The following is a 288,358-nucleotide window of genomic DNA, read 5'->3' as shown; positions in this document are numbered from 1 at the left end:
CGGAATGAGCGCGACGACGTCGTGTACTTACTAGGATGCGTTTTACCGACGCACGTAAGATTTGCAACAAGTGGAACGACGCAATTCTCGTGGAATCATTCGGGTGTACCTTGGATTATCGACGACGAAACTTCCTTTCCTTCCGGCTACTTGACTTTACAGGATAAACATAACCCGCGCAGTCTTTCCTCGGCTCCGACTCTTGATATATATACAGCCTCGCGTAGGAGATGGATGCCTCGCCGATAACTTGGGCAAATGTATCATCGTACACGCCCACCACGATGACCGTTGCTGCTGCTGCTGCTGCTGCTGCTGCTGCTGCTGCTGTTGCTGACCGGCCGTAAATCTTCGCCGCCGAAAACCATCCTTTCGGCTCGGCCTTTTCCGCCTTCCGTGAAATTTACCTGGCGTAGGGCGAAGCTCTTGCGAAAAAATCGCGCGCGAGGGAAATCAGGCGGAAGAGGCGCGCCGTTCAAGATTCAAAGGAACTGGAAAAATTATCGCACCGCTTCAACTTAATTTTGGTACATACGTACACTTAAAAGAAAAAATGTATGTGTATACCAATTTTGATATTGTGACTCTGATGGTGGTTCGGCGTCCACCTTGAGCTATAGGTCCCGTAATTATAGGGGTGAGTGGCATCTCCTCGGGCTATCCGTAGGGGGATTTACATCCGGGTTTTCGTTTTTACTTCGCGTAGAACCGAATAAATGCGGGAGTTGACGGATAGGATATATACAGTGCAAAAAGAGGAAATACGAGTATCAAAATTAGGGGAGATGCCTCCCACGCAACAACGGGGTGCGCGTTACCCTGAAAACCTAACAAATATGTAGGGAGAACGGAAAACAACTATTCGATTATGGCGCTATTGAAGCTAGCCGAAAGAGTTTGAGTTATGGTCTTGAAAAAATTTTGGTTATAAATTAAAATATTTCAATTGTTTTGTGCATGTCAAAAATGAAATTTTTGTACAACTCTTATACACAATCTTCGTAAATTTACCGACACGTTCAACGACAGTTTATTGGTTCGCTAACCTAATGTTGATTTTCATTTAATCAATCATCAGCATTTACCGTTGGGCCAAAACAAAGCAAAAATTATTCCGATCATGCGAGGTAACACCAAAATCTTTCAATGCAATTAAAATTGACTTTCACTGTCACTCATACCTTACTCGCTTGGTTTGCTAGATTTCGAATTGTATATTAGACGTTTGAAGCCAACACGACGATCGCAATTTTCACTTGCAAGCCATTGTGAATAGCAACGCGCTCAGGCAAATCCAAAGGAGCGAACCAGCTGGTTTGCTCTCCGCGGTGAGGAAAAGCGGATCGGGACGAAATGAAAAGCTCGCGAATCTCTCGAGGCCGTGGGACGACGAAACATTGTCAAAAACGGAAACCCTTGGTCGCGCGAGCGAAGGACGAATGATCGAGATGCTATCTCGTAGCAGGATTTTTGTTATTCGGCTATCGCGGCCCCTAAAACCGCGCCCGATTGATTCTCTCGCTCGAAGCGGATTTCTCTTTCTGGACACGAGAGGATTCCGTGAGAGAAAGGCATTATATATACAACAATTTGACCCAAAGCCGCAGCCGGCGACCGAGTGGGGGATACTTTTTCTCTTTTATACGCTTCCTGCGGGTCAGGGATGCGCCACGAGTTTTCTGGGATAAGGATCGTGTGTCGAGCTCTGATACTCGTGTTTTTATGCTTACTGGAAAGAAACCTTTGTCAGCGTTTTTTTATTTCGGTGAATTGATTGCCGAAGAGATTAGCAATTGCATTGTTTTCAAAAATCTGGTGAAATGCAGTGTTTTAATTGACATTGTTCTCGCACTTCTCCTCGCGTTCCAAATGTATATTTGGACTGGAATATTATTCAGCAATCCTGTTGACAACCATCAGCTAAATTCGTGTTTCCCTCTAATTCTGGTAATTAGAAGAATGCCAGACACGATTCACACTTGCATCGCAATGAAATCTCCTTTTCCTTCATTTCAGTGGACTTGAATACTTCGTGCGACTATATTTATAAAATCAATTCTTAACTAAATAAGAAAATAAACGTATATAATGAAAAAAATAATTACTTCCTCGTCCTTAAGTATTTTCAGGATATAGAGTAAAATTCTGGTGGCCTGCGCGCACATTCCGGCAGTAAACTTCTACATTCGATTTACCTTCTCCATCTTACGTTAATGTATCGCAGATAACTTGATTATCGTCGGATCCTGGAGGGGGGAAACCTTAAATGAATCCCCAATAAAATTACGGTACACGCCATACGCTGAAAAGCAGAGACGGAAGACGGCTAGGCGAACCATCCGCGAATAGCCGGCGCGCGCGGCGATGATCCAGACCACGCGTCCACGTCTCGAGCCGAACGGCGGCGACGGGGTAGGGCAATAATCAAGCCGACAGTCCACTGCAAATAGACACGGAGAATATAGACATTCGATCAATCCGCAGACGGCGACCGTTATAACCGAGCGACTACCACGTCGGCGAGCTAATGCCTCCGCTTCGTAACGGCCGCTGTGTCGGCGGAGGGGGTGGCTCTTGTCGCGCGCGCAGGCCCGTTGGATTTTGCCCGAGCCAACGGAGAGGCGATTTTCAAAGGCGACGGTTTTGCGCGCCGCGTGCCCAACGGCGGCGACCGATTCCCGTTAGCGCTCTTTCGGGCGAGGTGGGCTTCCCTCGCTAATTGACCGACGTGATTACTTGCGGCGCGACGAAGCCGAAGCGCGCGTCGCTCGCGAAACTTTTCGTTCGCCATCCGTGACTGTCCGTTCAATTAAAGTCGAATCTCACCCTGCTCGTCGCCAAAGTAAGAGAGGAGAAGAAAGAGTAACGCGCGATTTTCCAAAACCTCACGCTCCAAGTTTACCGTTCGCTCACCGCTACCCCCACCTAAACATCCGCCAATCGACAGACAGCTCTCGCTTTGAGCAACTACGTCACGCTGGCAAAGAAAAATAAATTGCTTTTTCCACGGGCGCCACATTACGGTGTGTCTTCGAAAAACGCTCCGATAAAAATGGAGCAGTCGGCCCGAAAATAGCCTGTCGACGTCGAAAAATAGCGCGCTCGCGGCTCTAAAAATAGAGATGGAAAGTAAACAACAACAGCAACAAAAAGAAAGAGAGATATCGCTCGGGAGCACACGGGAAAAATAAAGGAAAAACGGGAGCGTACAACGAGGGTGGAAAAGTAGAGAGCGAGAGAGAGAGGAGGGGGTCGAGTATTGATTGCGCTAGTATAGCGGCAGTCGAAGCGCGCGGGGTGAAACTGGGTCGAAGCCACGCGCGAAGGGAGGGGAAAAGGAGGCCGCCGCCGAGAGTTCGCACACTCGCGCGAGTGCGCGCGTACGTGTTCGTTCCCCTCGCTCTCGCGTTGTCGATCCTTTCGACGCACGCCAATTTCGCACAGCCGAAGCTCGGCCGTGAGCGCCGGTCCGCGGGAGAGCGGGTGCAGCGCGCGAAGGGCGAGAGAACGAGCGCGCGGCGACCCGGCGAAGACGACGGAGATGCGGGCGCGGAAGCCTCGCCCCTCGAGAGCCCTCGCCGTCGGCGGCGACGCCGCGCGGATGGATCCTTGACATAAATAATCAGCAGCGGAGCGAGCGAGCGAGCACAAGCCCTCGTCGCCATGGAGACGCGCATCGATCGCTTTCCGCGCGGCGTAGCGCTGCCTCCGACTCGGGCGCGCGCGATCGCGCACACGGCGCGTGTAAAACTTCCCCTGGCTGTTTTTCCTGCGCGCGTTCGAAAATTGACGGCTCGTCGGAGGCTCGCTCGCGCGCGCGAATACTGTCGAATTGTCGCGCGGGGATTGTTTGTAGATTTTAATGAAGGACAGGACCGAAGAGCGACCGGCCGCTTGTGTAAACGACAATCGGGTTTTCCGCAAGCGCTCCTGTAAATTTCCAAAGCCAAATCCGATCCGCGAGCCGCGTATTCGTTCATTAGCAGCTCGAAAGAGAAGACCCGCGTCGCGGAAGGTCGCGTGGTCGCAAGCGTGAAAAACATTTGCTGCCGCACTTCACCTGGATTCGCGCGCGGAAGCGTCTTGGGCGAAATTTCCAGGCATCGGCAACAAGGTCGCATGTGTGTCGCGGCCCTTTCCTCGAGAGCTTTTCTTTCGCCTCGGCCTCCCTCTCTCTCTTTCTCTCTCAGCTCCCCTCTCCCCCGAACGACCCGGCCTCGCCCTAGTTCTCGCGCTCGCGCCACCATCCCTCGCTCGACCTCGATGTTCCTTACGTGTGTGCGCTGTATGCCCTCGCGTAACCGTGTGCGCGTTGTGTGTGGATAAAGGCGTGTAGACACGCGGTGCGAGTTTTTTCCCGGCTCTTTTGGAGCTCGAATGTTTTCCTTGGGTTTTCGATTTCCAAATGGATTTGACGAGAGCGAGAGAATGAGCAGCGCGAATCGACAGTACAAGCGAGGGTCGTTGGATCCGCGTGTTGGGAAAATGGCTTTTCCACCGTCCAAGTTTGTCGGGGATTTGGTGTTGTGCGGGTAGAGTATTGTTTTTCCCTGGCAGCTTTATTGTGCTTTTTTCAAGTGCGCCGGCTTTCGTCAAATTATATTTTCTCAGTATTTCTTAGCAAAATATGGATATTCTGGAATTACCTTGCAGCTTTAGATTTTCTTTAGAAATTAACCAACTGACTACAACCGTCTGCCATATTCAAGGACGAACAATTTACTTGGACTAGTAAGATTTCTTAGCGGCTACATATGAGTCGTAAACCATATAATAACTATGTTCAGATTCGTACATCATGCTCTTTGTGATGGTGACGCGAGTCAGAACGAGCGTTCGTATCAAGTGTTTTTTTCGAGGCAATTTCGTAATAGGAATAAAATTATAAAGACAAACAATGTATTTTCTTGAAAGGCTACTTTACTCGTACCTGGAAACTATTCTCCATCGCTGTTTTACTTTTAAAAAAGTCATTTATCTATCATCCTCCAACGAAACAATATGACAAAAGGCAGCTCGTTGAAAGAGTCGAAATAAAAAATTTATTGAAATTGTAAGGCACGAATTGCAAAGATAATGTCTAATTGAAGCGACTAAAACAATGAAACATCAAAAGCAGATGTTGAAATATAATTAGCGTGGTAGAACCCGCGGAAACGAAAGCGTAACGAGAAGAGAGAGAGAGAGAGCGAGCAGCACCGCTTTATCACAAGTGTCTAATTATACCCAGGCGCGGCCTGTCGATAGCGTATTAATAGACCCCGCGCGAATTCGAATGGTTCGCCCAGCGCTCGCGAAACTCCGCGCGCCAGCAGCAGCCTGCGTTGCGCAATCGCGCGCGAGCTGGACGCCGAAGCGACGCGCGGCTCTCTCGCCCTCGGCTGGCGAGCCGATCGTCGCGCGGGGGACGACCGACCGAACCGCGCGCGGCCCTCGGGATCGCGACGAGGGAAGGACGGCGTCTCCGACAATGGGATGCGCGAGCCCATTGTGCCTCTCTCTCTCTCTTTGCGTAACCCGCCTTCGCCTCGCGCGCGAAGGACAAAATGGAAACGCCAATGTGCGCGGCTCTCGCGCGCCGATGGAGAAAGGAAGAAGCGCGCGGCACGCCGTAGACGAGGCGAGTGCGCGCGCGCGCATAGCGGCAACTCCTCGCTCGTCTACTGGCGGAATTTCTTTTCTGTTGCCCGCTGCCGAGCGGAGCTTTTGTGCGAGTCTCGAGCGAAACGTTCGGCTTTCCTTCGATATTAAAGTAATTCAAGATGATTAATTAACTATTGGGCGTTTTTTTTTTCCTAACGACCATTCGAACGAACATTTTCGACTGGTAAATCGACGGAAGAGAAAAAAAAAAGAAAAAAGCAATTTTAACGTCGACTGCACGCGCGCGTTGAATAACTTCTGAACACCCAGTATGGAAGCGCGACACATGATAGTAATTATCGTTTCTTTTCTGAATGAGTTGACCTTATCTCTCTTGCACTCTTCGCGTTCTTACAATTCTCTATTGTATAACTCTTTTCATACGCAGAATGGTTCTCGGCCGCCTATTTCAATGCATTCAGGGTTTTTTTCAGCAAACAAAAAAAAATAAAAGAAAAAAGAACGTTCTTCGCTGGCAATTATCGCACGATTATCTTGTTTCACGTGGTCATTAGTATCACTTTACACGTACGTATAACGAGCCGAGATGAAAAAGGCTAAGAGAGAAATTAGGCCAGTGTCGTTTCATAAAAATCATTTACTAATTACACTTGAGGTACTGGGAAGGTATCTCTTGAGGGCCACCGTATATTCTCGGGAAATATTAGGATGGCAATTCCAACGTAAATTTGAGCGGCAAATGCAGATCGTTTCTGATTTTCTTCAATTTTCCTCTGGCAAGCCCACGTTACCGAGAGTGCTTTGGCTCTTAATTAAGGAATCACTCGTCGAGCAGTGGAGCTGTCTTCGAGATACCGTCGCGCAAGCTCATCCGTTATTCCCACGCCTCCCGATCGCCAAGTGCCCTCGTTATAACGAAGGCGAGATCTCCCAACTCATCGCCGCCGCGGAGATGGCCCGGACCCTTTTTGCCCTGCAGTGGTCGCATCCACGCGGCAAACGCGGCGCGCGCCTCGAGCAAAGTGCTTCGCCGACAATTATAACAGCGAGCGCTTATCGGGAGAAACGAAGCCAGCCTCTCTCGCGATTGCAAGGCCAGTGCAATATCGGCGTCCGTCACACGGAGGACTTTATCGCTTTATCTCGCGGTCGAGATCTGCGTATATCATCGTGCGCGCGAGGACGCCGATCTAGGGAAACCTTGGGCGGCTCACCCACGCGTCGCTTTATCGCCGCCGCGCGTCCGCTCGCTCGCGCGCTCCGAGCTCAATTCACTCGGCGCACTCGCGCCTCCGTGCCCGCGCGATCGTCGCCGTGCCCTCGATTCCTCGCAATATCGCCGGGATGTCATTGGCGCCTGCCGCTTCATTGTTCTACATTGGCCCTCCGCTCGGTCTGTTCGCGCGGGCCTCGCGGGCCTCTCGGGCCTCGGGCCAGCTGACGCGGCAGTCCCCAGCGCTCGAATTCGACGACCGAGCCACGCGGACGCGTCGGATTATACATTCGGAAGTGGTCATTTTCGGGCGGAGGGAGATAATCAATAGGCTCGCTCGTCTCGTCCAGCGCTCCGATTCAACGGCCTGTTTCATAAGCCGGGCCATTTCTGTGTCAGCGGCCAATTCGGGCCATGCCAGCCAGCCGGCAGCAGCGCCGAGTTACGTGCCCCGCTGCAGGCTTATGATTTTGACCCACATCGCCGATGCTCGTCTACGCCCGCGACCGAACGAGAAAGAATTTTCACCTGACACCGATCGATAAAGCGAGAGAGAGAGAGAGAGAGCGAGCGAGGGGGGCAGTCTGACGAAACAAATGCACATGACAGTGCATATCGTACGCGTATTGCGTAACCGTCTCACGACGACGATGCACGCGCGCGGCGTTACGTAAGAGTCGCGCCAAATTTATCTGCTCTTTGGATTTTTGCGCTCCGCTTAAAGCTGCAGGTTCGCTGCTGAAGCGGACTCCTTTTTTTTTTTTTTTTTTTCTTTCGAAAGACACGACGTTGCGCGCGGTTGTAGCTCGAACCGGTTTTCAAATCATACATGGCGCGCTGTTACCTTGCAGATTGTTGTTCGTGCGACACTTACCGACGGCAACGGAAAAATTTACCACGGTGAGCTGTCTCTCGCTTGCTTTTACGAGGAAAGCTGGGCGCTTGGAACAATGTCTAGTTCAATTTCAACAATGGGGACTGCGTTTTCAAAGTAGCGGTGCCCGTCTCCGCTTCTTGGTACATCATGGCTATAGAAGAATGCACGCCTTCGAAATCGTAGAATGGCAACAAATAATTAAACGCCATAGGTCTAGTTTCGTTTCGAAGATGTTCAGAACTGCGTTCACTCTGTAATCGGATAAACGAACAAAACCTCAAGAGAGTGTTCGATGATATTATGTAAAAGCCGATTATAAAAAAAACATCAAGGAAAAGAAAAAAAATACAGCATAACCAGCTGAAAAAGCAACGAGAAGGAGACGCATATCGGTAGCGTGACGCGAACATCTCGTGCCCCGCCTTATTAGCTCTCTCTCTCTCTCTTTGTGTGCGCGCTAGGCTAGCGAACGTTCTGCCGAGCCGTACACTTGCTATTTCTGCGCTTACGCAAACGTAAACGCGACCTTCGACTCTCTTGCCGCGCGCTGCGCTCGGCGCCGCTGCAAACGAGCCGCGCCGAACTCTCGCTGCCTTGCACGTTTTCGTCGGCCGAATCTGCTTCTCAATCTCAAAGTTCGGGGATATCCGCGCCCGGATGAGAGGCTCGCTTTCGCGCAGTCGGCTTCGCCGGCTAGTTATGTGCATTTCGACTAGTCGGAAGGCGTTTTTTTTCTTTTTTACTTTCGCTTTGCCTTTCGGCATTTTTCTCTTCCTTCCTTCGATCGATTGTTAACGACTCCGCCCATTCAGCATTCGCGAAGCTTGCTCGTAGTCGTTTCATTAAGAGGACTCTTCCGAAAAGGACCGAATTCATTACATTCCACGCGCAAAGGCTGCTTTTTCGCTAATTATAAGTTGCAACGGGAGCTGGTATTTATAACTCGGCTATGTAACGAAACAAGCGAATCCGCAGGGAGGTCGCGCGTCTCGAGGCTGAAAATTACGGCTCGACCGAAGAGGAAAACAACGCGAGCGCGGAACCGGCGAAGAGGAGAAGCGAAACGAATCGAGGCCGTCGTGTCCGCGCAGTCCGCGGAGCGGCATCGAAAAGCGACGGCGCCTGTCTCGCCCATCGGAAAGCGCCGAAAAACTGGCTCGCTCTTCACGCGCGTTCGTCAAAGATCTTGTTTATCGATGTCGCTGCCATCGCTGACAACGAAAAATCGCCGTTACGCCGCGGTCACAGGCGTGGCTCTGCTCCTCGTCGCTCCTCCGCGAATAGCGTCGAATTCGCTTCGATGATGACTTTCGCGTGGAAAAATAGCTGGCGTTTGGCATTGACATTCCCCTGAAATGGGGATCCGCTCCAAAAAGCGTCGCCGAGTGCAGTCGAAGAAAGAGAGAGAGAGAGAGGAGCTGCACGCGCAAGCCAGAAATACCCTGGTAGTGCTCGCGTAGGTGTCCGAGCGCGCGTCGCAACGCGGATGATTAATGGGGACAATGGGACGAGCTCCTTCTTTTTGTCCCTTACACAGTCCGCGTTCGCTGCGGCAGCCGGCGGTTATCTCGCGAACGCCAGAGACGGCGCGGGGGCGACGCAGCTCTTTCTTTCGTTGCTTTTTCTCTCCCGCAGGAAGGCGGCGAGCGAATGGTTTGCTCGAGATCTTCACCTCGCGAGAGCGCGACTCTCCCCGTTTCCGTCGCCGTCGAAGCCTCGCTAAATTACTTCGAGTTGGGCTTACTACCGATTTCCCGGGCTAATCTTCGTTCCTCCAGCGAACAGCCATGCCGATATTTCACGCGATCGGCTGACGTCGAGCAAATTCATCGAACGCCGTACGAACGAGCGCGTCGTGCAAAAAATGACGAGAAATCCATTAACATTCAAACTCGGAAGATTATTCATCAACCTAATGAATTATACAATAAATTGTAAATTTTAACTAAGTCATCCTAAATTTTTCAACGCCCTCGCTCTCTCTAAAGAACCCCGTCAGCGAGACCTTTGCATTGGTCCGAGACGGAAAAAAAAGTCGAAGAGCAGTCTAGCATCAGAAATACCATAACAATGGCGTCGTCGTTGCGGGTACGTAGCATCTAGTACACGAGGAAAACCAGCCGGATGATTAATGTTTGCCTCGTGCCATGGAGCGCGTTTGCCATCGCGCGCACGCAAGCGATGGCGTCTTTTTTTTTTTCTCTCTCTTTCGTCTTCTTCTCCTTGGCGCCGCGGCCCCGCGCCAAATTGGATAATAATCCTTTAAAATGCCGTTCGCTCGGCGAATCTCCTCTTGTTTGCTCTTCTTTTGCGCGTAGGCTCCATTCGTCTTCGTACTTCGAGGAAAACGCCACTTGTTTATCTTTCGGCGGCGAGATTCGAGGCGCTAATCAATGCCAACCTCCGGACCGCTCGCGCAGTTTCGCGAATAATATCAATTAACCATGTCGAGTATTCTGGAATTGCAGATCGCTCGGCGTCAAAGTATCCCCGCTGCCCTGTGGATCGCATCGTTTGCGAAACCGAATATTTACACCACATTTACAAATAAAATCAGCTTTATTCCGAGAGAACCCTGAAGTCTTGGCTTTCTGCACAATGGGAAAAGCATATTTTTCCTGTCGACAAACCAACAAACTAGGATATTTCGAAAGCATTCCGAGCGCGAGGAAAACATTTTCCCGGAGAAACGTGATAACAGCGCTGCGCGAAAAATTCCGAGGCGGTACGGCTAGAACACGTACACGTCAATTGCTCCGGTATATACCGATGAAAAATACAGCAACAGAGAGAACTGCATAGCGCATTGCATTAGCAAATTGGCGCGCGAAAACGGAAAGTTTTTTCAGCCCTTTTTCCGATCTTTCCATTCGCGCGAGGAAAAGCTTCGGACCGATTCATCGGTGCCGGAGGGGGGCAGCTTGCTCCTTTCCATTTTTTCTTTGTCTTTTTTTTTTATTTCTGGCAAGCATGGTTCGAGAGAAAAACTTTTAAATGGATATCTTATCGAAGCTTTCTTTGCCGCTTCTAATTCGGAAGAATATTCCTCTCGAGCAGCTTGGCGATTGAATTTCTCGTCGAGACAAAGGAAATCAAAGTTTGTGAATAAAAAGCCGAAATGCTTCACCGACATTTACTCGCGAGATGGCAATACACGATCGGTCAAGGTGGAAAAAACTAATTTGCGATCTCTGCGTTTCGTTCGTATAAGCTCGCTTCCTCGACGCGTTCTGCCACGGCCCGCAGCAAACACGCGCGCGCGTGGCCGTCGCTTCATTACACCAGGACATTTCTTATCTACTCGTTTTCTCTCTCTCTCTCTCTCTCTCTCTCTCTCTCTCTCTCTCTCTCTCTCTCTCTTGTTCCCGTGTCCGCCGAGCTCGATTAATCCACGTCAAGATGGCCTTTTTACCCATTCAACTTCGGTGAGGGGTGTGTATGCGCTTTCAGTTGGCCTTGTCGCTGTCGTCGCATACAAGCCATGTTTTTTTTTCTTTTTTTTTCGCGAGCTGTCCGAAGTGAATTTGTACATTTGCCAGCATTTTTTGCTCTCCTTCCTTTTCATTCGAAATTTAAATGGCTTTTCTCTCGGTGCGACGTTTGCTAGACATACGAGAGTGAAATATGCGAGTTTCGAGTTTGATGTGCGCGCGAGATGACATGAAATCGCGCGTGAAGTTGGCAGAGAACGGAGACGTCGACTAGAATCAACTTGGACCTTGAAGTCTACATTGAAGTTATGCCTTAGTTGCGTGGGATCGGCTAGAACGCACTGCGCTCAATGGGTGGCTTGGCAAGTCGTCTGAATAGATCCAACAATGGATTATCTACTTTCATAGCTCAACAAACTTTTCGCTTCTCTTATCTTCAATGCTGCATGACAGTAAGCTACTTACATATTCGGAATGATTATTTTCGTTTTGCATAGGATTTAATAAGAATAGATTTTCATTTCCATAAATGTCAATACCCGAGTGCGTAATCTAATTTCACATTCCAAGTTTGTCGTATGTGGGCATTCGCAACGTTAATACACAGGGATAGCAATATTTAACTCTTCTTCGGATTACATACTTTCGATTGCTTTTTTAATTAAGCTTTATTCAAATCAATATAGACGTTCGATTCACTGTGTGACGCATAAAAGGCCAGCTGACGATACAATTCTCAACTTTAGCCATGTAAATAAAAATTACATCGCAGCATTGTCGACCATCGTCTGGGCTTAAAAACATAATCATCGCGCAATCGCACATTAAAATTCACGTACATACGAGTGAATCGGCCAAGAGTTATAAAGGTTTGTCAAGCCATGCAAGTCGGCAGTCTCATTCAAAAAGCACAAACTGCCCGTGCACGCCTCTGGCTAAAATTGACACTAGCAGCGCTCGATTTTTTTTTTCTCCGTCGAATCACAAATGGGGAAACCGGTCACATTGTTGTGCACGCGAATTCAAACTGGTTTCCCTTCTCAGGAACAAGAAAATAAAAAGATGACGATGGGACGCCCGAATCGAAGCAATTAGAATACGTGAATTTTTGTTTCTTTTTTTTCTTTTTTTTTTTGGCGCGTACGATTGAATTTACGTGTTTCCGTTCACGAATTCAGTTTTCCCATGAAATTAAATACGTTGACCTAGTTGAGTTTTTCAGGCGCGAGGGATGGATGTTTATGTTGGAGTTTGGTTTCTCGATCGAACTATATTATTGAAAACTGCGGGGAACAGCGTTGTGTATTTTGTTTTTTTTCACGAGTGAAAATAGTTGACTCCCCGTTTTGCTGATGCACAGGGCTTGTTTTATTCTGTCTATGTATGGACAACTCATCAAAATGTCAAAATTGGCGTCATCGGAATATGTTTTTCCGTCAGGAAAAAATTAATGATACCGTCGATCTTTCAAAGTATATAAATTATTTTTATATTATGTTTATATTATGTTATATTATAGACAAAACGAAATCGAGTAAGATAATCGTAGATACAGCGATATGTAGAAGTGTTATACATTTGAGTTATTGAAATCAACAGATTTGCTTGTCGATGGGCGAAAATATCGACCGACTATACTTGACAATCCGCAATTCCAAGCCAATTGACGGGGATATGCAAAAGCCGTCAAACAGTCAACTCTCTGAATATCCAAGCGAGTCTCGCTCTGCCGCGCCGATAAATAAAATCCAAAGCGATCGAGTCGGGGGAGAGAGTGAAAAATAAAATATGAAAGCATCGGCTGAACGGCGATCCGAGCAATATAAATGCACGTTTGTCCTCTCCCAACACAAGAATTAACATTAAAAGGAGAATTTATCCGGTCGCAGGCGGCGCGATAGCATGAATTCCTAATCGATCGCGTCCATCCACCCGCCCGTAAAAATTCGGGCATGTCTCGGGAGGAAGCGAGAGAGAGAGAATGACGGGGGGGGGGGGGGTGGCAGCGGAGAGAACGGTACGCCTTGGCGCGGCGAAAAAAGAACTCGATAAAGCTGCAAGCTAGTTTGCCTAGACCTGTCTTCGAGCTGGCTCTCGGTCTTCTTTTTGGCTTTGCCTCGGTTCGCTCTTGCCCGAGCGCGTCTTCGTCGTCCTTTCCACGGGACGCGACCTGATTTTCGCATCGCTCCGGGCGCCCTTGCGCCGCGGGTCGGCGTTTCGACGAGTCGCCGGTTCGCAGCCTCCCGCGCTAGTCGGCACAGCGAGCTTCTTTTCTAACTCTCTCGGCATCGATCCGTCAAGGCTGCGAAACTACTCGTGTGCGTGCGTTACGCAACGCGATAGAGAGAGAGAGAGAGACAGACAGACAGACCGCGTCGGTGTATTTGCCAGCTGCCTGCAAGGCTTGGAACCTCTAACGACTTGGCATGCCGAGCGCACGCGTGGCGAGGTCGCTGCCGCTACCGCTGCTCCTTCCACTCGCCGAGGCATCTAATCGTTCGATTGAAAAACGCTGATACGAGTATTTTAATAGCAATTGTCTCTCTTTTTTTCCTCCTCGCGGATTGATAAAGCGCAACTACAGGAAGTGGGTCCGTCCATTCCTATTATTTCTTGCCTAGAAATACAGAGAATGTTAATTTTCGTCAGCCAATTAGACGATTTTCTTTAAATGTTCACATTTAATGTTAGAAATGGATATCAAAATTCAGCTATTTCTTGCTAAAGCATACGTGAGCAATTCGATTACTCTAAATGTTACTACTTTGCGCTTACGTGAGTACCTCTGAAAAATATTCTACAGCGCCGTGATCAATTCCGCAGCACTACACTTTTAATAACCATTTTCAATATATAATTCCACGTGAAAGTCACTTGAGTTATATTCAACTGATCATCAAGTTCTGTATAAAAACTGAAGTTCAAGCTATAATGTGATAATTAATGAAGAAGATATCAAAATCCTTACAAAAAATGAGATATTATACAGTAACTTTGCACAAGAAACTGCAGTTTACAACGTACTTTGGTCGAGAATTAAATAAATAACCTGTGATTTTGACACGCGCTGCCCAATCACGTTGAGTGAGAAGGGTAATCGACGATATTTTCGAATTAAAACGTAGCGCGAATTACGGTCATCATATTTATTAATTTCGACTTAAGCATTTTTGAAACATACGCACCACCTCGTACGTAAACTGTCTAATTTATTTTATGGACAACAATCATATACCTGTATGTTCGACCAACTTGTTAAATCGCGATTTTATTATGTTTTCTGTCGGGTATAACTTACCGCGCGAGAATTTTTATTGTGCACATCGTAATCTAGAATGAACAATTCATTATGATATCTGCACTTGCACTATAATATAGTATACGTGTGTGTAAGTTAATCACTTGTGGTATCGCGATATGTACTATTAAAGAAAATGTTATTTTAGAAAATTTGTCTTGGGTATATAATTCTAAGAAAAATGCACTTGAATTTATAGTATACCTACGAAAAACAGAAAAAACGTTAGCCCTGTTTTACAAGACTCCTTCGGTAGCAATGGATGTTTATCTCTTCGGCATACATTGCAAACTTTGAAATTTCTGAATGAATACTATTCCTACAGCAATAAACACAAAAGACTAAAAAAAGATTTCGACGTCGATCCTAACTGATTGATTTCACTCGTACTATACATCGATATATCTCTGATTTTAAATATAAAAGCCCGCTGAAACGTGATTTCGATGAATCTTAATGTCATTGAAAAGCTACATTAAAAAATCCACCTGTCGTCAATTAATTGATAAACACGCGCGCACTCCCTTGAATATAAAACACAAAATGTACATTTCCAACAGAAAGCAATGAAAAGTAACGAGCGAGCGCCGTGAGTACATATAAATATTCATATGTAAACGAGGCGCACCTGTCAATAATCACGTACCAACTTTTTTTTTCCCCAACATCGGCGACACGCGGGATAAAGCGAAAGCTCCGCCGCGCAACGCATTCTATTATATGCTCGTCGAGCTCGACTTTCAGCGCGCGCGTAAAAATAAAATAAACGACGCTCGCAGGCGGGAACGGAAAAATGGAATTTTATTAATACAACAAATCGGCATTGTAGCAATCGAGCGCGACCGACTTTCGTTTCGCGCGCGTAGATGAAAATATGCCCCCCCGCCCCTCTCTCGTTCTCTGGTCAAGGTGTGTAATTTTTCCTGGCACACTATCCGCGCGCGAGTGAAAGCACACTGGACTTCGGGCCCCGTTTTCCCCGATCGACCGCGCGCATCGTCGTTTGCGTATCGCGTGTCGCGGTATACACGCGGCGCGTGTATCTCCGCGCCAGAGATCGATGCCGAAGGTAATTCCGACGCTGATTTCTATTTGCAAGTGACTCGGCTGTCCGGAGGAAATAGTAGCTCGAAAGTTGCGCCGATAAATTTGACTTGCTTAGGTTTCACGGGTTAATTCCAAAACGGAGTGGGGTTCATACGGTAATTGATAGTTATAAATATCAGGTTGTATTGCACAAATTCATAAAAAAGAAACTGGTTTGAGCTGCCCATAAAACATAATAAGAAATGTCGCTAATTATCGCTCGATGTTTACAGCATATCCTGTGACGTAAAAAGCGCAAAAAGATATGGACTTCCAGGTCGAATGTAGTTTCCGTTGGAAGCCATTTTCAAAGGAAGCCGCCTACTTCGGGCCGATTTTCCCAGCGGCAATTTTTCACGCCGGCAGCCGCACGACGCAGTAAACTGCCAAACATCGAGCTGTTCGGAAATACCCATGCCGCTCGCGATAACTCGCCTCGAGCCTCGTTACGACGACGGCCGTTTATCCGTTTGGCGCGCGCGCGCGTATCGGGCGAGCCCTCTGCGTTGTATCAATTCGGTCGACGACAAAGGCGGCGCCGCCCCGCCTCTGCCCGCTGGGAATTTCTACGCTGGAGCGCCAGAGCGAAAAGAAAGAAAAAAAAAAACAAGAGAAATAAACGACAGCGGGGACAATAAGTGGTCGACGCGCGCGAGGCGTAGGAATGCGCGAGGTTGCATCACGCCTTATCGACGGCTGGCGTCTTTGCAATCCAGTTATAGGAGGCCTATATAAATATTTGTTCGCCCGACGCGGCCGCTAATCTGCTGCAGCAGGGATTGCCTTTAAAGCGCTTATCAAGTTCCACATCTGCGAGTTTCGCATCGACGTCGATCGCGCTTTTTGCGCGTGCTCTCGCGTCTCATTAATAGCGGCTTATTAATGCGCCGACCGCACGCGCGTCGGCTTTAGACTTGCCGATTAATTTATCCCTGATTCGGATCTCCAAGTGGTTATTTATGCCCCGCGCGAGAAAGAACGATAATTCGCAATTTGTTAATTAACTCATTGGCGTGTCGCTTCGATTTGAAATCGGAAGCCGCGGCGGCTGGGATAAAGCCGGCATTATAATTGCGAGTTTGAAATTCGCGTCGTACGCGATCGGACGAGAAAAGCGCGCGAGCCGTCCGTTACCACGTGGCTATCAGCGACCGACTCGAAAGGAAGCAGTGCAGCGGTCGACCGGCAGGCGATTATTTAGCATGAGTTAGACTCATTAGGGGCGCTGCTTAGAGCAGTCCGAGGCGGCGCGAGATGATTAGCCGGGTAATTGCATCTGGCAATATTCGCTCGCGATGGAGAGACGCGTCGAACCGAGAGCGCGACTCTCCCGTTATTCGCTGGCAGCGGCAAGATGGAAAGCCGTCACTGGCAACAAAGGCACACACGGCAATTACGACCGCGCCAAAAATACACGGCGCGCCGCTATATCGCGCGAGCATTACGAGCTTGGCGTACCGGCGCGAACGCGCGCCTATCTGCAGTAGCCTCCTCGGTTTGGCCTACATTCCAGCAAAGACACGCCGGCTGGAAGTGGGTCAGGCCGCTCGCTCGCCAGATAGATAGAGAGAGAGAGAGAGAGGCATTCGATAAATCGCGATCAATAAGACGCCCCATTGTTCTCGCCAGCATTGTTACGCGCGCAGATTTCGGCGTGCGAGAGAGAGAGAGAGAGAGAGAGAGAGGATCGACTCTCGCGCGCGCTACGTGGCCATGAATAATTCCCGCGGGTTCGCAACACGGATTTATTATGCGACACCAGCTGATGCTACTCCTGCCGTTGGCTGCAATTTCCAGAATGGATATATGTGCGTTTGTTCGCAGAATGAGATATTCGCCTATTCCGGATGAAGAGGTTGGACGCGGCGTTGTGTTCGAGACATTGCGCTAAATTCATGTTCTGCGGCTTCTGTTATATGCCACAAGTATTTTCATTTTATCATTGATGGTTCACTGCGAACAATTATTTTGTTGCTTGACGTTCAATTGTCAATTTCTTGCAATGTAACAAGCGAACAACTTGAAAGCCAAAATATCACTTGAAATGAGGAAACCTTCGTACATATTTCGCATGTATTCGAATACTAATTATTTAAAATAACATTAATAATGAAAATGCGATAATATATTTCTTTAAGAATATGTACAAGTAGGATACTCTTGCGCTTCTCATTTACGGTAATAAATAGTGCTGAATCTCATAGTTGAATTTACTTCTAAAACATCGCGTAAAAAATAACTTTTCGTCGATTTTTCAGTTTGCTAGCAATTGTAGCGTTTGCTAACAATTGCAGTGATGTATGTTTAAAGAGCGAGAAAGAGATAGAGAAAGATTATAATTGCGTCAGTCAAATGTACAACGATTGATTGACATATCGACGTCGATGGTGATTAGTATTTATTCCCTGAAAAGGAAAAGCCAGAAATGACGGCACGTCGTCTTGCGTGCGTGAACATATCATTAAAGTAATTGTTTTTTGTAAAAACTAAAATTGAAAGTAATTGACATCGACGCTCTCGAAACTACGCTACAAATTGGCACTTTGCACCAAATGAAAATACCCGGCGCACAAAGTATAACGACCAACTTTGCTCGTAATTATTTAATCATCCAATATTTCCAGTTCTCTCGCGAGTCCAATAGAGAGAAAAGAAACGCTTGAAATTTTCACCAGCGAACTTTGCCTTATAACTTTCGCGCGCGCAAGTAATAGGCGTTCGATTAACTTTACTGCAGCAGTATTACTTTTTCCCGTGCAAACTTCCGTGCTGCGCGAGCGTAATTATGAATTCCTCGAGAGAGAGGATGATGCTTTTGCGAAGGAGCGCGTTTTTCAGAACGTCTATTGGATAACGCCTATGGTGATGGATATTGTCCACTTGGTCGTTACGGAGATATTCTTCCTTCTCTACTATGGCTGTAATGTTTAATAAGGCGACAGTTTTGTGAACTTGATAAAGTTTTTTTACTTTAATTACAATTCTGATATTATTTCCTAATTACACTTAGAAACGATCACAAACTTTATCAGTCGACTGAGATAAACAAATCGATTGTGATGTAAAAATAAATTTGTAGAAAAAAATCAAACTGTTGAAAGTTACATTCGTGAAATATCAATCAGCTTTCAATCATATTGTCCGCCTGGTCGATCGCTTGTTCGACTCTCGTCAATGAGGCAGTGCACTGGTCTTTCAATTGCGCAAAGTAATCGCGTTCCGGATGAAACGCGTGTCTCTCCAAAATCTTATTCAAAGACTCGATAACCATGCCCAGAGTCGTGGCGTAGGCTTTCAATTGAAATCGAAAATCCTTCTCCAGCGGCTTGTTGAAGAACACCTCAACTTTCTTTATAAAAATCGTCGCCATGGATATCACGTGCACGTAATTGTCTTTGATAGAAACACTTTGCATTTTTCTGTAACAAAATTACGGCTAAATACATCTCTCGAGTCTTTGTTTACATGGGCAAACTAACCTTAAAATGACGAAACACGCAACTTTTGCGATTCATGAATAACGCAGTGTCTTTGATTTCACGTTAATTTAGATACTCTGCGATATAACATTTGAGCCGGTAGACAGTATGCGAATACTGCTGGCAGTCTGCGGTAAGGAACACAGTTAGAAACACACGAAACACACATACGAGCGAAAACAGGATAAAGGAACCTGCGCGACACCACAGCTGACTCAGGGAAGACTAAAAGGCATTGAACTACAGTTTGTACAGCGCTGCTACAGTTTCTGCATACAGCACAAGAAAACGATACGCGGTCACTTTTAGATGTAACTCACCCTCGCGTCTTTATTTTCTATAAACATTTCAATTTAGCAATACTGTTTCTCGGCTATTTTGCACTTTTTACACTCAAACAACAAGGTTTCAATAATGTCATATAATACTGTGGACATGAATTTTACGATCCCCGCGTCAATAAAAATAAGCATAAAGCCATCATTCATTGTTGGTAAAAGCCAACCCTCAAGATCGATTCAATTACGCGTTGAGCGTACCTCGGAAAGGAGCAGCAGTCCGAGGCAGACAACCAATCGGGGGATGATTTCTGGAAATGTAATTGCCTTAATAGGGGTGTATGTATTTCACACGGCCGCGGACATCGTCGGAAAATTGGCCCTCCGGGGTGCGACAACAACAACAACAACAACAACTCCTCGAATCCGAATGAAAGGGCGCCTGCCTTTCCACGCAGCTGTCGCGCGGGCAAAGTGCACGAGTGAAAGGCGCGATTCGGCCGCGCGCCGGACGACCACGCTCGCCGGCAAAAGTTTACGCGCCGGTCGATTACGGACGTATGAGGAAATAGAATTGAGACGTTGCGCGAGGCTCTTGTTCGGGCTGAACGACTTGTCGCGGCGCTGTGTTGCAAGTGCAATCGTTCAGCGAAGAAAAACGTCGAAAGGAAAACAAGCGCGGAGGAGAGCGCCCATCTCGTCACTCGCGCATTTCATTACTCGCGAATCGACTTGACGCAACGACGCCGCACTTCTCGCGCCGAGACCTCTCTGGTGCATTAATTGGAATGTGCATACACGTGTGCGTTGCACTCTCGTAATTAACGCCTAATGCGCAAAGAAGGCGGGAAGAAAAGAAAAGACAAAAACGCTTACTCGGACGCGTTGGGCAAGCGGGTGTCGTTCGTCATCGAAAATTAATCGCGCGATCGATGGCAACGCGAAATTTTCTGCTCCGAGAGAAAATTTACTTTCGTTTGCGCGTTCGGAGTGAAAACGCAAATTGCACGCGTGCGCATTCTAAGTGAAGTTTATGCTTCTGTAATTACACGTATGAATGGCCGTACACTTAGCGCTTTTGAAAAAAAAAAAGCTACTTAGTAGCTCTCTTACGATACCACAATTAAACCCGGAGAAAGCTGCGCCCGTTCTACGGCGTCGTGTATGTTATACCGCGAGCGAGATCTCTGCGTATTACGCCAAATCTGTATGCATTGAATAAGTTGCGGTCGAAAAGCATCCTCGCTCCCAAACCCGACGCGTGTTATTTCAATATCGTGCTTTTAGCATGCAAATGACAATGATTTGCATTCTGAGCATTTTTCGCGGTTCGTGTTATTCGAATTGCTTGTAAAAGTCGCTCGTTTGTACACTTCACCGACGGTGGCTGGTGAAATTATTGTAGCTGGCACGCCGATGAAACTCGCGAGATGCCGCTCCTGCACGAGAATTCGTGCCCCGTAAACGCGATGAAAAAGCGCTTGGTCGATCGGCTATGTACGTTTTGCGAATCCAACTGGCCCAGCTCGAAAGCCAAAACTTCAAGTTGTATCCCAGAAGACACAGGCATCGTGACTAACAGTCGTTCCTCGTCGATACGATCCATCGTGGCGATCATGTCTGTCCCTGGAATCGTGGCTGTATTAGGGAGCGCCGGGCGCCCACGAGCAGGCGAGAGATGGACGAGCACAACTCTAACTGGGCCACCGGCTTTGCATTGCCATCGGAACTCCAACGCGCTGTTGTACGTAATGTTAACGTAACAGCCGGGGCTCGCCCCCCCCCCCCCCCCGAGCTACGCGAGTTTTTCCCGCGATGCTTGTCTCAGGCTCGCAACTGCGTTGTGCGAACGGGGAGCTTCGGCTTGTTGAATGTTCGAACGGCCACGTACGCCTTATGAAATATTCGCGCAACCCGCGCTCGAATTGGGGGACGGCGATCGTCAATTTTCTATGGTTAGCGGTTCGTTCGATTCCGCGTTACGAGCTTATCGACCTCGCGATATCAATGTTAAATTCAGCCGGATTCAAGCGCGATTGTAACAGGATCGTTCGCACGGAAGTGGCCTGCGCAGGTAATTGGCCGACCGTCGCATCAATCTATGATCCGCGAAAAGAACGCGTTAGATGCGCTCGCGGCGTGACGAATCGGGGGACTCGGCTCCAAGAGAGGCGAAAAGAAAGCGCAGCCCTCCTCGCCGCCGCGGCGCGAGCTGAAATAGAAAAGAGAGCGGAGCCAGTCGACCGGATGCGCGCGGAAAAGCGCGTCCGGGCGCGAGGCTTGCGACGCGCGAGAGAAAGCTTTTTCCTCGGGGCCAATTTGGAAGCCTTGCGAAAGCGGAGCGCGGCGCGATGGTTATTTCAACGGGGCGCGCTTATTCTTGGCCTCGGCCCGCGCGTCGCCGATTCGATAAGCGCAACACCGACGAAGGCTTATCTTTTGCACCGGGATAACCGACCTCTTCTACGGTTGTTTTTCCAGTTATACAAAGCCCGGATCCTCAGGGGAAGTGGAATGCGTTATCGAGAGCGCTCAATAGGATTTGGGGAAGGCATTTCGGGATTTACGAATGAGGTTGCAGGGTCGATTATTGATTTGTAATGGACGTATTAATGGACTAGCCCACGCTTGTTAGGTTCATTATGAGAATTTTCGGCGCGGCTTTCAATGGTATTCGATGAAATTTTGAGGGATTACAGCTGCGGTTTCGGAACGGTTATCCACTTTGCTTTTTAAGAGAGACGCTGAGGTACGCCGCAGGCTATTTCATTTTTCTCTTCTTTTTTTCAAATACGAGGTTATTCGCTCCTGCACTAACGCTAACGATCATCATCGTTGCACTTGGAATAGAGAAAAAGAGATTGCCAACTAAAAAATCGCGTATTCGCCAGACCCTATGCCATCCGTCGTTCGCATTGAATTTTCCGTTTCGTTTCCAATGCTTGTTCCATCGTTCAACGTCCGCCCACAAATGCACACGGGCGCGCGCGTAACTGTTCAACAGCGATGCAAAAAGACTTTCCAATAAGCCATTGCCGCGCTCATTTGGGCGCAAGCATAAGCACCTGCAAAAACTATCATGAAGCAATTGAAAAAGAGCAGGAAACACCGCACGTGGCTTGGAAAAAATAGGAACGCTCGCGAGTTATATACCGTTGCAGCAGCCCTCTCTCTCTCTCTCTCTCTCTCTCTCTCACTCTGTTGCCATGGCGACCGCGCTGCGAGCCCGAAATCTTTTTCTGAGTCATCGTTCGGCCTGACGACTGCTACGTGGCTCCTCTCGGCGCGCGCGCGCGGTTTTCGGCCGTTCCTCACGTATGCACGGCCGAGCTTGCGACTTTCCTTTCTTCGAAATAGTCTTTTCGCCCGAGAAGTGTACGACGCACCTTCGCGCGTTCGCTGGCAATTGAATGTCACTGTTGGCGCGTAATCGAGGCCTCGCAATTGCGCGAGTCGCGGCGCGGAGAGCGGAAAATCGCTCGTCGAGCGCGCGGAAACCGAATCCCACTTGCCGCTTGGCCAATCTGCAGAAACGATTTTGGGCTCGAGCGCCGAAGAAACATCTGGCGAACCAGGCTGCGAGTGCCTCACGCGCTCATCTCGGCAGTCCCGGCTCCTCGAGTCCCGATCCTCACGAGAAGGCGGGCCGAATTAAACTCGTATATTTGCTCGCTTCCATCGGCAACCGAATTCTCAATTTCCAGCGTGCAAAATTTCAACGTTCAAGTGTCACGTGAGATTTAGTTCCGAAATCTTGTTGCCGAGTCGCATTCTCCTTTCTTACCTGTGCGTACATAAAGCCGCGATGACGTCACAAACCCGTCGCGTCGAGAGAGCGAGAGAGAGAGAGAGAGAGAGAGAGAAAGAAAGAAGATTCGGAGGGAATAATAGCAAAGGTTCGAAGAAGAGGATTTGGCGGTACGTGCTTGGTCGAAAGCTATACATATATGCTGCTTCGTCTTGGCGGATATAATATTACTTCAACATACTGCTAAAAGGCTATTAATTGAGTACATATTGATTTTATAAGATGCGCTTGTAGAAATCGTAACTAGGTTGATATAAATATCTCTCATCCAATATTGAATTCGCTGAGCGATGTAGTTAGGTACTTTATTGATCTGCCTTTGTGATATGCCTACCTAGATATAGAGATTATATATGTGTGTGCGTATATCGATGCGACTGTAGAGTTGGTTGAAAGTTAATTGGAATCGGCGGTAGGAGTATCAATATAAATGTATATTGGCGCGTTTGGTACAAAAGTTATGGAAATGAGAGAAAAAGAAATATTCTCATTTCGTTTCAGTTGGTAATAATTGTTGAAAAATATTAATTCGATGTTACCTTTCAAATTATAAATTCCTTCAGTCATAAATATGACATGTACACTAATCTATTAATCAACCAACCATTATTTTCGTACAATCTGGAAGTAAAAAAGAGTCATGTGGCCCAGTTTCGCGTATACTGCGAAAATCCACATCTGCACAGAAAGTGACAAGACGCATTTAAGCCTCCTACAAAACAGCGTGGTGTTTCTAAGCTGGGGCTTATGTAACGATCATATCTCTCTCTTACTACTTTATCTACGAGAAAGAGAGAGGGAGAGAGAGAGATCCATGCGGGGGATCAAGGTGAACCGGTACGTTGCTGTATTCACTGGCAGTGGCAATCTTTATGGGAATGAGAAACCCACACGCAGACAATCCCTCGTGCGTATATACATGCTTTCTGGCGGAAACGACGCGAGTGTTAGAGATATGTTTCGGCGAACTATGTATCTCGCGTTTGGTTGTGTGCTGATGTTTTTTTTTTTTATAACTTATACTAGGTAGAAATTATTCAATAATATTTTAGAACCAATATTTTATAATAAATCTTTAATTTGTTGTAACTGATCGATAACTCATCATTGCGAGTCGCTTATATTTTAAATATTCAGCACCTTCGTTTGAAATAATTTGATTGTCAAATAATTTAGATCTTCTGAAAAACAATTTGCTTTGTTCTCGCTCAATTATGACTACACGTTTCAAGAATTAATATTTATATATAGAAATATAAAATTTAACATATTCGCTCTATAAATTTTCGACTAAAAGAGCGCGTGCGTTGGCGTTCATTAATCTACATCGATTCGTAGAAAACCGTTATACTCGATCAATTTGTTAAAGCTCCTATGGGATGTTATAATTTTCCATTATTATTTAGATTATTTGTGAAAGCAGACAACTTCGATAATTAATCGATAATGATCATTGTACGAGTATTAATGATTACAAAATTATACGACGTAGAGACGTGAATGTACAGTCGTAAACTGATTTGTTCTCGTTCGACGTGACAGTATGTACGTCTATCATATTTAGTTATAACATTTTTTCATGGTCGCTTATGGAATCGTGCTTTCTGTGCCGTGGCCAAGATGCAAGTTTTTATGTACTAGTGATTTCATGTTAGATAAATTATTGAAATTTTAGAATTAGTAGATATATTATGTGAATTAAGACATTTCTTTAGTTTATCGGCGAATCTACCGGACCGTTTCTTTAAAGATACGCTTCACAATAGAGATAAAATATTATAAAACACCGGTTATTAAGAATACATCGTTAATTTTAGACATACTATGAAGAGGTGCATTGTATGAATATACGTATATACATACGCAGGAATATCGGCAAATTTTTCATGTAATCATTAATTGCAAAATATCTGACTAATTTTTGGTGTTAAATTGCGTCATCAAGTTTTACAATAAATGACACATAAATCATAATGATTCACTTACGATTTTCTACGAAATAAAGCTATAAATTTATTCGCGTCAGTTCGAATGAATTCTAAAACGCAACCGCAGAATGCAACGAGGTAGAGAAATAGTTCATCATACTGAGAATCTGCCGATTGCCATTTCTAGTCTCCTTTTTTAATGACAACTCGCCTCTTCGGCCGAGTTGCCAAAAAAAAAGAAAGGGAGGGATGCGCCCCATCCTTACACGCAGCGTAGTCTCCGGACATGCCATATGCGAGAGATAGAGAGAGAGAGAGAATTTTTCTCATCCCACTTCCAAAGGATGGGCTTGTTGCTTCTGTTGCAGCTACAGTCGAGGCCTATCATATTATTATTCTGACGTCCTCTTATAGCCTATTGTCTATTTTGTTGACGGTTATTGTTGCAGTTTTCATTTCTAGTTCTTACATTTTTAGCAACCTTTTACTTCGTGTAGACGAGATGAAAAGGCGCAACTATAAAAACTACTTATTTTTCTAAAGTTGAATAGTATTTTTAGCTAACATTTCGCTATAAAGTTTTGAATATCTGTGAAGGCGCATACGGAAGATGCATTTCACGATCAAGCCTTTCAACGGATGCGCATGACGTGTAATTTTTGACTATATACACCAACTGCAATTCTATTTTAAAACTCGAAAGATCGCGCGACTCCGACCGAGAAATCCATAGTTGATGCGTCGTTGTTAGAACACACGGTACGAGGCGCACAGACGCAGTTGTAAATATAAAAAAAGCCAACGCGTTTCTCGCAAATCGAGAAAAAGGAATAAATCGTAGAGCAGCCCGCAAATTACTCGCAATGGTCGGCGCAAAAGCATACTCCCGGGCGTTTAATTATCCGTATAGCCAAAAGCGAGAAACAACTGCATAGGGAAGTTTAAGCACTCGCACGCGAAAGAATGCAAAACGCGGCGAAGGATGGGAAAATTACCGGCTGCGCCTCTCTCCCTGTCAGGAGAGAGAGAGAGAGAGAGAGAGAGAGAGAGAGAAAACGGAAATTGATCGGTCCTCAGAAAAGCCAACGTGCTGAGAAAGAGAGCTAAGAGTAGTAGTTTAAGCGAGTGGATCCTATTTCCGGGAAGAGTAGGTTATAGTATCCTACCAAAAAGGGACAAGAAAGACGCGACTTGAAACGCATGAAATATACGGCACCGGTCGCTTTTCATACGCAACTCCATATGAGACAGCTTCCAGTGATGCTGTTTTATTAGCTTTTTCAAGATGGCAGAAAAATATTGCTGCGAAATTGCACAATTGCAGTAGACTGATATGTCACGTGAGATATAGTACATTTGTAAAGAGAAGCCGAGTTCGTGTCACTAACGGCAACGGAATCTTTGCCGGTGCGACTTCAATATTAGAATGCGGAAAAACATTACATCAAGACGAGCAGACTGAGAGTAGGTGGCTCCATAATTAATTTCAAGTGACTCGTCGTGTCGAGCTGTAAATGATTAGCTAGGTTAGGAACGTGCATTGACTCCTGGAGAAAAGGCAATTGCAGGTGCTCTATCCGCGCGTCGCTTCGATTTCGTCGTGCAAGTCATCGTTTTCATGCAAGAAGTGCTCTCTCTGTTTCGCCAAATAAAAGCACTAAATCTTTCCGAGGAAATGTATATACACCCGTATCGATGATTAAATGCACCGTCGCAATAGGATATTTTCGATGCGGGAGAAACAACAATAAAACGAAAATAGAGCTGGAGGTGAATAATTAACGCAAGTAATCTCGCGGATGGATTCGCAGCCATTTTTGGCGTTGCGCGCCGGGGGCAAATAAAGACGAGTTAAAATTGAGCCTCGCCAAAATCGCGCGCGGCCAAAAAGCTTTGCCGAGAATTGCGAAAACTTCCCGCGGGGGCACGACGACGACGACGACATATATGTTCTCGTCGGCGAGAATCGCGCGCTCGGTCCGCGGCTTCGAATTAGATTCGGGCCGATTCGAGAATCGCACGCGGTATCGCGGAGCTCGCTCGGCATCGACGCGACGATCTCGGCCGTGGCCGCGCCGCGGCGAAAATACATCCGAACGGCCGACCGCCGCGCCTATAAATAAAATCGACGACGAGGGCCGAGTACGCGCGCTGGCGGCTCGCTATGAATGAAGCGCGGCTCCGTTACATTTTTCGGCTATCGCGAGAGGGGGGGGGGGGTGGGGGGTCCTCCCGCGACGCGACGAAAGTGCGAAGAGGAGGGCTCGCCGGGGCGTCGTTTGCCAAATCGTTCGGCGTCACCTCCGAACCCGTTATCCCGTCGAGATATCTAGCGTCGAGCTATTTATAATTCGAGGGAAGGAAACTGAAAACGCGCGCGAGCGATGCCGCGACGCTTCCCTGAGCGAACATGCCCGTTCGCGAGCTATACTCGGAAGCCACGAGATAGCGCCAGGGTGCGCGGTTCGCTCGTTACATCAATCACTCGCGTTTAAGCGCGTCAAGTGCATCGAACGGAAGACACTTTTCCCAAACCATTTTTCCCAAAGCCTTTTTTTCCCGGAAGTTATTTTCCCCAAAACCGTTTTTCCAATAGTACTTTTTTTTCCAAAATTTTAGTATTTCCCAAAATAATGTGTACAGTTAAGAACAAGAATACTTTTAAATTTACGTTTGGTTTATGTTTCTGCATGTTTTGTATTTGTTTAACTGCTACCTTCACGTTCATTACAGTCTTTGAATCGTAATGTAGGTTACATCGTCGAAATTATAAAGTTGTACGTTTTAAAATTGGCAGTAAATAAATTTTGTAATTTGTAAATTGGAAGTAACTTAATAATGGCTGAACTAATACGTGCGAGGAAATCGGTTTTTTTACATATTGACGGTTTTTTATACTACAAACATTCTGGCGATTTTCGGAGATATTGGAACTGTAGAAATAAAGGCGAGTGCAATGCGCGTGCTGTAACAACTGGAGACGGAAACAGCTTAATTGTTCATCGAGGACCGGATGAATCTGAACATACTCATGCGCCGAACAGCGAAGAAGTGAAAGCGCTGAAAATTTTGAATTCAGCTAAAAGAACTGCTGAGGAGCATCCAGAAATGCCTCCAGCTCAGATAATGCGTAAACATTTGCGTCAAGTTCCATCAGGTAGAAAAATTGATTGAAACTATTGACAAGCTCAAATATTTTTTATGAATGAATACATATACTTTGTAGAAGTCTTAGACGAACTTCCAGACCGTTTGAATATGCGAAAACAAATTTCACGCGCTCGTCTTACTGAAACGCCTTCCAACCCTATCCGAATGTCCGATTTTGAAGAGATTGCCGAACAATATACGGAAACACTAAGCGGGCATCCTTTTCTCCTGTACGATTCTTATCGTGATGACGAGCACGATGAAAGCCTCGGTAGAATTATTATTTTTGCCTCGCCCGACAATTTGAAACGGCTATTCCGATGTCATACGTGGTTTGCTGACGGCACATTTAAAATGGCACCGTCCATGTTTTATCAAATTTTTTCTATTCTTGGAGCTGTAACTCAAGTTGGCATCAATAATAAAGCACAGGAGATTGGCTTACCATTCGTACATGCACTTGTGGAGAATAAGCAAGAACGAACTTACATCAAAATCTTCGAAATTATTGCAGAAGAGGGACGCAATCTTGGTCTTGAAAACTTACCTACTAAATTAATGACTGATTTCGAAGTAGCGATTGTGAATGCCGCGGAAAAAACGTTTGGTAAAATAGTCTCATGCTGCTTTTTTCATTTACGCCAAAGTGTGTATCGTCGCGTTCAGCAAGAAGGACTTCAAAACGAGTATGTTACTGATCCACGAATAAAAAAAGGTATTCAAGTGCTCTGTGCTTTGGCTTTCGTCCCAGTAGATGAAGTACAATCTCATTTTGCACGCATACGCGACGACTTACCTGTTGAAATTGAGCCTATCGTGGCCTATTTCGAGAGTACATATATACGTCGCGCTGGTGCAAGAAGGCGGAGCAGCCACGGAGTACGATTAAGGATTCAATATCGCCTTCCACGGTATCCGCCTAATTTGTGGAATCAATATAACTCCGTGTTAGAGGGCAAAGCTCGCACGAATAACTTATCGGAAAGTTGGCATAACGCATTTCAAGTGGTCGTCGGTAAAGCACACCCCAGCTTATACGTGTTCTTTGACGTATTGAAAAAAGAACAGGCAGACGTGGAGATTATGCTACTTCAGTTACAGCTGGGGAAGCGCGTAAAGAAATGTACCGACAAAAAAAGACGGGAAATTGAAGAAAAAATTTTTGGGATCGTCACTAAGTATCATGAATATGTATGCAATGACGATATATATGCGTACTTACAAGCTGTTGGTTATAATATTAAATTCTAGAAAGTTAATAAATTGGTTTTACTGAATGTATTGTTGATTATATTATTTTTGGGAAATATCAGCATATTGGGAAAAATGGCACTTTTTGGAAAAAACGGTTTTGGGAAAAAGGGGCATTGGGAAAACAGTCCTTGGGAAATATGATTTGGGAAAAGTGTCCACCGCCGAGTGCATCATTACGCGCGCCGGGCAAAAAGTGGACGCCCTTCGAGAGCCGTGCAACAGCGCAGAGACGGCAGCAGCCGTATCACAGCTAAAAAGAAACGGATGAAAACAAACGGAGCGAAAAGAGCGAGAGAGAGAGAGAGAGAGAGAGAGAGAGATGGACTTAGTTGTGTCCTTGATGCGCCCTTGGCTTCAGCCAGCCGTTGCAGCATCTAACATTAGCGCGCGTGTGCAGCATCAGCCTCCTCTGTTCCTTGTGCTTCGAGTCTTCAAATTCACTTCAATAAAGTAGCTCTCCCCTAGCTTGACTTTATGACTCAAGGGGGCTGCTTTCCTTGCAGGATCCGAGGGTGAAATTCAACTAAACTTCACTCTCTACGTCAATTTTTACGCTTTCTCTACGACACTTCTTTGGTTCTCAATTTGATCAAGCAATTATAGATGTCAGTAGGGACGCATTGGATTTTTCATTTTGACGCTATGGAACAATTCTTTTAATGGAAGATCCATTAAAATTTTTTTTTTAATTCTACATTCAAAGCTTACAAATCGAAAATTGCGTGTGATCCAACGTATCCATTTGCACCAACAGAGGAACTTTGAAAATCTTAAATAAACTTCTTTGGGTATTCCAAATATATCCAAAATAAAATAATCCTCCTCCAAAATCTTTGTACTAATCCTGTCGCTGAAATATAAATATATAAAAAGTACGATAATTGCTCGGCAAGCAATCAAAGGCTACCCGAGTGATAAGAACTTGTTCTCCCCTTTCTCTCATCGTATTCCCTTATCTGCGTGAGGTCGAGCTCGGCGAACAATGGGTCACAAATTCGCCAGGGCATTTTTCCGTCTGGAAGTTGAAAAAGGCGAGCCGCGCGCGCGCCAGGCCCGGAGATGAGATTGTAGTGTGTCAGGGCGTGGTTTGCCTGCACCCCCGCAGCTTTCGGCGATCTCTCTCTCTCTCTCTCTCTTTCGCGGCGACGCCATCTTGAATATCTGGGCCGAACGAGGGTGAAAGTTTTCGCAGGCTCTCTTCTGCCCTACCTTCTCCCCTAAATTCGCTTACGCCTCGCTATCTTGGGTTTTATCATCTACGCTTTCCCTCTCCTGCCGAATTCCGCAGCGATCGCCCAGCTCTGCCACTTGGAATTTTTATCTGCAAAATCTTTGACTTTTGCCGTACGTTCGGACTCTGAGAAGTGGAAAAGTTCGGGTCACGATGGACGCGAGGTGAAATTGACGTTTCAACGTTGATCCTTTCGTTTATAAAATTGCCAACTGTCCGCGGCGTCCGAGACGAAACGACTCGCGAGCCTCGAAAATGTGAAGACAATCGTTCGCGAAGAACGCAAATCAATATCGTGCATCGTTAATCACTCGCAACAACGACGAAAAATCGAAGCAACTCTCAATGATTCTTACTATTTGTCAATCGCAACGACGAATGTCCACCGTCCACGTTAATAAGTTGTACCTCGCGCGCTCGTACAATTCTTTTTCTCTTTCTTGCGACGATCGCTCGGCGGAGTCGAGTGCACGCGCGAAAGACGAGCCGACGGAGGCATAGAATTTAGTTGGTTCGCTCTCGCAAACGCAATCGAAATTTTATTTCTCGCGGATGATGCAGAATTCGAGACTACCTGTTTCCTGCATTCCTCCGTCCTTCCTTCTACTTTGTCCTCCGAGTGCGCTCGAGAGAGCTGAATCAGCGTCCGTTCGAGAGGGGGGAGGGGCCGCGCGCGCGCGCTCGTGCAAAATTATACTTTGAAATCGAGCGTAATTAAAGAGCGAGCTCGCGCTGCGCATTCCGCGGCGGAGCCGCTCGGAGATGAATTGCTGCGCGCGCGCCGATCGCTCGATTGTTTATTTGCTCGCCCATTACCGTGCATGGCCAAGGGAATGGTACTTGGAAAATCTATTGCGCGCGTCAACGATATTGTTCTGCCTGCTCTCTCTCGACTGCTGAGTTGCGCGGCTGATCCGATTACACTTGCAGATTTCTAATGAAGAGTGAGATGTCTAGGCCGCGGCCTGTCACACGAGAGAGAGAGAGAGAGAGAGAGAGAGAGGGAGGATGTTTTATTCAACGAGGTTGCGAGCGCGCATTTTCGGACGACTTTGTCTCGCGACGATATCTGCCGATCTCATTGTCTTCTCTGGCGGCTCGTTGTCGTACGCGTACGGGCACGCGGCTAGGCCGCCGATGCGAATCGAGACGTATCGAGCCACTTCCATAATCGACCGACGAGATATGCAAGGCTCTCGCGGACGGCGCGGAGCAGTTGCTGAAAATCGAGCCGCGGCTCGCGACCAAGCGACGAACGGACGCGCTCGCGCTCCTCGTTATCGCGTCGCGTCGCGCGTCTCGAATATGAAAAGGAGCCATTGAATTATTTGTCCCTCGTCTCGCGCTCGCGCGTGCCACGGCTATTTATCACACAAAGACGACGCCGAGGAGGAGCTCTCGGCGCGGTAATCATTGCCACCGGTGCAGCGCCGCCGGCGTGCCGCGAATTCATTGCGCGCGACCGGCACACTTTCGCGCGACGCGGCCGTATCTTGTCGTTGCGCAAGCACTTGCGCGAGCCTATTCGCTTGGTCCGCCCGTTCGGGCGGAAAGACGCCCGCGATTCGGGGATTGATTGGCAAGAAACGAGGAGCTTTGCAGGAAAGTCAGTTTATTCAAGGGATAAAATTCTTACGGGGTTACAGCGCGTTTCGGTGGAAACGCCGAGTTTCGAAAGTTTTCAGTTACAAAAGTATAAAAAATTGAAGGCACATTAGTTGAACGCTTACGAGGTAGTGTTAATGCTGAACGGTGCTTGGATCGATTAATAAAATAGAGACGTTATCGAAACAATAGTGCGTCTAGCATACTATCGTTTCTTTTCACCGGGAGCTTATACATGAGGTTTCAATAGACAACAGCAAAACGAATATATACTTTCGGTCGTCCGAGAAGGATAAGAAGAAATCCGTAATTGGCAATGTCAGACTGTTGTACTTTTACCCAATTAGCAATATCTAATCAAGGATGTCTCTTTTTCACTTGATCTTTTCTTTGATTTTGTCGATTGTGGTCATCGATACGGAAACCGATTCTTTCTCTTTGCCCTTTTGCTGGCTCGCCTGTCTTTCCATCTTCTTCTCCGCCTCTTTCTTCTGCTTCTCAGCTTCCTTCTTCTCTTTTACCTTCTGCTTTTCCAATTTCATCTTCTCGCTCTCCTTTCTCTCGAGCTCCTTTCTGCTCTCCGATTCTTTCTGCTTCTGCAATTTTTTTCGCTTCTCCAGTTCCTTCAGCTTCTCCTTCTCCTCTTTCTTACGCCTCTCCATCTCCCTGTGCTTCTCTCTTTCCCTTTCCCTCTCCTCTTCCAGCTGCTTTTCCTTCAATTTCTTCTGCTCGATTCCCTTCTTCTTTTCCTCCTCTATCTGGCATTCCTTCTTCCGCAATCTCTCCACCTCTTTCTCCAGCTCTTTCTCCCTTTTCACCTGCTTTGCTTTCAGCCTCTGCAGCTCTTTTTCCAGCTCCTTCTCGCGCTCTCTCTCCTTTTTCTTCAGCATCTCCAACTCCCGCTGCATTTCTTTTTCCTTCTCCGACATTTTTCTCTCGCGTATTTTATTTGCTCTTTTGTTTTCGCGATTTACTTGTTCGCTCTTTTGCCCTCGGTTTGTCTTCTTCACCGTCACTCTTTCGTCGCTATTTTCTTCTTTACTCTCTGAAAAAGACACAAGGGAATTTCATTTCGGACACGTCAAAATTACAAATGACTCCCGGACGATTAATTTCCGCGACGCGCACGGGAATCGTGCGGCTTTACTGGGTCTTAAAAAAAACAAAGGAAAAAAAAGAAGCGTTTTCAAACGAAACTAAAATGGAACGCGGAAAATCAAAGCATATCAAAGCGAAGGAAGAAGAGAACGCTGGGCTGACCCGTGTAAAAAAAGAAGTCTGGCCAAAGTCTGGCGAAAGTCTGGCTTTGGCCGCTATGCCAGACTTTCTTTAACCCTCGAGAAAAGTCTGAGAGCAGCAACTCAGACGTTCGATTTTATTAATCTTCAATTAAATTTAGTCAGATTTATATTTAATAAGAATAATTTAAGAAAATTAACGTAAGTAGTTTTACTGAGTAATTACATAGATTATTTTGAAAAAATTATTAAAATATTTATTGGTAAAGGCTGTTAAAGTTTTACACGAAAGATTGAAGATACTTAGAATGGCAATAGTTTTGATAGCAAATAATATGGTAAAAAGTCTGAGTTGCAGTTCCCAAACTTTTTCTGGGGGTCAAAAAAAAGTCTGGCATAGTGGCCAAAGTCAGACTTCCGCCAGACTTGTCCAAGCCAGTCTATGGCCAGACTTTCTTTTTACACGGGGAGGCCAGCAGCAGCAAATTTACTTTCCACGCAACGCGAAATCGAGGAATGCACACGTATATGACGGTCGAGACGACCATGTCGCAAGGTCGCGCACGCATCGTTGCAAGATTACGCGGTTCGATTCGAATATATGACTTGACGCGCGTGAGTCACTCGCAGGCATTTGAGCGTGTTTTTTTTTTTTTTCTTCGCGCGCGATAGTTTATTTCTAGGCTTGCCCCTCGTGAACTACGTCGAATGGGCGAGCGCTCAGGAAATTCCGTAGGATTCTCGAATGACGTACCGGAGCCAGTTCCGGATGAGCTTACGAGGTGAAAAGGTGCAGAGCGAAACTTACGGGGTCAGCCTCGCATCCTCCCGATCGTCGGGTCCTTCGAATCGGACGCTCTCGCGCAGACTCGTGGCGTGCGCGAGGTGTGCCAGCTGCGAAAGGGCTTCCCTCGTGGCCTCGATGCGCCGTCCTCTCTCAAAGGGTTTCCGTGTGCGCGCGAGAGGAATTACACGCGTCAGCACTTGGCTGATATGCGCGGCTAATTGACCGCTGGCCGCCGTGGCTTCGAGCTACTGCCGCTCCAGCGCAAAAAACTCGCGCATAAGAGAGCTCCAACGCACTCGCTCGCCATGTACGTGCGCGGTAGTGCGCGCCAGCAGCACAGATTCTGCACGCGTCATTGCCTTTCGATGATCGACTGCCTCGTCGACGAAAACTCGGAGGCTGCGTTGTACCGTTATTCCTTTTTTTTCCCCTTTCCTTTTGACGTCGACGGGCGCTTTTTAAGGGTCGAACGGCCGATAAGAAGAAGTGGTTTTGCCGCGGATATTCAGGGAAGGGGAATTGGTTTTGCATACGAGCGAAGAAGACAAAGAAGAGAATGCTAATGAGGATTGCAACGTTGAAATTATTATTGAGTGCTTGAGTGGTTGCGTTTCGCAATCAATTGTCGGTGTGCTTATTATAATAGGCGACCAATTGACGATTGCTTAGTTTGTTTTTTTTTTTTTTTTTTTTTTTTCATTCATTGTGCGGCGCAGATTTATTTCGGAAATTAATTTGTATATAATTGAGCGAAATAATAAGCGAGCGAGCTCCCAATTAAAAATGATTGTCGTGCTTCTGAAGCGCGTCTTATCAACTCTCCAACGAAGCTCATTTTATCAGCGGAGAACTGATAAAATGTAATCCATAGAATTTTAATGTCTCGCGCGTCATCGATTCTCCTCTGTGATTCAGCAAAACTCAAACGACACAATCAGTTACTAATAGGCGCGACTCTTAGCCTCTCCAATGACAGATAAATAGTGTTTCCGCAGCGATCAGTCGGCGTGAGCAAATACTCGAGCGTTGTATTCTTTCGAATTCATTACGAAACAACGAGCGATAAAATTAAACGATAAAAAAAGATCGTAGAACCGCAAAAATAACTCTAACGATAAAGGCGGCTCCGGGCAATTTCACACTCAACTAAATCCGAAGAGCAAGAAGAGAATTGTTAGCTGCGCTGCAGAAGGAAAAAAAAGGGAATCGTCATTGCTGCTCCGATTTCGTTGATACCTGCAGAAAGCTATCTTATCGCAGCTGCGCTGCCCCAGCGAGCCAGCGAGCGAGCAATTTATTCGCCGACCGGAAGTCTCTTTGACTTCAAGCCTTATTTTTTTTTTCCTTCGCCTCCCCCGCTGCTACTTGCTCTCGGTGAGATTAGATCGACAGGGAGAGAGAGAGAGAGTCACGTTGTTATCGAGCAGAATGAGGAAATTCCTCGTTACTGCACGTATAATATTGCGCGTTGTGGTGCTCTTTTTGTGGGTGGTTATTTCGCGGAAATCATGTCGTTTCGTCGGATGTTTGATCAGAGAGATGTGCGATTGCCAAGTTTTTGGCTTAAAAATTGGAAAAGTATAACTGCGGTAGAAGACTGTTTTTGAGGCAATTCACATTGCGATCTGTTTGGAAAATGCTCCACGCGGAATATCAGATGACTCCAATTGGCGTCCCGAAAATTTTGCCCGAAACATTTCAAATTTGATGTTACCTGCTGGCATTAATTAATTTCACGTCTTTGCATTGGAAGCGAAATTTCAGTCAACAATAAACAGTTGCTACGACAAATGGAACATTCGGCATTCCACGTCTTCCGAGACTAATCAGTAGTCGCCTTTTCCAGCATTCAACCCGGAAAACATTTTCCAAGATGAAAAAAAAAAAAATAAAAACGAAAACAGAAACAGCTCTTTTTTGTTTCGTCGACGTACGTATTATCAGTCGAAGAAGTACGCGTGCGCCTGTTATAACGTCTATCGCGAATTTTCGATTTACACTGCGATTAGACACTATTTTTTGTTCTTTCATGTGCGCACGAGCCGAGTCAATTATCGTCGAGCCCGAAGAGACTCGACTCGCTTCGTTGTGCAACGAGCGTCTCTGTCGTTAAAACGGACTGAAAAACAACATTCCTGTACGGCAATATTGTTGCGAGATCGCGCCGAGAGATTTATTTCGTCGGAAAATATCCATCGCGTCGAGATTAATTGTAGTTGTGATTGTGGATTAATTCTTTTGTGTCGAGCTGTGTAGCAGGAGATCGATTAGTGATAAGGAATACTATATAGAATATTCAAGAATTTCGTTTCTCTCCTCTATCTTATCTAGCAGTCGACTGCGAGATAACGTTCGAACTATTTTACCGTTATACGCATTTTTGTCAAAGTTTTCGTCGCGACGGATGGAAATCTGCGTGCGTGCGGAACGAATTTTTCAGTACGGTCTTAACGCACGTTTTGCTGAAACAAGTTGTGTCGTGCCGTCCGCCGCGGCAGCTGGGAACACGTGCGTACGAAGAGGAGCGTCCATCGTTCGGAATGAAAGAGGAGCGCGTGTCGCACTTCGGACGGAATTCGCACGAATCTCTCGCGCGTATAAAGAGGCGTGAGAAAAATATATCTCAGCAATTCGTATTCCAACAGAACGATTTGAAGTTAGAGCTTCGTATCAAGGTAGAGACGATTACTCACCGTGAAATTCGCGAAAGCGCTCGCTTTCGGTCGATCTTATTGGCCGACCAAAGGGTGCGCGATCTGGTTTTTCTTTTCCTTTACAGTGGATTCTACTTCGTGATCCGTCGACGAGTACACATGGCTTTGACACGTCTTTAAATTGTATTGGAGACGCTGAGCGAATAGATTTTGTACGTGCACTGGCCTTTTCACAATTGGCAAAACAGGCATGGCAAATTACAGGTTAACGCGATGATTCTAGCGCACGATACCGGGAAAGGAATCGGTAAGCTTCGTGAAATGCTCAATTGGCAAGAAAACTGCTGGTCTGTGTTCCCCTTGTTCCGACTCATTCTACAGCACCTGCCGTTGGAATCAGAAAGTATTCCACGAATAAATCCCGCTGATGTTCGTTCCTCGATTATTGCACAGAGGAAAAGTAAGAAACGAACTACGCAGGTAGTTCAGCCATTCGCAACGCAAAAACCGTCACGAACAGCGAGGTTCGAAAATCCCAAAAATCCCTGAACCCGCTTGCACGCGTGCACCGCGGGAACTTACCCGCAAAGAATACGTATGTATATACGTGCGAGGCGTGCAGGCAAGTTTTTTCGACGTACACGGGCAAGAGAGTTTTTAAATTCTTGTCGCAAGGCCTGCGGGAGAGGATTATGCCGGTAATATTCGGTCGCGTTACGTGACCGAGATGCAAAGAGAGATGGCTGCGCGCGACTCACTCGCGAGTTTCTATGTCGCGCGTGAGAGAAAATGGCGCTAGCGTTTTTTCCTCCTTGCTGTATGTATATTCACAAGACTACAGCCACGTGCAACTCTTTTTCGTTGTCCTCTCGCTAAAATTGCATTTATAGATTGCACCTGGCGTGTCTTTTTTTTATTTCTTCAGTTGATGACTGAGATGAGCTTCTCGACTCTTGGCGATATATTGCTTTGGACCGTTAATTATAAACCGAATCGAGCATTTATGACTGTGCAAAAAACATGAATGATCTGAAAAAAGAATAGTGACATACATTGGACATATACATCAGCAAATAATTTGTACAAAAAGAAACATTTTTTTCTTTTATCTGTGAGCGCGATAGACATAAGATAGCTCTCTTACAGACAATGGAAACATCGAAGGAAAGAGATGCTTGTGTAAGCGCGAGCGCGCGTCTCCTTTAACATAAATTAACATCGCGCACAATGACTCCTTATACATCGTGATGTTCTTTTACATCTTTCTCTCTTAAGTAAATGCTCTTTCGTACGTGTTGATCGTTGACTTTTGTTCTTAACGAGATACAAGAGAGAGAATGTGGAATGTTGCATTTATATTTATATAGTTTCGTTGACGACATGCCGTACACACAGATATGCACGACATTCGTTGTTTCCAAGAACACGCGCGTGTGTTTACTTGACTTTCATACGAAGTGATACTGAGAATTTGGACTCGTTGGCTTTTGACTTTGTCTGAACTTATATATACCAGCAAGTCAAAGCCACAATTGGGCGCTAGAAGCATAAATCTACAAAAGTGGCAGCAGCTGACAAAGCTCTATTCTCGCGAAAGACGCAGGTGTACAAGCGGAAAGTAAGCGGGTTTAGAAAGTGCAAGCGGTGAACGGGTCTGTCTCTCTCCCTTCGATGGGCTTTCCTTTGCGCGCGAGCCGCGACAATGAGGCACATAGAGCTGATGCCTGTAAAAGCGAGGCCGAATGAAAGGCAACCAAAGCAGCAATGTGTAGAGACTCGACTCTAGAATTAACCTACATTTTTTGCCGCTATCGTGCGTGCTCTCGCGATACCAACCGCGCGTTCGAACGATTTTGTTTGTACGCCTTTTTTTCTTTCGCTCTCTCGCGTTCTACAATGATATGAGAGTATGAAACTATCATAAATACACAGAAATAACATAAAAAAATTATGGGAAATCGTGCAATGAAAGACAATGACAGAATCGATGAATATAAGAGTGAAAAATAGAGGGAGAAAAAGTCGGTAAAAAGTAGACTAGCCAGATAACTCGCCGCAGTGTCTGCCGTGAACCCAAAGCCAGAGTAATAATCCGCGCTAAGAGTGGCGTTTTACGGTCTAAGGGAACACGATTTTCACTGCTGAGCCTGTGCTTTTTTTATTACACGACTTTTCCCTAAAACGTCGACAGTACGTTGAATCTTGTATCTTCATTGCTACTTCTTGCTTGATGATGGAGAAAACGATGAAAGTCTCGCCGAGCCAATAGGAGAGAGAAAAAGACTGACTGCCCCGCTTTGACGCAGGTTAAATCACCCAGCCAAGCCAGTTTCTCACCCCCACTGACTCGACGAAGAATATATCAAGAATAAAAAAAGAACGGAACGTGTGTGTCTGTGTGTGTGCGCGCGCTTGTGTGTAAAGGAACGTTGTCTCTCCTGCCCCTTTCGCTGGAAACGTGATCACACGCTGAGTTGCGATCCACTGCTGCTACTGCTGCCGCCTTGCCTCGTAGCAGCGAGCTGGCACGATCAGGTCACGTGACCGTTGCGTCACACTTCTGTGCGCGCTGACTGCCCCACACTGAGTGTGAGCGCGCGCTCTCGTGAAGCCATCTTGGAAACCCAGAGCCCGCGAGAGACACTTCCGCTGATGCTTGCCATTCCTGGTTTTAATTCTTCTCTTTGTTCTATCTTCGTGGACGACACTTGTATATTAGAAAAGCACACGTGTCTCACGCCTTTTGAATGTAGAGCACAAAGAAGGTAAACTCGCTGGAAACCTAGTTGTACAAATGAATGATCGCGGATATACAAGTAGTAGTCTTCTTCCACACACGACAAAATTTGTTCAAAGTTCGAAAAACCAACGCGCGAGTAGCTTTTCTTCGAATTATGTGACAAAAAGATAGAGAAGGTACGACCAACTCGGACGACGGTCCGCGGGAAACGAGGATGCTCGTCGCTCAGGCCACCGAGCACTCGACTCCCCTTTCCCCCACCACCGACAATTCCCCGTTGGCGACTGTGCTAGCACCGCCCATTCGCGCACGCGCCTCACGACAGTAGGTTACCATGAGCTTTTGCTTCAATATTATATATCCGACCGACGACGACGAAGTGATCTCACCAAGCGACACGCAACGACTGGCTGTGCCATGCGCGTCGACGCGCTACTTATTCCCCGCGCACGGCCTGCTGACCGACTACCACCACGCGTCGCTTTTCCAAATTTTCCTTGGACGGAAAAGGGCCGCCTCTTTCGTGTATCAATCCCCCTCCTAGTTTTCGTTTGTAAAGAAGAGAGAACGGGGCAACCTTTGACCCATTTTTCTATCGATCGTCCGAGCGAGCAACTGGGACACGAGGACAAAGGCGCCGATTTCCGGACAAAGAACAAAGCCCTACACACGCGCGATTAGGATAATTCTTCTCGTTCTTTTTTCAACTTTACGTGTATGCATGGGAAATTATACTGCTGCTGCTCGTGAACTTTCATACTTTCGGTTCGGAAGAGATGCGAAGAGAAAGAGCACGTGCTCTACATCTGCTGCTTGTAAACTCACTTTGAAAAAAGCTAGAAAAATGTTAATCGACAATGCGTGATGAGTTTATGAAATTTTACTTCAGCGCTACGATAAAACTTCGGTTTTACAAGAGGACACTAGACGTTTCACGGAAATTTTCGTAAAAATAAATAAATAATACTGTTTGACATTCCCGCCGAGGAATTCACTCTTCCAACAATGTCACACTCACATTAAAAAAGATTTCATGCGACTGTATAGTAGCACAAACGATCGGAAGAAACTAATCTAACCACGTTTCTTTTTAATTCTTTCCTTTCAACCAGTATTTTTCCGTTACGTTAGAGAAGGGAACTACTATGCTGCCGCTTGCGCGCAACTGTAAGTGTGTGTATGCGTGTGTATTTTTGAATCACGTGGCAACAGTGTACACTTTCAAACGAACAAAGTTTTTCGGAATTACAATGGGAATGCGTGTATTTCCGAATCACAAAGAAACGTGAAAATTAGTAGAAATAAGAAAAAAATGACCAACGAACCTAAATCTCTTTCATTCGGCAACGAAGGCAAGTCGCACAGCAACAGCAGCAGCTCGTCACACGCCGGCAGAGTGTCGCGCTCTGCTGCTGCTGCGGCGGCGGCGATGCGGTGGTGGTGGTGTGGCGGCGGTGGCGTCGTCGTCGTCCCATTTCTGGCGGCGCGCATTCGTTCGGGAAAGTTCGGCTCTCTGCGCGCGCGCAGGAAGTAAGTAGGTCGCTTCGAGCCGCACGTGTCGTCCTTGACTCACATAGCCCGAACGTAGAGCGCCTGCGCAGCCGCATTGCCGCTCTTTTTCTCTCTCGTCGAGCGCTTCTTCCATCCTCCCATGTGTACGTGTATGTGCGCCTTTGTCCATATACACATGTGTGAACTAAACTGAAGGGAAGGGTTTGAGCTATGGGTAGGTTTCACGGGCGGAGAACTGATGGGAATTTCATGTGGTGAATAGCTTAAATGAATGGTCGTTTTTTTTTTCTTTCTTTCCTTCTCGCGACATGGATTTTGTGAAATCATTTGAGAGGAAATCGAATCAGCGTAGTTATTTTTCGTGATGATACGTTCGAAACAAAGAAAATATTTTCGCTGATTAAACTTTAAAGTTTGATGAATAAACCATAGTTTTTGGTTTTTAAATCTTTAGTTCCAAAACAAATTATTAACTCCTAAACCTTTTTATTGAGTTTTCTTGGTTATATTTTCACTATGTGATTTTTCAATGAAATATAACCGATGATTTTCCGAGCAACAAACTAAATTTCGAAAGATGCCTATGGATACCATAGACTCAAAACGAAAAGTACATTTCGAAACGAAAGGTTGTCGTCACATCGCACCTGTTACCAAATCATCAAAACTTCACACATGCGCGCCAATGATAGTACAAAATAAAAATATTCAAACAATCAATTCGTCCTCCAGACACACGTGTAAAGAAAAGTCTAAACAGGATCGTTGAGGTCGCTCGCGATCTGTTTTTTTCACAAGCGATATGGGCTTTGTGTCGGTCGACGGGAAAAATAAAAAAATTACGTAAATACTCTGGCTGCTGCCTAAGCATAGCATTCGATTCGTGCTCCCCAAGGCCCCTTCAGATTATTACGTACATATATATCTATATATGCCTCGCGCTCGAGAGAGAAGGTCTTGATGCTAATGAAGGGTCTCTTTCGTTCGTCGCTATATTCTTCCAAGCGTCGTCGTCGTCATCGTCGTCGTTTATGACTTTGGACGTGCAACGCTTTTCACTATTTTACGTGCCACGTGAAGTACGATTGACGAGCCGTTGAATAATTCATAAACGTTCGATATGTCATATTCATTGGTCGCGGAAAAACTCGTAAAATTAACCAGACAGCGAGAGAATAAGCGGCCAAGCTGCATTTGCCAGTCTAAAAAAAAAGTAGAGAGGGGAATTTAGCAAGGCAAGACGCGTCCTCGCAGCTTCCCTTTCCTGTTCTCCCCGCGTCGGCTATCCCAAGGCTACTACTGCTACTACTACTTGTCTCTGTGCTGACGTAACCGCCGTGTATAATATTGCGCCGGAAGTGGAATTATTGCGGGAACTATTCCTTGCGCGCGGCACGTGAGAGCACGTGCGTTGAAAAAGAAACGCTACTCATAATGACTAGACTACGTGTGCTACTTTCGCGCTCTTTTTCCAGCTTAATATCGTGGAAATTGTTATGTGGGAGTGAGAGAGAGAGAGAGAGAGAAAGAGAAACATGCGTGGTCACGACGAAATTCACTTTTTAATTGCGTTACTCTCGCGCGCGCTCGAAGGTTTTCCATCTCGATCGTTTGAAATTGCGAGTATACAGCGCGAGAACACGGTCGAGTTTGCAGCCGACCGACTCGATCACTTTTCTCGTGTCAGAGAGCAATTGGCACTATGCTCCCCTTGCGAGGCTACTGTCGACGAAATATGCATTTCATCCGTGACACGCGCGCGCACGAAACTTCCTACAGTCGGTCGCGAACGAGAAAGGAAGCTTGCGCAAGGTGCAACAAACAATCCCATTTCCAAAACACATCACGAAAACTTTCAACACGGCCGCGCAATCGACGAACTTTTCTCCTCTTGGGCAACGACGCGCCGAGCTTGGAAAATTAATTTCCGGCGCTGCCAAGCCTACATGCTTCTCATAGTCGTCGTCGTCGTCGTCGTCGTCGTCGTCGCCGCGGAAATGAGATTGCGATTAACGCTCGGCATCTGCGTTCGCCGCCGAGTGAATTTTCGCGTAGACAGGTGAGCGCCTTGACCGTAATAACGGTTCGATGTCGCTGTTGCTGCCGCGCCGCGCAGCCAATGATAAAAGGCATTATGCACTTTACGCGCGACTTGTCATGACGGACGCTTCGTTTCGTTTTTATCTTCGATCGGTCGTCGTAAAAATTCGCGCGGCGGATTATATTCTCTGCACGTAAATAAAGCGCAGCATAGGCGAGCGATTAATCGATTTGTTGCGACATCGGCGACGAGAAGAAAAAAAAAATATACACTCGTTTGCCTCCCGTTTAAAAACGCAGACCGAGCTCTTATCTACCACGGCAGTATGTTCATCTTATCGCTCTCACGAGCGAGCGAACAAAAGCTGATTATAGACCGCCGCTGCCGCGTAAGTACTTATTTTTTATTTGTCGAAAGCGCGCGCGTGCGGAAAGTAGGCTTTCTTTTCTAAAAACGTTCCTTGGTTAATAGCTCGATAATGAATGATTAATCGTAATAAATGCATCGTGATCTTGATTTTTAGTTCGCAACGTACTCTCATTGTCAGCGTCCTCGTAAGATCGACGGAAAACTCGTCGGTGCTGATTTTGTTCCCCGTCGTTATTTAAAAACGTTTCAAGTAATCAGCGAAAAAGAGAGAGAAAGAGAGAGAGAGAAAGAAGGCGTGAAAAGTTGACGGGAATTCGACGACGATAAAACGCACAGCCGCGTGATTGTTCCAGCAAGCCGCTTACCGCGATAGATAAGCTCGTTATCGTAGTGTGTACTTGCAAGTGGCTTACGTAACTTTTTAACGCTCACTGAAAATTTTCGATTTTTACTCTCGGCTTTCCCGGCCTACTTATAAGAGTAATTTTTCCATGACGAAATAGGTACGCGCGCGGCTGGCAGCACACGCGCGAGCAGACACGACAACTTTGTTGCGGCTTTGTAAAAAAAAAACAAAAAAACACGACGCGCTCTAGCTACGGTTTATGTAACGCGCGAGTGTGCTTTGCGGAGCTGACTATAGTTTGAAAATTAGCGCTTACCTCGTATACGACGAGTCTGTGTGAGTGTGTGCAAGTGATATAGGTCGACTCCACTCTCGGATATGTCAGAGCTTTGAAAGAGGATGGCTTTTTTTGTCTCTCTCTCTCTCTCTCTCTCGTTGTTTCTTTGTGGCAATGATCGTATTTGCAAGAATTGATGATGAGTAGGTTGTTTCTTTCGTACAAATTTTTCATGAACATCAACGACATAATCGGTCATCATCGATACCAGAGCAACGGACGAAATCCGACAGAGTGCTCAGAGAAAGAAAAAGAAGAAGAAAGGAGTCTTCCGCGTAGGAGGTCCGCAGAGCAGACGACGAGGTTGGCAGCGGCGACGGAGCGCACGTTAGTATCGAAGGCTGAGCAAGAAATAAGAGTGAGCAACCGTTCGACAAAGTAACCGACTCATAACTGCGGCTCCGCGAAGGGGGCTGGCGCACACGCGCGAGGGCAACCAGCAATATTCGCGCAACGGTTCTGCGCAATCGCCAAGTGCGCGACGCGCGTGTGCGCGCGCGTACATGTACGCAAATACGTGCGCGCGCGCGTGAGTACGCGAGAGTCGAAACGTCTCGTTAGAAAAGTTCATTTTACTTGTCATTATTATTTTTATTTTTTCGTTCTTTCGGACGGGTGCAGCGCGACGTCGTCGCGATCTGTGCACTCGCATGCGTGTGCCGAGGCATCCGAGGCCTCTACTCCGCGAGGCTCCCGATTATACGTTGGGTAGGAACGAAGAATTTCTATTTTTGCTCTTGTTTCCTTTTTCGGGGGATCGGGCAAGGGCTTGAGTATGGATTTGGGCGTTTTGGAAAATGGACTTGAGCGTTGAGGGAATCGTCTTATTTCGAACAACAATATTTTCAATCGAACTGCTTTTGGACAGCTAATGATGATAATGAATTGATAATAAATTGAACGTTGCGCATTAAAACTGCCACGAAAATCGAGAAATGAATCGAGATGTTCAAAGTATAGCCAACGATTCAAATTGTTGTTGCGCTTGCATTATTCCATATTTTACGCTCGAAGCAACAACTTTTCGCGCAACACTTTTTCCAGGGGAAAATAATGCTCAGGTGCAAATCTCATCTAGTCTACATAACAATCGAAAAAGTATGGTTTCAACAAAAAAAAATTCTTTTTTTCGAGTCCCAAGAGGGATTTGTGTTCCGCATCGCGTATATCGGATTGTGCGAATAAAGCCTGCGACCTGCGCCTTCCTTTGTTATTCTCCGAAGAATTCAACGTTGCTCGCATTGAATTTATCATTGGCTAGCTCTTCGACCTGAGAGATAGCCCAATAAAAGCATGTTTTATCGTCGAAGACACAGCTGCGCTCCTTTGCTACAGCAAATCGTCAAGTTTCCATCTTCTTTGGTCTGTCCTTGACAGTAAAAAATTCGTAAAGTGTATTAAGAACAAAGTAGCAATCCCGAGGTGAACGTGCAAGATCCCAAACGGTTTCTACACACGTAGGAGAGGAGGCAGAACCGCAAAAGCTTCTCTTGCCGTAAAGTCCGCTTCGTACGTGTACAGTTGCGGTTTGAAGTCGTATATACGTGAGCGCGCCGCAACGGCGAGAACGTTGCGCTGAGCGCCGACTCGGATTGCAAGCTCGTCAATATCAGCTCGTATTGTTGCCTGCTCGATTGTGAGTTTGCTTCCGAGCGGCGACCACGACGTCCACTGCGGGGAGTCTCTCATTTTGCTAAACTCGCGCACTCAAGGATAGGCGCTCGTGTGCGTGGCGCGACTTTCGGCGATTTTTTTTTATCGCGAGACTCGCATTATCGTCGAACGGGGAGGGGGCGGGGGTGCCCTTTTGCCTCACTATTATTGCCCTGGCAGTTGCGTGTTGAACAAAGAAAGGCTTGTGCATCGCGTGACGTATCACTTTTTTTCGCTCCTTCCTTTTTCTTCTCGAGATTTATTTGACTAGACAGTCAAATATTTGCCGACATGTAAACGTGAGTTTCTGCGAGCGATGGGGGAGAGAAATGGAGATTAGTTCGTATACACGTGAAGGCGTCAAGCATTGCTTTACCTCACGTACTTTCCAATAGCTGTAGCGTTCGGTATTTTTAAAGTTGAATGAATTATAAACTAAAAAACAGATTTGTTCGGTTGAAAAATTATATCATTATGCTTGCATCTTTTCAATTTTATGCATATTTTGGGAAGATTCATTTGTGGATCATGACTTTATTTCTTAAAAATGCTGGAACGTCTCAGCGGTACATCAGAAATGAATTGATATTTCGTCGGATTAATTTGTAATTTGCAGTGCAGAAATTTATTCGAAGGAAAGTACAAAAGAAAAAAACGTGTTCATGATTAATATTCATTCCCGCGAAGTTGACCAGACGCGTAATAAATTTTCAACGACAAATGAAGTTGAAATCGAAGTTGCAACGCATTAAATTTTCAAAATGAAACAACAATGAGGTAGCACTATCGAGCGTTCAAAGAAAATAAATAATTATTAATGATATGTTCGTGTTTATACCGGGCTCCGGTCTTCAACAGTCACGCGAAAGCTGTGATAATGAAATGATTGATCGCGCGCGAAATAATAATCGGACAAAAGTCGACGCGTCGTATATCTTGCCAATCAAAGCCGCTCCGCGCGGCGGAAAAGCCCGCGAACAATGTGGGCGACTCCGCCCGAAGTCCAGAATCGTTTTCCAATCGGCCAGCGGATAGTCCGAGGCGAGCCTCGCAGCGCAGTCGCACGTGCTCGAGGAGCGAGAGAAACTTTCACGTGACCTGTCGTTCATTATGCACAAGGACGAAATGAATTTGCAAATCGTATTGTGCCAAGTTCACGGCCATCTCGACAACCAGTTGGACAAGACCACTTTTTTTTTTTTCTTAACCTCCCCTTACGGTTATAGAGGTAGCTAGAATTGGAAATCTTTTTGGGCGGCGGCGGCGGCTCTCGACTCACTTGGGAATCCCGATGAGAAAGTTCCTGATGAATTTCGACGCCTGGATTTTCGAGAGAAAGTGCGAGATTGCTGTCTTCAGTTTTTCAGGGCGCGATAAAAATGTAAGATTTAATGTGCATTTTGGGATTTCTAGAAAGAGAGAGAGAGAGAGAGAGAGAGAGAGAGAGAGAGAGAGAGAAAGCACCAGCTGGTACGCGCCCAATACCGAGATATTTGAATGTTTGAAATTCCTTTTACCTTCGATGACACGGTTGAGAACTGCGCGTCTGATGTTGTCGGTGCAATTGTTGCATGATCGCGTAACAGTCGGAATCTCCGCAAAGGCACATGACGCTTTTATTGAAGCTCATTGCTGAAAAATTCGCAGTTCGTTCGTGCAACAACGCGCAATCACGAATCGGACACTAAAAAGAGAAAACGCTTCGTTTGCTAACAAGTTTATTAGTCGTACCTCCAAAGTGCAGTAAATTATTTTATTCGAAAATCTACGCGAAATCCGTTTAACTCAGCGTCGCAGTAAGAATGTTCGCGCAAAGAAAAAAAAAAACCTCGACGTCACTATCTGACGAATCCTCTCTTCTTAACATGCCAAATTTCCAGAGCTTTTCCGTAGCTCAATTTATCTCCGATCCTTTCGGACACGCGATCCCTGGTAATGTGCACGAGTGAGGCAAGGACGCGTCAATCGGTAGCGTGCTTCGTCTCTCTCTCTCTCTCTCTCTCTCTCTCTCTCTCTCTCTCACCCCTCGCTCAAATATAAGACGTATACTTTGTTTCCTTTGTCGAGGGCCAATGTAGTATGTTGTAGTTATCGACCCACGGCAGAGAAACAGGGAAAAGAAGGACGAATAGTGGGGGGCCACGTGCTGCTTCACTGCTGCGCTATCCCCGAAAAAAATTTTTTTTTCGGGGCTGCCTCGACCTCGGGAACGATCCCTTATGTTGCAACCGCGCGTGCATATAAGGGGTGTTCCTTTTTCTTTTTCCCGAGGGGATGTGCCTGCGTGTGTTACTTTTTTGGAGCTCGGCTCGAATATTATTTTAGGTTTACGATGAGTTCTTCTATAGTTAAAACTCGAGAGTACTTTTGACAAACGATAATTTATTGTACTGTTTATAAAAAAGATTTGAATATTGATTCAGTAATTTTTTGTACTGTTTACGAATGACGGCGCTGTATTGTAGTTATCGATGAATGGTGCTTAATGATAACGAGCGCAATTTGAAATTGGAACTGTAGTGCCAGTGACTTGCACAATGTAAATAGTTCAAATCGATGGACGTTCTTTATACGTTATCTTTATACAACTGCGATTTTCACATTAATTTTCTCAACAATTAAGACAAGGCACCAATGCATAAACGAACTTATTGCATATTTATGAAGAAGAGACGACGGGAGGGAATGAAAAAATAATTGAAAACGGAACTTGTCATTTTGCTTGATATACCGAGATCGACTATTTACTTTTGAGCCACCCGATAGAGCGCAACGATAAATGAGAGCTGCTTTGAAATGCACATTATATTTAGATTATGCATGCCGATAGAAGTGAACATGCGCGCATAAACGAGAGAAACAGATCTTTTCTGCCGCTAACGACTCGATAATTCTCACGAGCGACCAATGAATGCAGGAAAATCAGGTACAATGTTTCGCGATCGATGGGAGACATCGTGAATACAGACGCATCGTCTCGGGAGCTTTCTACTGACGTAACGATCGGCTGTATTCTTTTTCACGTTCGAGGAGAGCAAGTCTACGCACTTGCGAGCGAATGATTATTGAATAAGACAAGATACGAGAGATCTCGTCTTTGCTTCATTGTCTTTCGCGCTCGATGCGGCGCGCATCCATTGTGTTCGAGAAAGACAAGTATGCGCATTTTTACTTTCGTACAGGGAGGGAATCTTTTGTTTGTAAACACTCGACCGAGTAACACAGTTTTTAATGAGATTCGATTTCAATCGTGCATTTTCTACATTCTTTCGCCTGTGCCCATTCCGTTAAAAATGCGACGGATAATAAAATACCAAGCTATTTTCAAAACTCTAACTTTCACGTGTATTTTTATCCAATGCTTTATGATGGTGTCAACATACCTACATCGAGGTCAGTTCAAATCAAATGCACTCGAGGACTATCAGCTATTTACGTATAAACAGATATTTTGTCGTCCAAGCGAAGTCCGCCCAATTCGAGCGGCCCGGCTGCTTTACGACGGTCTCGACTTCCAACCTAGAGTGCGTGTTCATCGGGGTCGCGGAAAACGGTTTCAAATTTCGTCCAACTCGACTCGGATCTAATGTTGACATACCGGTCACGCACTTCAGAAAAAAAAAAAAAACAAGAAACTTCCGCAGTTATACTCGTCGCGGACCCGAACGTCTTGCGGATCGGGCATGAAAATTGACGCGTATCGAATGATTTTGGAAACAAAAATGTTATTCGTAACGAAGAGACACGGAAGCGCGCGGAATGCGGAAAAAAAAAAGCTGGAAAACGCACACAGCTGCGGCAATTTTTGCGCAAGAAATAACAGCATTAATAAGCACGATGGCAGATAAGAGGGGAAAAAAAAATACTTTTTTTTCTCCTTTCGTCTTGCAATCGCGATCGAGAAAGAAGAAGAAAAAAAGGCAAAGGAAGGTGTCCCCACTCGGCTAGAGAGCGCTAATAAGCTGTTTTCTCGTTTCTCAATTACCTGTGCCGCAGCCTTTTTTTTTCTCTCTCGAAGGACAGCACACGCTCGCGGGACGATTGCACACCCAAGGCATAGAAACGCGCGCCGCCGAGAGACTCTCGTCGTCGATGTTTCCCAACGAGGCTTGTATAGTACAACTACCTATACGTATTTGCTGCAATGCCGTGCTTACGTACGCCTACTTTTTTAACCTTTGTTCGTTGTTGCTTTGCACTTTGCGTACCAACTTTTATTTATTATTCTTCATTTTACGATTCATTGCTATTTTGAATAATTTATGAATTTTATACAGTGCGTCTCAATATCTACTCAACTGTACGTACATGGAGCGTTTACAGTTGAGAAATGAAGACTGGGAAACTTTCAGTTTTTTTTTCGTCGTTGCGTTCGTTTAATACTTGTAATAATCATTATGGTTATTTTTTTGTGAATCAATTATGACTAAATATCCGGTTTATTCTCAATAATAATAAATTTACTTGTAAGTAGTTTAAAGTTAATGAAATGATTGCGTTTACAATGATTTTCGTGTTTTCCGTGATTTTATTAGATGATCGATTAATCTACAATAATTTTACCATGAAAAGCATTTGTTTTATCGAATGATCTCACTGAAATATGTCAACAGATTATAGCTTTTCAATGATATTATATTATTTACATGCGCCATTCCATTGATGTCATTTAATGTTTTCGAAAATAAAAATGTCAACTAGGAATATCAATGGGTTACATACTTGAAATGTCGTGAAAAATTTTTTTTAGTATCTTTTAGAATGTTATAATATTACAAGCATCACTCCACAATTTTTTATTGATTTAGGAGTGTTTTTAAAGGTTTATAAAAGACTTTGAGAAATTTTTCAGACTCTCGCTCACGGTGATTACATAAGAAATTTAAAATTGAATAATTTGTAGAGATTATTCGTTTTTTTTTAAATTGAAATTCAGTTACCCTTCAAAATTTCTACCTATCGTCTACAAGCCATTTTGAGTACGATGACATAATTTTTACTAGAAAAAAAACATGCAAATTAATGACATTACGATATTAGCAACTGTATAAAAGTTTTAGTTCTTGGAAGTTAAACGTCAATTACTTGTAATTTCTCAGTAAATTCGCCGACTACATTAGCTTTAAATATTATTGTAGGGCGTAAGGAAAGAGCGTAGAAAGTATTGGACAAGATGATTTAGAGAAGCTCGAGTGAACGTTGAAGATCGGGTAGTAAAGTGTCGAAGGTTTACGAGCTCGGATACTCATTTAGTTAGAGAAAGACAATAGGACAAGGTCGCTTGCTGCCAGCATTTGGTTCGCACGTGCCCGGTTAGAGAGAACATCGGCGTTTAGGAAAAGGTGATAAAACATAGAGAAAGCACGAGAGCAAAAAATCGAATTGAGAGTCAGGCCCTCTGCGAAAGGGCACAGACGCACGCACACGTGCAGAACGAAAAAGAAGAAATGAACTTTATGGTGACTCTGAATAATTATTTATGTTTGTGAACGCCTCCACTGAAATATTAATAATTTTGAAAATGGAGCTTAGGATGTATCTGATTTTTTATAAAAGGCACGTGTGTAGGAAGGGGTTTGGCTAAAGCATGCAATCGGTTGTCGGTATGACGGTGTGGAATCAGAGTGTAGCGCCTGTTTGGCCCTTGGGGGGGCAGTCTTAAGAAAACGAACGAACCCAGCTATGAATTTGCGCTTATCCCAATCATGCAGGATATTGTACTCGTGCTCAACAGAATACGGCTTTCGACATTCACAGCATTAGGTGGAAAATCCAACCCGACGAGTTTGCTTCGGGCCTGAGGTGCTACAGGACGTGGAATATTATACCCTGAAGAGATATCAGTCGCAATAAGCCCGCCTGGAGTTTCCGTTGCTTGGCCGATATACTCAGCAATCGGTCCAGGCAGTACGATGTCGTCTAAATAAGTACATACGTACGTCGCCTTCGGCAAGTGGAACACCAGTTTTATTAGCCTGTCTAAATATGGATACGGCGCGATCCTCATGCACAAGTTGGAAACTCATGGCAAAATGCATACCGGGCATTACGCGAGTCGCAAAACAATGCAAGCGGAGAGTAACTACCACAGCTTTGAGCTCGAAGCTTTTGTGGTAGGAAGAGCTTGCGAGAAGTTTCACATATATTTGGAGGGCATTTTCACAATTTACATGGACTGCAAAGCTTTCACGTTGGCTTCGGCTAACCAACAACTCAAATCACTTCTTGGATAGATTCGAGCACGCGACAGAGTACCGCAAGGGCGGACAGGTGTAGCACGGCGATGCGCTGAGCCGCAGCTTCGGTGTATTGCACGTGGTCCAGGACCCCACTGCGTACCATGGAATACGCTTGTTATGGTCGACGCATTTGACAAGTATGCGTGGTTGTTTCAGACCAAAACAATAGGGGCTGCGGAAACGTTGAAGAAATTGTCGGTTTTCAAGCAACAGCGCGGTGCGAACTTACGGATGCCTCAGCTTTTGAGGCCTCAGCGTTTCGCGAGTGTTGCCAACAGCAGAGAATAGATCGTTCCCGTACCACCACCGGTCTGCTAAGGGCTAACTATCAGATCGAGAGGGTGAACGCGATAGTGGAAGCGATTTTCGCCAAGCTAGCGGTTGAGGAGCCGACCAAGTGGTGCAAGCATGTCAGTCGCGCGCAGCGCGCTATAAACAGTACCCACGAGACGTCAATCAACGCGATACCGTATAAGTTGCTCTTCGGCATAAAGATGAACATGCCCGAGGATGTGCAACTGGTAGCTATGATCAATGAGGCTATTCAAGAGGAGTTTAACCAGAAACGGGACGAGTTGAGGGAGTCTGCTCTTGCGAAGATTAAGAAGGTACAGCGCAAGAGTCAGCGCACGTATAACCGGAACCGCAAACCGGCGACGAGTTACAAGAAGGATGACATTGTCGCGATCGCGCGAACCCAACAAGCACCGACTCAAGCTGAAGATTAAGTTTTTGGGCTCGTACAGGAATACAAAGGTTGAGCCTAACGACTGCTACGTCGTAGAGAAGGTCGCTGATGTCGAAGCGCCGCAGCAAATAACAACTTGCGCCGAGTATTTGAAACCGTCGAGGGGTTTTTACGAAGACCTACGTGGCAAGGAAGACGAAAATGACGACACCAGCTGTAAAGATTATGACGACGAACTCATCAACGAAGTTACACCGGCCAGTCTCACTTAAGGTCAGGTGTGATGGTTAGGAAGGGCCGAGTATAGCGTGCAGTTGGTTGTCGGCATGACGGTTAGAGAAAGAGCGTGGTGCGGAAAACTATAGCATCCGAGTCGAAATAGTGTAAGTGGAAAAGCGGGGCTGTTTAGCCCTTAGGGAGTAGTTTTGACAGAGATCCAGCTATGTAAGGACCTTCGATTGTAACCGCGATTAGTTCATTAAGATTTTAGTCTGAAATCTTACGTTGTCAGAGAATAGTAATTTGCTGTGTTTATAATTGATTGAGATAGAGTACGCATTAATTTCCGTTCCCAATTACCCTCGTGAACAATATTCCAGGCATGATAAAATATTCGGAAAGGCAGCGAATAGCGTCAAGTTATTGAAAATTTAATAGTCCACGATATTCATTTCATGACGAACGATTGCCCAATGAGCATTCGAAAAATCCCGAAGTGACACGAAGACCACAGAAAAGACGCACCGCTCGTCGACGCAACCTTCAAAAAAATAGGGGAATAACGGCCAGGCGAGCGTTTCGTAAAGGCGGCTTTTCCGAGAGAGTCTCTCTCTCTCTCACGTTCACTGCCAACTTGGCTCACGAAATTTTTGGAAAACGTCCCGCTCGTCGACCTCGATCGCGCTCGTGCACACATTTTCAGAGGTCTCTTTCGATATGAGATCTCTTTCCCATTGGGCAAGCTCAACCTCGTTCCACGAGCTTCTCTATTAATACGATACGCGCATACTTGACTTCGATTATTGCTCCTATCGCGTAATTGCGAGGGATATCGGTCTCAATTTATTCGTCAAGCGAGACGACGCGACGGGACTGATTTGAATGCGCTCTCGTCTGGCTCGTCTTAGCTTGACTTCGAGTTCTGTTTACGTTCGATCGCGTGTGTAACTTACGTCGCGCGAAGACGAGGCCGAGCTCAAGTTTAATGGAAGCCCATCAATTAAAGCAACAGCGCGTCAACGTGATTGCGCCTTCAAACTCAATTACCATGCCCGTCGGCGATCTTCTTTTCTTGTTTGTTTTCTTCTTATTTTTCCGCGATATTTTATTTTCTCGCGCCGGGCATTCTTATCTTCGCCCTCGGAACGACGACGATGCAAACACGTGGCCACAATAACTCCTCGCTCGCCGCGCTGACAAAGTTGAGTGCATTTAACGGCCAGTAAAGCTCGCGCGCGGTGACGCTTTTACGGCTTCTCGGGAACGCAATTTTTTCTTCTTTTCTTTTTTTCGAATCGAGGTCGCCGCTCTTCTCGATCCATCCGAGAGGAATTAGCGAGCACGCTCGTTCGCCGAGAGATCAAACAGCGCGGCGCACGGGAAATCGGAGAGCCGCGCGGAAGTTTTCGGCGGGGCGCCGTTTCCTCTCTCGGATCGCCGTCGCGGAAGCGTCTCGATCGCACGCGAGTGCGCGCGCCGGGCTTTTATCGACGGGTTTCGAGAATCCCCCATTGTCTTGCCCTCGCTGCTGAGGTTCAAACCACTCCACTCCGGCCGACCGCTCTGAGCTACAGCGCGTTTTGCAAGACGCCAAGTTACGTGAAACTTTCATCGACTGTCTTGTTTTTGCGGTGCAGCGGCGCTGGACGTGTCTCTCGGTTGCCTCACCTCCGTACTCGTCGCAATGGCGACGCCAAAAAGTCTTCTTTGCGCGCGCCCACGCAAATCAGGAGGGTGTCCGCCGAACGACTACGCTCCATTAGGATTTTCGAACGGAATTCCCCAAGCGGTTCGACGGCTGTTTTCGCTGCGGTCACTCGGCGCGCGAAGCAGGTAGACAGGGAGGAGCCCCGCGGCTCTCGCCATCTCGCAGAGGGTAAGATACAGGCGGAGATGTTTCTGGAGCGTCGGTTGCATTAGCGGACTATACCGTTGGTATACAGTCGAGGCGAGCGTTGCGGGGCAGAAGCGCGGAAATTCCGTTTCCCGTTTCCGAGCGCCGAGACGAAGGACGCGCTAGTCAATGTAGTCTGTGGTGCGACGCGACTTGACGGACGAGGCTCCGCGCGGCGAAGCAAGCGATGCAGCTCGAGGTGCGAGGCGCCGCTTCGGTCGTCGTGGCTGCCGGTGCCCTGTTGCTAGCGAATCCGCAGCGACCAGACTGACGAGCCGGAATCTTTTGTCCGAACGACGCGGCTAATTGCAGCCAGAGCCCGAGGACAGCAACAGCGGCAGGACGAATGTGCGGGGCTCCGCTACGCGCCTACCTGCTCCAACGACGCTGGCGGGGAGAGCCAAAGCGGCTCAGGCTCGCTACGATTTCTCCCGAAAATTTTACTAGCGTATTATTCAGAAGTGCCGCACTTTCGATTTGTGCAATGAAAAGGAATTCCTTGCTCTTTATTTTTCAAGCGCATACTTCTGTCGAGGCGTACTCCGTTAAATGCCGAATTCGTCCGAGCGCCGCCTTTCCATTTGAAGAATCAGCCGCACGACAGCGCTTGTGAAAAGTGTGACCGGGTCATCGAACTGGAGCTGCTCGTCGTTAAAAGTATTACCGCTGGATCTTAACGGTGCCGAAGGTTGCGCCATCGCATCGCGTCGGGAAGGAACCGGTTGTGTTTGCCTCTTTCTCTCTCTCTCTCTCGCGCGCGCGCGCGCGCAGAGAGCCGCTACAAATAAGGAACATCGTAAAGTGAAATTATCTTGGCAAGCAGCGTGCGCGTGTAATAATAAAAAGGGCATACGCGCGATGATTGTATCTGCAGCGCGCTCTGGCCATTCATGTGTTTTATCGGGAGTGTATCTGCGTCAGTCGAGGAGAGTTCGTTTTCCCATCTCGGATCTTTATTATTTTTATTGGCGACCGTAGAATCCTCGTGATATCGTTGTGGTGCGTTTTGATCGGCCGGAAACGCGGTCATCGCGATTAGCGTCTCGGTGCTTTTCCCACCCAAAATCAGTCAGAGAAGAAACGTATGAACACACATGCCGACAAAAAAAAAACAAAAGAAAAATTCGGCCGTTATCCGTACAATCCCTCGACAAAGCCGCACGCACAACACTCGCTGGGCTGGCGACGTCAAGTGTATATAGTGTGAGTTATACAGAAGTGCGCAGGTGTATAAATCCTGAAAAACAAAGAAAGAAAAGCATACGCTCGCGCGTGTGTGTACCGTAAGCTGCGCGCTGCAGAGGAAAATTAAACATCGGGCGTACAGCGGGGCAACCATACAACTATACAGCTTGACGTATATAGCGGACTTTCTCCTCTCTCTCACTGAATGTGTGTACGTAGGCAGGTTTGTTTTAAAAGCTCTCCCGCTCTCTCTCTCTCTCTCTCTCTCTCTCTCTCTCTCTCTCTCTCTCTCTCTCTCTCTCTCTCGCACGGCGCACGCACACGTGCAGTCAATGAACCTTACGTGAGAGAGAGGATGTACTTTGGGGTTACATACGAGTCGACGAACTCTCGGTCGTGCTGGGTAATACGTAATGACTCCTATTTTCTTTTCTTTTCTCTCGCTTGGGTTATTGCCAAAGAGTTGGCGGATTGTAAGACTTACTGCAGCATTTGTCAATGGGTGGAGCTTTTGATGCGATCGAATTTTGATATTGAGACACTGCGAAAGCTGACTAGAAAGCATAGATCGACGACACTTGCAAATGCGATAACTGCTGAGTGTCATGAGAGAATGTAGGTGGCTTTGCGTGGATTTTCACAATCGAACATCGAAGTCGTTTGCTCATCGAGAATTCAAATTTCTAGGATACAGAAAATAACTCATTCCGATAACCTGAGAAAAATTTTTACAAGTAATTGTTCTATTAATGATGCAAATAGTGTCCAGAACTTGTACATATGTAGAGTACTCTAATGAAAATAAAATTGGACTACATAAGTATCTATTTGATGCTACAGTATCTTCAGAATAATGTCAATGAATTTATTTCATTTTTTCTTCGAGTAAATCTCCTGTCTCGAACCGATTTTCGAATACAATAATTTACATTATTATAGAAATGAGGAACTGAGCTATTTCCTAATGTATATAAGTATCGCAAAAGTATGTTTTAAGCTACGAATGTATTTACCGGAATTATAATACATTGATAAACTGATATGAAAAAAATAGAGTGCGTCATTTTTATTCAGTGAATTATTCGAAAATTAGTATTTTTTCGAAATAGTCAGTTACTCGAAAAAGTGATATTATATTATACAGTGATTGATCTTGAAAGTTACCAATGCAAACATTTGAATAGTAAGTCGTATATTTGGAAATCCGAAATAGCGGGTGATGACGACTTTCTTATTTATATACTGATAATCATATGACATCTGTATTATAAGAAAAGTTAAAAATAAATTAACGTGGAATTATTTTAAGTACTTTTTTTATAATTTTTTCTCACATCAAAAAAGAAAAAAAATTAGTTTATAGAAAAAAAATATTTTCAGCGAGCTGGATAACAAAATAGAATATCTCATGTAACTATACAGAAAAATCCAACTAACAAAATACAGTTGGTATAGTGTTATATACTAATCATAAAAATAATTAACAGCAATCAATCCATGTATCATACCCTACGTCTGTTCACCCCTTACAACACAATTTACCTCGTGTAAATCCAAGCAGCTAATTTTCAGGAAATCACATAATTGAACTAATGCTTAGCTCTTTCTTTCTCTCAGAAGGTGACGCATATAATTCATTGGATCAATAAGTTACCCTCGGTGAAATTTGAGATATTGAAAAGTACGTAGCGATCGATAAACGACAACTTGATCCCGAAACACTAATCTCTGTCTATTATACATGTACACGTTCCTAGTGGGAACAACCCTTACGACAATAACGTAGTAATTTTTACTTTCGAGCAGATGAATATCGTTGTCTTTCGAAAGTGGCTGGCCTACTTAACAAGAATTAATGCGGAAAAATGTTGGCAACAAAGTTGCGGCGGAGAAAAATGTTGTCATCTAAGAATAGAGCCTGGTAAGTTGAAAAGTCGATAGAAAACTTTCTCAAAGCTGTGTGTGACAAAAAGAAAAGAGAAAGAACCCCTGAGAAAATTTTTAATCTCGTATAAAAAGTTTGCTAACTGCGACAAAGCATTTCATCCGCGAGTCTGCGAGTTTATGCTTTCGAAGGGTGTGGAATATTGCAAAAAGTTATATGTGTTACATTGTGGAATGATAATTATCACTCAAGTTTTATTTGCGCAGTAGAAAATATTAATGCTATATTCAACATCAACAAATTATGCAATTTATTTTTGATTAAGCTATTTCATAGTCAACATTTTCTCTGTAATACCCACTTATGAATATCTAACTTTACGATTGCAATATTCGCCATTGAAATAAGCGGAAAAGAGTGGATACATATGTACGCATCGCTAGGTTTATCGAATACTAATTTTCACAGACGTCATCGTTCGAACGAACAGCTTGTAGGCGTGAAACTGCGCGAGCGTGAATTAAAACCAAATTCTTCGTTCAGAGCGTTGACTTTACGCAAGACAACCGAGTGGGTGCAGTTAAATAATATCGTGCGAATTGCGCGCGAATCAGTAACTGAGGGATTGTCGTAAACGTGCACATTGTAAAACAAAAAATTAAATTGAAGCATGTCAATCGATCGATCAATTCGACCGAACGTTTTAAAGTCAAGTCCACTCGAAATCTTTTAGTAAAATATAAACATATCACCACCACCAATGCAGAATAACGTTATTATATGTTCGAATGTTCAGGATTTCGTAAAAGTAAACATCCTAATGCGACGTTAATTACAGTGAATATACGTTATAGTGGGGTGGTTCTTACGTATCGTGTGATTTGAATAAGTTATAAATCCATCGTCGGGAAAGAGGACGGAAGGACAAAGATGCTTTCTGCCGCACTCGTGTAAACCATTAACACAGTGCACTCTTCGTCGTTTGATGAGAGATCATCGACCCCGTGCACACGCGAGTGCTGCAGGGTTCTCTTACGTTCTCCCCGCGCGCGCGCTTTTCTTCTTTGTCGACGTCGCGCGCCGCACACACACGCACTTTCCTATGCTCAAGAGAAGTATTAGGGGAGCGCCTTCAAGAAAAAGGATGTCGCGTGCGTGCAGTCCGTTCTTGTTGAATAGCGCGCACCCCGAGAAATGATGAGGGAAGGCGACCCACCTTTACTCTCCCTCGAGATATACAAGGGGCGCGACTGTGCGCATGCACGTGTACGCGCGAGTAAGACAAGAAATGTAATTTTTCTTTGGGAAAGCGCATTCTTTTTATGTAGGCACGTTGTACGTATATTTTTATGTTTAATCTCATGTGAATGAACGTTTTGCCTTCAGAGGATTGTCACGGATATATCTCGAAAAACGGATATTTTACTTGGATCGTAGAATGGGATGATACTAACGATGTGCTTTTAATGGGCTTATAATAACGTTGTCTTTCTAATTTTTACTGGTTTTACAGCTTTGTTTTAACGAAAATACATCAATGAATTTCATGATCTTTCGATAACACTATAATTAATCTTATCGAAAACACATGAAAGCCTTTTCTAAAATGAAATTGGAATTGATGCCTTTTCAATGTGGTTCATCATTTTCATAATAATAGCATATCGAAACTCGTCAGAATATGTAATTAACGACATTTTTTGATTTTTATGAATAGGTCAGATCAACTGAGAATCATAAACCGATGCCAAAAAGGAATGATTAAGATAATTTGTATAAAATTTACAAATGCAAGTGGTACATGATCATGTTATTTAAGAATACAAGAATAACTATTGAGAAGCAATGAACATTTCATTATAATTTTCATTATAATGAATCTGATTAAGACAAATATAATGAAATACACATTTTTTATATCAAATCCTTTCCTTTCATCGAATCACTCAAATATTTCTACAATTTATAATGATTATTAAAAGTTATATTTTTAAATTAAATGAAAATTATATCTCAAGTAATTGTTGTAACTTCTGTATTTCTTGTGTTAATTTTGTATTTGCTTCTCCTAATTCAATTTCAGGACGTTTCATGGATATCTCAAGACTTTAATAGGAAAAACAATTTGTATAAGTACATAAAAATATGTATCTGATGGTGAAACATATATCAATTTATAAATAAACTCACTTACAGTGTATCCACAGAATTTTTCATATTTGAAAGTTGAGCGGATCTATTTTTTATAATACAATCATTTAATTCTACTCTTTGTTGAAAAGTAGATAGGTATTCTAAAGCTGCCAAATAATTTTCTTCTTCTTTGTTAAGTCCATTCGTTAAATACTCATATGTATCTTTGCAAATATCAAAGCTCTGTAATATATATATTTATTATACTTTTTATTTAAGTTATGTTTGGTTAAAATAATTATCAAAATATTATGGATAATTCACATAAATATCAAAACCTTCATGAAAAGAATTATTGATGTCTACTAATTCTTGAAGGATAGATGATCTGCAATAATTGTACAAACAAATGTGTGACTATTGTTACATTATTTTTGTTGTAAAAATCAAAGAAAATATGTACAATTCTTTATCAAGCTGAGCTTTTTTCTCTTTTTGTTCATCAGTTAATTTGTCATACAACTCATCCAACTGTTCACTTTTTTTCTTTGTTTGATTGTCAAGGCGTTGACATGTATGATACAAATTTTCCAAATCTACCTTAAGTAAATTATCTTTAAAGTATATATCACGGTATACTCCAGAATGTTTTAGCTCCATACTAACCAAGCCATCTAATTTTTCCTTTTATTAGATTTGCAAAAATAAGAAATAAATAAATAAATATCATTCATACTTAACGTCTGAAACTAAAATGAATCAAATGTATCAATTATAAAAAATGTACCTTTTGTGCTGAAACACTGATAACAGATTCATCGCTGTGAACCGAATCATTGTCTTCGTTTGGCGAGCATTGCATTTTTCTATTTTATTTTGTTAATGAATTTGGAGTGATAACAAAATTACACAATCGTTTTGTCTCCAATTACAATCGAATTATAGTAAGAGGAAATAATGACACAAAGAAGTAAAGATTAAACGGTTCTAGATCTAGATAGATCTGGACGTGTTTAAAAATTACTGTTCTCAGCATATCCAACAAGTCGCTACGCTCATGCAAACAGCTAAAGGAATTTAGAAGGAAGTTAACGAAAATCGGCCGAAAAAAATTATAAAAAAACTGCGCGTGGTTAACAAAGTTAGCAAAAGTTATTTATAACTCCGCGCAATTTCATTTTCATTGATAAAAAAATTATCAAATTTAATCACTCACAGATCATCGAATACTGTATCTGCGTGAAGTTTTAATAACATTTTTAGAGAAATAAACCCGTTCAATCGTTAGCAAAAATCTCGCGCAGTTTTTCTATCCAATCAAAATATTATTATAATCATCTGTTAAAGAATAAATATTATTTCTCAGTACAGTCATATACATATGCACATAACAGATCAGTCGGTAACATAGATCTGTACACTTTTATTACTGTAAGGCACACTTTTAAATTATAAAAGCTATATTAATAGGAATGGGTTACTTTCTGAAATAACCTTCGATGTCAACTATTAATTACATAATAATAGTAATAACAGATCAGTCGGTAACATAGATCTGTACACTTTTATTACTGTAAGGCACACTTTCAAATTATAAAAGCTGTATTAATAGGAATGGGTTACTTTCTGAAATAACCGTCGATGTCAACTATTAATTACACAATAATAGTAATAACAGATCAGTCGGTAACATAGATCTGGACATTTTTATTACTGTAAGGCACACTTTCAAATTATAAAAGCTGTATTAATAGGAATGGGTTACTTTCTGAAATAACCGTCGATGTCAACTATTATTAATTAATTAATAATAATTAATTAATTAATAGTGAGAAATAATATTTATTCTTTAACGGATGATTATAATAATATTTTGATTGGATAGAAAAACTGCGCGAGATGTTTGCTAACGATTGAACGGGTTTATATTTCTAAAAATTTTATTAAAACTTTACGCAGATACAGCATTTGATGATCAGTAAGTGATCAAATTTGATAATTTTTTTATCAATGAAAATGAAATTGCGCGGAGTTATAAATAACTTTTGCTATCTTTGTTAACTTTCTTATTGATTTCTTATTAATTGGAAGCTTTCTAATTTTTTTAAAGGCTTTGAAATTCGTAATTCTACCATTAGGACAGTAAAGTAACATTATATAAGATTGATTTTTTGTCTAAATTTTTTTATTTTTACAGTTTATTACATATAATTCTATACGATCCTTATATATTAGAATGTCAATCCCGTGGTATTAACAATCCAATCGTAATACTTATGAACTCTAGTATAAACACCTGGAGTACTGTGGGAACACGAGTCACTAGAAGAAATGATTCCATACAACTTGTCGACACTGATAGCTGGACCTCCGGAATAGCCCGTACAAGCATCGATATGACCTTTAGTAGCGCAAAATACGTTGTCTGATACCAGAGTTCTTTTGAAAGCTTTTCTGCAGTTTGCCCGATTCATTACTGATACGAAAGAGTATTTCAATGGGCTCGATGGATCCGAATCATCCTGTAAATAAAAAAGTTTAAGTGTTCGTTTTAAAAACAGTTTTGATAAATATAAAATTATAGATTGAGGCTAACATCTCTAAAGCCAGTTATTATCAATATTTGTCCTTTTTTCGTAATGTCAGACGGGTTTGCGATTGATATTGGCTTCTGTATCTTTTTGATTTTCATAGGCTTTTTCAGCTGAAAAATATTGTTAGATTGTTAATTCCTTGTTTATTTAATCTTTGAACACTTATCTTGCTCAAAATACCTTGATTAGAGCGATATCATTGTCGTTGGTTATGTTGTTATAATTAGGATGTCTAATCGCTTTTTCTACTTTGTGTCTTGTTCCATCAATAGATTTGTATTTGCTACCTGTTCGTACCACGATTTTTTTTTCATTTCTGTTGTACAAATATAATGGAATATAAATAGAAATTAGTTATAGCATGGTGAGTTTCAAGGGTAAGTTTAGCTTACTTGATGCAACGAGCTCTAGTCAATACCCACGATTGGTCGATGATAGTTGCACCACACTTATTTACCCCATTAAACCAGATATCAGCCTGAAATTGCAAACCACATTACATTATTTAATTATAAGTATATTAAAAAATAAACGTTGTTAGTTCATGTAGAATCTTTCTTAAATAGACACGAACGTGGAATGGCATATTTTCTAGTTTCGCTAAAGCACCTTTGGGATACTTCTCTTTCTTACTTGCACCTATGTACAAAATTTTGAAATGTAAAAATACTATAAAATTCGTTTAATTCAATCAAACTTACCAACATTGCAATAATTCGTGCCAACGGCGATGCACAGTACAATATACGCTGCCTTCATTTTTGTGTGGTTGTGATGCACGTCACTAACTCAATTTTAATGGACTCATTCTTTAGCTTATATAGTTCGTCTTTTATCTTCCACATAATTAATAACGGGCTCATGAGGTTACTTTGTGACATTCGAATAAGATAAGTACAAATGTGTTTAATTTTCTTAGAAGTGTCGTTACATTATCATATACACTGTTTTTGATGAAATTACGAAATATGGAACAACTATTGACATTTACAGAGACAGAGAGGGAGACGGAGAGAGAGAGTGAGAGATTGATTGATTGACTTTTATTAACTTAGGTAAAATTAGCCACCAATTAATGCATACATGCATGTGCAACAAATTCACAATAACAAATAAACTAACGTAAGTATAAATAAGCCGTTATTTGCACATTGTCAAGTAACAAAAGTGAACTATAAAGATCTATCACAGTTAGTTGAGAGAGAGAGAGAGAGAGAGAGAGAGAATGGAGTTAGCCTGATTAGTTGAGTTGAGTTAGTCTTTTTTTACCATGGATAATATAGTAATCATAAATTCCTTAGATACGCATATAAGCTGCATAATTAAAAAATAAAATAGAGCAAAACTTTATAGCATCAGATGTACATTAGAAAGTGGAATTCCAAGGTATAAAAAGAAACGCAAGCATTCTGTCGCTCAGAAATTAGATTTTACAAAAGTACATGTTTAAAAATTAATGAACAATAAATTAACAACAATCGCAATTGAAGTAAGTAACAGCTACAAACGTATACTTCACTTCAATAAAATAATGTAAAACGCAGTCATAGGAGAAGTCATTAAAGGCAGGTAGTAATAATTAGAGTGAAAACTCTAGTTGTTTCCCGAAGACCGTCTCATCACCATACGCGAGGTATTACCTTTGTTTTCTTGAGGTTGAGATCAAGTCCATTTTACTTCGCCTAATCCATAACAGCCTGTGTACTTCACTGGATTTTCGTAATATCAAGCTCAATGTCGGAAGGCTTACAATGTAGGTAGATCTGGATATCATCAGCGGTGATCATGTGCATAGCAAACAACAAAACCCTAGGTCAGTTATTAATCAAGAGATCGGGAGAGAGAGAGGGGGAGGGGAAGAGGGTGTGAACTTTATAAGGCATGTTACAAGTAGCAAAATAAAATGTACGCATCGTAATTGCTCCAATAAAAAACTTTATTTGAAAACAGTTGTAGGTCTAGTTATCTGCAGCCTACTAGCATGTGTTTTACTGAAAAGTGTACGTGCTTAAATGCACGCTTAAAATGAAATTTTCTTGCTCAGCGGTTGCCAAGGAGGGCTCCGCCCAACCGAAAAACCATTTCATTAGTTCAATTCGCTCGCATTTTCACAGTTACAGACGAATTAAATTGAAGAAAATTTGAAAATACTCTTGTTAGCGTAAACTTTCTATTAGCCTTTTCCAAAAATCGATGAGTACTTTTTTTTGATAGTAAAAAATAATGTCGGAAGTTATAAAATGAGTAATTTGAATCATCGAAAGTCTGTTACAAATTTTCGAGAATTGAACTTTTTCCAATATTACGTTATTTGTCAACGTCTCAAAAATGCGTGTATACAATTTTAAGCCTTAATATTGATTAGAAGTAATAATAGAAGTAATTTAGTGGAACAGCTTCACGCCGAGGCATCGATATTTCAGCACATTTTTGATGAAAATGAAATTGCGCGGAGTTATAAATAACTTTTGTTATAGTTGTTAACCACGCGTAGTTTTTCTATAATTTTTTTTCGGTCGATTTTCGTTAACATCCTGCTGAGTTCCTTTAGCCCATGCAAACATATTCTTGAACAAAATAAAGTTGGTGGGGAGGATTTCAGAGAAATCGGCGAACAGACAGGTACGAGTACTGTTTCTTCAGTTCTGTACAGTTTTTACTATATTTGTCACTTATTCAATCAATTTGTATTTCATACATGGCATTTATCAACAATCGTTATTTAGAAAAATCGACAAACGATTTCTGTGCACTTTAGATCACGAGGAACGAAATCTGATGAGAACTGCAAGTGTTACAAACGAATCGTACCGGAGATAAACAACGCTCATATGTATGAGTATAATTATTTGTGATTCGAGTGAAATGCGTTTATTATTAATACAAACATAATACATAAAAATTTCCCATAGCCGCTTACGAATTTAAGGAATTTTGTGTGTTACTTCAAATTTATTACAAAAAAGAGGCTATATTTATTCATCTTTGTGCACTATACACAAACATTAGATGTTTTTTTACAATTTTCTTTACCTTATTCTAATGAAATAAAACGAGTAGGTTAATCATAATTAAGGTCACCATAAATAACTAGTAATTTTACTCTGTTAATGAAATGAATCACCTAAAAGTTTGACATTAAATATTTAAATTTAATTTTTGTACTGTAGTTATTGAAAATGTAGTGTATTCCAGACAATTAAGTCTTCCAGCTTTTTTAAAAGTATTTTAATTTTATTATTCGTTTCAAAATGGTAAATTGTTAGCTTGTATTAAAACAGTTACATTGTAACATAATATTTGTTTAAATAGAATATTTAGCCTATGATTAAAAATAAGTAACAGCATTATTATTTACAAAAATAGAAAATGCAAATTAAAATATTTTTAATTTAAAAATTATCCCTACAAGTTTATGTGCGTAATTTTAAGAAGATTTTGAAAATGATCACATCAAATTTTCAGTAATATATAGATGAAATTTTGTATAGAAAATGAATTAATATATAGAAAAATTAGAGAGTGGAATAGAAGGAACTTATAATAAAGAAACAGAATTTATAGATTCTGACAATATATAAATCAGTAATAATTATGTCAACAACGGAGTACTACTGGAAGAAAAAAATCAATTACTGAAATAATCTTTAATTAATTAAAATTTATTCGGAAATTACTAAAAATATGCATTGCTAGATATTCTTTTGAATATTTAGAGAATAGGAGATGTGAACTATCATTTCATTTGATAATACATAAAGATTATAGAAATGAAATCTTGATTTATATTCATTAAATTTATCCCCAATTTCTAATGAACATTTTAGATGGTAGAGATAATTGTTAAGCAGTTTTTAGGTATTGTACAATTTTTTTTGAATCTAGGAAAAAAACCATATGCCTCCATATTGATACACTATTATGAGAAGAAGAGATATTGAATTTGTCTACTGATCACGGTAAATTTTATTCTTCAGTACTTTGTATCTTTATAATCTGATGCATTATTATGATTGTAAAATGTTCTAGGTCATCATCAAAATTAGTTATATCTTCATATATTTCAAAGCCTTTTTGCATATCGTACAATATAGTCCTTAGTCAAGCTAATGAAGCAATTGAAAGTATTACTGATTCAAATAAAAAGTCTCATTGAAAAAGTGGCTTTGAATGTAATTTAATCACGATTCTTTTTTAAGTAAACTATCCTTTTTAAACATATCAATAATGTCAATGCAAAATCACGTTATTTTATGTTTGTATGTTTATAGTTTCATATAAGTACTGATATAGTACATTTAAATATTGATACAATTTATTGCAGTCATTAAAATACTACTTGGTATTCTACGTAATTGTGTGATTTCTGTCATAAAACTTTGAATATTGTAAAAGTACCAGCAGTTGATGCTCCAGTAAAACCAATTTATTAATCAAAATAAGTAATTTCACTTAAGTTTTCTGAAGTATTGTAATAAAACTATTTGTTGAAGTCAAATATTCAAAAAGTATGTTGTATTATTATTATTATTATTATTATTATTATTATTATTATTATTATTATTGAATTTAAATGATTCTTAATAATATAAATAATATATAAAGATGTATAAGCTTCTTTTACAGATTCTATGCAATGGTTCATACTCAATCATAGTGCTAATAGTTAATTCTTTACTAAGGATTTAGTACTAGATGCCTTGGAAGCAGCATTACCATTACAACCATCAACAAAAGGAATAATATCGTCTCAAGTGTATACGGGACAACCCTTTCTCTCACTCACTCACACACTCTTTCATTCTCTCTCTCTCTCTCTCTCTCCCTCTCTCTCTCTTACTCTTTCTCTCCCTCTCTCTTTCCCTTTCTCTTTCTTTTTCTCTCAAGTAAGAAACTACGTTTGCATCCCTTGTTAACTGGGGAAGTACAGAGCACATGTTTTTGAGTTATTCCTTCGGTTTTAATGCGACTCGTCGACGACGACGGCAACGACGACGGCGACGTAGCTGGTTTTTTCTTTTGTAGTTTCCGCGCCGTTGTTAGAAAAACAAAGAGATACAAGACAGTGCATATATATTTAAGTATATACTCTCGCAGAAAGTGCGAAGAAATGTCTCAAGGCGTACCGGGTACTATCGTTACCTATATTACTTATTTTTCAATTGATCACTTTGTGGTACAGTCGTAAAGAAAATTTTCCCTCATTGAAAAACAAAACAAATTTTGCATTTTTCTGCTGGAAATTAAATGAATGTTGAAATTCCGGATAAATGTGCAAAGCAAATTATAATAAAAAAAAACGCTTACAAAAATGTATAACCTACTTCTCGTAATTATGCTAGTTGGGTTTTTTTCATTGTTGCGCGCGTCTTGAAACGTAATAATTTTCCATACCACGCGCACATGTATGTACGCCCTTTTTTCTTTCTTTGGTCATGCATTATTCATCGTTGAGCACGCGCGCGCTTCATTCGATATAATTGATGACATGCATGGGAAATCGATCATTAATATATCTATCTACTCAAAGTATATGACACTGTTGTATCGGATGTCATTTCTAAATAATGCTCGTGTAACGGATCAAGCAGTGTATAATTATATCGAACGATATTGTGAGTAAAAGAAATAAAATAAAGACACCCTGAACTTGTTCATTTCTTTGTCTGTACGAGAAAAGAAATCGTGTCTGGAATCGATAGTTCATCTATAAATGATATCTTCAATGTTCTTCAGTAGTGTAACGACGAACGAGTGTGCTATACGAGTACATAGGACATTGCTTGCAATTCACTATCAATATCAGAATGTACAGACGCTGTCATTATAAACCAAACAGGAAAAAAAGATAGAACCTTCATTTTACTTTCTTCTGTCAATTGCACAATAACGGCATGTTGTTTCCGCGTTTCCTGTTCACGTTATAAGATTCTAAAATTGCTTGTATGTATTAAAGTAATCAGAGATTTATTACTCGCAATTATCTATTCGCTTCGTTGAGATTTCAAAGTGTGTGCGTTGTTGTGCAAGTTAAAAATAAATGAAATGTATCTCGCGGCTGATTTATCGCTTTCGTAAACCAAAATGTTCTTATCTATCAACTTTAGGTCAAATATACCTCTAACATTTTGTCTTTTTGGGAAGTTACTTAATTCATGGGACTTTCATAAGTACACCTTCTGCTATTGGTTGATGAAATGTGATCCACTTTCTAGAGGGAGAAAAGAAACTTTTCCATTTTCACATGCACACGCGATTTACGACTTTTTTTTATGTTTCTTCGCGTGAAGAATATATTACAGTAATATTTCATTTTAATATTTCTCAAAAATCTAATTTTCTTTTCCAACTGATAAATCAATTATTTTTATTTTTATTTGACAACTTCTTCTTTCTTCGATGTTACATTTATTCGTTGGTTCGTATTGACAAGGGGCTGCTACTGTGGTCTATAAGTCCATTTGTATATTCGATAACCGAAGAACGAAAGGTTTTCCTCTATGAATGAATATTTTTTGTACATACAGAGTCATGCGGGAAATCCGAAGTGGCGCAATGTCTGGTATTCCAAACATGAACGTATTTCGGTTGTATGTGGAATAGAATATAGGTATTTGTCAATTACTTTTCTTTTGTCCTGCAAGTGAGTCCGTGAATCCAGTAATGTTGATAATACAACCGTAATACCTATAAATCCGTGTACTCCTCCCCCTACACTCAAAATACGATATCGAATATGATATATATTTAATAACTTAACTAATATAGACACAATTCACGCAACGCCGCTTCACATTTTAAGCAAATGCATAATTTACATTTTATCACAAACAATGCTCAAATCTACGACGTTTGTATGAGATAAAAATAAGTTTTGTTTGCAAATTGATTATGTAATTTCTTACATTTCAACCAGTGTGATGTGGGACATAGGTATAGACCTATAGTACCTAGTGTTTATGAGTAATCTCGTAGTTAGGCTAGTTTTCAATTTAAAGGATGAACAGAGCTCACGTACTTTTTGCCAACGTATATTTAGCAGGTTTGGCTCTGGACTTCGAGAAAAGTCATAAAAAAGGAAAAAGTGTCGGAGTGAGAGTTGAACTGAGAGCAAGACCGTTAGCGACAAGGGCAATTAGCGACAGTTTTCTGGTAGTCTGCATATGCGTGCAGAAACTGCACGTGCATGCTTACCTGCTTCCTATCTAGCTTTATGATTTCAATATATTGAATTTCAAAACGCTTCCTTAATTATTCCTTCATCAAAGACACGCCAATATGTCACCGATTCGAGACTGATGTCAATGCAAAAGTAACGAGATTGTGGTTATGTAAATATTTTACAATCTATAGAAGTCTATCGATAAGTTGTAAAAAAATTAAATTTCTAGTATATATTCATTATATCTTTTTGTTGATAAATTTCTTATTAACTGGCAGATTTCTAATTTTTTTTTGGAAAAGGCTTTGAAATTCCTTATTCTACCATTAGGACAGTAAAGTAACATTCTATAAGATTGATTTTTTGTCTACATTTTCTATTTTACAGTTTATTACATATAATTCTATACAATCCTTATATATTAGAATGTCAATCCCGTGGTATTAACAATCCAATTGTAATACTTATGAACTCTAGTATAAACACCTGGAGTACCGTGGGAACCACACGAGTCACTAGAAGAGATGATTCCGTACAACTTGCCGTTAATGATAGCTGGACCTCCGGAATCGCCTTTACAAGCATTGATATGACCATTAGTAGCGCAAAATACGTTGTCTGGTACCGGAGTTCTTTGGTAAGCTTTTGTGCAGTTTTCCTGATGCATTACTGATACGTAAGCGAATTTCAACGGGCTCGGTGGACACCAATTATGCTGTAAATAAAAAAATTTAAGTGTTCGTTTTAAAAACAGTTTTGATAAATATAAAATTATAGATTGAGGCTAACATCTCTAAAGCCAGTTATTAACATTCTTTGGCCTTCTTTCGGAATGTCAGACGGTTTTGCGATTGGTATTGGCTTCTGATGATGATTGATTTCAATAGGCTTTTTCAACTGAAAATATTTTTAGATTGTTAATTCCTTGTTTATCTAATCTTTGAACATTTATCTTGCTCAAAATACCTTGATTAGAGCGATATCATTGTCGTTGGTTATGTTGTTATAATTAGGATGTATAATCACTTTTTCTACTTTGCGTTTTGTTCCATCAATAGTTTTGTATTTGCTACCTGTTCGTACCACGATTTTTTTTTCATTTCTGTTGTACAAATATAATGGAATATAAATAAAAATTAGTTATAGCAGGGTGAGTTTCAAGGGTAAGTTTAGCTTACTTGATGCAACGAGCTCTAGTCAATACCCACGATTGGTCGATGATAGTTGCACCACACTTATTTACCGAATTGTACCAGATGTTAGCCTGAAATTGCAAATCACATTACATTATTTAATTATAAGTATATTAAAAAATAAATGTTGTTAGTTCATGTAGAATTTTTCTTAAATAGACACGAACCTGATATGGCACATCTTTTAGATCCGCTAAACCACCTTCGACAGTCTTCACTTTCTTACTTGCATCTATGTATAAAATTTTGAATTGTAAAAATACTATAACATTCGTTTAATTCAATCAAACTTACCAACATTGCAATAATTCGTGCCAACGGCGATGCCCAGTACAATATACGCTGCCTTCATTTTTGTGTGGTTGTGATGCACGTCACTAACTCAATTTTAATGGACTCATCCTCTGGCTTATATAGTTCGGCTTTTATCTTCCACATAATCAATAACGTGCTCATGAGGTTACTTTGTGACATTTGAATAAGATAAGTACAAATGTGTTTGATTTTCTTAGAAGTGTCGTTACATTATCATATACACTGTTTTTGATGAAATTACGAAATATGGAACAACTATTGACATTTGCAGAGACAGAGAGGGAGACGGAGTGGGAGAGTGAGAGATTGATTGATTGACTTTTATTAACTTAGGTAAAATTCGCCACCAATTAATGCATACATGCATGTGCATCAAATTCACAATAACAAATAAACTAACGTAAGTATAAATAAGCTGTTATTTGCACATTATCAAGTAAGAAAAGTGAACTATAAAGATCTATCACAGTTAGTTGAGAGAGAGAGAGAGAGAATTGAATTAGCTTGATTAGTAGAGTTGAGTTAGTCTTTTTTTACTATGGATAATATAGTAATCATAAATTCCTTAGATACGCATATGAGCTGCATAATTAAAAAATAAAATAGAGCAAAACTTTATAGCATCAGATGCACATTAGAAAGAGGAATTCGAAGGTATAAAAAGAAACGCAAGCATTCTGTCGCTCAGAAATTAGATTTTACAAAAGTACATGTTTAAAAATTAATGAACAATAAATTAACAACAATCGCAATTGAAGTAAGTAACAGCTACAAACGTATACTTCACTTCAATAAAATAATGTAAAACGCAGTCATAGGAGAAGAAGTCATTATAGGCAGGTAGTAATAATTAGAGTGAAAACTCTAGTTGTTTCCCGAAGACCGTCTCATCACCATACGCGAGGTATTACCTTTGTTTTCTTGAGGTTGAGATCAAGTCCATTTTACTTCGCCTAATCCATAACAGCCTGTGTACTTCACTGGATTTTCGTAATATCAAGCTCAATGTCGGAAGGCTTACAATGCAGGTAGATCTGGATATCATCAGCGGTGATCATGTGCATAGCAAACTACAAAACCCTAGGTAAGTTATTAATCAAGAGACCGGGAGAGAGAGGGGGAGGGGAAGAGAGTGTGAACTTTATAAGACATGTTACAAGTAGCAAAATAAAATGTACGCATCGTAATTGCTCCAATAAAAAACTTTATTTGAAAACAGTTGTAGGTCTAGTTATCTGCAGCCTACTAGCATGTGTGTTTTACCGAAAAGTGTACGTGCTTAAATGCACGCTTAAAATGAAATTCTCTTGCTCAGCGGTTGTCAAGGAGGGCTCCGCCCAACCGAAAAACCATTTTATTTGTTCAATTCGCTCGTATTTTCACAGTTATAGATGAATTAAAGTGAAGAAAATTTGAAAATACTCTTGTTAGCGTAAACTTTCTATTAGCCTTTTCCAAAAATCGATGAGTACTTTTTTTTGATAGTAAAAAATAATGTCGAAAGTTATAAAATGAGTAATTTGAATCATCGAAAGTCTGTTACAAATTTTCGAGAATTGAACTTTTTCCAATATTACGTTATTTGTCAACGTCTCAAAAATGCGTGTATACAATTTTAAGCCTTAATATTGATTAGAAGTAATAATAGAAGTAATTTAGTGGAACAGCTTCACGCCGAGGCATCGATATTTCAGCACATTTTTGTTCATAGCATTCGTGAAAGCACCGTTACATATATTTTTAAATACATTCTTCGCTTCAGAACTAAACAAACTTTATTTTGTCAAAGTTTGACGATTTTCTAAAGAAGCGTTCCATATTTTTTTTCTAAAACACAATCGAAAAATTGGCTTGTTATGGAAAAGTGCATAGGGAACGAAGTTTTATAATCTTCTAACTCAAATAAACATAGAAGTGAGAGAGGGAGAGAGAGAGAGAGAGAGAGAGAGAACATTTAGAGCAAGAGAACGTCTTTAATTGATACCGTATATAAAGTAATATCCTTCATCCTCTTGAACGTATTATGTCGTTGATTTATTTAATTTTGCCTTTCTGTGTAGTAAACAGTAAATGCAGATTCTACTTATGTGCCCAGTGACGTCGTATTCGGAAGATTTGAGTTCAGGTTTGTCAATGATACGATCTTTTCCAGCACGGAGTTAAATAGTTGAATAAAGTTTAGTAACGGAATCTAAATTTTTTGATACAATATACTATATTATAATTCAATATAGTAGAGGTATTGTCAAACCAACTATTTTACATAGTTAACGAAATACAGTAAACTATGTTACATGTACTATATGTTATTCACAATAATATTGTACTTAGTAACCGAAAATATCTTACTTACAGTTTACCGAATATTACAATTTACCAATATAAAAATAAGATTCATAATATTCATCTATTATGTTTAACTTTATTATATTTTTTTAATTTTTAAAGCGAGTTTTCAATTTTGAAAATCTTTACATATGTCCGAGACAAACTGTCTAAAAGTGGTAAAATAGTGGTAAAATGAAAAAAACTTTTTCGATTATCCAATCTCATACAAAATATTAAGAAGGTTAATGAGTTGATAATATTTTTACAGATAACGCAGGCGAATATAAAAGTTTGAAATATGTACAGATAAATCACGGAAACTACGAAAAAAATATTGTGTTAATATTGAATAATTCAGAAATACTTACATTCAGAGAAAACTATTGAAAAAAAATTTTAAGCGAAATCAAAACGAATTCATTTTCATTTGTCAGGTCTACGATATTATTTGTTTTCTGAACGATTTCAATTGAATGAAGGAAACGAAAATTTCTAAAGCATGGCTTGTTAATGAATTCATTCATTTAGAACCATATTATATATGTAAAATTCATAAATGAAAAAGTTACATTATTTTATGTTTAAATGTATAATGATTTAAAACTACATACTATTTAAAATGAAAAGATTTATGACTGAATAATAAATATTGTAACATTATTTACCATAACGTCATCAAATACATATATTCACTGTATTTTACATTTTACATTTTATTGTATGGCAATATTGCGTCATGTGGGAAAATTAGTAATCAAACGAACTTATCTGTATATGAAATTCGATGGTAATTATGTCAGTTATCTCGTCCGAAGATATTAAATTGTAGTTGTTTAGAGAATACAAAGATTACAATATGCGATTTGTTTTTTTTTTTATTCAACTGTATTGAAAACAATTCTTGATGCAAAAGTAGCATTTACAATAGGCCGGTTATATTGTTTCGTAAATTCATTGGAATTTTGAATCCAAGCTGCTATTCAGCGAATAATTTCAATGTTTAATCCTTTATAACAAGTGATAGAAGTCGTCGCATGGTGAGTGCAATATGTCCAGTAAAATATGAATTGTCAATTTTGCTTTTACGTAATACATCTTTTATCCAATGACTAATAGTTTCTAGTCCATCAGAATATCTAGCTTTTTAAATGAGATAAAGAGGAAATACTTGCTATTTCGTAGAATTTCTATTATATTTAAACAATGTTCCAAAATCGTTAATGCGTAGTCTTGCTATCTCATGAAATCGAAGTGTTTTTAAAGCGAGTTAATGTATTGGATTTTTCCTCGATGTTTTTAATTCGATCCCTGATAAAAATTAATGCTAAATCCCGACTTGAAAATTTAATATTATTTAATCTGATTTTGGATAGGGTTTGTACCCGTTGAACAGTAATTAGTGCGAAAGTAGAGACTAACTTTTTCGTTAGATTTTCCAAATCGAATTTCTCAAGAGGGTGTAGAATTTCTAAGTGAGATAAAACCGGGTCAGTATACCATATAAACTCGTATTATGATATGAGTGAAAACACTGATCGATACGAGTTCAGTGTACTATATGATTTGGTTATTCTTAAGTATAAAAATTCTAAGATATCAGTTTTTCGTTACGTTTAATAAATCTATCGATTTCTCGTCACAGTAATTCCATCATAATTTTAAAGGTTTAATGCTCTGTAATAGTGTTGCCGGTGCCGCTAATGAAAGTATGACGTTTATTAGAACTTTGGAGTATATTTTTACTTCGTATGCAGTCCTGATAAGGTTCCGACAACCAGGGGAAGATTTTCCCATAGCGGGTGATAGTCCTTCGAAGGTGAACTTAGTAAGTCAGTCTATGGCTTCAAAATAATCGGTTCCGATATTAGTCATTCTTGAAACAGTAGAAACCATTCTAATCAAGAACTACTATAATTCCTTCAGCTTTATCAGGCATAGTTTGCATAATAGAATAAGTGCAAACGGTGGAAAAATATAGATGACCGAGTTCGTCCAGCACATAGTAAGTGGATTCACTGCTTATGCTTTGGGGTTGGGATATCAAGAGGTTTGACAAAACATTATATTCCGTAATAGCTAGCTTACAATTCAATTGATATATTTATTTTTATCATTGTTATGCCACCATTCATACGTACTAGAAGATGAATAACATGTTCCTTAACTTATCAACGAGGCATGGGTAAATATTTGAAGTGTATAATTTGGTTCCGAATCCTACATTCCTATATAAAAAAGGAGATGGACTGGAAGGTGTCGCGTTTTATACGTGATGTGATTATTAGCTCAGAAATGGTCACATGGTGTGACGTATCATGTCCTTGCATATGACTATTAATGTCGCTGATTTGATTAGGCGCGCGAAATAAGTCCTTTTGAAAAAATAAGATGTTACGTTTCAAGATCATGCTAATTATTCATTATTACTAACCAATAATTTGATTTTATCGTCTGTAAAAATGTCAAAATTATTTTCGATATAATAATATTAATAAACAATAATATAGAATAATCATCCTGGATAATTGTAGTTAAAAAGATCGTTGAAGTTTTCAATGTGATAAATTGTGAAATTCAAATATATAAATTATAATAAATGTTTTTTAAATAAACTAACTTTTCGATTGCAAACTGTAACTGACTAGTGACGTAAATATATGTATTAACATTAAGCAAAATATCAAGTAATTGGTCAAATAATTATTTTGTACGATAATGATAAATTTATTTGAATTTTCAACTTTAAAATCTTAGCAAACAATCAATTTTAAGTAGGTTTATTCATTGTTTCTTAAACATAACAGGTCATTTAAAGTTCGCTGTTTATAATATTAAGTTATGAATAAAATTACGCATTAATAAATATCTTAGGAAGTAATATTATTTGACAATTTTTTTTATATTTATATATTTATATATTAGAAAACATGAAATAATTTTCTTACTTTTAAGTTCACAGTTGTAAAATTTTTAAATTATATAATCATATATGTATTTCATCGTGTATAGGAGTATTTAAGTTCGTTTGCAAAACTGATGGTTTATGAGCAGCCTGTAAGTAGACATAAAAAAATGGTGGCATGAGTGCTCGAAGGGCGCTAGATGTGTCTAGTAGCAATTTCACGTAGCAGTTTTCTTTTCCATCAAATAAAATCTTCAAAAACGTTGTTTGATAAAGGGAGTTTGTCTTTATAATTATCACCATTTTTGCAAAGCTAGAAATTTGCATCTTTCAAAATATTTTGTATATAATGAAGCGTACTTAATGACTGGACAAGCTGTTTCTAATATTCCGACAAATTTACGCAATTCAAGAATTTTAATAGTTTATTTATTTTTATAATATTTGATGAGTTTTAAGATCTTACATTTTTCTTCGTTTGTTAATTGGATATTGGATTGTATTCAAAACCTAGGTATTTGCAAATACGCGTAGACTTCAATCAAAATTTTATCGTTAACAATAAAGTTCAAATTTTCAAGTATATATTTGACTAATTCAATTTGTTCAGTGTATTGTAACATTTACTAAATGCTAACTTATAGTAAAAGAAATGGACATGTTAAATGTTAGGAAAGTACAGCTCACGAGATCGTTTATTTACAAATTTACAATAAAATCAAAATTAAAATACGAACGCATATATACCCTCGCGATAATGAGACAACGTATTACCTAACATAATAACCTTCTTAATCATAACGGGATAATAAAGGGGCAATCAAAGATCTCACGCGTGCGCTCAGATGATCAACTTGCAGAGGATCGCTCGCAACCGTCTCGTTGCTCCGGGATTCGCCATACTCCGTCTCCCCTTAGAGTGCTACTCCGATGCTCAATCCACTGTCGTACGGTACAGTCCGAGATCCGACAACGACGTGGGTAGCGAGCTGTCGCGATGACCGGCGACAGCGGCGGGAATCCAAGAGAAATCCGTATTTTCAGTTATCCTTTGGTCAACGGTCGCCAGACGAGTGCCTCAGCATTCGATAGTCAAAAGTATCGATAGTGGGGACGCAAACGGTTCAATTCATATTTGACCGTTACAATCTCTCCTTCTTGCATGAGGAAGAACGAAACACTCCGAGAGCAAGCCCGAGCGCAAGCACGTAGCATCCGACTATATTCTCAAAAAATAACCGCCGCCCACCAAACGCGAGATCACACAGCCATCGTAAGCACAATCAGCTTTATTCGTTTAACGCACATAGGATTTCATTTCATCCATATCGCATTTTTGTGTCACAATCAAGCCGCTCCCTACGCACAATACAAAAGCCATCATCAAACAAAACACCGCAAAAACCCTGACCATTTCTTGTGTCGGTTAACATTGCGTGTAATTTAATTAACTAAGTTCTTGATTCCTTTCTCTACTCTTGATCAATATCAAACGTACTTAAACTTAAACGCATTAAGGGCCCTAAACTAAACGCAAATATATACAGGACGGTCGACTACATACACTCTCACTCATTACATACTTTTGCCTTATTTATTTATACACTGTCTTATTTATACATCTATACATTTTTACAAGCCGCTGAGCATCGGAATTGTCAAGATAAGGTGATCCCTTTGGAACGTATCCAGGAGCCACCTATCATACTAATAATTACAATCATATTTGATTGAGTCAAAACGTGTCGGATATTCAAGGTTCAGGCTCAAGATATTTACGGAGGTTCAGATGATTATACGTCCCAATGTGTCTATCGGTATCATTTAGACTGCTAAGCCTGAATGCATTCTGACCAATTCTCTCGGTAATAATGTACGGACCATCGTACAAATCAAAAAACTTTTGTGTCACTCTATCGAGAGCATTCGATAAATGTCTAACTCGCAATAAAACCTTATCGCCCAGGTCGAGCACCACTGTGGATGGTTTTTTGCCCTTTTTCCTTCTCTCAAAACTACTCCTCAAATTCTCGCGTGCTATTCGCAGCATAACGGGACGATCAATTAATACTCTATCAGGAAACAAAACCAGCCTTTCGATCTCATCCCTTACAGGAACTGCGGAATGCAACTCTTGGGGGGTAAACTTCGTACTGAAATGCGTTGTGATGTTAAGGAGAGTTTGAATTCGTTTCGCGTGGTTAGCCTATCCGGTATGTCTCGCGCGACAATAAGTTCGGAACAACCGATCGATCTCACGCATCGCTCTTTCCGTGGGATTGCTTTGGGGGTGCCTTACAGAACTATATAAGACTTAGTTGTCCTCCGGTCAACGGTCGCCAGACGAGTGCCTCAGCAGCGAGCCGTCTCCATCATCAAAAGTCTCGAGTCAAAAGTATCGATAGTGAGGACGCAAACGATTCAATTAATATTTGACCGTTACAGTATGCTGCTTTTGACTTGTCTGAAAGTAAAATATCATCGAGATAAAAAAAATTACTAAATCCACTTGATAATAACTATTCTGTAATGGGTTTTAGTAATTTTATGAAAACATAAGGCGCTGAATACAACTCAAAGGGCAAGTAAAGAAACTCATGTAGTTTTCCTAGGAACGAAAATATATATGTTTTCTATATTTTGTGTGAATGGGTATGAGAAAAAAGACATTTTGGGAATCTACTGTTGCTAAATAATCTTTCTCAGTTAATCTTTTTTAGAGTTGTTCTATCTTCCAATTTGAAGTATTCATCGATTACATAATCGCTTAATTTTTTAAGGTTAAATATAAATGTTTAGTCACCATTTGATTTTTCTTTTAAAAAGTACGATGAAATAAATTGGTCTTTGCAAGCAAGACATTCAGTTACGGTTTTTTATCGATTAACTCAGCAATAGCTTTTTCGTAAAATGAATTTTCTTTCATGGAAAATGTTGGTTCACGAGGGAAGTATTTTTGACTGATTTTACGTTTAAATGGAATTTTATATCCTTTAATGTAATTGAGAATGAATTCATCTAAAGAAAATTTTTCGGATTATGAAGGAATACTTTTAATTGATCTGCAGGTTTACTCACATTTATCCGTATCGGAAACGTTACTAGATCCTAAAAGAACGTTTCTTCGTTACCTTCACCCGAGGCACCGATTTCGAATTTTTCTCAAGACGGTTTTCGAGTTCAAATTGCTCGTATCTTGATTTGAGTCTTTGTCATCATGTGCACCCTTTTGCCTTTTTTTGCAATTTCTTTTCTTTTCTTTTCCATTGAAGCAGCGTTCCTATAATCGTCTATAACATTTTCTCAAAAAGCATGTAATCAATTTTACTATCAGTAGTGACTACTTCAGCTGCAAAATTAAGGCTGGATAAAATGAATGAACGCCTTGTAATCTATATGTAATACTGACAGTCAGTAAATATACGTTCAGCATTATTTAAACATATAATGACTTCCTGTATTTGAACGTCGTCACTGTTTTTATTGAGAAGAGTAGTTAATACTGAGCCAACGGCACATGTGTATGCAATCTTTCTTGACTGAATATTTAGATATAATTGGTTTGGCCTCTGGGTTGGGTTGACTGAAGAAATTTTCAACGCGCTACAGTTAGCTGGAGTAGGATTCTTATTGAGCATCTCAAACCCCAGTTTTGAGCTTAGCCTGGGGAAATTTCGGTTATGATGTGACGTACCTCGCTGGGCACACTCGCCATAATCGTTTTGTGTATTATTAGGTGAAGCATCAATTGAGTTTTAAGCTTTATGTGGTTGGTGTTTCATGCGACTGAGTATGATACTGACCATCATCACCGTTGAACCGCGATGTCTGTGTGCACGATCGTAGTTGTGTGGTCGTGATTTTGTGAATCTACATCGTGATTGTGGCTCCGGCGGTAAGATGTTGATCGTGAACGACATTAACGTGAAGAACGGGAGTGAGATCATGAAAGACGGCCGTGTTATCGTCTGAGTAGTTTTTGTACCAAATTTTCGAGTCTCCGCTCCAGGTAGCGGCCGCGATGATGATGTGTTTGCGATCGAGATCACGATCTATTTGACATTGCGAATGATAGATCGTCAAATTTGTTGTAACCAAATATTAACATGTGACTCTGATCACATCAAAAAACGTAATAAAGATTATAGGTTAACAAATGAGTAAACGTTACGTTGGCGTAACTACTATTTGTCTCAAGGGCGAGGTAACGTAACATAATTAAAATGGTGTAACGTTTGTCGTATTCTAGATAATAACGTATGTTGTAATAAAAACTTTTAATAACAATTAAATGAAATACTTTGCGTGTACCTTTTGACTAAATATTTCAACTCTTTATTAATAACTTTGTTTATCTTTATGTCCGCGCTGGACTAAGTCTCGTTAATCTCTGTGCAGCTTATTTGTTTTATCGAAAATAGCTAAAGCGGCGGATGTTATTAGCAACGCGACAAATGCAAACGTAGCATAAGATAAATGATAAATCGAATATAGCGAATAAGTTAATAAAGTAAAGATATTATAACACGAATTTCAGTTGTATATGGAATAGATTTCCGGTATTGATCAGTATTTTTTTTTGTTTTGTGAGTCCAGTAATATTGACAATCCAACCATATAGTACTGACGATACTACTAATAATCCTTGGATAAATATATCGAAAATTCGCACATTACATAGTAACTGAATTGCCTTGAACAACGTTTGAACATCCCTTAAACTCTTTTTCGAGCTGAACATCATTTTCTAACAACTGCCATTATAAATACAATATAAAATGTTATATACTTAATATCTTACCATAATCGGCACAACTCGCACAACATTGCTTCGTTAGTTTCTAAAATAAAAGTAAGTTTTGTTTGCAAATTGACTACGTAGTTTCTTACATTTCAACCAATATGTGGTGGGAAATACATAGGGCCATAGTATCAAGTGTTTACGAGTTTTCGCGTAGTCAGAATAGTTCTTCGTTTAAAGAATGAACATAGCGAATCTACTTTTTTTCAACATATATTTAGCAGGTTTGGGCCTGAACTTCGAGAAAAACTAAAAAAGGAAAAAGTGTCGGCGTGAGAGTTGAACCGAGACCGAGACCGTTAGAGACAAGGGCAATTAGCGACAGTTTTTTAGTAGCTTCTGCATAGAGCACAAACTGCACATGCATGCTTTCCTGTTTTGTATCTAGCTTTATAATTTCATTATATCGAATTTCAAAATAATTTCTTAATTATTTCATCGTAAAACACACACCAATATGTCACCGATAATGTCAGAAGTAATGAAATGTGGTTGTGTAAATATTTTACAATCTATAGAAGTCCATTGACAAGTAAAGAAAATTAAATTAGTAGTATTCAAACAAATACATTATATTTTCTCGTGGATAAATTTTTTGTGAATAAGCAATTCTCTAATTTTGTTAAAGGAGTTTCTGAAATGCGTTATTCTACCAATATAATACTAAAGTAACATTTTATAAAGTTGATGATTCTTTCGTGCCTACGTCTTTTTTTATTTTTACAGTGCATTATATATAATTAGATACAAACGTTATCTACTAGAATATTAATCCCGTAGTATTAATAATCCAATCATGATACCTATGAATTCTAGTATAAACACCTATATTATTGCTGGAGTTACATGTAGCACCAGAAGAGATGATTCCATACAACTTATTATTAATGATAGCTGGGCCTTCGAAATCGGCTTGACAAGCATTGATATCATCGCTACTAGCGCAAAATAGGTTGTCAGATATCGGATTGTTATTGTTAGCGTTTTTGCAGTTTTCCTGATTCATGACTAATACAATTGCGAATTTCAACCAATATGGTAGACTCGAAATATCCTGTGAATAAAAAAAGTTTGGGTATTCGTTTTAAATACAGTGATGATAAACAAACAATTATAGATTGATGCCAACATCTCTAAAACCAGATATAAACATTTGTTGGCCTTCTGTCGGAAGGTCAGACGAGTTTGCGATTGGTATTGGCTTCTGCTTATTATTGATTTTAATAGGCTCTTGCAGCTGAAAAATATTGTTACTTTGTTAGTTCAGTTTTTGTCTCATCTTTGAACGGTAAGCTTTTTAGTTGCCCAAATTACCTTCATTAGAGCAATATCATTGTCGTAGGTGTCGGTGTTGTAATGAGGATGTATAATCACTTTTTCTATTTTGCGCGTTGTTCCCATAATGGCTTTGTATGTACCACTTGTTCGTATCAGGATGTTTGTTTTGTTTCTGTTGTATAAATATGATCGAATATGAATATAAATTAATTGTAGCACGGTAAGTTTTGATTGTTAGATGAGCTTACTTGAGGCAATGAACTGTAGTCAAAACCCACCATTTATCGATAACAGTTGCACCACACTTATTTACCGAAGTGTACCAGGTGTCAGTCTGGAAACATGTCGTATTTCATTTTCTAATTGTAAATAATTGAAAAAGAAATGCTGTTTGTTCATTCAGAATTCTGCTCAAATAGACACTAACCTTATACGACTCTTCTTCTATATTCACAAAACCACCTTTCACCGTCCTCACATTCTTACGATACCCATTTTTATCTATGTACCAAGTCTTGAATTGTAAAAATATTATTACATTTTTTAAATTCCATTAACCTTACCAAGATTATAGCATTGCGCACCAATGATAATACACAGTAAAATATACACGGCCTTCATATTTACGCGATTGTGATTATGGCAAAAACTCAATCTCATTCGACTCATCCTCTAGCTTATATAATCGATTTTTATCTCATATATAGTCAATGACATGCTCATGAGATTACTCTGTGACATTTGAATAAGATAAGTAAAAGTGTGTTTGATTTTCTTAGGAGTGTTGTTGCATTATCGCACATGTTCTCTCTGAACGAATTGCGTATTATTGGACCACTATTGACACGGGCAGAGAGAGATTGATTGATTTAGAGCGAGAGAGAGGGAACATTAAACAGTAAGCGATTTTAAGATTTTTTTACGAGTGGTCGTTGCGCGTAAATAGCTCGAGGGACAACTTCTAGTCAATCGGTAGATTCATATTCCTAGCTGATTTGCTCAAGCGGTGAATTTTTCGAAGCAATTAAAAAAGTTGTTGACGACGTTGAAAAGTTGTTCGTTAGAATGTCAACAGGGACACAGTACTTGCCAAGATCTTTTATGAGACGGAATTTATATTGGGGCAAGAGCATACTTTCCGATAAAGATTAAGGAAATGGCATTATACGAGACAAAGTTAGAAAGCCAATTAAAAGTGCCATTAAGAACTTTGTCGATAAAAGCTTACACGAACCAGTTGCATGTGAAAATTTGATCACACTACGGGAAGATTCATCCAATTGTAATGACTTGGACTGTCGCAAACAATGCTCACATAGGCCCATAAACATCTCTCCAGTGCTAACCCGGTCAAAGTGAGCTGCTGTTACTGCTCTGCAAGTGGAATCCGGCAGTGAAATTATCGCTTGCAGTGGCAGGGTGACGCCATCACAACGATAAATTTCGTTTACGTTCGGAGGCTTCTCTCTCGCGGTAAGTTGATTTACATTGGGAATCGCTCTTGGGTCTGTGCGTCGTTTGGGCAATGATATCTCTACTATCTGGTGGTAAATCAGAATTCTCCGATGAGCATTTGCCAGGGGAAAGAAAAGCTCGCAAGTTTATCGGATTTTCTGTGCGCGCATGTGGAACAGTTAAGGCTTTTTCGATCCAGCGATGTTGATTTGGCAACATTTTTTCACAAATTTACTGATTCGTCAAATGAAGTATTAAGTACTGTAGTGTAAAGCTAGTACCAACTGATCTGAAAAGTAGTAATGAAAAAATATTGGTGGAAAGGATTAAGAGTTGTAATTATGATGGAAAAATAAGGTCGCAGTAGAAAAGTATTCGATATGGTTAGTCGGGAAAAGAATTTCGCAGGTCGCAAGCTTTGTAAAAATAAAAATAGAATTTCAAAGTAACAAATTATTTCTACACCGCGTCCTCGTATCTAGAGTTAGAAAAATTAACGGTTCGCTAGATTCTTGCGCAACGATTCTCGTCGCGAGTGAGCGAAGTGTCATGAGCCACTAGTTAAGCTCTTAAATTGATAGAACACGATAAATCTTTTTAAATATTCTTGGCAGCGTTTCGACATTTTAGGAAGAGAAAAGAACTGAAATGTCAAGCGCTGTTAGCCAAGTCCTACATAGACAACACCGCAGTCAGCTATTTTCGCATTTTATACTTTGTAATTAGCTCAACGTCCCGTAAAAATTTTGCACGCACACACACTGGCTTGGCGTTGGTCATTAGGGCTAGAGTTGTAAACTGCTGCTGCGGACTAGTTTTACTAAACTGCTTTTCGCGGCAATGTTTTTGGCAGCAACGCAAACAGCTCTTTTTCGACCGTTTGCGCGAATTTTTCGCTTGACGTTTGACTGATCGTTGCACGCGGCGGCGGCAGCAGCAGCAGCACATTTTTGCGATCGAGATCGCGTCAAGCTTGTGATGTGGGGTGGACGAGTGAAAAATTGCCGGACGAGGTAATGGGGTTTGTGTGTGTGTGTATGTGTGTGCCGTTGAAAACTGGCAGAATTGGGCCGTTTATTCTCGATGGGAGGTCGCGATGCGCTGGTTTCACGACTACTCTGACGGCGACGTGGAAAAATTACCGATTGACGGAGTTCTGCCGCGCTTTCCTGATATATTTTCATTGAAAAATTTTTTTTTTTCATCACAAAGTTCCATTATAAATTGCTCTTCAATTACTTGAATTCCCAAAAATTAAGATAGCCACTTCTTTCCTATGAAACAATCGCAGACAGGCAAAATATCAGCACTTGCATTATTCATGTTACATGAACCTCGTTCTAATATGAAGTATAAATTGAAGAATTTTATATCCTCTGAAATAAAGAGTTCTTCGATGTTTTTCGTATGACGAGATATATTCTACTCTTGCAAATTTTCTCTTTCGAGTTTACATACTCGACCGAAGATTTACGGTTGTCGAATATTTAATACGCACGCGTCGCACATAACATATATAAGTATGCAAATGAAGGCGAAAAATAAACGCCGCGATAAGAAAAACAGCATTTTCAGTTCTGCAAACTTTGCCATTTTACGATAGTCCACTAAGTTATTAGTTTGAAGTGGCAGCGATCGAAAATTGGATTTCGGGCAAAGCGACTTGGGCGAAGTAATAAAAAGTCCACTTCTGATCAGCTGGAAATCGAGTATCGACGCTCGAAAGAAAGGAGAGGGGGGTCAGAGAGTCGGCCTAGAAAGCATCGGGATTCTCAAGGCGTGACATTCCTCGCAAGCTCGGAGAAGCAGCTCTTTTTCCTCGCGCCTTTCGTTTTCAAAGCGATCCGGCGCTGCTCACTCGGAATAATCCTCTCAAACGCTTGCCTCGCACACTCGGTGCTTCGTTTACCGTGTTTCTGTCGGATATGTATGCTCTCTGTTACCATGCGGCTTAGGGGCGGCGGCGCGTCGGTGGTGACAGAGTATTGATCAAACGGAGAGAGAGAGAGAGAGAGAGAGAGAGTGAAGGGGGAGGGGGCGCGTGTGCGCCGCTCTACTCCGCCTTTGCACGCGAGACAAAGAAGAGCTCGGCAACTACTACGAGTACTAGCGCTCGCCCTAGTAGGGAGAAGGGAGAGTTTGGAATTCCGCTGACCCATTTGGCAGACTTCCCGAAAACGATAATCATCGCTAGCCCGGCGCTCTGCTGGCCTGGTCACTCGTGCCCAAGCACAAAGAGACCCGTTAATTTTATGGCTTTGTTTTGTCCGCAACAGAGAGCTTTCAATGGATTTATGGGTTCGAGCTTGTGAGGGATTCGGGTCAAGTTCTGAATTTGAATGCCCCGTGCGCACACCGACTTGCGCTTTTGCCTAGCGAGCACTTTGTCTCCATTCTGTATAATGAACATTTTACTCCTAACGTGCTCGACCCGAGAATCGTCGGCTTGGGTATAGTTGTTTCATTAAAGTAAACTGTTTGTCAGCGACATTGAGGAAACACGCGAACCCGTGAACCTGAGAATAAAATTATATACATATATATATCATTAATCATAATAGAAAGTGGAGAACGGAGGAGAGATTTACCAAAGTATACGCGCGCAAGAAGAGCTATCGTGGCGAAGCTTACCAAGTACAGTCATTAACTTTCATCGCGATGCCACTCACTTAATCGTCATTATACCAAGTACCTCGACGCGAACGCTAATGTCATGCATAAAACTACATTTAACGGCTTGACGTTCGAGTATAAGGCCTCTTTAATTAAATGCCTGTCGAGGCGGTATGCCTATCCATAAAACGCCGAGTATGTAAGCTTCTTACGCGTGTGACCGACCGACGTATTTTTTTCTTTGTTTTTTCGTTATTGTTAGCGTCTCGTTTCAATGTACGCTCCAAAGTAAAGTCGAGAGGCGGACGCAAGCAAACACAGCACATCCCGAATACTGGAGCGCGTCGAGCGAACTTTATCAATCAATAACGTTAGAGAGCGGTGCGCTTTTGCTGCAGACCGAGCGAGCCTATACACACGTGCATTTTACGCGCGTGCTCCATATATTCCAACGCGCGCCTGAGTTTATTTATAGATTGCTAATGTACCAGCAAGCCGCGGCAGGGCTTTTCGCGCCGTTGAACCAGTTCCCGTTCGTCTGTAATTTTGGGCTCTCTCTCTCTCTCTCTCTCTTTCTCTCATTCTCTCTCTCTCTCTAAATTCGCCGATCGATGCAGCACTGTGCCTTCAATTTCTGCATTGTGGCTGATTTCTACCTTTGATCCAGAGGACCAAGAGAGGACTTGCAATTAGGAGGTGAAGATTGAAAAATTGAACGATTTGTCGGATTCCAATTCGAAGATAACGAGTTATATCACTTTCGGAGAGAATTTCTCGTACCAACTAATGTAACCTTAATAATCCAATTATAACTGGCTTCGATTGAATTTCTTACTTTCCGCATTTATTAAAAATATCACCGGCCTTTTCTTCGGTTTCCACTCGAATCTCTCTCTCTCTCTCTCTCTCTCTCTTGTTACAAATTCCGAATATTCTACTTAATACTTCCAGCGCAGCTCTCTGGTTTGTTTGCGAACATTAGCCCGAGGGTAAAAAGATTCAAATGCTATAATCGCATTGTACTGCCGAAGAATGTGATTTTTTCAGGAGAGCACATTTTTTTCCCTACAGACTCGACTGCTCGAGGAATCTTTTAATAAGGAACCGTTGCCGTGCCATTGCTTCTTAAGGGATTGCCATTTGTATTTATCGTGGGATAGAGATGGCGAGAGATGCAAAGCCAGATGTGTTTTAATGAAACTACTTCTCTTCCCTCCGCGCGCCTTCGAAAGAAGCTCTGCGATTCTGGGATCAAGCGCAGTCGGAAATTATTGTTGTTAAGAATCCCGCTTAACTAATTTCAGACTCGCCACTCGCGAGAAGCCATTCCCCAAAACGCTAATGATTCAAATCCGCGCGCGTTTCCTTTGAATTCCAACGAGCGCGGAAAATTATCAATCAGCCTTGCACACAAAAGAATGAAAACAAACGTTTTGCTTTCCATTTTTTTGCCGGCTAAACTGACAAAGCACATTTTCATTTGTGTGGAGAGAGAAGAGAAAGTGGAGCAGAGCATAGCTTGGAAGCAAATGTGTCACAGAAAGAGAGAGAGAGAGAGAGCGCCAACTGCTGCCACCGCCCGTCGTCGTCGTCGTCGGGATCAATACTCGCGGCCCCGTTACGGCTCTCCCCCTCTTCCGAGCTTTTTTAGCGAGGCGGCAGCGGTGTCAACTCCTTGGGAGCTTTGAGGATTGCGGACGAATATACGCGGTTTATCCTCGCTCGCGCGGAGACGAGCTTTAATTTCATGAGTGCTTTTTCGAACGTTGCACGCTTTTCCTTTTTGTTTGTTTCCAGGTGTATCCGCGCGAGTGCTTTCATTATTCATCGAGTGTTCGACGGCTGGAGGGCTTTCTCTCGCGATCTGCCTAAACAGGAGAATCGAGAGCCGTCTCTGCGATCTGGATTTCCGTATGATAATTTATTTCATTGTGTTCACCTTCGGCGCGGCCGATGGATTGTCGAGTGCCTAACTAGCGCGAATTATGGCTTGATTGCAGCTCATTCAATCGAACGACCGATCGATCAAGCATGTACACTATGCACAAGCCGCTCTAAGCTTTCAACTGACGTTACTAATTGACTTTGGAACAATCGCCGTAAGTTGTTTTGTCAAGCGGGAAAGTCTCTCGGGCGGGCTATAACTATGGTAAATTAGCTATGACCCGAAATCTCGCGCGCGCACTAGCAGTCGCATCAGATTATCCCGGCTAGTTCGTGCGCGCTTGGCAGTAGTGGCCGGTGCGCAGGCGCGTTACTCCAGTTTCCCGCCCCTCCGTTACGCGAGTGGCCGCGTAACGAGGGGCAGCAAAGAGAAGGAAGGAGGGAGGTCGCGCGGCAACGCGCAGCAACGCGCCGCGCCGATTGAAATCTACGGAGCGCCGCAGTGCAAACGAAAAAATAGCGTCGAGAATGTAGAGCCTTCGCGCAGCTCCGCCAATTGGCATTGATATATTTCATGGCCTATCGTGTTTGTTCTCCGCGACCTCCCCGTTTTCCCTGATAAGTCTTTCAGTTTTATTTTACGTTTTCCTGTGGATAAACATTGCCGCGTTATTTATTGCGAAAAGTTTCGTTGTAAAAGCATTTGGTTGCCCGCTAGTCAGTCAAACGGTCGACGCATCGACGATAATAGTTATTTTATCCGGCAACCGCCGTGCAAATGATACTTGAACGCGAACATCACTGTAACTCAAAAGATCTGTTAAATTGAACCGGACAATCGCCACCGATAAAGCGAAAGGGAAACATCATTAAAGCGGGCTGTAAGAAAGACGTTATCTCGTTTCAGAGGGGTAAAAATGTCAATCCAATCCAATCAGCTTATATCTCCACATCCATCAAACGGAAAAAAACTTTGCTCTTCTCTCCGCAAAGCAGGAAGGCGGGCGGGGGGGGGGTGACGTAGGGTCTGAATCTAATGAAAAAGCTCGTGAGGGAAAGGAAAGCTTCTAATTAGAGCGAGAAAAAAAGCTCCGTGCGCGCGCATAAAACCAGGTTACGCTGCTGCCACTGCAGCCCCGCAGCCTCTTATCTATTAGCGAGGTCGCGCTTGATTGACAGTCCGCGGAGCTGCTGCATTACGCCGCCATTGTCTGCAGTGCGGCCGAGCGAAAGCTCTTTTTTTTTCCTTCCTTGCGGACGTATGGCTGTTGTACTACCGTAATAGTGATTACACGAGTGGTTATTGTTAGGGTGAAATGCCCTCAATGATTTTCAGAGAATGAAAGTGTTCATGGGCTGTAATGTCGGTTAGTTAAATTAAAGTATGCACTGAAAAGTTAAGCGAGTTCCTAATTAAATTAAGATCACGAATGTTCGTTGTCTTTTTATTGTTCTTTTAGAACTAAAGTTTCGAATAAAATATTTTACATACAGTGGCTGACGCTGTTGAAAGACTGTCTGTTTTCAGTTATACTCGTACATAGCAAGTAGTCAGTCATAGAAAAAGAATAATGGCTTACTTGTCCGTAGAGTATACCCGAGCAATTTCCCTATTTTTCAATTGAATACTCCAAACAGCCTTCCGTGAAGAAAGTAAATCATCGGTCACTTTATCACGCGTTGGGTGCTCTTCAACGGGCAATTGGTACGAGCGTCATCGAGCGATTCACGCGCTTTTTGGCTTTTTGGCGTGGGCGACAAACTCGCGGTAATTACATGTTTTTAATTAGGCAGGCCTTCCCTTTTCGTGGCCCCAATTTTAACGAACGAGACTGGGCCAGCTGCAACGAGGTCGCGCGTGTATATACGAATTCCCTAAGTTTAAATTGAGATTCGCCGGCCCTATATATAAAAGTAGTTTGAATTTGCTTTCAAGGAGAGAGAAAGAGAGAGAGAGAGAGAGAGAGAGAGAGAGCGGCATCTACTAACGATCTCGTTACGTAAGCCGCGGGAAACTATTTTTAAAGCAAATACAGGCAACAGATTTGAATTTTATTTTCGCGCGCCCCGCGCATTGCATATTCATAATCGCACCCGCGTAAACTATTAATAGCGCGGCTCGGCCCGTTGCAAATAAATAATGGAGCCGGTTGACGGGTTGGCATAGAAAGAGTGAGAGAGAAAGCCAATCGCGTGATTTATAAAAAAGAAGTTCCGCTTGAGTTTCGCGGACGAGCGGACGGCAACTAACGGACGTTCAATAATGCAGCGCGGGGAGAAAATTCAATCGGGAGTGGAGGCGTCCGTGACGACGACTACGACGACGTCGGATTAATTCCCGAGCGCGATGCCCATTATTGTCGCGAGCGGCTGCGAGAGAGATAACGCTCTGTGACGAACGCGCGGGCGCCGCTCGATTGTGCGCCAGAGCCTCTCGGTCTCTCTGTATATAACCTACCGCGGCCGGCTATTTCCCATCCCTCGATTTTGGGTCAGCGCGCACAACTGACGCAATTGGGGCGTACGCCGAGCTTGCGTTTTCTCGTAATTCGACGGCAATTCTACGCGATTCGTTGCGTGAATTTTTCATTCGCTGATATGAGCGATTGCCGCGTGCTCTTGTTTTTCTCCGCTCAGGCAGGATCTGCGAGTGTATAAGCTGGAAAACGCAGCGGTTCATTTGCCGAAGCACCAGCTGCAAAGTATAAATACACAATTGATGCAGTCTAATATTTATTTCATCGAATGCTACTCATATTTGATTGTTACTCGCTATTCAGTCATGACTAAATAAAACCTAGTTGTTGGAATAGAATGGGAACAAATGAATATATAACAACAAATTACGTTACTTTATAAAACGCCGAGCTGCATTTTCCTGATAAAACAATACTACGCTGACTAATCGAAAAATACTAGAGATTTTTAATGCAATCGTACCGCAGTATTGGAATTTAGTCGGCGCGATGCGATACTGAACTATCTCGCCCGAGAATTAGCTGGACTTTACTGGATTTCGCTCAACTGGCAGACAAAGCACACTCTGATTGATATAATTAGCATGAATATTCAGCAGCGTGCACTTTTGTAATGTTCCCCATCCATTCGTATAATACACGTCGTACATGAATTTGATTTAGCTCTAAGTTAATACACTATTCAACGAAAACCAAATTACACTATTCGCACACGGAGAGTAATTTCAACAAAAGTCACAGTTGGTAACAAGAGGCAGTAGAATCAGCGTGGTACAACACACAAATAAAATGCAGGCAAACAGTCAGGTCGAGCCAAATAAAGTCGGCAACGGCAACGCGAAAAGAAAAAAATAGAAAAAAAAATAAAATAAAATAACAGCCAATACCAGGTCACCGGAAAATAAGTTCAGTCGTCGAAGTCTTCCGCGATGAGAGGAGGGGCACGAGGGTGAGGTCAAGAGGGAGGGAGAGAGAGTATTTTTCAACGCTCACTTTGGGGGAGGGAGTTTGGTCGATGGAACGAGCTCTCTGACCCACTGGCCTACATTTTGTACTTTGGGGTGGCGGCAGCCACTAAATTTTCCAGATAAGGCGCCGCCTTCGCGTGCGTTGGGATTATTAAATTAGGTCATCTTTTTCTCTCGTTCTAATGTGCGTGCGTGCACGTGTTTGCCTTCCAGAGATTACCAATCGAATTGTCAGGCTAAATTCAATTCGAACTTGCGGCGAGGGCGTGGAGAATACTTTTAAGTTTTGCTGTCAGTTCGGTCTTTTCGCGGAATTCGTCATTGAAACGAAGTTTTAAATTAAGTTTCACGTTCTACTTCATTTTCAGCGAGTATTCGAAAGTTTGGACTGCTATTTTGCGTAACGCTCTCTGTATTCGCACCCTGTAAGATAAAAAGGAAGAGTTACTTAGCGATTGTCATCCGCAAGAGTATTGTTCGGCATCGGTCGCAAACTTGAACCTGTCTTAGATGAGGTGTCAAGAGGAAGACGGGTAAATTTTTAGCGAAATAATAAGCTGCAATGCTTCGTTACGCCGAAGAAGGCCATCGTTTGCCGCCTATGCCTTCGCCTCCAGGAATATTCTATTCCTTTTGAAAGCACTTCGATAAACAACGGGGCTTGATAACGAACTCGCAGACGAGTCCACTTTGCCACGCCCAAAGTCTAAAATCAGCCCCGAAAACCGAAAACCAGAACTGCTAAAAATAAAAGAGGAGCTCCTGGAGCGAGCGGGACAAGGCGGCGATAATTAACGATCGACGTCGATCCGCGCGCGAAACTCAGCGCGGTCTTTAGGGCACGTTCGCATAATAATTCAGAGCTTCCAACGAAACGAGGTCATCGCTGCAGTGCTGGGGGCTGGGCGATGAATTTTCGGGGCGCGCTCTACGGATCGATGTGCTTCTCTCTCTCTCTCTCTCTCCTTCTAGGGTTGACCCAGTGACCCGTCGCGCGCGCGCGTGTGTGTGCGCGAGCGCGAGTAGTTTGTTTGCGTGCCCTCCATTTCGTTCGTCGCGTAATGCTGGAAGAAAAAAATTCGCGGGTTCGCGATTTATTACGCTACGAAGAGTAATATTATTGCTTAGTTTCGGTTGCTCTACTTCTATCTTCTTTTGTTTTTCCACTGTGGATTTACGACTTTCTTCCTTCTTTTGTCGATGTGCTTTAAGATCTCTAGCGGTAATGAATGCGATTGCAATTACTAAGGGAGGAAAGGAATTCGTTTTATTTTTTAGGGAGGATTTAATGTTAGAAAAAAATTATGAAGTTTAATGACGGTGGACTGGGTTATTAGGATGTAATAATTGTTTCCAAGAGGATTTTTTCCAGCGTGTTGCTCATAACACAAGTTGGCTTGATTGCCACTGCTAACGATCGTTAGAATCCTTATAACGCTCAGTTGAATCCGAGCTTTCCTATGATTCGTTCTTATCAATGCTTTAATCTTGTAATCATGAAGAATTAAAAAATATATTTTTTATTTTAACGCGTGCAAGTTAGTAAAAATGTTTGAAATTCATGTCTTCATTCCGAACTGAAAAATCCAACTTTCCGAGACGAAGTACTTGAATGCGCAAGCTTAGCAAACCGCAGCCTAATCCAACAAAGTTTGATAGAACGGAGGAGGCTAAGTTGCTGCCGCAAAATTGCCTCAAGTTTCTCGCCACTTGATCCTCGAGAAGTCGACTCATTTAGTCCTTATCCTCCTTCAATTATATTCGAACATCGAACGAGTTAACTTGTGACCCGCGAGATAGAAAATCAATTTGTTCGCGATCGGACGTCCTGTTTACGAAGAAAGAATTCTCGGAAGTCGATACCGAGAACGAGCGAGTCGGCGCCAGGTGTTTGCCATTCGAATCTCATCCATTTTCCCTCGGCGGCAGCCAGCTCTTTCCCAAAGTTCCACCTAGGTCGCGAGAATTAGAGCAAAAATATTATAACGCGCGAGTCGCGCGACGCGAGCTTAGCTGCTGTTGCAGCCACATGGCGCAAGAACGTAAGCAGCCCGCTGTGAATTTAATTTTGATTTACGCTGCTACCTATCACGAGTCCAGAAGCTACATAATGGATATTAGTTTCATTGAGAATTTTGCCCGTGGCTAAATTCTGATGGAAAATTGTCACGAAATCGGTGAAACTCTTCGTTCTTGTCAATCATTTCAGCTTGAAAATATCACGTAGCAGCTAACGAGCCCACAATCGATCAATCAGGAGCTCGCAGTCCGTCGCCTCGAGACCAAGTCTGCAGACACGAAAAGGCAGCGAGCGACAGCGAGACTTTCTACATACGAGCTACGTGCAGCTACGGCGTTCCAGCGGTTTTCCCGGACGACGAAATCGCCCTTGAGGCTGCTGCTCGCGCACGAACGTACGCGCGAGCGCACACCTGTATAATTATAATAAAATCCGTTTGGGTCATTAAGGCGTGCACCGCCGACGTTATCGTGAGTAATGGGACGCGTGACTCGGCCGAGCGCGACACGACAATTTCCCATTTGCTCATGCACAGTCGGGAATTGGAAGGAAGAAACGACGAGGAAAAGCCGGTCTTATATTTCGATAAGGGCCGGCGGCGTACACGTCCACTGCTTCATTTCCCTTTTATCCAGCTAAGCGTATTACTCGATAAGGTTTTGGTTGTTTTTAATTCAATTTAGAAAACGCTCTTAAGCTTTTGTAGGACTTCGCACTTACGTACATCGCGTGCAACTGGGACGGTACGGGCGAGAGCGGGAGAGAAGCAGCTTACGCGCGCGAGAAAGACGAAGAAAAACAGCAGCGAATAAAGAAGCGGATCGGCGCTTTGCCGAGACTTCTCTCGCGTAGATCGCAGAGCCGTGCGATTCGGGGGGGGGGGGGGGGGGGGGGGAAGTCGAACGGAGAGCGATCGTCCGCGCGGGCAGGGCTTGCGGCCACGGGAGCGGACGCGAAGCTGCATTCCGTTCGAGGAGGCGCGAAGACGCCGGCAAATCCAACGATCACGCGGACGGGGCATCGATGGACTCTATAAGCATCTCCGACAGACGTGGCTTTCGCGCGCGAACGATCGTCGCTAATTGGAGGAGACGAGCGAGCACGTTGTTGGCCTCGGGAGACTCGCCGTGCAAGGGCGTTTTCCTCTATTGTCGACAAGCGCTCGCCTACTCACCCCTTTGTTGCGGCTTGCGAGTTATGGATATTATGCGCTGGATGGCTATTGAAATGTCAGCTATTATTAAATACTAATGCTTAGGAAGGTTTTCACGGGATAAATTTAGGTACTATTTTTGCAGACGAGCTACGTGCAATTGCGTTATCCACGGCTTCGATTCCAATCCAGATCAGTTGATAATGGATTCCCGTGACGGTTGGTCGTTAACGCGAGAATGAGAAACGCGCGGCCTCTCGTGCGACGCGCCGGCGATGAGATTCCTCGCTGGAGATCCGCAAAGTTGCGAGTGCTCCGCGTACGAAAGCTCGGCGCGCCGACTGTTTTTCTCGCGCACGCGCGCGACGAGCGACGAGGGATGAGATTCGGGCGGATTCGACTCGCGAAACTCGGCAATAATAATAAGGCTCTCTATCAATAGAAGCTCGGCGCCCGAGCGTACTAGCAAAAACTTTGGCGATCGCCCGCGCGGCGCCGGCTAAAAATAATGCCGAGCGCAGCGGCTCGGGGCCGGCGAAGCGCGCGAACAGGAGGACACCACTTCCAGCGCGCACCGCGGACGGAGCCGCGCGCCCTTGTCGCCGGGCCGCGCGATCCTCGTTTTTCGACTGTCGGCCGGACGATCGAAACCGCTCGGAAACATCGCGGAGAACGTCGGCGGACGAAGTTCCGGAATCCGCGGTGGCTCGCGGCGTAGGAGCACGCGATATTTTCCTTGAATTTGCGGGAAAGGAACGTAGCCGGCTGGAGTGGCGGAACGCGCGTTCGAAATCTCCTGCAGCTTCTTCTCTCTCTGGACTCGCCCTCCCTCCTATGAATCGCGCGCCCCGGCCGTCGGGGCTCGGCGGGCTGCGTGCGTGCAAAAGTTGGCGGGACGGCGCGTGGAAAGTCGGCGGCGACGAGGAGGAGGAGGAGGAGGAGGAGGAGGAGGAGGATGAGGAAAAAAAACCGGGGCGGAGGGGGACTCGCGGCGGCGAGAGCGGGGGTCATCGACCCGTGCACGTGGAGCGCGCCGAGAGGCTAAGTAGGCCAGCAACTCGTGACATCACGCCGAATCAAAATGGCCGCAGCCTGCCGAGCGTCGACGGCGAGCTAATGCTCCGCGCGCGTTCCCACACTGCGCCTCTTGGCTTCCGTCGCTCCTCTCGCGGCGGAGCGCGACTGCCCCGGCCCGTGGTATCCCGATCGCGCGCCTTCGATCTGTCCGTCGTCGGCTTAATTCGGCTGCGAGGGCGTTATCGCCGGCAGCGCGGCTCCTCGTCGTTCTCAGCTCCGAGAGTGTCTATTTTTTCACGTTCGTCCGTATCGAACGAAGGTCGCTCGCTTCACCGTCCGTTCGAGAATATCCCGAAGCTCGGACTTGGATACGAGCGGTTGGCTCGCGACTGCGTTCTTTAGGTGAGAAACGACGAATGCACGTCGATGAATAAAGCTTCTCTCGGACTCGAGCTCGCCGGCGAGCGAGCGGCAGTTGCGCGTTATCAAGCCCTTCGTTCGATCGATCGCGGCTAATTGAGCGGAGCCTCGAGAACAAAATCAGAAGAAAAAAAAATGACGCTTAGAGCGAGTCAGCGGCAGCATACTTTCAATTTTCAGAGTCGCGGCTGATTCTATCACTCTTACTCTCTCGCGGTCTCCGAAGAAGGACGCTGCTCTCGGCGTATGCGCAAGCCCCCGCGAGCGCGCGTCGCTCGAGTGGAAAATTTCGCGATAAGAAAAAAAACCTCGCGATCCCCGCGATACGAGAGGCTTGAAAGCTCTCGCGTACGCCGCGAGTTTCGAGATGCGACGCCGATTACAGACGCGACGATTTATCAATGCTGGCTTTCTTCCTCGTTTACGTTGGATCGAACTCGTGCGTTTCGTCGTGTTGCTCTTTGCTTGAATGGAGCCTCTTCCATTGTACCGATTAAGACTAACGATGTTTTTGCGCTTTATCGAAGTAACGTCAATATTTCCTCAGGGTTCATTAATAACCACGGCGCACTGCCGCGATTGTTACTTGATAATTACACACCGAAACGTTTAAACAGCATGGGAACGCCGTCCGCTCCGATTAGTCTTGGAGCGAGCGCGGGAAAACGTAGTGCCTATCTAATATCGAAATTTAAATGGATGTCGTAATCTTTCTGTCTTAACACCTGCGCGCGCGTCTTTTTTCCCCGTCGAGCTTTTACATTTAATTCGGTCGTCTCGTTTCGAACGATAAAATTGCAGCAGATTGCTCGTACGCTCCGCTCCCGGCTCTTAATTAGCTGAACTATCTTCGCGAGAAATCCTTGAACAAAATACATCTTCGGAATCGCTCTCTCGTACAATGAGAAGGAAAAAAAAAGAAAGAAAGATAAAACCAAATCGGTACGCGACGGAGAAAGGAGAAACAAGAAGACGGTCGATCGTTCAAACTCGCGCGCATACGTAGACGTAGCCAAGGAGCCCAGTGGTAACTTGAGAGAGAGAGAGGAGATAGTAAACGAGAAAAAGCAACACTTAGCCTTGGCGTCGCACGGCGCCAATGCGACGACAAATGGCGCAAGTAGCAGCCGCAGGAGCCGAGCGAAATTCCAATGTGTGCGCGCGCGGCGTGCTCCGGAAAGCTCTTCTGCCCTCGTTCTCCGCATAATGCTATGATTCATTCCGAGCTCCGCGCGTGGAAAGCGACTTCTGGACGATTTTTTTTTTTTTTTTTTTTTTTTCGAAACGTTTAATCAGGGTTTTTTCAATGACGTGGCTTTACCGATGACAAAAGACTACTTGTGTCGGAAATTAGTCCTAATGATTGACGAAAGTCGCCTTTGCCGAGTTTCGAACACCTTTTTGAGACGACTCTGAAGCTTTCTACTCTGTGACTACGGTAAATCGAGGCTGCAGATAACTTTTCTATATGTCAACTCATTGCATTTATCGTGACAATGAAAAAGGATGCGGGAGCTGGAATGATAGTAACAGAACACTTTCAAGGATTTTGATCGATGTTTGTTATTTGTAGGCTGCATTCTATTCTATCACAAGCTAATATCAGTTCTGAGCTTCTAAAAATTTTGGAATCGCACGCGATTAAAGGCTAGTCATTTAATGTAAAGTGTTTTGCATTAAATATTCCTTTACCGAAAACAATAACTATTTTTCTAATTTAAAATTTTATTCGAATGAACAATGTGATTTATTCGATAAAGAACACTTATTAAGATGTAAGTGCCATCTGTCGAAAGTTTGTGAAGTCGCGATACGAAGTTCCTGGGGTTATCTTCGGAGAAAACGACTTTCTACTTTATCGACTTTTTTTAATTGTGATATTTATGAATACGAATTAAACCATGTTTTAAATAGTATCGAACGAAATCTCAATTGAAGCATTTAATAGACAAATAAAATGATTTTATTATTGAAATAATTTATATTTGGAAAACTTCCGATTCCTATACAATTTACGCAAACTATTAAACAAAATATTTGAATGATTTTTAATGCACTCAAACCAAATTAAAAAAAAAGATCACATGTGAAAAATTACTTTTGTACGTAAAAGAAAGTGCAAATATTCAATTCAAAATATTCCAATCCCTAAGAAATTATAATTAGAAATTGTTAATGACAAACATTGTAATTTCGTGTATTGACAAGAACAATTTCCATTTTTTTTATGAAGGTAAAGATGTGAAATAATAAGATAAATTTAAATTGGCTTAATTTATTCGGTCACGCAATTTTTTGACTTACATTAATCATACTTACATAAATATCGAGATGTTACTTAAAATGAGAGTACGACGGAATGATAAAAAATATCAAATGAAAGTTTGATCTGTTAAATGAAAAATTCGAGTAAAAAATGTAAGAAAAAAAAATTTCGTTTTTTAAGTAGTTAGAATAAAGAAGAAATGATGTCGATTTTATAAAATATAAGAGTATGATGGACACAATTGAATGATGAAATTTGCGAAACCTTCATACAAACACACAGTATTTATTTAAAATAAATAACAAGTTTCGTAAAATTCGCACACAATCATCTTTCCACGATTAGCATTCAACATCCAATTGCGTCTTGTTAAGATTTAATACTCTGGTAAATTTATTAACAGTCTTTCTCTATATCTAGTGTAAAAGTCTTTGGACCTTGATCGTCATCACAAAGTCGTTGATATTTAGTCAACTTCCTCCATCCTTGATGCTTCTTCTGCATCACCATCGATTAGAGGGACTTCATTTTCGGTTTTTTCTTCTTCAACAGTCATCTCCTCGTCGTCGAGCCCAAGACCCAGTTTGATCATCCTGTGGATTCTGGATGCATGTACACCTGGATCTTCCAAAGAGAATCCAGATGAGAGCAAAGCAGTCTCGAACAGAAGCATGACCAAGTCCTTGACAGATTTGTCATGCTTGTCAGCTTCAGCCTTTACTCGAAGATTTTCCATAATGGAATGATCTGGGTTGATTTCCAGATGTTTCTTTGCTGCCATGTAGCCCATGGTGGAAGTGTCCCGAAGAGCTTGAGCTTTCATGATCCTTTCCATGTTGGCAGTCCAGCCATATTGCGAGGTAACGATGCAGCATGGAGAATCAACCAACCTATTGGATACAACTACCTTCTCTACCCTCTTGTCAAGGATATCCTTCATGACTTTGCAGAGGTTCTCGAATTTAGCCTTGTCCTCCTCCATCTTTTTCTTCTCATCTTCATCTACTGGTAACTCAAGACCCTCCTTTGTGACAGAGACTAGCTGTTTTCCATCAAACTCCTTGAGTTGTTGAACTACGTACTCATCGATAGGCTCTGTCATGTAGACAACCTCGAAGCCACGCTTCCTCACCCTCTCCACAAAGGCGCTGTTAGCTACTTGCTCTTTGCTCTCACCAGTGATGTAGTAAATATGCTTCTGGTTCTCCTTCATACGTCCAACATAATCCTTCAGAGAGCACTGCTCATCACCAGATGCAGACGTGTGGTAGCGTAAGAGTTCAGAGAGCTTCTTCCTGTTGGTGCTATCCTCGTGGATACCCAGCTTGAGGTTCTTACTGAACTGTTCGTAACACTTCTTATAGTTCTCCTTGTCTTCTGCAAGCTCTTCGAAGAGTTCCAAGCATTTCTTGACAAGATTCTTCCTAATGACTTTGAGAATCTTGTTTTGTTGGAGCATCTCACGAGAGATGTTAAGTGGAAGATCTTCACTGTCTACTACACCTCGGATGAAATTCAAGTATTCGGGGATAAGATCTTCACAGTTGTCCATAATGAAGACTCTCCGTACATAGAGCTTGATGTTGTTCTTTCGCTTCTTGCTTTCAAAGAGATCAAAAGGTGCACGGCGAGGGACAAAAAGAAGAGCACGAAACTCAAGTTGACCTTCAACTGAGAAGTGTTTGACAGCAAGGTGATCTTCCCAGTCATTTGTCAAACTCTTGTAGAATTCACCATACTCTTCCTGTGTGATATCATCAGGATTTCTGGTCCAGATAGGCTTAGTCTTGTTGAGCTCTTCCTCATCTGTGTACTTTTCTTTAACAGTCTTCTTCTTCTTTTTTTCTTCTTTAGGCTTCTCCTCATCTTCATCCTCGCCAACATCTTCAATTTTCGGCTTCTCCTTGTCCTCTTCCTTGTCTTCATCCTTTTTCTCATCTTCATCTTCATCTTCGCTGAGTTCCTTATCCCTTTCCTTTTCAAGGAGCAGTTTAATGGGATAGCCAATGAACTGGGAATGTTTCTTTACAATCTCCTTGATCTTTGATTCCTCCATATATTCAGCCTGATCTTCCTTGATATGCAGGATAATCTTTGTACCACGGCCCAAGGGTTCACCCTTGTCTGGACGAATTGTGAAAGATCCTCCAGCCGATGACTCCCAGATGTATTGTTCATCATCATTATGTTTTGAGATGACAGTGACTTTATCAGCAACAAGATAAGCTGAATAGAAACCAACTCCAAATTGCCCAATCATCGAAATATCAGCTCCAGCTTGTAGAGCTTCCATAAAAGCCTTGGTACCAGATTTAGCAATGGTACCCAAGTTGTTGACTAGATCAGCTTTTGTCATACCAATACCGCTGAAAAAGGAAATTTATTTTAACATCTTATTTTTACAAATATCTTTTATATATAATTAAAATATATAAATGAGACCAATATTTTATCCAATAATAATCAATAAAATCTATCAAAAATTATATTTACTTTTGAAAATTAAAGAGTAAATTAAACTGAATCTTAAACAATTGATTAAAAAAAGGTTATAACTATGATTTTGTATATTTATTTAAAATCAAAAAGATACATACGAGTCAATAAAGGTGAGAGTACGATCATTTTTATTAGGAATGATCTTGATGGACAGATCCTTGCAAGAGTCGAGTTTGGATGGATCAGTGAGAGATTCATAGCGGATTTTGTCCAAGGCCTGGAAAAATTTAATAATTAAGTAATCGATTTGTTAAAATAATTTTAAATTAATTAAAAAAAAAAAAAAAGCTTTAGAATCAATCAGTTGAAGATAACGAACAAAATTAACTTTTAATACTTAAATTATGAAATTGTGTTGAATGGTTACATATCGCTATCATTTAATCTAATTTTTATAGATACCAATTCGGAACATTAACATTATAAATTTCATGCAATATAAATAACAATAGTTTAAAAAATAAGGAATAAGAAAAGAAATTCTAAGCGATCATTTTTAGTCGTACCAAAAGTAGGCATGAAATATGAGAAATACTTACATCAGATGAGTTGGAGATGAGTTCTCGAATGAAGATTTCTTTGTTGGAATAGAAGGTGTTTATAATAAGGCTCATAAGCTGAGCAATCTCAGCCTGGAAGGCAAAGGTCTCCACGCCGCTTTCTTGTGTGTCCATTACAACGTCTTCCGGCATCTTGATTTTTTCCTTCAGAATTCTTTTCACAAATTAAGAACTCAAAAAGAAACTATTCACTCAATGATCGCTAACACTTATTTGCGTATGCAAGAGTCTTAGTTCAAAAGTAAAATGCTCAAAGTAATCCACAGAGTGGAGTAAAAGATCGCTAGTTGAAGTAATCGCTTGATGCGTATCGCTCAACGTCTATTTTCAGAATATTGAATCCACGCGCGCTCGCGGCGCTTTTATCGACTTGACCAAGTTTCTCGAATGTTCTGCCGGATACTCACAGTCTGTTCTCGAACCTTCTCTCAACCGAGCATCTTTTCACCACGTCGATTCAGAATTAACAATTAATTTTACAATTTCGACTCCATGGAAATTAATTTCGTAATTTTTTGAGATGCTGTGTGTCGAAGAAATCAGCAAATAAGTTGAATAATAGTAGATACTGTTTTTAGAGGTTGACAATACAGATGGTGACTTGACTAGTTTAGTGCTGAGCGGAAGTGTCGTAGCGTAAACATCTAGAAACGTCTCGATCTATTCGACAGAAAAGCGGGGAGATGCACGCCAACAGCCGATTATGTGCTGCTTCGCGAAGTTTCGGGACTGCTTTTGTTTGATCGAAATACATGTTTTTCATAATGGCTTTGATCCTTATGTAAATAGAAATTTTCAATATGTTTTATTATTAACGTATTTTGTGCACAATTTTGTTTTTTAACTTTTTTCAACTAAAAATAATTGATTTAGTAAGAAAACACGTGTTTTTACTGCTGGAAAAAAATCAACTTATGATTACTTAATCTTGAAATATTAAATTTAATTAATTAAAAATATATCAATCTAATATAAGGTAAAATTACAGTCCTTCAAATTATTCAACTAACAATATAAAAAAATGTATTATGCTGTAATTTTCTAGAAATTATTAGAATTGTTTTAAAATAATTGTTTCGGTGTTAACCGTATCAATGAAATAATCAATGGAAAACAAATTTTACCATAATTTCTTGTAAAGAATACACTTATTATTGAGATTTGAATGAGTTGTATTTAGATTTTTCATGCATTCAATAATAATAAATATTGACACGTGGTTTTTAGTTCGAAAACATTAATAATTTTTTTTAAATTTAATTCCTAATAATTATTAAAATAAAATACGTTTAATTGATGGTGCGACGTTTTTAGAATATTATCAATTTAGTAGAATTTGAAAAAGACTACTCGATTATGATAGAATGAGCTTTTCTGTCGCCAATATTCTCGTAACTTCTGTAGCTCGCGTGGCTGTTGTATTGATTTTTTTCCAAGCTAGAGAATATGAGTGTTGAATATACAATTGGCAAACATAAATATGAAAATGTTGTTGCGCTATTTTATTCAGCGAAGTAATTATTTCATCAATCATTTGATAAAATGCGGTCTAAACGAATATTCTTTATCATACCATCGTGAGAGAACATTCGAGCGCTCAACCTTTTTCGAGAACGCAGCGCAAGTCACCTGCTGAGTAGCTCTCCCAACGAAAACGGAACGTATATCCATGCTTGCGCTTTTCAGTGACATTTATAGACAAACTAATGAAGTTCAACTTATTCCAGTTGCGCTAAACTTTGAAAATAAGCTTCTATCAATTCATTTCCATTAAATATTGCCGAGCATCTTCGAAATTTTTACATATGCATAGATGTATTTTTATACGCGAATGTTAAGCCGCTGCATAAGTATCCAAAATAGAAGCAAAATAGCGCGCGATAATTACAGCGCGGACAAAATATTTCGATATTGTTTGTTTAGGAGTTATCTTATTTGTGCTTTACTCTATTAAGTTTGAAAGCTAATTTTGAATATTCGAAAAAATTTAGTGGGGATAATCCGTTCTGCATTATCGACTGCGAGTGCACTTCCTTATTTTTGGCAGATGCGGCGAATGCGATAGTACAATCTTAGAATTTTCCACAAATAGTTTATAGTATAGAATGTAGATATAGATTGTACATATATGTTTACACTATATATTCTATTTTTTTAAATTTAATCATTTTCTTGCATCGATTTCTTTCAGAGTTGTTATAATATAAAATTTAATTGTCATTGTAACAGTAACTTACCTTTACAGTTGCGTTGCTTTACGCTGAATTCTTTACAAGTTAATTGTCAAATGGAACATTCAGCCCATTCAGAAAAGGTTCGTTTTCTTTATCTGAGCAATTTATAGAGGTATTTAAAAAAATACAGTTTTTCATATGTTTGTAAATTTTTTTATTCAGTTTTTCAAAACAGTGATCAGGGACTCCTCTGGTAGTCGGGTATTCGATGCATGTTATTTGTTAGTTTACCGTAAAATACTCAAAATTATTATAGCATATCTTCCAATAGCTGTTATTTTGAGTAGGGTATTTAAAGTGTTTATCTCTAAAGGTGCAAAATATCCACAGATTTCAATAGAAGATTGACAGATTTGTTAGTTAATCTAACAAATCTCAATCGTTTTATTTATTTCTATTGTAGAAAATAGAAACGTCGCTAGTTATACAACATTGTACATTGTACAGATATATTTATCCATCATTGTAGTTACCGAAAAAAGGAAAAAAGTGATCTCTATAAATCAGCATTATTCTTTAAAAACGATAATGCTTGTATTTATATTTTTTTACATTTTACTTCAATTGACTGATTAACTAATTTTGCGTATTAAAAAGTAAATTATAGACGAAACCAATTCAATAATTTGTGCATTGTTTGTTCTTTTTGTAATTTATCAATATATATGTCAATAGTTTCATTTTCTATAACTTAATGATAATTTTTAATGAGGATGATGATTTGTAATCAAGAAGAATTTGATTAAATTCAGGTATTTATTATTAATATTAATTATAAATATGATAAGTATATTCTACTAACAATTTTTTATACTACTTTGATTCGATGCGATTACAATTTGCGTTTCAATAAAAATCTATTTTGGATCAGTAAAAAATGTAAACAAGATTGTGGCATCAACAAACGTTTCTTTTTAATTCGTATATACATGCTAAAACCCAATCGGTAGAATGATAAAAAATTGTCGTTTACTTTCCAATTGTATGTATGAAATTTCGATCCGAAATAGATGCAGTCGATTTTTATTTTTACGCATATATTTTGTCTTTAGCACGACACAAGGACATTTTCACAATCCCGATAATGCACGTCGACGCTCGGCGCGGCGTTATCACAACAAACAAATCCAGCGTGATCATCGGAAAGTCTGGCATGATTGCAAGATGAAGAAAGGAAATCAGGCGCCAAGACATCTTACATTAGTTTAATGGCGCTGCCGAGAAAATCATAAGATAAAGTAAAAAACGAGGTGATGGACGCACACATACACACATATAAGTATACATGTACATAATGTGCACTCGCAACGCGTCAAAGTGACGAAGAAATTTGTGTTTTTTGTCTTTGGAAGCCCTGCGGAAAAGTGCGTTATTCGTTCGATACACATAATATACAAGGAAGTAAATTTGTGTTGTTACGTAAAAAATTATAACGAAGCAATAACTTTAAGAAGGAAGGAACGAAAAATGATTTCCTTTCGGCGCCTTAGCAATAGGCATACTCTCGCTTTCCGAAACGCCGCGCAAAACGCGTGCATTATATTTTATTTATTTATCGTTTTCTTCTCACTCCCTTCGAACATTTGTAACTTTCGCACGTAAAACACTTCATTTATCCACGCACACACTCGTATGCACGCACGCGCTGTTGCTCTTAAGGAATTGGCGTTTTTTCCTACACTTAAACTTTTGGTTCGTATTTTACACGGGTATTCATGCGAGTGAGATCCTTTTTGTTTTGAGAAACGGAAACTGTGGCTTCGATTAGATATATTGATATTTATATTTCTCTATCGTCATCGTTTATTTTATTTCCAATTGCGAGATAATCTATGTATAGTATTTATACCCCAAACACCTGTATCTGATGGATTTTTATTCAAGTTAATTTAATACTTACAATACTTACAACTTATTTTATAATGCGAGTTGCCTGTTCTTCTTTGCAAACGGACTTCTCGCGATTTGTTTATGCGATGTTGCGACTATTTTTCGTTTTTGTTTGTTTATAATCTAAGTACGCGTTCCTTTCTTTTCTCTCACTTATTTATACTTATTATATAACTTCAGTAGTAGATTCGTTAATTATGTGTGTACGATCTTACCGATAATTAACAGATTATCGCAATAATTTATTTACTTTAATTTTCTGCCGTACGCATTATACACGTATCACTATTGATTGCTGATTAGTAATATAATAACACATTTTAATTCTTTATTTCGCTTTCAATTTGAAACATCGATTATATCTCTTTCACCTAATAATTTATTTCGTTTTTCGGATAAAGTTACGACGTACAATTTTTGTATATATACCTATCAATAACTCGGGTTTTTGTCGTCGTAATTATAATTTTTTTAGTTAATACTTATAGGTATGGAATGTTGACGAAGTCCGGAGTTTCTCGCACGGATTTATATGAGTGTTTGTTTTGCACGGAATCCCATTTATAATAACATTGTAACAATGAACTTTTCCCACATAATTTTCATACGCATTTTATAAGATGATAAATTAACTGGTTATATTAACCACTTTGTCATTTGTATTTTTTAATTGCATTGAAATTGTTTTGCTATCTTTTTGCGTAGATAAGTCGTGCATATCATTATCATTATATTGTATCGCATGGCTGGTGTTGGAATAATAGATATAAATATTTTTTCAGTATGTGATTTAGTTATTTCGATTTTGCTGGTAGCATATATAGTTAATATTATACTTTTAGGGGCAATTTTCCTGAGGAGCATTGCGCCGCGCGAGAACATATTAATTAAATAGTGTTTTGCAGTCAGGAAAATTCTTATCAGATAGATTGCAGTAACATTTTTTAACAATCGGGGAAACTCGACGAATCGAAAGATTAGAAGCCGATCAGTCGTTTTTCAGCAACTACGGTGATTCTCTTCGCTACGAGATGTTTGATGATCGTTCCAACCAAAAAATGTGATTTCTAAGTAAACAAACAGTACATATGTGAAGTAAATAATGACAATTCAATAGTACAGTATAGAAAAGTATAAACAGTTACATAATTGACGATGAGGCATGCAAATTATTAGGAAAGAATTAAAAGTTGCTTTTTTGATAAAGTTGTGTTATAATAATGTTAATAAAGTGTGTAAAGAGAGAAGGTAATTTAAATAAAAAATCAAACTCATTTTGTATATTTTATGAAAACGGAAAAATCGACGTTTCCTTCCAACTTTTATTTTCTATAATAATAAATATCAATTGTCAATGCAAAAAGAAAAAGAAAGCCGTCGATCAGTCGATCAGTTCTCGTCGCTCGCTACTTCGAGCTCCCCCTGCTAATATGGAGCAGAAAAACGTGTGCATAATGTTAATAAATAATTGATGAGATTGGCAGTTTCTTCTTTTTCTATCTTTTCGGATTTACACACAGCATTCTCGAATCTAGCGATGTGTCATTGTTCTGTTTTGTTTTGTTATCATTTTTCTTTGTTACATCGCTCGAGTTGAAGCCGATATCACACGGAACAGGAAGTGGATTTCTTTACGCATCTACCAATTATGTACGATTATATTACGAAAAAGTACTCGCTTCGATCATTCCGGCATTTATTTTATGTACTCAAGCTTACGTATGATTGTGGTAATCAAGTCACATTAGAATCCATAGTGTTTGTTTTTTTTGTTTATCAACCAAAGTGTATTTATGCGTTCGGTGTTGATATGCTTCTACTCGAGAAATTTAGTCATTCATAATTAATTTGGTTTTTGTTAAATCTATAGACAGAACTGTGCCTTGTACAGCTTGCACAATTTTTCGACAGTTTCCACATAAATTCACATTATTTTTCACGCTTCACTCTAGTTGTCGTCTTATCATCTGCTATTATATATAATATGTATAATGAGTCTCCTGCGCTAAGGAGGGTTGTTTTTATTTATATTTCGCGTGGTTTTAAGTTCTTAATTAGTCTAAAGTTTTAAGTGATCATTTTCTTTTTTTTTCCCTTTATTTTAATTTCTAAATGTATTTGTGTGTATGTGCGGAACAATCACCTCTGTGTGTTTGCGTGTGCGTATGTATGTGTGTGTGTGTATGTGTGTGTGCACTACATCATCGATATATGCCGTGTATAATGAAGAAAAGTTTACTATGGTTGCCTTTTTAATTTATTTTTTTTTAATTGCGAGAACTACTCTAACTTAATAATTATTAATCTTAAATTATCAACCTATAATATATTTTTGAAATTCAACAAACGTAAAATGTTACGCGTTATTATTTCCAATGACTTTCAAGAATTCTTTTTTCAATCATGTCAACAATTAATAGTATTTATCCAATCGGGCAACGATTCATATATTATGTATATAAATAATATTTCAAACAGTTAGTTTACTATAATTTGACGGCATTTTAAATAAAAAATTTCACACATATTCGACGAAAGTACAGCTCATTCAACAACTATATATACAAGTCTGATTATATAATGAGCAATGAACCTGTTAAATATTGCTATATATTTTTCTGTGGTTTAAGAAAGTTTACTAGAATTATATACGGTATACAAACGAATATTAATACTTGTTTTATTTATCGCAATACTTGAAGCAACCATAGCATACTTCTCTATATGTATATATATATATAATATATATATATATTCATATTCATGTATATATGCTACCCTTAACGCTGAATGTAGTTTACATATCACTTATTACTCGTACCTATATTTAATTTATTTATGAATATATTTACTTTATTCATTTTCTTTTTTATTAATTCACGATACTTCTTTTTTTAATGAGTACAATATATATGTTCTGTATAAAACTCGTATTTACAAGATGATCATTTTTTTTTCTAACCGTCGCTTCCACAGTTTATCATTCTTTCCCTGACTGTATATAATATGTGACTTTGCTCTTAATTTTCTTTTTATTGAAAATGTTCTGATCTATGGCTTAACCGTTTAATTTTTTTTATCTGTGCTATATGTTAAGAATGCGCTAGCGACTTGGCCAAGATACAATAATGCGATCCTTTTGCTTTTGTATTTTTATGAACGCTATATAATTATATTTTATGTGGGTATTTTTTTCTGTTTACTCACACAGACGCATTTATATTAATAATTCATACATTCATGTAATCGACACAATAATAATATTAATAATGGCAATGATATCTTTGGATAATGATACAGTGGCAATAAACTCACTAAGGTTTAAATAACAAAATTTTTGCTCAACTTTCTCGCAAACGTATATACATGTACAATAATATTAACGTTCTTTTAATCCTTTTAAATCTTATTTAGCTTTGAAGAGCTTGTCCATAAAAATAAAAACGTAAATCCTACCAGAGGACGTGTCTGTAATGTCTCGTCTGAAGATCATTGTTCTTTGAGCGCCTATATAATTATTACATCAACTCTTTCCTCGTCGCAATATTTTTTTTAAATCCGCAGCACCGATACGACCGTCGTATATAAGTATAATATATAATATAGATAAAACTCATATTCCCTGGACATATTTTTTCTCATGCAATCGTGATATATATCGATTATATGATCTATCGAAGTATCAAAATAAGAAATAGACGTGTCATTTATGGAAACGCGGCGATCGCTCGGTATGACTTTTTTTTCATGCACGTACGAACGTAAAGTTAGAATTAATATAAACACGTTACACGTAGAAAACTGTATTGATTCGTCATTTACAATAATAATGAAAATAATTATATGGATTTATAGCAATTCGAAGTTTCTTTTGTTGACGTATTAAATACATTTTTCCGAGCAAGCGTATGTATTACACAATAATACTACAAATAAATACAATCATATAGTAAATGCACAACGTTTACTTAGGTATAAGTTGGTTATTTACTTATACGGCGTATCACAACAATGAAATACTACTCGATCATAATCGAAAATTTTCGTTTATAATTTTTCCGACTATTATATCGTCCCGGCCAGTGTGATGTTTTTATTTTTTTTTCTTTTTTTTTTCTTTTTTTTAAAGACCGTATGCATCAGGTGGAAAAGGCTGCGTTTTATTTTTGCGACTTTAGTGCTTCAATAGTTTATGTAGAAAAAGAGTAGCAAAATTACGTGACCGCTTTGAAATTTGTCTTTCTGAAGAAGTGTGACTTTTATTTCGAATCGTTTTTCATTATATTCCGTGCAATTATAATTGGCTCAAGTATTTAGTTTTTCAAAATTGAAAATAAACTTCTACATGATCGTACTGATAAGATTGAAGAGAAACTTGAAAGTTACCTTGTCATCTGGTCGCATTCATTGCTTGTTTGATCGCGCGGCTGTTCTTTTAGACTCGCCGTACTCAATTTTACTTTTTCGCCAAAGCGAGCTCGCCAACTAAACCGACTGCACTCATCGCGATGATCGATTCGTTTTGTGCTCGAAGCTAGATTTTAAAAAGTGCATTTTTAGGGTAGCAATCGAAGCGTTTTCTTTGAAATCAAAAAATTTTCGTTTCTTTTTTTCTCTTCACGCAAAATCCGCAGTTATATTTTTAAACGAAATTCTTCCAATTTTCATCGGCAGATAAGCGATCGCGAGAAACATCCCTCTTTTCTTTTTTTCACATTAAAACTACCAGAGCCATTATCGTCATTCTCACGATCGCGTTATTATGCATTCGATCAGCTGGCGGCGGCGCGTTCTCGTTCGTTGGCGGCTGCTCGCGTGTCTGACGCGAAATTGAGCCTCGCGTTATACCCGTCGATCTAATCCTCCTCCCCCCCCCCCCACACCTTTTTTCTTTCCTTTCCGCTCGCTATGTGTGCAAAAGTATGGGTGACGGATGGACAGACGGCGGAAGGGCCTTTGACGATTTATTGTTCCTCGCGCATCACATGAATGTCGATTAATCCAAGGCTCATTTGCGAGCGTCCGTTTTATCCGTCTGTCAGATATAGGAACTAAATACCAAAAACCGAATGCTTTTCGCTGTCGCGCATGAATGAGAGATCGTCGTCTTGGGGGAAGGGGAAAGGATAGAAAAGAGAGAAGACGGGAAGGAAAAGATGTATATATATATATAGGCGGAGTGAAAAACGAGGATCAACGGCTTGACTTTTAGAGGCGCGTTTAAGCGATCTAGGCTCTAAGGAGCAAGCGAGTGTTTTCCCCACTGCGATTTTCTCGTCTGTGCCTTGGCAGTTTTGGCCCCGACACTGCCTGTCTTTCGCCTAGCTCTCCGCACGCTACTGTACAGCTGGGAAAAAATAAGGGAGTGAGAGGGATAAGTGTTTTGAGGAAGGTGGCGGTGGTGGTGGACTTTGGGGCGTGTGCTTGGTCGATATCCTATATACAACCAGCTTTGCTGTTTTCCTTCCAGAAAGCTTATGTCCGCTCAGTCTCGGTCTGAGATTTTCTTTTATCGTCTCGTCTAAGTAAAATTTTTCATCTTTGTGCGTCCTTGTGAATGATAAAGGCTCCGTGTCGTTTTGTTTTGGTCGTTCGTCTTTCATCTATTCCGTTTGATCTTCGTAGTCGTGTATCCGTATATTCGTTTAGCAGTAGTCAGAGTCATCGTTAGAAATAAAAGAAAACTAGTTGCGAGTGAATTTGGAAAATGAGCATTTGTATATTTAATGCTAATTGCAACGCGCTCGCCACACGCCTAAGCCACACAAGCAGGGAGAGCGGAAGGCAGTGTAGCTTCAGCGGAACGGTGGAAAATCCTGGGGCTGTCGGACTTCAATTTGCATTTTCCGAGTCGCCGAGCGTCACTTCCAGGCCAGAAATTTATGACGGCTCATCGACTTTCCTTTACTCTTGACCCTACCCTGTTCCTCCTTTCTCTCTCTTTCTGGCTGTCGTTTATTATATGGCATATTTGTTCAAGGCGTTCGCGTCGTTTGCACCAGATTTTCTTTTTTTTTTTATTTTAGTTTCAATGACTTTATTGTATATGAGTGATTCTGTTCGTTTCGCGTATGTATATAAAGAAGTAGAAAGAGTCCGAGTTTGTACAGACGCGCGCCCATTTTGCTAGCGTGCGTTTGTTACTTGAGAATTTCTTTCATCTGTTCAACACTTTTTTTTGTAAAATCTTACAAATGTCTACGTTTGTAATTCAATCCGACGTATCAATAAAAATGAAACCTCGCGAATGACGAGCCTGACGAACACAAACGATGATTTGAATGGGGTGCACGAATCAACGTCGTTATCAATTTCGGATTAACAATTGCGCGAGTGGTATTCCAGCCTCAGCCTTGTTCAGTGAGATCCCGTAACAGCTTATAAATAGTTATTTGTATGCCTTGGCCGAGCCAAGCGCGAGTACGGCTTGGACGAGATGTGCTTAACGCGGGACAGTATAAGGCCAAGGCGTTAACGCTATCACTTTGATACCAGTGCGAGAGAGCGATTCGGAGCCTCGTGCGGACCCAACTTGATTTTTCGACACGTCGCGAGGCACGCTCACTTCACCGAGACCGCGTCAATCGAGACATCGCGCATGCAGTGTCGAAAATAACAATCCGCTCTCGCCGCAGCCTCTTCTTTTTATCTAAGTGTAAAGAATTCTATGTTGCTCTATAGGAAAAAAAAACAAAAAACTTATTTTACGACGTCTCCAAAACAAAAGCGTCGTCGTTATCAATATCCTTTGATTTCTCACTCTATTCTACGTGCGGCAGAGAAAAATCGCGAATGGCAAATGCGTAACCGATGGTTTTCAAATGCGGGCCCACATTTTCCATCACCGTCTGTCGCGTCTCACTTTCAACTCTCTCCGAGCTTACTATCTTTTTTTTTTTATCATTTCACGTTTGTTTAAAAAGTTCGGTGTAAAAACATTCTGAAGCACTTAGGATCGTCGTCATTTTTTTCCGTATTTTTTTTTTTTATTTTAGTTTTGTTCGTTCGAACTTATAACGTCCTCTCTATTAACGCTCACGTAATTAATACATCCTAATTTCTCTCTTACACACCAGAGCTTACTTTTTCCCTTACATAATTGTTTTAACAACACTTTATAATTTTATTTTTTTTTTTAATTACTTTTATCGTTTAATTTGCTTACTCTTAAAATTCTGTGTTTGCATTTTACGGTAATCTGTGTTTATCTTAAGATCGAAAATTGTAATTGTAGCCGCTCTTCGATCTTCGTGCCAAAGAGCGTAATCATCGTTTCATGTCCTTATTTTTTCCTATATCTCGCTTACGAACTAGAGATATTTCTGTATAATGTCACGCGGCATGCATTTCCGATTCTCTCTTATCCTCGGGCAAAGACCTCGTGTGTTTGTCGGTCCATCCATCAATTATCTCGTTTATTTTTGCTCTCCTAATAGGCGGACATTTTTTGTATTAATACTTTGTTGCTCGATCCGCCTCGATGCACCGGCTCAGTCTTTGATGCGCACGTTCGGGCGTATTGTTATTTTTGTTTATCTCGCTTTGTATATCGTTTTATTTTTTATTATTATTATATTTTCAAACGAGAGGGCGCGGGGGAGCGGAAAAAGGCTCAACGGCTCGGCCTTGTCGTGTGCCCCGGAACAATAAAAAAATTCACGCTTGCGGGCATTTTGGTTTCGTTTTCTTCTCCCCGCTCGTGGCGTCCCTACTCCACGTTTTGTTGCCGCTCTTCTTCGGCTTTTTCGTCCATTCTTCTTTGGCTGCTTTCGTCTTGCGAAGGAAAAAATAGTCTTCTTTCTCAGAGTATTGTGTGAGTATGCCTGGCATATTTTTTTTTCTTTTTTTTTCGTCGTCGTAGGAGACGCTCTCGTTCGAGACTCCTTTACTTGGCCTCCTCGAGCAACACGAGGTCGTCGGCTACGACGTCGCTGATGTGAAGGTATATGATCCAATACATCAGGTTAAAACAGACGAAGCAGACCGGAAAGACGATGCGAGAGTACTTGTCAATGTCCGACGGCGTCATACCTGCAATATGGACGGTCATTATGTAGCATTGTTTTATTTCTTAATTTTTATTCTGATGGTCAAGTGCAAAAAATGCTAGGAGGCATTCCAAAAAAACTTTTTTTTCTAGAACTTCGGGCATTTTTAAATATATCGATGTGTTTCGGTTCACATTTCTTCGCGAAGTTCTAGAATGCAATTATTTAAATAAAATACGTGTGGCAATGAAGCATTGGTACCGAGGCTTGACTATTCTATGACACAAATGAGGCAGTAAATGAGCATTATTTGAGCTAAACTGAGATGTATGATTGATAGTTTTAGCTACAAATAAATATTTTACCCATTATAGTATGTTTTGTTGGCTTTGGAAAAGACTGAAGTGCAGAATGGGCATCCTCTTGAGCTAAGAGAAAAAATTTCAGAAACAGGCTTATTGTACAAATGTAACCTCTCTTTAATTCAAAGTATACCTTATTATTGATACATCTATTAGAATTTTATACGGGAAAAATTTAATATCGCATGAAATATATATGTTAAAATTGGTAACATTGATTAATTGATGTACACAAGATATTTGGTTTAGAAAATATATTCATGCATTATTTTGTGACAAAGGCGCCAAAAAATGATTTTATGTGATAATAATATTTGGTGGAGGTTGTTCAAAGGTTACATTCATCATGACTGATTCACGACTGAATAATTAAGTTGTTTTCATGAGTTGAACATCATATGTTTGATACATATATATAGATAAAATTATTTTTAGGGTGGTTCGCTATATATATATATATATATATATATATTTATATATGAGATTCTATTTATACATTTTGAAATTAATTGAGACACGTTATATAAATATAAAACTGTAAGAAAATAAACTCCAAGTAACGGAGAAGATAAAATAATAAATAATATAACGGTTTGTGTAATTATTGTGAGCGTGTAATAAATAGAAAGTATATATTAAGGAATAAATACATTAAATTCTTTGAAGCTATACTTTAGGAATTATAAATACATTGTAGTTATCACAAACCATCGGTTGGAAAAAAATTATCTTTTATAATAATTCGAACCACCTCAATTATAATTGTAATGAACATAAATCGTTTATATGAGTATAATGAATTAAGCTTATCAAGAATTTTTCAAAGTAAGTGCATAAATTATTAAATCATTATAATTTGTGTTGAAAGTTGTTATTTTGAAAAATAAAACTACAAATTTATAATTATGTGCTAAGCTATGAGTAGATAAATAAAACCATGTAAAAAATTTTTTTTGAGTTTTTTTACTTCATCTTTCATTCCTTAAGTTAGACAATCATGATACTGTATAATAATCCTTTTCCTTGAATTATTTTCTCTCAACTGTAAAATGTAGACGTATAGTTGGTAGATAAAAAATTGAAAACATTTTGGTATGACCATTGGTATCTTGAAATATTTTTGCATCTGTCCAACTCAGAAAAATTTTTCAATAGGTTGAGCAAACAAAAATATGATTGAATAACAGAGTTATTGAATAAGAAATAAATTAAGCGTCAACAAAATTAAATTAGGATACTACATGTATATAGCATGCTATTTACAGTAATAAAAAAGTATTCTTTTTAGTAATTATACATGGGATAATTGTATAAATTACAGAAGTCAGACTTTGACTAAGACATATTTGTAATAAGTAGAATACTTTCTTGTAGATTTTATAATGACAATAAAAATCAAATGAAAAGAATGAAAAATTAAAAATCAACCTTAATAAGGAAACAGTTGATGAAAACGTATATCGTATTACTTAATAATAAATGGTACAAGTATAGAACTCGGGTTAAAATTGGTAAATAAAATGCTATGATAGAAGCAGAGAAACTGAGAATCGCAGATTGTTTGGTTTTAATTAAAAACTGAAAAGCGAAAATGTTATTATTTAAAACATATTGTTTCATATATATGCATTTGTTAAAAGTAATTTTTTTAATATTTTAAAAATTGATTCTACGGCATCAGTTAAAATTTTCTAAAAAAATATAATTCATACGATATCCTATTACGATATATATTAAATTTTTTATAATATATCAAATATAAATTCTCGTGTAGGCATAGAATTAACTTTTTATGAGTGTATAGAAAAAATATTTACTCATTTTACGGACTACTTTTGAGTAAAGGTTATTTCGTATTTCTTTCTTTTCTAAATACATCGTTTTATATTTCAAGAAATGTGAAAATGTTGACAAAATTCAAATTATTGTCTTATCTTCCATTCTTATATTCTGAAATGTATATGAGTCAGTAAACTAGTATACGATACTGAGTCGATTCGAAGCGAACGTTTGTAAAGTAGATGTTGCATCATCGCATGATTTTCAAAATATGCAGATTGCTTTGCAAATTATACGTCTTTCAGTACATTAATGAGTTTGGGTTTATTTGTCGTTATTTCAACTCTCAACCTCATTACTAGTATTATAAAGGATTTTTAAGTGACCTTCGTTGAACAAAATATCTGAAAGTTAAAAACAGCTTCGAATTTCCAAGAACCTTTATACGAAAATAATTAATAATTACTTTGGACACACATCGAGACCGTGTTCAACTTTCTTTCTACAAAATCGTTGCGTGAATAAATGAGATAAAACTAATAAATTGCGGGGAACTTACCATATAGTTTACTAATGTCCTTGCCAGGATGTATGAGGTGCTGCGGTGGCGGCGGCGCTTCCTCGTCGGCGCGACCATTTATGGTGTTCTCGAGGGTTCCGCCCTTGCTGTGTGCCTTGGGGTCGTGGACCTTAAAGCGCACCTCCTGGACATAACGGCACCACTTACAAGAGACACGGCACATTCCGATGTTTCTTGCCGATTTTTTCATCGGCCATCGTTGTTTTTCAATATTCGTGCAATGTTTGCTTTGGAAAACGATGAAATAAACACGAACCTATTGATACTTTTTCGATTAACTAAGCTTTATTAAATGTTTAAATTTAATATAGCATGATAGAGTGACGTTAACAAACCGCAAACGCATATAATCATTATGACCCTTATGAGTTATTAATTTCATTTTATCTACTTCACTTACAATTGAAATTCGACGTTGTGTGAAACGTTGATCTCTACTCGTGTGTGCACATGTTTTGGCAAAATTGCAATCTCTTTTGTTATTTTCCACGCTAACGGATGGTTCAAATTGAATAACAAAAGCCACACCGTGTGCATTTTTCAGCGCGAGGCAAGCACGCATGTAATTTAAATTCGTTCAAACATTAGCGGCCTGCGCGAAAAACTTTTCATTAATAATTCTCGGCGCGCAGTGAAGAAAAAAAAGGAGAGTTGAAAAAATTCGTTATGCACACGAAATATTTATTTCGAGGCTCACCGAGAGCAGGCTCTTCGTCCCCTCTTTACATTCCCGAGTGGTTCAGCGAAAAATCTTCGGCTTCCAACTCGTATATGGAGCATTTAATTAACGAATGAATTAATTAAGTATAATACCCCACGGACCCTCTAATTGGAACAGCGCGCTTGCGCGTGCAGCTGGCCTCGTCGCGAGTTTTATTCATCCGCACCCGCATACATGTTACAATCTGCAGTCCTGTACTGCGTCAAATCGAAAGAAATGCGGCATTTTTTTTCTCACATCCTTTTTCTTTTTTTTTTTTTTCGGTGTGTAGAAGCCATAATTCACGGGTGGCTCTGAACTTTGGCTATGCAAATTTTTTGTTTTCCAACTCTGACGCGCGAAAACAATTCAGCAATATGGAAATTAATCTGGACATTTGATTCGTACGCTTTCCACGCGGGAGGGCTTTTCCATTGCAGATAAAAAAAATAACGGAACACACTGCGCGAGCAGGTACACGTTGATTTTTTTTTTTTAATGCGCGGATTTTCTTTTCTCGCATTTCGAACTATTTCGTATAGATAGATCGAGGCGCGCGCACGCGCACGCACGACCGAATAAAAGCTCTGTGAGAGCGAGATTTGGAAAGCGAGTGCGAGATTAAAAGAATATTTATGGTTTTGCGCTCTCGATATGCGTTCCCGTGCGCAATATTTCCCGTCTGCGCGATAGCAAATTCATTTCGCTTTGGCCGGCGCGCGAACTCTCTTTCGTATACTGCTATAAAATTTTCATGTTTTCCGCCGGTTTGTTTATAGCTTGGGGTTCTTTTTCTTGATGCAATTTTCAATGCAGCGAGCGCTTGACTAATCCGATCGGAACGAATTGAAAGTTTGGCAGTACGCTAAGCCGTGAATGCTTCGTCCGAAGTAATTTTTTAAATAGTCCGTTTTGAGTAACGACACTCAAAAGCGACTTTCGTTTAAAAATAATTTGACCAATGAACGAAGCTTTAAGAATTCACATTTAATCCATTCGTCACAGCAATTCGCCTAAATTCACTTGGCCACGTCGTCGACTCTTTGTCTACCTAAGTACGTCACGGTAGGTTAGACAGCCGTCCAATTATTTAAACTTAATTAACCAATTTCTCAAGTCCGAAAACGAGAGCAATGTTTTGCGATCGTAAATTAGGCAGCTTCAGTAGCCTCGCTGAGTGGTTCTCTGCGCTTTTAAGCTTCGTTTGGCGCTTCCTCCTTTTCTTTTGTGTTGGTCGTCACGCGACGGCCAGCGAGGACAACGACTTCTCGCTATCTCCGCCGCCTCAGCGTCTCTCGTCTTTCTTATAACTTCTTTACTTCGCGTATCGTTGGCGCGCGCGAGCCGGGCCACTTTTCTTCCTCGCTGTTGTCCTTTAATTTCGGCCTGGATAAAGAGTTTCCTTCCCTCTTGGATATATTTTCTTGCGCCGGCAGCGTCGCGAGCGGAAAGCTTTCTCTTTTTCATTTCCGGGCGTCGAATATTCCCCTTGTACTCGTTACGCGCTTCCTCGCGCTCGCGATCTCGTCGCGAAATTAATTGCAAGATGATTGGACTTTTGCAGGCGAACGCCGCCGCTATTCGCGCCCTCGCCCCGGCGAGCAAACATTTCCACGGCTAGTTTGAAAGTATTCCGGCCGAGCGGTTTTCGCTCATCTCCGTCCGACGCTTATATTTGCCAAATGAAATCGACGTTCGACGTGCGCGCGAAATTTAATTTGCTAATCGATCGCGAGTGAGAACCGGCGTGAAAGGGAGAAAAACAAAAAGGCACTCGGCGTAAATTAAAAATGGCTCATCTCCACGCGGAGAGAGAAGATGCGCGCCACTTCGGCTACATCGTCAAATTTGAAGTTGGCTCTCGAAAGGAAGCATGCTAACCTCGTGCACGCGTCCACGATCCTCGTAAAAGCTCACGATGGCGTTCGCAACGTCGTCGACTATAACGGCCGAGAGAGAAAGATATTATCCGGGGGCAGACGAGAAAGGCAGACTCTCTTGTTTCATTTCTGATTTCCGGCTGATTTTTCGGTCGGCTCTATGGAAGAGCAGCTTTATGAAAGGCAGTCGCCGTTCATTCTGTTCGACGCCAATTCGCCGAATAAATAACCCATGCGAAGTTGCCCCGCGTTTCATTATAAAATCTCTTTCAATCGAAAATGTACCACTCAAACGGAGTATATACGATAAATCAAATTCCAAGCTAATCGAATGCATTTACCTTTCAATCTCAAATTGAATCGATGCGAAAAAAATCTCATTTTCCAAAGCACGATCGTGCGAGTTTTCGGGTCGCATGTTACTCACGGTTTGTTTGGGCGCATGATGGTCTCCGTGATCACCAGGCACGCCGGGCGGTCCTGGAGCTTCCCTTGCCGCTTTCATGCTTTCCGCAATCTTCTGGAAGCGGCTTTTCCTCATTTGAATCCTTTTCGCCATGTAGCCGACCGTCGCGTATTCTGCGCACAAAACACAAGCCTTGTTAGACTAGATTCTCTCTGGTGACTTGGTCGAAAAGCGACCTTTCATTTTTGCCCAAGGGAGCGTGGGGTGGGTAAAGAAAATTCATCAAAGGAAACACAAATCAATCGATCGAATTCCTTCGGTCATGTGTGATCAATTTATCACAAGTATTTTCACTTAATCTGTGTCACAAGCAGCTTCGTCTATGTTACCGTGAGAATTAATTCGCGAGCACGCCAGTCCAGATAAAATCTTTCTGTCGCATACTTATAATGCTTGTGAACACAGTTTGCCATATCGCATACGCGATATGTAAGTTATAACATCCGTGCACGGAAATTGCGACCACTGCGCCGCATACTCTCCAAGTTATAATTCATGAAGCTACGTGTGTATACAAAACTTTGAAAATCCTATTTTCAGATAGCCGATAAATAGCGCGATTAAAAATCATGCACAATTTGCGCTGAACAATCGAGTTTTCCAAATGGATCAAGCACGTATATTCGAGAGCGGCATTGAGTGCAGCAGAGTACGAGTTGAACTTTCTGTAATCCACTTGCATACATGGTCGGAACAGAAAATTTCAATGGGTGTTTCTGTTGGTGTTTCGCAAAAAAAAAAAAAAAAATCCACGCTCTCCTATATAAATCCTAAATAAAATCAACGCGCGGCCGAAATCCGACGTGCGAGATATATTACGGATGATTTCCGACCATGACGGATTTAATTAAAAACGTTCGAGCTGCCCGACGAAAAATGTATTTATTCAACGTTTTCCGAACGACAGATAATTAAATTTGCCGAAATAATGATCGTCCATGACTTATCGTCGGTGTATGAAAAGAACGAGCGACAGGAAAATTTTAATCTCGTCGTCGGCAAAGTTCGCCAATAGCAGGGAGAGGAGAAAGAAAAAAAATGAAACAACAGCGGAGTAGCGCACGTCGCGAAATTTACGGAACCGCACGATTCGATCTTTAGAGCGAGGAAAGTTTAACACGAGTCGAGTGTTCCGCTTCGATTGCGAATAAGTTGCTATCCTCTTGCCTGCCTGCGAACTTGGGTAAAGTTCGACTCTGCTCTCAGGCTGCCAAATTGTTGCCGGGCATTATCCATCGATCGCGAGTTCCTTACTACTTATTCTATCTATTCTCGTGCCGTTTCCCCCGGAATTTTTCGTTTTATCTCGCTGTGTTACGGTTATGTCACTCCGCGCCGATGATAAATTGTTTCGCGCTAAATTGTTATTTATCGGACAGGGCGAACGCGGTCGCCGCAGGCTTCTGCCTTTATTTTAGCTTTCGGTCGACTTGATTTATCCGCGAGTATGGATAAAGGAAAGCAAGAAAGATTTATAAAATAGCAACTGGACTGCTCGTCCCTGTATCCGTTACACGAATATACATGGCTTAGCGAGTCGCATTGAAAATGGAAACTCAACCAGTCCGGCATCTGCAGGATAGCGCAGCCAGCAGCGAAGCTCATCAAGCTAACGCAGAGGCGTGCCGGAGCTGAAATAATTGGCTGCGACTAAACTAGCTAAGCAGCAAAGGCGAATTGGCTCGCGATCCGGGGGCGCCCGCTTGATATATAGGGCATTCCCATTCCCCCGGCTGCGTCGGTCTTGATCAAACTTTGCAGTTTTTGTCTCCAAGGAAGCGCTCTCATTTGTGCGCCGTTCGCCGACTAATGGCCGGCCTCCGATATTACGTTTCGCCACCAGCTCCCTCGCCCCTATGTAGGTCAGCGAGCTTCATCTTAGTTATGCACGCGCGCGTGCCTTGCTCGCCCCCTCCCCCCTTCTCTCACTCTCTCTTTTGTCGAGGGCCCAACATTTTTGGCTCTCCCCCTCCCGCTACTCGCCACTTCGCAGCCGCTTGGATTTCAAGAGGTGATTAGTTTCGCAGAGACGACGTCGCATATCGTCGCGCGCGACTGCCGCCAAGTTCGCGGATATAGAGTACTAGCGAAACTTACAAGTATATCTGATGCAAATGCACTGGAAGTGAGCTTTCCAACTTCCTACTCCGTCGTACGATAAGCTTTGTATCGTTTCCCTTTTTTCTTTTTAAATCATTCGTTTTCAATTAGGAGTAACTTTCGAAATGGATACTGAATTTTTATTTCGCTCCGTAATTCAATGGGGACGAGTGTACCACGCAAGACAGGTGGACGAAACTATCGCTAATTCGACAGCTGGCTAATGGAGCGTGAAAATGTGTCGTCGTGATTTGTTATTAATCATCGGTGCGACTCCCGTGTCGGGTGTGCTCGAACGGCAAAACTGACTGATGCGGCATCTGTCTTATTTACGCGCTGCGAAATTTGCGACGAGTGCTTTTGAAAGAGTGAAAGAAGACGAATAGAACGGTGCGCTGCAGTCGTACCTTTCGTTGTATTAGACTAGCTTGAGTGACGTGTATACGGCAAAGGGGAATTTCGTAGTCTGAGAATAAAGCTACTGCTACAAAAAGAATTTCGCCTACGAGGATGATTTGAATTTGTAAAAGTGCCACTACTCGATAATATAAACATATGCGTAAATTCAAAATTCGATTTATCCATTCGTTTATTAATTTATTTTTGAAGAGAGATTGAACGATAAAAATTCGAGATATCACGTTACCCGAACTCGCGTTGTTTTTATTCAACTTCAATTTGCACTCCACGTGTGTTTGAAAATTGGCTTTGCAACATGATAACACAGTTTGAAAAAGTAATTTTTTGCGATTGATTCAACAAAGATATATATATATATATATATATATATATATATATATATATATATATATATATATATATATATATATATATATAACGTCCATCCGTTGAAAATAAAATATATATTTCCACTCGATCAATTCTACGGATAATGACTATACATACAAGCTTCGGTGTATAGAAGAATCCTTATAGTAGTAGGAAGCTTACAAGTAATTAATAACGAACGTGATAGATAGAGTATCACATTTTAATCCTTTCTCAATTCTGCCATTCATCACTTTGGATTCACTCGCGATAAATAACTGTCTTCCTTTCCTTCTCTCTCTTCCGCCGAGTACAAGACAAGATCGAAAGCTCGTCTATTCAAGACAAATTGTTTATATCGAATATATAAAAAGGCCAGAGAGGATTGCCCGCCGGGCGCTAGCTTGGCTCGAGCCATTCATCGACTTGGTACTTTCAATTTTGCATGACGGCATTCTCGGATGTTTCTCATGGACTCTATACGCTTGTCGCATAATTTGAACAAACGGGCCCGAACGCGCGACGATTATTATTTCTTTTTCTTTTTCTTTTTGCTAAATCCCGATATAATCGTTGCGCTTTGATTCTCTCTTTAGGAATCACGAGCGGGGACGTTAACATTACGTTTGTCCTCGTTGGAAGTGCTTTTCTCGCTATCGGCTTTGTATCCGATAAAATATTGTCATTTTTAAATGGCTCTCGGGCTCGAAATAATTATGAAGGTAATTTACTCTTTTTACGCAAAAAATCATCGAAATCATTTGTTTTTGTTAAATTGTCTCGGAGAGACTACAGAATTCATTGAAAGGCACACCAGAGCACAGTATCATCGCAATAACTTCTGTATTGTCGCAGCTTCGTCCAGACACTCACACACACACACACATAGAGGCGAAAAAGAGCACTGGCCAGTGCTTCAATAAAATGAAAATATTTCGCTTCCTTTATCCTCATCTTTGGTCGCATAGGCAAAGGCACTAATTCAGGCAGCGATACAAGCCCTGTGCACACACGCGCACGTTGCTCTGTCCGTATGTGCGCAGCTCGACTGCCGCGAAATACACTTTGTGCGCGTTGTCACGCGGATGCACGAGGCGTATAGCGAGAAGACAGATAAATCGGTGAATTGATGCTGATATATAAGTGAATGTGTTCGACGCAACGAGATGATGATTTTGTCCGTTGGCGAAGATTAGATCGAGGAAAATAAATACTACGCGTCTCTCTTTCATTATGTGTGACGATGCGCGGCGTTTTCATGCAAATTGTTCACTGATTCACGTTTTTCTAGACCACGAAGGTCTGCCTTTTAATAAAATAATGAAAGTGACCTCTTGTGTGATGGGTTGATTTTGTTTTTCAGCGACTCGAAATGTTACAATTGGCCATTCTCCGCTACGACATAGTCGGTCGACCGATGATTAAGTAATGGGATAATCTCGTAGTTTGCGATGCAAGCGAAAGTGAATTGAAATGTTTCGTTTTATTGAAAGTACGAAAAAAAAATAAGAATTTTTTTCGTTTAGCTATGTCTATGTTTAGCGATGAGAAATTGCATTCAAGAATGCAGCAACTGTTCGTGCTTTTTCTCGCGTGCGAGCTGCTGGAATCGAGTTATAAATGAACTTACGTCGCCGAATGCCGACCGTCAAACGAAAGTCATAAAAATAATCGAATTGCGCTTCAGGAAAACAGCAATCGCATCCGAATTGCAGAGGAAAGAAGACACGGACGTGAGCATTAAAGAATCACGATGACGAACGATCCCGTCGCCGAAAATAATTCATCGGGAACCGCAATGACCCAGCGCAAGGATATGCATCCTCGCTGATCGCCAAATATATTCCGCGAGGGCCTTGTAACCTGCTGCATCTAAATATAATAGCGTCCTATATAACGTGCCAGCATCTTCGGCGTGTCACGCCTATTGTAAGCTATCTCTGTCGCGCGACTTCGCCCAAGGCCGATCAATGTAATCTTGACGCCGCTACACACGAGGCGACTAATTATCGCCGTAAGCCGAGGCAATTTCGTCGGGCCAAAGGGCTCCGCCCTCGAAGGCTGACCGATGATCCGTGAAATCGAGCCACGAGCGCGCGCGCGCGCAAGTTTCTTCGTGGTGCGGGGGCCAAATTGAAATCAGCGTCGCTCGGGTACGCGAGCTCGGCTGCTCGTCCCTCGCGATGAATTTATAAGCCTCGATCGCCAACTGCGCGGAATTCCCGGGAAGAAGAGGCTTCTGCCCACATGGTTTACGAGAGCTCGCTGAAAGTTCCGCGCGCGTTGATGACTCGACTTTGGCGCGCGAGCGCTTATTCACTCGAATAGTTTTGCCCTGACCTTTGTCATCTCGCAGTCGATGGGAATTCGATGACGTCGGCTGCAGCCACTGCTCGCTGTCAGATGTTGCCGCGAGCGCGACTTCCTCGAGCTTCTGGGGAAATGCTGGGTGAAGATTTCACGATGGCCTTATTAAAATCCGCGAAGATTGGCCGCGAACATCCGAGTCAAGCAGAGACGCACAGGGCAATTACGAAAACTATTTTGATTACAGTTGGTTGAGACCTGTTGACTGGAAAATAGCTCAATCCTCGGCACGGCAAAAGGCCATGTGGAGTATAAAGGGATAATCGGTCGTGAAGTCGCTACACATCCACGTGTGTGTGTGTGCACTAGTATGTACTTGCAACGTAAAAGGGGGGAGAGGAGGGAAGAGCCATAGTACGTTGACCCAGGAGGAAGTGGCGCGCGATATAATTTCCTCCTGGCATCAGTCGCTCGTCGCTCGCTGCTTCGTGTGCATTGCTGTATAAAAAGAGAACGTCAATCCCTCAAGACATCGAAACGCCTGCTACATATGAACGCTATTTTCTGAATATCTTTTTGTATGTTGGATCGTTTGTCTTGGGGCGAAAAAAATGAAGTATTGGAATCTCGTTTTCGCCGTTTGCGGAATTTCGGCGATTGTCGAAGCCACCACTGATCGACCAGGAAAATCGGTAATACTGAAAAATTGTCATTGCACTTGCTACGATGAAGATGCTCCTCATCCAGATATTTGTGACGGTAATCTTTTTTTGCAACACTTTTTTGCTATCTTCGCGAGGAACATTTTGATTAAATCGGTGCGATGTTGGTTAAATAAATAAAAAATGACAATCAATAATTAAAGTTTTATGCATTTAGTTTCATTATCCAAATCTTCGAATCTGAAAATTCGCTCGCTGACTAAGTTTTACGTTTGACAAAAAATGTTTAGCAACTACGAAGAATATAAGCAACGCCTACGTCGACTCGGAGATAACGTTCGTAACTCGCGCGGAATGGGGTGCAAGACCACCAACAAAGATGCTACTGGATTTGGAAACAGTACCGGCGCCCTACGTGGTGATCAGTCACACCGCGACAAAAAGCTGTTACTCCAAGTCTCAATGTTTGCCGCACATTCGCTCAATTCAGGCATTCCACATCGAGTCTCACGGGTGGCTTGATATCGGCTACAACTTCTTGATCGGTGGTGATGGCTTCGTCTACATTGGTCGCGGTTGGGACAAACAAGGCGCTTACACGCACAAGTATCATCAGAACAGTATTGAAATTTCGTTCATAGGTACTTTCCGCGAGGAGAGACCAACGCAAGTTCAACTTGACACTGCCCGCAAGTTAATGCAGATCGGTGTTAGGGAGAACAAGTTGGCTAGGGATTACAAGTTGCTCGAGCATAAACAGGTGGGATTACCTCATACCCAGAGGCCTGGCGATTTGTTGTACGATATTATCAAAACTTGGGAACATTGGGATCCCAATCATTAGAAAATAAGGCCTCGTAAAAAACACTTTTTCTTGTTTGTAATTTATGACACAAATGCTAGTTGTTCGATATTACTATTCCAAACGCTCTTGCAAAGAATTCTAGCAACCACTGTACCTAGAAACATTTTCTAGTATATGTTTCTTATAATATCATGTAATTGTGATTTGTAATTGCCATTTTCATAAAAACTTTTCAAAATTTTGTAAAATACTGATGTATTTCTCGCTAAACAAGATAAATAAAATTTTATTTCCTTGCAGACTATGAAAAACATTGAATTTATTGGAAAAATATTAATTGTATGCGTACTTCAATCAAATATTAGTAAGTTCTGATAAAAGATTTTCGACATTAGAAGATGAAATTTTTTTTTACATTTTGTTATCTTTTAAAGTGATTGAACAAAATTCATCGCCATTACAAAATCAACCGTTTGCCAAAATTGTTTATACGTATTTCAATATTTTTCCATTCTGTGCACGATTCAGAAGAGACCATTGAAACAATTTTCATGTAAAGTCGGAGTTTTTCTATATTATTATTTTCTTCATGCCACTATTTTTATTCTGTCCATTATTGTTTTTTATGAATCTTCTTGTACAAATGTTTAACAAATGCTTAAAATAATTTCTTTAAACTTTGCCTATGTAAAATATTTGTAAGCAAACATCCAAACTTTAATAAATGGATAGCATGAATAGTCGTCTAACGAGTCAAACGAGATGTCAAACGTTAAAATAAGTTGACTAGTATATATAGTAACTTCTGAATCGAACGTAGAAAATAAGTGCAATTTCCCATTTGAAATACGCGGAAATGTGTTGTATTTTTGATGACTGTAATATATTAATATCGTAACTGTGATGAGAAATCTCATCATCAAAAATAGCGCATACACGAAAAAGGAAAATGTCCATCTTTGATCTTCCAACGAGACGGGGAAGTGGGCGAGCTTGCACCAGCGTGAATCCGCAAAAACGCGAGCACGTACATTTGACGTATATGTTTGTTATTCGCCACAATATCTAATTTATTCGACGCTTGTAGCGAGGTCGCTCTATAAATGCTTATCAAGGTCGGTGTTCGATCGCGGCCCCCTTTTCGCTGGCTATCTAGGCGAAGAAAGGCTGTGATATGAAGGGTCTATTTCAGGTGCTGCTGCTGGTGCTCGTTCCACTCGATAATAAAGAAGTCTGTCGCGGCTGCTGCTACTGCTACTGCTGCTGCCACGGATTTCTCACGGCCGGTTGCTCACCACAAATAACCCCCTCTTTCGCGCGCGCGCGTCTATACGCTGCAACTTTTCCTTCTGCAGCGACCTCTTTTATTAATAACCACGCCGTATTTACATCACACCTGCGCAAAAAAGCCCCTCGATGTACCGGCTAGTCAGACAACCTTATGGGCGTCTATATTTCTTTATAGGATACTCTCTTTTTTTTTTAATCGGGAAGTTTGTCAACGAAGTTTTATTAATAATTATGACAGACGCGTGTCTAGTAGTTATAATCGTGTGAGATTCGTAAAATTTAAGTGACAAACAAAGCTATGATGTAAAATAAATTAAATTATATAAAATACGTTTAAAATTTATTTGGAAAAGTTTGGGAAAAATCCTTTGTACAGAGAAATAATTCGAGGTACGGAAAGAGCATACAATTTAAACGTCATTCTTTAATCCAATTGATGATCATTCAGGTGTATAAAATTAAATATTGTTCTCGTTAAGCTGATTTAATTGGGACGATATCCACTCTAATAATTTTCACTGTGTTTCGCCGACAATATATAACTCTACCACTCTGAATACTATTTTTCGTCGTTTATCAGCTACGGTAAGCTTCAAAGAATGCGTTTTGTGTGTACAACTCTGCCGATGCCGTTGAAATTTTTAACAATTAAATACTAGTTGGCTGAATAGAATCCAGCGATTTCGAATCATTCGTTAGCTTCAATATTTAATAAAGTGCTTTTCCAGTGAATTTTGTAAACAAAGCAAGAACATTCGTCGAGGATTGCTTTACAAAACGAGGAATTTGAAACTTTGAAATATAGATTTTTTTTTAAATCCGAGCGAATTTGATACAACAAATTCTTTAAAAATTTTTTTTATATTCATTGTAAGATTTAGCACTTTGTTTTGTTCACTTTACTGAAACTTTCCAACGAGAACAAATGTACTTTTTGTCGAATTTCTCAGCTGTAGCACGTTTTAAATTGCTCAGAGCGAAGCGCGTTCAATCTAATTTTACAGATCGTTAAAAATGTAATCATTTTCAAGCAGTCTAGCAAGCTTTTAAAGTCTCGAATAAAAATGGAATATCACTCGACATTTTAATTATAAATTTCAATTAAAAATCGAAACGTTGGAAGCTACATTTATTGGTAAGTTATCAATCACATTGAAAGTAATCTGTTTATTGAACGTGATTAAAATGTCATGTATAAAAAATTTATATACATTTTAACTATCACTTTTAATTACAATTTACCGACAGTCCATTGAAATCGTTAAGTATATTTATTATTAAATTATAAATATAACATGAAGGTGTTTTACATGGCCGTTAAAAATAACTTTTTTATCGATAATCATAGTCTCTCGTGTCTAGTCATAAAAAAATCGTATTTCCTCTCTTGGCACATTTTACCATCAAAACTTTTTCACTTATCAATAAGTCGCAAATCTTAGTAATGCGGTAATAATCGTTAAAAATACAGACGTTATAACACGGAGCCACGTACGAGATTGACCCCGGTACGAAAACACAAAAAAGAAAAAAATAGAGAGAATGACCAAACGAAGAAGACACGAGCGATGTGGCGCGAAATTGCGTTTCCGCTGGCTGCGGTTTCAATCCGCAAGCGTACGTACACGAAATTAAAGCGAAAAAACCGGTCAAATGTACTTTTTTTCCCTCTTCCTCGCTCGTCCTAGTCGAAAATAATAACCGAGATATAGACTGGCGAGTTGCGGGTCGATTGTAGTTGTGTGTGTGTGTGTGTGTGTGTGTGTGTGTGTGTGTGGCGTGTTTTTGCGTATGGATGCACGTTTGATAGGAAGCGGCAAAGCGCACTTAATTTGACGCGCGCACATATTTTCGGGTGGAAGGGCTGGTAAATATTTGCACAATCGCGCGCTCGTTATGTCACGTATTGCTCGGCCGAGCGTTAAGTTTTTAGCGGCTTTACGGGTTTATTAAAGCGTTATCCGAGTTAATTGATTATTATCGAATACGCACGCGGTGATTCGACGTGCTTGGATTGCTTCGTTTCGAGCCTTCTTTTTCGGGCTTATACTTTTCAACGTCAACGAACTTTTTGCCCCCGATTCATCAATTTTCGTTTCGAAAAGACAGTAAGCAGGAAAGTTAAGTATGCGCTGGAGCTTCTGGAAAAAGTTTCCAACCGAATATCTTCTCGATTCGAGTCGAAGCTTTTGACGTTTTACATTTCGGGAAAGCTGCGGGATTGCGAAATGTAAAACGTCAAATGTAAAATGTTTGCACGTGTATCGGTAAAAATATTTCAGATACCAGATATGTACGTAACGCGTTTTAAAAAGAAATTGTATCGCGATGTAGTTTCGAATAAGTTTTTCGCTAGGTCAGAGTACGGATACCAAACAAATAACGGATAAAGAAGGCAATTCGACATTGTTTTTCTGCAGCCTGAATGGTTTGCGTGTTTTGATAAAAGTTTAGATACAGTCGGAAAAATAGCTTCGCACGAGGATATAATATTTTTCTTTTTGCCGGGGAAACATTATTTAGCAACTAATGGGTCGAATTAGCGAGTTTATTCTATCTTTATCATGAGTAGATTTTTAAAGAGGTCGTTGTTGTGGGTTTTCGTTTCTATAAAATCAAAAGCATTACATCTAATCCCAGTCAATGTATAAATCGCGTTTGAACAGCACCAAAAACATAATCGAAAATTTTTGCTACGAAAAAATCATCGTCACGCATCATCAAAAACCGAGCTTTATGTCCTCTCAGCGTATCTGCACATACGCACTCACAATAAGCAGTTGTATGTGGGCCTTGAGCGTCCGGTATTTATGCAAATATGGCTACACCGAGAGCGTTGATGTCCTCCGGAGAGTTTTACGAGCCGCGGCAGTGAGAGCGCGGCTTCCCCGCTGTAATTGGAGCTTGTGCGGAAATTCTTCTGGGCTGTAATTTTCGATAGCTTTCCAATCGGCGAATTCGCGAACGCGAAACAAAAAAAGGGGGGTGGGGAGGTGGAGGGACTACAATGGTGTCTCATTTATTAAGAAATTTTTTCAGCGGATCGAGTAATATCGGCTGCAGAACTTTTGGCGGTTTTGTTTGATTACTGTGTAACACAACGACCATTTGCAGTCTTTGTTTCCTTCCGGAATATTTAATTGCGAAAATTCTTGTTCACCACGGTTCCAGTCATATTTTCCATAAGAGGCAACTAGAGGTATCCGAGAAGCAGATAGTAATAACCGATCTAGTACATGTTTCTTTCACGAATACGCGAAAATTTGATGTGTGCTTTAAGATAAATATTATCTGACTAATCAATAAAGCATTTTTGTTCATATTTCTATACGGCGTAATAATTTACGTTCTTCGCTCGCAAACCGTTGTGCCCCTCCTCTTCAGCGAAGATTTATAAATTACAAGTAATTGATGATTCAACCGTAACACACGAAAAAAAACACGAAGTAAATCATTTGCATGGCATACAATTACAAGCGCGATAAAACGTACGCGCGTCGAGGGTGGTGTTCCCGTGTTATTACAAAACACCACGGGTGGTAGTGGTGGTGGTGGTATAGCGAACTTGAAGAACTCTTAGTTGCCTTGGCTTTTCCTAATCAGACGCAATCATCGACGTAGACTGATAACGAGTGGCGTGAGAGCGCGCGAGCACACACATACACACACACCTACACGATGATTCCCGCAGAGAGGATGGAATTTTGCATGAGATTCCATTCGACGATTATTGGCAAGGCGGCATTCGATTATACCAGAACGCCGATAAGACCAAGTCCTTATTTTTTTTTTATTATTGAGCTTTAAAACGTATATTGCGTAGTTTTTATTTTCCCCATACGTAAGTTTGCGTTTAACAATTGACATTTATTATTAGTGGAGAAATCAGACGTATTGTGTTTTATGCGAATCTGAGAATAACATCTGAATTGATCGGCAATTCCAGTAGACAGACTTTCGCGCAAAAAAGCTAGACAATCTTAGAAGCGTATCGTGGAAAAGCTCGGCGAGAACACAGAATCGGTAAACCGGTTCGAAGCTGCGAGCTAAACTTTGGCGTCGCGGCGCGATATAAGCGCCCAAGTTTGCCTCGGCGTATTGGACGCTCGTTTGGATTAACGACTTGGCCGCGCTGAGGTAGCCATTTTACAAGTTTTATTTAACAGCTTTGACTTTTACGATCGCAGGCATGCAGCATTGGGGCTACTCTCAATTTCCCCGGGAGCGAATTTTATTATGGGCATTAGATTTAGTTTGAGTTTGTTGCTGTTGCGGCTGAAATTTAAAAGGGAGAATAAGCGCTGACAGTACTTACCGAGTAGCGATGCGAAGACCATGACGAAACATGTTCCCAGATAAACGTCGATGGACTTGACGTAGGAGATTTTGGGCAGTGCCGCGTTGGTGGAGGACATGAGGGTTGTCATGGTGAGCACAGTGGTTACTCCGAGGGCGACCCGAGCGGGGGTTGCATTTCGGTTTAGCCAAAAGCTCACCCACGAGATTATGACAATAAGACCCGAGGGTATGTAGATCTGGATCAGGTAGTAGCCCATCGACCTTACGAACTGGATCTCGCACGCCAATCGTGAGTAGTTACCTGCGACATTCGACAAAGCATAACGACACCATGGCTCGAGTTCACCAATCCACGTTTCAACAAAGTAACGAACAGAATTGCATGTAGGAAAACAACGATAATGTATGTACATCCCCCAAATATTCCAAGTTTCCTTTGTCTCTTCTGCTCCTCTAATGGTTCATCTTCGGCGCTGAACATACAGTTTTGCCACCAATTCTTTGCCACTTTTGTCGTATATCTACACTTTGAATAGCTCATACTAAAGATGGCTTTAACAAGTAAAACAAGGCAGTATTTAGATATCGATGAGTACATAAATCCGGCGTTTATTCCACGTAACACGAGTACTTAAAAAACTAAAGCTGCGCGAGCGACAGGCAAAAACGAAATACACATACGTATTCGCAGCTATACGCTCGACTGCATATCGTATGCCTCGACCCAATTTTCCAGATCGTGCTCACGGACGGATTAACCGATTAAGCCTGCTGCAAAAAAATAGAATACCATGGATAAGAGCGCCCCTCGACAGTTTCAGAGAGAAGGAGCGGGAGGACTCTTGCTAATTATCCATCGATGTATTTTTCGTGTTCAGCTCGATCGTCAGTGTTTTAATAGCGAAATGTGAAGTCGGCTGTGAAAAATGTCGCACAATCTACGTTTTACTTTTTATGGCTTTTGTTGGGGACAATTTCTGAAATGGCTATTTTAACACGCGAAAGCTCAAGTTAATTGTGAAATATGTCTCTCGATTTACGTTTTACTTCTCATTATTCTTCTGTGAGGTGAATTTATGAAATTGCTATTTTATCTTGTATATACGTCGAATGGGATTTAAAAAAACGTACGTAGTTTGTTGAAATGTCGGGATTTCTCATCCGATATTTGCAAATGAAATACAATCCAGTTGTTAACTTTTCTGTCGGTAAAGTTTTCATATTTTATTCAACACGTACAATTCTCGGAACTGTAAATGATTGGCGTTGTAATTTACCAATCGAACGTGAATAAAAACAAAAGTCATTTTTGGAAAAAATATTACTTGTCATCATTTAATGTTTATTTTATTGCTACGTTTATTGCTAATAGTGGTGGTGATTTATATTCGCAACTCCTTTCGGTCGATTCCCACAGACTGTCACGCTGCTACTACAATTTGCAAAAAAATTAATTCGCTTTATTTCTCGTGGACTTTTACGAACTTTACTTCGAACTTTATTTCTGTTCGTATTTTTTCCTCGCTATACAAGCGCGAAAAAAATGCTGCCGCGTTCAATAAATTGTTGGATCCTTTCCCTTCAAATGTATCTAGTAAAAACAACGAAGAGACCGAACATAGAACTTACGTAATACCAGAAATTTTGGAAGGTCATTACTGCCATAGAGATTATTACTACCCTGTCGTGTAGAGAACTGTTTATACTTGATAAAAGTTAATTTATGAGGGAAAAAAGAAGAAAGAAAAAAGGAAAAGAAACATCGGCAAAGGTGAAAACGAGGTCGTACGCGTGAAACTAAATTAAACCCGATAAAACTCGGTTGCGCTGCTGGGCGTTGCGCGTTGCCGTCATTGTCATTCCAAACCAGCTTCGCGAGTCACGTAGTAAGATGTATTCAGGCAGTGTCGCCACGGCAAACCACCCGATGTAAAAGCCACCTAAGAGTTTGAGAGAGAGAGAGAGGGAGAGAGAGAGAGAGAGAGAGAGAGAAAGACGCTATCCGCCAACCCGTAGAGCAAAATCCCCACTGAGACGTGTTAAGATTCGTTCTGGAATGGCTTATTTATGCTGCGGATTTGAGAGTTATGGATGGCCCGCAACTTCCAAGTTTATCTTGCTCTAAATGCCTTTTTATAGCTTTTGAATTTTGTCTTTTTTCAGGAGTTTCTTAAAGATTCTCGATGCGATACTATTTTTCTGTTGCAAATGTAGAACAATAAATTATTCAAACAGTTAGAAGCAAACGCAACTTAAAATAATCAGATGATTGTATTCAAGATGGTAAATATTCCGAATAAGCACAGCAATTTATTTTTGACGCAATAATACTTGTGCCAATGTTGACTTCTACTTGCAGTGCATCTGTGTGTAAGTTCTAGAACTATAGTAAACTTGTAGCATGGTGTCAAATAATACTTCAATGATTTATATCATACGCAATGTTCATCATGTATAAATAACTGGAAATTTTAAGATTCAAAAGTAAGATGGATGCGTTTAGATCGTGGTGAAGAAGAAGAAGGAAAAAGACTAAGAAGTTGAAAACAAATTAATGGTTCAACTCTCGTACGCCGCCAAGTAATTGGATGATCCAGGACTGAGTGAGGAAAAGGACTTTTCACTGCGGCAAGTCGTGAAATTGGCGTGTCTGTCTCGGCTCTCTCGGAGAGCTGTCGAATCGAAAGAAAAAGAAGATTGATGAGTCGAAAAGTCGCGCGGAGTGTATCGAAAAAAAGCTGGTTTTTCGTCGCAAATCACGGATGTTAATGTTCTCGCGCGCGCCACAGACGAATGAGCCTTTAATTGTGATTAATTCGGGGTGCTCTTCTTCCTAATTAAGGAAATAATTTTGGTCTGGCCGAGACAGCAGCAGTAGCAGACGCCAACTTTGCTGTTCCTGCAAATGAATGGCCACCGATTATTCAGGGCAGAGGATGACAGAACGCAGCGGTTCGGACTCTCGGAATCTCGGCGGCGATAACGGAGTAACGGATGAGATTGAGAGAGAAGCGACGCCAAGAGACAAGACTTGCTGAGTTATATTTCGGAGATTCAAATTCTACCCGACGAACTAAGAAATGTATTTCGCGGCTTCTACCGTCATTCTGATTTCTCCGAGATTGTTTTCAATATCGTGACGAAGAAAAAGTACACGACTAAGGATACATTTCAAAAATATTTAAAATCCCAGGAAAACATTTCAGTCGATGAGAGAAGCAGCTGCTTAATGAGAAAAAAGTACTCGTACAGCAGGAAAAGAAAGGCACGTTAAAACACAGAAATAAAGAGGTAGTGGAAGAGCAAGAAAGTGACTGTCGATCTTCCAACGAATGATTAAACCTCCAGTGCGCTTCCTTCATTTCCCAAGTTTGCAAGCTGTGTATAACACGCCTCCCCCCCCCCCCCCTGCGACATTTCCAATAGATCGACCATTCTGTTTGCTCGTCAACTAGCGCGACGTGCTTTGTGCAAAGTCCTTGCTCCTGAGAGAGAGAGAGAGAGAGAAAGAGAGAACAGCTTCCAAGAAGCGAGAGACATGTCTTTATTCGACGTCCCTTTTTCCTTGAACTACTCGATGATATATTGTTTTTAATCGTTTTGCCTTTTTAAAAAATTATATTTTCATTCGATTGGTAATATTGAAAATGTTTCTTAGCGCATGAGCATAAACTCAATAATGACTGTGATTAAATGTCAATCGAATCAGATTGATGGCTCGTATTTTTGACAAGTAAAACGAGATTTTCAACGTAATTATAGTTAGATTTATAATTGAGTTAATGATACGATATTCTTTTGAAAAAATGATTGATCGTCAATTAGTTCTACAGTTTAGCTATAGATGCGCCAGAAAGAAAAGAAACATCAGTACGAAAACAATATCCTAGTAAATATGTACCTGCAGTTCTTCAGAACTGATGCAAAGCAATGACGGAATTTTCTTCTGCAATATTACTATACTAGTATTTTGCAGTTTTAATAATTTTTAATTCGTGTATATTGTATGGTTCTCAGTAACATTTAATAATTTCTTTTGTTAATTTTAAAATAAATTGGTATCTTAGAAATATATGTATTGGCTATTTTATAACTTATCTTTAACACATATCGCGCAGCCATTAACTCACGAGAACGGAAAACAGGCAAGTTGTCGTTGGCGCGCGAGCAAACTTTCATATAGGAGAGGTCAGGTGGTGAGAGTTGAGGCGAACCAGAGAGTGCCGATTTAATATATCGTCGAGGCGAATTGCTTCCTTTATCTTTCGAAAAAGCACCACGCAGAAAGAGAGAGATTTTTCGATATTCTTAGCAGATTGGAAAAGTATATATATTTGCTCTCGGGCGTGCATTTGGAAAATGAGATTTTATACCGCCATCTGCTCGCGCTTGCCGTACCCTGTGTGTTTTATATTGATGTTTACTCGAAGAAAGTTGAAGTAAATGCTCGGTAAAATAATATTGAAGGAGCTCTTTCTCTCTTGTGCCGAATCAATGTTTTGCTTTGGAAATCAATTTACGCTCAACGTTCTGAAAAACTGTCGAGGCGGACGAAACACGGCATGACAATATTTTCGTCTAATAAGCAATTGTTGTAGAAACTGTAATGCCTGATAACAACTGTTCAATTTTTTGTTTTAACTTTCCTTTTGGAAACTGTCAGTATAATTACGAAGAATAATACTATGTTTGTTTTATAATATAGCCATGCAGAGGGGGAGTCTCATCATTTTTTTGAAAAATCACTTATTCAAGTTTATGACGTACTTTTCAGTTTTATTGAATCAAACTTCATAGCAAGATGCATTTCAAATGGAATATTGGAAAATTGAAGTTGCCTGTAGGTTGCCATTCATTTAAAAAGATTCAAGTTAAGTTTGTCTTACGGTTATTTCTTTTCGATTTCATTCTTTCTTTCTTTATGTACTTTGTAGAATTCTCTTTATCCTATACTCTCTCCGGTATAATTTACATTCATTACGTGACGAATAATGTAACAATATTACCGACAAAAATTAAATTAATAAAAATTGAAAAAAATACTTCCTTAAGAAAATATTTCAGCGCATCCTTCTAATTTTGAGTTGTTCAATTTGCATGTATCTCAATCAGTAGAGTCCTCGTTCATACACAAAAATAGCATACGCTTTTCTTTTTTTTTTTTTTTTCAATTTTTTACACCCTTGCCGAAGAGATACTCCAGTTGCAACTCATTAAAAACAAATTTACGTGCATTGAAATTCATCTATGCACGTTTGAAGGAGGCGGAAAGATCGTCCCTCGTTACAGCAATCATTTACAGCTTTGCGACTCGGCTTAAAAAAAGGTCACACATAGGGATAACGATTCTCCATTGAGTAGTAAGGCGGCCAACTAATGATAGGCGGATGTATATATACTATCAATAGAGCCAAAGTGGTGAGTATATACATATACGAATGCATCTCACTCGCTTCAATATATACAGCAGCAGCTTACTCCCAATTATACTCCCCGTGGCTATGTGCATTGCTGCCTTCCTATGCAAGCATTTGCATTTGCGAATAAGCAGATATATGCCGGAGACGCTCGTTCTCTAGATCAATGCTATTTCGGCATCGGCTCTAACGAAATTCTATCGTCCACTCGGTAATTATTGGTACATTTGTTTGTCATTGACTATCTACTATTTACATATATTTTACGATAATCAAATTACATTAACTAAAGTGATAATCTCGCGGACCTTGATCGTGATATTGATTTCCAAACATTTGCATCTGCTGTTCTAAATAGAGGGACTCTTGAAAATTTTCTATTTCCAGCGCGCGAGAATTTTCATTTTCCTTATTTTGTCCTTAAAAGACAGGTGTACCTTCTCTTCCCTTTCTCGCCAACCCTTGTGAAATCAGACAACGCCTTGCAAGATGGAAAAAGCCAAGCGAAACGCAATGAAAAGAATCGCGATAGCGAAATTATACTGAAGAAGGCTCGAGTCTTTTGTTCGGATGGACTTTATTTTTTGGAGCGGAGGAAAAAACAGCTTGCGCATCTCGGACGTTTGATGTTATCTTTTGCAAGGTGTTGTTATGCGTACTATTTTTAGGATGAAAGCTCGAAACAAATTTGAGACTATTGAATTGGGTTGTGAAGATGAAGCATCGGATAAGAATCTGATCCAGTCGGTTATTGAACTCGTAACTTCATTCGGGATTGTGGTCGTAGATAATTTTATATTGGATTATAATCTGATCCAACCCAAATTTATACACCGTCGGGTATCAGTAGAACGCAAATTTCTAGATTAAAATGGCAAAAATCAGGTTGAATAATAAATGGACGAACCGTATTCCTTACCAAAATCAATTAGCATTGCAAAACTAAATTGATCACTTCTGATCCACTTTCTCGTTACACAATTCACCCGAAAGAAAACGGTGCTCAATCAAATAACTTCCCCCAAAAAAAGAGAAATAAGTGATCGCGATGAAAAGAATATCTACCTAAAGCTACACGGAAAATAGGTGCTGCGCGGAAACGCCTCGTGGATCAAAATAAGAAAAGTAAGAAGAGAAGAGGAATGAAGGAAGGGCATCGAGCACGCGAAAATAAATCAGAGCAAGCAAAGCTCTCCGATATTTTTCGACTTCCCTCGATCCTCCACTCATACATACGTAAATTTTTTTTTTTTTTTACACGTTCATGAATCTTGCATCGACGACGACGGGCGTATTTTTGTTTTCGTCGTGTATGCAGCATATATAGGCTCGGATGTGTGTTATTTCTTTTCTCCTCTCTCTTGTCGAGTATTTCGTTGTCGTTGCGCCACGAGAGCTATTTTTTTTCTCGAATGATTCGGGATGTGCGGTATGCGAGGAGATAAGTATAGTCAAATTTACGACGAAGCTTTTTGTTTTTTTTAGGCTACGTCATTTTCGAAGCTATAATAACGTTCATCGGTCAAGTTTATACTAGTGGAACGTAAAATTAATATCCAATATATTTGACATTATAGTTTTACCGGTTAATAAAATTATATTAAGGTTAATGGGGTGCGCTTTTAATTATCGTTGTAATTGACCAATTAAATGCCGACGTGCGGTATAAATTTGAATTTTCAATTACACAGCTCTCACCTAGACTCGGTTACGCCACACTTGCCATTTTCGTAATTAAATTTTTTTTTTTTCATTTAAGAATATCTTTCTTTGAGATTACGATTTCAAACATCGTTATAACGCTCCCACTGAAAGATTGTTTTTCAAAGATACATACTGGCAAAGATAATCAAAATGTAGATATGACAAAGTGGCAACGATTGCAACAAAATCGTTACTTTTTAATAATATATTATAGACAGAAGAATCCCACAAAAAGAACATGAACAGGATCACAATTTGTTTCTATGTTTGTTACGAGAGAGACAGTCGGTTGGTTGATTGCAGTTGTTGGTTGGTTGGAGATTTGTTGAGATGATGATACATTACCGGTGGTGAGGCTAATCTCGTGGGCTCGCTGCCGATGTCCGAGGACCTTGAACTGGGGCAGGCTGACGTCGTTGCTGACGCCGACGCTGTTAAGGCCCTCGTTCCATTTGTAGCGGATGTCGCGCATCGTGTAGCCGACTGGAAAAACGAGAGAGGCCCATCTTGGTGTTGCGTCCTCTGCACACGTACGAGTGACGAGAGCGACGGGGCCTCCACTTACCTTCGCTCTTATTTTTTCTTTTTTTTTAACGTACATTCGCGTGTGGCGGGCGAGCTTCTCTTTCTTTCTTTCTTTTTTCGCTTCGAGGATATTTAGGAAAGTCAGCGAGAAATGAAAAGAAAAAAAAGAAAAAAACAAACGAAAAACTGCGGAAGGCTATTAGCGTGTGTGTTGTATCGATGCGAGATAATGTCACACTGGAGAAACAGTCTTTGCGACGTGATTTCAACAGTGAAACGCTTAATGTACCGCAAAAACTCTTTTTATTGCGGAGACATTAACTACTACTATCTCCCTCTCTCTTTCTCTTTCTCTCTCTCTCTCTCTCTCTCTCTCTCTCTTGTTTAATCTGTACATAGAGCTTATACGAACTGTGAAGAATACTTGCAAAAACTGGACTGAAGCTAGTTATTTAGATGGTTCTGTTTTTCGTTTTCCTGTGTTTTTAACGGTTAATTAAGTCTTAATTAGTCAACGGATAAGTTATTAGGTCGATTTTTGGTGCGACTGCACTCGGTTACATGTACAGTTGAATTTTTTTGTGTTTATACCTTTTAATATTATGGATATACTTTAAAATTGTTGAATTTTTAAATAAACAGCCGATTTTTACCTATATATTTACCTATATAGATCGACAATTCTGATTAGCTTCATGACTACAAAAAAAAAACCATATAAAATAAATCGCTTATCCGACGAAAATAAAAGAGAAAGAAGCGTAAACATTTCCTCAGTCGCCATCGACAAATCATCAAACTTGGCGATACCAATAAAAGTAGCTTCGTCATCGGAAAACCCGCGGCAATTTATTATCGGCGTAGACTCGTTATACTGCTATTCAAGCAAAATCTTGGCGTGCACTCGGTCAGCCGAAGGAAAAAAAAGTCGAGAGCGAGAGAGAGAGAGAGAGAGAGAGAGAGAGAGAGAGTGAAGAAAACGACTCGATTGGAATTCATTCTTGTTTTTTTTCCTCCTCGCCGCGGCTTCCCTTTCCAATTAGAAAGCTCCTGGGAATTTAGCGCTCGTCACCGTCTAGTCGTTAGATTCGGCGACGTCCAGTTCTCGTCGTCGTCTTGTTTTGCGGCCTCGAGTGGCTGTTCACCGCGACCACCCCGAGAGAAAAAGAACGAGTGATTAAGGAGCCAGCTCTGTTCGGTCTTCGTCGTTTGAGAGTGAATGGGCAAAAAAGATTTAATTGCTTTTCGTCCCGCCAACCACTCAAATATGGAAAATTTTACTGGTCTCTTTCTGAACGAGAAAATTAATTAGTAACTTTTCATAATTCTTCCGATAGATTAATTTTACAAAAGTTAGTTCGACGCTTAAAAATTCGTTTTATATACTCAAAGAATCAAGGCATATTTTATAATTCGTTTTTATCAGAGCTAAATATTTCATGTTATTATATTCCTTTTAAAAATAATGAACATGTTTAACAATTGAAATTTACCAGTGATTTAACAGATATTACTTAGTTAAAGTCAGTAAAAAACTTCAACCATGTATTATTTGTCTTACGAAATTCAGTGTGCAATGTTTAGATCAGTCCAGTCATCAAACTTTCCAGGCAGTAGAAGCGTGTTTGTATACTCAATAGAGGATATATATATATGTGTGTCTATATGTCTATGTATATACATATACATAGAAAGAGAGAGAGAGAGAGAGAGAGAGAGAAAGAAAGAGAGAGAGAGAGAGAGAAAGAGAAAAGTAAACTCGAACGCGCGCGAGTTGTATCAGTGACTCTCCTAGGCATAAAAAGGAAAAATAAACATACATAGAGAGACAGAGAACGAAAGGGAATACGTAATCGATATATACGTGTACACCATCCGCTAAAGCGACTAGGTTTATCCATACGCAATTATATAATTTATATATAGATAAGTGATAGCTGAACGTGAAATATATGTGTGCGATATATATTAATTTTACGGTGTCATTATATACTCACACATAATAATTGTTATAGACGTTATAAAAAACAATGAATATATGAAAATACAGGGAGCCGCGTGTATATATTAGTGTGAATGGTGATGAAATAGGCAAACAGAACGAGAGAAAATAGAATAAGCCCAAGTTTCGACATCCAGTAGTGAGAGTCGGAGTTTGGTCAGACGTGAAGTAGAGAGAGAATGTGTGTGTGTGTGTGTGTGTCTATGTATGTATGTCGTCGAGAAAGAAAGAGAGAAGAGAGACGATAGCACCAAAAAGAGAGATAGTGAGACAGAAAGAGAGAGAGAAGAAGAGAGTAAAGAGAGATAGATATCTACCTGTAGAAAGGTGTATGGTTGTCTGTCGCTGCCTGTGCCCGAGCACGCGAAACTGCGGCAGTTCCACCTCGCTCGAGATGCCGACCGACTGTAGGCCAGAATTCCATTTGTACCGAATATCGCGCATTGTGTATCCAACTTCAGGAGGGGAGAAGAATGGTTTACCAAAACCGGGGCCCCGCACAACGAGAACCCAGTACAGAGATTTTCACAATTCAGAGCGTGACAGAGAGAGAAAGACACAGAAAACAAAAAGAAAAAACACAACCTGCTCTAATATTACATTCGCTTTTATAACAAATTTCTTTTGCGCGCATTTTTTTTTCTTTACTACTACATTTATTTACACACACGCGCGCGTGTACACACACATACTTTTATATATATAAGAAAAAGGTTTCGTATAGAATTTTGGAATGACACTTATTACATTTGACTGTAATTTTGAAAAGCTACGTTTTCGAAATGGCAGTCTTTTTTATAAATTTAGCTCAATGTGACTAATATTTTAGTTGCCTTGTCACATGAAGCTAAATTTTTCTTAGAATACAAAAAATATTATAATATAATAAATTACTATATAGAAGCTTTCTGATTCGGGGTTTTTACGACAACAATTTTCAACGATTTCGTTCGATAAACTAACAACCGCTCGTTCAATCTCTCGTGAGATTTTGAAATTGTACACTATTCTTGACATTATAAATCATAAGTCAAGAACAATAATAACTCACCGTTGCAATGTGGCAGCACGATAGTATATAAAAAAAATTGAAATTTATGAAAACTGTTGTAGAAAGAGAGGGCGACGCTTAAGTGACGTACGCGAAACAAAGTTCTCCGGCTTTTTCGTAGTCACTTGAGACGATTAGTATGTATGCGGATTTCGCAGCAAAAAAAGTTCGCGTGCAGCAGTTGAATCAGAATGCTTTCGTAGTGAAAGAGAAAAAGAAACTACTCAAGATTAAGTGGACTGATTAAAGAGTTTCGTTTCTTTCTTTCTCTCTGAGGTAAAGAAACAAAAGTGTAGTTAGTTTATACTTATATATATTGATATGTGGAAAACAACTCTGTTGTATGAGAGGTACGGAGAGGAGACAAATAAAGAGAGAACAAAGTTGAAAAATAAACGAATGACCTTACGTATATATCTACACCGCCAATTAGAAGCTTGTCCAAATGAAGAAAACGACATCTTTGCATAGGAGAGAGAGAGAGAGAGAGATGGAAAGTCTTTGATGACGAAAACAACTTTTAATTGAACCTCCGTTAAATCAAGTTGTTGAAAGTCATTCTTCTGACTTGAAATTTATTTCTTTCTTTTTGAAAAAATGAACTCCTTTCACAACGGCCGCGCAAAAAAAAACATAAAATGCAAATGACCTTTAAGCCGCACAAAACGAAGTAAATCACAGCAATCAACTAATTATCTGCAGAGAAGCCGGTAAATTAGTCCATAAATCGGTGTTAGTATACGCGTGCAACCTAGTTTCCGGTAAGGCTCTTGCGATCGATTTTCGGAAAAATTTTCGTTAGCGCTCGCGCTCGCGACCTTGCGCTCCATTCTCCACACGCGCCGTCACGACCTTGACCGCGTCTTCAACGTTTTGTGTACACATATGAAAGGACGTTCAAACCACTGACGACGGCGTCACTTTTGCTCCTGGTTTTGAGGCCATGACGCGACAACGCAGGTCTGCCGGACGTTTTGAAATTGTTGACAGAAGTGCGGATGACAGGCCAGACTATTTTTGTTTATCCCGATGCTTATATAGAATTGGTCTTCGTAGCACGTTGAAAATAAGGGTTTTTAATAGGATTCATTGTCTTTTCGTACAGTTTTTCTGAATATTAATTTATAGTTAACGATTATGAAAAAAATTAACCGATCATAGTGCATCGTAACACTATTATTCATATAAAACTTATAAGCTTTCAGATTTTGTTCATGCCGTCATCAAAGAGTTTACATTACAATTATAAAAAAATACCCATTATACGCTGAAAAGCACTTTTCTCTCTACTATCACAAGTCGCCGACGCCGTAATCTTCGCTGGACATTGTTAGTATGTATGCATATGTTTAGTAGACATTTATACATAAACATCAGCGGCGCCTGTTCAATTTAAGTACAATAGGTCACATACTGGCATTCCTTGAAAATAGGATGAGTAAAAGAAGAAGGAAGTTTGGTTAGTCGCTCACGCGTGCATTGCCAACATACTCACCCGGATACTCATTCCATTACGTGTCTCTCCGAGTTATGTTAGCATTGCTCACGATGGTCAAAACAAGGAAAAAGATACATCTAAACTACACACTCTACTCGTTGATTGTTCATTGTCGCTTTATTTCTTGTCTTACGCGGCTGAAGAACTCTTTCGGTCTACATGCTACATACGTGAAGAGGAAGGGGAGAGAAAAATTTTATCGGATGAGAAAAGTTTTTGCGCAGTTTCTGTGAAAGGGGATAAAGGATGACATTCATCAACGGACATGTGGCAAACAAAAAAAAATCACTGAGAAGAGAAAAACAAGTAGTAGTACTGAGAAAGATAGAGAAAGACATCGTGTTGTGCAGGCGTGCGTGCAATAACTATGTGCTTTTTTGCCTTACACTCGTGGTGGTGTGGCTATGCACACAGTTTGCCACGCGTTGCGAGCGAGCGCGACTATTCTCTATGAACGCGCGTGCGTGTGTGACTCGTTGCAGTTAGTTATTGCTCCTTGTTATGCGATTCAGCATTTATCTGATCTCCCGTTTCGTTGCGTTAGAGACGAAACAGCAATGCTTTACACGTGGATACGATCGCAAAGAATTTGTTTTGCAAAGTCCGTAACTATTCATTACTTCGAAAAAAAAAAAAAATCACTGTCTCTGTGCAGCAAAATGAAAATAAATCAGTAAGTTCCCTCGACAAGAAGACAATAGTCACAAACTTGAGTCACGCATAAAAAGGCAGTCTTGATCAGGCCAATCAGCTACTTCATTTGGAGTCGAGTCCAATGTATATACACGCAGACACATACAGAGAGTATCGCATAAAAGCTCAAAGGCACGCGTTCGCTCACTACGTGTACGTAGAGCCAGGGCTCGGTATGCAAAGCGAGTGCTAAGGAAGTGCGCGACATGCTTATCGGAAGTTTAGCATCGTGCAGAAATCTACGAGGGTGACCGAATGCGCGCACGACGCCGGCAACAGCGGTAGTACTTGTGGGCCTCGGTATCGCGCAATTGCACCTACGTTCCCTAGCCCCTAGCCAGCTACTCGTCTTGCACCTTAATGAGCCGTTGGACTGCAGCTCGGACCTGACGCTCTACTCTCTCACGCACTGATTTACATTTTCGTGCGTGGTTTGCGTGTGGACGCGCATTCCGCACCCTCTGCTGTACGCTTCTTCCTTATTTTGGAATTTTTCAGCTTACGTTTACACTAATTTAATTGCTTGCTTTGGCTCCAATATTTTTGAGATTTCAAGACTAATAGAAGAAAGAAGATTCCCATGAGTTGCTGTACAATTTGCTCAAAATTCTAACGTATATTTTTATATAAGAAAGTAAAAGTTATTTTCAATTAAAATACGTCATTTTCATAAGTGTTAACCTTTTAAATTTAAATTTTATAAAGTGAAAATGACCGAGTTTTCAATTTTCGTTCATTAAAATTTTTACAAAAGTTATACTTTTTAATAGTGTGCTTTCATTATGTAGCACGAAATGTACAAGCATTGCCTACTTTTTTTTTCGACGTAGATGAAATAAAAAAAAATAAATACGAATGGATTTATCATTTACAGAAAGATTTTTGGAACAAATGAGAAATTATTTTTAAAAAATTAAAAAATTTTTTTTCAAGGTATCTTGCCAAATTAAAAAATAGATCCATTGAAAAGACTTTTGAAACAAATGAATAAAGGCTCTCTGATGTTGAAAATCAACAAATTTTCATTGTATTTATAAAGCAGCCTCTCTCAGAAATATTGGAAACGAATAATTTTATATAATTCATAAATTATGTACAAAAATTATGGCACTTGAAAGAAGGTACGCTTTCTTTCACTACTCATGCATGTTTAGATTACTACCCAGTAAATCATTACGCATAACAAGGTCGGGCGCAAACGCCACGCGAGAGCGTAGCTACGTAGAGAAAAGAAAGGAACACATAACAAGAAAAGAAAGAGAAGAGAAAGAGACAGAATTTCACTGGTGCAGTTTCTCCCCTTTCGCCGAATGGGAGCGATGTGACGATTAAAAACAATGTACGTATGTTTTCAAGTGGCTGAGAAAGAGAGAGAGAAAGAGAGAGAGAGAACTGTAATTCCGGTCGCCGAGCGCTAATTCACGGTAATTTATTCGATTGCTAATGCTACTTCTCTCTCTCTCTCTCTCTCTCTCTCTCTCTCTCTCTCTCTCTCTCTCTCTAGCGTCCGTTGAATAAGCGTTCAACTTGAAATAAAATGTTTTTACTGTGCGACTCGCCGCCGCCGACGACTTGGCCTTATTTTATCCACGACGATCGTTATATATATACAACATTTCTTTTGCCCTCGTTTAAACGACTGTGAAATAGCTAATTAAGAGAAAATTAAGGTCTTCTACGTCGATAAAAACTCAGTGACTTCTAAGCCTTTCTCTCCTCTTGTTAATTTAATTAATAACAGCGAAAATTGCGAAAATTCATTCAACATTCTATAGATACATACATACGTCATAAAGGTACATTACGATGAGAGTTATACGCATGCATTTAGCCAGATGCACAATGCATTTTTCTTTCGGTATCGAGATTAAAGATTTTGAGTATTAAAAATCGGCTTTTCTTGCGATTGCCAATATATTATTAGAAAATACCTCCTCAGGGCTCGGAGGCCGTCCATCGACCTTATTGTGTCCCCGAACACGAGAACTTAGTGTTGTATGTCGGAGGCCTACATGTCTATAATTTTCCGTCGTTTTTTCCCTCACTTGCTTTCGTGTTGGTTGAACTTTTTTATTCTGATTGTATATGCAATATCGATTATTTATGATTTCTTATGATTCGAATATCAGAAAATAAAGTAAAGAAATAGTTCGAGTCGATGACGAGTTTGTGTTCTGTGAGAGCGTAGATATTAAGTTTAAATGTTTTTGACGAAAGCTCAAACCTACACAGAATCCAAGAAAAGAAAACTGACTAATCGTCGATGCATCCTACACTCTAAGAAAAAGTAATCGTATGCAGAGTATACACTAAAAGAAAAATTAAATTCGATAATTAGTAAGAAGAAGGTAGAAAGTTCGCATGAGAGTCAAAAGTCAAATGATGTTAATAATAATATCAGTCTGTGAAGTATTAAAAAAAAAGTGGAGCGAAACTAAAATATAAAAAAAGAAGAAGAAAAGAGAGAGAAATATCGCCGGACTTGATCGGCTCCTACTAGCAGCCTGCCTTTTTTTGATCCTAGGCAATGGCTCGCCTGTGGCGCTTTTACACCTTTGCATTATAATTCTCTCTCGCAAAATGGTAAGAATAAGAGAGATAATTATATGTATATATAATAATACATATGGATAAAAAATTTATATATATATATATATATTTATATAAAGTGGAGGCTCCGTCGTATAAGACCTTTTACTTGTTCAGCAGGTAGTAGGCCGAAAACCATAGGTCGTTCTCTCTCTCATATACGCGCGCGCGTATACACAGACGCATACATACACATAGGACGGTTGAAGTAACGTTGATAATATTGCTGAAAAAACGGCCAAATAAAGAAAGTTGCAAGCCGTAACCGCTCTCGTTTTCTGTGTGCATGTATATTGCGTTCGCAAGAGAGAGAACGACACCTTTTGCTTACGAGCTACAGAAACTATGTATCCAGGCTCGACTTGCGCCTATGGCGCTCCGCTTTTTTTTGGGTAATTCTTCCTTTGTTTCCTTTTATTTCTTTTCTCGCGCGTTTGTTTCTCGTGGTGTCGAGGTTAGATTTTGTCAGCAGCTACATTTATTTCTATATAAACGGTTCCTTGAAAGTTTAGACTGTTATTTTCTCATATTTGAATATTTGAGTTCTTTCGTATCACGTGGCATACTCCTAATAATAATAATAATAATAATAATAATAATAATAACAATAGTTATCCAATCACAATATTCAAAGCATAAATATCAAGACGAATCAAACTCATGTGTAAGATTATAAGTAGGATCATATGTAGGCTGGTGCCTTATATGTACGTACTCGTACATAGCCACTCATTTATCCCCATTAGATATCATCATCCATTCTGGTAAAAGCCAAGTGCAACACATGCCTATGGCACAGTGATCCCCATCGACGTACCAAGGTAATACACGTTTCAATCCAAATTGAAGCCTACTACTGTACAGCAGCTTGCGAGAGACAGTCGGACAATATTGCAGTGTAACGCAGAGAGACGACTTGGTCCATTAGTCGTAATGCCTCGTCGTTCGCTCAACGCCGCCGAATACAATCGATTCGTATATATACCAAGGCCCATAAAGGCTCGGGGCCATTTCGGTAGTACGTGATTTCTGCCTCCGAGCTGTGGTAGATATTAGGATATGACTGAGGTGAAATGAATTTTCACGATATCGATGCATTTCTCTAAACTATCACTTTTGTTTTACTGCAATCATGGCGTAACAGATTTCTTTGAAAATTACAGTTCTTGGTAATTACCATGCAAGGTAACAAGACAAAACAAGAGGAGCAAGCGACCGATTGGTTGACTTTGAATCATCATTACGCGATGATCAATCAACTGCGCGTTTGATAAACGTACTATATTTGCATAATTAATTAGCTCTATCAAAGTAATTACGACTCGACGATTGTTAATGAAAGGACAACAAACACGCGCTACAATAAACACAATCAGCCCGAGGTATGTGGGCGATTGCAAATGTTGCCAAAGGAATAATAACTGACACTAAAGTATTTTCACGCTTTTACGGCGCTGAATTGGAATTTCACTTCCATAATAGTTTAATAATGTTTAGTTCAGAAAGAAGTAATTAAAATTAATCAAATAGTAGTAATAATCAGTGAATAAAGTGAGCCTCACCTTTGATTAAAATTAAAGCTCATAATAGATTAATTAATACTAATTGGGTATGTGAAGCCGAAATGACAAACGAAAATTTGAAGTCAAATGACAAGATGTTTAATGAAATAATTCAAGAAAAATTCGGACTTAGCCGATTAACCCCAAATATAGCTTTTTTAAAACGACTCGTTCGCGTGTCTATGAGTTTCGGGGTTTCACGACGTGCGCGCGCGCGCGCGCCGATGGATTTCGGCTGGCCACTTTCTCTCCCCTTTGCTTCCTTTTTCAATGTCCGGACCGTACTGCGCATTTTGCACAGACTTCCGATGCGCTCGACCCGCACACGAGAAGGCCCCGACGACCGACACAAAGAAAAAAAGAGTAGAAATTGCGCGTTGCAGCATGAGGGGCGCAAATAGCGCGAGCAAAGAAAATGAGAGGGAGGCGAAGTTTCTCGGAGCTGAAATATTAAATAGACGAAGAAAAGGGAGAGAAGAGAGATAGAGAGAGGGAGATAGAGCAGTAATTACGAGAGGCTTTCTACTCGTCTGGTTTTCGCATCGACTCGTTGCTCACGATGATTAATAATTGAATATCCTTGATAGCCTTGTGCTACGCTGAGCGTGCCGGACGAGTAATAAAAACTCGACGGCCCGGTAATTCATTTCGTTTTAATTATACGCCCTGGCGAAAAGCCGTCAATGTATTTTCGTGTGCCGCAGTGAGTAGCTGCTCTATGGATTATCTGGGATTTCTGCGAATTTTTTACGCGGATGACGATGACAGTGGGTCTACTTTGTTCGGATGATATTTTTTGCTATATTCCGATGGTTTTATTGCGATGTCGAGTGATATTTTTTTTTATTATCTATAAACTGACAGTCAATTGAGTGTAAATTACAATAATCATTTAAGATATTTAACGAATTCATAAAATTGATTGAGTAGTGTTGAAGTAGAAAAGGTACGCGTTTAGTCAGCCATTATCAAATCGACTCGTAATTACTCCGATGTAAAAACATTCTCGAATAAAAAGAGGGAACGATATCGCAGAATTATTTTTAAATTTTAAAAGAAATTTCTTGTTGGTCTAAAAGTATTTTCTTGTTGTATATTATGTGTATAATCATAAATTCTTCCAATCGGCTATATAAAAATACCGAACCGCAAAATGTAATGCTAAGAACATTAAAATACACTTAACACCCGTAATAAATTTGTTGGTACTGTCATTAAGTTAATCGGATCAGATTACGTTATAACTATTGCGGAAACCGCCAAAGTCCTTTCCCAATGCGTTTTTGCGCTTTAAGAGATACGGGACGGGGCGTGCCAGCCGACTTCCGACCGCAATCGCTTCTGTCCTTCGGTCAGGCTTGACGTTTTTTTGTTGACCACATTGGCACCTTGTGCTAACGTTTTTACTTGCATTAAAGCACGAAGACGTCGAAAATGAGTGAATAAAAGAGATTTTTCCGCGTAGTACGTATTGCAAACTTTGTGTCTTATTCTAGACATACATTTTTTAATAAACTAATAATTTTTTAATAAAATAATAATTTTTTAACACGTATATTGAGATGTTTATAATTTCATTATTTGCAAAAAAGTTTTAAATATTGTGATTACATTTTAAACAAAATTCGACATATAACTAAAACTTAGAAGCCTTATTATCAGTAAAATTAAATTGGTTGTCGTGAAATAAAGTGAAGCATGTGAGATAAACTCGAAAGGTCGTAAGTCCGGAAAAGTTTTCGATGGTCTTCGTCAAAAGTTTCTCGTGACAGGAATAATTTTTCGTCGTTGTCAGTATCGCGTTCAATCGCACCCTTTTCTTTGACTTATTTCTAGTCGTGGTCATCTCCGTGAAACGTTTTCTCAAATGAAATGCCCCATACGCACACAAAGGTCATCGAACTCGAACGCGAGAGTTGTAAGAAGATGATAAAGTATGAAAGAACTCGAAGTATTTAGCTCTTTATAGTTTGAAACTTATTCCAGAGTTGAAAGAGAGAACACGGTACTTTGATGTTTCGTTATGAATTGAGAAATTAAGGTAGATCTTATCGTACGAAAATATTACACAAAATAAGGCTCTAATCAGTATGCGTTACATAATAAAATCTACAGTAGAAATTCGGAAAATAAAATAACACGCAAACGTATGACACTACATGAAGTAAGTGATTCGTCCGTTTTCTTTTATGCATTTTCATAAAAGGAAAAGTCCAAAGAAAATAAAGCAATCCAAAAGTATCGATATAGACATTATTATTTTCAAGACAAAAGCGAATGGAGTAAAATGCCGAGAAACTGAAGAAAAAGGATAGAGAAGGGAAGAAAAAGCGGACGCGTTCGCGTCTTCCTTTTCCATATCCACTTTGCCTTAGCACTCGCGCGACGAGCTTAACTTTTCTTGAAAACTCGACGGCGGCTCACAATTCACCGCTGCCTTATTTTTTCTCTCCGGAGTCTGAGGCTGTCAGGAAGATGAGGAATCTTAACGATTAATTTCGCGAAATTCCCTACGGGACAACGATGACGAGCCATGGATGATTCTCTTCAATATCTGTGAAGAGCCCACGCGAGATTGCCGAAGCTTTTTTCTTTTTTCGCTCTCGATGCTTTACGCGAGTCAGCGTTGGGAAAAAATGCGATCTGCCAGACTTACTCGGATAAAACAAACGAGAGTTTCCAGTAGGATTTTTCGAAGATTTGCAATTTCATACTTGACTTTTCTGGCTGCTGAAAAAACTTAGATTTTGCAGAGTTTTGCTTTAAGCTGATGCACCTTTATCGAGCGAAACCAGTAGTTCTATTTAAGATACATTTTATTAAAAATAGTAGAATATCTCGATATTCGATCAGACACCTTATAAAGATTTTTGTTCGATTATTATCGTTTTACATAATTTGAAATTTCTAGAATTTGCCATGAACTTATTAAAATTCAAGGTTTTTCTTTACTAACAGTATGCCACACGATAACAGGCTCAACCCCGAATAAATAAATCCATCCTTACGAGAGAATTATATACATACATATCGGCAAAAGCAACAGTATAGTTATCATGGTAAGTTATATCTAATTATTGTACGTTGTTGGATAAGTCGATTTTGACATCTCTGTCGTCGTATTTGTTGAATGTTTATTTTTTTCGGTAGCAATATAGACGAAAGTACGAGCCTGCACACTCTTGGTATGCGCTTCTGCCCACTCGGTGATGTTAATTAAGGGAGAGAAAGCGCATACCAGCACATTTTCATAGTCATACAGAAAAAAATCCACGTATACTTTGTGGGGTGGCTTCGTTGCGCGACGGCGAAGAAAATCAAGCTTGTTAGGGTGCTTTCGGCTGCACACTGTGCTTCAAGTTGTACAATCGTTGGTATATATGAAAAGACAGAATCTTGTGAGAGCGGCTGTGGGTGTGTATGTGTATGTGTGTGGGAGGTGAAAAAGAAAGGTCGAGAGCGTTAGAGCTCTGGCAGGAAATGGGCTAGTGGAGGAGTGAATGTATGTCGCTATGATCTCTCGCGATGGATTCAAAGCTTTACTGACGCGCTGTTGTATGTATGTGTGTATGACGGAAATGTGGAGCTTGTGAGCCTTCTCTGAATGGAGTAATCGTTATATGCAAGCTGGAAAGCTCGAAAAAAAAGTTCTAGAATATCAAGTGGCTTCTTTGTTTCGTATCTTACGTTTCGCTCCAGTGTCGCACACGTATTTGTGTTTTCCTTTGCCGAAAAAGTATCGAAAAATTATTGTCAATTAAAAAACGAATTGATATGTTACGGTAAAGCAGAATTGAACAGTTATTTTTGCGATAGAGAAGTATGATTAAAATGAGTCCAAAGAACGCGTGTATATCCAGCATGATGGATTGTTGGACTAGACAAAAGCATTGTATAATCCAAAAGTCAGGGTGTACTTCACGTGTTCACGTAAAAAAAGGTGCAACGGTGTTTGGTGGGTGATGATAGTGGTAGTGGTGTGTGTCTCTTGCTCGTAAAAATCCGTGCAAGGGACATTACTATATTTTTTTTTTTGACCTGAAAAAAGAAAGGGAGGAAAGAGAGGAGTATAAGGGAGAGACGAAAAAGAGAGAGAGCTATGTGTGTCGCGCGTGAGCGCATCTTGAGGAAGCATAGAGTGCAGTAAAAAAATTGTATGTGAGAAAGAAACTGGCGGGAGAAAGGAAAACAAAAATTTTGAGGAGATCAAAGAGAGACAGAGAGAGAGAGATAGACAGAGAGAGAGAGAGGGAAAAATATGTGTGCACATGGGTATATGACAAAATCTATCGCAATACGGCTAATCTTCTTTTTTCCTCGCTATTATTTTTGCAAGGGCAGCGCTTTTTTCTGTCAACGATCGGCGTGCGCTGTTGCTGCATCGCAGTCATTGACGCCTCAGCGACGGCTTAATCTCGAGGAGAGCTTTGACCCTCTCCTCATTTCTCCGAGTGAACTGGAAACGGAGATGCGCTGCAGCAGCCTCGAGAGGTTGCGATTTAACTGTGCACTTCATTATCATTATTTTTATCTTTTTAAGCTCCGCACTTGTTTATTCTCTTTTTTAAATGTTTACTTTTTCATTACATAATGCCGCCATGCTTGTGTACATCTCTACCGTTGAAAATTAAATTACTTTTGCATAATTTGAAATTCTAAAGAAAAATGCTAAATTAATATAATTTTTTACTTTAACATTGAATAATAAAAGTAGTTACTGCCGCGGTGGAACTTCAATTTCCGAAAAATCAACAGACCACTGCGTAATTTCCCATGAGAGTAAACATCTCGCGCGTCGAATATGTAATACAATGCGCGGGGCAAAAAAAGAAAAAAAATGTGCGAGGGTGCGCGGGGGAAAAAAATTTTTTTTTTGGTCGTCGAAAAGAACCAACAAGCGACTGCATTTTCCCACTTCATCCTCTGTGCCACTACCGCATCGCTAATTGCAAGAGCAAACACACACATACACATACGACGCGGAGAGGAGGAAGGCGTGCGCACACGTACGCGTCAATGACTGCGAGCTTCCTGCAAGACGTCGAGTACCATTGTTCAAGCCAACAATAATATGCGCACAGAGTAGCAGTGCCTGCTTTCCCAAGTAAAATTGGCAGTGAATAATGGCTTTCGATCGTTAAAAAAGTTGCTGACGAGACACGAAAAAAAACCCGATCACTTGCTTTTTGTAGCATGTTCAGTTGACGCTCATTAGCTATGGATACTTACAACTCTCGATTTCAATATTACAAAGTTGTCGGTCCATCGGGAAGTACTGCAGATTCATTGGACACGACGCTGTGATTGTTAATCTGGAAAATCACATATAAATGTTTGGTTATTTATCTTGCAGAAATTGTAAATGAATCATTTATTATTAGCATTTGTCATTTGTTGATCATAAGTTACTGTAAGATTTCTGTGGTTTTTATTTTATTCTCAAATCATGCAAGCAGACGATAGACAGTACTAGTCGACTGCATAATTACATATAAAACTAATTTGATTGTTGACCGTAAGGCAGAATCAGTGTAAAACTGAACATATAAGCCACAGGCATTGTTTCAATTACGAAATCCTCGAACGTAAATAATGCCTCGTGAAAATCGCGTAGAGGGCGCGTACGCGTTGTGCGCACCATGCACCGCCATCGAAATCCCCCGAAGCCAAACGCCACCGCTGAAATGCACGTAGTGGTATTAAGCGAGCGGCGCGCGAGGCTTGCATGCAAATCAATATTACCAGCGTATACGTAGTTTGAGGTGCCAGACTCTTGAGAGACAATCCAATTTTGGTGGTCCTCTCTGCAGCAATGTAATCTCGCTCATCATTATTTCGCTACCCCTCCCCTCCTGCCACCAGTGTAAATATATTCCGTGGAGCTAATGGCTGAGCACCGCGCGCGAACGACACACGTTGGGGGAAATAAGGGCTCTATTGGATTTTCACTGTGAAATTTCGTTACCGAGCGACGCTTGTATGTACATAGCCGTGTAGGATATGGCGATAAATTGAAATTTACGTGCGTTGGACCCCCGAGGGCTCAGTTAATTTTTCACAATTGTTCGCGATCGGCGCGTTTTGGTTGCAAGCCATAACAAATACTGCTTTCGCCGACGGGATGCGAACGTTTCGTCCGGATAAATGAAGAAAAGCATACCTTTCGCCGGGTGGCGTAACGAAACGCGACAAGTCGGTTGAAAATTGCGAAAAGAGAAAGAGCGAAATAATCGAGGCGGTCACTGATGAAACCCAGATAGAGGCGCGGAATCGCCTTCGCGCGCAGTCAAATTTACATTTGCGTCTCTCCTTATTTCAAACTTTATTTCTGCTGCGTAGTCGTGACCCCACGATACGCGGCTTTTCACCAAATCAGCATGTTATAAACTTTTCTCTGCATAATTCATCTCATCTCGTTGACAATATCGCCTAACTTCCTTTTTTTCAGCGGCTATATCTCGCGGTTATTAAAGTGGGAAATCGTGTTGATGAAATGATAAGAAAATGAAAGTTTAACCGTGAATAATTGTACCTGACTTTGTGAATGTATACCTGGTGAGAGTTTGGAAAGCTTCGTGCGAAGTATAACTCGTTAATTTCTGTTTTTGAATGAGAGAAACTTGGATTTTCTTTGCCTAACGATTTGTTATTGAAACTCCATTACTCGTAAAAGAGTTTTACCAAGTTTTGAAAGTTCGCGTCTTTTCGAATCCCGTATTTGTAGTACTTAATTGAATATATTTCATCCGAATGTTTGCCATTGATAAACTAATAAAACAAAAATCAACGAACGACCGGCGAATAAATATTCAAGCGATAAAAAGAACGTAAGCAAATCACATTCACGCACTGTGTCGAAAAATCTTCACGAAAAAAAAAGACAAGAATAACAAGGAAACTGTTGAACCAATCAAAAAGTTACACAAAGAATAGTCAGCAGCGTAAAGCTCTGATTCGAAAGGGGACAACATCGCTTACAAATACAAACCGAATTCGCTCGCTCGCTCGCTCGAGAGAGCAATCAAGGCTTGGCGTGCGTGGCGCGAAAGTGGTCTTGATTCGTGGCCTAGGCAGTTATACGGTGTGGTGTTTCCGGTCAATACCGAAATCAGTAACGAACTAGCGGCAGCGACGCCGCTCCCAATCAAACGATTTGCGGCGCTCAATCATCGTTTTTTGAATTGTTTTTTTTTTTTTGACCTCCGCGTACGACCTTTCTTGATTTGATTCATTCGTCCGTGCGGCGAGCTTTTTTCTCTTCTTTATTTGGTTGCTGGCATGTACCGAGCAAAGAAAAAAGCCTCTTGACATCTTCTCTCACTTCAAGACGTCGATACTACTTGACTGAGCGACTGGTCGACACTTATTGTTTGGCTTTGTTTGTGAGGTACGCGGACATCTAACTTTTACGATTGCACTCTTTTGAGTAGTTCTTTGTTCTAGAACTTGAAGAGTATATCGTGAATTTGGCTTTGCTAAACTACTTTAGTATCAGGATTTTTTTAATTTAATTTGGCAAAGGTAAGATGAGAGATTTTATTGCTATTATTTTAATGAGATTCATTTTATATACGTATTATCGATTAAGAAATGGTAAGTCGTTAGATTTGATGAAAGAAAAGATACAATGTTGACTGACAAGTTTGTAAAGGCTAGAGTTGATGAAAAGTACACACTGCAACTGACTTTTTTTAAATTAAAATTTAGTTCATTTTTTAATTATTGAACGTTGAAGCGAAGTCTAGATCACATATCTCCGTAGAGTGATCATAAAACAAATTCATCTCGCTTGCGCTCTCGGAGAGAAAACTCAATCACTTGTGCAAGCTTCGGGGCGCGTTCCCTAAAACTTTACGACTCCAATAAGCCAGGAAACGAAAGTCTAATTTTCCATCAAAAAGTCAAATTCCACAACGATAACTTTACTCCCCGTCTTATTTTTTTTTTTACGATCAGTACGCCTGCACTTTTGCACGTGTGCCAAATGAATGAAAAAAAAGGGGTCGATCTTGCTATCACGAGTCCAGAACTTTCGTGAATGGAGATAACTCACGTGAGTCGAGAGTCTTTGAGTTGCATCTAGTTAGTTTTTTATGTAAATTATTTTTGCAGTGATATGTCTGTTCAACATTTCGTTAAGATTCGACTTCTTGAATTTTGAAAAAAAGGAAATATTGTAAAATTACGTTAATTACCTGTGATTTTTATTTCTGAGAGTTGCAAATTCAAATGTTAACGCCTTTTCCAAAAAAGCGTAGCTTAATTGAACGGCTTGTTGAATGATTTCAAACGCGAACAAGCATGAGTAGCAAATAAACAGTTTTGCAAAAAAAAAGAAAAAGAGAGTTTACGAAAATGAAACTAGCATAAAGCTTAAAAGATTTACGTTCGTTACGTCGGGGATACAAAGACATGCAACAACGGCAGCATAAAAAACGTACCTTTCTGTTTATTTGCAACATAGTGGCTCGACTGATTGCGCAAAGCGATAGCTCTCTTTTTATTTTTAATCCTCTCGTTGCGCGTCGACATCGATGCACTCATGGATGAAACGACGACGATTATAATTATTTTTTTATATGTTTTAATCCTCGATGATAAAAGCGAGCTGGTTTTAAAAGAGAAAGTCAATTGCGATGAACTGACCATTAAGCGTGAAAGCTTTTGCTATTTCACTTTTTTTTAATGATTTAGCGATATCCAGGAAAAGTTTTATTATGCATGCAGCCCTTGATGTTTATTCCGAGTTTTTCGAAACTTTTATCAAATCGAAAGAAAAAAAATGTTTTCAATATCACTGCTCTGGCTTTTAACTCGCATATTTTTTCAATAACTACGATTGAAATTGAAAAGTTAGAAAACAAGTAAAAGACCTATGAAAGAGGAATACTCATCGACGATAACGACGATACTATGTCGCGCGTTGACTTAAAGCGCTTGCAGTGAGATTATTATCCCGTAGAAAACTGATAATCTTGTTATACTGTGCTCTCTTTTTCTCTCGTATTCTCCCGCTTCGACCTCTAACGTGCTTTTACCAAGAGCTCGACGGCTGCGAGGCGAATCTCTCGTTTCTTCGATTTCCTCTCAAAGAGTGATTTCTGTATTGGTGCTGTGGGGACGAAGAAGATTACGGGGAAATAGTGTAAGGAGGAGATTATAGTGAACGAGGTTAAGTGACACTCCAACACGTACAGTGCCGTAAATTTCTTGTTTATGAATTATCGTGGCTGCTTGGGGTTTTCCCGTTTGGTAACATCAATTTGTTAATGATCTCTCTTCATCGACGAGTTAAGTCTAATAATAGATTCGCTTTTTAAAATAAATTATCCGGTCTTTTGCTAATAACTATTTTTTTATCAGCAAGGTTAATTACTCGATAACTTCCACGTAAAGCGTTAATCCGTCTGTCAGATTCGCGTAAAATAAGAATAAATAAGACGAATAAGCTATTGACAAGACAATTTGATAATAAGCGTCTAATCACCAGATCATTCGCGCATCTAAACAGACAAAAGCTTGTCGAACAAAGCCAAGCGGTAACATGAGCCAGCTGCATAATTCCAACGGAACAATCGTAGCTGCAAACTCCCTGGTGTACGCGCGAGTGAAAGCATGGCAATTAACGTAACGTTACGCGCGGAGATTTACATATTCGACTGAGCTTTCGAACGCCAGCTAAACTGGTAGCAATTATTTCAACGTTTTGCGCGCGCCCTTTGTTGCGTGATCAGCGAGTATTTTGATCTTATGCACGCGAGAGAGAAGGAGAGAGGGAGTCGACGGATCACCCGTGTTAAGCTTAGATGTGCGAGGTTTGGAGAACTCGTGCGGTGAGGATTAGGGAATCGAAAGTGTGAATGATTCAACTGCGGTCTATCTAGATTATTGATGAGTTATGCTCGTGGGAAAGGATTCAAAATTTCACGGGATAAAAGAAGTGAAAGTATTGCGCAATTAATTGGTTATTGTTCGGCGGAGGAGCTACTGTTGTGAAGATGAATGAGTTACGAAGGTTTAATTGTTTTACTCTCTCTCTCTCTCTCTCTCTCTAGTTGCTTGAAATTGAGATAGTTTCGCCGAGGTATATGAAGAGCAGAGAATTAGAAGGGAATTTCCTTTTGCAAAGGGGTTTACAAGTGTTTCATTGCGAAGTTTTCGGAATGAAAGTTAGTCTCTTGGGCATTATAAATGATTTCATTTAAATTCACGAGTAGAGTCGTTGTCGAGCGAAAAATTTGGCATTACTTTGTGCATTTCAGGTGCGTAATTGAAGCGCGAGGCGCCCAAAAGTTTGCCGAATAAGCGGAAATTCGAATGCCATTGTAAAAATGAGATGACTCTCGCCGCATCGATCGCCAAATGAGCACCGCTTATCTCAACAGCGTAAGATCACGTCGAGGATTATTTATAGAAACAGTAGACAATTCCTCAAAGGCAGAGCGCCCTTAGTAATCCAATCGATAAGTAGCTTACAGCCTAACAATACAGATCAGACGCTAAGAAGCAGATATCGAATCGATCTGTCTAATGGTCGACGAACGTTATCCCAGAGCGCATTTGGATCAATTATCTCCTGCGATGGACAATGCCTCTGCGAACCGCTGCTGCTACCGAGTCTGGGCACGTTGCAGGTTGAATACGACCGCACTGTACCGGATGCCCAGCCAAAGAACGCCCACTTGGGGATTTCGCATCTTTTTTAGACTATCCGAGCGGCAGCGGAGAGACCAGTTGATTCAGACTGCAGACGTGTGAAATGCTTACTTGAAAAATAAAAAAATATTTGCTGAGAAGCTCGACGTAATCGACACGTTTCACGGCCGGAATAATTCAAACGGCCGCTACCAACTAGCTCGTACGTATGTCGCATCGCTTGCATTCCTTCTATCCGATATAATTCATTTTCTCTCATAAAAAACAGCCGGAGAGAAAGAGCGCCTTCGTTAAAAAGTTATTATATTTCTTAATCAAGCTAGCGCGCCACTAAATCATCATCGTAAAGCCGCACGATGAAACGAGCTAGAGGCGAGTCATAAACAAAGGACCGCCGGTATCACATCGGGAGGGGGAAGACGTTAAAAGAACGACGAGCTGCAATATTAACGAGCACTCGCCAGAGAGAGAGAGAGAGAGAGAGAGAGAGAGAGAGAGAGAGAGAGAGAGAGAGAGAGAGAGAGAGAGATGATGGACTCCGGGTGTCGTCACTGTCACATAAACGTTAATATACGTTGTGGTTGTGACACTCGCGCGGCACCGGAATATACGCGGCTAAAGTTTGATGAAAGCGCGCGCGGAGATTCGTCCTTCTCCCCTCCTTTTTTTTCTTTGTACGTGTGGATACATCCCAGCTTCGCCGGTAGCGCGGGTAATTATCCAAGGGCTTTTTCGAGTGTGGTGACCGAGAAGGTATAAAAGTAATTCAGACGTTTTACGTCTGCCACTGGCATTTGCGCTTTAGTTGACTATCTCGTGATTTTGCTTTTTACATCGTCTACTGTTTTTTTTTATGACGAATTATTTTATTTTATTTTCCATTAGTTCTGGTTGGATATAATTTTTTTGTTTCTTGACTTTAATGCCAGATACTTACTATATTCATCGTTTGTGTCTACTTTATTAAATTCACAGGAAATAAATAGGATTCCGACCAACGGCCCATTATATTGTTCTCTTTTACTTCTGATTGAGCAGCGATTGTTTGTTGATAAATTGATTAAAATTTCCACCGCTGTCATACGAACTTGTGATTAAAAAATCAATTATCTTTGCCAAAGGTTATTCGAAAATCATGAAATTGTAAAACCTCTACAAAAATTTTATTTGTCCATTGAAAATTTTTCAGGAAATTATTTCATCAATCAATCAACAAATAAAAAGGAGAAGAAAGAAAGAGAGTTGGGTTGACTTCATAAAACATACAGCATTCGATTCGCTGGTCGGCACGTAACAAAGCGAAAAATTCACTGTATTTGCATGTAAACAAAAGCGCAGCAGGAGTAAAAAGCAAATGGGGGAGGGGCTCGGACCGTTAAATAAATATAACGAGAGCGACTTGGCGGACATCCGTCCGGCGCAGAATTCGTTACAGTAGCAAGGCAACAAAGCTATCGAGGCAAAAGCCAGAGCGCGACTTGCGTATGCATGGAGCGCCTTCTCTCGCTTTCTCTCGTCTGCATATAGCTGGGGCGCGTTAATACGGGAATACTCGGGGGAGGAATGCCGGGTGTGTACTCTGGAACTTGCCGAAATACCTAGATCCTTGGCCCCTTCCACTCCGACCTCCGCAAGCCAGGAAATTGCGATTATTGGTATGTCGACGCTACTGTGTTCGCGAGTGCGCAGCGTGCGTATGTACGTGTGTACGGACGCAAGATTGCATTGTTTGTTTTGGACTTGTTTGCCGGTACAGTTTGACGAGGATTGAATTCAACGCGTGCGCATACGGCTTTCCTCCGAGCTTCCGCGTGAGGAATATGGATGATGCTACGGTAAATGGAACATCAATGCGAATTTCAAGTCAACGTAAAAACGAAATGCTCTTTAATAATTTTTGTGAGTTCCACAATTTCAAGAAAATCAACGTACTACGTTTTTATGATAAATAATCTGTAGAATTTTATAAAACTACAACGTTTAAAGTAAAAGTCTTTTCAAAAACCGAAATAGCAAACTTTAACTTCAAATACAGTTCACCGACCGCAAAACTTGATAACAAATAAATAAGAGCGTTAAGAGTGGTAAGTAACTAAAAATAGTTCGATCTTTCACGAAGAACAAACGGGTCACGCCAATAGAGACATCCTCATCGATATGGCTGCTAGTCGAACATTTCTTTCTCCCGGTAGTATAGCCGAACGCAGAGACAGGAAGAGGAAGCGTAGAAAACCCGCATGAAATTTATGGCTTTCCTGCGGCCGATTGGCCCCCGAAGATCGCCAGCTTCGCTCCGGAGACAAGCGATATTGTTACGTTCTGTCTTGTTCTCCCGCTGCGTCGCGCGGATCCAATGTTGCCCTCTTGTAGCTACCACGCTTAGCTTCTTCTTTTTTTCTTCTTCTTTTTCTTCACCCTTGCGCCAGATATGTGACGTGCTCGTGTACGCGCGGAACATTTTTTCCACCGAGTAAGGTCTTTTTACGCGTGTGCCAGTCGCAACCGAATGAACGAAAATGGAGTGATATTTACATTTCAACTCCAGTGGAAATTTTCCACGCGACTATCGTCGCTTTTTAATTCCCTTTCCGTCGAACTATAGATCTCCCCCAATCAAATTTTTCGAAAATAAGTTGCTGGTGTCTAAAAATTGTTTGCATGTGCCACGTTCATTCGATCTAATAGTGAGCGTATTCTTTCCTTCTTTCTTATTTTTTTATGCAGAGGATAGAGAAAGAGAAAAAAAAGAGGAACCCACGCGATATTTTCCCAATCTTTCATGGCTGACGTTTCCCGACGCGTGAAATTCTTTTTGTTCCTTTCGTCTACAGCGTATATTAATCGGATATTTTATCAATTCTCCATCAGCGTTCTTCTTCCAAACTGATGCTATCCAAATGTTCATTGCGTTTTCTAATGAACAGATAAAAATAAAGACAATTTTCTCGCGAGACGGTGAATGCCATGATTGATGAGAAGATGACTATATTTATCAGTGAAAACAAACTAGCGATTTTTTGTTAATTAATTATCTTACGCATCTTTTTTTCTTTGCAGCTTATGAGACTTTGGCATTTGTGACAACGTGTCATTTGCCAACGCGATACTTATTATTTTCCAAATTCATCGTGGGCTACGTATGCAGAGAATAAACACACACGAATTGTTGTTGACGATATTCCAGTATTATTTATTCGGTCATTAATCCTTCCGTAAAAGCAACGAAACAGCGCAAATTTCTTTTTCTCCACTAACTGACGTCGCAATTAAAAAACTATTAGAAGCGTCGCGCGCTCGCGTCACGAAAATATTAATTTTACGTGAATCAAGCTGTCGAAGCGACCTGTTAACTTGATATATTATCCAACGAGGTGGCTTTTTTTCTGACAGCTTCGTTTATTCTCGTAATATTTGACGAAATCGTTCGCGATCAATCGGTAGAATAAAAATTAAATCTGAAAATGCTCGGGCGAAACCGATCGAGCGATTTTAAAAAGAGGAGGAACACATCTATTGAGAAACGCGCTTATTGGAAAAGCGAGAATCCTTGGAAACTCGTCGAAAAGTGAAGAACGCTAGGTAATTTGTTTTTCCAAGCGAAGAAGTCCTTTATCCCCCAAGACGATCGAGTTTCTTTTTTTTTCTCTGCTCTCTGCTGCAGAGGCGCTCTCATACTTTCATTTGGTTTTCCGTTTACTAGTTTTCTCTATTTCTCATCCTTCTCAGCAGAGGAATGGTGCGCGTCCCGCAATTTGCTGCAGTCTCGCGACAGCCGTTCGATAGCAGTTAGAGAGATTGATTGGCTCGGTTATCTCTCTCTCTCTCCCACTCTCTCTCTCTCTCTCTCTCTCTCTCTCTTTCTCTTGGGTGGAGGTAGTGGCGACGGCGAGCGAGAGAGAGGAAAAATAGAGGGCATTAGGCAAACGACGTGGTGTTCTTTTTTTTTTCTTGTCAGATGGCTGTGCCGAAAGTGTGGCAATCCCAAACGAAAAATGCTTGCCGACGAAGGAGCAGAGAGAGGATGAGTGAGAGAGCTTTCACGAGAGCGTTTGTTTTTTATCTCGCAAAGCTTTTTCTTTTTTTTTCATCAAGAAGAAAGTCGTGATTAGTGTGTAATTAAAGTGACTAAAGGTCGATGTTATTATATCTTTAATTGGTTGATTGTTATTTTGATAATTATAGCTTTGCATTTATTAAAATGTGATTAAATGCGAAAGCCGAAAACTTCAATTTTCACTTCGTTGAGAAAAATACCTTTTTATGAATACATAAAATGATAATATCACTGTCGAAAAATCTTACCTTTTGTAATATGTTTGTGAACAAAAAGTTTTGGGGTCTTTCTTAAAGTAAGTTTATTAAACTAAAAGTAAGTATTGTGATATTTGTAATATTTGTCAGTTATTTCGTTTAGAATTAGATTTGCTCGAATTAAAAGAAAGGATGAAATTGAATCGCAATTTTCTCCTTCTCCGCTGATTTTTATATAAAATATTAAGCCCTTTCCTTCAAATAAATGTCCAAATTTATATATTTTAAAGCGAACTTACCGCATGCTGCGGGTAATGGTACCGCTGTGATGTATGCGAATGAACTCGTTACTGGTGGTTGCCACGTGAAAATAGGACTGCTTCTCATTGACGAAGAACGTGTCCGGCACCCAGATGTTTTTGATGAACTCCGAGCCAACGCTCAGCGTCTCGACACCTCGGCGTTCTTTGAACGCCAACCGTGGATCCGTCCAAAATTGTCGGAAGTAAAAATCCAGCGTGAAATCCTAATTGATCCAGCATAAATTTTGATTGATTAATCATAATGTTTGGTTTCCTCCAGTATGGATTTTCAAAGCTTGTTTTTCGAAACATATTTATTTTATTAGAGTTTCTGTATTTTGCTTATACTGAAGTTAATTTATAATCCACAATCCTTTACATTAGTATTTATACGCATATAGAATGTTCGCCAAAGATAATTTAAGATTAGATATGTTTCGTAAAACGAAATATTTACAAGTACAAATTTACATCATGCTTTCCACTCATATACACGTATTTCCAGTATTTATGCTGTTTTTTATTATAAAGTTATTCTTCCATTCAGATCACACAACTATTGTTTGAAAATTTAATGCTACGAAAAATGTAAAATAATTATTTATTGTCAGTTAACAATTTTGTATTACAAAACGTTATTCCTTATTTGAATAAAAATATACTAAACTTTACAAATTAAGTAGCTTTGAAGCAAACAAAGTATACAATCATACAATATAAATAAAACAAGGAATTGTCTCAGGAATTCCCTTGGGTGTCACTTTGGATTTGAATTTACTTTTTTTCTTGTTTTTGCTTTATTAGCAAGATATTCTCTCTCTTTGAAAGGAGAGTTTTCCTTTTGAGCGTAAGAGAAAAATAACAAAGTGTCCGTTTGTAAGCGGACGATTGTGGCACAGTTGAGCGACAACATATACAAGAAGAATACGAAGATATTTAAATAGTATTGCTTGCGTAAAATATACCAAAATAAATATACAGATAAAAGGGATGACAACTTGTATTGGTGGCACTCGATCAGATGACTGATTCGTAGCTAATCACTTTTTTGTTCTAGTATTCGGATTTGAAAATTCTCCTAAAAGAAAATGTCGAGCTAAATTTTTTAATTACGAAATTTTTCTGAATAACTCTGCTGTGAAAATTTTTGCACGATCGCAAAAAATAAAAATAGAATAAAATAATAATAAACGAGCTCCCAGGCTACTCAAGTTTACTGAGTCGATTTTACCATGGCGGCGGCGTTCCCTCGAGCGATTCGTTAAAATGCAAGTATATAGCCTCGATGCTACACGAGAGCTAGACTCTCGGAATCTAAGCCCCCTCTCCCTTTCAGTATAAATGGGAGGCACTCTCGTTCGATACTAATTCTTACGAGTCCTTTAATCGGCACTCGCGATAATTTTACTAGGGAAGAGAGAGAGAGAGAGAGAGCGAGAGAGAGGGAGAGAGAGAGAGAGAGAGAGAGAGAGAGAGAGAGAGAGACAGAGAGAGAGGAAAATTGAGGCCGTGTGCAACGAGGAAATGTGGAAATTCTAATGAATGCCGAAGAAGGATTAGAGGGTGAATTGTCGGCGAAAAATGTACATGAGAACGTTTTCTGAATTGTTAGGACTTACGTATATTCTTATAATCTTATTAATCCTACTAATACCGTCTAAGTTCAAACAGTAATTTCTTGTTAGAACTCAAAGTAATAATGATTGAATAAAGCGCGAATCCATAGTCCAAGTTTATGGATGAAAATTTCGAGTTTCATAATAAGCGGGCGGCATCGAAACTTAGATCTAGAAGAGGAAATGAAGGGGCAGAACGCGTCATCAATATTTTGAAAGCTCGAATCACTGAAGCTTGTCGTGAAAAGAGTATAAGGGTAAAAGTTTTAAAGCCACGACGAGCGTCAGCGGCGGCAATTATAGCGAGGAAAGAGGCACACAAAAAAAAGAATACAGAACGTTATGAGGTCTACGTGCTCGCTCAAGGCGCTTCACCGTCGCCGCCACTGGCTTATCGGCATGATTTGCGAGCCAACTTGAATTTAAAAAAATCCGATCTCTTTCAGGGTTGGCCATCTGTCATTTCTCTCTTCTTCGCCAGACTCATCATTTCACGTACCTATAGCGTTGGTTATTCTCTTCAAATGTGAATGCCAGGAGGGTATATTTAAACATTAAATCGAACTGATTGCGCTGGCATTATTCGTTAATTGTACGATTTAACAATCATTTTTTTCAAAGATTTGGTCTCGTAGTTGCGATTGATACTGGGATTGAAAAAGAGCTAGAGAAGAGAACCAATTGAGATTAAAAAACGGCAACGGTTCAGCCAAGTGAGAAGAGTAGCGAGAACTTGGCAATTTTCAAATCGGCGTCGTGCTGGTAGCGTTAGAAAACTTTCTCGGCACTATACTATTTTCCGTTTAAGAAGGGAGGGAAGAAGTATAACTCGTCGGGAGGAGCCATGCAAAAAATGACCCCATCAATCTCTCGGGACGGCGCGCGCGCAAGCGTTGCACCGAGCCAACGAACTTATACGAATCAATCGTTGCGCCGAATCGAGTGCCACGGAGCGCAAGTTCCTTCCCTTTTCTCTTCTTCTCTTATGTACATCTACAATGCATCATTTGCACAGAAGCAGTTACCAGTATTCGACTTTATTGCCAGACAATAATGACTCACAGAGAGACAGATTATCAACATAAAGAAATAAATAAAGTGATCAATAAGGGTCAAGAGCTCAGCTAACTTATTTAGCGAGTGTATACATCTATAGATATATAATTTGGTTTTGGTATAGAGTAACACCGACGATAATTGGTTCCGACCGTTTTTTCAGGTCTTTCTTTTAAATTCTGTATCCGTCAAGAGGAATTCAGCAAGAGGAAAAACATAACACGCACATTTCCAATTCATCGAGCAAAGAAGAGGTTTCTTTTGAACACATATAAATTTCATCTTCTAATTCCTCTCGGCGTTATATAGCGTGGGGTCGTGTTATCCCACGAATAGCATGTTATCATTATTTTCCTCTGGAAGATATTTTTTCGTTTTCGAGGAAAAGAGAGCTATAGATTCCTGCTCGGCAGAATAAAAGCACACGCACGCACACAACGGGAAAAAGAAAACAAACAAACGAACAAACAACGGGGAACTACACTTCCCGATATTTTATCACTTTTTTCTCCGGTTAAAAAATTGAAATAAGAAAACGAAAAGAACTTGGTCGTAGATTTAATTTGTAGGAGAAACGTGTTTGTCTGCGTTGGACATGACACTCGTGCAGCATGCTTGAACAACACACATGGTATGAGGACCGAGTCTCTCTCTCTCTCTCTCTCTCTCTCTCTCTCTCTCTCTCTCTCTCTCTCTCTCTCTCTCTCTCTCTCTCTCTCTCTCTGACAAGCATGCACCCAGGAAATGTATACCTTGGACTGTCTGTGTACCTGGTGCTTGTGTGATTAAGCATAAGTTACGAGCTTCTCTGCGCGTCTGTGTCCGAGTGTGTTTATATATAGCGCAATCATTACATAAATGCTCTTTCTCGCAAAGGATGGATAATGATGTGTAATCAGAAGACATACATGCACAAACAAAATACTAAGTTTTCGCGTAGTTCATCTGCAGGAGAATCACATGAATAATTCAATCGATCGATCAACAATCGATGTATTTAATTAGTCAATTAACGAGATGCATCATTACGCTGGACAGTCATCCCTTTGATATAGATTGCGGCACGAGCTGTCCGTACATTTGCACGCGTGAAGTCAAGTTGTATACATGTATAGAGACGTGTGCATAGACGAATGATCTCTGTGAACTTCGTCTTGAGTTTCCGAGGGATGTACGCGCGTATGTTGCGCGTTAATATACGAGCCAACGTGTCAACGGCTGCCTCGGTTACAACATATCTTTGCCAGATATGTTTATTTCTAAGAGAATCTTGCTGCTATGAACTTGGAATTTCGAATTAATATTATTCCAAATTATCAGTCGTACTACGTCATTCAAAGCGGAATCCTCAAGTTACATCTGTTGACACTTAAGCTCGTTATAACGTCGAATCGTATATACAATTTGCTTCCAATTAATATTCTGATCTAAGCTTTCAATGCGTATATATATGTGAAGGGTAAGCTGAGACTGCGTGTATACTGTCTACGCAGTCAAATGAAACTACTCGTTGTGGTAAATGTAATATGCAGGGAGTTGATGTATACTAACGTTTATGCTGCATATAGATACATAAAGCACAAATAGTAATTCTAATGCTCGATACCCGCTAAACCTGTATAATTTTCATTTGCATTGAATTAAAAAGACAGTTGAAATTGACCAATTCGATTGCCTTGACTAAAATTACTTGCAAAGGCTCTAAATATTCAGTACCATAATTTCATGTTAATTTTGGTGACACAATTGGACATTCTCTTTCATCCTGAAATTCTCGCTCACGGCATATCAAATTTCAGCTGGAAATTATATCCCCATCTCTCACCTTGCATTACCTAGATTATCATCGCGCGCAAGCTCCCCCCCCCCCCCTACCCTCCATCACTAATAAACTTCACACGCTTCGTCTCTTCTTCAAAGGCTTCAAGCGTCCAAGAGAGGGAAAGCGACGCGTCGGGAAATCGCGTGTGCATATTATACCGTCGACGCTTCGTCAACGTCGTCGTCGTCATCTTCTTTCTGTTTCACTCGTGAATTTCGTTTCTTTTCGCAAGCTGATCTTTTCATTTTCCTTCATTTTCTCTTCGTAGCGTTTCGCAACTTGCGAAGGTTAGATGTAAGGTAGTTAATTGGCGATGGTTGATATTACATGTTTCATCGAGATGTAGATTGTTTTGTTAGTTTAGTATGGCTTTTTTATGAGAACTTACTTTATTGAACATTACATTACAGAATTTATGTCTTTTTTATCTTTTACTATGTATAATTCATATCTTAAAAAAATTCGTTATTTACTGAACAATTAAATCGGCGTAAATTTCTTCTTTTAAGTATTTCTTCTTTTTTCTTGTGTTATTCTTTTCAAATGTACAAAACTTTGTCAGTACATATCGCTACTGTTTTCGTAAAAATGAACTCTAAGAAAAAGTATCCAAACCTTACAAGCGTACAAGGATAATTTACTCGTTTAGTACAAAAAAGTTTTATTGACTCTCAACAAAAAACATTTTCAATTTAAAGCTCTCGATTTTTAGCTAACCACAGCAGAGATTCCCGAAGTGATCAGTAAAGAATTTCCAAAAACTCGAGCGAGAGTCAAGAAGAAGAAGAACTGCGCGCGCAGTGGCTAATCGAATATCCCGCGAAAATTCCATGAAATCTTGAGGTCGAGTCACCACGTGCAGCTGTTCGCATTCCACTCTACGTGTCGGTATATAGAGAGGTGTGCGAGTGAGAGTGCTGGGAGGGGGGGGGGGGGCTTTATCTCTATATCTTCGGTTTTCTCCAAAAGCTTTTTGTCCGAGTTAAAAGTGCCACTTCTGAAGATCTTTCTTTTCGCGTGTATTCTCCCCGTACCCCGCTATATTCCAAATTCTAGTCTATATCTTCTTCTCCAGCTCTTCCATCTTGACTTTTTTTCTAATTTTCCATTGCTTGTTTTTACCTCTAACATCAGTTATGTGTCAAATGCGTTTGCGACACGAAATTATTCGATAAGAGTTATTAAATTGGCAAAACGTAGGACTGCGTTTCCGAGCAATCTGAATATTTTTTCGCATCCGTAACAACGTAAAATTGCCTTGAGCAACGCACTCACTTATCCATTATCATCCGCGCATCTCTCATTAAACTACTACCTCTATACTTTGCATGTTATGCATTGAAAATTCGATCCGCACGCGAATCATGAATTATTACGCGCTTGCGTGAAAAAAGAACGATCCAATTACCGCTTTTAACGCAACGCGACTAGCTGCCGTATCGCACTATAGCGCCCAGATACGTTCACAAGTAAGCGACAAAATTACTATTATTATTATTATTATTATTATTATTATTATTATTATTATTATTATTATTATTATTGTTATTATTATTATTAATATTATTATTTATTTTTCTTCGATTTTTCTTTTATTTCATCCACTAGAGAACTTTTTCCAATGAGTAACACGAGTGTGTTTGAACGTAGCGGCGCAGCTTTAGTGATATAAGCTTATGCTACGGAAGCGATTTCTCTTTGACGGCACGCGGCGACGTTCTTGACTTTCTCGAGGGTCTCTTTAAGCTTTATTCTCGTCGATGAAATCGAGACGGTTACCGCGCGTGCTTTTGCGCGAGGTAGTGGCTGTACATATATCGTTTTTGATGGATTATTCGTTTGCCTATGATTTTTCCATTTCGAGTTATTCAGGACTCTCCCTCTCTCTTTGCCTGACGGTTATCGATGACAAATTGTATAATGTTACCAGCATTGATATACTCACGTGGTCACTTTTGTGTACATCAATAAGTTGCATTTCCACAAAATAAAATGGCCATTCTATTTGTGTCTCTGATTCAACGCAGTGAAATAACTCCCACTCGGACCAGAAGTGTTAAAGTCAGTTGGCGCTTAGAAATTATTTGGAAAGAGAGGAACATAAATAGAGGATACACGAGCGAGAGGAAGCAGTGGTACGAAGGCAAGTGTGCACGTCTGAAGTAACGCGCCGAGGCGACACAGTGTCCACATTGAGAGCAGGGCAGCTGTAGATAGCGACCGTGTCTTCTCGACACGCGTCTCTGCAACTAATGCCTCGAGGTCTTTCCCTCTTCGACGATACTTCAGTAGCACACTAGATTGCTAACTTCCGTAAAGCGCTACGATTTTACTGTTGTAACAGACAAGAGAGATACGCGGAAGTTCTTCAGATGTTTCCAGTGCGTTTGATCCTTAGCACTCGACGGAGTATGCAGGCTGCACATTAACTAATTAGGTGGACCGAGCAAGTGCGTGCAGTCGAAGGACGAGGTTTCGCTCGGCATCAAAGTCATCTTTGACAAGCTTTAACAATTACATGAGTTGCAAGCTCTTCCACAAAGCACAAGATAGTTGCTTTGTCAGACGACGAATGAGAGGCAGTTATTAGGCTGCAGGATGCTGCCTCGTCGATGTCATGTTGATTTCGTGCGAGGAATATGCATCTTAAGCAGCGTGGCAATCAGAAGTTACGTAAAAATTGTATGAGCTTTTTCGTATTGAAAGTATAAACAATCTTTTCAAATTGTTCATTGTCAAAATTTAAAAGATCGGATGAGTAGCAGTAAATTGGTTCAGATCGAAAACACAAAAAGATAATAATAAATAAAAGGAAGTGTACCAACACGTTCTAAGACTAAATCTTCGAGTAAGCTCGTAGATGACCTGATAACGGGCTCGCACGTTTTCGTTATGGATGACTTTGCGGATGAATTAAGGAAGGAAAAGATATGTTTTTGTTGGTCTTTAGGCAGCTTTGTTGCAATTGTAATTTCGAGGAGTTATACGTCCAATGATGTTGCTGCTGAATTCGTTTGAATCGATTGCATAATTTATCTGATTTGAATATTAATCTTCGTGTTGTTCGATTGATATTTATAAGTAATTTTAGTGTACACCATCAAAAATGTATGTTCATGTCTGACTTTTTCTACTCGCATTTATATTAATTACTTCTATAGTATTTCAACTAAATTTCAAAGACACTGACAAATAAAAGTTATTATGTATTTACTGATTAATATTCATAACCAGTTGTTCCAAACTTTACTCTATTTCTTATTACTTCCATGTTTCCTTCTTTTCCGTTTGTGAGAAACTCACACAAACCACTTGTCACTCACTCGAACTTTAATAATTCAAATACCTTTCTCTTTCTTTCTATCTCTTTCTTTCTCGCGGACGTTGCCGAAATTCCAACGCACCAGAAAAGAAGGATCCTCTAGACTGAAAATCCGGTGCGCGTTCTTCGTCCAAAATCCATTGAGCCCTTGTCCTCTAGTTCCAGAGTGAAGCAGCACGCTTAGACGATAAATTCATTCGTTTCTTTTACCCTTTCTCATCCTGTGCGAAAGGGTCCAGCTGTGCTTTAGTCGTGGGTCTGGCCTGTTTGGCGCAACTCCAGCTGCGCAGTGCGGCCCTTGCGTGCACACATTCCTGCTTTACTTGCATTATCATACGAGAGCGTTTTTTTTATTCTTTGTTCTTTCCTTGTTGCGCACGAATGCTCTCTACAACGACCCTCGTCGATTCTTTAATTGCTTGCGAGTGAGAGTAACAGAGTTTAGCTTCTCTCCATTTTTTTTTAGTCTAAGTGACCGTAGTAACTTTTGAAAGTGGGACTGTCAAGTTTTTTTTGCGATTTTTAGCAGGGAATAAACCGACATTATAAAAAATGTAACTACAATGATTAGAAGAAAAGTTAGATCAACGACAGTCAAAGTATTTTAAAATTCATTCTGTTTAGATGAGTTTGAAGTTTACGCACAGTAGAGTAACTCCGTATTTGATCAGGCAAAGTCATTTTTTATTTTAAGCGATTTATTATAAAAAAATGTTCTTTTATAAACGTCGCGATAATAAAAAGAATGGACAGTTGATTATTTTTGAATGAATACTCGGAAAACATCGAAGTATATCCAAATCAAAAGTGGATCTTGACATTGTCTGATTTTGGTATTCAAACTCAGAGGCGGTTATCGCAAAACCAGCTGGATATATCTCACGGGATAAAAACCGTCTGTCAAAGGCTCGAAGTGGCTGCTGCTGCTTTCGAGGATCATGCGCGCGTTTTCTTGCGGGCGGGCAGGCACTCGATCTCTGAAGTGGCGGCAAAGGATCTGCGGCAAAAGGTCTCGATAAACTATTTATTTTCCGTGTCAGCGAGAATCGCTTCGTGATTCAGCGTCTTTTTTTCTTCTTTTGCTCTCGTCCTCGACTTTATGCATACATCTGAACCGCAGCGGAGATTCAGGAAGGAAATAATCCGCAAATGAGTTCTCTGGCAACGACGCGTGGAAAAGCTCTCGCGTTGCGTTAGCTTATTTGCAAAAAGCGACTCTAAATGCTACCGGACGAGGGAATTTATGTTTGCGAATTTATATACATTGCACGCAATTTTTGCGCTCCTTAACAATGCAAGTCTTATCTTAAGTTAAGCGCCGAGTATTAAGGAGAAATATCGCTATCTCTCTCTCTCTTTCTCTCTTTCTTATATACCCGGTTGCTCTTTTTCTCTTTGCTGGCAACACGAGGCAATAACTCCACACGAGATTTTCGCTGCTGCTCTCAAATGGACGACATACAGCAAGCAAAAAGGCCGCATGACTTGCGCGTGAGAGCAGATCGTTAAGTTTGTTTAAAGTGCCTTGTTCAAATGGAAGGCGCCCTTTCTTAATGGCTTTCTCTATATCTTCTTCTTCGCGACAAAAAGTAAGAAATCGCAAGCACAGACAGAAAGACACGAACAGTGAAATTCTGCATGAATACAAGAGAGTCGCGTCTCTTGCTCGATCTCTCCAGCGCTACATCTCTTTCGGCTTTGCTTTTTTTTCTGTAGGAAGTGCGACGCTGTGCAAATTTTCTCTTTTTTTTGCTGTTCTTTAAGTTAATCAGTATAATTTGTTAAGTCACTTATGGTGAAACGTTATCATTTACTTGAATGACAGTCGAGTATAAAATTTTCATTCTATAATTGAAATTTCTTTTCTAACTTTCATTCTTCTACTCTCAGCTCAGTTAAAACCAAACAGCAATATAATTTCCTGGAGATTTTTCACAGTCACAGTGCGCGTACACTCCATTCACGGTGTGAAAAAAGCATCTTGAGATTAAAGTAGGACTAGGCGGTATAATCAGGAAGGGTGAGGAGAGGAAAAGAGAGAGACGGCGGTCGAGTGATCGATGGCTTTCCCAAAGCGTCTTTGCCAAAAAGTTCACCCTACGGCGTCATATTACACGCATGTATATGTATGTATATGCGTGCTTGCGTGCGCACATTTGTGTGTGCGTGCAATATGTATGCAAGCGAAAATCGCCGCGTTTAACGCTGGGATCCCCTTTACTATATGTATGCCATCGCGGATTTTCTGTTTTTATAGATAGTCGTAAAAGTTATATTTTGTTGTTGTTGACGTTATCACCACTGAGGGTAAATTACGACTCACGATATAAAGTTGTTGGCTTTAGATATGTGTCACCTAATGATGCTGAATTATGGGTCAGCGTAGCAATCGAATTGGTATGCGTCATTGTCATAAAGATTCGCTTCCTTAAATTATCTTCGTTTCAAGAGGAGTACCAACAAAGAGTCTCGGAAAGAGGTGAACTCTCTTACACTCCCCAGGTGTAGCGGTTGCGAGCAAGTGATTCGAACAAGAAAGACCTCCTTAACTTCTCACGCACGTAGCTCGTAAAAATAAAGAAGGCGCTTAAAACTTCTCTCTTTCGTTCAGGAGGCATCGAGTGATCTAAGTTGCTTTTCCTCGTCTTCTTACTTCCTCCAGTCAAAAAGCATTTATTTACAAAAGCATCTCAAGCAGGTAGGGAAAAGCGATCAATATCGGTGTTTTTCGTTTCTTTTTAAATAAAAAGGAAATGAAAGCGATGTAGTACGCGTACACACAAGAGTTAAGAAGAAAAATCGCACATACACAGACAGATAAACAAACAAAAATACGTACATCAACGTTATGATCATTCAGGCGAAGCACGCGCATGACACGACATAGCAGGACACACTGCACGCACACTGACAATGATATCGACAATGGCTTTTTGCGATATTTTTAGTTTTCAATGAATTTTGAGATTATATTCAATTCAATTACTTCGTTCTGCCAATAATCTTTGCAGACTCTCCTTCTAAGAATTTTTCGAATTCAACTTTTGTGCTTCTTTTCGCAAGGATCAGGACTCAATCATTGTGATGTCGCTGGGAAATACGAGGCAAAGGATCTTGTCTAAGATATGGTAGGCAGTCACTCGGAAAATTATTTACAGCAATTAAATTTGTATAGGGCTTATTGTACGGGGAGTGACGAATACCTTACTACTGGTATTCGCATTAATAATTGAATGTTAGTGGAGCACAATATGTATTACAAAGATTTTCATGTGTGCACACTGATGAGACAGAAAAGTAGATACATAAAAGTAAGGATATAGCGCAAATAAAATTTGAAGACTGCCTGCGATCTCAGTTCAGATAAGCAGGGAATGCAGAATAATAATCATAATATACCGCAACAGAGCAAGAACAGGGTAATAATATATAATAAATTCTTCTAAATAAAATATAAATGTACAGTATGTGTATATATATATATCCGTTAAATTGATTTTATTCGACTATTAACGCGCGAGTCACGTTCCAGGTGACAGTATGTATCGACTTGATTTGGTTTCCGCACAGGGCTCAACACCTGGGGTCCAGTCTCGTACATTCAGCTTTAAAAAATTGAATATGCAATGTTTGTGCAACTCGAACGACTGACAGAATAACGAACGAGCCAAAGAATTGCCTTAGAAAAGCAAAATTCGGATAGAACAAATATTGATTTGAGAGCGAATATTATGCCCCGTTGTGTGTTTGAATAATTCGATTGAGTAGATACCAGTACAAAGTGTTCTTATAATACTTCTCGTCTCCTTCTGTAATAGCTGCTTTATGTTGACTTTTCATATAAATGTATAATTAACGAGGAATTTACATCATTATCACTAGAAAAATAAAAGGTTTAGTGGAAAAGCAGGGTAAGGCAGATTATAAAAGAAAGAGAAAAAAAAGAGTGTATTTGAAGAACTATAATAAATAAAAAAAATGCTTTGAAATAATCAGAATTCTTCGCTCGTCTTAATTAATCATGCCAGTGAATTCTTTTGTTCTCCGAGTCTATTAATATTTATAAGGATAGAAAGAACGAAAGATTTTTTTTCCTCTCTCGCTCTCTCACTCGTACGGTTCAAGTACGTCACGCGAACTTTTAAAATACAGGGCAACTCGCTGACTTTTCCCTATGTCTCGTCGCAAAATGCATTGCCCGTACAAACACACATGGAGGACGAAAAAAAACCGCCAACATTTCTTTTTTCTCGTCGTTGCGGCACGAGAATGCAGACATTTGGTTCAATTTAAACCTGAATGTACCAGCCGGAGCAATTGGTATAATATACGTATACGTAATATGCATATGCTTACAGATAAGTCGAGTAACTACTGTTTTTGAGATACGTGTTTAAACCAATAGTTTTTTTTTGGTCTTTACTTGTGACAGTGTATTTTGTTAAAACGTGTGAGAGTTTTTTTCTTTTATTTGCTTGTTATATCATCGTGCGTCCTGCAAAGCTCGTCTCATAAATCCACAGAAAAAATGACGTCATTTTTCGAAGCCACGGAAAATTATAAAAGGAGAGTGTCTTAATACCTCGAGCCATTTCCTCGGTGGAGCCACAATTTATCAAGAGTGGGCGTAGTGTCAAAAGAAAAATATTCAAGCGCCACGGCAGTAAATTTAATATTAAACCGCAATTAAACTGAATGGGCGCGAGTCTCGTATTTCCAACGTACATCGCGTCGTAAAACTGTTAAAAGCCGAGCGCTTATGCCGCAATTACGTGTCGATATATCGTAAAAGCGGACAGTGCCGTAAAGTTAACCGACTACTATACGATTTCTCAATCGTCGACGAGCTGAAAGTTTTTTGTTTGCGCACGACGAGCTTTACCGGATCGGACCATGCACAAAAGAGCAAAACATCATACACGTGAAGGTGTGTGACACATCGCAATTAGCCCAAAAAAATATTCATAGCAATGGCCTAGCAACCACAAGTTTATAATACTTTCATGTGTTGTAAACAACGACATGTATACATATTCTTTGGTGGAGCGACAAAAAGAAAAAAACGAAAGAATTATTTTCAATCGTAATAGTACATATGTAATAAACGTAGCTAATATATAGCGATGACTGCGGAACGTAGCAAGGTTCCCTTGTATGACAGTTTTTTTCAGCCAACCAAACAGCTGTGAGAGACGAGCTAAAAATAATATAGTTAGTATATGATTTCATACACAGACATATCATGTAAATATACATAAATAACAGCACTGCAGAAGAAATTTATTAGTGCACGCCGTGTATTCGTAATGTAATGCTTCTGTAAGTGAGGGAGAGAGGCGACTGCGATTCTTCTTTTCATTTTCGCTCGAAATATGCTTGCATTTACATACGGACGCGCGCGCGAGGGGAAGAGGGAAAGCGCTGGGCTCAAGCGGTTGCTTGTCTTGTCGTGTTACCTCTTTTTCCTTTTTTTACCCCGCCTGCTATTCCCATTGTGCGCGCACGAGCAATTTGCGAGTGTTACGTTCGATCCAATAAGGAAACGGAGATGGAGAAAAAAGACGAGTTGAAGGGCTAGGCTGAAACGAGCTTGGCACGAGTTTTTGTGTCGCGTAAGGACACTTTGTCAGGGAGGCGGATGTTCATAAAAAAAGAAAAAAAAGAAAAAAAAAAAGAAAAAAAGGAAAGTTTCTGGTGGTGATGTTTTTCAGGATCTCTCTGCTTGTTTGTTGGCCTTTTTTCGAATGCATTTTTATTTTTAATATTCAATGTTCTTTGTGCATGCGACAGCTTTACAAACGAAAAATAACTCGAAACGTCACGCCGTCGGTAAAGTGTGTTACGAAATAATTTTTACCTTGATTTCGTTCGACTTTGTCGGAATACTACGTAAAATAAGTGCACAACATCAAAATACGTCCATCAATAATAAAGAAGAACATACGGACGGCACGACACACCACAGAAAACTATGTATCATTACACCGATGACAAAGAGAGACGAAAACAAAAGCGTCTGTATGCGCCGAGCGCTGCATTTATCAGACAAGCACGATTAACCTGTGAGAGTCGAGCGGAGTCGCGCCGACAGGCAGACCAACAATGCCAAATTTAGCGCGCGATCAGCATTACAGAGCCGGTATACATCAGTCACAAGTCAATTCAACCAAAAAGCCTTTTGCTCAGCGGAAGGATTTTGGATGGAAGGGGGCAGGAAGAGGCGTCAACGAACAGCAGAGTTCGTCGCGGAAGTTGCCAACGATGTTGCACGCGGGCATAGGGAGAGGAAGTCGATCGTTCGTGTGTGGTGTTTTGGACATGAAAATCGAGCCATCAAGGGAGGAACGTCGGATATCAATTCTCCGTCATTCCGCTGATATATGAAGCCGTGAAACTATCATCGAACTTGACATCGAAGAAAAACGAGTAATCAGAAATCAGCGCTTTATCCCTCGAAGACTCTTGTCTCTTATCGTATACGTGCGGATTGAGATATCATTATCGTTTGTCATTTTATCAGAAAAAGATAGAGGGACAGAAATAGGGAGATGTATTCCGCCAGGAAAACATATGTCAACGTTCCTCCTGTTTTTGTTCATGAAGGTATAGAGTTTTTCTTGAACTGGTGTGTCTTGTGTAAGCGTTTTCTGCTCTATGTGTCATCCTGCATGTGAGTACTCTTACTGTGATAAGTGCGTTGGTTTTTCATTTTTTCATTGATGGATTGTGATTTTACGATATAGTATTAAATCGAAGTTTGATACAGAATTAAAATTTTTTGTGTAATTGAACTACGTTTTCAAAATGACTCTTGGTATAAATGCTGCGAAAGAATTGAAATATTAACTCTGATTACGGCATTACGTCATTATTTGGTCAATTAATGCCTATCTATTTATCAATTTATAGATTATGATTCGATTTTTCAGGCAATTAGGATGGACATTGATATTAACAATTATTTGTAATTGTCAACGATTAGGCTGACGATCAAACGAAAATTGACCAAAAATTCAATCAGTATTAATACTCATTTCCCTCTGGAAACACAGCAAATAATGTAGACATTGCACTATTAAGCTGCTTTTATAAAATAGTTTAATAGACAAAACGCAGAAAATTGACTGCCTTTCCAGTGGCAATGAATGTCAATGAAAATTGGCATTATGCAAAAACGCAAAATAAAAAAGAAACAATAGTCTCGCAAGAATATTTCGAGAGAGGCAATGGAGCGACAGTCGTGAAAGAAAAACGCAACAAAGACAAATGTACAAGAGTAAATAACAGATCATAATGACACAACAGTATTCTATATACACATGAGAGCGAGCTGAAGAAGTAGTGAACGTTTGTGTAAATGAATTTTATTGTGACACTGTACCATCAACACCTCGGACACGGAACTGATGCTGAGGACATACATAGTGACACCAACCTCCACCGGTGGACCTGAAATCATCAAACAAACCAAAGCTCCTTGGTGATCCTCGATCTGATACTTTTTCCACGTCATTTTTGGCTTGGACCATCGACACATATCGAAGGCTTTTTTCCTATTTTTCTCTCGGCTTCACCTTTGTTACACACCCAACGATTTATGTATTTCTCTAAACTTTTTCTTATTTTTTATTTGTGATTACAATGCGCAAGTGCGTTCACTCGGGCGTGCGTACATTTCCTTCATGTTTTAATATTCATAGTGGAATTGTCATTTTTCCATTGTATATTCATGTAATGAGCTGTTGACGAAATTTTCAAAAAGTTTCTCATTATTTACCGTAATTTTTCAAAAAACGAAACCTCTCTTCAAATAAATACTTAGAAGCCTTCACATTGAATTACATTCATTCATAAAATAGTAAAATTTATATGTGAGACAGAAAAAAAATCGTCAAGCTCATACGTTTTCATAAAACCCATTGATAAAATGATCGTGAGTATTTTCAAAACGAACAAAATAAATACCCCGTATGTACACTACCGGCAATGTATTCTGTACAAAGGTTTTGAATTTGACTCTTCAAGTCAAAATAAATATAGGTTCCGACAATCCTTGATAATATAAAATGAATGGTTTATCGAAAAAGAAATAAAATTTGTAACAAAACTTAATCCTTTGTTACCAATTCTTTTGCGGGGTAAGTGAGGCGCTTTCGCTCATGACAATTGAGAGGGAAGAATGAGGGGAGGCTGATAAATAAATTATACACAGACAAGAACCAAATCTCACTTACAACCTATTATTATTAATAATCATTCACACTGAACAAACGCGCGCATAACATAATCTAAATTACCGACTAACAAACTAAAAATCGAACAATAAACTGCTTAAGATAATCGCAACTGAACATTTCACATTTCACTAATACCAAATCGCACACTTAACCTATTACAAACTTACTTAAAACTACGCGGACTAAGACCGGGAAATTGCCCGGCACGTGGGCGCCTGGACAATTCACCGGTCGCAACTTATATCACTACAAATTAACCTTAGCGCGAACCTTCAGATAGCCGGCACGTGAGTGCCAGGCTATCTCTTTCACCGCGCACCGGTCGTCGCATCAACAGAGAGAGAGAGTGTAGAGGGAAAGAGGAAAAGGAAGACTTGACCTTTTTTTTTTCTTGTTCCTTGCAACGTCGAGAATCCTGGGCGATGTGCTGCCGCAGGACGTACCGGCCGTCGTCGCTGGTCAGATCGTCGCTACCCGCTGTCGCTGACCAGGTCTCCGTCGGTGGCGTTGATTCTCTTGGCAGGTGGGCTGGCTGTTGTTGCTGGCAAAGCCGCTGCCGGTAGGGTTAATCGTCCTTCCTTCCGGCTATCCCAAACTGCTCTCTCTGCTGGGCTCGGACTTCCGCACTCTAGCAAGACTAGGCTTAGACTCCCTCACTCTCGTAAGGCTCGGCTGCGACTCTCTCACGCACTAATTCTTGCACGCCTCTTGCAGTCGCTCTGCGGCGCTCGCTCCTCTCCCTACCTTGACCTATTAGTTAGGCGGCACGCGACGCGTCGCTTATCGGTCACGCGTTGCGCGCCTGCCAATCCCTGCATAGGCCTAATACTCTCTTTCTCTCTCTCTCTTTCTCTCACTCTCTCTCCGCGCTCTTCAACTTTTCTTGCGCTCAACTGCGCTGGCTCGTCCTTGGCGCTGAAACAAAAGACCAAGTGTTAGGCGCATACTTAAATGCGCCCAACGTTGGCCACCACGCTTAGCCGAGTGGGGGAGGGAGAAACGCGGACGAGAGACGGGCAAACGGCCTGCTCTCGTCACAAATTTCATATTTATTAATTCAAATCTATTCATTTACAATATAATGTTAAATACAGTACAAATGGATTAATTGTTTCATGAATTAATAGTATTTATTTAAAAATAGCAGCAATAATAATAATGACAATAAAAAATTACATATTATATTATAAATAAAAATATGTAATTTTTATTTAAAAATATACTAAAACTTCAAAGACATGTATGTTTTAATAAATCTGCCAAGTATTATGAATTAAAATTTAATTCATATTGCATTTTTGAGCTTTGACTTTTATTTTTAATCAATATTTATATCAAGACTAAATATTTTATTCAAATTTTAATTAAATATTGGAAGCTACTAAGCTTTAATAACATAGAAACCATTAGTATGATTTTGATTGCCCCTCACAGAGGTAATACGTATACCTTCAGTTTTCGTTTATCTTAGTATTTCTTTCACAATAAACTAAGTACCGCCTTAGTATTGAGAAAATAGAAATATATTTATTATATACAATTAAATTACTAAGATATAAATATACTGTAAAATCATGATTTTCATAATTATTATATGATAACTCATATCTTCAATCAATAATCAGTAATTAATTGGAATTCCCCTTGCATTGATTAGACCGCAAGTCTTCTAGTCATGGAATTTGTAAAGGTACTAAAATAATTTGGTAGGATTTCTTCCATAGTAATAAGTAAGTTATGAATAAAATATTACTGTCCTTACTTAGATATTCATATATATCAATAAAATTTTGATTCATAATAATATTTATTCATAATAAAACAACGTGTCTTATGTTGAAGTTTTAGTATATTTTTAAGTAAACATTTCAGACTTCAATATGTAATATAATATATAATTTTTTTTTGCCATTGTTATTATGATTGTTGCTATTGTTAAATTAATATTATTTATCCATAAAATAATTAATCAATAAATTTTTATTAATAAATATTAAATTTCATTTTTTTTGTGATCAACCACTTATTACATATTACTAAGAATTGTCGGTAAATTTGGAATTTGCATTTATTTTGACTTGAGTAGTCAAATGCAAAACGTTTGTACAGAATGCATTGCCGATGGGTGTACATATAGACGTAGTACAGTTAGAACCACGCGAAACCAGGTTGTAAAGTTTTTTCTCTTTGCAAGTAATATACATACACACAAATGCTTTCGATTCAGAATAATAACGGCCTCGATTCACGCGAATCGTCGCACGCACGGGCGAGCGAACGAACGTTGTGCCGCGTAAAAGGCTGATGGTCGTATATATATAAATATATATATGTATATGTTTATGCTATTTATAAATGTATATATATATATGTCTATACATATATAAGTGCACGCGCATGTCAGTCGTCGATAAAAATAATGAGATATAGACAAACATTATAAGAGAAAAGAGATGCCGTCATTTATGCGCATGAGCCATATTATTTTTCCACACACGCACTCACGCATACACGCACGCTGCGAAATATATATAAGAATATGGTGGTATTATAATCTGGATTTATTTATTGTGAGTGAGCCTCGGATACCCTGCACGGAACCAAATCAAACAGCAGGACTCGTAGCCCTGTTGTATTGCCGTTTTTCTTTTAATTTTCTCTCTCTATTTTTTCGCATCTATATGTCTGCAAATAATATGTGTGTAACTATGCACACGTATTCGACCTAAATTTTGCTGTCAATTATCTAAGGAGTTCAAGATTGTGAAATAAAGAAAACAAGGTGCCTTTTCAGTGGTTTTGTCTTAGCAATCGGCAATCCGAACAGGAAGAAAATTGAAAAGATTGAAGGATACTCAAGAGATAGAAAGAGAAGTTATGTCGATGAATATTCGTTGAACTCTCCTTCTTCTTCTCGACTATCTCTCTTTCCTCGTTCAATTTTTCCCGCTGAATGCAGACGTACAGTACTTAGCCACTGTAACAAAAAAATTGAGAGCATTTTTTTTAGAGCTGGAGTATTTTGGTTTATGGCAAGGAAAATAAGGAGGACCTTTCGATTCCTTTTCGATGCAACAAGTCCGACGTACACCAAAGAAATGCTCAAAAAATTTGCTAGGTATTACTATGCCTGTTCATCGTACGTGTCTTTTCATTCTTTTCTTCGTAAGTCAAAAATCAAATTGATCAGTGGTTGCGGCAGCGAGTAGTTCATTTCATCAGCTGTGGTGTCGCACAATAGCTAGCATTTTTTATTTTCTAAAGAATGGAAAACTTGCATCACAAAAATTAACGCACTTTGAATTATTAAGGACAAAAACAAAATATCTATGAATATAATCCTGAAATGAGAGAGGATTAAAAAAGAGAACTGTTTACTACTGACGATAAAAAAAACCTTTTTATTTTTCTCGTTCTACCTAATTATGAGATGTAATCCTTACCTTAGTGCGTCAATAAATTGAAATGGTTTACCGTGTACTAAAACGTGCGTGAATGAAAATATCAAATATGCCTTTTTTTTAGTCAACGGCAAACAAGATTATGAACCTATCGAGTTATTAGTGAGCCACTGTGTTGGCAGTGTGAACTAAAGGCTTCTTCGTCCATGTGTAGGTGAAGAGAAGGGAGAGATTGGCTTTTAGCAGCGTCACGATGCAAACATCTTTGCCAACAGGTGGATTTGTTACTGGATTTGAATAATACCCTCTCAGAGAGAAGTCTTATTTACTTGGCAAATTGAATCTAAACGTTTGCGCTCATGATAAAGAAAAAAAAGAGCGTTTCTAATTATTTTTCAAGTTTACAAGCAAATAGGTTTCTATTCATTTTCTCTTTCTCTCTCTCTCTCTCTCTCTCTCTCTCTCTCTTTCTCTTTCTACGGAACTTTTAATTACAAGTATTTTGCTTTCTGAAGTGGATTGAAAAAATAGCCTTTATTCACTTTGACGTAGAGATCGAGTAACATGTGTACGTGGAATCAAACTTGTTCGAATAATGTTATTCGATCTTCACCAACGTTTGAAAAATATGTAAAATTTTGAACCGTTATGATAAAAGAGTATCTAAATTCGAAGATAACCATGTAAAAGATGAAGATACTCAGCTCGAGTTGAAAAAGAATTGCCTTTAGTGTGAAAAAGTGAAATGATAATGCACTAATAAACCTACTAGGAAACGAAGCAATATATGAAATTCATAGGATCAAGTATACAGGAGAGAGAGAGTGTAGAACTTCGTGCAAACGCATGATGAGATGTTAACGGCTCTGACAAGTTTTGCTTATTGACTCGACGCTCTCTCGTGGCCAGCTCTGCTGGCAACTAATATACAGAAGTTAATACACGTGTGTGCACAGTACCCGTAGGAAATTTTCCGTCATTCCTGCGCATATAACGTGATTATACTTTAGTGCGCGTATTAATGTCAGCACGCATGTCACGAGGGATATATATTATACAATACTTCGATAAATATACGCAAATACACACGAAGAGATTTGCAATGACCCAAAATAATGCATTTGTCATGAATTTGCGTGGATTACAATTATTGGAAAAATTATTAGTGCCATCCAGTGGTATAATGCACATAAACGACATTAAGTGGAAATTACGTTCGGCGAAATAATTAAACCGCTTTACTCGTTATACACGTGCGAATTAACGCTTCAATTATTCCATTGAGTTGTGTTGTACTGGGATACGAAAGACAAAAAAAATCGTACGTGTGGTGCGCTTGTGGAAATTTGCAAATTTTTGCACGATTCTTATTTTCAACTGCCGTGTGTTTCTTTGTCAAAGCCGTTGAACGATATGTACAACGTGTGTGTGTGTGTGTGTGTGTGTGTGTGTGTGTGTGTGTGTGTGTGTGTGTGTGTGTGTGTGTGTGTGTGTGTGTGTGTGTGTGTGTGTGTGTGTGTGTGTGTGTGTGTGTGTGTGTGTGTGTGTGTGTGTGTGTGTGTGTGTGTGTGTGTGTGTGTGTGTAAGTTGTATAGTAGAACACTAAACTCGGGTGACAAGGAATGAAAGTGAAGAAAGAAAAAAAAAACACGCATATTTGTCTGATATAGACAAAGGTTATTGTGTCTGTATACATTAGTGATTAAAATGCATGCTAATGACAAATATAACACCCTCTATTTTATTAAAACTGACCAAGAACGTTCCGCAAGATATTTTGTGTCAGAAAAACGATTTGTACTGTACGACTGTGCATCTCACATGTGTATGTATGATGAATTGCAACTCGACATGTGGGGAAAAGAAACCGGAAAGAGATTTTTTCCGTTCTAAAAATAACTTCAGGTTGTGTAGTTCAGTTTTAATAATCTAGTATAATTTATTTGTAGTAAAGTCAAAGTTGAAATTTTAATTAATTGCAATATTCGTATGATCAAAGCGAAATTTATATATGTATGTAATTACGTTATAATTAGAAATCCAATTTTAAATTCAAATGTTCATCGCAATTCATAACTCTCTCTTCCCTTTTGCCGACTTCATACACATTTAATTCATATATCTCTCCCTCTCTCTATCTTTCTCTCTCTTTATACCGCACATGTCAATTAAATCTCTATGCCGACGTCAAACTTTTCCTAGACGTAATTTAATTTAAGATCTAAAATAGCTGCGTATGACATTGAAGTACAACCTTAAAATTATCTCGGCGTTTACTAAATGTTATAGTTGGATTTTCCGTCGAGTACGTATATATATATATATACGATAAAATTTCGAGTAAAATGTCACCTAGCAGTGATACGCCGAGCAACTGCAGTGAATTTAATTAATGGTAAGTTTTCAAAATGGAAAATCTTTTGCCGTGCCGCGATGAATAATGTGAGCTCTCTTCGCGCGTGCGAGAGGAAAAAAAGTAGTTCATATTCATGCGTTACTTCTCTTCTCTTTTTTTTCCGAATTTTGATAGCACGCCATGTAATGCAAAATGGTTACTTTATGAATCTTTCATTTCGCCTAATGAAATATGAATTTTCAGTTTATTTCTCTGTACACGGGAGTTATAGTAGTTTAGACGATGATTCTACGTGAAAAGTGCGACTTACGCGAGAAAGTACATTTACATCAAAAAGAAAAGTTTCTGCCGTAACGATGTTTAGTCACCTTTAGTACTAGAATCTCCATGTTTTTCAATCGGACGTCTACCCATTCGATTTAGTATTCCGTATCGCGAACACATCGAGAGAGAAACTGTCTCTTCTTTCGAACATGTTACTCTGGGGACGAATTTTCTCTTTCGGGCAATCCGACTGCGAACCGTGTGCGACGTTTCACTAATTAACCGTTTGGGCGGCCAATTCCTCGACGTTTCTTTCCTCTCCCTCGACAATATTTTTTTCTTTATTTAACGTTACTTCCCCGCCTTTCCAATCAATGATTCTTTATTTGCGAGCGTGTGGTGGTAGTTCGTCGCGCGCATTCACTTTTATCATCGGTGGCCTGATTGATTACTCGAGGAATCGACAAAACGAAGCGGTTAAAAGTCAGTCGGACGTATTCTTTTATTCTTTCTTTTGTTCTGGGCTTGTTTTGAAGGGGATTTAATTCGAGGATTTATAGCCGCGACCGAGATGAAGACACAAAGAGAGAAAACGGAGAAGGTATATCGCTGAAAATTATTTTCTTTCGACGATTTATCGACTTTCTTTTGTTAATTGGTTTGCAAGTAATCTCGCTTTATCGGAAATATTGTCGTAAATTCTGTCAGGAATATACGTATGCGCATTTAAAATCAACATTTAATGCAAACATATGCATGATATAGACAGCGATATTTGTCATTTAGATAGAGGCGTGCTCTCTCTAATCAAATATTTATCCTATAAAATGTTTTTGATTGCGAGCTGAAATTGGAAGCCGCATACGCGATGATGCATTTCTGTGTGCCTGTATACATTCATTTGTACAATACGCACATATAATTTTTCACCCAAAATAGAATGCATATTCAACGTGGCAATCAATATTGATAAGTAACGAAGCATTTTGAACATGTATTTTGGTGTGAATGTATGATTGCACGGCCATATATACAACTCGATAGTATCGTAACATCGTTATGTGTTGACTTTACTACAAATATTTTAATTAGCAACTGTTTTAGTCAGAACGTTAGATAAAAAAATATATAGCTATAAATTCTCTAGTGATTAGTGTTTTTGTGTACGGGTGGGTTTATACTTGTTAGAAACTTGCAGATCTCCTTCAACCCAAAAAAACTTTAAAGTTTTGTAAAAACTTTTTGATCCGCAGCTCAGTAGTGTAAATAACAGTGTACTGGAGAAAAAAACTGTCTAACAAACTTGTATATGTTTGTCTATCATTATTCTCGTATCTTCTTCGTTACACTTATGGACGTAACGAGTATAAATTTTATTCAAGAGAATGAACACCCAAACAGGAAAAGATTTTGCTCAATCAGAACGAACGTCATTGCAAGGATTATAAGACTATTTTCTTTTAGATCCTATAAGAACTATTAGAGATGATAATAAATCATTGTAAACTTCAAAAAACTTGGGTTAAAAAGATGAAAAATCAATGTTGGAGAACACATACACCAAAGAGGTATGTATTTAGGGATATTCCTGGTTGTAAATTTAATATCGTTTGGTTTAAAAAAATATTGTTGAAAGAAAAAGAAATACAAGTATATGTCTTAAACTATGTATGAAGAATTAAAAGCTGCAATTAAGACCTATATGAGTAATAGTACCATTTTGACTTCTGATAGCGAGCTGATACTCAAGACGTACATGGTGACGCCCACCTCGACGGGAGGACCTGAAATTGAAGGTTTTAATGTTCACTGAGTCGACCGTTTAAGGCCGAGTTGTTGTTGTTATTGTCATTAAAAAAAGGGTTTTATTATATCTTTTTTTTTCGTTAAAAGCGTGATTTTCATCCATTAATGAGAGTCTGTTAAAAATTTCATAATAAGTAATTTTTATAATTATGAAATAAATAACTAATTCTATGTTTGCTAAGCAGCTTTTAAAATACAGCTTATTTACCTATTTTTTTCGTTTACACGACATGTGAGAATTGTTATGTGGTGTGTGTGCGTTTTTTTTTTTGCTTCTCGCAAAGCCATGTTCATCGGTTATACAGCATTTTCAGCCCAATCTTCTCGTCGCGCATGCCTCGACGATGCAAGAAAGAAACGATTCGTCGCATCCATCGCGATAAGAGGAAAGAAGAGTGAATGAATACTCGAGCACGAGACCTACTGCATTAGCCATTATAGTAGAATCTAAATAGTATACTCGAGGTGCTGCTTTCCAAAAGTATTTCGCCCAGCAAACCTCGACGCGGCGGCAGCGGCGATAGTAGCTATGAGTGGGGAATAGAAACCACAAGGCAGTTGGCAGTACTAGTTCCAGCTCGTTGCGGACGTTAAAGCGGCTCATTGAGCGATACCTTCCGAATGTTCAAGTTTCCATTGTCTAACGGAAAGCGGGGTTAGAGAGCATGTGCGGAAAGCAGAGAGAGAGAGTGAGAGGGAGAGAGAGAGAGAGAGAGAGAGACTAGAGATCGCCGGGCTACCGAGTTGCTAGAAGAGAGGGGAGTGAGACGGCCAAGTTAGTTGGCTGCTTTTTGTTTATATTAATTGAGCGAATGGGATTTCGCACGATCGCGTGCGGAGGATATTGAAGTCTCGTTAATGGATGGAGTATACCTAGTGCAGCCGTTTAGAAAGTTGAAAATGCGAAATAACTTTTCGAGGTGGATGAAATGCGACCAAGCAAAGCAAAACTAGAAATTGTTTTTGTTTTTTAGATTCATTACTGTGGGATGTCGAATTGTTTTGTAAAAGCGAGGCCTATTTGACAGCGAGTGTGAGCAGCGTTGCGAGATGTAAGGAACGCACGCTGTCATTGATAAGAAAATAAACAACGACATCAAGATAGACTGAGAAGTTGTTTGGCGTTGTTTCCGACCCCCTCATCTTACGCGTATGTACTTCAGGGCGTGCATCCTCATGTACACGCATATCGAAGCACCCGCGCGCAACGGTATAGTCGACATATAGTCATCCGGAAACTCTCTACCGACTGCGATAAAGTTCAGCCGTAAACAACATTCCTGCAGACGCGCAACTCTTTTATTTTAGGACGTTGAAACTGATGCGCGAGCTGATTTTTCACTATGAAAGTATTTTTTTACGGCTCCGAGAAAGATCAGTCTGTTACACATGATTTCGCGATATGAAAAAATTGATGCTTTCAGTTTTTAATCTTAGTCCATCATAAAGTTTTTTATTAATTAATTTTTTTTAAACCTAGTAGACCTTCTCTCTCTCTCTCTCTCTCTCTCTCTCGAATGGACGAAAAAGATTAATCCCTTGAAAACTTTTAGGTCACGTAATGGAGGTACATATACATCAATAATACTAAAAATAAGTATATTTTTTATCTGTCGAGTAAACAAATCAATGTTGCGTTCGAACATATGAGAGTCCGAATGAGAAGCTCTATTGCGATACGTGAATGATGTTTTCAGTAACACGCATTTGGATGCCTACGCGAATGAAAGCCTCTTAATCTTTGTCAAGAGCCTTTTAATCTTACTGAGAGTGAAGATTAAAAGGCTCTCATACATGTTGGATTACAAAATATAGTAATGTAATTTGTGCATGCGCCTAACTTAATATTGACTCGATCTAATGAGCGTTTGTTTTTCTTTTCATCCGAGTAGAAGGGTTGCGCAGTAGTAGATGAATTTCGAAAAGTTGAAAGTAAAGTACTTGCAATGTAACGAGAAAATTTACAAAGGAAGCTTGCATTCAAAAGAGTACGATAACGCGAAAACTCGCTTGAAAGTACGATGTCGGTGATGGTTCTATTTTTGAAGCGAGAGAAGAGAAATCTGTTAATTACGTAAAATGCAAGAAACGGGCGCGTGATTCTAAGCGGATTTTACCGTAATATTCTCACAGCTAACGTAAAAAGTGAAAAAAGAAAACGAAAATTCCATATGAAGCTTTCCGGAATTTTATCCGTTGCGGCTACAGCACTATTCGAGTGAATTTCTACACTGCCATTAGTGCGTCTTATATCCTCTCTCTTGTTTCCCTCTCTCTCTCTATCTCTATCTCTATCTTTTGTGCTGGATATTCAATAGAACTTCCTGAAAGAGACCATCGCCACAGCTAATTCTTGGAAAATCGGAATTCATTAGCTGCGTTGGCAAACGAAGTAAACAAGACAATTCGCCAAAAGCTATGCAGAGCGCGATTGTCAACGAGAAAGAGCAAAAGGAATTCAAATACTTTTCCTCACACTCGTAGCTCGAGGAAGAGGGAAGAGAATCTGCCACGTGCCGTAGAAAGTCTCGTGTAAAACTCTCCCTTTGTCTGGGTTTTCGGCCCCGAGAAAACGTTCTTTGTCGGTTACGAGGTTCCGGGCGTACTTCTTGCTCGAGATAATACGCGTGCGAAGGGAAACTTTCGCTATCGATCGTCCATGGGCTCTCTCTCTCTCTCTCTGATTCGAAGAGAAAGAGGATGGGAGAACGCGTGCATTTTGCGTTTTTTCTTCATCTTCTCTCTAGCAAGAACTAAAAGTGGACTTTTCCTTTCGCTTCACCTTATTTCCGATAAATAAACTCGTATGTTCTTTAACATGAGCTATGCTCGAAGCTAATTATCGTGCGACGAAATCTGTTGAACCTTACTACTGACGGATTTTATTTCGTTTAATACATACGTGTGTTGCAAAATTAGTTGCGAGAGATATGCGATGACAGGTTTTAATAAAAATAAACAAACATTCGATCTTCCACGTGTATGTCTGACCTTACTCCAATATTACTACTTTGCACTTTAATTTATATTCAACAAAATGTCGGTGAAACGAAATATTCAGTTCAGTTGAAAAAGAATAGAAGAAAAAAACGTTAGATCAATGTGTTCCCACAATAGTCTCGTCAATCCATACCCACAAGATAAGAATAGATTTGCAAATCACGATTTCCACGGAGAAACAACAAACAATAAATTTCAATCTTTAAATCCTCTTTTTCTCTCACACACGCAGCCGCTACTTTTATCTCAGTGGCTCTCGACAAGACAGAAGAAAAAAGGGGCAAGACAAACTCATACGCGAAGGTAAACATGGGAAGCCTCGCGCGGTGTATATAGCAAAAGAAAGCTTCGAAAAGACGCTACACATCGTTTATAATTCCAAGTTTTCACTATCGAGAAGAAATAAATCAACCGTCAGATGACAGTTTGTAATATGTTTCCTCGACACGGTCACGGAATGCCACGTGTGTTGTGCGCGCGGATGAACCGGCGAGGAAGCAAACCCGGGGATGCCCGTTAACAGTAACCCCTAGCAACCGGCGTCCCCAGCATCGATCCAAAACGCAGCCCCGCCCTGCGCGCAGCAGCAGCACCCAAGCACCCGCCGCTGCCGCCGGCTTTCCACACATACACACACACACACACATGCGCGCGCGTGCGCGCGTTATACGATGTCTTTATTGCCGGCGAAAATTTCACTTTCCACACCTGCGCGACTACTCCCACACACAAATCCTTCGCTGCGGAAATTTTCACATCGGCGTGCTGCTAAGTATTGCTTTTTGTTTTCTTCGTCGAGAGAAAGCGTATACTTTGTTCTTGTTTGCGGTGGAGGCGAATAATCAAAACAATCTGAAGTTTCGGAAAGAATTTGACGCACTGTATCGATAGAATTCTTCTGTTTGGCAAAAATATATTTAGCAAACTAGTGATACACTGTTAGCGTTGAATTTCCATTAAAAAAATCCATGGATTACCCAGGCGCATATATGTGTCGAGATAGAAAAGTAGTTGGAAAGCTGTTGACGAAATATAACAGATTGACGGTGAGAGCGAGCGAGTGGCAGCAACTGGAAGAACATAGCGCAGACGTCAAATTTGTTAATGCAGCTTATACGGTACACCGGGATGCGCGTGTCAACGCAAGCATCGAGGGTCCCAACGCGCACATTGCCCTCCTGTGCGAGCCCGGAAAGACCCATAAATTTGGCTCTATTAGAACCTTCTTGCATCGGCTCAGCATCTCGTGACGAAATGCTGGAAATTTCAATAGCAATTGATGAACGCCTACTCTCTCTCAATTTATATGTTGCAATGCATGGCTTTGCCAAATGTCAAATAGTTTTGTTTTGTGTTTGGTCGTCTCTTCGTTGTGTGTAATATGGATGCGATGGCTCGTTTTATACATAGATTCTTTTCTTTTTTTGTTCGTTTATGCACATTCAAAATATATCTACGCTACGCTTTACCTGAAATCAAATCTCATTAGGATAATGAAGAAATCGATATCACTTTCACGTAAAACTCACGCTTACAAAATTGTCCATTTGTCCTAGTGCAACCAATTAATTTTGTCTGGAAAATCTTATGTACTCTTCAGGTTGTTTTCTATTTTCTCTTTTATTTAGAATGATGATAGATGACTTTTTTGTGCGGCACGACGCTCGACGTGCCTGGATGGATGGGATTTCCCGTGATATTCGACGTGCACGGTGGCATGCGAGAATTTTGGCACTAAATTTTGCTGCGTCGTCTCTCTTTTCTCGCATTATTCCGAAAACCGTTCGCGTACGTATATGCAAATGTTTTATGCTCTTGATGTGCATTCATATGTATTTTCATTCTCACCTCGAAAGCGTAAAGAGTCCCTCAAATTGTCTTGACTATAAGGGTTGTTGCATGATATGACTTGAAATAATCATAAGCTCTGCCTTAGAATGTGTATTGTTGTGCAAGGCTTTATAAGAATAACAATTATGTTTCAATTGTTTGAGACAGTGTTTAGGTCGAACTTGCAAATCTCGCGACTTGAGCCTTGTTTTAAAGAATTAAGACGCTTTTACTAGTTGGGATTGAATTACTGGCAGTTAATTCAATGTTTTCATTTTATTACGTGTTAGGGTTCTAAAGAAAGATTGTTTTCGTTTCTTTAGTTTTTGAAACTGCTTTTGTCACTGTTCATTTACGTTACAAAACAATCTATACAACTAGTTGTACTCCTATGAGTCTTTAAAATATTTACCTATTGGAAAATATTATTCAAACATTTTTTAAATAATTCTCAACATTCAAATTTGCGAAATTATTAAATTTAAAAAAGTGAACAATTACATTTATTCAACTGTATTTATGTATTCAAACATTTGTGTAATCAAGTGCATATTGAAACATCCCATACAGATAGCATGTGAATTGCATATACTTACGCGTGTATGATTTTCGGCGCAATAAAATATAATGAAAAGCCCTAATGCAACGTAGGCGTTCACGCGCGCATATATTAGAATCCAATTAGGCCAGATTGTTACGTTCGCCGCGCTTGTTTTTTTTTTTCGTGATAATGCCCCACCAACCAATCATTAAAACTTATCGAGAGATCGTGTCATTGTATATGATTTTTCAATGGCGCGGCTCGAAAACAATATTTATATAATAAAAAAAGAAAAAAAAAGAAAAAAGGAAGACATATAATGGCAGAGAGAATGCCGATGAAAGTTTTTTTTATTTTTTGGGAGTTGTCGAAGCGGCTCAGTTTTAGTTACTAACCTCCGTAGTTCGGCCTTACTCTTTTGTCATAGCTCACGGAAAATGAGTCCAGGATCGCCGAGATGTTCACGTCGCTGTATGCACTTCCGCCTCCCGTCCTGAAATCCCAACAATAAACAATAAATTAGCTGTTATTACTTTTACTGACAATTGTGAATTCTTAAAAAATTTTTGTGACAAAAAATAGGCAATTATGTCTGCTTTACGAATTCGAACTTAAATTATGTATATGGAATTCGATGCTTAATTAACTTTCAATACCATTTATTTTGAACAATAATTTAATAATTTCGCATTTAATGCATGATTTAGTAGATAATGAATATTCGATATCAAAAGGGATTTAATTTTTCTGGCTAATTATAAAGATTAAATAAATTTAGGTCTCGATTAACGATAATTTAGATCATTTGCCAGTGTAGCGCTCATTAAAATGCGATCACTTATTAAATAGAAAAATCTATTTCGATCATTCGATCCATGCTTCAAGCGAAACCTGAAAAGGGAATTACGACGAAGATTTAAAAATACAATCGTGTATTTCGATTTCATCCTGCAAGAAAGTTCCACTGAGATACAATACCTCTATTCGAAAGTTTCGCATTGATTATAAAGTCCGTTAGAGAAAGATCTCGGGTGGACGGGAAAATAAAAACCACTTGAAGTTCGATTAAATAATGCGTCGATGCATTAAAGAAAGTCCCCGAGCTCGCTGGAAAAGATGCTAATGCGACTTTTTCGTGCTTCTGCTCTTAATGCATCTCTGGCATAATTTAAGGGCTGACGCGCGTGTATCGTAAATAACCGTTAAGTTAATTAAGCCCGGGCCATCGCGTTTGTGTGAAAAGAAGTGAGTGCAGGCAGGAGTAACCAGTGGCTGGCGGCAATGCGGCCAAGTTGAAAAATTATTTGAGGTCAAAAGAGTTATTGGATAAATTCGCGAGGGCGAATCAATTACTTAGCAACTGACTTTTATGGAGTTTTAATTTTTGAAACGGGCTGGAATGAAAGAGCTTAGTAATGCAGCGCCTCGCTCTCGCCGCCGACTCTTTCGCATTCGAAAGCTCCATTTTTTCCTCTTCGTTTCGTAGGATTTCCGGATATATATTTGTTGGGAAAATTTTTCTCAGAGTAAGCCCTCTTTCAACATTTTCGTCTACGTTTTACAAGTCTACGATGCTTGCAAAAGCTCTCAAGCTGTCATTTAATTGAATATTAATAATTTTTGTCGCAAACGTTCAGAAGATAAGTACTCTATAACACCCGGAAAGGAAAAAAATGCCATCCCATCCACTGTTGTATTAAACGACGATATTTCAATTTTTATAACGAGCGAACAAGAAAGAAACAAAAGCCGTGGGGCGATTAATTCGCTTTAGCTCATGGAACTTGACCGTAGCATCGCTGGAAAAACTATATGATATCCGCTCCGTTCGCGCGCGAGGCTGAGTTATAAGCGCGAGACCTGGGGATAAAGAGGCAATTGCGCCCGTACCTTTTGCGCTTTTTCACATTTAGGTGGTGATTAATTCAGAGTTTTATGTGCTAAGCGTGACCGAAAATTTTCCAAGGAACGAAATCGACTGTATGACGTTATGCATCGTTAGGTACTTTGATTTATATTTCCGATTGAATTTATCAGCAATTATGACTTTTTTAAATTATGAATGTTTATGCGCATCAAAGCTACATTACACCATAAATGAACGACGTTCATCAACGTCGAACTTAATTCAAGAGCATTCCATGACACAAGGCAATTAGCCATCCGTTCGTCGACAATTGAAGAAAATTAGCCATACTGCAAGTTAGTTCTCTCTCCCTCCCTTGCAGTCTCTGGAGAGGTTTTGCAATACATCATCTTTGACTGTGCGATAGTAGTGGGACGCGGAGAGGGGGGGGGGGGGTGGAGTGCGTGTTAGTTGAGCGGCCCTTAATTATGTAAATCTGGAGTGTTTGTGCCGCATCTTCGCTTATAGCGCCACTCTCGCAGTCTCTCGCGCTTGGACGCACCTCATTGTTCGTGCCTGTGCCTCGAGCTTTCGGCTTTAGTGTTATTTATACATATTAGTCTAGGCAGACTAGGAGAATCACCAACAATAACTGCAAGTAAATATAAGCTTTGAAGGGAAGGTGCGTATCGTGATGTTGAAAGAAAATATTGTTAATATATTACGTTCGCCGAATGAAAAATGTCTGTGCAAATTAGAGCAAAAACAGGTAAAACACACGATTTTTCACTTCTTCATGACGAACTTTTATATGTAAAGTCACGTAATATCTATTACTTTTTAACACTTTTTATTTGTACGCTTATTTATATTTACTTACAGTTATTGTTGATTTTGGACTTTGCTGTTGCTAGAATGCCTGGACTATATTCCGACTCATAGATTTGTAACATTTTGCTTGCGGATATTGTGTAAATTCAAGTTACCCTCGATTTTATTTTGGATTTTTGTTAGATGGTAAACATTATATACGTTGCGAGTCGACTTTATCGTTGTATTTGAAAAAATAAATATGTGTGTCTGAGATAGCTTTGTTTATATTTTTTCGAGTTCGCTTTGCCGGCAACCCGACGTTGTTAGTGATTTATAAACTACGTTGTTTTTTTAGTTGTGATTTATTTTTTTGTCATCGATTGTATAACAGTGAAATTCCAACGAATGACGAGAACTTGGATCTTGGGTTTATGGTATTTATTGTTTTGATCGCCGTACACATTTGAGGACATAAGGTAAATCGGTACCATATGAAATTTGTTTCCAATAAGATATGGGTTAGTTTATTTTTAATTAATGTAAACATTTCAACTGAAATTTTGGTTCATTATAATTTGAGTGGAAGTGTTTTTTATTTGCTAGAGAGACAAGTCCAATTTGTCAAAAAACTTGGCATCGCGACCTCACTTAGATTTATACTTGTTGCTATGTTGACAAGGAGATACTAGCTACTGTATTAGTAAACGATGAATGTATTTTAATAATAGAATATTACTAACATAAGGTACTCTTGCAGGATACAAATTATGCTTATTTCAGAATGGGGAGGATCACGTTCAAATTATTTATACAAAATTGAAAGTACTGAAAGATGAGATTGCAGCAGTAGAAAAAGTTGATTGCAAAAAATTGACTGATAAAGTGAAAATCAGCAAACAAATTAGAAATATAGAAAATGAAGTTGATAAGCTTAAAGCTGCTTTTGATAAATTATGTTTAGAAAAGGAAACAAAAAATACCCACACAATCTAAGGACGGAGTTTGAAGCTTGTGTTTCTCAAAATGTATCTAAAGTATTTGATCCAACGAATACAATAACTGTAAAAAAAGAGAAAAACGGCGTTACCATAACTTAAATGCTTGGCTAGAGTACCAACTGAAATTGAAAGTTCTGTGGGCAATTAAGAATTTAAGGCATAAAATGATGCATAAACAAGTAAATTTTTTCCAGATAGAAGATAAAAATTTTATTCTAATCAAAAATAATTTGTAGGACAAAGAAGATATCTAGATATGGGAGAATATGTTGGTAGTGAAGAGTGCTGACCTAAAATTAAAATTTATTTACCATGGCAATCACCAGAAAAACACATGGAAAATGTGTTGTTCTTTCTGGTCATTGTTTATCTATTAATGGAGAAAAGTATATGTAGGATAATAAGATGAATAGAGTATCAACATGCAAAGAGGATAATAAGCATACAAAATAATATAGTTTGTTTAATATTATGTTTAGCTTCAAGATAAATTTGTGAGATCATTGTGATGATATGGAAACAAGTTATGTTGCTTATGTTACAAAGTTAATTAATCAATTACCGAAGCTTTATATTGTTGTATATAGATATCGTTATTTCTAATCAGTATGTACATCAGTTATCCTTGTTGTATATTGAATAAAATAAAAAATTCATTTAAACTATAGTCTGTTTATACTGTTCACAATTCAAACATGATCACAAATCGCGAAAATGTTTGTCAAAAATTGTTCCATCGTACGATAGCGGAAATAACATTTAATGAATAAAGTTTTCATCGGTAAATACGAACCACTTTTCATGGCTGGGACAAAAGCCACAGAACGTTGAGCGCGGAAATTTCGAAATTTTCGCTAAAAGGCTGCTCCGATGGAACGATCGGAAAATCGTGTAATTAGCTCCTTCCTCTCTCTCTCTCTCTCTCTCTCTCTCTCTCTCTCTCTCTCTCTCTCTCTCTCTCTCTCTCTCTCTCTCTCTCTCTCTCTCTCTCTCTCTATCTGCCCGTAAAAGGTTCCGTGCTCACGTCAACGCATATCAGCCTTCGGCACTGTTCTTATTTTTTTACCTTTTATATAATCGATTCCGTTTTATTGCCCACCTACTACTACATTTCACTCTTTCTCTTTGCGCGCTATCGAATGTGTCGTACATGGGAAATTGTTACAAATTTGTTTATTTTCAATCACTTTGACATGTTTAATTGTTTTGACGACGAATGTATAACGTAAACTGACAAATCGTGGAAATTATTGGGTATCATTAAATTAATTGTATGTGAGCAGCCAAAACCATATGGATAGCAATAATTAATAGAAAATATTATTAGTAATGCATTTCGATCGATCGGAACATTGAGTATCATAAAATACATATGGTATTTATCATGTTCATATTGCATAAATGATAAAAAAAATTATTTATTTCATTGTAATTTCTAGTCACAGCGATTATCTTACTTTCTGTCCTAGGTAAGGCAATTAAACATTGTATTACTCTTTTACAGCGAACTGAAAACGGGGTAACTTTTTGAAGTTTTCTGAATAATTTATAGTGATCTATCAGTACAGTCAATCTGTTTAAGTTCATTATAAAAATACAATTTTAAAGAAAAAGGAAATTTCATGCTTTTATTTATGTTATTTTTATCATTCAAATAATTGTAAGTGAAGAAGTATTTCTTGGTAATTTTATCAAACTACTATTACAAATAGAATTACTTAAAGTAGAAATTTTCTTAGCAATTGAATTTTGTATAATTCGTTTGCGAGACGCGACGTAATAACTTTTTAATAAATTCAAATTCACTTCGAAAAGTATTATTGCACTAAATAAATTGTGTTTGAATACTCGACGTTTTCGGATTATTTAATTTGAATTTTCGATATCGATTTGATATATTACATTGAACATAGAACAATTATGAGACTAGTAATAAACAAACGAGGCACTTCAGCGTCTCCACAATCAACGGCCAATGAACTTATAACAAATTATTTTGAATAAACAATACAATTGAACAACCCATTAAACAACCTCTCTCATCAATGCGAATTTTAGCATGGGATATACCATGCCAGCGGAAAGCACGATAGTTGTCAAGAGTTCTTTGCCAAGAAAAGTTGTAGCAGCAGCATGAAAACACTTAGCAGACATTTCCATTAACGACGTTTCTAGCCAAGGCACCGCATTAGGTAGCCGCTTGAATCGATACTCCCAAGCAAGCAGCAGCTTCTTTCCCTTGCGTATTTTTTTCCCTTCTCTCTTATACTCCCGCGACGACGACGACACAGCTGCTGTGTAGCTCTAAGTATACGCGATAGCAGCTTTTCTTTTCTTTCCCTCGAGGTCCGTATTGGCACGTGCGCCCGTCGTCTCTCCTCTTACAGGCGGGATATCGCAAAAAGTATTGTGTTTTTCGAGGTCATGAAAAGTATTTATTTTTCGCGATTTTTCATTTTTTTGTTGTTGAGAAATTGCTGTTGATTTATGTATATAGAAATATAAAATAGAAAAAGGATAATGTATGTATTACGTCGCGCCAACGATATAAATTTAGAGTAAGAGACAGTCACCTGAAAATCGGAATTAACCGTTACATATTGAGTGTTGAATAATTATATAAATTAATGTTATGAATACCGCGAATCTAGTAAAGAAACTGAGAGATTAAATAAATCTTTAACACACTCAAAAGATTTATTTGGTTTCCTATTAAGTTTGGTGATTACGCAGAGGAGAGGAAACGCCCTGAAAAAGAAGAAAAGTAATTACGCACTGAAATCCTGGATTTTCCATGAATCGTAAATGGCTTTTCCGAAACAAATTATTACGAGAAACGATTGGTACGTGAAAATAATGTGTTGGATAGGAAGAGCAAACTTCTTATTAGACGAAATATTGCAAGGAAACTGGCATGTTATTAGGTCGAAAACAATTTCGCAACGAGTAAATATATATATATGGACACACACGCACACACGAAAACTGCGTAGTAAGCTTTCGGACGAGTTCATGGGTTTCTCCTTCTCTTGTACGATTCAGCTTGTTTGTCTTGAAGCAGTATCCCGAGCACCCCCAAAGTAATAATGCAAGTTAAGTCGTCACGTCTCGCGCGTATGTTGAAGGAAAACCGTCGTCGCCTCGACTTCTCGCTAGAACTTTATTTAGAGCAAGAAAAAAAGGCAAAAAATATATATAACACGTTTCTCGTAACAAAAAAAAAAAAAAACTGTGATGTATCGTAGGAAACGAAATAATATCGATCAAGATCGACACATCTCACTTGCGCTATGTATTGGCAATAGCTCGATCACTGAGTACTTGGTAAAAGGATAAGCAATAAAACGGCCAACGCGCGACGCGTGTACACCTATACATCTCTCAAGTTGCCGAGGTAATCAGATCTTGCCGGAGAGAGGGATGCTTTTCCTTAAGAAATCGAGGCTGAAGGTATAATCCCGTCGGCTTCTTAATCTCATGGGAGTAACTCCTCCCCCCCTATCCCACCTTCCTCCATCGCTATCTTGAGCTTTACTGGAGCTCAGGTGCGCAACCTTTCGCCGCTACAGCTTTTAACGCTTATGTAGCCAGAGAGAAATTGAAACGCACTGCTGATTCTTCGCCCTTTTTTTTTTCTCGCCAACTCGTTTGCTAGCCGGGGTTAAGAGGTTAATTAATTTTTAGGATTATGTTGAGGTGAGAACTATCTGTACCTGCACGTTTTTTCTCACTCTAGATTGGCTTAATTGGTTGGTCGTTCAGACGTTTAGTTTTGCTGCTGTGCATTCGGATTTTGTAGAAGAGACATGGGATGCGTGGCAAGCTCGACGTACATTGCCCGCACGTTAATTCGTGCACCGCGAAGTTCAAAATCTGAATTATTTTCGACGATTGAGCATCTATGACACTGAACTAAGTTTCAAGTTAGTTCAAGGCCTTATTTTGGCAAGTCGTGCCCCTGCATATGCCAGAATTAAACCCATTTGATACCATGGATGTTCAATTATCGAAAATAATTTTGATTTTTACCTTCGCGCGTAGCAAATTAATGTACGAGCAGTGAACTTGGTATATGTATTAATCGTATATGTATATATATTTTTTATGTTTCCGAAGCACTAATGGATTTTTTGTACGTTTATTTGAAACAAAATTCAATTGCAGATGCATGAATATTACCGGAAAAAGAATTAACAAGCATTCGAAATCATTTAAAATGCAAGCAAGTAACTTTATATTATAATATAGATATACAGTGGATGTTTGGTTTTTCCATCAGAAGAAATCGCATTGAATTTTTGCTATGAAAAATTCATTGAAGGAACTCCTTGCCGGGATTTTTTATATTTTTTTATCGTCGCGCGCTCGTATTATACTTACACAGCGCGCTATTGCTTTAACGAGAGTGAAAGAGAGGCACGATCAATTTACGCAATCAAGCTTTTCGCTTACATTGTTACGCAGAGTGTGCGCCGCGCGACGAACCGCACCAGTAGTTTTAATTTTTAGCTTGTTATTCTGATGTGTAACTCGATCGTTAACCGCGCCGACAAAAGTACGTTGTCGTCTCTTTTTTTTTTTCGCGTAAACAAGCGCTCGATATAAAGCCACGTAACATTGGGCTGAAATATCGATTGTGCCGCTTTTCATGAGAAGAGAGAAAGGGTGACGATTTAATTAAATATCCCGTGTTGGATATCAGAAGAGGAGGCATTAAAAGCATTTCCATTTTTTTTTCTTTCCCCCGAATTTTTAGCTCTCGCAAAGTACTCCTCTTGACCTTTATGTCGCTCGGTATAACATATGAAACTGCCTCTTTGTTTCCCAGCCTGCTATGCCTTTATGTGTACTTTATACTTCGAAGATTTCATATGTTTGTAGCTTGCGCCTATTTTCTAGCGACGAACAAGTTTTATCGATCGACATTACATGAATTGTCACAGCTGCTTATTGTATCGATCGCGCAATTAGATTCCGTACGATCGATCACTAAGTAAAAGCTGTCGCTGTGTCGAAGTAAACGTCGCGAGTATCGGAGAATTCCTTTGATCAAATTTCACAAAGCCCTTCGCTATCACCAAAGCAAATCCGGGTAATCGTGTTTTCGGCGCTAGCTGCCCTCGCATGCTCGTCGCCCGACATACTTTCAAGAGGTTTAACCGTTGGATTTGACACATACACACATATACATACACACGTACATAGAAGCCGATGAGACAAAGAGAATCACGGAAGAGCGGGTTGCAGCAGAGCGTCGTACAAATAAAATTGTCAGCGTTTTTCTTCGACACTGTTGTAAGAGCAGGGCGAGCAACAAAAAAAAAAAAGAGAAAGAAAAAACGAGCAGACGGAAGAATTTCGAGCCCAAATAGATAGACGACCGGGACAAATCGAGATGTTAGTGGTTGTGTGTGTATGTGCTCGGCAAGAGAGAGTAAGGGAGAGAGAGAGAGATAGGAGCGAGCTGCTGGGAGAATAATATAGGATGTGCGCTGGCGCGAGTCGAGCTAGACTTTATTGACCGGAAGGACTTTTGTTTGAACGGATAATCTTATTAGGTTAGATATTGTTAACTTAGTTTCATGGAGTTATACACCGCTATATATGCGATGGATACTCTATCGGGTTCTACTCTACTATGCTTGATAAACTTGGAGATTTGGTCGTACGAACGCACACAAGAAGTAAATTTGTCAATTTTCTTGATTTGAAACTCTTGCAAGCTTAGAGTATTTGGTGTTACTTAAGAATAATAATATTTTCAAACGATGTATGTGTACTTTGTGGCTCACCGACCCGTTTACTATCACCAGCAACCCAATTAAAATCCGTAGATTTAGATCATTTCCTAAGAATTTTGCTCCTTTGTGAGTGAACTCAAACACGTACCAAACGCTAACAAAGACCGCACAAAAAGAAACTCAAATTGCTCCTTCGTTCTCTCTCTCTTTCTCTTGGCATCTCGTGATTCACGCTAATTTTGGCTTATAGACGAAGAACAAGAGAAAAAAAAATAGAGGCGAGAGGAGAGGGGTGGTAGTCATAAATCGACGCCTGAGAGACTTCCGGTCAGGGAGTTGCTGAAAGAAAGCTTCTTATTATTTTCCTCTCTATCGTAAAAGAATTTACTCAGTGTTCACTGGGAAATTAAAAATATCGAAAAACGGCTAAAGGGATATTCTCTTTGCTTCTGTTCAGATTCTTCATCCCGTGTAATTTCAATTTTTTTTCGAAAGCGCTTTCAGTGTAATTAACAAGTTTTAATATGAAAAGCTTTCTCGCTGCGTCGATTATTTTTTTATTTTACTTTTTGAGGTGCAGGAATGAAGGATGCCACCTCTGCATTCCTCGTTTACGATTTTTTTCCTATACCCTCTTGTATTTGCATTCTATGCTCTTTTTCTTCCCTATCTCGCGAAGGTCACTTTTCTCTTTTACTTTTCTCATTTGCCGATCGAACTAAAGAAAATTTAAGCCCTATAGTTTATCTTACTTCCGCGCGAAGCTTTTCAATTTCCACCCTAGTTCAGTTACACTTGCTCTCCACGTTCCCCTCCCTCAACTATTTATTACTTGATGAATAGTTTTTCCATCGAATTTTTCTTCGCCTCTCTACGAAATTGAATTTGTCTGTCTCAAAATAGAAGAAACAAAAACCAACTTGAAATTTCTGTTTACGTTTCTCCAAGGGGAAACCCAACTACCCAGCGGTATTTTCTAAGACGAGAAAGTGAGAGAGAGAAAGAGCTTTTTGACTGAAGCTATCTTCTGAGCACAATCCTTTCTAGCAATATAAACGTAATCGGGTACATCCCTCAATGTGTACGTAGAGTAGCTACACTCGGGCTATGTGAGTGCAGCCAATCCGAGGATAAACCGAGGAACGAAGCGGAAAATTTGAAGGAAGTTTGTTTTCCTTGCAAGAATTGCATGCCGAATAGAAATAATGCTTCTCCTCCTCTTTCATGGCTTCTGTCGGTTTCGTTGTTAAAGAAATGCTTCGGAAGAAAAAAAGAAAAGAGAAATGGTTATTTTTGCTTTTGATTCGGAACGTCCTTTCAGGACGATAATGCTGTTTGAGTTATTCAAGTCACGGATATCACTTGCGCCGGGCCATTGTTGTGTGCAGGGCGACGATACGCTGTTTCGAATGAATGAAGACTTGCGAGACATTGTAAGTGGCGTAATTGAAAATCTTCGTCGAATGCAGAGCATATATTGTGCGCTGCTGCTTCGCGAAATTTTTTATTCATTTTTATTCGTGCGCTCGATCTTTTCCTCCTTTATCCTCTTCAAATTCAATTTACCAGCTTTCTTTAGATATACAATGCAGCTGCATTTCGTTTGTCAGATTCGCTATCCATCAACAAGTAACGGCGTTGTATTGATTCGCAAGCGATTCGTTGAGAAAGTACTTTGTGCCCGGCGCGTTTTCTCGTCATTAACCGTCGATCTATTCGTACACAACGTCAACAGCGAAAATTGCATAATATACCAATAACCTATCGTGCATCTACAAAGGCATTATCTACTTGTAATTAACCCTGAAAGTGTAAATGCGAAGCGAAGTGAAAAAAGAAGATAGAGAGAGCTTGAAAGAAGTCAAAAATAAACACGGTGCATAAGCGCCACTTGTCGGTATACTGTGTGCATTTGTGTGGCATAAAAGAAAATCGAAGCCTACATCACAGACTCTGCGCAGCATCCGGCGACTGTTGGCGCTTGCGCGCTCTTGACGTCATCGTCCTTTGAGCTTATATGACGCGCGTGACGCAGGTGTATATCGGCTGGGGAGCGGGGGTCGTGGCTCTCCACACGCCGGGTTATTGGCGAGATTCTCCCTTTTTCTTTTGCGGGGCGCATATATAAGCGGATGTTTCGCTATTTTCTTTATATATATACATAATTATATATATATATATATAGAGGGGCGCTAACTGGAGTACAATTATGGTGGATCGTATTTTTTTTTCCTTGTTGTTTCTGTGATGATGAGAGATTTTATATATTGAGGGTATCGTGGGATGAATTTTTAGTAAGAGGTTTAACATATTGATAAAAGAAAAAATGATGTAGCTGAACAGATTGAGATTTGTTATTTTCATTATTCGAACGATGAGATTTTGAATACTAATGCAAAGTCTATGTACGGGGACTGCATAAGTTGTATTAGAGAGTTTGTGAAAATCGATTTAAATGTTTAAATAACGGTCCGCATTAATCGTTCTTACATGCATTTATACAAACCAATTCAAAGTTATTTGCTAGTAAAATTGTTAGAGAAACTTTAGATTAATAAATAAAATGGAATGCCGTTGAATAACTTCAGTTCGATTGAAATGGAATTATTATTGATTATAAGCTATGCTGTTCAAGTTAGTGATAATTTGGCTGATTCCATTTAATAGGCACGGCAAAACTTGAGGTAGTACGATAAAATTCAAATGAAAAATAACTGCAACAGTTTACGAAAGTTTATAATCAAATTTAATCAGCGGACGTCTTTCCTGCAACAAAAATATCTTTCCGCGATCTGGAAGTCGTCGCTGGAGTGCAAGTTATCAATAGCATATCGCTGTCGTCGTCTTCACGAAAGAGGAAAATCAAAGAAAAGCTTCGTCGCCGCCGAACCACACGTCCAACAACAATCATCGAACAAACTTTTACTCGCGATCATGTCTGTATGTGTTTGTCGCTCGACGTGCTTGCTCGACAAACTCCGAAGGAATCGAGACAAATACTCACACAAGCGAGCAACGAGCGAGCGCGTCTGTCTCTGTGTTTGACGCGCCGTGCCGCTGGGATTTCGCGCGTTTTATATAAAAAAAAACAAGAGAAAAAAAGAACGGCCACGGGGACGTGAAAAATGGATGCAAGAGCGGAACGTACCATGTGTGAGGCTATACTCGCGCACTCTTCCTTTTGCGCTCTGCAAATTTATTAGCCGCTCATTCTATTTTTTCCTCTTCTCTCTTTCACGATGTTTGCTTTATGCATATGCTGATTTTATCATTTTTGTCAATAGATTAATGCCAAGAGATTGGTATACGTCTTTTGGAAAATGACGCCGTATGCCTGAAAGTACGTCGTAGCTTCGAGAGGTTTTTCGGATTTTTCAGATGAGAATGTTGTGATAGGTACTCGAAAATGTTGGTTCATATTTATGTTGGAGAGAAAGAGAGGAAATTATATTGTTTTTTGTAGAGAACTGCTTATGTGTGAACTGTGATCCGCCTTGATACAATTCGTTGAATCAACAATTCTGCTTTCGATAAATTGAAAAAAAGTATTTCGGTCAGTCGTATACTCTATCCAGTTATGTTGAATACATATTTTTATCATAGCTGAAGCTATTAAACCAATGGACTTTTTTATCTATGAAAAAGACAATAGTACAACCAATAGTAAAAAAGCTAGGAAATACTTTTCCTAAAGTTAGACGCAATCGTTTAGAAAACAATCAAATAAAAAAATTAACAAGTTAAATGCTCAGGTGCGCGAACAAAGCTAATGTTCGCGGTATCTGCGATTCAGAGATAAAATTGTCATTTGCGCTTATGCGCAACGCATGTTTGGCGAAAGCGACGATGATCGACGTCGACACATCAAAGTCCGCTCGTCTCCATTAACAGCGTGAAATCTCCAAATCACCCACGCCCGTCGAGCGAAGGGTCCCGAACGTCGTGCCATAAAAGGTGGTAGTCGGTAGTCGTCGGGCCGAGCACCTTTGAGAAGAAAAGGGAGGCACTTGCGTTTGTCGTTGCCAATCGGTGAGTGAGGCCCTGCAATAGCAGAGAGAGTAGGGCGCTTTTCCGCAATCTTCTTGCGGGAAGACGGAGAGACGGTCCGTTTAGTTCGCGTTTGAAGCTCACTCGAGACGGTTCGCTAAACCGAGTACTTCGGACTCTTTGAGATTAGCGACGGTTATCTATCACCGAACGCGATCGAATCCTCGGCGTCCCACCTGAAGGACACTGTGAGCGACCAGTCGCGCGTTCAAGAGCTGCCTTGGTAGAAGAGCGCATCTTCTCTAAGGTGCTTCTACCAGCGCGGCCACTGTGCACACTTCAGTTGGAGTTGCGTCGCACCTTTCCATTTGCGAGTATCTTCCTCTTTCTTTCACACAGTCAGCGTGCTGGTAAGTCGAGTAAGTAAGGATGGGCTTCCTATCCCGCGACAATAGTTTGTAAAGGCTCACCGAGCCTATTCATTTAAATTGTAGCAGTATTTATTGGTCTTTTCTTTTTATATCGCCTTGTAAACTGCAAGCTCAAATGGCTTTTCCCCACCTATGACTGGAGATTTTATGCCGGATGAGTAGCAGTAATTCTATTTGAATTTTCTTTGATTTTATTAAAATGTAAACAAAATAAGTTTTGTATTGATTCATTCCTTCACACGGCGCGCATTAACAATAATAAATTATAGCACTCACCTCTATTTCCTTTCAATACTCTTATTACTCGAGTTAAATAGTTAATAAGAAAAAACCTTTGGAAAATATAGACATGGTGATGAAGGAACGGCAGGATGTTTGCATATATACGTAGTGCAACCTGTAAGAGATTTTTAGAGGCTAGGAAAAAGCGACCTTAGCAAACACGCACACGCACATACACCAAGTTACGAAAGAAAAATAGAGATGAGGTGTGCGCAAAGATAAAGTATGACGTATACAAGATTGAGAGCAGATGGTCAAGTTATAAAACTGTTCGCGTAGTTGCTCGTGTTTGTTAGCGAGAGAGAGAGAGAGAGAGAGATATGTGGACTTACGGCTAAAAGCTTTGTAGTCTTGTGATTTCGTACTTTTTATGAACAATTGTAAATTGAAAAAGTAACCTGCGTTCTTAGAGTAAGACTTCGCAGAAAGTTTAGATGTCGAATAGAATACAACGGAATTGGAGAACGGACAAACGTAATTATGAAGAATTGCTTTAAGAATTTTTTTTTTCCTCAACGAGCTTGTGCAAGAAGGATTTCATAAAAGGTAATTCAATTTCGTTTGTACGCTTTTTCTCCGGACACCGCAGTTGGCAAATAAAGTCTACGAAGCTAGCATATTTCAATCTGCAACTCGACGTCAAAGAAAGAAATAATAAGGAATATTTGATTTGCGAATTAAGATTTTTTTATCACGGTCAAAGCTCTCTATATATACAGAAACTCTAACAATATTTCATCGCTTCGCATTTTATTTGCTGTCCGTCCGTAAATCAATATTCATCTACGTTTGAAATCAGCAGGAAACCGCAGAACGGTAACTGGTTATTTTAATACTCCCTCGAGACAATATCGTGGTACACGGAGAAAGAGAGAGAGAGAGAGAGAGGGAGGGAGAGTGCACTTTTTCAATTTCGCTGAAACTCCCGTAAACATCAGCAGTTGTAGTACGCTCTTTCGGAGCAGTGACATGGCGAAATTAAAAATTCGTATCGCTTGGCTTATATTGCTGTGCCGTTCGCGCAGTCCGAGCGATCCTTAACCGTCGATATTAAAGCGAGAGCAGTATATGCTAGTATACGCGGAAACTCGTAAGGAGTTGCTAGATAAAGTTGCCGGTGCAAGTATGGTTATAGAGGAAGGAAAAAAGATTTTTAAATATACTGCTGCCACAGTAGTATATTTAAAAATTTTTTACTAAAATATAATAATATAATAATATTTTAGTGAAAGAATATTCCGGATGAAAGTTTAACGGTGAATTTCAAAACATTTTGAACAAAATTGACACGTCTAAAGCACAGGTAGATAATATTGGCAGTCTCCAAAATAGCTTGTAAAAATGTAACGCGGGAGTACAGAAAATCCAATAACTTAAGTTATAAAGTGTACCTGCATAGAAAGCTATTTTTCGACACGAACGTATACTGATAATACAAATAGTAAAGATCCTTGACAATGATTCGATCCAGCCACTAATTAGAAGCGTCGAGTTTATCTGAGGATAATCCTTGGAATTCTCTCAGTCCGTGGTTTAAGCTTAGACAGTGCAAAGTCGCGAGCGAAAAACGACCAGTGGAGGTACAAACTTGGACACGGGTGGGGGCTAAGGAGATGAGCGTAAAATGTGTAACAAAAGTGGGCGTTGTCGTTGAGTGGAGAAGACGTCGCACACTAGCGGCCGTAAACTTCCTAGGATACATTTTCGAGGAGGGGATTTGTCGCGGGAATTCGTGTGATTATTGTGACGGAGATGGAGATTGATGAGGCCATATTCATGTTAGGATGATTTTAGTAACAATAGGGAAATTTGATATGGAATCTCGTGATTAGTTTAAGCGGAATGAACGTGTTTATGCTTTCGGCTTTTTTCTATTCAAATTTTCATAAGAACGTATCATTGACTAAATATAAAGCATAAACTGCACTGCTTCTTTAGTCCTAAAAATAAAATGTCATGACTTTCGTGTGTATAATCGTTGATCGGAATTCGGATTGCGCAGAGCTCGTTTTTTCAAGTCCGTATTATCCTTATCGTTGACAATTATGCAGAAAGAGAAAAAAAAATACAAGTGAGCAATAATGGTCATATGAGACGTAAGGAAGAGCGAGAAAGGTAGAAAGGAGAGAAGAAAATGCGAAGAACGTTTCTCACTCGAGGTAGAGCGAGCACAGGGAATAAAAAGGAAAAAGGTCGCTCGCAGAGGAAACGACCAGACGAGAGCGTATAAGAAAAAGATTACAAAGTAAAGTGGACCAGGGGAGAAGGAGATAAAATGTCGTGAGAGAAAAAGAGTTGGAAGAGGGAGAGGGAGGGTGGTCCAGTTAAAAGATTTCAAGAACTGGCGCTGCTGCTGCGGCGACAGCGACGACGGTGAAGGAGAAATAGAAAAATGACTCGAGTATGGATTGGAACGAGCGGCGCGTAGAAACCCCAAAAGAAATAGAAGAAGAAGCGGCTTCCGGTACTTAGACGGTGGCAGACTTCCGAGAGTGCACCCGCGTAGCAATTACCTTTTGGCAGAGTCTTGGCCGCCACCGCCGCCGCGCTTTAGATATTCGACTTAATTGCGCGTGAAATCAGTCCGTCAACTCAACGAGTATGCCTTTTTTCCTTCTTTTTTCTCTTTTTTAATTGCTCAGGTTATTTCGTGGCAGTAAACGCGGATATAGAAGAAAAGACATCTCTCTGGTGACGGTGCGATTGTTTGTGTTTTTATGTTGACTGTTGTGATTCCATTATCTCTGGGAGTTTTTGAAAAACAATTTATTAATTCGCTAATTGAGTTTTGTCGATTTTCTACTCAGTAAATAATTTATGATTACGAAGTGATGCTCTATTTCGTGAAAATACATAACAGTCACGCGCGTCTTTTGAAAACTGAATGTGAATTAGTAAGGTTAGTACGTTAACGACTTATTTGCAATGTGACTTTATAATTTTTGTCGACGAGAAGAAAAAAATTGGGAAAGCAACGTGTGATCGAGAAATTTCGAGAATTCAATGAAAAACTTTTTGGAAAATTAAAATTCATTGAGTTCTTCAATGCACGCTGAAAGTAGGGTAGTAAACGTCTATAACATGTGGCGCGAGGCACTGATAAACTACTTTCAAAATTATGTCAGGCTAGTGAAAATTTGGTAATTACCTTCCTCGACTTTTCTATCAAATGTCTTTTTTTCGAATAAAAAGATCACAAAAATCAAAGTCGAATGGAAACTCGAGTGTGCGCTAGTAATTTCTTTTTTTTTTCGGTTTCGAAGGCATATCACCTTGATTCCATATCTTACCAACTCAAAATCGATATCCTCTTTCGCGTTATGAAGCCAGAGAATTTAAAGGTCTTCTATTGTGCGGGAAGTGACGTCTTATAGTAAGGCATCCGTCACACATACGCATACAGAGCTTTAAAACTCTCCCCAGCGAGTTTCATGTCGACCATTCATCTATTTATAGCCGGTAATATTGGCCGCGTATATTTATGAAAACGAACTGACAATACTTAGTGTTTGTCTAACATAATAATTTTTTAAGTTAGGCGTCATTGATTTTCGTAATGTTGGATTATATTATTGAGAACTGAAAATGGATAGAGTATTTCTGGACGGACTCTAGTGAATTTTCGGAACTGAGACAACTTTGGGATTAGCGATCGTGACCCAACACTGTAATGACGCGCTCTCGGTTGAAAAGTTAATATTAAACGATTATACACTGAATGGATAAATTAGTTTTCTTGTATGACAGCTGACGATTATAATCTAATGGCTCAGCTCCTGACCTAAAAAGAGAAAACTTATTTAATCCCAGCGTTCATTAATAACCGAACAGTTTCGCTCAAAAATATGATATAACAGCCCATAATCGTGTCTTTACAGGTGATCCATGAAGATTAATCAGTAAGTCTTATTCTGAAAAATTCACTTTTTCCTGCTCACATCGGACACAAGGGCTTCAGTCGTTCGCTTGTGCGTGTGCCAGCCAATAAAGCATCGGTTCATCCGCAAGCATCGTAAACTGAATTTTTTGCTGCAGTGGCACGCGCCGCTTCTCTCTCTTTCTCTCTCTCTCTCTTTCGTCGAAACTCCGCGTAAGAAAGTGGAATGCGGGAAAAGTGGAATATTGTTGTGCAAATATGTGAGAGGTGCACGGACTCGTAAGCCGTCGCTCAGCGGCCGGCTATTTATTATTCAATAAGGCTTGCAAGCGTGAACGCGAGTTTACGAGGTTCGCACTGAATCATTGAATGGCCGCGATGAAGGTGCGCGCCCTTGTCTGTTATATGTGTTGGGACACGTTGTGGCTTATACTGCATGATGCAGCCTCTATCCCTCGTTCTCTCTTTCTCCTCGCCATAGGGAAAGTATGTGCTTGTCTATGTGTTCGGTTTCTCGTTACTGAATTAAAAAGAGTTTTTATGCAAGCGGGAAATCGGTTAATCTGAGAGCTTTTTTTAATTAGTGATGGAGAGACAAATAGAGATCGCGATGTATTTTCGTCTTGACGTGTAGAGTTATTTTGAGGATTTTTTGTTCGACAGTCGAGATAGATAAATATCTTATCCGAAAGTAGTTGTTTTTGAAAATAGAATTTTCAGCGACGATGTCAATGAGCTGTTTTAATTCGCACTAATCTATCAAAATGGAGATACTAAAATAAAGTTATTTAAAATGACTGGTCAGTGGTTTGAGTAATCCTGGAAATAGGAAACGTTTTCAATATTAGATTGATTGCGGTTGCGCAGATTGAACGTGATCAATGTCGAGAGCGCTGTAATTCGGACCGTTTTATACGCGAGCAAAAAAAATTTCGAGCTTTTTTTCTCTCTAATACTCCATTGCGCAGTTTGCTCGAGATTCAAAAGTCATCGTAATAAACGAGCCGTGATTGGAAGTAATGTACGCTTATTATGCTATTACGTCGCTCCGCAATCGGCATCGCAGCTTGCGTTCACGCACCTTTGCTCGCAATGGTACAACACGCAACGAAGCGATCGCGAACTTAATTCCGGCATTAAAATTCAAACGGGTCCTTGGCGTGGGAACGCGTACTTTGCATTTCCCGCGGCGGTGTCGCGGCCGTCGTAAAAGCTGAATATCACGCACGGCGCGCGCATCTCCCGAAAAGTCTCTCACGAGTCGGCGCGTGGGCGTGCACAGACGAGGCTTCGCGCCGCAGAAATGACGCCGTCGGAGGGATTCGCCGACGGCAGGGAAATCGAGGCAACGACGTCTTCGAGCAAAATTACCCTTTGAATGCGTCTGTTTGCACGTGTGTCTGAGCACGAATGCCCTCTCTCTCTCTCTCGCTCGCGTACTTTTTCCTTTAGCCAGCGCATCTTGACGCTGTTTTTACCACGTCCTGTTATGCTTGACGGAACCAACACACTGCGCGAGCGAGCGAGCTTTTACGAGCGTGCTAGAAAATAAGCTGAGGATTTCTTTCTTTGTTCTTTTCTTTTCATGACGCTTTACACTAGTTCTGTCGCTGCGTAATATTTGTTTTTTCAAACGACCCGTCGTTTTTCGGTTATACGAACGCGTCAATTGCGCCCTTTTATTCCCGGAAACGTTCATTTGTTTTAGCAAAAGATTAGAACGTGATATTTTTTTTCGAATGGTGGACGCGCGAATTCATTCATTTTTCCGAGAATAATTCTTTTCCCGAGACAGACTCATTTTCGAATCGTTTCCTTAGCTCGCATTGAAGATTTCTGCACAATGCGCCGGAAAGCGCATTTTTCTAGAAGTAGAGAAAGGCATTCTGTCATCGTAATTTTTTCTTTCAAATTCAACGATATGAAGCATAAAAAGTTCAACACGCGAGAACGCTTTATCCTGTGACCTGCATAAACTATAGAAATGCATATATTTCAAAAGCCTTCCAGCTCGGAGCCATCTATCTGCACGTAACGTGACAACGTGCAAACACAAACACTCATCAGTCTGGACAATAAACGATCATCCATCGAAATCTTGTGCTCGAGAAAAAAGAACTACATGGAAGCAGTAGAAAAAAGTGAATCTACAAACGGTCAGAAAGAAATCGATGATCCGTCTTTTTTACTTACGTGTCCAAGAGATTTCCATAAGTTAGCACAACGCGAAAGCCTCATCTTGATCTCTCGTTCGATTGCTGTGGCTTTGCAGAGCAAGGAACTCGCTTGCTCCCCCGGGATATTCAACCTAAGTCACTAGTGCTTCCCTAACGAGCCGATCGTTTAATAAATATTTATCAGCGCAGCGGCGAAATTGCATTTTAATTAATTACGACTGATTGCAGTCCTATGCTTGCGCTACACTTGCACGCGCCGAGGTATACATTATCTTGTGCCTCTACCGTTCGTCGGAGTTTATGCCTGACTTTGCTAGCGTGTGCCGTTCTCTCTCTCTCTCTCCTTCCCTCTGTCTGATTTCTATCAGTTCCCATCAACTTCGATATTTGCCTCTTGCTCGCACTCGCGAGAATGTTCGACAATCAAGAAAGCCTTCGGGGATATTTGATTTTGGAAACCCGAGGAGAAATTTCAAACGCGCGAGACCGTCGCCGCCACACCGTGTTCCTGATTCATCAAATGCGCTTTGATTGTGTGCTGTCTTATCTGATTTGCCAATTCAAGCGCTTGCGCGCCAAGCGAGCGAGGAAGGATCTTATTGCACTTCTCTCTCTCTCTCTCTCTCTCTCTCTCTCTCTCTCTCTCTCTCTCTCGGTACCTTCTTTTTCTTCTTCAAATCTATCTTATTCTCTTGTCTGTCTTTGATCCAAGCTTTCGATTTGAATTTTTCAACAGACACGGTATTGATTCTGATTGCTGCGCCGGCAAATAGGAACATCTAAAAACGATTTTTCGGTCATCAATAGAACATTAATTTCTGTAGAGAGAGAAAGTATTAAAAAAAAACAAAAGCGAGTCTTTCAAGATTAATAACCAGCCAGCTAGCGCTAATAACCATAATAAAGATACCAACAATGATACCGAACTTACCCATTCATCGACGTTACTGCCTTTCGACGTATAATTACCCTTCCGTCGGAGAGCGAGAGAGCACAAATAAGAAGTTACTCTGCTACGACGTCGACCTCTCGGACAGGGTTAGCGGCCCTTTCCTTTTCATCACTCCCTCTCAACCGTCGTCGCATAGAAATGCAAAAGATTCTCCTTTCTCCATCTCTTTTGAACCATCGGATGACGAGGAGAAAAGAGCCACGACGCTAGTGAATGGCGACGATATATAGCTTTGATGCGAATTACGACGTTTTTCTGTATAAATGCAGCTGCCTCGTTTGTTATTACACTCGATGAATGAGAGGCGTAATGGCGGCGCAGGAGAGCTTATAATTGCGAGAATAAATTAAACGAAAATTCCCTTCCCTCGGTTGCGTGATTTTTCCGTCGACTTGATCGGTTTCAAAAAATAAAAGAAAATGCCTCGTTCCTCTGTCTCGCTTTTGCTCGCGTTCCGTCTACAAACCGCACGCGCGCGTTTTACAGAGCTAAACAAGTATAATAGCTCGTAAAAAGTTCTCGGCAAAACGACAGCAAAAAAAAAAGCAGCGTTATGCTACCATGGTACTGCTACGCTCAATCATTGTAGCTTTGCGAGCGTCACTGAGAAAAAAAGCTTCGATAAAGCCAGTGACACGCGCGCGGATACTCATTGTCCATTCATTCCGTTAGGCGGCGTGCACTCGCAAAAAAAAAAAGAAAAAAAAATCCGGGAGAGAGATTTTTACGAGCTCGGGCGTTATGAGCCGCGTCAGCCTCTATTAACGTTCGCCTCGCGAGAGCGGTGTGCGCTCCGCGCGCCATTGTCCGTTTCTTTTGGCTCTACGACAAAGGTGGCTTGCTGCGCTTCTATCATTTTTAGCAATTTATCTTGCACTTATTGCAGTTACTTCCCGAGAGAAGGCTGCAGCCGCTCGTCGAAACAAAGCCTTCTCCTCCTCCTCCGCGCGCGCTTAGATGTTTAGCCAGCTAATTCTACAATAGCTTCGTAGTTGAAGTAATAAGAAAGCACGAGGCCGAGGAAAAGTTGTCTGGGAAAGCTTTGCTGCCTTTCGGAATTTTTCCTCCGACCGTCTGTTTTATCGCAAATCCACCTCTATTCCTTACGCCGGAGTCGACCTTTGAATTATAATTCAATTGCAAAATGTTGATTTCCACCGCGAACCTCGTAAAAGCCTCCGTTACTTTGCAGCCGAAACGCGCGGCTACCCGCGAAAACTATGATTTGCAGAGGGCGAGCGAGCGAGGCATCCGGCAATAACCCATCTAAAATTGGCCAACTAAAACTCACGCGCGCGTCAGTGCCCAGCGTGCACTTTGAGCGGTGCGCCTAGCCGCTGGCTGGCTTTAAGATCCGCTGTAGCTTTTCATTGGGCGCTGCGCGATAACACCATATGGATTGCGTATCAGACCTACCGTTGAATGCACGCTTTGCGCCTGTGTATTTATACCTATATGAAAGCGTACCGCGAACTGATGAAGTGCAGACGAGCTTTGGGATTTTCGGCTTTCAATCGCGCGTGTGCACGTGTACGAGTATGTGCGGCTTGCGAGGGATTAATTAGACTTTGACCCTTTGTTCCATTACCGGCTATTTTTTTATGTACCATTAAGAGTTTGTTGAGTATAATTACAGAATTGGAAGTTGTTGGGAGTTAATTTGGCGAATCAAATTCGTTCATTAACGTGAAAGCCTCGCAGTGTGATGAAATTAATTTACTATTCACTCGTAATATAGTGTCGGAATACGTGAGTTTTGATACTCTATTACTAGGAATCATCATTTAACACATTTCCTTTTAGTTCCAGAGCCACGTGAAAAGACACTTTTTAACTTTTGTTATAAATGATGAGAGATTGTTAGAACATTTAATTGTGCTATTTCCAAATGCTGTAAAATAAGTGAGAAAAAAATAGAGGGTTTGGTTTAAAAATTGTACCTAAGAGACTTTGCTTTAATACAATTTTAATAACTTGAAAAAATAAAATGAAAGTAATAATGGATAATTATGATTCTCGTTGCATCATTTGCAATACATGTTAAAATTATCGATCACATTCGATATAATTTCTGAAAGAAGAGTATAATATCCTCATCAGCAATATGAAGTTGTTGCGGCATAAAGAAAAACTGTGGCTTTTTATATGTGAGAACATATGTACACGAATTGCACAATTGCATATGCATACGTATTCGCGAAATATAACTTTATGGAAACTCAATGAATGCCAATGCCAGAGCGATTTCTGTAGGCGAAGGTGTATTTCGCGTTGTGCGAGAAGCAATTGCGCTCGCTATAGCTGCGCTCATAACTCAAAGTTCGATTCTGCGGCTAACTTAACGCAGAGCAATACCACTGACGCGACTACGCGAGTCACGTTATATAGCCTTGGAAGAGTGGGGGGGGGAGACAGAGATAGAGATAGAGCGTGAAACGATAAATAACAAAGGCGAAATCACAAAAGGTAGCACTCGAGACGTTTTCTAATTTCGGCTTGTCTGCTGCGGTAATTGGCCAATTATACCTATGGCTGTGTCGGTATTCTCTTTCTCGACGAGAATTCAATTGAGATTCCAAACGGAGAGAAAAGACGTTTTTTCCTTGTTCAACTCCGAATAAAACTTCCTTTCCCCCTTCCGCCGTGTCAGACGAATAAAACGTGAAGCAGCAGCATCTTGTGCGAGAACTCTGTGCACACTCGTCATATTGACTTTGGTAAGTATTCGCGGTTGATTCGCTGTAGTAGGCCATTACAACAGATAGTTCCATATTGTCGTTGAATTTTTCTTTCTTCGAAGAACACAATTCCACGGAATGATGAATTTAAATTTATGTTGATTTGCACAAATAATTGATGACAAAGGAATTACAACGTCGTGAATGTTACATAAAATCTAAATAGTAATTATTTAGCAAAGTAGCTCTCAATAGAGAAATTCGAAACTTTGTAAGAGCTAGACGAGAACTCATAGGACTAGCAGTCACGCGAAAAGAAGGCAGTGAGAGAGAAGGGTTTGGATGCCGAGAGGAGAGAATTTATAGTATTCCCTGGCATTTCCACTACTCCCTCTTCACGTGAAATCGCATCTGCAGCGAGCGAGTAAGTAGCAAGGCGGCAACGTTTCACCTTTGAACCGGTTAAATGGATTACGTCGTTAAATGCGCGCGCCAGCGACGTCGAGTTTCTCACGCGCGAGTCTACGCTGCGTGCTCGTTAATTAAAATTGAGGAAACTTTGCGCGCGCGATTGTCGTTTTCATTCCTATGATTGTTATTACGTAAATCTCTCCGACGATTGGTAACTTCCGTAATTTTCTTTCTGATTATTTTCCCGTTCGCGTCGTTGATATCTCTTTAAAAGTTTTTAAATATCAACTTTCTTTCTTTTCTTGTGAGTTTCTGTTGACGAATTCTGATTAAACAGCAATCATGCTAAAGGATCGGTATGAAATGAGCATTTTAAGACGCCATTTATTTCTCATCTGTTTGTAAAAAAAACGACTTGGGCATTATTTAGTCTACGAGGCTAAAATGTGAAAAGAATTACATTTCTCCAATTCGATAACGAATATGTATATATACTTTTTGTAATTTCATTGCCTGAGTGAATTTTCACTAGTAAGAACACTTTAGAAAAGCGAACAATGGTAGGAAACCATGATTCAGGATTTTCAAGATAGGGGAAATTCCGTGGCCACGTTGCTATCGGTGCCAAGTAAAAAAGAAATTAACGGCTTTTACCGTGCGGCGGAAAGTATCGAAAGCCACTATACTTGTTCACCGAGTGCGCCTCGAATGAGGTAGCAGGGAAAAAGTTTGAAAAAGTGGTATTGATGGTAGGAAAGAAGAGTATTTTACTGAATACCCAAATTGATTTCATTTTGAAAATGAAATATTTTTGATATTATCACTCACGCGAATACTCGAGAGTTAATCGTGGAGAAAATTATACTCACCTGAAACACAAAAGAATTCAGTCAGGCAGAGTACAAAACGGACAATGCAATTTTACAGCAAACATAAAAACGTAGGACGTGCAATTCTGAAATGCGAGGTTGTTCCAGAAAGGCCGTTGGAATAGTGGGCAATCGAATATTCATGTCACACAGCCCGTGAATCTACCGTGTACTTTATGTAAATTCAAATTTGACAGTATCCTTCAAACTTGACAAAGTGGTTTATTTTCCATTCTTCCTCAATTTGGATACAGATTCCCCATCAATGTCAGCTCTATATAGCTACGATGAATACACGCGCATCACTAAATCAAAAGCCAATCAATGTAAAAGTTAAAAGCCTCTCGATCTTGTATATACGTACTGCTAAAATACACACGAACGTTTGCATCTATCATAAAATTGATCGCAAAACCGCACTGAGCGTCGAATACGAATTGATAATTCGTTTCGATAAATTCGACTAATTTCTTGCGGACGTCCGAATTGAAAAGAGAGAAAACCGCGGCCGAAAGAGAGAAAGAATTCTCTGATGATTTAGCGGAAATTATGAGGCGACCGCGCAAAAAGCTGTAAATTAAAGCTCTGCGCGCGCGCCGTTCAAGCTCCCATCGCATGCAAATCGTCGTTTTCGACTCTCTTGTACGTAGTATGTATATTTCTTTTGCGGAGAATGCGAGAAAGACGATGCGAAGACAGCTCTCGAGGTAATAAATTGATAAGGCTATGCGGGGAGAGACAGTGAGAAAAATTGTCAGTGAAAGAGCGAACAAAATATATATAGAGAGGGAAAGAAGAGCCGACACTAGCAGTACTATCAGATGATTGGTTTTATTTTCCGAGCTCGTAGTGCTGTCACATACGTTGACTGAAGCCATCGGATCTCTCCGATAACGTATGGCACATGAAATTCTTCGGATTTTAAATTCATACAGCTGTGAATCATGTAGGTGTCGCAACGATCGACTTTTTTTTATTTTTTATTTTTATCGGATTTCTTGAACAAATCGCGTGGTCGAATAAAGTGGGAAAACATTATTATCAAAAATCAGTTTTAAAATAATTGAAGACTGTGTATTATTTCAGTCGGTCAAAGTAGTTTTCTTTCCTCCTGGGAAGTTATTAATAAAAAACAAACTTTTCATTACGGAAACTTCAACTTTACAATTCTAGAGAGAGAGAGAGAGAGAGAGAGAGAGAGAGAGAGAGAGAGAGAGAGACAGCTTCTATATCTAAAAAGAACTGAGTTTTCCTTCTTTCCAAGATAACAGCTATTTACTTCTGTCGCATCAAGTTGCCTCGAAACGCTATGGCACATAAAAGTATTCAAATAGCAGCCCGAAAAAACAGCAAGAAAGGTCATCTTGAGAAAGCGAACCACGATAATAACGTGACAAAACTGTCACGCCTTTTTTTTCGTTCTTTCTTGTCCTTGATTTTAATATTACTTGAGACTTGCGCCAAGCCGAGAAATTCTTTAAAAGAGCGAGAGAAAGGTATTTTAAAAATGCGTAATAATGTGAAGTAACACCGTAGAAAGCAATCTTACCGAGTGTACGAGCGAATAAAGAGAAATGCCATCTTTTTTTCTTCCATTGTTTTTCTTTGTCCTGATACTTTCGCGCTTTATTGTTTGTTCATTCGTTCTAATTAAATAGCAAATCAAAATCTTAAAATATTAATCTTTTATATTCGAAATGATTTTTGATCAATGTTGATATGCTTTTTAAATAGTATATCCACTTAAATTATAAAAGCAAACATACGTAAAAACATAAAACTCCAACTAATCAAGTCACGTCGTGCGCATCTCCATAGAAGATTTTAAGATTTAGCATGGGATAGCGAAACGACGAAATGTAACGTAAGGCGCCTGGCACCAGCAATACTTCCGCAGCATCGCCCACTTCACGTGGACGTTTGCGCGCTGTGCCGTAAAGTCACTCCCGTGAGGCTTTTATCGTTGTTACCCTTAGCAAAGTAGCTTCTCTCCTCTCGTACATGTAGCGTCGTCGTATAAGCCCACAGATCAATCGATCGTGCGTGACGACGACGCTATATCCTCGCGTGCGTCTATGTACTTGCGCCTTGCGGTCAAATGTGATTTTATGTTCTCGCTTGTTATCGGCTTCGCGCTTCTACTACATGATAGCTTCTTGAGAGAAAATAAATTTATTTGAAAACAGTATTAAGGTTATTATATTAGATGGAGTTGATATTTGTCGTAATTTAATATTTATCAAGATTATTTTTTAAAGGATTATAAAAAAATCTAATGGAACCCAAGCGCTACAATCAAATTTCCGGTAGAAAGTTACTGTGTATATATATTCTCGAATATTCAAAGTACTATCTCCAAACGAGAGAGAGAGAGAAAGAGAGAGAGAGAGAGCATTCTAAAAGCTAATCTAATCCCGAATTCATTTACGTTGCAGCTTGTTGTAACAATATTGTTGTTCCCTCGGGGCTCATATTAATTTACTTCCCGCGCAGCTATACGGATTAAAGTGGAATCGAGGCAAGTTGAAAATTGATGCTTATCGAAGAACAACAGTCTAAACTGCCTCGATCGAAAGCGATAAATCATGACAGTTTAATCAACGGTATCCTTTCATAATTGCAAGGAATGCTGCTGAGTTGGCGGCTGGCGCAATCTAAACCGCGTGAGCAGCGCCAAGAGAAAGATCGAATTTCCGAGGTAACCAAGCACGTTCAGCTAACTCTCCGTAGACCCTGCAGCCGATAGTACAAACCTCCCTTTGGCTCGATCGCTCGCCTTGGCTATGCGGGCTGGCACGACGCTACGATAAACGGAAACGTGCGTGCGCGCTGTGCGCCTTTATCCGCACTTATGGCTCTTTATTTAATTATAAAGCGTTATATATTTCCTTCTATCGACCCTATCGTTACGTATTGCTTGTTGTTTCATTTCATTTTTTCACTTGTTGAGTTGAAATGTCAACCGATCGTTTTAGAAATTTACGTTAATGTTTACCAAAAAAACAATTATTTATATCCACGAAGTGGAAAAGAATGTGAATAAAGTACATTTGTTTTTATTTATGGCACTTTATATATAACATAACTGAGCATGATTGTTACAATTTATTGTGTATTTCGTAGATATTACGTATTCAGTTTTAACACAATACGAATACCGCAATAAAATGCACAATGAACTCGTATTCAAACAAATGACTGATCCACCCAAAAGAAAGCGACAGAGATTCGCAATAGAAAAAAAAACAGGAAAGTAATCCTTTTCCCACGCGTTGCCGAAATGAATTTTCCACCTGACTCGCTAAAATCAATAATGTGTACCGCGAAACATCGAAGCCCACACGATGAAAGCAATAAACCGACAGCCCCAAGCGACGAGAGCATGAGACGAAAAACCGTCAATTGAGCAACGCCGCATTTCTCTCATATAAGAGTGAAATAACGCGAGTCTCTCTCTCTCTCTCTCTCTCTTGCTCCAATTATTAACGGAAAACGCAGAGAGTGAGTGAGTATAATGACGGCGTTAATCACATGTCCGGTATAGCGCATTGCAAATTCCCTACCTCATTCACGTTTGATTTGCATTAAATGGTTTGAGTATAGAGCACTCGTAGTTTGTTTTGGAGGAATTCGTTAAAGAGAAGAGTACGGTAACAAAGGGAAATGACTCATACACATATATAATTTATTCTCTCGGCAAGAGTCACTTTGTTTTGTTGTGTGAATAGGGCAATGGAATTTTGGATTAAAAATATTTGAGGTCAGAGAGAGGAAGAGAGAGAGAGAAAAGAGAGGGAGAGAAGGGGAGGGGGAGTTTGTCTGGAAAAACAGAGGACAAACTAGATGAGGCGACGAGTGATATTGAGGAATTATCGGGTGGCTAGCCGCACCATGACACGGATTTATATGCCCATATGCATAAGCCTCGCGTTCGCATAATACAGAAGGCTTGTAACGGAGCTAATGCTCTTGTTAATGCTATATGTCAACCAATATACGGCTTTTGCTCTGGTTTGTTGCCACCTGTTTTCGCTTGTTTGCGCTCTTCCTTCTTTATCTTGCTGAATGAGATGTTTCTGTATAAACACATTTTCTTTTTCTTTGTCCCGAGCACGTCATTTTCCGATAATTGTGTGTTTCCTGCAGATCATCTACGTAAACTAGACAAAATAATAGGCATTTCAATACACCATTTAACTTTTTAACGACTATCGAAACCGATAAAGTACGTACTAACAGCTTTTCATCCTTAAGATAGTCAAATAAACAATGCGATTAGTAGCACAGCGACATTTATAATTTAAAAGTCTATTGCGAGTGAATAGCAGCATAAAGCGCCACCGAAATAAGATATCCATTAACTTTTCCATCATGCGTTTATTTGCCGTAGGTCTTCGACCCCCCAACGAAAGTGCATCTTGTGTGTAACCGTAATAAAGAAAGGTGGGGAAGTATGTCTTACAGGTCATTCCGAAGAAGATAGGGGAAGGATGTGATTTGTCACGTTGCTCGCTGGAAAATTCCTCAGGGCACTTTTACAGAGATACATGAATACCATTTACTGGAAAAATGCTAATGGATGTGTGTACAGCAGTGACGGGGAGTGCAAAGGGAAACTGCGCGTACATCTAGCCGCAGAGAAACGAGTAGTTGATATTTATGAGCCGGATGTATGACTATGTAAGCTTGTTGAGCTGCAGTATTTATGTTAGATTGTTTAGGAGGACACATTACCATTATTGTATTACGCGATATGCGTTCCTTTTATAGCGATACCAAACCGTACATTTGAAAAATTATACTGGCATTTTCTATGAATATTTTATAGTTACTATGCGAATGGGTTATAGTATGAAATTTTTTATAATATGAAATCGTAAATGCATATTATTGCGAGATATCAGTTTGAATATATTTAGGTGAGATCACGATTTGGAATGATTAGGATATTATCTAATTTGAAATTTTTGTACAGGAGACTTACATATTTTATTGCCGTCACCGTTTGCAATAAATACCTATTAATATTTTATCATTCAAAGCTGATAATTCACCGGGAAAATCAAGTATTAACAACCTTCGCCAGCTACAAAATAATAGCAGGTTTTTTTCGATTCTTCTTCTTTTACAAACGAGATCGAAAACGGACAAACAGCAGGAACAACAACAACCGACATATATGTGCGTGTAGCGTTTTCTCTGGAATTTCGACATCGTCGCCAGCGCAGCGAGAGAGCGAGAGAAGAGACGAACTCGCGGAGGGGGAGAGTCGCGTTTTCGAAATCAATACCCGAGCGGTGACTGCTGCTACTGCTGCACGTACGCCTCGTATATAGCAAAACGATGCTCTATTTAACTCTCGCAATCACCAAACGCACGCGCTTCAGATTCCTTCTTTCATTTTTGTAGAATCGCTGTCCAATAAAAATAAAAGTGACGGGGAGACTTTTTTAATGGGCTGGAAAATGCTTTTCGCCACCACGATGAACTATACAGTTCCGTGCCAAGTAAATATTTGCCATGGTCTTTCTGCGTCGCTTGACTGATTGATTTTGAGCGCGTGAGCGAGCTCTTGTACCTTGATCGGCGTAAATGCTGGATTTTCCAACCGAGCTGCCTGACTCAAGCTCGACTTGCTCTACTTAGCGTACGTTTTGGTCCCTCGCATTGCGTGATAAGAATAAGAACTTTCACTGCTCCTTCTACTTCATTAAATACGAGAAATGTTGAAAAAAACGTGCATGCAATATTGCTTCCGAGTAATTTTCGAAGAGATAATTATCGTAACTAAAAAGGAATCGGCGTGTACTTATATAGATGGTTTAATAGGGATAATTTCAGAAAATTCAACGAGCGCTGATCGCACGCAGATTTCAAAAATTACATCTGTTTAATTGTGCTACACCTACGTGAGCTATGACGCCTGCGTGGCTCGCTGCTGGCGACCTATTAAGTATTTAATGACGCGTCCTTTCTTCTGCAAATTAGCCACGTTTTGCAATGAGCGGTCATCGATTACGCAGGGCTGCACGCATGTATTTGCGGGTTTTGAGTGCAATGGCTTTTGCATCGTGAATATGTGCGCTCGAGCCCGCATGTACTTTAGAACTGCCAACTGCGCGGGAGGGGGGGGGGGGGGGCGATGCTTTGTCGAAAGGTACACGAACCAAATTGCATGCATGTTGTTCGCGCGCGGCATATGACGCGCGCGCGTGAGCTTCGAGCACCCGCGCATATTTTTCGACCTACATTTTTGATGCTCGATATAAACACTCGTGCGTAAGTATGGATCATCCTCTCTCTCCACCTCTGTTATTTTCACTTTAACAGAATACGCTACTTTTTATTCTTTTCAATGGAATGTTCTGTTCTCCAAAGATAAATTGACCAATAAAATACTTTTTCGAAAATACAATGTTGAATTGCGTGGATAATTTACGCATTTCTTTTGATTTACTTGAAAACGCAGTGGAGCATTTGAAAGAATAACGAAATATGGTACTTTTTTTATCTTTCATTCGATCATGTCGTACTGCTTGATTACCATCTGTAGAAATTGGAATGTTGTTGGGACGACGCGGTCGGAAATAATATCAGTTACATTGATTGGTATATTTCGTTTAAGAACGATACAACAGTAGATCACGTGCGCGCGTTGTACGTTCGATATGTGATCCAACGAGCTTCTCGTAAAAAAAAAATTTCACGGAGAAATATTTATTCGCGCAAGACGAACTGGCATCGGCGTTCGCAAGGCGAAAAGCAGTTTTAGACGGAAAACACAAAAGGGAGCATCATCCATCGCCTCGTTTCTGTCCGATTGCCAACCTCGGCAAACTTTAAACAAGATTCACGCTCGACAGCGTTTGCTCTTTATCAATAAGCGACACGAGCTCCTAAATAGTAGTAGGAGGCAACTAAGCCGCTCGCGGCCATCTTAGCGATTATGTGTTTTGCGGCTTCCGTCGGAGGGTAGAGAGATAGCCGACCACCCGCTCGCTCGTGAGAGCCTTAATTGCGGGGCTTGCCAACCGACAAAATACACTACGACGTGAGCGCGCGAGAGAGACAGAGAGAGAGAGAGAGAGAGAGAGCAAAGCTCGAAACTTTCCGGCAACTTTAGCAGCAGCTAGCTCCGACGAGAAATGTATGTATATACATACACACTCTTTGCTGCCTCGCGTGCTGTTGATCTATCTATTGTCCTATCCTTCTATTTTTGTCGCTGTAACTCTGTAACTGTATATCTCTCGCTCGCTTTACGAGATGCCAGAGGCTGTTCGCTTAGGAAAACGTTTGTTTTGCGGATCAGGATGCGCCCAAGTTGCTGCGTGTATTGAAGTTTAGGCCCTAGCGCGCGCGATGTTCGCTCCGAAATTTCCAGTTCAAGTAATGGATAAACTTTTATTCCCGTTGAAAAGCGTTCGTAGTTAATGAGAACTGCATATTCAGCTTTAATTTTCTGAGTTCGAATTATGCTTATATTGCGAGATATTGCGCGAATGTTTGACGTACCTCGGTATAGTCATTGCGAGATTGTTTCAAATTTCGAGCGTCCTGTCATTCCTTGTTGTCAAAGAATATGCATGTAAACCACAAATAGTTGAACGCAAAGTAAAGTCTGCATTGATTGTGCATGAAAACGCTTGAAACTACATATCTCGCTTTGGGTTTCATGTGAAATATACATTTGCAAATTTTCCTCAGAATGTTTAAAGAAATAACTTGCGTACTGCGATGGCTATGTTTACATTATTCCGAGAAAATTATTTATTAATTATGGTTCGAAATTTTCAAGAAATCATTAGGCTCTGTGGTAGAAAAGATTTGCGGAAGCAAATTATTAAATGTTGGGTATTTTTTTTCACTTAGCGTTCTGTTTGTATTGTGCTTTTAGTCTTAACGAGTTTTTCTTTTCCTAAGAGTGACGTTCTCAGCCACACGTCCTTAATTACGGAAGTGATAATTAAAATTTTTTTTTCAAGTTTCGAAAAGGGATTTGTTTTGAGTTTATGAAATCTTTTTGCGGAAACTTTTTTTAACGTTAATTAGTTATGCTTTCATAAACTTTATTTCCCACAGTAAGCTATGTTATCTTGAATCTTTTTTATAGATATTCACATCTGTTTTAACATTATCAAGAGAAAAAAATTCTGTTTCTTAAAAAATTCTATTTGTATTGTAATTTAACAGAGAAAGAAAGAATAAGCGATAGTTTCTGCTATCTGTATATAGTTGGATCTGCGCCAGCATTTCGAAAAAAAATTTTTCAGCTACTAATGCTAATAATATTTATTACGACAATTTATTTTACTTTCATAATGTCTTTGTAAAAGTTTAGTTTGCTAAATAATCTTATACATTCCTATCATTAAACTTAGTTGCAAAATAAAACATACGTTTAGTAATTAAAAATGTACAGTTTAGTAATTTACATCTATATTTTATCGAAATATCTTAGTTAATAAATTAACAAAGCAGCCGCTAAAAGAATTTTCCCCAATTCTCTCTTGGTGAACAACAAAAAGGAAAAAACCAAAATTTCCACGCGAAAAATTTCGAAGTTCACGAATTTTTCTTGCTGTTCAATCAGACAGCAAGTTACTCATTGCTTTCTTTCGCAATTGGCAACCTCAAAGCTTGCGCGCGCGATATCCGTGAGGCACAAAGCCCACACAACCGCGCACGCACAAAGCTTTGGTCGAGCCGAGAGAGGAAAAAAAGCGGAGCGATGTTCGATGTTTCCAAGCGAATGCACCCGGTGCCGGTGATATTTCCCGGGGAAATACTTCCTCTTCCGCCATAAATCTTTGAATGCAAGCCGAGTTTCCGCTCTCTCTTCTTTCCCCCCACTGTCGCTCGGGCGGCAAGCCCCAATTTCTATTCACGGTATACGCGTTACTGTCGGATGCATTCGCAGCTGCAGCAAATGCCCCTAAGTGCAGCTTAAAATATGAAGAGATCGCGAGCGGCTCATCGCCACACGACGATGCCAAAGCTCTGCTGCTGGGAGGCGATTTGCGCCGACGAAGCTTTTCAAATTTTTTTCTTTCCTAAGTCACCGCCGGGAAGAGCTGCTATTAGTTGAGGAAGGAATGGAGGCGTAAGTGTGCTAACCGTGACCAAGTATCTCGACAAGAACTGTTGATGCTTATGCGGACATTTTTGTTATTAAATATTCATTCAAATTGATTTTCGCTTTGATTTTTCTTTTGAATAGTGCTTTCCGTCGCAAAAATTTAATTCTTCGTTTAGATTTAAGCTGGACACTTTCATTATAGGTGACAATGATTTTTTGATATTTACTACTCACCTTCTTACTTTGGATAATGGAATAACTCAAATATACTCACCTGAAACAGAACAAGAATAAAATTATTCGACAAATGTCATCGCAATTATCATTATGGAAAAGCTTGTCATAATATTGCGAAAAGAAAATCTATCAGTTAACGATGTTCCTCAAATTCGATTCCCTTCAAAAAGTCACCGATTTCAATCACAAAAGAGGCTGCATAAGGCTTGATAATCAATATTCCCGGCGTCTGACTGCTAGAAACAAGAAAGCTACGCAACCTAGATTGGTTGCCGCGCGTACTGGAAGAAAGAGAGAAATATATACAGAGAGCGCTACTTTTGTCTCGCTCTCTTTCACTTCGATAGCTCGCGCCAGTGTGCCTTTTCACCCCGTTTGCGGGCAGACAGAAAGAGAGAAGAAGAAGAGGAATAGACGCTGGGATTTTCTTCGTCTCTTTGGGAGAGGAAACGGCGCTCGAGATTTCATAATTTATAGTGGCGCGCTGAATTGCACTGTCCGTGCGATTTGAAAAATTACTTTACACTCAATTGGGAATTTCGCGGAGAGGAAAGAGCTGGATAAGAGATGAAACACAACAACTTCCCGTTCTCAAGAGTTAAGAGCTTCTTTTCAGAACTCGAGAGCTTATATCTGCCTCTCTCTCCACTCATATTTATCAGCATTGCACATATATCACTGAGAGCTTGAAATTATAGGAAACGAGGGTATATAAATACAAAGTGTACCTTAGCGTCGAGTTATGCGACTGAGATTGCATTATATCGTAAATTACTTGTTCTATTTTTACTTCAATTTCTAAACTGGTCAAAACTTCTGAGGTTCTAATGATTGTCAACTTCTATAATTGCTCTCGCTGCGTCAGTTTAATACCAAAGTTCTGTGTACAGAACAATTGCCGCACAATTTCCAAAATCATTTCCGAGTAATTATTTCGCTATTTTAGTGCATTATAACGTTCTTGCATTGGAAAATTGCAAAACTTGTGTGCACGAGACAATGAAACATTTGGACAGAACCATTAACGAAATAATAATCTCTTGACCGCAAATTCCAAAACGCGCGTTTGCAAATCAAATAGCTGACGGAAACTCTCTCTCAATCTCTTGGAATTCTCCAACACGCTGCGGGGATTCTATCAGCGAGATTACTGCTGCGAACGTTCATTAAGCGAAGTTCGGCTTGGTGTGTAATGGCGATACTGCGAGAGAGAGTAGGCGCAGTCGGGATGTTCTGTTGCTGTTTGTATTGGATAAGAGCGTTGGCGTGGTTTTGTAGAGCTGCATAGTGCTGCTGGGCGAGATTGGATTTTTGATTTGACTTTGTTTGTTTGGCATATTGCTGTTACTACTGCTGTTTTCTTGTTTTGAGGGGGGAGGATCGGCAAAACTGTTGCGGCTTGTTTGAAATAATGAAAGAAAGTCACCGTTTGCTCTTAATTTTTGCGGCTTTTAATTGTCCCAATATTTTTCTTGTTTGAGACCGTTAGGATAATTGATAACGCATACATATACAACATTCGTTTATTATTAGTTATAGGTTGAGTGGTTGAATGCAAGGATCGAATGGGTCGATTTGATCATCTGTTGGGTTAAAAAATCAAGTTAGACTCGATATGTTGATCAGACTTTGAATATTTTATTTTTTCGAATTTATTTAATGTTTGTACACTTTAAATTGAATTCTCTAATTTGATGAATTTTCAAAACAACATTCTCAAATTAAGATTAATTTCCTTAGAATTAATATTCTTATTCTTGAAAAACGAAGAGAAAGGTTCTAGCTTTTAGAGGAATTTTACCAAGAATGTAAAGAATATTTTTGTAGTATGATATTGATGCAAAAATATGCTTACTGTCATGCTAATAAAAGTACAATAGAACTACCGAGCTCGGCTCAGAATATATTTTGGCCAACTGACCAAACAACACATTTTGCTACGCAGACACAATAGTGCTTCCCTGACCGGTGGCGCTCTTAACGATCCAGGTATAATTAAGTCCTTGCGGTGTAGGAAGAGAAATACAGCGAGATAGTCTAGTTTTGCTAGCGGGAAATCCTGCTGAATTCGGATAATCATTACGCACGCGAGTTTAACGTGGATACCTGCGCGTTGTAAAACTCTTCTAGAATAGCGATTAAGTGTGGCACTAATTGAGAGTTTGGTCCCTTTTGTAAATGTTAATTTCCAACACCAGCGGAGAAAAGTCACGTCGTCTGTTAGATTAGAACATCCATTGTAACGAGAAGCAAGTTGATCATAGTGATTTTAAAAGCCAGGTTTCTTTTTTTCGTGAGATCACATCGATGAGAAAGTTCTTTGAAAAACCAGGCGGTATTTCGTGAAAAAATTCCGATAAAAGCTAGGCGGCAAGGAAGAATGAAAAAAGAAAGTTTGGCTTACTTTTTTAGAACGAGAAAATCTCGTAATTACAATACTAGTTACGAAGTCGTTCGAAACTTGAGCGAGATTATCGCGACAATCTTAATTCAAAATCTGAAATGCTGGCCCCGCCCCCTCTCTCTCACTCATGAGCGTCGTATCAGCAAACTTTTCAGATTACTCTAGCAATATTATTTTTCCAATGTACGAGAAGGCAACTGGAACACTTAATAAAATTGCTGCTTTGAGAACTACATTTAACTTTTCGACCAATCTGTTTTGGAAACTCTGCCAAAATTTTAGTTTACTGTCAAAAATCTTTTATAACTAGTTCAAGAACTCAAATTTCCATTCTACTTACATAAAATAGAAACAATGCGAAGGTTAATATAATTTTGTTTATTATTATTACATTAATTTTTTATCTATGATTGGTTAATTGGTGAAAAATAACGAAAATTGAAATAAGTGTTATTCAAAAATAATAAAGCACAGTCACTATTCGCTATTTTCAACGGTACATCTACCCTTTCTTATTTAAAATATGGAATACGATATTCTTTAAAATCCAAATTTTTTGTTATTGAAACAAAATTTATAACGAATAATGCTGGTAAATTCAGTTGTAGTCATGAATTAGAGTAACAATCGATTGCATTTATTAAATTTCCTAAAATTATCAAATAACGTAATCTATATAATTGCAATTTAAATTCATTATTTACACTTATCAGTGTTATACAACAATAATTTTATTTCAACAACAAATACTTTAGCTTTCGACAATTAGTACAGTCAACATTTTACACAAGGAAAACACGTGTACCATTTCAAGTCAGGAGTATAAAGTACATTTCGTTATTTGTGACAAAAAATATTTTTCATTTTGCAAATTCAAGAAATTACTGTACTTGCTTGATTGCAGCACAACTGACTTCACTGAGATCTTAATTAACGTTGCGGTATATAATTACCCTTACTGATATCATTGTGCAGGCACATGAAAGGCGCAAAATTTTCTAAATTTAAATCATCGAATATATTTATCGGTAAAATTTAGTATCATTATAATTAGTTACTAATAAAAAACAAAAATATAATGCATCAACCTGGACGTGAGAACTGATTAGGAATCAATAGAAAATGACACTCAAAAGATAATCAGTTAATTTAGCTGTCAGCGCGCTGAATATAGGATGACGAATGCTTCAAGTGCAAGTTCTAACAGTAGCACATAGGGAAAGAAGACCCTGAAACCGGCACGATGCACCTTCGGTTTTAATATTGGCCTCGGCAAGAAGTGCAACAAGGCCACGAGAAATCGAAATCAAAGCACGGAAAATGAGAGAGAGAGAGAGAGAGAGAGAGAAGCGGCAGCTCGCAGCACAATCGTTAGGCGCGCAAACGCTCTACGTCACGTTCATTCAGGTCATCACTCGAAATAAACTGGTGCTGCTTAACCTAGACCTGCAATAAAAAGAGAGAGAGACAGCTCTGCGTGTAAGTATTTCACATGCGCTAAGAGAGGATATATGGGAAGGATGAAACTAAATGAGCTTTTTAGATAAGCATCGGGAAAAGTTTTTGGGGTTGAAATTAATGTATGTAATGTATGTATTGATACGACTTTTAGACGTTCATTTTGTAATATTTATGAGGATGGCAAAGCATTTCTAATGCATAATTTACATTTTCCACGCTATTGCGCGTTTATTGAAATGTAATTGAATTCGTGAATTGTGCGCAATAATGTTTGTAATTAATGGCTTGTCAGAGTTATTTTCAACTTGAATTCATTTACTAACTGTATACGTAAAACCATTTTATTCAGCGCACGTTTTACATGCGATATGTAATATGTAACAACTTTATAAACTGCATTCAACGGTATATATTTACTTTTAAATTGCCATTGTAAGCCGCCATGTTTAAAGGTTTACTTTTGGCGCAGCGTAATGTAACCTTTTACTTCAAGCTTCTCGGCAAAAGTCCCGCTTATAAAAGTATCTTGATAAAAAAATGAATTGGATTTTCAAAACTACTTTCATCAAGAAATTCGAGAGCACTGCGTAGTGCCGTTTACACTATTTTTACGTTTTTACACGAACCCCATTTCTTGATAACGCATACTTATACTCTACGCTCGGGCGCAGGTAAAATTATACATCGTCTGGTTTATTAGTATGCAGCGCGTATAACCGCTCGATTGTGTTGTCCTTTTTTTCTTTTACATTCGTCCTAACTTCAACCCGCCTCGCTTGGGAGATTTCACGTTTCGTGATTGCGAGCCAAAGTAGATTTTTCCTTTTTTGTAGAAAGTACAGCTGTCACGGCTGAATTAAACGTTAATTACAATTCATTCAGATTTGACGAAGAAATAAACGCTTTTTTTAATGTAGACGAATGGTAATTGCTTTATTAATGGGGAGACTATGTAGAGAGGATTATCGGCTATCAAGTTTTCTGGTTAACTCTCGGTTTGGCTGCTGTTCAGATTCACAAATCTTCATTGCTCTGTCACGCAATTCTTGATGAATTTTAATGGAGGGGAGAAAGAGTCGACAGGTAAGTATTAAAGTGCTCGATTATAAGGCGACAAGGGAGAGAAAAAATAATTTTATTTTGCGTACGCTGCCGCCGCTTTTAAAAACCAAGTGGACTGATAGCACGCGACTCTCTCGTGAATCGATCCACGTACTGCATTAGTAAGAGAAAAAAGAAAGAGACGGCCTCGACGGCTACAGCGTCGCTACTAAGTGCAGCATCAAAATTGGACTATTATAATCAAGGGATAAATTGTTGCTTTTGTACGTGTATCCCTTATTAGCCTCATTATATGCCCGAGAGAGTGGAAAGACACGCTGGCGACTGCGGCACTGTATTTACATAATTTTCCAAATATGTAAATTGAATATCATTAACTTTGATAAGTACATGTGTGTCGCTACATTGTTAATAAATTTTCTGCATTATTTTTCTTCAGCGTGCTAAATACTCTCCAGAATTACTATAATCCATTATTCTTATCTAAAAGGAAATTTACGATGGAAGATAATTTGGTATGTATTTTGGTGTGTTGCGAAAGCATTTTTTAGTTGCCTATATTTAGTGTCGGAGTTTTAACGATATTCTTAGCGATTAAGAAGTAATTCAATTTTTTCGTTGGTTCGACTTTTCAGGCGTAGTTCGTAAACTTGCAAGTCTTAAAATTTGTGAGCGACGAAGCAAGCACGTTTATTGAGCCTCAGGGCTGCAGAGCAGCAGCAACATTTTATTGCAGGAAGGCAATGTATTTCAGGATTTAGTGGCATTTCGGTAGTAAATCACTTACACTGCTAAAATTTACACTAGGCAGGCAGCGGCGGCTCCCCTTAAATTAATTTTCGGTTTTTTATGAGGAACTCAGTAACGTTTAGTTGAGAAAAAGGGAAAAAAATGTTTTACGTTCTCCTTCGACAGAAGATGCAAAGCTGTAAGGCTTGAAAACGAAATTGAATCTAATTTTGAATATTTATCAGTAACGAAAGCATTCTCGGAGTTAAAATACGACACATTCGACATACTCGTATGATTTTCAATCGGCAAGTTTGAAAATAACCCATAGGAGCAACACATATCCGTCTGGAAGTGAAAGAAGGAAAAAAACTTTGGCCGTAGCAGTGACACATAGCAGCCAAGTTAAAAAGCAGAAGCGGCTTGGAGGAGGTCAGCAGCGCATTGCCTTTCATCTTAGAGGCAGCTATCCCTCGCACTCATATTCGGGTGTGTGTATGTAGCGAATCGTCGCGGGAGAGAGCTGATGCTGCTGCTGCTGTGCGAGAACGCATTACCCTAATGTAACCCAGAAAGCTCTTTTATTATACATTATATCCCTTGCCGCTGCTGCGCGCAGCGGTCTGAATATATTTGCCGTGTGAGAAAGAGAGACACGCGAGAAACACCTTTCTGCTTTGAGTTTTCGGAGACAACCATCCCCACTCGCGAGCTTTTTCTGTCGTGGCTTTCGCGGTTTGCGCCACGTTTCTTTTGCATGATTTAATGCTATTAAACTATTCGCTCTTTTTCATCGGGGCGCTTGTTTTATTTATGCAGTGCGTATATTTGAAATCATTAACGGTTCATTGCAGAGGTTTAAGAAATTTCATGCGCCTGCTTCGTGAAATATTTCTACCAACAAAAAGTTCCTTTTCCTAATTCCCATGCATTTATTTCTAGTGAAAATTTACAAGTAGACTAACTGCAGAAAGAAATACGGAAGCAGTTTCGCTTCAACTATAGAAAAGTATGCAAACTCTTGTACGCAGAATTATGATGTTGAATATATAACTACAAACATACATGTAGCCGGAGATGAGGGATAATTTTAAGATGATAATACTGGAACCTCAACATTGCGGAAGGAGAGAGAGAAAGAGAGAGAACGTGGAAGTGGAGCAAAAATGCATTTTCATTGTAATTTGCATACTCTGACACATTCTCCACAAGCGAAAACGAGAGAACTAGAAAAAAAAAACTGACCCAGTTCTAACAAAGCGAAGGCTCTCTCGACATAAAAATAAACCCGTGTCACCTGTAACATAAAAACGCAATCGTCCACACACATACACACGCATGTACGCACGCACACGTACACACGCACGCACGCACACACACACGAGCGCGTAAATCTCGTTTCAATAATCATCGTTCGAATTGGACGATAAATAAGACGTCCGCTATTTTTACTCGCGGGTGTATATATATATATGAAGCAGGAGCGGTAGCAGCAAGAGTCAAGCAAAGAATAAAGAGAGAGAGAGAGAGAGGTATGGCATTGAGACTGCTATGGCTGAAAGTTTTATGCGCGTGTATGTACGATCATCGCCGCGAGGGTGACGGCCTCGGCGTTGATCGATAGGCAGCTGGTGGCCGCCGCGTGTCAAGGTTTTCCCCGCCGCCACCACCGCCGCGTACCGCAGAGCTTTGATTATTGCGGCGCCGCCAAGTGCATGTAGGTGTTTGCGTATAAGCGTATATGCTACCAGACTGCACATCTCCACGCGCTCACGTTTGATGCTATTTTCTGCACGTTGCACTCTGCCACGCGCACCGAGAATTCCTACATTGCTTTTCTGTCATCTGGTAGTTTTGTTGCTTGCGAGGATTTCCTTCGTCTCGTTCCTCAATATTTCTTTTGCGTCCATCGGTTTTCTTTATTTTTCACTAACTTGGAATAGTCAAATGGGATTTGACAACTAGCACTCAAAATTATCTATATGTCATGAAATACAATATTTTACTTAGCGCAATCGTCGAAGTATTTTTAAGTTTTCTTTGTAAAAAAAGTTTCCGTAGTTTATCATAGACTTTTTATTTAACACTCGTGAACTACTTACGTTCAACTTTTTCAAGGTGTAGTTACTCTGTTATTGAAATTGTCCATAATAAACGAGCAAAAGAAAGAACTTGAAAATGTATTCGAAGTCGTTTTCATTATTTATACTTACTACTTTCAATAAATCAATCAACCCCCTTCGTATTCGGGTTTCTGAAATGGATTTTTATGAATGAAATTTCATGAAAAAAATGACACTCCCCACGCTATTTTTACGTACAGAAAAAATTCTTGTGGCAACAATGCATTTGTGCATATACATTTTTGTTGCGATGAAACTTCTCCAACAAAATTCGTCACCTGTATGTCACAAAACTTCATCTCACGTCTAGATGCAAAAGTAAAAATTCGTGTGGACAGGCCGCGACGCGTGAAGTGAAATGCGAAAGTTCGCAGTCGCGTGCGCAGCCTTGACACGGGCCCAGAGAAATCAATACGACCTCAGCGTTCGTTTGAGCTCTGCAAGCTTGCACCGCGCGAGCCGACTAACTTTTCAACGTTTCTCCCTTTCTTGGACTTCAGCTTGCTGCACGCAGCTACTTTCTTTTCGATTTTCGACTCGATCGGATTTTTCTTTTCTCCTTTTTACCGGAATTCTTTTAGTTTTCGGTCAGTCGAAGGGACTTTGATTTAGTTGTTTGACAGCATTTTTTATGTTTTGCGCGTCAGCGTCTCAAAAGCATTCGTTGCGAAATATCTTTTCTTTCGACTTAATTTTTCGCCACTGAAACTTTTGATTTGAAAATTTCAGTCCATGATCCTCGCTGGCATCGGATAATTGCTGGAAACTTTCGATATCGAAAGAACTGGACGAAAAGAAGAACAGCAGCAAAGGCTGACCTACATCGTACTTCATGCTATCAAAGATTAAGTAGAAACTACTAAATATAGTCAGACAAAAGTAGATGTGGGCTTATTGATCAGACAAGGTCTTGCTTTAAACAACATTTGTCTCCATGTGGTATTTTAAAAAGACATTTAAAATCACGTTAAAGTAAACGGAATGCTTTTTCTTTTCGTCTTTGAAAATTTTCTCATTAGTCTTTGTCGAAACATTATTTCTGTTGAAAATAATTTGTAATGAAAATTTTATGAATGTCCAAGTTCGACGTGCGAATCAAGTAGCTAGTGCAGAAACTGACCTACTTTTTACGTCAATCGATCAAAAACGTAGTTGAATCATGCGTATATAAGTAAAGAATGTAATTAAGAAAATCGATAAAAATTTTGTAAACGACAGCGAGAACTATAAAGAGTTGAAAATATCAGTTGAGATGTTAAAAAGTATGTTCTTTGTCGTCAGCAATTATAATAAATTATGCACATTATAATTAATTAATCTTTCTCATAATCATTTTAGCGGCGCTTAATTGTAAAAATTATTTATTCAGAAGCTCATTTATCATAACAGTTAAACTTCAAATACTACAAAAATCGTTCCATCAGTGTCAAAACAAAAACAGCTCGAACTTAAAATTCCACTCGCGCGGTTCGTGGCACAATGAAGGTAAGAAGCAACAAATCTTGGCACGTGTTGACGCCTTGACGGGCGACGAGCGTCTAATTGGTTGAGCGTGTAGATAGCCCTTATTAATTGACGCGCCTTGTGTGTGCGTATACACGTCTACACGCGACTGTCCAACAATGTCGTGACTATCTCGGGAGCTTGTGTGTGTATGTATGTGTGTGTGTGTGTGAGTGAGAGAGAGAAAGAGAGAGGGAGTGGGAGCGTCCCGTTGGGAAGTGACGCTGCGGAATTTTGAGAAGCTACTACTACGGCTCTATTTGTACTCGAGGAATTGATTCCAAGTGGGCACTTGCGTCAGCAATCAAATTAACTGTTTATAAAGCCGAATCTGAAACTTCTTTATTTATTGAAAATTTTCATGTGAATTATAGTAGTGACGAAAAGAGCGAGAGAGCAAGAGAGAGAAAGATAGAGAGATAGATAGATAATATGTATTGATTATTTTGTGTCCTACATATGCGTGATACATTATTGTGTACATCCAAGTTGAACATTACGTGTGCGTGGAAGCTTCTGTTGATTTTCTGCTCTGTTTTGCTAATTTTAATTAAGAAACATAATACTTGCATGATAATTATGGGCTTTCGCATTTGTATTCTATTTACACTGTTGTAACGGAAAATTCTATGATGTTTAAAACGATTAATCCAAGTTATCGAGCATATTTCTAATCAACGAAATTGCAAGTAAATACGATACTCTCTCATGGGTAAAGGATATTAATACCATTTTGCCGATTACTTAATACGACTGAGAATGAGCTACTCGCAGTCATGCATTTAAAATAAAAAATTAACACAGTGTATTTTTATATACACTATCAGGTATGGACGTCATAGCTTAATATCTCGCGTAATAAGTAAATCACGACGTGGGTAAATAGTACACGTTCCACATTGAAAATTAGCATTTTAATTGAACATCAGTACAAATTAACATTTTAATGAACAAAGAAAAATAAAAATGAACGCAATGGAGCTCAGAAAAATTCCCATTCCTGCCATGTTTCCAAGCTCGCAGATCGAGTCCGAGGTATGAAAAAAATATATATATACATGTATAAAACAGCAGCAGTGGGCATCGCGTGACTACTACACGACTAAACAAGACTGGACGGATTCGCTCGTTTTGTTTTGCCTTCGTTTAGAGATCTCTCATTTGCTTTCTTTTTCTCTCGTGTTGAGCTATCATTGACTCCTTTGAACAAGCAATCGCGAAGAGGAGGAAGAGAACGTTCTTTTTTTTCCTTCGTGCTTCTTCCGCGTCGAGGAGAAAGTATCTTGTCGTTGAGCGTTAACATATAAAAAGGCTCCTCGTGTACTGCCCTACCCGCGCTTCTATGGCAGTTTACTCGCGTGTGCTCACACGATTCGCTTGCCCGACAGCTCGGTTACGGCTCGGGACACGGCCTCCCTGACTAATTGAACCCCGGCGGCCCTTTTAATTAATGGACGACGTTTATGCGCCGCTGCTCCTGTAATTTAGCTTTTCACAGTTTGGAAAACCTAGGGAGAGACCATTCTCCTACTACTTCCTATCAATATGTTATGCGTTTTGGACCATTGTTTTAGTTTAATTATTGAAACGTTCGCGTGGAGAACGTTATTTGGACGTGAATACGTTATTGCACTCTATGATGTCGTTGCCTCGTTGAATAATAAATTTGGTAATTCTAGTGTAAATTCGGAGTTCTTTGCGCATTCAAGTAATGCTATAAATGAAAAAAAACTAATTGCACAAAAGTTTGTCGACAGAATCCAAGTAATTTTGTACTATGACAATTGCAAACGACCAATTTATTTACAACAGAAAAGTCTAATCTAGCGGTGTGATTGTCGACCAGTCGATACGATAAAAGGTCTTCTGAAAAGCCGCAACACAGCGGACAAGACCCTTTGCAACAAAATCCTTTTTGCGAAAAAAAGAGAAAAAGTTCAACGCCCCGAAACGACAACGTGTAGAGGCGCGCACGCGAAGCCGGATATCACCCCGGCAGTCTGATTGAGTGTCTCATCCGGATTCCTGCATCGATTGACGAGCACAGGCATAGAAAAGGGTTCTCCGGTTACATACACACACACACGCACACACACACATACATAGGAGGAAGGCTAGTGCGCGCGAGCGTTCAATCAGTGGCGACCGAAAACCACTGAGAGAGGTAGGAGAGAGGTAGGAGAGAGGTAGGAGAGAGAGAGAGAGAGAGAGAGAGAGAGAGAGAGAGAGAGAATTAAAAAGGAAGCGCTGTGCAGGCTTGGACGATTAGAGGGAAGAACCACGGATTGATGTGTTTGAGGCGAGGCGATTAATGCCGGAGGTACAAGTGTAGAAAATAGTAGGTTGTTGAGTTTTATGTTGGGAGTTAAAAAACGACGAGAAAGCTTATATCGCGTTATTTTACTTATTTCTTATTTACTTTTTTTCGTCAACCAAAAAGATTTATGTAATCGTGACTGATTAGAATAAACAAAATTTAGAAAATGTTTTTGCCTTGGAAATCTCTTCGTCAAACATAGATGATCAATATCCATCGGGAAATCCAAGTAAGTACAAGAAATAAGCATTCACCAATCGCATTGAGAAAGACATAAATCACTCGAACCCGCACACGAGTAGATTCACGTATAGCTTTGAGTTTCTCTTTCTTTCTTTCTTAAGGCGCTAAAGGGGAATTTTAATTACAAACTTTATTATTGAATGGGGCTTTCGAGAGATGTTCAATTACACGATGCTATTACATGCGATAAGGATGGAAGATCGGGGAAGATTTCTTACTTTTTCTTAGTTTTAACTATGATGTACTGGTCTACCAATTAAAATAGACTTTAGTGGATTGAAACTTAATTAAGATAAGATTTTGACCCTCGGTAATTTAATAACCGATGGTTGAGTTTTAGGAATGTTAAAATTTTTTTTATTCAGGTAACTTACAAGCTACAGAAATACGTAGTAATTGATATTCTTCTGTTGATGTAGCCTGAAAGTACGAACGTATTTATTGGCGATGAGCTGAAAAATGTAGACGTGCGAAGGGTTTTTCCCCAAACGAACAATGAAATATCGTAATCATAAAGAATCATAATGGAAGCTCACTAACCAGCTAAAAATTTGCGGGTACACATAGCACAGGAATACAATAAATCAGCCGTAAAATTAATATGGAAGCGAGGCGCCTCTGAAAATCAATCCACCTCAACCCGTAGAGGATAATTCTGTCGAACGATTGGTTGGTGTCCACTCGATTTCGGCCTCTAATCAAACGGCTTCCGCTCATCAACATAATCCACGGACAAATGTGCACGACGAGCGGGAAAACGTGAGCGCGTGCTTGCCAGGTGCCAATTGATTGGCGACGTCTATAGGCAGTGCGCGAAGCCGCAAGCCCGGATATTGCCGTTACTCCCGAAGACTATTCGATTGACGCCTCGGGTTATCTATACCAAATGCGAACTGACGATCAATTCGAACCCTCCTCGATTTGATTGTTTTGGGATTTGGCCAAATGATTTGACATTTTATTTCGCGCTTTAAGTAGTACCAATCGAATTCGGTCAGGCGTCAATTCAAGCTCACAATTCATCAATTGATGGTTTGAATTTCGCGCGTTCAACTGCGAAGTACATTATTATTCTAGCCTTTGTTCGACGATACAATTTATGCAGATAACATCCGTGCTAATCGATACATGCACGCTTGATTTAACGAACAATGTCACGCTGTATTGAATATTTCCTATTGGACAGGATAAACTGTTTTAAAAGGCACCTCGCACTACGCGTGCTGTTTATTCACACGCGATAGTTTGATATTTCATCGAGCACGCGTATCCGATTAACTTTTAACTGCCCATGTGCATTGATTTAAATGTGCCCTATAAATCGTTTTGCGCTCTCTCGATTACTATCATGGCGCTGCTAATGAAATAAATAGCGCGACCAGCGTATCGAACACACGAATTTTCGATTAGATTGCAGCGCGACAGCAGCGCAAAATGTATTAATCATCCGTGAAAGGCTTGTATAAACCTCATGAATTACAGCGTTCGGAAAATTATAAATCGCCTATATAATCTTCTTATTCGGATTTTTTGTCGTTCTTCGACGTTGATAAACATCTTAAGCTTGTGATGTAAATCTTGTTAAATTCTTAGTTGATGCAATACTTGATCGGCGTAGGTGAATAAGGAAAGCAGAACCGTTTTACTATGATAAAACTATGGCAGGCGAGAACAGCGATCAAAGAAATCTTGTTAAATTTGTTTCACTATTGAATTCTCGGTATATTTCGATTAGTGTCCCAAATATTATATCTTAAAATTTGATGTGATGCTATTTATTAAGTAATTCATAAAATACTAAATACAATAATATAGATAATTCGCTATATCCAAGCAGGACAGTTTCCATTGTTACGAGAAACACCTTGCTCGTCTTTAATCGGTAAGTTGATCCCTGCACATTAATAATCCTCAGGCTTACGCGAGCTAGCGCTTCTATTTCTACTTTCACACCCTTTGTATCCCCCAACGACCATCATTAATCGTAAAATAGCAACGTCCTGAAATCATCGCGTCTGTTCATCGGTGATTCGACGATATTTCGTTCTATATGAAGTCACGGTTTCGAGGAAGCAATCGATGTCTGCGTGTATTTTTTGTCTCGGAAGAAGCAACCGTTATGACTTTCTTTTGTGTTTTAGTGACAGAAATCAATCGTTACGAATAGAATAAAATGTCCGTTATAAAAAAAGTTTCTTTTAGTTGAATCTTATTTAAGCTGCAAATTAAAAAAAAAAAACTCGCGTGCAAAAAAACAATAGAGAGTACTCGGTATCGCTTGACCATAACCCATTGAGCTTGAAATTTAATGTTTACGAGGCCGCAGATAATAAAAATGCAACGCTACTGAGCAGGTTGCGCGTTATTTTCTCTCTCGCGCTCGTAAAAAGCAGCCATCTAAATCTATGAGATTCCTAATTGCCTTAGCTCATGGTAGTAAACCATTTATTATTTTTTGCTTTTCATTGATTCTGCTAATAATGTGCGTTCAATGAAAAATGTCACATGTTAAACTAACACGAGAACTAACTAGATAGTTCGTGGCAGTTTCTCTTAAGAATATTCTAATATTTATTCAGTGTATTAGAAGTTTGCTACGCGAAAGTTTGAGCAACACCAATAGCCGAAATTGTCATAGCTGCCGACATTAATGAACAAACAGACATCCTAACACCGAGAACTAATGAAAGAACCACGAAGACAGTCGATTTCGCACTGAAAGACTCCTGCAATATAATGACCAAGCAAACATGGTTGTGCTTGAGGACTGTGTTGAAATCGGATGATAATCATCCGAGCGACAAAAAGCTTCTACGCTTTTCCTCCTGCCTACCACTCCTTTTTTCTATTCCTTACTGCGTGGAAGTAGATTAGTAAAAAGAGAAGGAAAATGAGGAAGTTGAAGTTTTACGGCAGGTAGGAAAATTAAAAAGATGCTTATGAGAAAGGGGGAAACGGATCAGAGAGAATTTTTGGCTTGTAAAATGCTTTTCGATTTGGCTTTTTATGAGGCAAAAAAGGAGTATCAAGCAATAGTCGTAAAGTGTTCTTCGTTTTCTAGTCGCGTAGCCCTCAGAGAAGAATTGCTTTGCGACTTTTTATGGTTGATACTTTTACTTTTGACGCAAGTAAGGGAAAGAACAAGGGATTTTGAAATGATGGATTTTCAGAATATAGCATGGAAATATTTTATACGTTTGATGATTGGATTTTTGAATGATTATTCACGATACTTTGGGAGTTGAAAAAATGAAGTGTATTTAGAATTGAATAGCAAATTGGGTGCATATGAAAATGAGATAAATTATCATTTGTTTTTTCATTTGTGGGATGTTATTTGTTTGATTGATAAAATAAAATCATTTACCTTTGCAAATGTCAGATTTCTATTGGTAAACAAGAAATTAAAAAAAAAGTATCGTAGAAGAAACTAAAATGATCTCCAATGCCACTTGTTTGAAATTGACACGGGCGAAATCCTCAAAACGACGATCAAAGCATAGCTACTGTTTACAGAGAGGCTCACACTTGCGCGAATCCTAATGGCTTGTGTGTGTGTGTGTGTGTATGTATGTATGTGTATGAGAGAGAGTGAGTTAGCTTGTGTACAGGTGTCATAATAAACGCCTAGTTGACTTTCTGTATATATACACAAACACGTATGCGAAATATTTCCCTGAAGCAAAGGAATCCTCATCGTGAATTTCGGAAAGCAAAAAGTTTAGAATGGAAACGCCATTCCACGAAAATTAAGCTGCAGTATAAATTCGAAATGGGTAGAGAAGAAAATGTTTATCTGGAATTTGAACAAGCGTTTATCTTTTGATATTTGTATGCACTTTCTGGGATAGTACATTAAAAAACACTTGTGTTTATCTCGAATTTGAATGAGCGTTTACCTTTGCGAGATATTTGTATGCACTGTCTAGGATAGTACGCTCAAAAACATTTGTTATCCTAACTTTTGAGAAATGCAAAGAGTTTGATCAAAGTTTACTTATGCTACTTTTTCACATGAAATAGTAGATTATGTCAGGCCAGGAAATTATTGGTAAGTCCGTATCAGATGAAAATTGGCAACCGTGGTAAAATCGAGGTTGTCAAACATGTGCTATGGGCTTGCCAATTTCCCAACCGTGTTGCATATGTACTTTTTTTTTGCCCAGCGAGGCCGAAATTAGCATGTTACCGACCAGCCGGGAAATTGGCAAGCCCATAGCACGTGTTCGACAACCTCGGCTTGGCCTTAGTTGTCAATTCTCACTGGGTGCTATGGACTTACCAATAGTTTCCCGTCATAATGTAATACTGTTTTCATCCCACACTGTTATAATTAGTATTTTTTCAATGAAAATTTCGAAAACAAATTTCGATTACTCAACCTAAGTGTATGAACGCATTTTGTAATTTCTCGTTAAAGATGAAAAAACAAATTATATCTCTTCTTCATATGTTCAGTCACATAAAATACCACCGGTGCTTCTAAGTAATTAGAATATGCATTTTTAGTAAATTAACAAAGCGTGATTTATTCTTTTTGATTGTGAAGAATAACGTGAAGTTACAAGAGCATTTTTAAGCAATTTTTCGAAAATGTTCAATAAAATTAGAGATCACAGAAATTATCGGATGAAAATAAGATGTTACACGTGTTAAATGTTTCACATTAGTAAAATAATAATTTCGGATATCATAGCTATTGTTAGCTACATTAAATAAGAAAAGAAATTCGTCTGCAAGCGATTTTATAATTACTCGTTACTTAAAAGCTGTCGAACACTATTTAGATGCATCTTTCTACCGAGTCACAATCGCACCTCACTGTAAATGTCTCTAGCATATTTTAACCATCAATAACTTTTAATCCAACGATTAGATCATTTGCTTTGATTCTAATTGTAGCATTTTTTCTGCCAATGATAGTAAGTGTCCCCACTCGAAACGGTGGAAATGTATTTATATCGCTGCACAATCGTGACAAGTCAATGCGATAGTTATCAGTTGGCCGGCAGGTGCGCGCTGCTGTCCGTGTCGCTGCCACGTAATTGTGTTGATAAAAATGAGTAGGCATGTTTTGATGTGACACGTCGATTGTATCACACGATGTACCTTCGAGTATATCAAATTGCAAGGGCTTTTTCTCTTTCTTCAGCTTGTTTTTCCGGAATCAATCGCTATTCATTCAGTTCGTCGGAAGACTATGATAAAGATCAAGATCACTTGATTGACTGAGTGTGAAAACTATTTATACACGAGCTCAACAAAAACGTATATGAGCGATGTACATTCTGCCTTTAATCAAGCTTGTACTGTTTCATACTAACTGATTTTGAGTAATAGAGAGATGGATGTGATGCGGATAAAATACATTGATTCATCTATATTTCGAATGCATGAGAAAATGCCAATTTGTTTTTAAATTTATTATTACGATCATTTATCACTACGAAAGAAAGATTCTTATTGGTAAACAAACAATTAAAAAAGTATCGTAGAAGAAAATGAAATGATCTCCGAAGCCACTTGCTTGAAATTGGCACGGACGAAATCCTCAAAACGACGATCAAAGCACAGCTACTGTTTACAGTACATGATAAAATACGAATCATGTGTAAGAATCCGAGTTTTTTTAAAAGTCAAATTGCAATTATCTTCCAATTTCAATTACTGCAACAATATCTAATCTATCATCACTAGATTGAAATTGTGTTATGGGTACAAAAGCTACCGTCACAACTCAATTTTGACTCGATTGCTACGTTATGATACGTCGTATGAAAACAGAGAGAGAGAGAGAGAGGGAGAGAAACAATTTCTTTGAGTCCAGTTCTCTCTTTTTTGAGCACATAGATCAGTGACATGCGTCCGGAGAGATGAAGCCGAGCGCGTATTTACTTTGCTGGGGCGTTCTCTTTCGTTTGTATTGCTTTTGCAAAAAAAGGATGCCTTTTACGCGCGTTGTTTTGTTAGGATATTTGCCTACGCTACTTCGAGCAGATCATAAAGTATCATCGTACTGAAACAAATGAAAAAAAAACGGTATTGTCCACCGAAACTAAATATATCCATTGCATATGATTCTCTGAAAAGATATTTTTAGAAATAATCAATCTTCCTTTCTTTCTCAGCTGGAGTAGCAAATAAATACTGCAAGAAAGCGCGCCGTTAATCATTAAACACTCTTTGTTGAATTATGCGGCGGCGCAGTGACGTCGCGCGGGGTGCGTGTCGGGCAAAAAGTACCGAAATAAGAAGAAGCGTTCGAAGCCGAGAGGAGAGTGCGATCGAGAGGGCCGATTTGGAGCTGTGCCACGTTCGAGCGCCGGCGGCGGGAGTGCCTGTCGAGGGCTCTACTGCGATCAGTGATACCACACTACAGAGAGAAAGAGGGAGGCATCGCCTCTCTGTCTCTCGGCGGCTGGTACTTGCGACACCGCTGTCGCGCGATGAGAACGAGAAGAGCGAGAGGAAGCAGGCGCAAGAAAGATAGAAAGAATGCTGGTGGGAGAGGCTCAAGTTAATATTGATAATCGCTCGGCTGACGAGAGGTCGCACTTCGCTCTTATTGTCTATGTAGTTTACTTCATTAATTATAGAAGAAATCGAGATGCTACAGCAACGAGAGGAAGCTTCTTGACATTACGCTCGTTGAACGCTAGATTTGCATTCTTTGTTCTTGCAAATTCCAGTGCAGATGAGCTACAAGAAAATGTCGACTAGCCGAAATTCGACTAAACATTTTATGTGTAAAATTGAAGAATATTTTTTTCCCTCTCTCCCCTCTGAATTTTTCTAAAAGTCGATAGATAAATCAGTGTCGATGAAAATTATATTGTATTATAAAAAAGAAAACACTCGAAAGTTAATTGAAGTAAGTAAAAAAAAACGAGCGAGCAATAGTGTTTTGATAGCCGGCCAAAAGCATTTTTATAGATTTTCCCTGGACGTATTATAAATTATAACGTCAGAACGTTTTAGGAATTTCTTGAGTCACGAATTCCGTTCTCTATCTCTCGCGGAATTCAAAGTGCATTTCATACCAAGAATGTGCTTTTTCTCCATCTATTTGCCTCTCTTACTTTCTTTTCCGTTCTTTTTTTTCTATTCAGTTCGATAGATCCCACAACCTTTGAAAATTTTTTCAAAAATTGGAACGACCTTTTCATTTTATTCGCACTCCAGAGACTAACAATTTTACAAAGTAAACTGCATCTCACTTTGTCATATTTTTATTTGAACTACAATTATACTTCCACGAAAACTGACAAGTAATAACTCTCGGTCTCTCTCCGTTTTGCGAAAGATGCTAAATTATTTTGAAGGGAAGAAATCTCATAATGCATATTGGAAATAATGTTAGTCAAGGTGTAAGGAAAAGAATGAGTAGGTTGAATGACAGGCGTCGAGTGAATGAGAAGGAAGAGAGAACTCGTCGGGTGGCGCGCGAGAATTAATATGAGAGTGAAGTGCCGCTGCCGCGCTGCTGCTGCCGGCGGCAAGGAAAATTAACGGAATTTCGAGTTCGCGTCGAGTAGAGTTCCGAAAGCGCTGATAAAGTGTTACTGCGCCTCTTTCTCTCTCTCTCTCTCTCTCTCTCTCTCTCTCTCTCTCTCTCTCTCTCTCTGTCTGCAGTTAACATTAATGCTGGATTAGCGGCTTGAAGAACCTTTGTGTGCATGGTTGGCCTTTGTGTTTAATTAGTTGCAACGCTGCTTTTTTTTCGTTTCGAGATTTATCATTCAATAAAAACTTTTATCCTACCGAAAAACTTTTCGCCGAGCGGAAAAGAAAAAAATATCATATCTGACGGGCGTGAAAAAAAGGGAAGCTATCCAGCTGCCGTAAATGTTAATTGCTTCATAAATCCGGTAGATCGGCGCAGCAGCAGCTCGTTGTGCTATTTTCGGAAAAAGTCTATATTTCAGAGCTTGTGTGCGAGAGAGAGAGAGAGAGAGAGAGCTACATCGATCCGATAACTTTGGGCATAGGCATGCATTCTACCGGTATGACCCTTCTCCCTCTCTATCTCCGTGAAATACGGAACTTTCCAAATCGCTTCTCTATCCTCGATAGTGAATCCAAGATTATTCGAGGCTTTGTCATTAGTGACTATTTTGGTACCCGCGGTGTCGATGCAAATTGTCAAAAATCACAGTCTGTTTTTTGAAAAAGTATTACGATTGACGTGCGCGAACGGTCGTTAATCAAAGCTGCAGTTGTTAGAATAATTCAGAGATGTTTTGAGTTAACCTTCAATTGAATGTGAATAAAGTCTCAGCATAAATGTCGCATGAGCTTGCTTTGCTTATTGTCAAGCAAATCGAATGGGTCAAGTTTGCGTATTCATAAATTATACTCGTGACCAAAAACTGCCGAAGAATAGGATTTTAATAAATTTTATTCGTTATATTTATCGATCTGTCACTGCCATCCCACGAATAACACGCATTCTCGGCCGAGCAGCCGTTAGCTGCTTTCACGTAAGCTCGTAGCGAGCTCAAGCAAAAAGTGTCTATCGTTGACCAGTGGAAAAGGTCGATGCCTGGTCAGACGCGAAAGCGTGCCCCGGTATCGCGTTAGATGGAGAGCCCAAGTTTCGTTCCGTCTGCCTCTTGTTGGCTCCTCATCATCTTGCTCGTCAGCAACGCGAGCGAAATCAGATATAGGACAGCCAGCGCGAATTACCACGTAGCCGGCCAGCAATCGAGCGACGGATAAAAATGGATGGCCGTGCGAGGGGTGGCTCGGTAACGATGTCGAAGCTTGTGTGCGGGATAAAAATAGGTCGATGTCCGTCAAAGGCCGCGCGCAGTTTCTTTCATTCGGATGCCATCAAACCGTGTGCACACGCCCGCGTGTTCCCAGGAATGACCAGTGTACATGCGCGCGTTGGCGAATTGTGAAAAGTTGATGAGATTTTCGTGAGCGCGGCTTGACAGAGCTTGACTTCTTAATTTTTCTGCTTTTTCAATCATTCTTTTACTTTAATTTTTCTTCCGACATTTATTCGTTGCCACGTCTCGTGAAAGTTTAGATTGGTAATTTTAGGGACTTTGAACACGATTCTTTTCTTTTTACAGGTGTTTGAATTAGAGATAGTCTAATAAACATCGACATAGGTAAAGATGGACAAACCAAATGGAAATGTACTGCTATTGAACTTCTGAAATTCAAAAGCTGATTAACCTAAAGCTTATCCAGCTTAATGATACAGCATGCGTTTATTTTAACATTACTGAAATAGCTTTCGGAAGGCGAAATGTTCACTTCATCTAATCCAGTTGAAGAACTTGATATGATAATATATAAAAATTGGAAGAATTAAACAATTAAGGGCAGTACAATTGGCCACGTTAAAAGCTTTGCGAGTTCGCAGGACTGTAAAGTTAAGCGAAAATTTTCGCTGCTCGAACTAGCGGGTGCATACTTTAATCACCTTCGCCACAGCCGCCTAATCGCGGAAATTGGCTTTGGCCGATCGTTAGCAACGCGCCGCGCTCCGCGATTGACCTACTTTTCGCACCTTCTATATATCCCTTCCTCTCTCTCTCTCTTTTCAACCTTCGTCATTCGTGCGAGATTAATTCCCATGGGGAGGCGAGTCTAAATTAATAACGCGGCCAACGCTCGCGCGTGGCGCTTTCGTAAGACCGTCGCTTTACATTTTTGAGGCTGGGTGAGCAAAGGGGGAAAAACCTTCTACTCGAACCGGTGTAAAGTTTAATGCGTGACGTAAGACTTAATGGTTTAACTCGTTTGAGCGATATTAAAAATCAGGACCTACACATGCTTACTTTTGCATCTATTCATTGCAATTTTTAAAACATTTTGGCCTCTCAAGAGTAATTCAAGTCTAATATATGCCGTGATCAATTGCAAAGGAAAGCCAACGCTAATATAAAGTATAGCGCAGCTATGCACGCACTGACCGATTAAATAAATAAAGACGGGCCATGTGTCTACTGAACGTCGATACTCTACAATCGTGCGCTACACCGTCTATCAAAAAAAAAAAAATTTTTTTTAGCGCTCACTGATTGTTCTTTACACGTTGCGGATTCCGCAAGTGCGCAATTAATTATTCAGCCTCCCTTTGCCTCTATATACGGCGAAGCTTAAGGCACATAATTACCAGCCTAAATCGTTTTCCAAACGTTAAATTCCGCACACGCTGTGTTTTCACGGTAATAACGGACCTTTGCTCGCGCCTAGCAAGCAGCGCAACATTCGAATGTTTAACCTATTTAAGTTTGCTCATTCTCCCGTGCGCGTGCAAATCATTATTAAGTCGGGAATCACGCGATGCGAAAAATGGTGAGAGAGGCAGCCGTTGATTTGGTAGTTTTTTTTTATCACGGCTTTCGTGACTCGCATAATCCAAAATCAGCAATGCTCTTGAGCATACATTTACGCGTACGCAAATGGTTACAGCTCGTAGTGATAAATCAGGGTTAGCTTAAAAGTTGTCGAATCACACGTCACTAAAAGTCATTTGACGCGCTAATAGAGAGCGTGTTAACGTCGTCTCGCGAGACGAAAAGATGAAAGTGAAGAAACAGGTACTCACGCAGAGGCTGGTGCGATGGGTACAAGGACGGCGGTGGCGGCAAGTAAGGCGGCGAAACCCCAGGTGAGGGCCTGGCCGGTACGGCTCGTCACGCCGGCGACGGCGTCTGCGACGTCGGCTGGCGGCATCCTCCTCGTCGTCTTGGGCAGTCGTCGTGGTAGTTGTGTGTGTTTTTAATGCGTGATCTGTTTATTTAATTGCTTGCAAAATGCGTGGCACTAAAAACAACAGCACTTGTTCTTGTCCTTCGATCCCCTCCCTCTTGCGGCTGCTACTCTCAAGTTCGTCGTGTCGTCAGAGGAGTGGCATGCCGGGTGCTTTGAGTGGTTAGGTATGGGTTGCGAGATATATACACAGTGAGTAAGGAGAAGAGGCAGGGAAAGAGATAGAGAGAAAAAGTGAGGTCCGAACTGAACTGTATGGGGAGGATTAAAAGGGATATATGTGGCGAGATAAGAGACACAAGAGGAGGAGACAAGAAAGTAGGAGCGGTTATTTTGTTGTTGTTGGAAGCCTTCTGACGGTACAGATATATATATGTATATATATATATATATGTGTGTGTGTGTGTGTGTGTGTGTGTGCGTGCGTGTGTACGCGTGTGTGTGTATGTATATCTCGATGTGTGTATATATATCCGTATCCGTGTAAGTATCACACTCGGTAGCAATAATAAGCACACTCGTAAACGCGCGTCGCAAAACTCGTCGTCGATTCGTTTGTTCCTGCTGTCGTTTAATTAATTTATTGTTCAAGAACACACACGAGCGGAAACGAGAGCGGGGTACCCTCGTTCCTCAGGAGGACGAGGCGGCAACGGCGTCGGCAGCTCCCGTCGTGCGCAGCATCTTGCTCGCGCTGCTGCAGCTGCGCTATGCTGGACACGGCGCTCACCGCGGGAGTGGCGCTCTCTTGCTACCCCCTCAGCACTACGCTCGGCTCCTCCGGTGCCTCACCGCCACCGCCGCACCACGCGCACGCGCAACCCCAGCAGCAGCGCTACAGATCGACAGAATGCGCGCGCGTGCGAGCAAGGGGAAGGGACGGCTGTGAGAGAGAGGATCGCACTACTGACCCGGAGGCTGCCGCCACTGCCGCCGCTGCTAAAGCACCCTCCCGAGTCTTTTCTCTCGCTTGCTCTTCCTGCCGGAGTGTGTGTTTATGGCTCTCTGGGAGAGAGGGAGAGATAAAGCGCGCAACCCCACGATTATTGCGATTGATTTCAAGGTTGAAAATGCGTGACTATGAATTTTCCGTAGTATTTTTTCTTTTACGTACGAGATGATTTGCGCTAGTAACGCGTGGAGAATTTTTTCCGAAATGAGGATCTTTCGGGTAAAGCTTCTTATGGATTTCTATAAATAACGGGTTTGAGATATAAGCACGTTCATATGAAGGATTGGAATGCTGATTAATAATTAAAGTTTGGGTGTTTTTCATGACATCACTAATTTTAAAACATAAATCATCTATGATATTTAATTTTGTAAATAAGTTACTTGTCGAACTTGTATACTTTTTAAGTACGAAAATATAAATGAAGATTGTTTTTGTTCTTAAGTTATCGTCTTTATGAGAATATTTAGCTGAAGTTTGAGAAATCCTGCCGTTGTCTTTTCTAAACTCGCAAGATAGCATTTCAGAGTAACGTCATTAAAGATTGAGAAAGTTCAATTATGCAATAATTTATTAAATCCAGCGAAAAAAAAGAATAAAAAAATAACACATATTCAGTAGTATCTTCCGTCCTAAATATTAAATTGACATGGTTGATTAGCTTGATATAATAACGCACAAACGCAGGAATAAACCACAATTAAACTATTCTCGATTTTAACTCGGTAAATTTGAATTCAATAGCAGCAGCATCACGCGATATATTTCAAGTGGCTTTTTATAGAAACTTTTGCATATACAGAATTAATGTAACGTTGTTGTGGTTCACCACTAACTATAGTCGAGCTAACTTCCTTTTTTACATAAGTTTACTTAAACACGTTCCGGAATTCCCTGCAACCGCATACATTAAAGCTCGCGCGCGCCGTATACATAACTTCTTGATAGGAAGCTCTAACATGGTACATATATGTTACTTTGTTCTTTTTTCACTTTAATACCAAACAGTACGAGCTTTTTATCAATTTACCAAAGTTATTTATAATTTCTTTTGAAGCAGCTCACGCATATCCACCTCATATTAAGTGTTACTCACTGTTTTTTGGAGCATTTTTGCATTTCGCGCACCCAATTACAAAAACAGTAGTACGTGTCAACTGGAGAGAATTGAGCGATACATTCTAGAGAGGAAGGGAAGAGAAAGAAAAAGTTTACATTTGAAAATCGACTAGGCATTTCGGTAAGTAAACAAAAGAAGCAACATTAAGAATACCCAGAAGAATCTAAATGTTTGAAAGAGCCTTTAGTCGGAAGAATAACTACTTCCAGCAACTCCTTAACGTTAGGGACAGATAACAAAGGCAGAGCGCAAGCTTGGGCAGAATTAAATATTGAACACGACAGTTCTCGCATGTGCATTCAAACGGAGTAGTGGGGCCAAATCCTCAGTAGCGTCGTTGAAGAGGTAGACTCGTTAGAAAGAAGCACGCTAACGAGATTTCCAAGGCAAGAATTCATATATATGCTCAAGAAACTCTCTTTTGACAAAAAAGGCCTTGTTTTTACAAAGTTTATCTTTCTCCCTTTCCCCTTCTTCTGAGAACTTTTAGTTTTATGTTTTGCAAGATACATAACTCGCAGCATATATATATATATAACCTAGGCGCTTAATTAAGGGAGCAGTTGTCCACGTTTCATCCTATCAATTTTCCGAGCCCGTGAAAGTATGGAATTATGCGTGAGCTGCTGCCCCCAAGCTGGCGCTTAATTATTCAAGGAGAAAATAATTATGGAGCAAGGAGGGGAAGCGGAATACTTTTTCTTTTGCGCAGGACATCGAGCTTCTCAAGAGCTTCGCGGGGAAGTGCGCTTTAATTATGCGCTGAATGTTTGATCACTGAATTAATCGTTTCATTACTTGTGGCTTTTTCAGCGCGGTTACTAGCTATTTGTAGCAAAATTAGTTTTGATCTCGTTTCTTTAGTTTGTTTATTCCTCAATGATCGATTGAAAAATAAAAAATAAATTATTTTAATAGTTCTGATTCTTTTATTATTTTTACTTAATGCTTAACGGAGATATTGCGTAATCGGAATGCATAAAATATTTACGATAAAAATATCGACACTGTTTTAAAAAACGTAGATTCGCTTCCAATGTATTCTTATATAGAGACCAGCTTTACGCACAGATAGTTATGATGTGTAATGGAATAGAAGAAGAAACAAAAAAATACACCACGATAATACGATCGTGAAAAGGCAACATCATCGTAATATACAAGCCATTTCAGTTTACTGTGGCAGCAGCTTTTTGAAATATATAAATGTGTGTGTGTGTGTGCGTGTGTATTTGAATACATAGTAGTATTTAGTTTTGAAATCTTAGGGTTTTGTTTATTTGCAAAGTATCTGATATTTATTTTTATGTTAAAATCAGTGAGAAAAGTAAAAAATATGTGTTGAAAATATACGATTCCATTTCATTACATTATCAATTATCGATGAGCTAATAGCATTTTCTCATTATCTACATACAACTGAATATATGGCAAATGAAAATGTACATTTTCGAATTAGCTCATTACGATTCTAATGATATTAGTGGTACACTTGGATTTTCATGGAAACTTTCATTATTATTCCATTTTGACTTTATAAATTAAGAATTTGATAATAATGTTATGATATATAAAACTGAATAAAATAATCACGGTATAAAACTGAAATAGCTTTTGAGTGACAGAAACATGACTGGAAATAAAAATCTACAAATACAGACGAAGCCTTTGCTAAGAAAAAAGAAAGAGAGAAACAATCACGTGAAATATAGCCGAAAATCAATGGATGCCATGTACGAGCCGCGAGCGTCCGCTTGATCGATGAACCGACTGCACAGTACCAAACAATAAAAGAGTTTAGTGAGTGTGTAGAGGGAAAACCCCAGAAGCAGTAGGTATACGTATTTCTATCGTTTTGAGCCATCACGTGGAACAAAATTCTTTTTTTTTTCTTTTATTTTTTTTTGTTATGTCGACGAAAAAAATAAAAAAGAAAAGCGGCGATATGGGCATTGATAAAACGTAATGGATGTGTTGGCATGCGATCGGCTTGTGGAAGTGCGTCAGAAAAAAAGCTCTAGCTTAATAGTTTAAACGATTGTTAACCTTTGCTATCATAGTGTCGTGCAGTCGCGAGCATGCAGAAGCAACAGATTTAACTTTTCTTTTCGTCTGGTCTTTCAAGGGTAACGCCGACTTTCCATTTTTCGTTTGCTTCGTTACTAGTTGAGAGTATCAATTGTTTTTAAATGAAAATATATAAATTCGACACATCCATAGTAAATTTTGACTAGATTTTAACTCTATTTCATCAATAACTTCCTCGGTACGCTTTAAAAGAATCAATGTTGAATTTGCAACAGATTGCATAACGCGCTATCACGAGCGCTATCCATTTTTCTTCGTACCGCACAGTAACAGCATCGACGAAGCAATCAGAAATATCTTTGAAACCGCACGACACGTTACCCCTAAATATATACAGTGAAACTGCATTTTCGAATTTTTCTTTCGTATCTTTCTTTGTCCCTCTCTTGGACATTGCATTTTATGCAGCAGTAGTAACTTCGTATTTTCTGTGGCGGTGCGTTCAATTGTGCTCTCTTTCAACGTCGAGAGCACAGTTAACATTTAATATCCACGGGAAAGATAGAGAGAACGTTCAGCTGAGCATACGTTCTCGCTGGCGTACGAAAATCGACCATTGTGCCTTTTTCCAACGTGCAGCATTTTTCCGCGACGTTTTTTCTTTTCCCTTTTTCTTTTTGGTTGAGCGTTTCTGCGCCAATATTCATTCGACAAAACTCATTTCGTCAAATTGACGTTTCGCGTATTTATTTTTCATTTGCCTCTGGCTATCAATGTGTATGCATTTATAGTTCTTTAGAAAGGTATGTTTTGGTTTAGCGATTCAAGTATGTACAATAATTATTTTTTATATATCGTATCTCGTCAAAGTTGTTTTATTTATTTGTTTTCTTAATTGAGAGAGAACGAAAGAAATCAACCAATTTCGTTTTATCGAAAAAACAATCGAAGCGCATTAGGGAAGCCAAGCATGAACAAAATTTACTTGTCAGTTACATTTAAGGTATAATGAATTAATTACAACATCACAAATTGAAGGCAATCTTCCGTTTCAAAAGAAAGTACAAAACAACGCATGAAATAATAAAAGAAAATAACGAGCGTGGGCATAAAAATGGTAACGGCGCTAAAAAAACTTCGTATATAGCTCTTGTGACATGAATTTAATTTACAATACTGTACGGGCATTTTTTCACTTTGCATTCGCATGGTGCATACTCCGTACAGTGTATACTTCTTTATCTTCATGAAGAAAAAAAACAATATGTTATTGCCAAAGCTTTCACTTTTACGCTTCTCTCTTTGTATTTCTTCTCATTCCCCTGTCTCATGCGTTCTTTTCTGCCCTACTACGCTCCCTTCCACCTCTACAGTTTTCATTTTTTACGAGCTTTTTATGTACGTTGTCACACTTTTGCCATTTTATATTCTTTTATGTTTTCACTGAGGCTCTCGATACTTTTATTGCTGCTTCTACCGTTTTCGACTTTTATGAAAAATATTGCTCTTCCAAACTTCAAATCCGATAAAAAAGCAATGATACTTCAAACTTTTATTTTGAGAATGTATATCGAGTTAGAATTTAATATTCGCTAATTTATTACGAAATGCAAAAAATAAAATTGTGTATTGTTCTGGGCGGTTTAATAAACGAAGTAGAGTAACGGAGAAGAAATAAATCGAAAAGCACGTGCACCAAATAACACGCTTTACCTATGGAATTTAATACTTCTTTCCTTCCCTTATTTTCCGAGTATCCCACGATTGTGCGCCAGCGCTGTCGCTTGAGTTCTAATTTTTACGACCTTTGCACCGAAAGATGCCGAGCGTGTGCAAAGGAAAATTTATGGTCGATCAAGTGCTGCTCGTGAGAAAATCATCTCTAACTGATGTGCTGCATAAGTCCGGATATTTATGCAGTCAACCTTCTTGAAGAGAAACAAATAAAATTTGTTTGATTTGTTTCTCGAAGTGAAAAAAACATGTATGGCATTCAAAAAATACAATGCGAGTTGAGCGTTTTAATGGTTAAGAAAACATGACAGCGAAACACATACTTTTAATCAAATCATTGAAATCTTATGTTGTGGTATAAGTGAGTGAATTTAATATGTCATCCACGAAAAAAGAAAGTGTATTCAATTGTAGATACACTGACATGAGTCAAGATTTAGGATCGTGTAGTGGCGGAATAAGCTTTATGACACAACAAGATGTTTTATCAAGAACAATCGGAAGCATTGATTAAATTCTATTGAATAATTTTTAACAAGCACGTACGAGCGAGCTGTTATTCAAAACTCCATTGCTGAAACAAGTAGATCCGAAACAATTGTTTACGGCCTCATTTTCGAGATGCAAGATACTCGGAGGTTAAGCAGGTTTCCGAGCGGGGGACTTAAGTCACCCGCGGGAATCAATCTGATACAAGAAAACCAAGCGGAACAGCAGGTTAATCACCACCATTTATGACAAGGCCAGAACATGCTACGCCTCATGGTCTTCAAAATACCAACGAACAAATACCCGAAAGGCAACGAGAGAGGATAAATTTTTGAAAGACCGTTTCGCTCAGTGAAATCGCTCAGAACGTTCTGAGAGTTCAAAGAGGCAAGCTGCATTTCTAGTGCTCTTGTGATCTTTACTTACAATTGTCTGCAGCAAGTTGTTTAATTTATGTATCGCGACTTAGAACTAAGTTGATTGTATTGCGATTTAATTTTTGCGTGTAATTGAATTTTAAATTCATCATTAAATTTAAAAATTTCTTGTTATCTGTTTATATACTTCTCACTCCTCATTAGAGAGTGAGCATCAATCGAAATTTTTCAGTAAGGACTTATTTTTTTATTTAAAATTAAAGAAATCACAAAATGAACTTAAAAATTAAACACAACGATGAGATTAAAATAAAATAATCTAAATAAACAAATATCGTGAATTGACGTGAGTTAAACGAATCAAAACTCTGGAAATGTATCAATTATATAATTATAGTCATCTAAAACAACCCTCAATAAAATGACTTAAACTACGGTGAATAGAAATCAGAGTGCGCGTTAGATTAGCACAAGCAAACTTGCCTTTACAATGGCTCAAAGCTTTCTGATCTTTTTCCGTGTGCAGTCCGAGAGAGCCGCCAAATTTCATCATCCCCACTCTTAGTACCCCACTTCAGACCCAAGAGCTGTGGACTTAACTTTCCTTCGCGGTGGACTAATTAATAGGCCACCTTTTTGTACCGCCCTCGCTCTGTTTTCCGATTCGGTTCCGGTAATGCTTCGCGGCCCCGCGCTTTTGATAGTAGTAATGCATCATCGCCTCCTATTTCCATCATTTTGATTAATCAAGAACAACATATCCCTTGATTTGATCGCTAATTTCATTTACAAACATACGATATGTGTTTCACAGCCTATGTGCGTGAGGCGAGCTTATAGAACGGAACCGGCTCTACGAAGTTTTGGTCGCATTTGTCCAAGCACGAGGCAGACTCATTTATCATTCTTCTGTAATTCCATTTTTTACCAATCGCTTACTTTAAAATACTTTAAACTACAATCCAGTCAGTTGCGCACACTGATTTAATCTATTCGCCGCGTTTCAATTTTATTTTATCTTTCAGTCCGTCCATACTTAAATTTATGTTTTCTGAAGCTCCACACTCCATTAATGCTCGCATTTCTTATGTGTTTATTCGTAAATTTTAACTTATATTTATATTATTAGTTTCACGCTCAGAGACGAGCACATAATCGTCTGTGTCGAAAGCGCTGCTTAATCTCGAAAATCAAACATTTGGACGCGGTCAATTGTTTAGCTTATTGTGCCTAGCACATGAAGGCGTCCGGTCGTAAATCAGAGTCACCGAAATTCTAGCCGTCAACACGTGCGTCAGTTTGACACCAGTACAGAAAAAATGAAATACTCCAAATAAAACATATATCTAAATGTGAGATGAGTCAGAATGCTTGAGCCTAAAAATTATTTTATTTCGTGAGAAAACACAAAGACGGTATGGAATTTTATTACCATTCGGAACACCGTAGTTTTATTTCTATTGAAATTTTCGTTGTGCTCTCGATCCGGCACTTAATTCTTCGCAGTCAAATTGTAGTATAATTTTATTGGAAATTTCATACTATGCAAAAATTAAATTATCAAAATATCGGGTACGTTACAGACCTTGAAAAGTTTTACTTCTCAAAATCATTGAAATTCAATTTTACTTTCATGATTTATCATCCTGTCATTAAATAAATAATCTTTCCAATCAATCACTTAGTATCCCTAGGTTATCTTCAACTCATTAAATTCCATACGATAAAAGAAATCTTTAGTTTTCGACTTGTCTCTTCAGCAGATGAGAAGCGCGAGCAACGATACGACTGCCGGGCAGCTGCTGAACCGCATGCCGACACTGTCTATTGATCTTGGCGTCCCGCGCGCCTGTTTCCTCTCTATCTCTCACTCCCACCTTCTCTCTCTTTCGTTCTATTCCGCGTTCGTTACTCTCTCGTCTGCTGATTGTGGGTACGGTCACGACCTCGCACGCATCAACAGAGTCGAGTGATATCTTGGACGGTAGGGACGTGTAAGCCTTATGAAATTGTAATAAAGAATTTGTGGAAATAAATGCTGTGCTCATAGTTTCTTTTGTATTATTTGCAAGTATACATATTTACTGTGTATTTTCGTGCATACAATAAACATCATTGTCTACAGTCAATTATGTCAGAGAAATTGCAACAACAAAAATCATAACTGATCAGACAATATTGAATAATCCAATTACCTTTCGTTTACAACCATTAACAATAATCATTACTGCAGAATGAAATTTAAAAATATAGATTTTTCTAATCACCTATTCTCTCTTTCTCTCTCTCTTTTTTCTCTATCCTTTCTATGGATTTCTTCATATCTGCGGGTTCGCACTCGAAGGGTCATCTTTAAGGGCGGAAATTTAAGCTGGAGAGAGATGAACCTGGAGATGAATGGGTGTGCTACAGGGCTCAGTTCTGGAATCATTATTGTTTTATTTATATGTTAATGACCTAAAAGACGTACTAAATGGACATGAGGTTTCACATCTCTTTTATGATGATGACTTACAGATTTATCTGCATATACATAAGAAAGACCTAGAAAAGGGAATAAAGAGACTGTCTGGTGTGGCGGGACTGGTGTAGAGCTGGTCATACGAAAATGTGGACTACGTCTAAATGCTGGTAATACCACAGCAATAACGATGTTAACGACATATATGCTAAGAACTTGCTCGATGTTGATGTCCATCAGGGGATCAACATTCCCTTCAGTGAGGAAGTCACCAGCCTGGGAGTCGTGCTGGACTTCAAATTGACGTGGAGACCGTACGTAGTCCAAAAAAATTATGAAAGCACTATACGGTCTGCGTTTCATCAAACCGTGTACAACAGAGCTTTTAAGACGTCGGCTAATGGAGTCACTAGTCTTTACGATTTTTCAGTTACGAGATACCGACTGGCGAAATCTATATTAAATGCTCTAGTTTTCTTTGCAAAGTGTACTGTGATGGGTTCTTGACCAAAAATATTTGTCAAATGTATTTACTTTTCCCTTACGGCAAATAAAGGCCGATCTATCTCTCTATCTCTCACTTTAGAAAACAAAAATGAACGTCTGCGTGTTTGCTGATCGATTTAATCATATCGATTTTATTTACAGGCTCATATTTCCCTCGCTTTCATTCTATACGATTACTTTGATATACATCAACATGCGTGTAAAGGCGAATCTCGAAACAAATAATACCTTCGTATGTATATTCGGTAGACTGAAAATGAACATGCAATAACTACATTTCGTCTGAAAGTTCGATACCTTATAGCCTTTAGAGTAGAGAGAGAAGCTTCCAAAAAGTTTCGCTCTCGAGGTTTGCACGCGATACGCTACTGGGCGTATTAATTAATGGCTCGATAATGATGAAGGCCAAGAGAACGAAACTCTACGCCTAGGGCTTAGTTTGATTTTACCGAAGATGAGGAGTCAAACTTTGGCTGTTTGCCGAAGCTCTTTTATTTTTCAGGCTTGATAAGATAGGTGGATAAAGGATTGAGAGAAGATTTGATGGGTTTCGTTGATTTTTATGGGAGCTGATTGTAATTTGAATGGCTATCGAAGTAGTTTGTGAACGTTAAACGTGATGTAATGTACTAGGGGCTGTTCAATTCTGGTTCAGTAATGTTAAAAAGTTAATACAGAAATGAAGTCTCCTGGATGTTCAAAGTCTATTATGCTCATTCATTTTCGTTGCGTACACAAATACATTTTTTGAAAATAGTATGAAAAAAATGTTCAAGTATAAAACAAATTAACCATACAATCTATCTTTTTTTCATAAATCATCCATTTTTAGGAAGATCAATTTGCAAGAGCAATTTGTCAAGATTCCATACAGCCATATAACCACAATTGAACGCTCCGCGTAACGACGACGAAGCAGCTGCCACCATCATTCTAAACGACTACACCTCAGCGGGCGCGCGCCATTTTCGCGGCCTCGCAATGAAAAATTACGGCACTCTATCCTTATGCAGCGGAAGGGATGAAAAAGACGCGTCGCATCGCTATGCATGAGACATGTCGACGTCGATAATGCACATTCCCCGGGATGAGAAGTCATCGGAAGCATGTAGAGAAAGAGAGCGAGAGAGAAAGAGAGAGAGAGAGAGAGAGAGAGAGAGAGAGAGAGAAAGAAAGAGTGAGAAAGAGAGTCGATAGCCACTCAACCATAAACGAGCAACTGGAAAATTCGATGGGCAAGTGTGATTTTCTCGATCTTCTGCATTTCTCGCGTTTACGAGATTTCAATTTTTATTAAAAATCTTACAAGTGCTTAAAATATGTTTCAATTGCAAATTATTGAACAGCGTGGAAAGTGCGGCCCGATTAATTTTAATTCAGAAATGCAAAGTACAAATCGATTGATGTAGGTAAAGCGAATTAAAATTTCAAAGAATTTTATAATCAGTACCTGAATTTTTTTATTCCACGCGTATAGCGTGAATTTTAAATAAAGATAGATGCGACTATTTTGCATGAAAAACTCGCGAGTGAAAAATACTTCGTTTTTGGTGTCAATCTAAGCTACGCCTGAGGGTTCTATTGGATTGGCACGTCTATGATATTTCACGATCGTCTGTGCTGTTTTATTTAATAACGGAAATCAGGTGGCTTCGCGTGCGAGAAACTTCCATCTCACTTCAATAATGATATTCTACCACGGTGAATGGTGAAAAGTATACTCGTAGACGAGTCACGATCGTCTTTGTAACAGACTTTTTTCTAGTTTTGTTTTACTCATTGGTTAAATTATTTAAAATATTTTAATTTTTTTTTTATAAAATATTCTACAATTTTTGTTATAATATAAATTTCATGTTTTATGTCGGTTGCATCCTGACAGAACGAGTTAAGTCCGAATCTTATGAATAATATGCTAACATTGGATTTATATTGTTTGAATAGCTCTTTTTGAAAGTATCACATGCAACAACGTTGAAACTTAATCTAAACTGCCAAAACTCAGGATGCATAATCGGTTAACCCATTTTCATGAAAATCCTGCCCCGCAGAACAGCAGGTTAATTTTACTCAAACGCTGACGATTAATTGAATTTGTTATATATTTTGACATTCTACAAGTTCAACATGTCCTAGAAGCTACAAAAATTTCGATCACAATTAGATTAGTACATTTTGTAAAAGTCGTTCTCTGTGAGAAGTAGTTTTTGTTATATCATCAGTCAGTACTAATATAAGTTGTATCTTTACAACTTATTTTTTGTATGAGAGGTTATAGCGTTATTCTTTATATTTATTCAATCCATATATTTGTGATAATAAGAAAAAACTATTTTCATCAATGCTACAAATCCATTTGAATTAGCAAGAAATTTAACATGCTCCAGCAGAATAAAGACAAAATCGAAAAGTTTATCAGCTTCTGTTATCAAATTCATGTACTTCACTTTTATCAGGAAGTTTCATCCTACTTCGGTATATCGAGTTCAGTATCTCGAATTAGCAAGGATTACAGAGAAAAATTTGAAGATTGCTTTTAACATACAACGAAAATATCAAAATACGTATCGAATGTTGAATATGTTAAACGTTTCCTCTTTGCAAAATTTGCTTGCCATTAGTGAGTTTCATGAAAATACAGCTGTTGGTAGTCATCGTTGTGACGCAATTATGCCTAGAAGCAAATATAGCAGCAAATGAGCGAATTAGTACAAACAACGACGTAATTCATCGCAAGTTTATCAGGCTTCGCGAGTGTGAATGCGTGTCGTTTACGCATTTAATCGTCCACGGAAATGGTCCCGTTGGACTTGTGGGGTAGACAGAGAGAGAGAGAGAGAGAGAGAGAGAGAGAGAGAGAGAGAGAGAGAGAGAGAGAGAGAGAGAGAGAGAGAGAGAGAGATTCGATCTAAACGCATGCACGCCAACGCCGAGATCGTTAGCTCCTCGCTTTAGAGAGAATTAGGGAGGAACACAGGCGTACTGGTGAGCGTAATATCGTGGGAAGGGCGGCTGCTTTAGCTAAGGTGTGCATTTACAATGTGTGACGTTGTTCAAAGATACTGATTTATTCGATTTGTCAAAATTACTTAATATTCAACACATTATCTTCCATTGCTCTGGAGTATTGATTTTTGCAAATGTATATAAAATTTTGCGAAACATAATTATTACATTGAAAAATTATCCTGTATAATAGACATTGAGTGACTTCTATCCAAACATATTTTATTATTAGGCAGATTGTTTTTACAAACTTCGATGTTACCAAATACATTACACCACAAATTAAAGTATTAATAAACTGTTTTGCGATGTGAGTAAAATTGAAATAGCAGACTGATGAACAAGTTTAAAAATAGTTTTCTAAAATATTAAATATTATATCAATGTTAAAAAAGAATCGATTTTTAAAAAACATTGCATTCCTTTTGAAGGTTCTTATGATTATGTTCTAATTTGTTGATTAAAATAAAATTACTAGTGAGCAAATTTGAAAAATTGTATCCGATTACGAAACATTTAAAAACGTATTTGAATTTGTCTTTATATTTGATGAAAATATATTTCTAACTATAAGCAAACTATTAAGTTAAACATTGCAATGTACAGCACTGAAAATAAAAAAAAGAAAAACTAATTAGTTTACTTAAAAAAATTTAGTTGATAATTTTTATTTATTTTACAATCAGTGTTAAGTCGATTTCTGCTGTCTAAAATTCAACTTTCAAAAAAGTCCTCAATTGAATTAGCAAGCTGAAGCCTTTGACACTAGTCTTGACACGACGTTTTATATAGTGAATTTCACGCGCGCGCCAAGATAAATACTTGCGACGAGTTGCGGCAAACTTTCAATGGGCGTCGTACATATTTCATTACAAAACTTTATAACATAACTCTCAGTTCTCGCAGAGAAACTGCACTTATGCGGAGGACCACGCCTTAACTGCAGAAACATCTTAGGCTTTTGCTAAGTAATATTCCAATTTCACCTTCCCTCTGCGCGTTGGCACGCACCCACTACTACTGCCTCGAAAGTACGTTTACGTCATGAGTGCTCAAGGATTCAAGGATTTAGGTGCACACACGGTCTTGGGACGGTACTCCTGGGCTACGGCAGAAGCTACTCGTACATACTCGTAATCTGTGCAAACAGCGCCACACTCTAGAAACGAGTTTTTATGAGAACTAAGACTCGAGTAGAACTAGTCGCGTTTGAACAGACGGACACTAATCAAGATACGACACGAATGCCATTGCGGATGAGACGAAACAGTTGGAAATTTGAGATCTCAAAGTTGAAGCGTGGGCCCGCAGCGAGTGGCACTGTTTACTCTATCGCGCGTCGAGGATGCGCGCGCGATCCTTTGTCGAAAAGCCGAACGCAAGTACAATATCGGTGAGCGTTGCAACTTCAACATCGACGCCCAACGAGCAGCGCCGGTTTATCGCATCAGCGAAACGAGTCGATTACAGCGTGTCTATGCGCGTGGAGAGTTAATCCGCGAGTGGTAGGCTAACACTTGCCGAAACTGCATCTAAACGATGCAGCCGCACGTAGCGCTCATTGCCGTTTCGCGCACGGTAATCGCCAATCAGTCGTAATTAATTCAATAAGCGCAAGTTGCGCTGCCACCAAGAACCGCCACCGCTGTATAATGCTGTGCATTAGCCAGCGACGTGTACACACGTAGGCCAGTCGAGCGGGTAATTTCTTGGCAGCGTGCGCGGCGACGACCAAGTGGCCACTTGAAGAGCCGATGACTCTCGGAGATTGTATAATGACTTGTACGCGACGGGCGTGCTACAGGCATGGCCCTGGTTATTTTTGCGCTGTGGACTCTTGAGATTCTCATCATCGGGCTTGCGCTTGGACTTTCAGTGCTTTCAGTGTTTTGCGCCAGACCGTGATCGAGGGTCTTTTTCGCGTGATAGCAGCGCTTTCTGATGTTTTCTGAGTTTATCGATATCGCCTGACTTTTACAGTCTCCATTACGTAGCCTTAGCAACTGTATGTTAATTTATGTGCAGGAAGTACAATTAACGCAATTTTCGTTTAAAAAATATGATGCGTACGAAGCAATTTGAAATTGCTCATATGCGTTAGTGACGAGGTACAAGCTTGAGTACGTACGCTTTCGTAAAGTCCGTCGTCAAGCCTGGGTTCGCAACGTAATCAGTAAAATCCGTCACCGAACGGATACAACTGATTGAGACCGAGCGATTCGTAGAGATATACGTGCTTGAATGCTCGCACGTTTCTCTGCGCGTAAGTCGACGCCCGCATACAAAAGACGCAGAGAAAGATGAAGAAGCAGTAGCAGCAGCAACGTCGTATTACCTGCATTCTCGTACGTTTTTGTTATTGTGGCAACAACGGCAACGTCGTCTCGGCATTGTCGAGTTTCTTCTCTACTACACGCACGCTGACTTTTCGCATTATGAAGATCGTAAATATTGGGGGGGATGTACCCTTCATATGAAAAGGGATGATTTCGTTGTGTGCTACTTTTACTCCGAGCTGGAGTGTGCAAGATACGCGTGAAATTCCTTCTACGATATAATTGTATGGCAACGACTTTTAGTTGTTATATAGTAGATAGTCGTATGTTTCTTAAATGATAATGCTGTTGGGAAAAGTAGTGATTTATAAATTCAGATTTTAATAATTAATAAAGTCATATTACTCGAATCATTGTATTTCAATTAATTCATAAATAAAGTAATCAATTAGCTGAAAGGTCATCAATTACATTACTTTACATTACTATGAATTTACTCAATTCATTTTCGAATCACTCATAATTGCGTAATAAATTGGCACTCAATTTTGAAAATGGTATAAGTTCTTGTCAGCAACATACATCACAGAAACAGCGTTGTTCAGCCGTTACCACGTGCCATTCCAAAAACACCAGATAGTCCACTTAATATAACCCTCTAAAACCCATTAACCGATCAAGTGAACTCACTGCAAAAAAAACTTTTCGGCGTCGAAGCTCTGAAAAAGTTAGAAAAAGTAAACGCGCGTCATCAATATCGGCATCATTGTTATCGAGCAGCACGCGGCGGCGTCGACGACGGACCGTCCGTTAATTACGCGCAGGGGCGGACGTGTACAGAGGCGGCAGGCCGCGTCGATAAATCACCGAGCTCTCTTCCAAGCTTCGAGTTCAACGCTCTAATTTCGGGCACCGTGTGCATCCAACCAACACACACGCGCGCACACACACACACACACACACACACAAACAAGCGCGCACAAGCAAACTTGGAAAAGGAGAGATAGAGAGAGAGAGAGAGAGAGAGAGAGAGAGAGAGAGAAGTGCGAAAAAAGGACGAGATCGCGTCGGTTCTACAACTCTGCGGATGTTTCTGTTGCTATGTTTTGCCCTCTGTGGATGGATTTCCATTTTTTAATGACTTTTCCTTCTCGAGAAGAGGATTGTACTGTATGCGATATACTGCTGCTGATGCATAACTCCGGAGATTTATTGACTGATAGTTTTACGAGCAAATCGTTTTATGATGTTTGCTTGCTTTTAAAATTAAAAAATATTGTTCATAGTTTGTCTCTTAAAAGTTTGCAGAAACAAATTTTTTCACATTCTAATTTTACCAAAAATATTTTATATTATCTCATCTATTGTTAGAAAACACTCTTCACAAAAAGGTTAAAAAGAACGAAACAATTCCTGGGGCATCATCAAACTGAACATAACTAGCAATATGATAGAGAAAGACTACAAGCGTGCACGTTGCTGGGTACCTCATAATTCTCTCATTTCGCACGAAATTACACGCGAGGAGAGCAAGAGAGAGATAGAGAGAGATGTGGTTGCGGCGCGGTACACGTATGCGAAGAAGAAAAAAAACGCGAGAGAAGGCTGTGTGCCTCGGCACACATTATTAAGGGCACTTTAATCTTCGCTGGTAGAAAAAAAAATCTAAAATCTCTTTTCGAGCGCACAAGAATAAAAAAGGGAACGCGGGGGTGATGGAGAAAAAATCTCAGAGACATAAGAAGCCGATTATGCACAGATGTTCGTGTACGCAGACCGTCAAATTAAAGCACGCGTGAACCAGGATAAGACCACATTAAGCCGATTTAGCTTTCGCAGTTTGCTCAGGGTGCGGCGCGGAACTGAAATGTTTGACTCTCCAGCGTTGAGTATACGCGGCTCGACACCCGACGTCTGTGTGTGTGTATGTACGTGCATGTACCGAGGTTATTTAAAAATGGTTACTTTGTGGTCACGCGGAGCAACTTTCATTGGTGTGGGTGTGCATGTGTGAAGCTTTTTATTCTAGGTCAATGCTGTTCGCAGACTCTTTTATTCCACAAACACGCCGTCAGATTTATATTCACTAAAGCACACGAATTAAAAACAAACAAAAAACAGCAAACGTACTCATACCCGAAAGAACAAAGTCATCGGAAGTACATTTACAGATAGGGCCATTGTCCTGCGATTAAAACATCATTCCGAGAGAGAGGTAAGACGGCGCCCGACGAGACTACACGAAGACAGACGAGCGCGTAAAATGCGATCACGATAAGGGCAATTTGGCGCTTAACTCGGACCTCTCTCTCTCTCTCTCTCTTTCTCTCTGCTGCAAAACAGCTACTCGTTGTTAAGGGAGAGAGGGACGACGGCTTGCACCACTTGCCAGCACGAGGTGCTGAACACGCTACGCTGCTATTTATCGTGGCGCGATAAGACTCCCTTCGCCTGACACTCCTTTTCTCGGCTTGCTAACCCTCACACCACCAGCTAGGCATTGTACCTCGTTATTAGTTCTGTTGACATGGGACGCGTGTGCGAAATAGCACCACACGCCCTATTTCTTTTTCATATGTGTATCGTGGCTCCTGGGACAGTAGTATAGCTTCGAGTTTGGTCAGACACACTTTTCGAAAATATAGGATGGATCAATGTTTTTCTTTTTATACGATACGGTAATCTTTCCTCAGATTGTTGAGTGAATGGCTCTTCTATTTTAGAAAATAAAATCTCTGATCGCGGTAGGATTTTATTAGTATCTATATTATTTAAAAAATGTTTGAATTAACAATAACATAATAATTTAATTTTGAATTGAATATCGTAGTTCTAGCAAATATTTGAATAAATATTATCAAATTCATATGAATTTCAACAGTACACGTAGGTCATTAATTTAAACAACTTAGAATTGATTAATCATAGTTGCTAGAGCAAATGCAAACTCACTATACCAAAAATACCGTTATTTTGTAGCATTTATTAATACTCATACAGAAATATTTTGTAGTAATTTCATATTTACAGGCAGAATTATAAACTAATAAGTACATTTTCACCACTCAAAGTTCAGTTAATAGGTGGATACACATTGAGAGGCTTTGAGCTCTAAAGCTACAATCAAAATATTTGCATAAAGTATAACTTCATTATGAATTTACTTACGATCGAGATTCAGCGACACTGGAGCAGCTAGATACTGACCCCAACAGCAAGTCAGGAAAAGGATCTTGGAACAACATTAGCTTCTAGTCCTGCGCTTGCCTGCGAGCCGCATTTACACTTGCGCGCGCGCTGCTCGCCTCAACCTACTTAAGGCACACGAGAACTGCATTATGAAGCATTATGTAGTATAATTCGAAGCGGCGGCGGCATGTATGCACGTGCTCTTGGAAAATATGCATTTCTTTTTGCAAGTTAAAGCGCACCATGTCTAGGCGTTAAAAGCTAGCATAGAGTAAAAAAAGAAAAAAGAGAAACGAAATTTCGGCTTTCTGACGAGGAAAGAGGTAAACTTGGAAAACTTTAATAATTTTGCCGCAAGGCATACTATTTGGAACTTAGTTTCTTCGTAAATTACATGGTATAGCGTGTCATGTAAGTTGTGTCCCTCTTTCTTCTTCTTTTTTTGCGAAACTTTGCCGAGAGGAAACTCAATTTTTCGCGCGCGATGCTGTCCTTTATCTATGGAATTTCATTCTCTACGGTAATCGATCTGTAAACGACTTTCGTAGTCAACTGATACTCTGGTTTATTTTTAGAATTTTTTCTCTCTCTGCAATAAGTATGTGTAGCAATGGCTTACATTACATTTACATGCGTGATTGTCGGATAATTAAATAAGGGAACAACGAGTTTTGAAAGATGACGCCACTAATTAAAAGTTAATTTGTCGATACAAAGGAAGTAAAAGAAAAAAATAAAATGCAATTTGTAAAGGAACATAAAAAGCATTTAAGAGAGTCGGATTTAGTAAACGAAAGAGAAAGGCAGCAGCAAGTTTTCGATTATTTTTTCCTTTTCCTTATTCGTATGGAATTTTGTGTTTTCTGGCTCTCAAAAATTAGCCTGAATATGTTGGTCTCATGCGCTCACAATCTTATCTATTTTATGAATCAAATGAAACACGTGTAACTCCATTTTTCACGTAGACAAGAGAACGGGTTGGATGGAAACAGTTAAATATTGTTCGGGTTGAGGAGTGAAACGACAAATCGGTAAAAGGTGAATTAAGATTTATTACAGAAAAACACAAGTCAAACACAATCAATAAGACAAAGATAAAATTAGCGCTAGGTACAGAGGTGGTTCACAGGTTTCTTATAAGGTGAGGAAAACCGCAAGTAGCTGCGAACAACTATCGCACGAAGAAAAACGGCGCTAACTTGCCTAGGCGAAAGGTCGAACGGTTCTGCCCGAATCCGCTGAGCGAGTCAAAAAAGAGGCATGTGATTTTCCCTCTCCCGCTTTCCCGTTAATTTTTTCTTCTCTCGTGGCTCAAGGGCCGTGGGGCGTTGCTTATTTTCGCTTTGCCGCCAATGTTGGTGTTTTTCAGCCTGCTGTCCTGCTCGCGTCACGTTTCACGATTGGTTTTCGAGGGGGGCCCACGGCCCCCGCTCTCAACTTTTTCAACCTTCGAGTCTTTATCTCGATGTGAGATTCGGAAATACACGTTTCCGATCTGCTGGTTTGATTCGCAAGCTAACATCAATTCTGGCGATGCGCATGCTTATTCGAGCTTGACGGACAGCGGCTTTCGCACACGGGTGCAGTTTTCCTAACTGAACAATTTAAAATTTGAGGATCTCAACGTCTCGTTTGATTCTTTATTATAATTGAAATTGACTCGTGTCAGCGCGCATCACGCAGAATCGCTCATGACCCGTCCAACTCGCCACTCGCCCTCTTACAAATTTGAAATTCTACGGTGCTTATATTTAATCTTAACCCTAGTACATTTAGCGTCGCTGGCTTACAATATTTCTTATGATTCTTAACATATTATTAGTAAAAGAAACTAGTCGGAAAAGGTCTTTGCGCGTCGAGAAGGCCCGCGGAAACCTGAGCGAAAACATGTGCGCGATCAGCGGCCATCGTCGGGTCGGGTTTTCTTGCAGGCACTGCTTTTAAGTGTGGCCGTAAATCATTCTTAGGCGCACTCTGCCTGTTTTTTAAAATGTTTCCCGCACGTTTGGATATCGGATGGTTAGCGGTTCGAGATGCAGTTGCGCCTTGGTCTAAGAAAGAAATATATCGCGAACGGACATTCTGTAGCTAGCGCGTGATTTTGATTCTGACTATTTCCTCACTTAGCATACGAACGCGTAAATACTTAGTCATCCGAACGCGTAAATGCTTAGTCATCCGGAACAAATATGTAAGATTTCTTTCATGAGGAAATAAAATATTCAGTTGTGTTTCTATGGAAGTTCATTTGAGAGCTTGAATTATTAAATATGAGCTTTTTTCCTTCCTCTCGCCTTTCTCCGCACGTTATTTAAGCCTAGCATTTTACTTTTGAACACTTTTTTTTTCTTCGAAAGTTATAGTTCGATCACTTCCCTCGCGTATTATTTATGAAGATTGTGAAGTGTGGTTGTCGCAGAAAAATGTTTACTTTCCGGTATGTCGTACTGTGAAATAAAACTGACAGCTAGCCGGTAGCAAAAAATACACGCGTCAATGACACTATGTCGCTGTTCGCCCGTATAGCATTTGAAATTCACATGCACTCTATATTCATTATGAAAAATGCTGTGTTCGATTTCCACTATCGTGCACGGGAAATTTGATTCGCCGGTGCGCCAAAAAATAGTGCGAAATTTCCAGTTAAAATGACCGTACTTCACTCCAAGAGAACATTATTCCTGGCTTTAAATATCTTAAACGTTCGTCTGATCAATATTCAGATGCTCGTTTCAAATTACCGACTTTTCCCGATTACTGTGCGGAGATCAATTTGAATACACTTAGAAAAACGTGTAATTCGTATTCCTGACGAGAAATTGGAAAGGAAGCGCAAGGTATATCACTCTTACAAGGGCTGCATTTGCAAATCGAAACTGCGAAGTTAGAGCCAATATACTTCGATTACATGATCTGAAAAACGCATTCGGAATAGATTAATGTATTTTCTACAGTTCGTGTAAAGATCTATAAGAATGAAACATTTTCCACTAATGAATTGATAAATATCATTTGATTCGATTTTTGCTAAAGTTTTGCGGACTCTAGCATGATTGTTTGAGTCCGATATAGAAAAATCGATATTTGGCCAAAGAAAGAAATATATTTTTCTAATGATTAGTGTGATCGAAATACCTATTATGTCTTGAAGATATATTTTGATCAGAAAAGTCAAACTCCATTACACTCAACCACGAGCATCATTACGCTATCAATCACAGAAGAAAATATCAGGCCAAACAAGAACAACAGCAATCTCGGCAACAACTACGATGCATCACATAGCGCGTGCGAAGGAAGGCCCACAAGGCGCATACACGTACAGAGCGCACGTTTCCTGAAGAAAACAGCTAAAAAAAGAAGAGAAAAGAAAGCGGCTTATTGGCCTGTCTCCAGGCCTGCTGAAGCCGCGATGCTAAAGAAAACGACTTGATGCTACGTATGTGTGTGTGTGTGTGTGCGTGCGCGCGCGTGTGTGTGTGCGTGTGGGTATGTGTGTGTTTGTGCCTGTTGCGTGTGACTACTAACTTCTAATTGTTCCTCGTTGTCTGTCTCGAGTGCAGTTAGCCCTCAGGCAACTCGACCGACGATGAGTTTTCGCGGCAGTGTCGGGACTGTTGCCAACTTTGGACAAGTGCATGTACGCGATATTTCTCTCTCTCTCTATCTCTGTGAAACGTTACATTACGTAAATTATGCATGGATTTAGGCAAATGAAATTGCTCCCTGAAATGCTGCCTCTGTTAAACTGTCTGGATAAATGTATAGCCAGCGAGATTTTTGGTCAACTTGCTTATACGATCCTCTATTTGCTGCCTTAATTATTCTTCTGAATAATTGTGTTAATTATCTTGGACTTCCAGAATTATTTTATTCATCAGTTCCATAGCTAATTTTAAGCACAATGACTTACGTCGCAAGTTACCCGTTTTTACAAAAATCCTCTTTGAAAAGACATTTACTTAAAAGTCTTTCGAAAAAGATGTCATTTCCACTGAAGCACTATCGGGGAAAAATTAGCTTTTAAGAAAAAAAAGCCCTCTTGATATTCTGGCTCATTTTCGTTTTACTGACCTATTAAAAATTTACTGAAAAATGAGAAACTCGTGAAAATAATTGACGTTTTAATCTGACGATTTTGCACGAGCAAGTCAATCAATTTAAATACTTTCAGTTTACACATTTTTACAGCCGAACGAATGAATAACTATACTAAATAAAGGAATTCTTCAGTCGCTTCTTTTGTGGCAGTAAAAACTCTCGTGAGCAAGTATACAAGCCGACATCAAGAAGCAGAAGCAGCAGCCCTTACGCTGTGGAATTTCCAAAGGAGCAAAACTTTCGCTCTCGTCAATTTCGAAAAGCGGTATGCGGCACTCGTATACATAATACACCTATACACAAGGTGCATCTCTTTTTCAAGCCTGTTGCTCTCTCTCTCTCTCTCTCTCTCTCTCTCTCGTTCCTTTTGCCGAAAACATCAGCGCGTTGAGAAGCTCTTATATCTTTGGAGAAAGCATCTCATCGCTCCACGGCCTTTTTTCTTCTTTTACTGGGCTTCTTTCTGCCTACTTGAGCTCAACGCATCGTCACTTCTTCGGCGTGGAAATCGTCTGATAAGGAAACGTCCCAAGTGAACGTAAGTAGTATTTACTGTGTGAGCTTTCTTTTTTTCTCCGTCTTTTCCAATGAATTTTCATTCTTTTTCAGAACAGGTATCAAACTAATATTAGCTCGTTCAGTTTTCTTGAGGACACGGAAAGATGATATTACAAATTAAGTTATAATCAAAGATGCTTCTGGTAGAAAATAACAAACAGAAAATAACATCGATTTCACGTTTCAATCAGTTAAGATATTCTTATATAGCAAGATAATATTCCATGAACAGTTTTTATGTTAAAAAATTTAATGAATAGAAGGAATTTTCCATCAATAGATTATCAGCAATAATCTTTCAATGGAAAAGTTAGATACTTTTGTTATTTATTAAAAGATATTATCTCTGACAATTTTTTAATAAATGATAAAAACATCGAATAATAAAAGTATATTGTGATAGTTTATGCTTACATATATAGTGAAAAATATACAACATTAAGAGAAGTCCTCTTTGGTATAAAACCTCTTGAATATTTATTAATTTTTTTCTTTACGCATTGGTAAATATTTTCAGTCATATTGCAGATTTTTTCAATTGAATCCTCCGGAATAATCGATATACGAACACATATTTTATTCCACACCTAAAACCTCTGTTTAAGTTTTCCATCGATAAAATAAAACTTTCTAAACAATAGTCTGATATTTTTTCAATGTTTTTTCTGGTATGCTCTTTCAAGATAAGCGCACAGAATGATAAGATTTGCTCCACGATGAATCTCTCATTACTAGTTTACTGTAAATAAAGAAAAGAAAAGGAAAAAGAGAAGGAAAAAGCAACGAAATTCAATATCGCGTGCATCCAATATCCTTTATGCTTGGCATTCAATATGAGAGTTTAGAATTGAGTTGAGAGAACTTATTTTGATACTCGTCGTTTCGAGTGAAATCGATATCCGTAAACGCTTCTATCGTTTTAACTTTATAACGTGACACAAATATCTTTCATAGAAGTCTGCGTGCGTTCGCGATCATTCATAAAATCAAACCAAAAGAGACTCGCTGTGGCGCCATATCTCTGCAAATAACGTCAATCAAATTGGAAAACTACAAATCTATTCTGTTCTAATTTTCTAACAATGAGCCAGCTATTGGCAACAATAAGGAAAGCTGCACTTTCAGAAGTTTTGCAATATATCAAGGTGACGTGATCGCATCGGTGTTAAAAGTATCGAGTTCAATCGTGCGGTATTATATCACAGCTTACCAAAGCACAAATCTTACAACGTCGTTAAAGTAGCATATTTCGCCAGTGTGCGATAAAATAAGGCAACGTCACTACTAATATTACCATGGCGAGAAAGTAGAACGTGTAGATTAAGGTTTTGCAATTCGTAAAAAGGCGTATGGGCGCGAATCGACGACCCATAAAATCTGCGCCAACGAAATTTGCCCCAACGACAAAGGCGCACCCGCGTTTATAAAACTCCCTTTCTCGGTACTTTGTGAATTGGTGTTAAATTTAGAAAGGCGAGAAGGTGTGTGAGAGAGAGAGAGAGAGAGGGAGAGAGAGAGAGCGCGAGAGAAAAAAGGTTATATCGAGTCAAAGCCATAAGAGGTCGAGAAGAGAGAGAGAGAGACGTCATGCCGCATGAAAGTGCCGCGTCGCGTAAAACAGCATTGTTGGAAATAACCTCCGCTATTTTCCGGATCGTTCAATCTTCTTGCCGCAGCGTCGACGCCGTCGTCTTCGTCGACGACGGGCAAGCGCCATGACATTAACCCACCAACGCCTTCCTCTTTATCTTCTTCGTTTTCTTTTTTTCTTTCCTTCAGCCAGCTCGTTTCTACGACTTACCTCATCTTTTTTCTTTCTTCTTCGCTGTCTCTATTTTATTTGCTTTTCTTTTTGTCGCGTTGCTTCTTGGTTTACAGCGACTTAAGGAAAAGGGGGTGCCGCCCTGATTGCTGCACACAATGTCACGTACACTAGTTAAAATTTCTTTCACAGTTGGTCTCGAGATTTTTTTTATGAAAAATAAATTATGTTTTATTTTTTTCTCCGAAATTATTTTGTTCATAGTATGATATGCGGCAGTATTATTATTTTTTATTGTATTTATTTTGTTTACATAATAATTATGTTTGAAAACAGTAACTAATTTCCATTTTAATAAATATTATAATTCACGTTGAAATAAAAAAAATGGAGTATGCGCGGATGTAATTTTCACGATAGCGTATAGAAATAATGGTATGCTCCTATGTATATATACTAATAAACTAAAAACAATGTACTAATGTTAACTAAATTTAATTCTCTTCTATGGAAAATGTATCATATTGTATTTCGACATAAAGAGCTTTACAAGGAGTTAGAAAGCATTATATCTACGTATTAGACTATTGTAAATGTAAATTTAGTGTAGCATATATCGAGATAAATTATACATTTTCCAAAAATGCTTTTTTAATAAAAACGACAAAGAAATATTAATAGAGTAAAATTCTTCTTTATTTTTCTTTCAACAGCCATAAGAAATTCATTGCATTGACAAGCAGTGGAGTCGACACAAAAGCCATCTTATATACGGCTTCGTATACGGCGGTGTTAAAAGTCAGGTTACTTCACTGCATTTCCCTGGAAACTTCTTAAAGAAAGTAAAAAAATGATATAATTGTACTGGTCTTTCTGCTACTCTCCCTCTCTCTCTTGCTCTCAGGTAGTTCTCTCTTTCCGCAAAAAACTTTATCATACACCACGCTCGTTGCTCTTGTTCCTTACATCTTTCATGAGGCCAACAGTGAGAGAGAGAGAGAGAGAGAGAGAGAGAGAGAGAGAGAGAGAGAGAGAGAGAGAGAGAGAGAGAAAATACAACTGCAGCGCATAGCCTGTTTATTATTCTTTTTCAATGCTCGGTTCATTCTTTCATTTGTAGAGAGATTTTACTTTATTAATGCTTTTTGCTCTCCCAATGCAATGCACCCGTGCAATTTGAAAAGTGACGTGGAGGTCATCATCGCCTACGCTACTACTCTTTTGTAGAGCTTTCTTACAGTACCCGTAATTTTTCTTTTTCTCTTCTTCGTGAACTGTGCGTGAGGCTGCGATGGACTTTATCTCATTCACTGCACTTTTCACTTATATCTCTCTTTGTCTTTCTCGTTTTTACTGGTATTCTTTATTTCGACCGTCGTACTTCTTGTCTTTCTTACGAGGCCATAATGTTCAGCTGTCATAAGTATGCTGACTCGCAGTGCGTTACATCCCTGCAGCTATGCTTTTTCAAGCTCACGTTGCCCTTTGGCACTTTGGCGCATGTCACATTTCTCACAAAAAATTTTCATTTGATTTCAGTTTATTAAGAAAATGCAGGGGAAATAAGATAGTAATAAATCGCGATGAAAAAAAAGTGAATTTAATAGTGATTTTAATTTAATTACAACTTGAATTCTCAGTTTCTTTTAGAAAATGAAATTACTCGTTGGAAGTAAATGCACTTTTTTTATTTTTCTTTTAGATTATCGTCTCTCTTAAAAAATCAGATTACAAATTCTTTCGAATAATCAACCCGGATAAGTCTTCGCTTATTACTTACGTCAAAGAGCAAGAAGATATTTAAAGTAATGAAGGTAGCACTGGCAAGGAAATGTTACAAAGACGAGAGTCCCTCCTGTAATGAAGAGTCTTCGACGTGCTTCTTGATTACAGGGAGTAAATGACGATCAAAGATGACGAGCAGAAGGTACCTGAATCTATCAAAGACATCGCAGTTAATCCCGAGGTGGAACGCACAAGTTTGATTTTACAAAGAGAGAGGCGATCATCCTACTGCACTCTAGAAAAGGAAGAAAATAAATTACCATGAATCGTGAAATAAATTTCGAGAAGATAATTATTTGAAGGGCAAGTGAAAGGATCGATTTAAGTGAAGGTTCCTAAGGGGTGAAGACATTTCCTTGAGACTTTATATACTCTTGTCCAGATTACTTTAATACTTGAAATCGATGGTAAAGAAAGATTTCTGTGTTTGATCTTTGCTCAGGTTAAATAAAACAGTGATGTGAAAAGCATGAGATTGAACAAGAATGTAAAATTCAAGCATTCATTTACTTGTATCGAATTTCTTATAGGGGCCCATTTCGCCTGATATACGCCAAATCGACTCCCTGAAATTACTTTTGCTGACTCAAATCAGTAGATCTTTGGAAAGATATTAATTTTCAAAATTTTAATTGTGCTAACGTGTTTATTTTCTAGTAATTTTAATTTTAATAAATACTATCGGTCAGTAGTGTATATAATCAAATGTTACCGCTGATAAAATATTTATCTCTCTCTCTTTCTTTCTGTCTTTTCATTTGCAACGACGGCGTTTGATAACTCACATACTAAAGCCAGTATACAGCATTGATTGAAAAATTAAGTAGAGCCAACGTACATTTCAACTCGTGCTATTTTATTAGCACTTTCAATCATTGATGAAAGCCTCAGTCTCACAAACATTCAATTGCAAAAGTTCGGCTATCCTCGGTTAATCATATGCACCTCCAACTGTGTGCGGCATCGTAAAACTAAGCACCCCTAAACTGAAACTTTAACGCTGTTGCATAATTTTTCTAGCTATCTTTCTCCGTCGGTACCCTATGCATTTATATATATATTTTTTTTCCGTCGACTAGGAACGAACGAGGCCACCTGCGACAAAGTGTCGGCTGCTCTATTTGCAGGTGAGCGCTCTTTCGCGTCGACTGAATAATAAATGCCGCTCGCAGATGCGCCGCACTGCAGCACCAGCAGTAGCAGCAGTCTTCCGGCCGAAATCGCCGAAACAATTCGCACGAGTCAAAAGGAGACTGGAACTACTGCTTTTCTTCGCTCTCGTTCCTCGCCCCACTATTCTCTATTTGTGCCCGGTTCGTCCGCCGCCAGTTCGCGCTCCCTCGCCCGATTCCAGCGACCAAATTTGTTTATCCTTAGGCGTGCGCCCTTTGAGATTTCGCGCAACACTGTGTGCCCGTAAATACGCAGCGCTTCTTTACTATTTTCGTTTCGTTTTGTTCTTTCACTTTCTATGACGTTGGTTTACCTGCGCCGCATTTCCGTTCAGAAGGCTCGCGAAAAAAAGAGCCCTTTGAACGGGGGCGCTGGCTTTTTTTTCGGTCTGGCCGCGTGTTCGCTCGCGTCTAAAAAATTCAATGTTCCTTCCTTGCGCATAGTTGCGCATTCGTGACTTTGTTTTTCTTTTCTTTTTCTCTCATTCTTTGTCGGACAGCGTCCAGTTATGGCCTGTATAATTGTCGCGAGAATTATGCAGTAACGTGAATAGGTAGCGAATACTTTTTTTTTATTGTGTTTTTTTGTCGAGTTGAAGTGGAGCCAAAACTAAACCTGTTTAAAATTTAAAAGGAAGTGGTGTTACTGTTGTGAGTGAAAATTACGACAATCTTGATGTGAAATAGCTATTTAGTAGGAATTGTAAAACTCTCAATGATTCAAATCTGCAATCAACAATTTAGAGAACCTCGCGATGCTAACAAAATGGTTTGAAATTTGCTGCATATTTAAATTAATTTTTATAAGTCAAGTATATTTTTTTTTATTTAAGAAAATGTTTTCTTATTTTAGGGAAATATATTCCGAATATAACGAAAATCAATGGAAGGAATTATTATTAAAGTATATTATATTAAAGTATATTACTCAAGATAGCGGGCGTTATAGTGTATTCAAAGTATAATATCTAAAATTGACAAACGTTGGCGACCTTATATCTCCAGAATATTGAATTTAGATGGAAAATATGAAAAACCAACAAACTCACGTAGGTGACAAACAAATATCCAAACTCAACTGGAAAATTAAAATGTCGCGACTTAGCAAACATAGCGTGGGGCATTGTGGGAAAGTAAAAAAAAATTGTAATATTGTCGTAGCGTCGTAGCAAACGTGACAAGAAAATTCTGCGACACGACTTTCTGTTGCAGGAATGGAATCCAAACATACCGAAAGTCGACCCGGCACGCGCATCATACGTGTGTGTACGTACATTACTACGCCAAAATGTATTTGCGTTTGCACACGAGGCCTCGGAGGAAAATCCTTTCTCCTAGAAAGAGAGGACGCGATAAATATTTCGGACGCACGAGCGCGAATCTTTTCCTCTCTGCGATTTTTATATATATGATGCACTTGACGTTGGTCTCGCTGAGAAATTGGTGTCACCGTCGAAATAAAATATCACTAGAGCTTCGTGTACACTTTACCAAATTGAAAATAATTTCACGTGGCGGTTTGCACTTTGAGAAAAGATTCTTTACTATTGATTATATGCGCGATTGAAAGTTTCTCGCTGTAATATTTGAGTGCGTAGACGTTTTTTTAATGTGCAGCATGTGTAACCTATAAATATAAACTTCTTGAAAGAATAATAAGCAAGTCAAAATACCTCGTATTCAAAGTAAAGTATCGACCTTCTTCTTGTGAAGGGAAGAGTATGAAAAACGCGCCACGTGCATGGCCCCGCTGTTCAAAAATACTTGAATTCTATTCTGTCGATCATAGCAAGTGGAAAGTAAGAAATTTTTCACTGAAGACACTCTATTAAATTTTATCGAAACGCGCAAGCTATTGCTATTCAAACTTTCTTCGAAAAGTATGAGATTTTCTATAATTTTATAGCGTAAAATTATTTGAATTGTAAAGTTTGAAGATGAAGAATATTATATTTTCAATTCGATCTCAATGATTGATAGATTTTCTAATATCTATTATACTTTGTGTGTGTCTCCATGTTTTTGGGATACTTTCTACATTTTAATGACTGTTTTCTATTGATAATTGTTAATAAAATTTTTCAAAAAACAGTATTATTATCATGAAATTCAAAAAACGTAAGCATTATATGCATTTTATTTTTAAATACATAAGGACTGTATCAGCTCACATATTCATAATCATAGGCTTTAAAAAAAATTGGATTTTTTTACAAAATGTAAATTCCTTCATTGAACGATCTTTTTTTTACTTGGACAGATTGTAGAACTCGGGGAAATTCCAAATTGGAGCTATTTTGATATCAGGACAGCCATCTTTATCATTCTTGCTGTTGTTATCACAGCGAACTTTCAAAATATTGTTAATGACCATGCAAAAATCTAAATCACAAACTTGAATTGCCAAAAAAAAAACGCATATAGGAGCAGCTGCCCACTTTGCAAATCTCGTCGTATTAGACAGGATGAAAAATTGGAGATAACACCTGCAATATCTCGGGCAGCATATCGTTTTTAAAATGCACAGTACGTTCTTCCTTTCCTCGTCCCCGTTATCAACAAAATTGAGATTCGGCTCAGGTTGTACACATCCCCGACTAAATACTAAGTCGATGCCTGCTAGCTGGCTGGCTTCAGCATTTTCTGCCACCAAAATAGATATACAGCCAAGCTAACTGGTAACGAGAGAGAGAGATAGAGAGAGAAGGGGGTTACTCTCCGCCGCGAGCAAATAGGCCAGCGCTATAATTTATACCCGTCAGAGGCCGCACTTACGCCCACCTATGCATGCATGCCCGTTTACGAGGCGATCTCTCTCTCGCCGTGTGTATACAGGGGCGCAGAGAGAAACCCACGTCTCTGTGTCGCTGGCGCGCGGTACCGTGAGAGAGACTCGGGAAAAAGCGATTAATTGTTTAGCGAACGACCGCGCGTCTACCTACGCGTCGCCTGCGCGTCGCCTGCTCGCATCAGCAATGCATTCGAGCTCGACGAAAGCATCTTCCGCTGGGCTTGAAAGCCGCAGCGTTGATACTCGTGTACGTTTATGAGGCGAGCCCATTGCCGCAGCGCGCACTAACGGTGTTGTTTGCATATTCCAAGCTACTGAAATTAAGGCTTCAACTATTCAAGCTTCTTGTTCTACCCGCGCTGCCAACTACATTACGCCGGACTACAAGGCTTTCAGCGTACGGATCCTCACAATAATAAGAATAAATAATATTGTCGACCTTGAAAAAGATTGAGGAAAACTGATTCAGTGGGTTTTCAAATAATTCTTGTTTGATTCCATATGATTATCAGATATTTCCTTGTCATTATTGCAATTTCCGATGTGTATGCAACAATAGTCGCTATTGAAGATATCTTACTAGTCGGGTCAATTTGAAGTAGTAATAATCTTACTTAATAAATGCATATGTAGATATAGTATATTTCTAGGCGAGGTCACGTGCTATTAGTATCGCAAACACGTAGAGGGAGAGAAAAAGAAAACTGTTATAGTGGAATCGTAGCCACAGTTTGGTCTGAAATTGACGAGGAGTAAAGCCCGCCGTGAAAGTAGTACTCCTTATTTCTCTCTCTCTCTTTTTCTCTCTACTAACTTTTTCCTCTTCACAAATAAAGCACCAAGTCGAACTTGCTATCTTGCGCACATGCAAGCAGCCGTCTTCGAAGCTTTTCTCTCTCTCGGTCTCATCCATACTTTCCAACTCCCCAAGTCTTAAGTACGTGCAGGAGAAAGAGAAAAAGAGAGCGAGTGCGCAAAAGCTAGTGCGTATTGGGATAGGAAAGACCGTCAAACGAATCTGAGTGAGTGAAAGAGAGAGAGAGAGAGAGAGAGAGAGAGAGAGAGAGAGAGAGAGAGAGAGAGAGAAGAAGCTCTCAAAATAATATTCTTGGTTACCAAAAGAGTGAGAAGTGTTTTTCAACCAACGCATCGCCCTGTTATTCTATTATTTTATTAAAAATAGTATTTTATGAGATTTTTTAGTTTTATTTATTTATTTTTATTTATTTAAGTAAAGTAACATACTTTAAATAAAGTTACATAATAATACTAGATATACATATACATTACACATGTATGTACTTCAGCAGAGGAAGTAGCTTTCAGTTTGCTGGTCTGGTATTTAACTTAATAAAAACTATAATGAATAAAATATTTTAATATAAAACAAAATAAAGTTCTGCCTTTTCGGTGCTCTATCAGCCTGTCGCTACTAGGTCAAAGCCAGCGTATTAATTGTACTTGTATCCGTCTACCTTTCGTCACCCGTACTTGATGAGCATCTGTTGCAGTTGCATATCGTCCCACAGGTGCTTTCTTATCTCTTATGAAAATTATTCTTTCTACTGTGTTTAATCTGGCTGAACATTGCACGTGTGACTTTATAGTGAGGAAACATTGTTGATGGTGTAACGTTGATCTTGTTTGCTTTGTCTAAGAAAATGAAACTCTCACATTTTCGAAACGCATACATCTTTAATTTGTTAAAATCCAAATAATATACATAATTATCATGTAGTAAATTATATTATAAGTAAGCATCACGAAAACGCACCTACATAAATAAATCATTATCATGTAAATAGATGACTAAGAAATAAAAATTCCTGAAAATTCTTCACACAATAGTGTTAACTTGCATCTGAGAATCTGAACAATAATAAATTTGTTGCAATCAAAAATCTTATTTTCTGTTCGAGCAAGCGATAACCGAATCATTATTTGCCCTCGACAGCCAATACAAAACGGTAATATAAATGTCTATTTCGAAATTCAAAAAGCGTAGTCCACTTTTCACGTAGCCGTAGCAAAAAAAGCGGGAAAGGGAAGGCTAGCAGAGCGCACGATTCGATGGAAGTGAAAAAAAAAACACGAAAAATAGGCGACTTCCGGCGACGATCTTTTCCGGGTGCGCTGCGAAAGGCGGGCCTCGTAAAAAAGTCACGTTTTACGCGAATATCGATGCACCAAGCGTTGCTTAGCCGGCCGTCGCGCGCTTCGTGCCAACGAAAAATTCTACCCTACGCAGGTAGAGAAAGAGTGAGTGAGAGAGAGAGAGAGAGAGAGAGAGAGAGAGAGAGAAGCGGCTACGCGTACACTGGTAAATGGGTCGAACGTGCGGCCGATGTAAGGACGCGAAAATGCCGAAATGGTGAGCTCCTTTCTCTTCGTCGCTCATAATTTTGTCATTTTTTTTATTCTTAATACATTGGACTGGAGGCGGCTGGCTGTCTTGGCTTGCACGTTGATAGTAAAGTGATTTTGATTTTCTTCGTTCTACCATTCTCAAACAATTTCCTATTTTCAAAAGTTAGTGAAGTTAGTGTTTAAAGTTGGAAAAACAAGCAGAATCTAGTTTTCATTTTAATCTGATTCTTGTATTTCTAATATGATAATTATTTACAGAAAATACTGTCATATTCTTATAAAATACGCCTGATATATCCAAATATGTTGTTGATTATTAAAAAATCATAAAACTGTGCTCTATTAAATTTGCTTAATTAAATTTTCGAAAAAGCTGAATAAGTGCTAGTGCCAGTCATTCTTCAATAATGACATCTAAATATTTTCGGAAAATATTATTTAATAAATCGTTGAATTATTAACTTATTATTTGACTTTCATATACGCTGGTTTCTTTTTAAGGTGTAGTACTGAAGTTTGAATCATGACAATTATTATTTTAATTGCAGTCTAAAGTCAGTGAACTATTTTGAATGAAGTGGGTAAAATGTTGAAAATAAGACTCGTGTTATGTATAGAAAATCGATTGCTAATAACGAAGGGGGAGCGGGCGAGAAGGGGGGGGGAGGGTTAAGTTAGACGTGAAAATGAGCATGAACGTCAGAAAGATGGTAAATATATGGCATATAAGGGTATCGCGCGTGCAAGAGAATTCGACGGTGACCTCCGTCTTACATACGCGAGAAGGTCTATTTGGGCCAAACTCAATGCTCATTTCATGATGTCAAGGAGGAAGGGAGGATGGGTTTTGATTATATTCCGATGCAACCGTACAACGTCAGCTTTCTCGATATTCCAGCGCCCCTGCCGCCGCAATCCTATTAAGGGATAGATTGCGGCCCCCTTTTATTATGCGCAGCAGCCGAGGAGCTGTTTTGTTCCGTGGGAATTGGCTGTCGCCGCCTTCGGCATTAAAAAAAATACCCAAAGCCTCCCTATCGATATACCACCCGCGAGGTACATTATCGAGTTTTAGGCCCACCCGCTCGCCAGTGTGCGCTCATGGTTCAAGGATTTTTGTGTGTAGCCTGATTGGATTTTCCACGAAAAGCAAACTTGCCAGGTGAAGGTCAAGTTTTTTTATTCTGGGTAAACAGTTCGACGATTTTTTATTCTTTTGATGTATTCGCGATATAGTGGTCGATTACTATATAACATGTAATGGAGTTGATTTTAAAAGGTAAATTTTAAGCGTGCGAGTCACGTTAATTATATTCAGATAATATTTGTAATTTCTTCGATTTTCTTCTAATTCTGATTGTTTCATTTTAAATATGTAAAATTCACATCGTAAACCCATATGTGATGCGTGCATCAAGTATCAAGTTTCATATTTTATTCAATCGTTCAATGAGCATCCACGATTTAATTATAGGCTATCAATTTCTCACCGATAACTCTCGTACCCTCAACATACACATCTATAATTACGCATAACCTTCGAACATGCGCACCGCGATGTAAAGCATGTGTCAAAAATAATGAAGTCGTGCGATGAATTGAGCTGTGCAAATAAAAGAGGAGACCGTGCTGCAGAGGTTTATAGCTGGGAGAACACCTGATGTTTTTTAATGAACGTACGTCAGCCGCATTGAAGCAGATGACGACGTAAAAAAAGCTTGTTTGTGCGCGTGTATGGGAAGAATGGCACGATCGATTTTGGAACCGAGTGAAACTGGACTCTATTTGCGTTTGAGTGTGCTTTTGAAAAATAGCGAGGTCAAGAGTTAGTGTATTTGCACATTCACTTAGAGCTTGCAATTTGCACTTTGGAACTTGTTTAGTTAGGAACATTGCCAGATCGAGTATCTGAAATACTAAAGACAAAATCGATATTCCATGTAACTTTCTGATTAGGTAGAAAATCATACAAATAATAACGTGAACGATCCTCATGAAAGAGACATGCCGCTGCATGCGAGTTAATAAATAACTCATTTGCTTATGACATGGCTTCCAGTATTCATTGTCGAAGTTTATCTTTGGAAATGTGCAGCGAATTGACAGTCGGCACAAAAATCGTTAGTACCAAGTGTGTAAAATATTATTCGGTGTCTCTTTCTAAATGTTGATTAACATATAAAGTAAAAACTGATACGATGGACAATGGATGAACAATTGGGCAAAGAAAAAAATCGAAATATTAGTCAACTCGATGTCTTACACTAAACGAAAATTGTTCCAATTATTCCGAACGTTATAAGCTAGTTTTTAAAATTAATAACTTAGCACGTAATACGAGAATGAGACTTGAAAGACAAACACGCAAAATGGTCCGTAAATGGAAAAAAGAAGTACAACATAAAAAGTCGACTCGTCAAGCGCGTAATTGAAAAGAATGATGCATGCATGGGTACCGTGTCAACCCCCAGCGGTATGTATACATATTAAACTGCTTAGCATCCCGCGCGACCAATCGCAGAGTTCAATCGGAAAGATAACGCTCGACTTGGCCGCCTTTGCAAGCACATCAAAACATAAACACAGGAGCGAGGGTAGGAGGTGGCGATGCTGTAGGTTGGTAGGGCAAGTTGTGCGAGAAGTCCGGAGGGCGGCGCTTTGGCTGCAGCAGTAGCAGTCGCCGTAGGCTTCTACAGGCAGAGACAGGAGGATGACGTCACCATCGGCCGACTGCGTCACTGACGACGATGCCACGACGATCGATGCCAAGCGACCTTGCCGACTATGACCGGATCCTACTCTCGCTCTCCTCCTCTCTCTCTTTCTGCGTCCCAGCAGCGCTCGTAGGGGCGGTGGCTGTTTCTGCAACCTGGCAACCCTGCTTATATTTAGAACTCGCTCCAAGCACCGCAAATTCACACATATATATATGACGCTGAAAGAGAGAGAGAGAGAGATGCTGCTATTGCCGTACATATGGCTCGCTGTCGATGGAACATTTTTTTACTTCCATTTACTTTTTTATTTTCTCTTTTTCTTCACCTACTCTGATCGTGAGTTTGTTGACATTTCCGGTAAATATTGTAGGTTAAATAAGTTATAAACAAATGCTTGTTCGAAGAATGATTTTGACTAGGTCCTTTACGTATAGTACGAATATCATTCGTCCGTTTAGAAAATTATGTGTTATAATAATTTATATATCCTTTGCCATTCAGTATATTTTATTCAAGTCGGCATCAACCTTTATACCTACAGATAGCAGAGCTAATCAACGGCTCGCAAAGTTGTTGGCTACGCAGGTATGTATACATGTTTAAACAGTCATCTATGACTGTTTAAAAATACATATTTTTTTAGAAATTTGATCGCTAGTCGCACATTTGAATAATAATAACACAGTCAAAAATATTAATGTACTCATCGTCAAGGTTGAATTAATTTAACTCGTACATCTAATTATTCAGCCTGAGCGTTAATCGGATGCAATTACAGTGGATTAGAGGAGACAGATGTCGGGCTCAAGAGCATTATTGCCTAAACGTCCGTGTCTCAAAGGCATCACAAATCATCAGTGCGATCACTCGAAATTTAGCACGAAACTGGATCGCGAGCTCTGCCTCTTGTCTACAGTTGGCTAACGACTGCCTTGTCAATTATTTACATGATGTGTATATATAGCAGTACTGCCGCTCGCGGCTACACGTCGTTCGGTCTACAGAGGCCAATATCCTGGTTTACAGCCTCAGTTACAAACTAATCAAGGGTGTTCTGTATTTATACAACCGAGTTTAATAATCAAACCTTCGTTACTAGCGCTCAATAAAAAATCGCTCTCGTCACACGCAAGAAAAACATTTTGAAAGTTCAAACTTATATGCGAGTTTAGATTGATGCTGGCTGACTAAATTCGGATATTACTCACTTAATAAAATTTAGCTTGTTTCCAGTATTAATATCAATTTATTTAACTGAGATTTACTTATTCTTACTTTTTGTTCATTTTAGAAATGTTATACACTAATTTTATTCACCTCGTGAATGAAATTAGCACCTGTATTTAGGTGAGCAATGTTTATGTATAAATCATAAGCTTCTCGAATCACAATGAGAGTTTATCAAATAAAATTTAGATTGACAAGCGCAATGCGTGCAATGTCATTGCATGAGGTCTGTCCACATAATCGCGCGTGCAAATATCGCTCAAGCAATTTTCGTCGCTGCATGCGGCAATTTATCACTAGTTCAACGCAGCATGTATACGATCGTAAAATCAGTCAGCATGAATCATTCGATTCGCTTGACTAGTCAATCGGGACTATTCTTTTGCTTTTAGTGACATGTCGAATTGACGAGAGATTACTGAATTAATTAACACACAGATCGGAAACGATTCCCGTTTAGCTTTCTCTGTGTGTGAGAATGCGTATATTTGCATTCGACTACTGCAGATCAGAGAGCTCGGAAATATTGAATTACCGCGATTACCCGCCGAACCAATCTTAGCTTTCATCGCTCGCCTTTGCTCTATGATTTTTTTTATTCATATTAGTATAGAAGATGGTTGTGAAAAAAAGTAAACTCAAGCCCTGGTAGACTAAAGTATAAACTGCATCTGAATCCCAATGCCACGTGTCACGTACGGCTCTGATTGTTTTCACGTGTGTTAATTGACGGTGCGACTACCTGTAGGCTTATTCTATGTAATTAATATGCGCAGAAATATGTTAACGAAACGAGTATAGCTATATAATAGTGCGACAAAATGATAATTATCTGTGTCGCGCGCGCTTTTGAGAAAGCCAAGCAGCAGTGCGCGGCGGTGGTGATTAATGGGTTAGATCGGCACGCGATATCAACGATCGGAATGCCGATTGAGTTGCTAAATAGATTACAGCTCTGCGAGTTGTTACGCTATTACTATCGGCGCGTGCATGGATTATTACGATGATCAATGACTGATTAAGTTGGAAACGAAAACAGTCTTCACACTTCATACAAGGCTCATATCATTTTTGTGATATATAACGTTTGCGATAATAATATAGCTGACG

General features: G+C 39.9%; 7 protein-coding genes and 1 long non-coding RNA gene across 11 annotated transcripts; 1 reads left to right on the top strand and 7 right to left on the bottom strand.

The window, feature by feature from the left end:
- Window positions 1–32,232: 32,232 nt before the first annotated feature.
- On the bottom strand, window positions 32,233–41,177 carry LOC131672165 (histone-lysine N-methyltransferase, H3 lysine-79 specific-like). Its single transcript, XM_058949210.1, has 2 exons — window positions 40,987–41,177; window positions 32,233–33,287 (listed from the first exon to the last, which is right to left on the bottom strand). Exons 1-2 carry the CDS (start codon window positions 41,150–41,152, stop codon window positions 32,617–32,619), a joined length of 837 nt encoding a protein of 278 aa, XP_058805193.1. The 5' UTR covers window positions 41,153–41,177; the 3' UTR covers window positions 32,233–32,616.
- Window positions 41,178–60,229: 19,052 nt separating this feature from the next.
- LOC131672169 (uncharacterized) lies at window positions 60,230–61,028 on the bottom strand. Its single transcript, XR_009302601.1, has 3 exons — window positions 60,950–61,028; window positions 60,501–60,846; window positions 60,230–60,405 (listed from the first exon to the last, which is right to left on the bottom strand). It is a non-coding gene; the product is annotated as an uncharacterized LOC131672169 (long non-coding RNA).
- Window positions 61,029–62,393: 1,365 nt separating this feature from the next.
- On the bottom strand, window positions 62,394–63,515 carry LOC131672175 (trypsin-7-like). Its single transcript, XM_058949229.1, has 6 exons — window positions 63,458–63,515; window positions 63,331–63,395; window positions 63,149–63,234; window positions 62,937–63,072; window positions 62,759–62,866; window positions 62,394–62,684 (listed from the first exon to the last, which is right to left on the bottom strand). Exons 1-6 carry the CDS (start codon window positions 63,513–63,515, stop codon window positions 62,394–62,396), a joined length of 744 nt encoding a protein of 247 aa, XP_058805212.1.
- A 6,824-nt stretch (window positions 63,516–70,339) lies between these two features.
- On the bottom strand, window positions 70,340–71,463 carry LOC131672174 (mite allergen Der f 3-like). Its single transcript, XM_058949227.1, has 6 exons — window positions 71,406–71,463; window positions 71,279–71,343; window positions 71,097–71,182; window positions 70,885–71,020; window positions 70,708–70,815; window positions 70,340–70,633 (listed from the first exon to the last, which is right to left on the bottom strand). Exons 1-6 carry the CDS (start codon window positions 71,461–71,463, stop codon window positions 70,340–70,342), a joined length of 747 nt encoding a protein of 248 aa, XP_058805210.1.
- Window positions 71,464–80,526: 9,063 nt separating this feature from the next.
- LOC131672173 (trypsin-7-like) lies at window positions 80,527–83,404 on the bottom strand. The gene is made up of 7 exons (XM_058949226.1): window positions 83,363–83,404; window positions 83,163–83,249; window positions 82,984–83,069; window positions 82,772–82,907; window positions 82,587–82,694; window positions 82,304–82,511; window positions 80,527–80,708 (listed from the first exon to the last, which is right to left on the bottom strand). The coding sequence occupies exons 1-7, from the start codon at window positions 83,402–83,404 to the stop codon at window positions 80,527–80,529; spliced, it is 849 nt and encodes a 282-aa protein (XP_058805209.1).
- A 15,597-nt stretch (window positions 83,405–99,001) lies between these two features.
- Window positions 99,002–102,405, bottom strand: LOC131672172 (heat shock protein 83). The gene is made up of 3 exons (XM_058949225.1): window positions 102,047–102,405; window positions 101,606–101,724; window positions 99,002–101,374 (listed from the first exon to the last, which is right to left on the bottom strand). Exons 1-3 carry the CDS (start codon window positions 102,197–102,199, stop codon window positions 99,475–99,477), a joined length of 2,172 nt encoding a protein of 723 aa, XP_058805208.1. The 5' UTR covers window positions 102,200–102,405; the 3' UTR covers window positions 99,002–99,474.
- Window positions 102,406–107,744: 5,339 nt separating this feature from the next.
- On the bottom strand, window positions 107,745–251,366 carry LOC131672166 (gamma-aminobutyric acid receptor subunit beta). 4 transcript variants are annotated; one of them, XM_058949211.1, is made up of 11 exons: window positions 250,466–251,366; window positions 194,074–194,171; window positions 188,218–188,285; window positions 164,425–164,651; window positions 154,448–154,530; window positions 139,644–139,781; window positions 132,194–132,478; window positions 119,908–120,059; window positions 116,880–117,024; window positions 114,545–114,607; window positions 107,745–114,222 (listed from the first exon to the last, which is right to left on the bottom strand). In XM_058949211.1, exons 1-11 carry the CDS (start codon window positions 250,591–250,593, stop codon window positions 114,077–114,079), a joined length of 1,533 nt encoding a protein of 510 aa, XP_058805194.1. In that variant the 5' UTR covers window positions 250,594–251,366; the 3' UTR covers window positions 107,745–114,076. The 4 variants fall into 4 exon arrangements, with proteins under 4 accessions (XP_058805194.1, XP_058805196.1, XP_058805195.1 ...); XM_058949213.1 differs by having other exon boundaries at window positions 116,880–117,021; XM_058949212.1 differs by lacking the exon at window positions 188,218–188,285 and adding an exon at window positions 179,625–179,692.
- LOC131672167 (peptidoglycan recognition protein 1-like) lies at window positions 125,593–126,893 on the top strand. Its single transcript, XM_058949215.1, has 2 exons — window positions 125,593–125,880; window positions 126,074–126,893. Exons 1-2 carry the CDS (start codon window positions 125,733–125,735, stop codon window positions 126,625–126,627), a joined length of 702 nt encoding a protein of 233 aa, XP_058805198.1. The 5' UTR covers window positions 125,593–125,732; the 3' UTR covers window positions 126,628–126,893.
- Window positions 251,367–288,358: the final 36,992 nt, after the last annotated feature.

This window comes from Phymastichus coffea, unplaced genomic scaffold, assembly GCF_024137745.1.
Source record: "Phymastichus coffea isolate CEN01 unplaced genomic scaffold, Cenicafe_Pcof_1.1 PCOF00144, whole genome shotgun sequence".
Lineage (NCBI taxonomy): Eukaryota > Metazoa > Arthropoda > Insecta > Hymenoptera > Eulophidae > Phymastichus > Phymastichus coffea.
Note: the sequence above shows the minus strand (reverse complement) of the source record. Positions and strands in the feature narration are given on the sequence as shown.

Excerpts from the sequence above, each read along its gene's own strand:
- LOC131672174 (XM_058949227.1), bottom strand. The coding sequence starts at position 71,463 with ATGAAGGCAGCGTATATTGTACTGGGCATCGCCGTTGGCACGAATTAT. Across the intron at positions 71,021-71,096 it reads ACTAGAGCTCGTTGCATCAA|AAATGAAAAAAAAATCGTGG; the intron begins GTAAGCTAAACT and ends TTTGTACAACAG. Across the intron at positions 70,634-70,707 it reads TAATAACTGGCTTTAGAGAT|CATAATTGGTGTCCACCGAG; the intron begins GTTAGCCTCAAT and ends TTTTATTTACAG.
- LOC131672167 (XM_058949215.1), top strand. The coding sequence starts at position 125,733 with ATGAAGTATTGGAATCTCGTTTTCGCCGTTTGCGGAATTTCGGCGATT. Across the intron at positions 125,881-126,073 it reads TCATCCAGATATTTGTGACG|CAACTACGAAGAATATAAGC; the intron begins GTAATCTTTTTT and ends AAAAATGTTTAG.
- LOC131672172 (XM_058949225.1), bottom strand. The coding sequence starts at position 102,199 with ATGCCGGAAGACGTTGTAATGGACACACAAGAAAGCGGCGTGGAGACC. Across the intron at positions 101,725-102,046 it reads TCATCTCCAACTCATCTGAT|GCCTTGGACAAAATCCGCTA; the intron begins GTAAGTATTTCT and ends AAATTTTTCCAG. Across the intron at positions 101,375-101,605 it reads ACTCTCACCTTTATTGACTC|CGGTATTGGTATGACAAAAG; the intron begins GTATGTATCTTT and ends TTCCTTTTTCAG.
- LOC131672173 (XM_058949226.1), bottom strand. The coding sequence starts at position 83,404 with ATGAGTCGAATGAGATTGAGTTTTTGCCATAATCACAATCGC. Across the intron at positions 83,250-83,362 it reads TTTGCCATAATCACAATCGC|ACTTGGTACATAGATAAAAA; the intron begins GTAAATATGAAG and ends TTACAATTCAAG. Across the intron at positions 83,070-83,162 it reads TAGAAGAAGAGTCGTATAAG|ACTGACACCTGGTACACTTC; the intron begins GTTAGTGTCTAT and ends ACATGTTTCCAG.
- LOC131672166 (XM_058949211.1), bottom strand. The coding sequence starts at position 250,593 with ATGCCGCCAGCCGACGTCGCAGACGCCGTCGCCGGCGTGACGAGCCGT. Across the intron at positions 194,172-250,465 it reads CCCATCGCACCAGCCTCTGC|GACGGGAGGCGGAAGTGCAT; the intron begins GTGAGTACCTGT and ends TTGGGATTTCAG. Across the intron at positions 154,531-164,424 it reads ACCATTACCCGCAGCATGCG|ATTAACAATCACAGCGTCGT; the intron begins GTAAGTTCGCTT and ends GTGATTTTCCAG.
- LOC131672175 (XM_058949229.1), bottom strand. The coding sequence starts at position 63,515 with ATGAAGGCAGCGTATATTGTACTGTGCATCGCCGTTGGCACGAATTAT. Across the intron at positions 63,396-63,457 it reads CACGAATTATTGCAATGTTG|GTGCAAGTAAGAAAGAGAAG; the intron begins GTAAGTTTGATT and ends TTTTGTACATAG. Across the intron at positions 63,235-63,330 it reads TAGAAAATATGCCATTCCAC|GCTGATATCTGGTTTAATGG; the intron begins GTTCGTGTCTAT and ends TTGCAATTTCAG.
- LOC131672165 (XM_058949210.1), bottom strand. The coding sequence starts at position 41,152 with ATGCGCGCCGCCAGAAATGGGACGACGACGACGCCACCGCCGCCACAC. Across the intron at positions 33,288-40,986 it reads GCCGAATGAAAGAGATTTAG|AGAGTAAAGAAGAAAATAGC; the intron begins GTTCGTTGGTCA and ends TGTCTTTTTCAG.